Source organism: Tachypleus tridentatus, chromosome 2, assembly GCF_004210375.1.
Source record: "Tachypleus tridentatus isolate NWPU-2018 chromosome 2, ASM421037v1, whole genome shotgun sequence".
Lineage (NCBI taxonomy): Eukaryota > Metazoa > Arthropoda > Merostomata > Xiphosura > Limulidae > Tachypleus > Tachypleus tridentatus.
In genome coordinates, this window is record NC_134826.1 from 34,671,761 (window position 1) to 34,908,415 (window position 236,655).

Below are 236,655 nucleotides of genomic sequence, written 5' to 3' on the forward strand. Positions count from 1 at the left end.
AAGCTACTCGAGAGCTATCTGCATTAGCCGTCCCTAATTTAGCAGTGTAAGATTAAAGGGAAGGCAGCTAGTCATCATCACCCAACACCAACTCTGAGACTACTCTTGTACCAATGAATAGTGGGATTGCCCGTCACATTATAACGCCCTCACGGCTGAGATGATGAGCTTGTGTGATGTAACGGGGATTCGAACCCTAGACCCTCAGATTACGAGTGGAGTGCCTTAACCACCTGGTCGTGCTGGGCCACAAAAATAAGGAAACAAGGCTGTGGATATTGTAGACGTCATTTACTCAAACAAAAATTCGTACTTCGGTTGCATACTGTTACCTATAAGTACATTTGGTGGAGTTAAAATAGGGATTTGTGGTTTTAGTAAATAATGTCTGAAGAACATCTTGCCTTGTTTCTTATTTCTTTATGAATTCTAATCGTTGGTTCTTTAAATCTCCAATTTGTTAATTGTATCTTGTCTTCATAGTTTTCCAAGTTCAACGTGTTTATGTCAAATAAATGAAATTAAAACAATAATAAAATTAATTACATTTATTACCATGAAATCTGCGAAACAAATACCACTGAAATATTTTATGTGCAAATTCAATTTGACAAAGTAGTATCATTTATAGTGCCTGACTTGTATGGGTAACTTAGTTCTAAAGCAGTTTGTTTTGGACATAAATCATAAACATATGTGACAGTATGCCAAAAAGCCTAATGATGCCGCATGGGGTACGTATCAGAAAATTTAAGAATCGAAACTGCGATGTCTTAGTTTTAACTAGAAGCATTATGAAAGTAAGAGTTATTCCTCATGTTAAGTTAAGGGACGATTGCTGCTGATCAGTTGTTTTCTTAACAAATATGTAAACTTACCACCTACTTACAGAAGGCTGGGGAGAGGTTAAAGTGAAAAGCAACTAACAAAGTCAAAGTTAGCATACTCTTAATTTTCAAGTCCAAACTTTCAGAATTTTTTGTACTAACGGTGAGAAACTGTATTTATTATACATAAATTTCTCATCACAAATCATTTTATCGTGTTTTTCACGATAAAGTTTCTTTTGTAGTTGTAATTTTGTACCACAGTGTTGTACTTATGTACATTGTTAGATAGCAGCCAAACATTTCTTTTGAAAGCAGCCCATCGGTGGCACATCTACGGAGTTGTACTGCTAGAAACCGGATTTCGAAACACGTGGTTGGCAGACCCATATGACTCTTTGTATAGCTTTGTACTTAATAATAAAAACAACATAATCTTCTGAACATGTAATATTCCTCTATACTTATAGCTTTACTTACCTTTTAAAATGCATTTTATTTATGTTAAGTGCAAATCTACACAACGGATTATTTGTATTCTACCCACAGCGAGTATTGAAACTCTATTTTAGTGTTATGAACCCTCAGACTTACCTCTGAGCCGTCGGGAGAATTCATCTATGTTAATGATTGTTAAGTATAGAGAATTGAAAAAAACTTCCAAAATTATTTTTCAGAACACAATTATTTAAATAATGTTTTTACCTTTATTCTTCATACAGTTGAAACACTCTGAATATCCAAAGTTTAATTTTAGTATTTTAAATTTACGTAATTACGAAAGACACCAATGAAGCTTTTCGGCTAAGTTTGTTGACGTTAGCACACAATTCACTCAGCTATTTATCCCAAATTACCTATTTGCACCATAAACAAATATATGTCAACAATACACCTTAAGTGATATTAAAGATAAGTTTCGGTTTCCTGGTTATTTATTTTTCTTTTCTACAAGTCTTGGTATGTAGGACAAAATGGGTAAAATTCATCAAACTCTACAGAGTAAAAACTAGTTGTCTACACATGTAAAACCATGTTTGAAGTGGTATTAAAACTCGTTTATTGCATAATCAGTTGATTCATTGCAAAAGCAAACTTGTTTATCTTCTGTTTTCTTACTATATTTGTGAGAAATTTAAAAAACAAAAAACGTTCGAATGGGGCGATTGAAATTAAAATACATAGAAAATCAAATCACTACAAAAAGGCTACTCATCAAAACTTCCAATTTCAATAAGCAATCAAACTTTTTTATTTATTTATTTTGATCAATATTTCAGCTCGAATATATTATGGCGTGTGTGTGTTTTCTTGTAGCAAAGCCACATCGGGCTATCTGCTGAGCCCACCGAGGGGAATCGAACGCCCGATTCTAGCGTTGTAAATCCGTAGACCTACCGCTGTAACAGGGGGTGGGGCTGGCTATATTTGAGTGCCACAAGACATGAACAAATATTACACACACGTTTTTATTGTTACATGTACGTTTTTTTTTACACAAATTTTATATAAATATTAAAAAATACATGTACACAAGAATAGTTATTCGTGTATGTAGATTATAAACTATTAATTTGTATTACTTTAAATAATGACAAAGTATATATATATATACATATCAAATGTTTTCAAAATTCTGGCTGATTATATTTTCCACTATATTAAGCGTATTTAATACGGTAATGAACTACAAAAACATCTTAGAATAATATGCAAATTTGCATTTCATTAACATTACATGATACTGCCAAAAATAAAAGGGTTAAAAACAGATATTTTTAATGATATTTATTTGTCTTAGTGAATATCTGATCAAAACATGGAGGGAAATATGTAAAATTTTTGTTTTCATCCTCATACTTTAGGTTCTTACAATTTGATGACGCTATCTTCCTTCACAAAATTTTCACAGACACTCCTAAAAATTAAAGTGAAAAGAAACAATAAGCCCCAACACGTACAACGCAACCAAACTCTACAGCGCCCAGTATCACACTAACACTCTGCTAATTTCACTGCCTGCAACACAGCCACACACGCCACAATCACTCGATCACAAAGCCACGTCCACAAAAACTAACATTGTCAGCACCTGCTTGTATGACCACTGATTCTCCAGCACAATTCCTCTGTAATTCTTGCTGAACCGAAATTTATTTAATCCGTGACTCAACTCTAGCATTAAAATTAGGATTTAATTTCTTCAGTATATTTACTTAATATGAACATTTAATTTACGTTTTAATCCAGTGGACTCTTAGTTTATACCCGGTAAATAATTATAAAGCTTGAAATTTTTTTATTTACCTTTTATATTAATTGTGATGCAAAAAGGAGCTTAGCCAACATATTTCCGTGTGCCACACATTGTATGTCAAAGAGCCGTGGTTTGGCCACACCTGTATTATGGTCGGCTGTTGGGGTCAAGACGCGTTCATCAAACCCATAGTTTAAGTTTTGAATTCGTATTGAAACAATGGGTTATAGAATTGTGATCAGTAGCCAACAGGATCACAACGTATTGATTTACTATGTTGAGAGGTTTTAATACGTGTTGGATCAATGCGTCATGGCTCTTTATATACCTAACCAGCGAAAAGCCGCACAACGTATTTACTCAATACAATGCTTAGTCGAATTTCCACAAAACAAGTAGTCAAAACGTTATGTCCTTGTTTGCTACCGACCATAACACATCAATTCAATGCATAGTCGAAATTTTAACTTGCATCTTGTGAATAAAACCACTGTGATTGTTTTATTTGGCTACGGGCTGGAATAACACGTTATGACCCTACAGATAATGCTAAAGATAGGGTTTCAGTACTCGTGGTGAGCACAGCACAGATAACCCATTATATAACTTTCTGTTTAACACCAAACAAACCTGTTTTATGAGTGTTGGTGTGGCAGTCATAGGTTAATAGTTAAATGTATTATACATTTCAGCTCATCTAATCTTATCTAAACATACGATGTAGTGTTTCAAAAGCAATGTAAGACTGTTTATTGGCCATGATAATATAAACTTTTGGTGTTGCTACCACAAATACTAATTAAGTATTCTATTATCTGTTATGAATCGAAATCATACGTCTGACATCAATTTCACCATCCAGTAGTTTAATTAATAATAGGTTTAGAATGTAGAACAGTTAACACATCCACTTTGCAAAAGGGTTTTCCTACCTTTAAAAGTTTTGAGTGAGCTAAAGCCTATAATCTATTGATTAAAGTTATGAATGCAAGGAGCCAGCTCTCATAGTATCATAAGTGCCAGCGCCTCTGTTGAACAAGAAACTACCGAGGGAAGTGCTGGCTAGTATTTTTTGAGAACCTTTACTCCATACAACACATATGAGTCCAATATGATAAAGTTTTCACATCTCTTTCGTGCACTAGATACACAATATCAGCTGAAAAACACAACAAAAACTTTTGTAATGTAGTGAAGACATGTGGATTTTAATTCTCCCTACAGATTTTAATACAGCATGATGTGATATTGCGTAGTTATAATGGGTGCTCTGAACAGACTTATTTGCCAGTAAGGTGAGCACAATAATTTTGATGACACTATTTTTATATCCGCGAGTTTTCGGTATTGCTTTAGTATTCTAAAACTGAGAAATATGGCATATTATAGAACAACTGTGGAATATTTCCTTATATTCTTATATCACTTTAAAGAAGACAGTAAGTTTCATTTTCCTTAATTGTTTGCAATAAATAATATAGCCACTTGTGAAACGTATGCTGATAGCATGATCGTCAGTTAACTTTGGTCAGCTTATACATCTCTCTCTATATTTTCTGCATGTCCAATTACTGAATATATTTAACATTTTTTCATACCACAGTTTTCATTGATATGAAAATTTGAATTATTCCAAAATAATGAAATTATTTTTGAATTTGCACCTCTCCTACGAACCAATTTATATATGCATTTATCCAACTTACTACTTGGCGTTGGCTCTCATTGGCTACTAGGATATAGAAGGATATTTTGTAAAATATCACTAGATGGGAAAAAGAAAGTTCTGATTAAGGTGAAATGTTAAAATCACTATATTATAGAATCAAATGGTATCACAAATTATTCTAAGTAACATTTGTGGGGAAGAAAACCACTAACTCGTACCAGTTTGTACTATTTTCTATACCACTCCTTGAGATAGCCTTGATCTTTCCTAACAAGGTCAGAGACAGAGTCAAATTGTTATTCGTTTCTAGACGTAGACCAGAGGTTTAGTTGGGTGGGAATGTGTGGGCGGGGCTAAAACTCCATGCCGTCACTATTTGAAACGAACCAGATCTTAAACGTTGATGCAGTAAATTTTTTTGTTCATTATGTAAAAATCGCAAGACACCTCGAATGTTTAGTGAAAATTTATAGAACAAAAACAGTTACGTCATGACATTGACGGAAGGCGGCATACATTTTAATAGGCATAAATAATTTGTCGCACCCCAGTGTCACAGTTGTATGTCTGTGGACTTACATGTCTAAAAACCAGGTTTCGATACGCATTGTGTAGCTTTGTGCTTAATTCCCAACAAACAAGTAATTTGTAAAATCCTATCGTGAACTTAATAATTTCCCCTTAAAAAAATATATAATAATAATATTCAAGCTTCTCAACTTAAAATTCAGTGATTGGCCAACAGAGATAAATACAGGATTTGGAAAAAAAGAAATCCAGTTCATTCGTAAAAGTTTCATATTGCCGTTTTCAAAATCAAACACAACTTACGAAGATTTTCTGAGCAATTCTAGGCGACATATTCTGCCAGATTTGAATCCTTTAATTAATTGTTTGTTTGTTTTTTAATTTCGCGCGAAGCTACTCGAGGACTATCTGCGCTAGCCGTCCCTAATTTAGCAGTGTAAGACTATAGGCTTTTCTTCCGCAATGCGAACGAGGCTTTAGCATAGTTTACTTTATCATTACGGAAACGAGACCTAGGCTGTCATTGTCAATGAACCATAAGCCAAATCTCATGTCCATTAAACTTCGCAGCCTTCCAATTCAAAACTTTAAACCAGAGAACTATTTATATAAATGGCTTAGGTGTCATCATTCAAAGTAAAAACAAAACAAAAAAAAATTTTTTTGTTTGTTTGTTTTGAATTTGACGCAAACTACTCGAGGGCTATCTGCACTAGCCGTCCTTCATTTAGCAGTTTTAGACTAGGGGGAAGGAAGCTAATCATTACTACCCACCGCCTACTCTTGGGCTACTCGTTTACGAACGAAAGGCGAAAGTCTTGACTGTTTCAGTCATTTCACATTTACATAGTATCATAGGGTCTGAAAACGCTCTTATGTGAAATGATATTAAGATTCTGATTTTTAAATGCCAATTTTTGTTTGCTTGTTTTGATTACTAGAGTTTGTTTGTTTATTCTGAATTTGGCGTAAAGCTAAAGGAGGGCTATCTGCGCTAACCATCTCTAATTTCTCAGTGAAAGACTAGGGGGAAGGCAACTAGTCATTACCAGCCACCGACAACTATTGGACTACTCTTTTACCAACGAATTGGGGGTTTGACTATAACTTTTTTAACACCTCCACGGCTGAAAGGGCAAGCATGTTTGGTGGGACAGGGATTTGAGCCTGCGACCCTAAGATTGCGAGTCTAATCAATTGGCCATGTTGGGCTACTAGTAGAGCTTTCCAGTAACTCAGCGATAGATCTTACGATACAGTTCGAGTTTCGTTATCAGTGATTGACAGATCACAGATAATTAGTTCATCGCGTAGCTTTACACTAAGCAACAAACTACTTTTAAAATTTTTATGCAAAACAGAACTTTAACCTTTTGTATAAATTAAACCCAGTTATTTTATTTTGTAATTGTATGATGAAATTTTAATTTTTATTTAACAAATTAACGCATTACTTTATACTTTTTACGCCTAATACACAGATTACAAAGCGTTGACCTTTACCAACCCTTGTTTTCGCTCTTTTCGGTACAATGATACTGACAATATGTCTCATATCACTGATATAAAAATATTCAAATCTCATTAATTTGAACTATTGGGCATTTGTGATCAAAGTTTGAAGCGCATATTTTATTTAAATACATTTTTCTCTGACACTTAAGTAGTCCAATTTAGTGTCAAAAACTGAACCACTGAAAATAACCTCAACAAAAAACAAACTTTTATACATATATTACATCGGAAATCAGTTTTATATATATATATATACACATATATATATGTTTTGTTGTTTTTTACTACAACATAAACGAATTTACTGTCATCTATCAGATGTTTTGAACATTTTCGGCGCGATTTTAACGTTAGAATCCGAGCATAAGTTTAAATTTTGGTCTTGTTTGAGTTGGTTGAATTAACTTTCAATTTCGGTTTGAGTTATACTAATAATGAAACTTCCAGCATATTGAATTACTAACTTGATTTTTTTTGTACTGTATGTCTAATTTTAAATTATTGGTTATATGTATATTTCTTTAATTCTTCTCTGTTTTGTTTGTTATTAGTATTATTATAAATATCTGATTAATTTAGTATTTAGCGATCTACACTTCGTCCATATTATTGTATTCTTTATTTTAAAATGTAATTTACAGCATTGAAATTGTAACCATTAAGTAATTTGAAACATCTATAAAGTACAATAGTGATGTAACAATAACGTAGAATTTTAACAGTATTAATCATTAATAACATCAATAAGGGAAACAGAACAATAACGTGGTATCATCAATAGAGTTAATTATTAATAATACAAGTTATGAGATAATTATTTATATTGTAAGTTGTACTAATGAAGTAAAACTAACAGTAATAGAATAGTACTAATAGTAATAAGTAGAACTACAAACTAGGAATAGGATTAAAAACTTAGTATGTGCAAACATTTGTTATAATATTAAATTTAAAGTATTGTTAATATTAGTAGAAATATTAGGCTTAAGGTAGAGTAAAGCTGGAATATTTTGATTTTTAACCAATGTTAAAATATAATGCCGAAATAGTAACTTAGGTTTGCTTAAAAGTTATGCTGCAGTTATATTTGAAAGTAACAATTTATAGACATCAAGAAACTTCTGTTTATCAAGGGCTTATCTGGGGTAGGTATAATGTAAAAATGTAAATCTCTTCTAATTTCTCAAGAAATCTTTTGCTGTGTTGAATGAGATATTTTTATAGTTAAAAACTGTGCAGGTGATACATTGATAGAAACCCTTAAGGGTGGTTTTCTTCATCACTTTGTTAGGAACTTAATGTTAGTGATACAGTGAGTAAATGCTGTTGTTTTTGTTTTTTAAGATTTAATTTTAATGAAAATGATTGAGAAAGAGAGGTTTGAGAACATTTGGGTGTAGGTGATTATTGTTCAATTAGGTTTGATGTCTTACAGGATGTGATTATTGTAAAAAAAATTACAAAAATATTTGAAAAAATGTGACAAGTATTATGATTTAAAGTATTGGGGTACTGGATTAAATAGTGCTGCTAATTTAATGTGGAAAATGTGTAAAACAAATGTTTAACTATTGAAGACATGATTCTTGTAGAAGAAAAAGTATGTTTGTAGATAAAATGTTAAGGAATAAAAATAAATGGTTAGAAAGTTAAGTATAAATTGAAAGCTATGATGGGAGACTGAGGATTGCAGATGAACAAGAGTTGGTCAAACAGGACATTAGGTTGTCGAAAAAGGAAAATGAAAAAGGTTTGCTGAAATTGTTAAAATATAACAGTATGGAATTAAGTACTTAACTGAAAACAAAATGTTGTGATTGGAGTAGAGCATTTTAGAAATAAGAATGGAAATTTTATTTCTGATGAGTAAGAGATTGGTGTCTTACTAAATTATACTTTGTTTTTCTTCAGTTTTTACTATTGAAGGTGTAAGATGTGGCACATCCTCAATAGTTGCATGAGGAAGATATAATTTATGAACAAACATGATTACCTTAATTTATTACTATTTTTTTAATTTTTTGAAATACTTGAATGATGGGCTTGTACTAGTCGATTGGAAATTGTCTAATGTAGCTTGTCTTTCTAAGGAAGGTGACAAAAATTTAACCAGTAAGGATAAGTCTTAAATCAGTTGTGGGAAAATATTTTGAAATTGATAAATAATGATTTGTAAAGTCATTTAATGAAGTTTAAACTTTTGTAGGATGGCCAACAGGGTTTTCAGTAGAGGAAATCTTGCTTTAATAATCTTCTAACATTCTTTTAAGAGGTTACTGCTAAATGTTGGTGACTGTAAAAATGTGGATTTAGTTTATCTGTATTTTCAAAAAGAATTTGACAAAGTTTCACATTTAAAGGCTTGTTAAAAAATTTGTATATCTTAGTATTGAGAATAAATTAAATAAAAAAACTTTTCTAACAGGGTGGTTGGTCTTTGGAATAGATGTTAGAGGTAGTAAATTTAAGGAAAATGTTGATGAACATTTAAATGGTTAAGGCTGGCTTTTGATGCTTTGTATTTATTTTGAAGTTTAGTTTGTTAGATGGGGTGCATCAGGTGGACTAACAGGTTTTATTGCTGTTTGAAAGTTTTGTGTTTTAAAAATTAGAGTAGCCAAAAAATTTCAAGATAATTCAACCTATCCCAATTGTTAACTCTTTCAAACCTGAACACAATTTCAAAGTCACTGATTAAAGGCTAAGACAATACTACAGGTATTTTAATCAGTTTGTTTTCATAAGTATGTGTATATTATTATTATTATTATAATAAATATTATTAATGATTTTTGTTTTGTATTTATCAGTCCAAAGGTGATAATTTTTATTTTATTTTCAAGTTTAAGTTCAACTGCAGTGTGTATATCTTATGGAAGTAAAGACAGGAAATGTTGATTGGTCAAGGTCTCGCAACTGAAAGTAATCAAAGTGAAGTTGAAAAATTATTTTCCAAAGTCTTGACAGTTACTATTAAGGAAGGAGGAGCCACACAAGGAAGGCAAGCTGAGAAACTTCATTTATTGATTTGTTTTCAGTATTGTGACAAAAAATGTGTATTTTAAATTATAGACCATCAGTTGGTCTTATGGCTGATTAAGGATATCTTGGTTCCCAGCTTCCTTTAAAATATAGATAACTAATCACTGTATCCTGCCTTAGTGAGTTAATCACCCAGATTTTTGTCAAAACTTTTTATAAATTTCTGTGTGGTTGCAAGGTGTACTCCAGATGATGATTTGTTTCTCAATTATGTCATCCTTTTGGAGAAATCAAACAGCTTCAACAGGAAATAACAGACATTTCCTAACCCTACTGCCCTTATAATTCAGCATGAAAAATTCTTATGCTTCACTTCAGGAAATTCTTTTAATAAAATTTTGAATACATCAGTAACATCATTCTTGACATCCTTTATATATATGTTATTAAAGAAAGCACAAGTTAAGTGATGCTAGCCAATTCTTATGTGGTAAGCCATTCATATATGGGCATTTGCAGAAATATTTCTTCAAAGTTTTTCCATTACAGTCGAGAGAGTAGGCAAGCTTGCAGTGATGTTTGATAAGTTTAATATTTGTAATATTAGTTTAAGTGACACTGCAGACTTGTTGATGTATACATTTCTAAGTTAGTAAATTTATGTTTTTAACCCTAGGTTGTAATTTTATGTTACATAAAACAACCACTAAGAAGAATAGAGTAATTTGTGGTTACATAAAGCACAATATTTTAATAGAATTTGATCTTTTTGGTAGAAAGATAAAATAGTTATGCTCTTCATCACACAAGGAATTTAACCTTGACTACTAATTACTTATAAAACAAAACAACAAAGTTTGTAAACTCTGGCAATGATTGACCAGCTTTTCAGTCCACTGGCAAAGTATTTCATAATTTGAAGGTTATTATCTCTGCACGTCTGTGTGATGTCATAGATTCCCTTGTACTATTACTGTATAAATATATTCTTTCTAAACTTTAGATTTCATCAGAAACTTTTTTTATCTAACATTTTGTAGTGAAAATGTACACTTAGAGTTTATTTTAGTTTTATGAAATTTGAAATAATTCCCAAGCATCTATAATTAATTAAGAATTTTGATATTACTGTGTTTCTAATATTTATTATAAAACTCAGTTTATTTTATGGTTGTATTAATGCAGAAATTTTCATGATGGACACTTAAATAAACCATTTTATTGGGAAAAACTTAGTTCATGATGGACACTAAATAAATCATTTTAAAATGTTTTAAAAAATCATTAATGATTTTATTCTGGTGTTTCCACATCTGTAAAATTTTACAATTAATTTTGTAATGAGTGGTAAATATAGTGTACTGAACAGCTTTTTGTCATACTGTTTCCTGAGTTCTATGTAACATTTTTTTGAATAATGTTACTTTTGTAAATAAACATGATTATTTTACTCTATTTCAGAAAGTCTAGGCTGCTCATTTCTGTTGAAAGGTGTATTATTAGTAGTCCTCTTTCAAGAAAGGTTTGTGAAATGAAACTGGTTATTCATCTTTAACTAATTTTTTTCAGATATTTTTATAATACTTAGATATCAAGACATAATTTCTCAGTTATAAAGTTATAATGAATTTAATATTTAGGTGTTTTGCAAAATGTCTGAAAAAACAGAAATATATTATGAAAACTTTATTTTATGAACATCTAAAATATTGTATCTTTTTACTTCTGTACTTGTATCTATATTTTGTGTGTGTGTGTGTGTGTGTATGGCAACAAGAAAGTTCTTATCAAATGTGTAACTGTTTATGATAATTGTTCATTTTTCAAACATTTTATTAAAAACACCTATGTTTATATATATATTAAATCATTAGTTATTACAAAATGGAGATACACAAGTGGTATTTTGGATTAAATTTTTTAAACCCATAATTTTGTGCTATTCTGCTGAAATTATTTTCATTATTTTCTAGTAATTATCACCATACATTAAAAAAAAATTGAGTTTGTTTTCTTGAATATCCATATGAAGCATTGTTGTGTAAATAGTCTCAAATCTCTTCATGTGGAACATTTGGCATTATTATCCAAAAGGTAAATCAGGAGTTTTGGCTGGGCACTGGCAGCACCTGCTTGAGTTTTTAAGAAGTTAAGGAAGTTGTGAAGTACAGCATTGTATAGTTAATTCAAAGAGAAACAAAAATCTGAATATTAAAAGGAATAACAAATAAATGAAACAAAAAAAATATCTTTACAAATAAAACTATACTTTATTAATAAGTGGTCAAAATCAAATAAGATGTTGAATCTCATTAAGTTGGATGTGTGGAAGTTACTTTTACCATCCACATTTTCTTATGTTGATCCATGTTTTGCATTTCTAGTGATTTTGAATCTAAGAGTTCTCACCCAGTGAATGAGGGCTCTAGAAACTAAGCTGAAAGGTTAAATCTCTTATTATTTTCAGTGAGACACTTCGTTACAATACAAACTACCATAGATAAATAAAGTACACTTGGCCAATGCTATTATTAAAGGCATATTTTGTAGATGTGATGAGATTTGGCATAAAAATGTAGCTAATGCTATATATGTTGTATGTTCTTAATATAATAGAGCAGTATTAATCCTTTCACTATGAGCTCAGTGTAATATATATGAGTTCGTTTGCACATTTGCACGTTTAGTATTTGTACTATTACTTATATCTTTACAGTTTTGTAGACTTTCAGTAAAGATTACAAGTGTTTTGTGTACAAAAAATCAGTGTTTTTAATTAAATATTGTTACTAAAGATTTGTTTGTGAAAATAGTCTGTTTCGTTACTCATCTATGTGCAAAGTAATTTCATTTTATTATTTAAAAAACTTCTTCATCCCAAAAATCTCATATTTGCATAATCACTATGCTATTTTCTATATTTTAACTATGTGGAATCTGTCACTTGCACAACCTCATAACCATTATTAAAAAAAAGATTCAGGAAATAAATTATGCTTTTTTTGTGCTCGAATGATTACAAGTTATAACATAAAATTACACATGTTTAGCATAAGTATGTTAAGTCTCATAATGTTATATATTTATTGTCTTTTATTATACTAACCTTCCAGTCATGCCTTGCTAACGTTACATAATTTGCATTGATGCAGTGCACTCGTGTTATCTTAAGCCTAGTGACAAAGATGTATTTAGATTTTAAAGCATATGAAACTTTGAGAAGACTAAAGACACTATAGTCATATTGATTATCCTTGTATAGAGTTAGGGTAGAGAAAGTAACAAATAAAATATAAAAGTTTTACCAGGAAGAAAAAATATTTAAAATTTATTTAGGAAGTTTAATATTTTTTTTAGATGAAAAAAAAAAATCTTGAAATGAGAATTATTTTTCTCATGGAGAAGTCAACACTTTGATTTCATAAATTAATCTTTAGTAAAAGTAATTTACAAAATATTCTTAGTGATTACTGAATGCTTGTAAAATTTTGTTAAGATATTCAAAATTACAGTAAGGAAACTATAAAGGTTAATTTAGTGTAATAAACTTGGTCAGTTTGATCAAGTTTTTAGACAGGAGAGGTAATAACTGTAAATTAAAGTGAATTATAATAACAGTTGTCTGAAAATAGATTTCACATAACTGAAACTTGAGCTGAAACCTTAGGTTCAAATTGCAACTAAGAATGTTATTAGAGTGGGTTGTTCAACATCAAAATGAAGATCATTTGAAAACAAACTTAACATCTCAAACTTCTGAAAATAATCTCCTTAAGAAAGTCTAAGCTGATTTTACAAAAAAAACATAACCTTACATTAATAAATAGTAGCCATCATTACATAGTTATCCTATGTGATGATCAAGTAACTTTGATTGGCATCTGTCAGAGAAGTTATACTTCTAAGTAAAAGTTTAGCATGTCATCACAAAGTCTTTGACTCAACTAGAATAGAAATATTGAAAATTTTGTTTCTCTTAAGTAAAATATATCAAGGTGTTTCTGATATTTACATAGCACACACTTTTGTTTCCCTGTAGTACAGAATATATTCAGTTTTTATTTGTTTGCAATAATTTTTATTACAAAGCACTTTTTTCTCTTTCATATGCTGGGTCACAGACGTGACTGGCTTGTATTTAGTTGATAATATTACAGAAATTGATCTTGTGAACATGTGTTTATATTATTAGTGGTACAACACAAATATGATACATATAAAGTTGTTATTGATAGATCTCTATAGTGTTATTTCTTATTGCTATTCGATTATACTTCAGCTTTGATGGTGTTCTAAGTGCTGTTTTGTTTAGTATGCAATAGCATATTTGTAGACACTGAAATTATTTTTCTTCCTAATTTGTGTTGTATGACATTGATTTTGATGTTATGGTTACATACAAAATGGTACAACTATATGACCTGCTATAATTGACTTGCAAATCTTCATTCTGATGTTTTAATGTTATCAGTATTTTTCCATTACCCACAGTGGCAAACAGATCAAAACGTTTATAGCAAATAGTTAATGGTGAGTTTAGTTAGAACCATGCTAAACATAATGTAATAAAATAACATTGTTTCATAAGAAGCAATAAATAGTTGAAAATTCAAAAATAGTATCTCAAATTATGTGATACTTGAAAAGAAGTCAATTTACAATGTATTTCTGACATTGTTATATTCTTGTAGTTAAATAATCTTTTGGTTTTATATTTATGGTCAGTAAGATGATTAACATAATAAACATAATTTTACTGTTCTGTAATTTATAATATGCTTTTGGGTCTTATTCATAACACCTTAGTTTTTTTTTTTATGGATATTTCACTGCCATTGTTGTGCTGTAAAGTGTGATATTTATCAAAATTTGCTTGGTCAGCACATAGATTTTGGTATTCTGTATCAGGAGGTATGTTACTATTAAATCATAGTTAAAAAATTATAGGATGAACAAAGTGTGTAGTGATATTTATACTCATTAGAGTTGACATTACTGTAACTTTTTTTAATTGCCCGTCATCAATCTCTGTTTAACCCTTAAATGAGGGAGATGAGTTAACTTGGCTTCTACATGTTGTTTTTCTCCTGGGGAAGATAAGTTAAATTATACTGATATCATTTGTTTCTGAAACAGGCAGGCTGTTTTATCTCGTCTGAGCAATTATTTCTTCTTTTATAGTTATTCTATGTTGTTTGCTGGATGTTTTGGTTATATGGCTATGTACTGGTTGTGTAATTTAGGTTTTTTTTTACTGTTGAAATAATGGCATCATAAGTACACAGCTGCCTAAATTTTGACTGAAATTTTAGTTAGTGAAGGTTCATTGTTATCATCAGATTCTTAAATTAATGTCGAGTGTGAGTTTGATGTTGATAGTTTAGAAGGTGAAAATAGCTAATTGGTTTTTTATGTACTAGATGGGGTACCCATACCTTGGATGGGAGTTATGTAAATTCTTAATTAATGAAAGGCTATTGTAGAACATGAAAAGTTGATTCCTTATGTTTAATTTGAAACAAAAATACAAAATGCCTATTAAAACAGCAAAACAAAAAATGTGAAACTGTAAATTTGCATGTACCTCTTCATGGACCCAACAAACCTTCATGCCAAATTTGGTGAAGATCCACCAAAAGGATTAAAGTAGTGGTGAAAAAAACTTGTAAAAACCACAAAATGCAAAATTGAAAATTACTGTTTATATAGATTGCGCCAGTGCATTAAATCTGTGTGTGATATATTTGTGACATCATATCTGAACACTAAGAATAAAGAAAAATAAAGTTCTTACAGATGAGAAATGAAGGCAAATTTGGAAAAAATGTAACCCCTATTGCAAATCTACATCCACCCATGATAAAATATTTTGCAAAGTTGGGGTTGAATATTGCATGATAAAGAAGTTTTTCTAGTATCATATAAGCAGAGTTCCATTATAGTATGATGCATTTAATGCTTTATATATAGCATTAAATATTTTGGTGCTTTAGGGATATTTTTCATAAAATGGTAGTATACCTCAATTCAGTATATTAATCTTTGTTTTCTTACTTTGCCTGTTTTTGTATGTCAATAAGTGCATGAATAACTTATTTTTAACTAGCTAGAGTACCTGTACCCTATATGGAAGCTATGTAAATTTGTGATTAATGAAAGGTTATCTTAGGACATTAAAAGTTGCTTCTTATTAATAATTTCAAAAGAAGTGCAAAATTGCTCATAAAAACTGCAAAACAAAATGTGAAACTGCAAATTGGCTCATATCTCCATATGCTCATATCTTCATGCTAAATTTAGTGAAGGTCCATCTTCAGGGGACAAAGTAGCAGTAAAAAATGCAAAAACACCCATAAGAAACACAAAATGCAAAACTGAAAATTAGTATGCATCTCCTCATTGATCCAGTGAACCTCCACACTAAATTTGGTGTAGATCCATTCACAGAAGGTGAGGTAGACTACTGTTGTATTTATATAGATTATACATCTGTTTATTCATTGTACTTGTGATTTTTTTTTAATGTGTGTTCTTCTAGATGCATGGAAAGATAATCATTAATTTTTTTTCACTTTATGTAGGAACTAACCATTCGTCTTATTGACGACATTGATCCTTTTTTCTTATACGTGCTCACTTTAACTGAAGAAGATTTTCATAGGTAAATTTTCTCTGATTACCTATGTTGCTTTCATAAATGTGGAAAATAATAGGAAGAAATGAAATTCTTTATCATGTTTGTTTTTAAGAAATACTCTAAGCTCTCTTTCAGTAAATAAATGTTTAAATGTAATGTATAATTCTGATATGGTACTTCTCTCTCTTCTCGCAAGATTATTGTTGTTATTCATTGCTAACTTCTACGTGCAAACTTTTCCTTTATACATGCCACAAGCCTTCTGCTCCCCCTGTTGTAATAAAGTGATTCCAATATCTCTCATGTAAACCACCATACTTCCTTTCTCCATCAATAGGAGCTTAATATACTCATGTGAAACATGTGACTCCCTCATTGCAACTCTACCAAACTATCACAATAGGAGCTTAATATACTCACATGAAACATGTGACTCCCTCACTGCAACTTAAATATATACACTGCAACTCAAACTATCACAATGTGAAACATGTGACTCCCTCATTGCAACTCTACCAAACTATCACAATAGCAACTCTACCAAACTATCACAATAGAGCTTAATATACTCATGTGAAACATGTGACTCCCTCACTGCAACTCTACCTGACTATCACTTCTTGTTTACCAGCACTTGAGCTCAGATGTGTTTAATTTTTTATCTGATTTCAGTTTGAGATGCAAGTTTGGTGCATGCTCTTTATTGCTCTATTGCTCTCACAGATTCCTTTTGCAGTTTCTATTTCTGACTCTTTATCCAGTAGCAGTCTTCTTCCTCTAGAGATCTATCACCTTATACCCTCACCAGTTGGTTCAGAATTTGATCCAGTTGGCTTATTCATCATTTTCCATTTCCCATAGAAATTACTTTAGAGTAACTTCCCCTCAAATACAACACCTCACCTTTTCCCTTGCTTCTTGTCTTTATCAGTCATTGGAGGAAATAATACAAATGGACTTGTGTACCACACCTATCACATTCATATCTCAGTATTTACATTATATTGAGGTTTTGGCTTCCTTGAGCTTTCACCTTCCACCTGTGACTGTCCTTCAAGCTTCAGTGTAAGACTGGGTAAGTCTATATTACTGTTTTCTTTTGTTTCAGGAGCCTGTCTTTCATACCTTTATTTCTTGAATTTTGCTATGTGGTGAGTGGTGCCCAGTCAGGTATTCTACAATTAAATATCACTGTACAGCCATGTTGGCTCTCACTTCCTATTCCATGCCTTTGTAATGCTCACCATTGAGGTGGGATGTTTCACAAGATCATTTGAAGGTAAGTAACCTTGCAATGTTGCTTCAAAAACATGCCCATTATGGACAGTACCACCCACAAACTTCCTGAGTAAAGCAGAAGGAGATAGCCTACTTTTCAAAATAGGGTTTCGAGATCACCCTTTGCAGTGTTTCAGGTGATGACATTCCTTCTGACTGTCCTACACACCTTTCATCAAGTTGGGTATGAGAGTCCTTTCCACTTACAAGCCTCAAGCCATTGTGTGGTCAACCATGGGGGCAACTTGCAGAATGTGTTACACACACAAAAAAAAAGACAATACCATTGAGTGCAGAGTAGGGTGGTGTTCTGCTGGTGTGGATGACATGCTGTCTCCCATTATGCATTATAGAATTACTATGGAATGAGATACCAAATTGCAGTTCACCCCTTCAGTTGGAAGCCCTTGTGCTACCTATGCATGGATGTCAGTACCCCACAGGTTGGTTTTGGATTTGAAGTGAACCAATAAACTAAATCTTCTCATATATTCAAGGTTGTCTATCTTCATCCCTCGACTGGGAGAAAGGAAAATTATTTGAGTTCTGTCCTTTTGCTATTTGTTGTGTATTTTTGTCCAAGGATGTTATTGCTTATTGGATGATAAAGGTTGGTTTCTCTGTTGAGGGAGTAGGTTTTGTTTATGTAGACATTCTTTTGATACCAGATGCTGTGTTCTCAGATTGAAATATTTCTCAAATAACAAATGTAATACCCTGGGGTTGGATTGATGTTAGATACCCTCTGGTCTCTGTGGCTTGATATGAAGACATTATGATCCATATCCTACTCGCATATGGATGTTGGTTCCCAGCATCATAGGTTTTTGGATGTAGTCGACTTGTTGAGAAAAATTAGTCACTATACCATGTGGCTTATCATTTGTTTACCCACTTTTCTGCTTCATGGGATTGACTTGCATATATTTATTTGAGGGTTCAGATCCTTATCCTTTCTCAATTCTCTCCTACTTGGATATTTTTCTATCCTTTTTTTTTTCTTCACTCTTTATCAATGGGTGAAGAGTATCTGATCAGAAGTGGTGCAGTTTCTTCTTCAGATCTGGTTTGTTGAGTTGAGTCCGATGGAGGTGTCCTTTTGAAATGTTATGGGAATATGTCTGTTTTTCCCTCATTCTGGTGCCTCCTCCTAATCAATATAGGATTCTAGCTAATCTTCTGAGTAGAATGAAGTACTGTATTGTAAGTTATAATACTGAAAATGTATTTCTGATAGGTACTTCTCTCACACTTCCCACCCTTCCTCCCCACACTCTTCTAATGCTTCTTTCTTCTACCAGACTTCAAAATTATAGTCCAGTAGAGGTGCACAGGAGGAGTCATATTTATTATGTGAGTATACTATGCTCCTGTTGGTGGAAAAGTGATGCATGATGGTTTACATAATAGACACATTGCAGTCACTCTATTCCAATAGTTGGAGCAGAGGGCTTGGAATATGTGAGTAGAAGAAAAAAAAAGTCCTTGTATAGGGGACAGCAATGAATAAAAATAACAGTTTTGCAAGAGAAGGAAAGTCCAAATCAAATACATTTTCAGTCTTAAAAAACTATAACTTTTCTTATTTATGAATGCAATAAAGACTATCATTTTAGTGAAATCCAGTTTTTGTAGTTTTTCAGAACAAGTATCTTGTTTCTTTTAGGGGTACAAATACTCAAATAATATTTGAGCTTTTAATTCTTGTAAAAAAAAGCAAAAACATTATGATAAAAGTTAATGGAAAATTGTATCAGAGTTAGTTTTAAAAAAATATTTGGACAATTTGTTAGCTAAATTTTTGTTTTAGACTAAATTAACTCAGTGTTCAATACTCCCACTTATATTATAAGAAGTTCAAATTTTGGTTGTTGAATACTTCATACTTTTGACAGATATATGGTATAAACTTTAATTATAATAGATTTATATTACTTTATAAAGTGGTTAACATTAAGATTATGTGCTGGAACTAAAAATAGTTTTGAATACCCAAACATTGTTCTATAAACTGCCAATAACACAATTTCTTCCAAAATGAATATTGATGCAGTTAACTTAATGAAAATGTTCTGCTGAAGTACAAATGATACAACTTGCACATGAAGTCAAGTTAACACAAAAAAATAATTGAAGTGTTCTGTGAATTATCAATGACAGTTTGCACACATTGTTCCAGTGCCTTGTAGAAGTATTCACCATCTGCACATAATGTCACATTTTGGTGAAATGGAAATAATGTAAACAATTTTTTTTAAAGAACTTGTTTTTATATAAAACTCATAATCAAACTTATGTTTGAAGGAGGTTGAATGTCATTAAAACCTGTCAATAAAATATATATGTATTGAAATTTGTTGATTGCATAAGTATTCAACTCTCTTAAGTAATTACTTGGTGGAAGCACCTATGATAGCAATTACTGCTGTGAGCCCATTTGGTTAGATCTGTTCCAGCTTTTCAGAATGGGATAGTGTAATTTTTCCTGTTTCTCATGGCAAAATTGCACCAATATTGACAAGTTTGTGGGATCATTGATTAATTACAATCTTTAGATCTTGCAAAAATTTTTATTGGATTCAAATTGGAATCTTGACTGGGCCACACCAGGACTTGACTTTCTTTCTTTTTTGAAACATACTTAGCTTTGGCCTTGTGCTTTGGATCATTGTCCTGCTGAAATTTGAATTTTGCAGTTTTGGATTTTTGGTTGATTCAAGCAGGTTTTCCTCTGGGATTCATCTGTGCTTTTCACCATTCATTTTCTTCTAATTCTGATTAATAATTCTGATAAGCTTCCCAGTCCCTGCTGATGAGAAGCATCCCATTATATGATACTGTCACCACCATCTTTGACAGTTGGGATGGTGCTAAGTGGATCATGTGCTGTATTGGGCTTGTACCACATCTGATACTTTGAATTTAGGTTGGAAAGTTCAATTTTTTGTCTTTTCTGACCACAGAGTCTTTTACCACATATCTGCAGTGGCATTTACATGCTTTGTCACAGCTCCCTATGAGATTTAAGATGATTCTTTTGCTGTAATGGCTTCTATATTTTCTCTTGCCCATTCAGGCTAGCTTTTTTTGTATGGACCTAGTTATAGTTGATGAATAAATGCTGACTTCCACCCCAGATATTGAACTTTGCAAATCTTTCAAAAGTCACTGGTTACTTCACAGTGGCATCCCGAACCAGTTTCCTGATTTCCCAGCTTCCTAGTTTAGAAGGGCATCCTGATTTAGTAGTGATTGAGCAGTATGAAGCACCTTCTGGTTTTTAATGATGGACTTCACTATACTCAAATAGATAATCAATGACTTTGAAATTTTCTTGTAACTTTCTTCTGAGCTGTGCTTTTCTACTATTTTATCCCTGACTTGTTTGGATAGCTCCTTGATCTTCATGGTGGTTTATTGTAACACTATGTTAGTTATGGCTTGAACAGATACATTTACTCTGAAGTCAAGTTAAACCACATTGATTACACACAGACAGAAGCCATTACACTAATTTTGTGACCTTTCAAACTAATCATTTGCACCTGAACTGGTATTGGGTTGCTTTAGCAAAGAGGCCAAACACTTGTGTAACTGAGAATATTCTAATTTTCTTTGTAAATATAACTTATATAATATCAATGTTTTTTTAGGTTTCTTAATTTTGGAGTAGATTGTGTAGATTCTGAATATAATTTACGTTTCATGATTGAAAGCTCTGATGGCAATAAAATTGGGAAACTTTGCAGGGAGTAAATACTTTTACAAGGCACTGTATTTTCATACAAGTTAAAAATAATGAAAATGTATTCTTAAAACTATCAACAACACAATTATACATGTAGTTATGTTAATACAAATTAAAAAAATAAATATATAAGTTATGTGTATCTTATTTTACAAAATTAGGATTATACATAATTAAAATACATGTTCTTGTTTTGTTTTTCCTTAATGTTGAAAGTGGATTTCTTATATATGCTAATATGGATAGATTAATTTGAATTATTTCTCTGAATAAACTGTTCTTTACAAAGTAAGATTGATATGCTCATTTATATAACAGAAAATTTATGGTAACTTTCAAATTAAAAGAAATATAGAACTGAAGAAAAATTTAAAGTAGTAACAGTATATTAAAGTTTCTAGATATTAATTAAACATAATATAAAGAGAGTTAATCTTTAATAACATTTTCAACCATTAGCCTGAAGTCCCAGCAAGGCCTGCTAGTTGATTTTGCAGCATTTCCTCAGAAACTTATTGATCTTTTGGAACTATGTGAACAAGAAGAGGATAAAGACCTTCCAAAGTTAGTACCATATATCTTTTAATTGTCTTCCATATCCTACAGACCTTAAAATTGCAAAGGAAATTTGTTACAGTTCATCAGACAAATTTTAGTAATGAGTGGTTGAGAATAAATTAACGAGATTGATCTTGGGGTTTGTTTAGTTTGCTATTGTCAGCCTTTGCTGAACATAAATAAAATTTTTTAGCAGTGTCCATATAAATTTTGTAAGATTTGTTTGATGTTTATTTCTTATTTTTTGAAAGATATTCATGCTCCAAATGTAGTAAACCATTATTTGTATAAATTTATATAAATCTAGATTTGTAAAATCCTTAGGTACTATCATGTAGACCATACTGTATTTAAAAGTAGTCTCTTATTTTTAGTTTTCTAATGTAGTAGTTATCAGGTTTCTGTTGAAGAAGGAATTTGTGTCATTTGTGTAATTACCTGTGTTTCTGTGATATTTGACCTCAAACAGTTGAATGTTGATTGTGAAACATCTTGAATTTTTGCTGAATTTGGTTTTAACAAAGACTTGGGTTTGATTTAACCCTTTCACATTGATCTACTTACATTGTAAAAGTTTATGTGACTAACTTAAATTTCATTTCAGAAGTAAAACTATTGGATAAAATTGTTTGAAATATGAAATGAACTTTTCTAAAGGGATGTAGTTAAAAAAATAATTTTTTTTTTACTATTTCTATTTATTTATGTATTATACTTGGATTCTGAGTTGTTTTAAGTGCAAGGTGAATTTCATGTACAGTATAAAAATAGTTTTTTTATTTCATAGTTTTCAAATTTTGTTTGCATAAATTTAAAAACTTCCTAAGTGAGTATCAAAAGATTTTTTAGAGTAAATGTTTATATTTTCGTTCTTGTTATTATCAGTAACTTTAAGTATTGTCATCATTGTATAATGCAATGAAATGTTTAAAATTAAGAGACAGAAATATGTACATCTTTTTAACTTTTCCTTCACTAATCTTCAAATATCTTTTTTTTTTTATGTTTACCTTTTCACTTATAGTTTATTTATATTGCTTTATTTTCTTCCTTTATGGTTCATTACTTTTTTGTCAAAACATGCCAACAGGTGCCTTTAAGACATATTACTGTATCTTTGGCAAAGTTGTGAAACCCTTTTGCACTTATTCAACTTATTGACCCTATTTAAATGGGGTGAAGTTTGGATTATATTAAAAAGTGATTAAACCATTCAGATATTAATGTTAAAACATAAATAACTAATTTTTAATATCTAAATACAATTTAATGTATCATACTAATATGTATCCAGGTGAAAAACAACAAAACACTAAGTGTTAGTGAGGATGAAATCAGCATACAGTGCTTCAGCTGTTGTATGTCTGCTTTAAAATAATAATTGGAACACTGTGGTTTAAAATTATGTCCTTCTATTAGTTATAACATTTTAATCAAATAAGTACATGGTGCTTGAAATATGATATCTAAATAAAAAGTTGGGTATGGTTACTGTCAACCAGTGAACAAATTTATTCTTTTTTGTTGAGCTGATAAAGTTTTGATTAAGAATGTGTAAACAGCACTGTACTAGTACATTTGATCCAGAGATACATGTGTAGTACATGTGATATGTCATTCAAGTAATAGAGACAAAATGTTAAGATCTGTGGTCAGTTGTGCATCATGTCACAATAAAACTGAAATTTAAGTATTTGTGTATAAAGATTTGTTTTCAAATAAAAAAAAAAAAAAACTTGTATAGAATTTTGAATTATAATATAGGTGATAATTTCAAATTAATGAGAACACATCAATGGTAAAATTGTTTAATTAAATTTTAAATGTAACATAGTAAAACCTAATGACTTCTGAAGAAAGATGGTTAAAGTTAAGTGAGGTCAAAGTAAAATTGTTAATTGTAATATAATGCAAGGGAAAGCTGAGATTAATTTTATTTAAGAAAATTAAGTTTAGTGACTTAAACGTGATAATTTGTAGATTTTTCATGAATTCTAAATTTCAGAAATTTGTTGCTTTCTAAATGTTCTTGCAATATTTGATTCAAAGTGCTTATCTCCCAACCTTTTTAGAGTTAAATTTAAAGCTTAAACTACTTTTTCATAATTATAAATGAATATACATAGCTAATAAACTTAACTACTAAAGTAAATTTTTGATACATATAAATTTTTTTAATTTTGTAAGGATTTTCAAATATATCCTCAGTCTCCCTTTGTATGAGAATTGACATTTGTTCACCACATTTTGCCCATCCTCTTATTTCATTGGCCTGGCATGGCCAGGTGGGTTAAGGTGTTCAACTTGTAATGTGAGGGTCACAGGTTCAAATCCCCATTGCACAAAACATGCTCACCTTTTTAACCATGGGGGGGGGGGGGCATAAAAATGTGTTGGTCAATCCCACTATTCATTAATAAAAAAGAGTAGCTCAAGAGTTGGTGGTGGGTGGTGATGACTAGCTGCCCTCCGTCTAGTCTTACACTGCTAAATTAGGGACGGCTAGTGCAGATAGCCCTTGAGTACCTTTGCACAAAATTCTAAAACAAAAACAAACTTATTTTATTTGAACATCCCTCTCTGATCTACTGAGATCAAAATTTCTTTGTTCATTGGACATAAATTAGAAAGACCCATTTGCAGTGCCAACTTGTCACATCCTCTTAACAAGTTGCTAATAATTCCTGATGACATTTTCTATTACATCACTTATAACCAATAGAAAGACAGAGTTTTAATTTACTTATTATGTATAATTATATGTTATTCACATTATATGGTTTTAGCTATTTTATCTTCTAATTGAAAACTTTCTCACTAAATTCAGACTGAGTATGAGTAGTACTTAAAGGAAATAAGTTGGTGGACTTGTACTTAAACTGAAAAGCCAAATAATAATAAAAATAGTAATAGGAACTATTTGTTTTGTGAATGTTGTTATTCCATGTCCTTATGTGCATTCTTTAAAAAAATTTAAAATATACCAGTACAGTAACTTCAAGAAAGTAGACTTAAATTTCTTTAGCAACTGACAGCAAAAAACTGTAAAATTTAAGTAATACAGTTGTTTTTTGAGAATATTTTTAACCAGTGGTTATAAATGTAACTAAGATGTGTGAGTGGCATTATGTCCTTCAGTAGAGTAACTTTAGCACTTGTAATGGGTTCAAACAGCAATACAACAATAAAATTAAATACAAACAAATGCTGACTGTTACAAGTCTTAGTCTATTTAGAATAAACAACTGTAAATTTCTCTTAACAATCTGTTCACTAGAACATTAACTTGTTGGCTAGAACCATCATTTAGGAATTAACTTTTTCCATCATTTATTTTTTATCACAAATTTAGCAATCAGCAACTGAACTGCCTCACGTCATTGCTAATGTCATGTGTTTTACCACTACCATAGACTCTGCCCATTTTGTAACATCTGGCTTAGATGTTTGTTATTGTGTGTTGTTTTGCATGCATTTGCAAACATTTTTATTGTGCAACTTTCAAGTGCTTAAATATATTTTGTTTTTAATCCCATAATATGGATAAGTGGATAATTCAAAAACGAAAGAATCCAGGTGATGGTGAACACTCAGAAAATACGTGTAATTTAATTGATTCTGGAATTACTGCTGAAAAGAGAATGACACATGATTGGAAAAATGTGAAACGAGAATTTAACAAAAGTTGGGAGTTGAAATTTGTAGTGATTGAAGCAAATAATAAGCCAGTGTGTCTTTTGTGTAACAAAATTTTTAGGAATAATAAAGTATACAACCTTAAGCAACACTTTAATAATTTTCACAATGAATTTGATGTAAAATTTCCAGTTGATAGCAAAAATCATATGAATGAAATTAGCTGTCCAAAAGCACAACTTCATGAGCAAAAAGGAGGCCTAAAAAGATTTTTATGATTGACAGAAATAGTTACGTTAGTTAGCTATAAAGTAGCTAATTTTAGCTCAGAAAAATAAATCGCTTTCTGATGCTGATTTAGTAAAAGAAATATTGACTGTGGTCATTGAAATTATGTTAGAGAATTATGGTTCAAAAGTAAAAGATTCTTCAAAAGCTAAATAATTTGCAATTAAGTCTAAAAACAATTGTCTGCAGAATGATAGTTAGTGAAAGACATAGAAAATCAGTTGCTTGAACAACTAAAAGACTGTTTGTATTTTTCTTTAGCACTAGATGAGTCAATAGATGTTAGTGACACTGCACAGTTGATATTTTGCGTTCGATATGTAACTACAGATCTTCAACTGAGGGAAGAAATGCTTGGCCTTTCTGGATTATGAGATGAAACATTTGGAAAAAAATTTCAATCTGGATTTTGAAAAACTGGTCTCTGTGACAACAGATGGTGCTCCCGATATAACTGGGGCAAAATTAAGATTTGTTTCTCTTTTGAAGAAGCATTTAATTGAAAATAATGTAAAGTCCATGCTGCCACATTTCCATTACATTTTGCATCAGGAAAATGTTTTTGTGCTCAGATGTTTAAAAGTGATAAATTGAAAAATTTGATGGACACTGTTGTAAAAATTGTGAATTACATTAAAAGTGGAAGCTCTCTCATCTATCGACAGTTTGTTGAGTCTGAACAAAAACAGTGACTGTACTTTTGATGATCTTACTGATTTTGCAAATGTAAGATGGTTAAATAGAGGAAAAGTCTTGGTATTATTTACTTTCTAGTTTTCTCAAATGAAAGAGTATCTTCTTGAAAAATGTAAGATTCAAAATTTCCCTGAAATTGAAATTTTGTCGTGGCAGTGTGATTTGCACTTTTTGTGCGACATGGTGGCTTACTTGAATAATTTGAATACGAATCTTCAGGGAAGAGGTAAAATAATAAGCAAGCGATCACAATCTATTCATGAATTTTAATTAAAGCTAAACCTTGCAGAACAATTACAAAAGAATGATTTGAGACATTTTGTAAAGTTGGATAGTTTTCTAAAATATAATAATGACTGTGATTTCTCTGATGATAAAGATGATCTCTATGCAAACTGGATCAAAAATGTATCTCAAAAGTTTGAATCACGTTTTTCTGAATTTAAAAATTTGGAATTTATACTTGAATTTTTGCATGATCACATTCAACTTGACTTATGAAATTTCAGTAAGGAAATTATATCTTTTTTTTTGTCTATAGATAAGTGTGGATTTGAAGATGAAATGCTAACCCTGAAAAGTTCTATCAGAGAGATGTGGCTCACTATTCTCATAAATGAGAAAATTTCCAAATCTAAAGATAGCAATTTTAAAATTATTTTCCTTGTTTGGATCCACATGGGTGTGTGAGTGAACATTTTCTGTGATAGGTTTTCTCGAGTGTAGATACAAATCTCAGCTTACTGACATAAATTTAGAGGCAGAGCTAAGATGCTCATTGAGCATAGATATTAAGCCAAATTTCATGAAACTTGTAGATGAAAATCCCCATCAATTTTCACATTGAAGGTAAGTTGAAATGCAATTATTTTGATGAAATTGAATTTTTTTTTTATTTTGAATAGTGAGGCCAACATTTTCATTAGCCACAGTTGTGGTCATTATGAAAAATAAGTTGCCCATCCCTGGTCTAGAATATAAAAAAGAGTAATTTAGAGTTATTTCTTTGTGTTTTTTTTGTGGTTAAAATGTTGACCAAATCCATAGAATCCATGTAGAGTTAGGGTAAAGAAAACAGCATAGAACTTGAAGTTTCACTTTAAGAAAACATTTGATGTTGATATTTAGGAAGTTTTAGAGTTTATAAAAATGAAATTTGAAAATTTTAATATCAGTAAAATTAATTATAATTTTAACATGAAAAACCACCTTGCACTTGAAATAATCAACACTGACTCCATATATTGATTAATGGACAAATATTTAGAAAAAATACATAATTAAAAATTGATTTTATACACACTAAAGATTTTTAATGTGTACTTAAAATTTGCCAAATGTTTTAAAGATACACATGATATTAAAAGTTATAATATGTATACTCATGATTAATTGGTTATTACAAGTTCAGTTAAAATGACCAAGTCTGTATGGATTGAGTTAAGCATAGTATATTTACAAATGTTTAAGTCTTAAATTTTAAGTGTCTTTCATATTGGCTTTAAAAACAGATAGATATTTAAATTTGTAAATGGAAATGTTTTGTAAAATAAATATAATTTCTGCAAGAGCTCATATTGAATTGAATTAAACTGTTTTATGTTGCAGATTACTATTGAATTATCTTTGTGGAATTATTGTTAATCTAAATTACCTTTGTGGAATTATTGTTAATTTGAGTATGATGGATGGCCCGGCATAGCCAAGTGTGTAAGGCGTTCGACTTGTAATCCAAGGGTATGAATTTGAATCCAGTTCGCACCAAACATGCTTGCCCTTTCAGCTGTGAGGGTGTTATAATGTGATGGTCAATCCCACTATTCGTTGGTAAAAAAGTAGCCCAAGAGTTGGCAGTGGGTGGTGATGACTAACTGCCTTCCCTCTAGTCTTACACAGCTAAATTACGGACGGCTAGTGCAGATAGCCCTCGAGTAGCTTTGCGCGAAATTAAAAAAAAACAAACAAACTGAGTGTGATGGATGTTTTTCAGTTTCATTTATCTCCAAAAAAGAAATGAAGTTTGATAGAAATGCTGTGGACTGTCAGGTTTATTTTTTAAAATGCATTTGTGTTAATTTAATTATAATGAGTTTTGTTGAAATATAATTTAGGTTTCTGTTAAATCTGTCTGCAGAAAATAAGGCAATGTGGAGTTTAAACATAAATTAGTGGGTTTTGGGGGTGTGTTTTTCATTCTCAATCTTCAGGATGAAACTCCTGTTGTATTGTTAAATTTCTCTTTAATTTGATTTCAAGGAAGAAATATTGTTCTACAGTGATTAATTGGATAATTTTCTATATTGAATTTTTGGAAAAGCAGATTCGTGTTCATTCCAATATGATACATGTACATATTAGGCTTAAAAGGTACAATAGTGTACTGGTCATTATTTATTGCATATGTCTATTTAATCAGTACTAATTCCTTGAGAACAAACTCAAAATAGATCAAATGTAATCAACATTAGTTTTTCTCTGAAGAATTATTCCACATCAATGGTTAATATGTTTGTTATCATCAGAACTCTTCTTTCAAGACTAGAAGTTGGCAATGAATATAATACTTAAAAATCAGGATTATATTTTCACTTATGACCTACATTCATCTGGGATTTTGTTTTAGAGTTAATTATAGGGTTTCATTTGTATCTCAAATCTTATAAAGAATTGGTGTTTATATTTATGCAACAGGTTTCTGTTAAGTCTTAACCTTCAAGGAAGGACCAGCATTGACCATGCTAATCTGGATATAATTGAAACTAATCCTTTCAAACACCTGACCCACCTGAACTTAAAACTTGCTCCAGCATCAGATGTGTTTGTTAAAAAGCACATGGTCAGCTGCCTTAAGAAGCTAAAGGTGAGTTAGAGAGTTCTACATTAGTCTTCTCTATGACAACCTGTATATTATCAAACATTTTGTTGTTATTTAAAAAATAATTTAATTTTAACAATTTGAAACCCAAATGCATATAAAAAATACCAAATTAAAATTAATATTATTCATAGTATATGAGGAGCTGAAATATCAATATTCAACCCTACCCTATACTGATGTTGTCTGTGAAAATATTGCACTTTAACTACTGTCTGCTGTGCTCTCATGACCTAACACTTAAATAAGTAGTGCTTTGTAAAATTTCTTCTTATTGCCTCAGCCCAAATTTTGTAAAGGTTTACAAGAAATGCATTACTTTTTGAGTCTTTCTGGATGACTTCAGACCTTTTAAATTTAACTTTTCTCATTGAAATTACTATAGTTTAATTTCCTAAGCTTAGAGCCATAGTGTCACTAAATAAATTACTACAGTGCCACAAATTCTTGAGCTTTGGAGAAGACCACCTACCTCATCAGCACATTCTGCATCTTGAGGTTACAGCATTGGATCTTTCGGGCTTGAGAAAACATATTCTCATCTTTTTGTTATCTTTAGTAAGACCAGGGACTGATGTCTCATCACAAACCTTTCCTCCCAGCCACAGTTATGGAAGGTTTTCTTCCCCACTATTGGTTAGGTTCCCCTGGACTATGGATGACCAAGATGGATATTTTGGACATCTTTCTACTTATTTCTATTACCCCATCTTCCTGTCATTTCTTTAGTTTTGTTCACTAGGATCAAATGTACTAATTTCAAGCTCTCCTCTTTGGTATTGTTTTGGATTCTTATGATTTTGACAGAATCATGAAAGCATTTGTTTGCCATGTTCATAGTCTTTAACTTCATTTTCATTATTAAATGTACAACTGACTTCTCTTTGCCTCTGTTTTGGAGGCTTCCTTCTTGTCCATGGCACTTTGTCTCTAAGAAGTGGCATACCTGAGTTGACTGGTTATGATTGCCAAGTTGTTTCTGACTCCACCTCAATTACCTGATCTGCCTTGTAGTCATTTTTAATCCAATAGTTTCCAACTCTATCTTTAAATTCCCTTCTTACTGTGTATTGCATAACATTCAAAATGTAATTAAACCACTTTATTATCAATATATTTCAGTGAAATTTACTTTATAGGGTATGTAATAGTTTTAATTCTTATGTTATCTAAGTTTTAAATATTTTGTTTCAAAAAGCTTTCCAAAAAGTACTTTGCAGTTTTTGTGTAGCATGATCCACGTGCAATAAAAAATTATAATGTTAGCAGTGGTTTGCTCTTAGTCATCATGCAGCTGGCAATTAAGATGAGTGTCTAGATGACAGTGTTGGTCTACATGGCCTTTTGCACAGAAAATACAAAGTCTAACAGCTGTATTCACTGGAAGAAAGAAATTTTTCAATCCTTGATGGGTGCCATGCCCATTTATAATACTTTGCCTTTAGGTCTATAATGTACATATAGTTAGATGATCAATGTATGTATAATTGTTGGAAAGAGTTCAGTGTATATTATAATGTACCAGTGATTAATTTGAAATTGGTGTGCAGTTTCTGGATTGAAGTATATGTAATTGCCATTAGTGTGTGTTTTTCTTATAGCAAAGCCACATTGGGGTATCTGCTGAACCCACCGAGGGGAATCGAACCCCTGATTTTAGCGTTGCACATCAGTAGACTTACTGCTGTACTAGTGGGGGGCTAATTGCCATTAGTATTGTTGTCTGCTTGATTGACTATAACACATAGGTTTAGACTCATGATGGAATTTTGTACTACATGGGTAAAACTTGTATTGAATAAATTGGTATGGTCTGCTTTTAAAAATAGGGTTTGGTGGTCACTTGTTGCACTGTTATGCTTTTTCACCCTTTTCTTATAGTAGAGTTTGATTGTTCTTACCACTTTTTATTTCCAAGCTGCTGAGGTGGTGGACCAGGAAGGTATTCTCCTGGATGGTTTAATGAAATACTAAATAAAAGAAACAAACGAAAAACTATAGAAATGATTATAAAACAAATTCAGTTGACAGTATGGCAGTGGTATTCTGGTGGTATAGGTGATATGATATCTTCAATTCTGATACAAATATAAACAGAATTGAACTGTCAGACTTGCAGTTCACCTCTTTATTTGGGATTTCTCATCTTACCTCCCATGTAGATGTCAGTTTCCAGTGGCTGGGTTTTGAATTCAGAGTTGAACCAGTCAACACAAGTCCTCACACGTGTATTACAGATGTTTATATTCCTCCCTCATTTATACTTTTATTACTTTATCCATGTTGTGGGTTACAGTGGAGGTACTTGCAGATTATTATAGTTTTTCCCATTCTGCTATCCCTCAATGATCATTATTCTGAGGATGTTACTGTGCTTGGGGCAGTTCTATTGAATTTCACTTTTGTGGAAGATAATTTACATTATACAGACATCTTTTTAATACCCAGATGTTGGGTTCCTGGATTAATTTCTCACTTTCTCATGTTAACATGTACCATGTTCATGAGTTTGGGGATTCCTGATTCCCTTCAGCTTCATGATATTGAGGTGAAGACAGTATGATCCTCTTTTCTATCCCCATTAGATGGCTGAATTTTAGTTTGTAGATGGTTTACCACTAGTATAATTTTCTTTCCTACTTTCCCATGAATGTCAGTTCCTAGTGTTATGGGTTTTGGATTGTAGTTCACTTTCCAGTGATTTGATCCTCTTTCCTATCTTAACATGGATTCTGGTTCCCACCAGGTTTTGGATTATAGTTGACTTGCCATGTACAATCTGTAGTTCCCTAGCTATTCTGCACCTAGGATACATTCTTTTAATTTTTACTCACTTTTATATTTTCTGGGATAGAGTTACATAGAGTTAGTTTGGATCACTATCCAACCTTAGCATAAAGGATACTTTCATTTCCTCCCACTGGTCTTTCCAGCTATTCAGTGTGAGATTCTAGTTATTTATGTGAGAGGAAGGTAATGTACCATGTTAGAATTTATAATTTTCTATTATCAAAAATGTATTTCTTTTAGGTGCTAAACTCCTCTCACACTTACCCCCCCTTCCTACCCACTGTGCTTCTGTCTTCTGCCAAAACTTGTGATAGTTTGGCAGATTTGAATAGATGGAGTCATAGGCATCAAGAGAAATGTTACACTCTTATTGTTAGAGAGTTGACAAATGATTTGTGTGAAGGTTGTATTGGAATCAGTCAGTTCCAATGGAGAGGAGATACAAGGCTTGTGGGATGTATAAAAATGTTTTTCAGCATAATAGAAGGCAGTAATGAATGAGAATAGCTATTTATGTAGGAGAAGGTATGTATCTATCAGAAATACATTTTCTGCGTAGGAAAATTATAACTTTAGTAAATACGTGTAATACATAGAAATGTATAACAAGCAAAAAAAATTAGGAAATTACTATTCCTTGTTGTGGGAGAGCTAAATATTTTGAAAGAAGAACCTGAAGGTTGCAGAAAAACAAAGCAATCATTGATACTATTTAGGTTGATTATTCAGAGAATAAAAATTATGTTAAATCATACCAAAACATTTTTAAATATGGGTGACCATTAAGCATGGTTTAAAGCTTTAAACTAATATATTTTTTAATTGGAGGCCAAAAATAGTTGGCAGTAACAAGTAAGTAAGGACAAAAGGATGTTGACTAGTGTTCTGAGTATCTGTATAATAATGAGGTTAGATGATTTATGGTAGAAGTTAAATCCTTCATATTTAAAAAATGTATGAGGGCTGAAAACAGCTCTCACCAAACAGTCCATGGGGCTGGTGGGATATTTTTTTTTACAGAATTGGATGATAAAAGTTAATTTCTATTGACTGAATTTTACTTGTTTTTTATTTTTAATCAACATAACATAGTTTTGTTAGATCAACTGACAAGTTCACAGTGTGCTACTAAACTATGACCACTTCAGTCAATATGGCAGCATTTGCAACCTTGTGTTATGCAGAATGTAACTTATCAAATGCTGTTTATATTTAACTTTTCTCATTGAAATTAATGATTGCTGATATCTTGCAAAGTAGTTAAAGGTTACTCTAATTACTGGCTTTAGGAGACACCAGAAATTTGTCACAATGTCTAAAAATTAATTCAGCTGTAAAAATTCACAAGCATTAGATGTGGAGCTAGTGTTGAGCTGTGAAGTGGTCCCATGTGTCTTTTTAAAGCTTGAAATTTTTAAAATCAATTTAAAGGCTGGGAAAAATCCTGAAAAATTGTCACTTTATGAAATGCATTACCTGATTTTGTAACAGTTAATCCTTTCATTCAACAACTAGCATAATTAAAATGTGGTTAGTTAAATTAGAGTATTAAAAAAAAGAGTGAAGATGGGGTAGATATGAGGAATGATGCAAGGTTATAAATGGTTAAAAAAGATGGCTGAAACATCCTGGAAAATTGTCTTCAACCAAGAGAAAAACCTGCTGTAACATAATTGTATATTAACTTATTCAATAAACAAAACTGTTTGTAAAATTCAACAAAATTTATTATCAAAATAATGAATTGTGATACAAGTAGATATCTGGATAATTGGCATAGTGAAATGTTCTAGAGTAATTGGGTGCTATTGTTTTTTGGAAAATGTACAATCAGCCACTTTTCATGAATATTAGAATTTTTTAAGTTTAAGCTGCTTTGTTTTTTCTTCTTCTTCCAGAAATTAATAAACTTATTGTTCATTAGATGTATGCACAATCTCAGGATTTCTATATTCTAAGTATTTTATCTGTTAGTGTTAAAATTCATTTATGAAAGGTTTTATCACCCATCTTAAAGTACTTTGTTTTACAAATGCTTATGTCTCCATTAAAAATGTGTTCAACACCAGTTCAGTTTAGAGTATGAAACTCTGTTCATGATAATGTCTTTAGTAAATGTTGCTTTGTTATTATAATTAATAATAGAATATTTGAAATGTTTTAGGATGAAAAGGAACAGCTTGAAACTCGTCTGTTTAATACGGAGACGGAGTACCGGGAAAGGTTACAACAATGTCAGCATTCTCTCTCAGTTCGTACCAAAGAACTAGAGCTGCTTAAAGAACAAACAAAGGCAGAAATTACTGAGCTGAAGCTCAAACATCAGGAAGAACTTAGTGATCATCAGGAAAAGAATCGAAAGGTTTGTTTTGATCATTTCTGAAATCAGCATGATTACATGGAAGTGTTCTATCATATAGAAGAAAAAGATAATTTCTTTGAAGTTTAACTCTTACATTTGCTTCTTGTTTGGCTTAATGTGGTTTACAAGCTCACTTTTTACTGAGGAAGATACCTAATTTCCTTGTATAAATACTAATGTCTGAAGTTGAATGGTTTGTGATGTTCAAAATCTATAAACTCTCCTGGTCAAATATCTGTAGCTTTCCAATTAATAAGCATTAATCACAATTATAGCTTCCAATTAATGCTTATAGTATACTGACTGTAGTGACAAAAACATATTGTGTTCTGTTTTTCAGTTCATTGGTTAATATATTTTAAGACAAGATTTTCAAACATTCAACAGTGTTCAAAGACATGCTAGCGTTTTTGTAAAATGAATATTCTTGATTCTTAATATCAAGAATATTCTGCAAAGTTAGAGAACAGGTGAGACTTTGCTGTGCTATACACATCCAACAATGTATGTCACATGCATCAAACATTAAACAAACTTAGGTATTAAAATAAACATATAATAGTAAATTTGTCACACTAACGTTTGCCATAATTGTTTTCTCCATTCACTTTCTTTCAGTGTTAGTACATCATTCCTCTGCAGTAGCATGCTTATCTTCCTTGACCTTATCACTTTATGTTTGGTTGATCTCTTCCCAGATTTTTTGAGAGTTTGATGCCCTTTTTACTTGAGCACTTACCTCCTGTCTCTCTCATATGTATCTGTCAGGCTCTTTTCATTTGCCTGTGATACTTATTTCTCTGTAGGCATATATTGAGGCTGAATGCCAGTGTTATTCCTAATCCTCATGGGTTTACCATTTCTTCTGTATTCCTTCTCTGCCTTTCTCTGTCTCATGTCCTCTTGTTCTTTCATCTCTTATTGTTATCAATTCTCATTCCACTGTTTCCATCCATCTTCCCACCTGTTATAGGTTTCAGTACTCTGTCTTGGTTTTGACTGTCCTGTAGACTAAAGGTCAGTTGAGCCTGTTTATTTCAATTTAGAGAGTTTAGCTCTCTGCTTTTGGTTGAATGTTTGGTACTGGGAAGTTCTGCTCTAGAGCCTTATTCTTTAGTTTTTTTCCTCTCCTTCTCACTTTTATCCTGTTCCCAGTATTTTCCCTTATCTGCAAGGGATCTTGTTTCTTGCCAGTATTAGACCTTATGGGTACAGTCAATATTCATTTGAGTATTTTGCCCTTTTGCAGGATTTTATTTCCATCTATTTGTGATTCCCAAGGAATCTATAGATAGATGTTCAGTTGTAGATACTTCTTATCTTAGTCAGTTTCTCGACCTCTCTTGATTTACCATAGGGATTTTTCTCACCTTACAGTGATCTTTTGTTCTAGTTTTTAGGATGATGGAGGAGGACATCTTAGATACTTATTTTCTGATTTAGCTCCATCCCAAAAAGCCTTCTAGCTGTCCTCTTCTCTTTTTTATTTAGTTATGATTAATTTAGGTGTTCTTCAGTTTAGATCTCCACTTTCTTCTGTTTATTTTGAGGGACAGGGAATGATTAGTTTCCATGCCCTATTTTCTCCTCCTCTCAATTTGTAGTAGATTCTCTCTTTTTTGAGGCCTTGGGCTTCAATAGATTCCTGTATCCTTTTAGGTTATGCTCATTTGCATTGTCTATAATAAATTCTACTTAATAACTGGAACTGTGCTTGGACTCTCTTGTTCTCCATTATTAACTTTCCTCCTTCCTTACCCAAAGACTTCACCTGGTGACATGACAGAGCCAATACTGTAGAAGGTGTATCTCTTCCTTCCACTCATTTGAGTTTCCATCTTTTTCCAGATGCCTTGATGAAAAGCATGTCTTGATTCTCATGTGAATTTGTATCTGTGGTCCTGTAACAATTATCATGTCATATACATCTCATTATCTTTTGTATCATTTTCTTATGACAGTTTATGGATGTCTAGTGATAATACACTATACTCTGCAGTTGTCTCCTCCATCAGTCACCAGAAGGACACTAAGCTTTGCTCTCTCTGTTACCATATTCTTGATCTCCATTTCTCGGCTCTTGTTTTGCTCAAGTACATCTAATATCTTGTTATATTTCAGGTGCACTGAATGCAGTCATGGATTGTCTCTCGAGACCTGCCAAGCTGCCAATTTTTGAGTGAACCCTCATTTCTCCAGTGTTAAAGCAGTTGTGCTGACATTTGAGAACTCCTATTTTAGATGCTTTGCCATTTATCCAACACCATCCTTCCCTTTTTATCTTCCTTATTTCCTCTTCTCTTAGTTTGATCTGTGGGTGCATTCAGTCAGGACTCTACCAACTATTTTCTCTGTGCCAAGCTCCCTATTTGTTTTTTCCCTCATTTTCTTTCTCTCATTCAGGACACTTTGTGTTGAGTTCTAATGATAGCTCTCAAGGGACTGGATGCGGTTTCCTCTGTTTAACCTTCACAGGTCCACTTCTCCTCTTCCTTTAAATATTTCTTGTTCCCCGAGTCTTCAACCTCACTACTCTCTCTTCCATCTGATAGTGTTATCGAAAACCTCTTGTGTTTTTTTCCAGTCCCTTTTTAAGATGTTTCAGGTTTTTTTCCACATGTAGCCTTCCTTCTTGTTTACCCATAAAAAATGACACACGTTCTGTAGTTGAACTCTGTATCCTGATTTTTGCCATTCCCATTTTTCTGAATGTTTTATATAACTGTTTCACCAAGGATTACCACTTTCAAACACTGCTGGTTACAGAGCAACTTTACCTAATACTTTTGGGTTTTCCCATTATCATCATGCATATTTCTCTCCTGTCCTTTCTGTACTCTTTCATTTTTTTTTGCCATTTTCTTTCTCCTTGTGTTGCAGCCCTTCCTGACTGGACCTGAATGCTGTTCTCTATCTTACCCTTCTTCTCCTAGTACCTTAAGTCTCTTGTTTTTTGTACAATGTTTCACATAAGTCCTGTTTCTTCCTTGCTCCCTTAAATGTCTGTGGCTCATGAAGATGACTACATGTTCACTTCTGTTTTACTTTTTATATATTTCCCATTTTTATTCTCATTCTTATGCCTATTGTTTTCTTTATTCCACCTATGTGGTTCTTTGTCATTTGCCCACACTTCTTCATTTCATGGTTTATGCTTCCATGTAATTAGTATTTGGAATTCCTCATTTCCTCAAGATATTTTTCCCATTACCTTCATGGGAATACTTTGACAGTTTATTCATCTGGCCTATGCTTTATTGGATATAGATTCAGCTTGACTCTTTTAGGTCTCCTCTCACAACATTCAACACTTTACTCTCTCTCTCTGGCTGTGTACTTCTGTCATATGTTGAAAGAGATTATGCGAGCAGGCATGCATGTGGACTGCCCTGCATACTTTTGTTACTCATTCTCTTCTTTGTTTGACTTTCTCTTCTTTGGGATATCAACTTCCTCCTGTTATCATTCTACATACACCTTGCCAGTTCTGATTGGTTAAGGTTCTTTTCTGTTTATCTTGATTTTACAGAAACCTATTTCTATGTTTCAAAACCCCACTAAGTGGTATATAGAGTATACTTAGCTTTAAATATGCACCATTCAGCCATTTTGGTGTGAAATGCTCATTGATTAGATAAAGGTGATCCACAAAACCACTAGAGGTTTTCTTGCAGTGTATTCCTTTCTAAACAAGTCCATGAATTATCATGAGTGGAGCAGTGTCATTATTGTTACCTATCTCTCTTGTTCTGTTTCAATATATCTGGAGTGACCTGCTTTCAAAATAGAATTCTGTGGTCACTCTTGCACAGACTTTAAGGTGTTCCATTCCTTTGGGCTTCCCAACATTTTCTTCTAGTTAGGTACAGGAGTGTTACCAGTTCTAATTAAGAGAGTATTGCAATAGCATTCTGTTGGTATAGTTTTGTAAATCCTCCTCTTCCTGCAGAATGGACAAAAAATTCTAGAAGTTACCTTGTTTTTGACTTGAGATGATCCATCACAATTCTCATCTTCTACTGCTGCCTGGACATCTGCTTGTAGGAGGTCTGGTGTTGGATAAGCATATGATTGGTTAGAACCCTCCTCTTACTGCATGCTGGATGAAAAATTTCAATTGCTGACAGGTTTTGGACTGGGGTTGAACCATCACATTTTGTTTCCTCTTTCTACTATATGCCTAGTGTTTGATGTGTACAAGGTTTGCACACATGGGCACTGCCTGAGATTCATCCAATGCATCTTGTCATGCCTAATATCAGAGTAATAATTGAACAGTCAGTATGGAGGGATTCAGCTGCACTCGGAGGGGGTGTGTCACACTTCTATTGCTGGAGGGTTGCCATGTGTTTGAATGTTACAGCACAGTAATATCATTTGGAAACAGTTTAGTATTGGAAAATGTTAACTTTATTGGCTTTTTATGTTTGTTTTTCTATTGCATAAATGTCATGACTCTTTTTTTAAAAATTGTGTGATCCAGTTGTAAATGAATTAACCACTGGTGTTTTATTACAAAAGTCCCAAAACACAGTTTTGACTTTGCTATTAATTCTCAGCCATGGATGCTCAAATTTCCAACTAAGAATTTAAAGGAACTTTGCATCTATGATGCATCATATATTGTACTAAACTGTTGATAACTGACAAAGTTTTGACGAAGGTTTAAAATGTCGGAAACAGTTTCACTGACTAAGCTGTTTACAGCAGCTGAGTGAAAAACTGAAGACATACAGTTTAGAAATATTTGACTGTACTGGAAAAATAAATAAATTCATGCTTTTTCATGATCACATGGGCATATGGGATTTAAGCAAAAAAAGACTAACTGGACTGAATAAAGGGTTTGTTTTTTTTATATTATATGCAGCTGTTGTTTTTGACAAAAAAATTACACAACTTGACTTTGTATATATAAAATATACAGTAAAGGTAACTTCAAAGTTTTCTCTTGCTGTAGCTTTATGTTCATCTTTTTTAACATCATTACTTCTTACTTTATTTATTCAGGCAATTTTCCACCATTTGTTACTAAATTGAATCAAATAGTTGTAACTGTAGAACCAGTACCAGTATCAATCAACATACTGCAAGGTTTTTATCAGTAAAACAATTGACTTGCTTATTTCATTTGGGATGTACAAAAGCTGAACTTTGTCCCATAAATTCATGGCCTGGCATGGTCAGGTGGTTAAAGTGCTCGACTTGTAATCTGAGGGTCACAGGTTTGAATTTTTATCAGACCAAACATGCTCTTCCTTTCAGCTGTGGGAACATTATAATGTGATGGTCAGTCTCATTATTCATTGATTAAAGAGTAGCCCAAGAGTTAGAGTGGGTGGTGATGACTAGCTGTCTTCCTTCTAACCTTACACTACTAAATTAGGAATGGCTTCAAAAGCTCTTTTGTAGTTTCATGTGAAATTCAAAAACAAATAAACCCATAAATCCAGCTAATTCCAGCTTTCTTGATGTCTGGTTAGCTCTTTATTCCTTTAAGCTAATCGAGTTCTGTTCTATTGGTTTAATAATAGCTGTTAATGTCTTAGTCTTGACTGTAATAACCATGTCTCCTACATGTATAACAATACTTTTGGGGAGGTTTCTCTGAGGCTTTTGTCTGCATTTCCTCTGATTTATATCCCATTTCAGACACTAGTAATGCTTTTGTTAGCAGAATTCTGTTATTGTTAATTTAGTAAAAGTAATGCAAGATCCAGGCCACGTAACAATAAAAGATTATTATATTTGTTTCTTCAACATTTGCTATAAACACTTACCTGTAGGTGTTATGTAACTTCAAATAACAAATTTTCGACAACTTACAAAACTACAGTTTGTGACAGTGTTAGGTAGCTTTAACAGTATAAACATCATATAACTTTTTTTTTTTTATAAAACTGTGTAACTTCAAATTCATCTGGTTCTTAGATTCAACGAGAGGCAGATCACCAGTTGGAACAAGAGAAAATACGTTTAGAAGAAACATATAAGAAACAGAAACAGCAACTGGAAACAAGAATATCTCTGCTAGATTCCTTAAACAAGGTTTTTTGTTATTTGCATCTATTTCACAGTGTAAATTCCTGAAATCTAAAGAACTACTAGAAATTGTTTATCCATCAAAATTGTAATTTTTTTTTCACATCAGAATTACTTTGTTTATTATTTTTGTTAGATTTAGTTTAATGCCTTACATATATTTAACACTTATCAATCAATATTGTTTAATTTTCCATTACCTTTTACAGTTAAATACTTAAAAGTCTCACTAAAATAAAGGACAGACAAATTGTATTGTATGAAAGGTCACCAAGTTGATGTGAGGAAAAATACATGTGTATTTTTTTTTATTAATTATAAAGGGTCCAGGTGTGGCCTACATGATTAATGTGTGGATTGTAAGTCTATAGTATGGAATTTGCCATTCTGTTGCTACAACCCCTTGGTGTGGATTCCTGTACGTGGTGAGGGGACCTCCCAGGGAAGGTTCTGTTCTTTCAGTTTACCTTTTCTGGGATCTAAAACATCCACGCACTGCAAACACGTGAAGGGGAGGAGAGGATCCTGGTGGTTGAGGGGTCCAACCCTAACACACCACTTTGGCCTTGAATTCCTGTAGACAGGCAGCCTTTGGGTGGTCCCCCTTGGGTCAATTGGCTGGTCAACCAAGTACCAGTGTTGGAAGTTCTCAACGGGCATTGTGGACATTGTGTCTGATGCTGGTGTTTGGGTATAGTGCTCACGAAACCCTGGCATTGCTGCAATGTCCTTGCATGGCATTGTTGTGCGTCCCCTCGTAGGGCTCCATGGTGGATGTGGTCAGTGGATACTGAAATTTTCCTTTTTCCTATGGATCCTCCTTCAAAAAGATTAAATAAAATAGTGAAAAAACAGTCAATAGGTAAACGACCATGTCTTGAAGACTCTGAGCAGCAATCTTCAACATCTGTAACACACGTATGTCATTTTCTTATATTACATTCTCTTTCAGAAAAACCTTCAGGGCATATGTTCCCCTTTTTTATTCAGAAGCGACTAGAGGGTCTTGCTGGCTCTCCAAAGTCCATAAAGAAGCTTTGATCTGGAGACATATTGGTTGAAAAATCCACAACCAAACACAGTGAACTCCTCTTGAATTCAAAGGCAATTGGGGATATACTTATTGAGGTAACCCCTCATGCTACCTTGAATTCATCACGAGGAGTTATTGTTGAGAGGGATTTGAAGAACGTCCCAGAGTCAGAGGTTCTCGCTGGTCTCTCCACTCCAGGAGTTTTTGCAGTGAGACACATCTCCACTTGCAAAGATAGAGTTACACTACCAACAAATAACCTCGTTTTGACATTTACATCACCATGTGCACCTGCCACCATCAAGGCAGGTTATCTAATTTGCAGGGTACAGCCGTACGTTTCAAACCCTTTCCGATGTTTCCAATGTCAGAGGTTCAGCCACTCTAAGACGTCATGTCGTGGTTCCCTGACATGTGCTTGTTGTGCTGGCAAGGACCACGATGCCTATGAGAATGACACGGACCCACATTGTGTCAACTGCAATGGTTCTCGCCCTTCATACTTTTGTTCTTGCCCAAAATGGTTGGAGCAAAAAGAGGTGCAGCGCTTGAAAACGACTCATAACATTAGTTATCCTGAGGCTCGGAAATTGCTGTCAGCCACTCCATCTTGGACATATGCTGCTGCACTTCGTTTCACAACCACAGTGGGAGTGCAGACAGATTTTTGTGCCTCCAAGAGAATCGTTTTCAAAACAAATGAAGAGCCTTTTGACCTCCATGGTTAAAAAGGTTGATGGATCTACTTTCACACCCATCTCTGTTCCTCTCATACATTCCAACAAACCTAAAGATCCACATCCTTTAGTTTCAAATACAGGTATTTCTTCATATACATCTTTTTCTCCCACCCCAAGATGCAAAACAATCATTCGTTCACATCCTCAGTCACTGGAATCCCCTTCCAAGAACAAAGACCTGCCCAATTGACCCAGGGCAGGATCCATGGAGGTCGATAGACCTCCTCCAACAAAGGACAGCAAGGAAAAAAAACGTGGTTGTAAACAGAAAGGTTCTCCAGCCAATTTGCCAACCCATCGTTAAAAATGGTCACCTTGATACAATGGAACTGTTGAGGTTTTACTTTCTAATCTGGATGATATTAAAACACTGATTGCTTCCTACCATTCTGTATGTCTTTCCTTACAAGAAACATTTCTAAAGCCTGCTGATACAGTCACCATTTGGCAGTTTTCTCTGTACAGAAATGACAGGCTGTGTGATGGACGAGTACATGGAGGGGTGGCACTATTGGTTGATCAGCATGTGCCCACCCTGTCTTTGTCACTCAACACACCCTTGGAGGCTGTAGCCATCTGTGTTTCCTTAGGTCATACCATCACTGTTTGTTCTCTCTATCTGTCCCCTGGAGAGACACATGATCAATCAGACCTTGATGCTCTCGTTGAAAAGTTGCCGTCTCCGTTTCTAATCCTGGGGGACTTTAATGGACATCATCCCTTCTGGGGAAGTGCTGTTATTGATAAGAGGGGTCGCTGTGTAGAGCGTATGCTCTCTGACCACAATCTTTCTCTTTTCAATACTGGTTCTTCCATTTATTTTCATGCACCTAGTCAGTTCTTTACCACTATTGATCTCTTGGTTTGCTCCCCTTCATTATTCTCTGATTTTTCATGGAGGGTTGCCAATAATCAACTAAGCAGTGATCATTTTCCTATACTTTTGAGAGAGACTCGCTGTGGTTGATGCTACCCTACCTGCGTGCCCCTGTGGAAGCTGGATCAGGCAGACTGGTCCACTTTCACTGCTCTCGCAGAACTTGATCCTGCTGTTGTGAATGAGCCATTAATAGATGATTGTGTAGCAGCGGTAACTGACTGTATTCTACAAACAGCTGCTCAGTGTATTCCTAAAACCTCGACACGTTTTCCACGAGATTCTCGTCCGTGGTGGAATCCTGCTTGCCACATAGCATGGAAGGCTCAAAAACGGGCTGGGATACTTTCGGTAGATATCCCACATATGGAGGACAAAAACCCCTTAATTTCAACTCTACACAGTGAAACTTCTACTATCTGGTTGGGGCTTACCTGTAGGATCATGATCACTCGTGTAGAATTCCATCCCTGATACAAGACTTAAGAACAGTGGAAGAGCATATCTATTCTGAATTTGGTACACCCATGACCTGTGCAAATTCTTTGTATGGATAATGCCTTCATGAATCCATCCACCTTCTCAGTGTGGGATTCTAGTTATTAGTATCACTGGAAGTATGTATATTTCGGAAGTTACATTTTCCTAAATTGAAAATATATTTCCAATAATACTTACCTCTGCTGACACTCTCCATGTTAGACATTGGGATGGTGGAGGTCTCGAAAACATGATAAAATTATTTGAATGAGGTTCTTAAATATGCAGTGCACAAAAAAAAAAAAATCAAACCCAAGATCTCTCATGATGAGCCATTATCCCCCATATTTTATACCTTTGTACTTAATAATGAACATAATGTCAATATTTCAATTACTTAGATAGTAGGAATAATAAAAAAGTATTATATAATCAGAAATCTCAATTTTGATTAGGTGGTTGTTTTCATGATGGTAATCAATTAATCATAATTTCAGTTAATTGAGTATTTTACAAACATTTATTGATGTTCTTGTCACTTATATTTTGTTGTCTGATCAATTGAATTACTCAGCATGTGTAGTCACATGCTTCCAAATAATCCATTTATATAGTTTTAGTTTATTGTATGTTTTATGAAGGAAGTACATAAAGTGTATTCTCCAGCCTTGATTTTCCTTTGTTGGGGTAATTACTGTTTACTTTCATTTTACAAAAGTAAAGGTTGGTAATTTGAAAGAAATTGAGTTGCATAGTGTACATTGTCCCAACATGCAGAGTTCTTTTTGAAACATATATGCGTAATTTTTGAAAGGAGTAAATAACTTTTATAAATAAGACTTGATAATGTAAGTATTATTTATATTAGTTTCAGTGAGATATATATGCTATTTCATTGCAAAATTACTTTCAAGAATTACAATTTGAATGTTATTTTACACTGAAATAGTGTGAATAGTGATTATCATATCAAAAATTAAAGAACTTTAAGTTTTTATTTTTCTCTTGGAAGTGGTTATTTTCTTATGGAGGAATTTTTCTTAATTTTTTCAGATAATTAAGAGCTTTTACATTGACTAAGTTGAACTAACAATTTCCCTTATTTTAATATTCACGTGATTTTGAATAGTTGAATGAAAGAAACAACAAGTTATGATAGAAGCTATAACAAACCTCTTATTTTTATTGCATAAGTATTGTGCAATAATTATAAATAAAAATCTTGACACAATAAATCAATTTGCCCTGATGTCATTGATTCAATTTTCTTAAATAATAGTTTATAGTAACAGGCTTCTTTGACATTTATTTCTGAGTTTAAAACTTGATTAATGTTGCCATTATGGAATAAATTTGACCTAGTAAATGAAAAAAATACAGAAAATCGTGCTGTTAAAAATACATAAATGGCACTTAAAGTTTGTATAGGTATAGGTCTGGAGTAGTAAAAAACAAATTAAACAGTTTTGTGAAACCATATACTGCTGCATACCATGTATTCCCAACATCAGCAGAAAAATAACCAACATTTGGCAAGAACTAGCAACAAAATATGACATTCCAGTTAATACAAAACTTATTCAAAAACCAAGCACAAAACTGAGATCTATTCTGTGTAAAAACCACCAACAAACACCACACCAACATTATTTATAAAATACAATGTGATAACTGCCACGACTTCTATTTTGTAGAAACAAGTAGAAAAATGGAAACCAGATTCAAAGAACATAAAAAGTCACCTTCACATGTTTTTGAACACTGCAAATCAAATAAACACAAGATAACCATAGAAAACACCCAAATACTAAATAAAGAAACAAACATAAACAAACACAAAATTAAAGAAGCCTTACTTATACAACAACTCAAGCCTAAAGTAAACCAGTGCAAAGGAACATCTTTATACCTATATTAATAAAGATAATCCAACATTGCACACCCTCTACATTCCCACACTTGGTTGCACAATCCCCTTCAAACATGTGGTCAGCTATCGGTCAGTTACGTCTTTCTTTGTGAACCTGACGATTACCAAAGAAGATCAAAACATTGTTTGCTCTTCTGCATAAAAAAATTTTCTCAACCCAAACCAGCCGTTTTTACATATATAAATTAAACAATATCTTTGAAGTAAGATGGCTTTTACTTCGGCATAATTTCATGCCTCACCATCAGTTTGTGTTAACCTATTTCAAGCTTTTCTTTTTTCTAGAAGCTCTAAAAGAGGGTAACTTTTTCTTTTTTGATTGTTGCTGAGTTATTCTCAATACTTCTACAATATATCACCAATTACAAGCTGCAACAAAAACAGTCTAATTGAAACATTTCTGAAAAACTTCTATTATAAAGTAAATTTCATTTAGTTTTTAAAGTAATAGGTGTATTACTATAGCAAACTCTTCCATTCCCCTAAAAAAAAAATCATTTGAATGATTTGTCATTACTACAAAAGCCAACAGTAATTAGTGGATAGAATAAAATCTGGAAATTTATAATACCACAATATACTTTTTTTTTTATAGGATTTGTAACTGTTACTTTTTTATTTGAAAATTTTCTTTAAAGATTAAACATTTATTAAATAATTGGTCAAATTCTAAATGAGATTGAAGCTTGTAGTATGTATTAAAAAAGAAACTTTAGAGCAGGTTCATAATGAAGGTAACTATTATTTGTGTATAAATGTTTTGTGAGGTGCAGCTGAAAACTTAGTTTGTGTGAAGATTTGTGATTTTACTCTTCAAATATTTTGCTAATGTATTGAAAATTGAGCATCATTAAAACCTCCAATATTATCATTTTCGTTACCAGCTTCTTATATTGTAAGATGGTAACATTTCTTTCCCAAAATAAAAACAGTGGGTGAATTTGTTTGAAATTTAATGAGAGCCTTCCCAAAGGTATGCAGTTTCATAAAATTAAAATATTTAGTTTTGACTTTTCACATTATTTAATGTAGTTATTTGCACTTGAACTCTGAATAGTTCACCTTCAAGGTGTTTCTGTTTTGAGTATGAAATGTACTATTTTTTATTTTACACTTTGCACATTTCACTTGCACAATCTCTAAAACCTTTTAAATTGATGTCAAAAGTTTTTTAAGGTAAATGTTTTTATTTTATGTTTCAGTTTATCTATCACTAGCTAGCTTTTATCTTCAATGCATATTATTATGAAATGTTTAAAATTAAGAAGTGGAAATGTGTATTTACCATCATAGAATAGTCTTAAAATATCTTTTTTGGGCTGTATGCATAATTTTATGTCTTTACTTTTTCACTAATAGGTTAATTTTAATATTTTATTTTCCTTTTGTGTTTTCTTATTGTTAATTATTCATGCCAATGAATACCCACAGACATTAGAATAGTATGAACAGTAGAGAAACTTTAGCCTCTGACAAAAGTTATTTGTACAGACCTAGTAATCTAAACCTTGTAGAGCAAGATAGTGCTTTGTATATCTTATATAAATTATTAAACCTTTCTAATATGAATTTGACAACATAAAGGAAACATAGTTAACTAAAATATATTTGTTATAAACCTGTATGCAGTTTAATTGTCTATCAAGGTAATATGCATAAGACAAGAAAAAGTTGTCAAACACTAGTGGAAAATGGGCATGGTGTCTACCATAAAAAAGCAAGTAATAAGCTAATTGTTAGAATGACTTAGTTTGTGTGAAATGAAATTAATGTTAAGAGTTTGATCTCGTACTTGTTGGGGTTTACATTGGACTGTCATAGAGATACTGAGACAATTCTAAGTCGATGCATAAGCAACCAGATCTAAGATATTTCAACTGCATGTATGTCATATGACAACAAACTGAACTTTTAACTGTTTTTTTCTAAGTAAAGGAATAATAACTTTAATATAAAATATTGAATTATGACATTTGTTAATTCTATCTATGTATCGAAGTTAGAGTCATCCCTTGTTGGATGTAGCTCTCCATCAGACCACTCCTGTATTTCCTATTCTTAGCATACTGTATTCATCTGATTCCTGCTTCCATCACTATATTGTCCCTCCATCTTCTCTTTTGCCTTTCTTTATATCGTTCCATACCCAAGGTTGCCATTCCGTTGTTCTTAATGTCCACCTATTATCAGAATACTTTGCTGCATGCCAGCCCATTTCTATTTAGTTCTTAAAATGAAACTTACTGCATCTATTATATTTGCTGTTTTTCTTTTTCTAGCATTTCTCCATCTGTCTTTTAGTATTTTATGAAGTATTTTTCTTTCCATACCTCTTTGTGTGATTTATTTTTCCTTATCTCTTTAGATAGTGTCTATGTTTGGCTGCCAAATGGTAGCCAAATGGTTGGTAGTACACACTGATCCATGATCTTTTTCTTGAAGGTAATGGGGATATCTTGGCCCTCTAGAATTTCTTTATACATTCCAAAACATTACAATGTTGCCTTTATTCTAACTATAATTTCTTACCTTGTGTTTCCATTTTGAGAGTTTGTCCTAAGTATTTGTACTCTTGACACTTTCTCTGTTTTTTCATTCTCAATTTTAATGGTATCTGTCTCATGATAGTTGGTCATGTATTTAGATTTTTCTCCTCTGATGTATCTTCAATTTTGCCTTTTTGCTGCTGACATTCAAATTGTTTAATAAGACCTCCATTTTTTTGTTGAATTTCTAAAAAGGGTTGCATCATCTGCAAACCTTAGATCTGTTCATGTCTCACTATCTATAGTTATACCTTCATTCTGTAACTTAGTTTGTTTGAATACTTGAAGTATGAAGTCAGTTTGTTGTTTTTTTTGTGTGTTTCTGTTTGGACTTTCCTGTATCCAATATCTTTTTTTTTTTCATACAGTGCATTTTCTATTACTGTGTTCTTTTTCTGCAAACTTAATAATTCTTTCTTCTCTGTTGTTTTGTTGATTCATGCCATATTTTACTACACTTTGAAACTGTATGTGCAAAAAGGTATATAAAAAAAATGTACCAATTGTTAAAGGGTTATAATAGCCAATATAAAGAAAAACTGTATGTGTGTGCTTATAAGATAAAGCTTAAAAACTGTTTTTATTAAAGTCTGAATCTGAGCCTGTTCAGAATGTTGCCTCAAGGTGGATTTCTGCATATGGTGAGGGAACCTCTCAGAGAAGATTTTGTACTTTCAGTTTATCTCCTCTGAGATCTAAACATCCATCCATGTATCTGCTGTGTGTGGTGACCTGTGAAGAGAAGGAGAGTATCCTAGTAGTTGAGGGGTCCAACCATAACACACCACTTTGGTCTTGAATTCCTGTGGAGAGGTGCCCTTGGGGTGAGTCCCCCAGGGTCAATCAGCTGATCCATTTAAACTAGAGTCAACTGAGTACTAGTATTGGACGTTCTCAATGAATTTGTGAACATTGTGTCTGATCCTGGTGTTGCTGCAATGCCCTTGTTTAGAATTGTAGTGTGTCCCCTCGTTGGACTCCATTGTGGGTGGGGTCAGTGAGCACTGAAATGTATTGCTTTTATTATGAATACTTCCATTCAAAACAAAATAAATAAAAATGAAAAAAAAGAGTATTGGAAAACGACCATGCATGGATGCCTGTTTTACAGTCACTATCACAGTCAGATTTTGTACCTCAATGTCTAATTATGCACTTTCATAAAAAAAAAAAAAAAAAACCCTTAGGGAGATGCCTCCCTTTTTTATTCAGAAGGGATTAGAGGGGCTTGATGGCTCATCCAAGTCAGTAAAGAGGTTATGCTCTGGAGACATTTTGGTGGAAACATCTTTACCACAATGTACCATATTCCTGTTGAAATTGAAGGCCATTAGGAATATACCAATCAATGTTACTCCCCATGCAACTTTGAATTCTTCCAGAGGAGTTATGGTTGAGAGGTATTTAAAGGAACATTCCTGAGTTGGAGATCCTCACTGATTTCTCCACCCAAGGAGTTTCTGAGATGAGTAGAATCTCCACTTGCAAAGGTGGAATTTTGATAACTACTATTGTTCTGATATTGACATTTACATCAACATGTCCTCTTGCCACAGTCAGAGTAGGTTATCTGAACTGTAAAGTACGACCATACGTTCCCAACCTTCTCAGATATTTCCAGTGTCAGCGGTTCTGAGTGGAGACTTCCACTGTACGAGTTGCACGGCCATTTGCCCATTTTTTTAATGGACCAGCAATTCTAATTCCAAGTAGGTTCAGCACTTTCCCAGTATTTCCCACAGGAATTTGGAGTCCCTGAAGGCTGTGTCTTGTGTTTCACACTTTTCATTGTAAAGGTTATTCCCATCAGTGGACAACTTCCCTCTGCAGTTGCAAACAGTCTCTATATAAACAACTTTCACATCTTGGGTCACTCTTCCCACATAAGTTTTACTGAACAGCAGCTACAGACTGCCCTCAGTCATTTACTGAAGTGAACCACAGCAAACAGTTTTACTTTTTTTTGCTCTAAAACTATTTGTATGCATTTCTGCTGCCAATGGGGTATTCACCCCGATCCTGAGCTTCATCTAAGAGAAGTTATGCTTCCCATGGTCCCTGAGGCAAAGTTTGTAGGGCTTTTGTTTTTACTGTAAGCTGATCTTTACTTCATACATTAAGCAGCTATGTGTCAGGTACAATACAAGGACACTGAACATCCTCCATATCCTCTCTTCCACATCTTGGAGAGGGGATTGATGTTCTATGCTAAAATGTATTGTGCCCTCATTCAATCTAAACTAGACTATGGGTCTCTGGTCCATGGCTCTGTCGGGACTTCAGCCTTGATGTTGAATCCTGTTCATCATCTGGGGGTTTGGGTCTGCACAGAGGCCTTCTGCACTTCTTCAGTCCAGAGTTTGTACACTGAGTCTTATGAACCTCCTCTACGCTTCTGCTATTTGCAACTATCTTTACTGTATGCTTCAAATCGTGGATCCTTACCACAAAATCCCACCTGGGATTGTGTTTTCCTTCCTCAGTAAGCTATACTTTTTTAGAATAAATGGTCTGGCATTGTTCCTTTTGGCTTTCGTATCTAGACTCAGTTGGATGAATTGGATCTGTTCTTGGATAACATTGCTGCATCCAATGGTCAGCTCATCCCACCATGGCTTATTACCATCCTCAAATGTGACCTTTCTTTGATTTATATGAAGAAGGTGGATACTCCCAGTTGAAAGTACCACTTTTTAGTTGCCAAACACCTATCAAACCATCCTTCCATTCCCATTTGTTCAGATAGTTCAAAATCAGGTGACTCTGTGGGCTCTGCCATGGTTTGTTGTGGTTTGGTGGTTGCACACAGAGTCCCCCATCTACAGTTTGTGTCCACTGCTAAATTGTTTGCCAGTTCTCTTGCCCTGAATCACATAGAAGCTGTGCAGTACACAAACTGTACTATTTATGTTGACTCGTTTAGCTTTCTTTCAGCCTTGAAATTGCTTCTTGTTTGTTTTCATCAATATTTAAAAATGATTGGCCTATTTCTCTTTAATAATCTACTTCTATCCAGTTTTTCTAGATACCAGACCACATTAGTTTTTGCAGGAACAAGCTCTCTGACATTGCAGCTAAGTCTGTCTGCTCTGGGTCTATTGTGGCTGTATCTCTCCCATACATGGACTATGGTCCTGTATTCAAGGCTCAGCTCCTTGCCATTTGTTCATCAGTTTGGAGTGAGAAACATGATAACAAGCCTTTACAGATCAAACCTTCTATTGCTCTATGGTCATCTTGCTTCCATAAGGATCAGATGGAGAAAGTTGTCTTGGCTAGGCTATGCATTGATCCACAGTTTTGTAACTCATCATTTTCTTTTATCTGGGACTGATGCACCAATGTGTGGTTTGTGTGACACTCAAGTTGCAATATCCCACATTTTACTGTTGTGCCATTGTTACAACCATGAGCGACAGCACCATTTTAAACATATTTTTGGTATGAGTTCACCCTTGACATCAGGCTGTGCCATTGGCATTGGTGACATTATCTGCATCAGTTGTTTTTAAATTTTTAAGGGCCATTGTCCTTTTTTTACTCTATTTAAGTTTTTAATTCAAAAATTGGACTTTGTTTTGTTTTAACATGACTCCTTTTTACATATTTTAATACTTTTATGTTTTTACTGGTTGTTTGGGGCAGATAGCCTAGTTACTTTGCACAAATAAATGTCAACCAACCAACCAAAATGATGCCGTATTTTTTGCCTGAATATTGTAGAACTTTTAAAAGCATAGTGTTATGGTATAAACCAAAAGTCTCCATAAAATAGAAATGTAAAATAACTCAATTTTCAAATTTTAAATGACACTGTTTGGCATCTTAGGATCTTCAAGAAAAATTACATAAATCTGACTCTACCATTCGAGAGTTAAGAAGTCGTATTTCTACTCTTGAAGAAGAACTTCAGCACTTTAGACACAAGTCTCAGATGCTTACAAAAGAGAATAACAAGATAAGTACTGATAACCAAGATCTGGAGAAAACAGTTGGGCAGTTGAAGACACAATTGTCTAGTCTGGAACAAGATGGCAGAGAGAAAGAACAGCTTCTGAGCTATTCTCAAGAACAGTTACGTATTGTTCAAGAAGAAAGGGTAAGTGAAAGAGTTCAGTTGTATTGAATGTCATGTTTGTACCTGATCACAGCTTACATTATCAAGCTTATGTGAATTTAGTATCAGAACTAATGACTGAAGAAAACCTTTAATTCCTTGTTAGTGGTGAATCAAATAGTTCTTTTTTTTAACCAGTGGAGGAGAGTTAGTATTAACAAAAGAAAACAAAACTATGCATTTTTGTTTCTTTCACACATTGAATTTTGATGCACATTGGACTTTTCCCTGTTCAGTTTTTCTGATTTAATACTGCAGATCTCACTGATATGTTATCATTTACATTGTTATGTTTTCAATAGGAAATAAAGAAAGTGTAAAACTTCCAAATGATATATGGTGGCTAATACTTAATAAAACGTGCTGTGATTGAATACTAAGTAAGGGTTAAAATTTCAACTTAAATATGTATTTAGCATCAGTGGAGTAGAAAGGTGTTTAATGTTTTGATTTTAATACGAAGTCGTTTCATCTTATGTATATATGTTATTGTAGAAGAAAATTGAGGAAACAGCAGAACAAAGGAGAATCACATTAAACAAACGAGAATCTTCATTAAAAACTTTGTCTGATGAAGTAATGAAAGGAAATGAAATAATCACAAAACTTCAGTCAGAAATACGTAACTACCATGCGAAGGTAAGTATAACCAAATTGTGTTTTGTACCATCCTAATTTCAACCTTTTTATATCTCAGTGAATCTTAAATTTTTTCACAAAATATGATATTTACCTGTTCACACTTGGATATTCCAAGAATTTCCATTATCATTGAAATAATTACAGATTTGAGGACCTGAGATGTGGAAGGATAAGTGTAACGATATGGTGTGAAAATAGAAAACTGCCCTTTATTCACTAAGGAACAAGAAAATAAATAGTTCAGTCTGTGAGGCTTGATATTCTGGTTAGTGTGCTCAACTTGTAATCTGCAGGTTACAGATTTGAATCCTTGTTGCCAAACATGCTGCCCTTTTCAGCCAGATGGTTAATCCAAGAATTGGCAGTGAGTGGTGTTGACTGGCTGCTTTCCCTTCTATTCTATGACTGCTAAATTATGGATGGTTAGCACAGCTTTGTGCAAAACACAAAACAAGCCTAAAGATGTGATGTGAAACTGCAAAATTTAAACTGTTGATTAAAGAAACAGAAGAATGGATATGTGCCTTGCAGTGTGTTAAAATTACAGCCCAAAATAAATGAAAGAAGTTACAATTAGAATATTAAAAACCACAGTAAGTTTTATTTAAATGTAAAATAAAAATTAATGTGGAAATAAATTATTTAATGACAGACTCAGAATAATAATGTACAATCAGCAGTTATTAACATGAACACTTAAATGAAGATAAGACTTAAACAGTGACTTTCAAAACCTTTGAAAGAAAAATGAATGTCATTGAAAAATGTAAAAATTGTTCCCATTTACCTGTCAGGAAATTTGATCCCATATCCACACATATTTCTTCTCTGTATGACTGCCACATGTATAAGTTAAAGTAGGACAAAAACAACTGTCACATGAAACAGTTTAAGGTTTTTATAACTCAACCCTGCTGCAGAAAATAACACTTATGTCCAAATTTAGTACATGCCTTGAAAAGGATTTGATTCTCTGGATAAAAACCAGAAAAATTTTTAAAACTCAGTGGAGTATATGTTACAGTGTAGTGGATTATGGTGTTTATATATCTACGTGTATATCATTAAAGCTAGCACATAATCAAAGCTGAAAACTTGAGAAATTTAGGGTAAGTCTTTTAGAATACAAAACAGAGTAGCAAGGAAGAAAATATAGAAACTGGATTTGACAACAAGAGACAAGTTAATGTTAGTTAACAGTAGAATGACTTGTTTCTCAATACTTTCTCTTAGCTGGTCACATGAATTTAAAAAAATGGAATGAGCTTGGTATCAAAGGACAAGGTAAAGAAAGATGACTAGAAATTAAAATTTTCAAGTTTCTTCTGAGGCATATAAACACAAAATATATCAGTTGGCTTAAAATTATGTGATGTATAATAAAAGATAAGAATAAAGTTGTATGTTCTCAAGATTATTTGTAAAATAAGAAACTGAGACATTAAGCCTTAGTATGCTATCATAATACTAGTATAGTTTCATTTTGAAATTTTATGTTATTCTTAGGTTTGTCTGTCTTTTATGTGAGCCAAGACCTTTTTTTTGATGTGAATATTTTCTTCAGTCTGCCCCATCAAACATGTATGTCCTTTTAGCCATGAGGGCATTATACATGATGGTCAATCCCATTATTAGTTGGTAAAAGAGTAGTCTAAGAGTTGGCAATGTGTAGTGATGACCAGCTGCCTTCCTTCTAGGCTTACACTGCTAAATTAGGAACAGTTAGTGCAGATAGCCCTCATGTAGCTTTACACAATATTCAGAACAAATCAAACCATTGTTTTCTTGAGTAAACTATTTTGTCTTTGGAAATTAGTTTTGATAAACCTGTATCTTATAAGTATTAATAATGAAGTGAAAAGACTTAATTTCATATTCTTTCTGAATATGCATTGGAACAAATTTTTGTTCATGGAGTTAAAGACCTTCTGCATGCAGATATATTTTTTAACAGATATGTTGTTTTTTTCATACACTTTGTATTGATACACAAAAGGTTAACAAAAGAATATATATTGTTGTAATCATTGTAGGAGGCTCGAATAAGCTATCATAATTGATTTATTAAAAGAGACTTGAAATTGATATGTGAATTCTTGACAGTTTTAGGAAGATAGATCAGATACCAATCATTTCCATGGTTAATGCTGTTTAGGATCACCTTACTCTGTTATAAAACTAGTTAGTAATTAGTATCTAGTTGCTGGAATAGACTTAGGTGATCATATAGAATACTAACCATGACAGTGAGTTCTGAGAAGTGTTAATAATGTCATTATTTAAGAGAAAGGAGAATATTCTCACAGCTTAAGTGTTGATGGGAAGGGATGTTAGATTTTCATATTAGAAAAAGAAACATGCTTTTCTGTAAACCTCATTCCAAATAACTTAAAGAATACTATTGAGATGTGACTTGTAAAGAAAAGTTTTGTGCATGGCAATGCCGAATGTCTAATTGTATTGCATAAAACAGTATAATTATATATGTGTAATGATGCATTTACTTTCTTAACATTTAATTTTAACTTTAGCTGCAAGAACTAAAGGAAGTTAAATATGATTTTGTTATTGCAAAATGCTTTAATAAAGGACCTGCAGGTTTTTTCCAAGTAAAAATATTTATGAAAGGTTTGTTGTATTAAGTAAACAGAAATTGATACTAAGTAAATCATTTTACACATTGTTTACTATTGTTTTATTGGAAAAATTGAAACATTATATTGTAACTTTATTTTAAGAAGTAAAAGAATGACTAAACTTTTGCCAGATGAGTATCAAATAGGGATGCATGATGTAAAGGTTTAGTAAATAATAATTTCTTTATAAAATTATTTGAAGTATACATCAATAAGTTAATAATTGTATAAAAACATAATTTTAAGCCCCAGAAAAGGATGTAGAAGAAACAGTTTATTTGGTATGTGGATGATAAATTAAGTCAAACCAAACATGTTTCTTATTTTATCAAGATCTACAGTTTGTAAATAAGTGCATAAAATTGGTATGTACAGTTTTACCTGATAAAACAAAAGTTAATTTGATCTTGTAATTAACTAAAGAACTTTTTCACATTAATGCCAAAAATTGACAAGTTTCTGTTGAAGGATAGTGATGGGATTAGTTTTACATATATTACAAGTTAAATATAAATATTTAAAACTTGTCCACTAATTGAACATAACTGACTATTTATATTTTATGCATACAGCTAAAGCTAAGAAACAAGATAACTGCTAAGCAAGAGGAGATTCTTGGAGACAGAGAGAAAAAGCTTGAAACACTGCAAGAAGAGATCTCAGTTTTGAAATCTGCAGGAAAGGACAAGGATGAGGAGGTATTGAGGTCATGTTTTAAATTTTCTTTAGTAATTGAGTTTTTATATAAACACCTAATTCTTAGAAGGTAATACTTGTAAATTTATGTGGAGTTTTCTGTCATGGAAATAAACTTTTTTATAAAGTACTTGCTGTTATAAAGTATAAAAGTAAAATATTATATTGTGTATCTGTTCTTTAACCTTATGTACTAGACTAAGTTCACTATTTCAGCAGTATCTTATTATCAGAGTCCATGCTGTGGTGCATATATATCACTTGCAAAATTCTGTAACAATTTTCAAGCTTATCAGGAGGTCACTTGTGTGTTTTATGAATTGTATGTTTTTATCCGTGTTTGTGTTGTTAGCATAAGACCCTCAATGGAAAATAATTTGGCTAATTATGGCTTTAGACAAGCAGTGTACTGAATGGTTTATTCTAAAGTTAACTATCTTTCTTCTGTGTAAACAGACAAACTTGTACAGTGGTGAGTCTATGGATTTACAATGCTAAAATCAGGAGTTCAATTCTCCTCAGTGGGCTCAGCAGATAGCTCGATGTGGCTTTGCTACAAGAAACCACACACACACACACACTTTGGGGATACATCCTGAGTATTTGATAGGTTATTCACATGTCATATATAGAAGTAAGTGTATATATAAGGACCCTTTTCCAAAAATGGAAAGAGATGTTATGGGTTACTGTATTTGATTCAGTACATGAATGATATCTCAGTGAATATCAGTAATCTGAGTTTCTAATTCATACAAAACAAGGATTATAATAACTTCAATCAAAATAACACAAATGTACTGAATAAGTTCTGAGTAAATTTTGTTTTCACATTTTAATGTACGTTATGATCAAAGCTCTTTTTCCTTTGTTTTTTCTGTAATTAATTTTACAGATGAAACTAAAAGAAAATTGTGGGGAGGATAAGTCATGTTGTTTGGAAAAAAATCACTTATTTTTAATTTCTGAAATATTGTAAAAATATTGTCACTTGATTGTGTGTGTTTCATCAGCTATGTCAGTTTCATATTGCATGTGTCTGTGACAGGTTCTTGTATTTAAATGTGAAAGTAAGTTGTGTTTGGACTGACATCTGTTAACGTTTTGACAAAGTGAGAACAAATCGAAGCAAGTTTTAAATCTTTGACCTTGCTTGCTGAGCAAATGTTCAAACTAAATGTGTTCTTGAATAAAATGAAAACTGGATTTATGGAATATGAAGTCAATATTTGGTTGTCCAGAGACCTTTCTTTCAAGTGAGGGTTCAGGTTCAAATCCTTCTCTTTCCCAATTTGCTCTTCTTTGTCAATTATATATGAATTATTGTTGTTTTCTTGGTTGATTTTACTTGATTTTGAATTTGCAAGTTTGATAAGTTGTTTTAGGATTGTTTGAATAATGATAAGTTTATTGTAATTGAATCAACTAAGCATCTTACTGATGCAATCAGTTAATCATTGGTAATTTATACAGTGAGATTCATTGCAGTACTGTGTAATAAATAAGCTTTTTATACAAGTATTTTGCATATGCTAGTCCCTGAATGAAGTTTTTGTAAGTCCATTGAAAACTTTTATTGTAAAACATTTCTTAATTGGCTAATAGAAACTCTAATTAAATGTCATTTGTCTATACCATATTTTGTGATGAAATGTGTTGGTAATATTGGATGCATCTGTTTTTGCAAGGTTAAGATATGGAGAAGTATTCAGGTCATTTGATGCAATTGTTGTTATTCCATATATTTAAATGAAGTGAAAGCTATTATAATATTAATTGTACTATGACGTTTCCCCCAGAACAACCGGTTACAGCAGGAGCTAGATAATGTTAAACAAAAACTAGAAGACTGTCAGAAACAAATCAGAACAAATGAAAATGGTAAGTACCAACAACAGATTTGAAAAATTGTTTTTCTGCACATTTCTATCTGGAAATTACAAACTAGAATTTAACAGTTCTCTACCACACACACACACACACACCATTTCACTCAAATTAGTTTCTTTGATTTAACTTGTAAACATACAACAAATATTTCACTAATAATTTCTGTAATCCTAAATAAAAATAACTGTAAGAACTAATAATTCCAGGAAATTTCTGTATTTGTTTTGTTAAGGATTTTGTCACATCCACAATATGTATGGATAGAATGAAAGAAAGTTTAACCAGAGGATGTAATTCATAGGATGAAAAAAGAATTTACCGTAAACATCGTGGCAAATTATCAACAAGTGCAAAACTTAATGACAAAAGTGAAAAACTAATCAAGTAATTAAATAACTGTTTTTCATAAGTATTAGAAAAGTCTGTCATCCACCCATGTTTTGTTTATTTCTCGTAAACACCCCAGCTTTTTGTTTTAATTTTCTTATACCATCCACTGACTTTTTTTTTTTAGTGATTGAATTTAAGAATCTTGCAGCTTAGCTAGGTTATAAGATTGACATAATATGCTTGTGTAAACTTTAAACATAAAATAACAGTCTGTATGTTTCAGTTTCACTGGGAGGTAAGATGAATATTTGTTGGCTCTTTCTCCAGGGTGCCTGAAAAGTCTATAACCATAGGTACTTTAATGAATTTTACAAAATATGTTCTATATACTGTCCTTATAACTTGAAACAAATTTATGGACAGCATTTTCATTCTTTCTGAACACTGAAAAACATATTCTTGTCAGTGTTAAGTCCAACACTCATCTCAAATTTGTTGTTTTTGATGTTTAGTGTCCCTGGTCTTTTCTTTTCACACATATGCACTCCACAGAGAAGCAAACCCATGGGACCCAATTCTGGAGATACTGAGGCCCATATTTGCCAATATCATGTTCTGGGAAGGTATCATTCAACCAAGTTTGGACTTTGTTGCATAATGTGGTGCAGTGCCATCCTGCATGAACTAGTCACACAGACTGATTCCACTGTGACATTATCTGCTTTTGCAACGTGTGCAAGTAATGTGCACCTTTGACAGTTGTATCGAAGAAATATAGCCCAACCTCTCAACAGTCCCATAACTTTGAATGCACCTTGTTCTTTTGTTTCAGTAAACCAGTTGGAGTTGTATGATGACTACCAGCATGGTCTTGTCATTGAAAAGAACAGTTTGGGGGCAGTTCTAATTTGTCATGTAATTTAAATTATGAATAGCTGCAAATCACCTATGGTTCCAGACGTTTTTGGACACCCTGTACTAGAAGAAGAGAAAAAAATCTTTCCCTTAATGTAACTCATAGATCTTTGGTAATATTTTCTGATACTTTTGTATTTTAGGGTTATATTATGGATAACAAAATGATTAGAAATACAAACAACTTAAGGTTAAGTACAGACCAATAATATCACTAACCACTCACTTTTATTCCACACATATAAATAAATAATAAAGAAACCATTATGACAATTCTCAAGATAGAATATACTTTTGACTGATTGCTTGTATTTCATTCTTATTTTTTAGGATTTGTTTTTGTACTTTGATATTTTAATAAATGTAGTGATATTGTCATGGTTGTTTATTCAGGGTGCCTACACAAAGTTGAAAACATGAAAGTGTTTAGGAGATTAAAAAAAATAAAAACAAGATTGAAAATTCATCTGAACACTTAAAAAAAAAACACTTTCAAGAACCTTCGTATAAACACAAACTGCTGCTTAGCAATTCTTATTATTGATGTATCTTATCTTGGTCAGTTGTTCTGTGTTATTTCATCTGATGATAAATATATTTAAATCAGTATATTGGAGATGGGTTAAATAGAAATGCAATGTTTTATTTATTCTTACTTTGCATTGTCCTTGATTGAGGCTGTTTTGTATTGTCATAGTATGAAGTAAGTATATTCTAAAATCCTTATCTTTTTGAGTTTACAAGGTGGAGTGATGTTAAGTGGGTGTAATTGTAAGGAAAAACTTAAATATCAGCATATCATGCAGGTCTGCAAAATTTGGAATTTTGCCTAGAACATCAGAGAACATGGGAAATATGTTATTATCATACATTTTTGTATTTTATTTAAAATTTATTTGAAAAATTTTCTACACAATTTTTCTATAAAATTAATTCCTTTGAAATAAAAACTTTTGAAATAAAATAAGTTCTTGTAACTTATCAGGTGAAAGTGGATATTGGAATTAAAGAGATTTGAACATTTTGTATTTATTTTTTATAGTTATCAGCTGGTTAAACAAACAATTAAATGAGTCCCATATTAATACCCAGAGAACACAAACAGCACCAGCTGTGCCTTTCCAGCAGGTATGTCCAGCTCTGTTGTTATATATAGGATTATATAACTGAATATTATTATTGATGGCAAAATGAAAACAAAATGTCTATTTTATATATAATTTGTCGAAATGTTTACAGTAATGCTATCATTTGTTAGTCTTCAATGATATTTCTTTAACTGGATTTACAACAAGAAAGTAACTAATAGCAGGCTTATTGTTACTGCCAACATGAGTGTATTTTACAAGTGCTGACAAAACTTTGTAAGCATACAATTAAAGTACACTTGAAAAAGATCAGTGAAATACTTTAAAGGAATTTAAAGTAATCCGTGATTTGTGTATTGTTTAATGTTGAAAAAGGGAACCATGATAAATTTTAAACCTCCTTTATTTCCTGACTTTTAGAAACATGCATGTACATTTATGTATGATACCTTCCTATGTTTACAACAGTAATATGCACACACTAGTTTGTTTCACTCAGTTTTCCAAACTGGCAAGTATTAGTATTTTTTGTTATTCTATATAGTTTTTTAGTGGTTGGGTAAGTGAAAATCCCAGAATGGAAAACATTGTTTTTTTTTAATCTACATAACATTTTCTATACTAAAGCTAAAAAAAATCTATGTTAGAATTAACAAAGAAAATTATTATGTTGTTAAGTAATGTAAACTAATAGAGGTTAAGTAGTTAGTTAACTTTAACATTCACACATTATTTAATATTTGTTGCATGTGGAAAATTTATTAGCCAGACTCGTGTCTTTACTTGTACAGAAAACTTTTACCCTAAAAATAACCATGCTTAAAAATTATGACCCACTTTGTGAATGTAAAAAGTTCTACAAGATTTATATTTTTAGATTAACTGGAAAATGTCTTTGGAAGCTTGTAATTTTGGTAAGCAGGAATTATCTATTTCTAGGCATACGAGTAAAACAAAAATTCCAGTAATGACCAGTAAAACTGACCAGTTTGGTATTTGCTAATTGATTAATTGATGCTTTCAATAATCAATTAGTCTGGTATGCACAAACAAAACAAAAATTGTTTTCTCCTTAGTCATCAGTTCAAAACGAAAACCAAACAAACGTTAAAAAAAGTTAGCAGTGGGTGCTACCAGATTGCTTTTCCCCTAGTTTGAGAGAGAGTTAGCAGAAGACAGTGTGAATTGCAACTACACCCCCACGGAAAAGTCAAGTTCAACAAACTTGAAGTTAAGAAAAAAAATTAAGAAGTTGTCTTTCTGTCAGTCAGAAGATTCCCCATGGTTCAGGAAATCCTTGAAAAGTTTTAAATTTTTGTAACATATTTTCCAGATTTGAAAATACAAAAAGTTCTGAAAGTTTTTGGAAAAAATGTTGAAATTTGGGCAGTGTGCTGAACCAAAAATGTTAATGAAGTTTAAAGATAAATAAACAGTTTGAAAATTTCAATTATTAATTGAATGGGTGTTTTTTCCATGTGCACATTATTGTATTGTCTGATATGCTGGGCTGATCTGAGAACCAGATCACAATATTTAAATGGTCTGTTAATATCATGGTTTGAATGGGTGAGTGGCTATTGTTTATTTTCAAACACATTGATAAACATTGCATATTTGACTAACTGAAAGATAAAAATACTAATATGTGTAATTAAAGGTTAGAAGTTTGTGTAATATACTCCACTGGATTTCTAGGCTTGTATGTGAAGGCCAAATCTTGAATTATTTTTACAAATCAGACACTAACACAGCTAATATTAGAACCTAATAAGTTAATGTTAGTATCTATGTCTAATGTGTTAACTAGATCTAAATTTAATCTTTAGATCTAGATATACATTATAACCTAGTAAAACTGTTAAATTAATACAACTATATGCATTTAAGTCCACACAGATGCATACAGGCCTAACAATAGTCCAAAACCTAATTGTGTGTATGTGGTATAGGAAGCAGATAAATTTATAAATGTAATAGTTAAATATTATAGATCTAAGTACAGATCTAATATTGAATTTAGTTTTCCAAAGACTGAACAGAAAATGTATCTAAGATTTAGAAGTATTAATTCCACTCATTTTCAATGAAACTAGCCAGTTTTCTTGTAGGCTATCTCGAAAAAAACTGTTACTTGGGCTCAAAGTCTTTATTGAGTTTATTTGCAGGACTCAGATATAGATCTAATAATAAATTGTAACTTTATATTAAAAATTACGATTCATTATAAATAAATAACAGTTCTTATTAAAATAGATCTCCATAGAAATTTTATGATAAATATATAATGCAGTTTCCAAAATGTAAAAATAATCAGAATTGCACAGTAATTTAATGTACTTAAGTATTAAATATAATGTTGAAAAACAAATTATACTTAGCCATATATTGATTAGCTCTATATTTTGTATCCATACCGAAGCATAAATCTGTCAGGTATATTAGTTTGTTTGATGAGCTTGAACAAGTCCCTCAAAGTGAAACACTTGTTTGCTTGCTTGCTTTCGAGATGAGAAAAAGGTTACACAAAATACATCAAATCACAGTTCTTTGGACGTGCTACTAGCACTAATTTAGTTGGCAACCTATACCATGTATTCATAGATCTCAGTTCTAAGAACTTGTTACAGTTTTCCACAGACAGTCCCAATATTAATTTGAAGTCACATGAAATGTTATTAACTGAAGCTAATAAAAAATTGGTTCAAAAATACTTGATGAAAGTTAGGTCTTGTGGCTTACACACAATTGAGAGTATTTTTAGAGGTAGTTGCAGAACAGCTCACTGGAAATTTGAAGACATTGTACCATATTGCTGTTTTTTTTCAAAGATTTTCTAGTGCATAGAAACTCCCACTCCCACCTGAAAACAATTAAAGTTATCTGACAATATTTGTAAACCTGTTAATTCTCATCACTTAAACCTGAAAGCACAGTTTTCCTCTAAGTTGCTAGAGAAACTTAACTTTTTGAAGAATTCTGGTTGATAAAACAATATTACCTTTTATGGCTACTAGATCACAACATGTGCAAGCCTGAAGCTTACAAACAAAAAGATTGATACAAAGAAAGTTTTTAATGATTAAAAAAAAAAGGGTATCAAAAGTAATTGATAAAGATTTAAGCTGTTGGTTTGAATATAAGCAGTTCCTCAATACTGTTGTGAAAATTCTTCAGAAGTGTCCGTTAACTTATAGCTTTGAAACGAACCTGAGTTGCTTGAACCTGGGAGTGATGTTGTTAAATGTGTCATCCATTGCTGTAATGTTTTGATCTAGAAAGTGAGGTAAATGCAGACAGAGAGGTAGAAAGGTACTGTGACATTGAACTCGGGCAGTGTGGAGAGTTTCATGACTACCATACAGTTGCCTGATTCAAAGGTTTGTGTTTTTCAGAGAGAAGAGAACAAATTGGATACTGTTTATTTTGATCTCATGTCAGACAAAAACAATTCCAGGTGCTTTGGAGAGTTTACAAACTTTGTCAAATTGGACAGGCCAGTGTCAAAAGGAAATCTTCTGTAAATAAAAAAGTTATTACAGAATATCAAAAAAGCATGGTTCTTAATGTTAAAGCCATACTTGACCACATTAGACATATTGCAGGTTTCATGAATGTAAAGATGACTATGGAAATTCAAGACAGTTTGGGAAGTGAAAATCTCAAACATAAGATTTGAATCTAACATTAAATGGCTCCTTTCAATAGACAATGGAAACTTTGAGAAAATTGACAATGTAAGAAATTTCAATGTTATTTACAATACCCTGAGGGAATCTGTAAGAAAGAAGGAAAAGTCCTTGAAGCTTCTCATAGTGAAAATTGGACAGAAACTGTCAAACAAGAAATGTTGAAACATTAACTTTGTGTCTTTTTCAGATAATTTAAATGCTTTTGAATGCTGCTGGATTATTACTGAAAATATTACTGCCTTATTACCATGTAAAACATTATTTACCAATATTTACATTTGCAAATGTACATCCAGGTACAGTTTCTCATGTAACCCACAGAAATAGTCTTTCGGTTCTTTAACTGATCATTGAAAATTCATGAAATTTAATTTATTTATAGGTGCTATTACCTGTAAAGTGAAAACACACAATCTGTTTTTTGTGTGAGTGTTACTCACAGAGATATTGTTTAACAATCATTAGGTAAATTTTTCTATCCTGTGATGAACACTTTATCTTATGGTTATAATTTATGGAAAAGTGAAGAAAGTAAGATGTCAGATAGTAACAAAATACAAAACGATGATCTATTCACATATTTTCTTGTTACGTTAATTTTGCTTGTAATTGTCAGTCGACTAGTCGTCTATGCAACATGAAAACTTATAAGTAGAGCAGAGTCTTTGGGATTTTAAATGAATGCTATCTTACAGTAACTTCTATTACTCTTGTAGCAGCAGTATTTAGCGTCTACACCAATGATACGTCCACCTGGTATCCACACCACTGGTGTTCCAGCCACTGGCAGGACTACAAGTGTTGGAAAAGCATCAGTATTGCAGGTAATATGAGGTATCTTATTTAAAATGCTGGATGTTCCATAATAACATTTGGATATGTGTTTGGATAACAGCTAAATGTTTATTTGTTAATATACTTTTTAGCAAAAGAACCTATGACTTAAAGTTAACATAAAACAATGAAAATGTTTTTAAAATAATAAGGTTGTGTGTGTAGAACTTATATTTTTTCATAAATAGGCTTTTTAAATAATTGGATTGTTTTATAACATTATTTTTACTGTATGATTGAGCAACAAATGAATTTTAACATTTCAAGCCCAAGTTGTTGATACAACAGATTTGTGATTGTTAGTCAAGTTTAGTTTCATATAGATCAGATAGAGTTTTAAAAGGTTTTGTTGATGTTTATTTGACCTGACAGTGTTCTCTACATCTATAAATCATTCTCAATAAAAACAGCACAAAGTCCTGATAGAACTTGACTTGGTCTTTTCTACTTTTCCTTGTTATGAAGACTTTTTCATGGACAAAACATAATGAACTGTTAATTTATTAATCATAATTAAAGATGCTTAATTGATAATAATCATACAGCTTCACTTTATCAGTTGTTGAGTGAAGTTATAATTTGTGTTTTCCATCACAACCTTGTAGAAAACAATTACTTGTCAGTGTGGGTGGAATCTATAAAAGTCTACCTTCATTGCAAATTTCTTTTAAGCTATGTAGTTTCTAGTGCAACCTCTAGAAGTTATTTTTTTTGTTTTTTACATGTTGATTCATATGTACTTGTATAACTGTGTAGAATTTTCAACTCTTTCTTCATATATATAATCAGTTTTTGTTATGGTGACATTTATTTGAGGTATTTGTGGTTAATAAGTACTTTTGTTTCATTGTCTTTAAGGATGTATCTTAATCCTCACACAACTTCCTGATATTATTAGTAGCAAATGTTCTTAATCAACCAATCATTTTGATTCATTGTTTGTTGGGTATTTAAATTGTGAAATACTGTAATTGTAGGTAGATTTCTCTAAACCAACAACCATAGCTCAAAAGACTTTTTTTATATGAAGGACATTGTAAGACAGGTGTAGTAAAATGAAGGTTTTTTTTTGGAAATGTTCAAATTTGCCATAATTCCAGATTCTGAAAAAATATGTTTATATAATTTATGTGTAATAGTAGCATCAGCATGAAATCTGTACATGTTAAACAATTTTGAGGTATGTCTGTAGGTCATTAATAGTAAAATGATGAGGTACAATTTGTGTACAAATTAGTTCAAAACTGAAGGATCAAACAATAAATTAGGCTGTTGTTTCTAATTGTGTATAACTGATTAATCACTAAATTATTACTAGCATTGCAAATAACACTTAGTTTAATAAGGAACATAAAACTGTATATTTTGGCATAGTAGCTGGGAAATATAACTTAAAATTTGTCATGTGTTTTAACAAGGTGGAGAGGACCAGTATTTAAAATTTTTAATTTAATATTTAATTTTCACATTTTGAAATGTAGATGGTTGATAAGTTTTGTAAAAAATTACTCTTAAAAATACTAAAAGGTTATAGTTATGACTTAATAGTTGGTCAACTTTTGTGATGTTCAGTTGATTAGTTTGATCTGCTTACTTTTGTTAGCATTTACAGTATAATCTTGTTGGTTTGAGTGGACTGGGACATGATAAGACCAGTGTAACTTCTTCACAGAGTGCACCTACCTTCAATTCTGGGTAAGAAGCCTTTTATATTATTGATGCATATCGTTTAAAGTACTTTTTTTTCCATTCTTTGATCAAATACTGACAGTCATACATAAATACATTTTCTGATATTTTTACTGATCATTTGCAAAATAAAAAAAAAAACATTGAATGTTTCTAATTTAATTAAGCCATTTGGTTTAAAACATATTTTGTTTGCACATTAAGGTTGCTAACAGTTGTTATGTGATACATAAGAATGTTTTACAACAATGTACTTAAAGTTAAGATAACAATGGTGTGATTTAATAGGGCTGTGGTTTATTCTGGTAATGATAATTTATGTTTTATTTTGAAAAGAAATGGTCTGATTGACCCACGATACTTCCAGAAGCAGAGTGACCCTGCCCTAGCAAGAACGTCAGTGTCCACCACTGCATCAAGTTCTTTAACCAGATGTGCTCCTAACCATGGTTTAGGATTTCAGTTTAAATCAACTGGAAGGGATCAGCCAGTTCACAATAAAATAGGAACTCTTCAACCTAACCTAAATCAAAATCCTTCCCATCCAACTACAACCAGTGCCAGCAGTACCCAATCACCCAAATCAGGAGTATTCCAGTCTAATCAAAATCAAGTTACTTTATGTTCTGACATACCAAAGTCTACAAGGATCCAACCAACCTTAATGTCAGCCTACTTCACTGAAATGCCTACTCCTAATTGATAAAATATTTTTTTTTTTACTTTAAAACTGTGTTCCAATAGTTTAAATGGTTTTACATGTACAGAAATACAGAATGGATAAAGTACTTGTGATCAAAATAGTCATAAATCATTGATAGTATGAATAGCTTATTTTTATACACAATAAAGCCAAATATAGCTAAATTTTACTGTATTTTATAATATGCAAATAAATGTTTTGTATATAAATATGTTGTAATGTTTGTTTATTTTTTTTGTTGAGAGGTCTCTGAACAAGCTTAAATAACTGTAATGAATGAGATCCTAGGAAGTGAACCATAAAAGTCAATTGTCAAACATTTACAAACTTGGAAGTTTTAAAGTTATTGTAAACTGATATCAGTATGGCAGTTTTAGGTATGTATATTTATTGTACAGGCACAATTTCAAAATTGCATTATGGTGTGTAAGCATTTTACAAGCCAGCATAGAGTGATAACATAAGGCATTAGTATTTTGTCTATTACATTTTTAAACACTTATGTTCTTGATCTAGGCCCTTAGAGATTTTCAAGAATTGAAAGAGAATATAATAATAGTATGCTAACTTATTCTTTGATAAATTGTTTAGGCAGAGTATTCACGACAAAACTTTGTAGAATGGATGACAACTGCCTGTGTAGAGGACAATATTCCAAAATCTTCTGCCTTTTCGAAACGTCATCCACTACACTTGTCTCCACAATCAGCAGTTGCTGTCCATTTTACAAAGTTTCGTAAGTATGCTAACTGTTGTTGTAACACATGATCTGTATGAACAGTTTTGTGACTACTGCTATATTTGTTGTATCCCAGCTGTCCTGATGAGCTCTGTATTGAATGAAATGCATTGTTGATAATGCAAATAAAATGTGGTGAGAATGCTGTTATTATACACACTTCTAATTTTGAATATTCTTAAGGGACTAAATTCAAAATGTAGTGGCCTGACATTAATGTCTTATAACAAGTATAATTGTAGTCATTTTTTGTCGGCTTTTAAAATGTCATAAATGATATGATTTACTTGAATGAACCAGTGTGATATTGTGAAGTTTTTAGTAGAAAATAGAGCAGAACCGTTAGAGTTCATTCTAAAAGTTTTGTAATAAAGAACTGAGACAATGGGAACTTCATTATTGTTAACTTCTGTATAAGGTACTTCTTGAGTTGCATTACTGGTGCGACAATGGGAACCTCGTTATTGTTAACTTCTGTATAAGGTACTTCTTGAGTTGCATTACTGGTGCATGAAAATAAGATATATTGTTATTTAACTTGTTATCCGTTTTTCATACTTGAAAGCATACTGACAATACTTTTCGTATTTCCCTGTTTGGTTTGTCATGTACTTGTAAGTCAAATTATTATCCGGAACGGAAATTTTCTTTGTGAGTCTTGAACTTTTATTATTGCTTCTGTGGGAAGAGCAAATTGGGTGAGTATGTGTGTAAGAGAAACATGGGCTATTTGGAAATGTCCTCCACAAACTTTTTTTTTTTTTACCTGAACAATAGTATTTTAGATTATTCTGTAAGTTAAAGTTGTTGTTTTTTTGAATTTTTTATCAATGGCAAATGTAAAGAAATTTTGCTATCTCCACCTGCTGTTCACCCACATAAATTTTTTGCTGCGTTTTACGTAAATGGGCGCAGACAGTTTCACAAGACACAATAGGATAATTGGTACAAATTTTCTCCGCCTCAACACGAATCTTGGATGGAATTTGGAAGAAGAAAAAAAATACAGACCAAAATTATCACGCAATAAGAATGTTGTTTTCAGGATCTTCATTAAAAAAATCTCAGGATTTTAAAAGAAAAAAAATTTTTTTCTTAAGATGAGACAACTGGGACATTTTTATCAGTTTTGGGCACACGTTTTAAAAGTTTAAATTTGTCTAATTAATCCCATAGCTACACAATGGACTATCTGTGCTATGCTCATCACGAGTGTGGAAACTCGGATTCTAGCATTGTAAGTCCGTAGACGTACCGTTGTGCCAGTAGGGAGCCAAAGGTTTAAACAAAAGCGTGTGTGTGTGTGCTTTTCTTATAGCAAAGCCACATTGGGCTATGTGCTGAGCTCACCGAAGGGAATCGAACGCCTGATTTTAGCGTTGTAAATCAGTAGACATACCACTATACTAGCGGAGAGCTTAAAAGCAAACGAAAACGGTCTGAAAAGGGTAGTCTTACCAACTGAATTATAAGAATATTCACTCATCAGAATTTTCTGTCAGAACCTCGGTTATAGTTATCAGCTTGTTGTGAATTCTGTTTTTATTTTATTTTTTGCGAGAAACGATATTAGGTAAACTGGAAGAAATGCAGCGCTAAATTGCATTGTAGTATAACACGTGTATCCGGATGTTTTGGGCCCTGTGGTTAGAGCGCTCGACTCTCCATCTCTTGTGTCGCGAGATCGAAGCTCGACGCCGAATAAGTTCCATCTTTCAGCCGTAAAGATGTCACAATTCAACAGTTAATCTCACTGTTTAACTGCGAGTTTGTTTTGTTTTCTTTCCTCCTTACTTGTCCATTATCGTTTTAAATTAGATATGTGTAAAAGATAGCACTTAAAAATAATTGCCTATTCGTTCTTAAGTATTTTGCCGTCTTTCGGTGTTTAAAATGTAATTCCAACATTCATTGGTAAAGAGTGGATGTTGATTAACTGCCTACACTTCAAAAGTAAGAGCAAGTAACCCTCGATTAGCGTTATGCGAAATTCAACAAACAAATCGGATGTTTTGTTGCTTTTTGAAAATGATGATCTGTTTTAGAAATTTATTGCCCTAAAGTAGAGTATTCCTAACAGAAGCTAAAATCATTAAATTAATTCAAATTTCTCGAACACTATACTGCAACCAGAATTTTTAACTTGTAAAAATGAAAATATAACCCTTCAACAATTCTGCCTACATTTCCAATAATATAAATAGGTCTTCTTATTTCGTTACTTAAAATAACTTTGTAATAAGGAGTAAGAAATGGCAGAAGATAGTAGTCATCCTGTATAACGAAAAAAAAGAGAGAAAGTCATTACATCCGTTTCGACTTAGAGGTGTGGTACTATTATAATACATGTGAAAGTATGCATATGCTTGTTGACTATGCATGTGAAGTGAGCCGTCATATTTCAGCAGACAAACGTACTGCCTACTGTTTCTTCTTCTCCGAACTTTTCAATCGACCACTATTTTTTCATTTAAATTTAGAAGTCATGGGTGATCAGTTTTATGTGATTTATCTGTTTTCTTATTTTTGTTGTGCCAAAAAATGTTTGACGTAATGCTCGTCAATTACATTTTAAAACAACAATTTCTAATTAAGTGGACGTTTTGTTGAATTTTTTTCCGCTAGGTACCTTTCAACTATTTTATACACTCAAAATGTATATTTTTGTGCAGTCATATGCGAAGTAATCAGGATGAAAATTAGCGTAAATATAAATTGTTGTGAGCACAACACATTGATAAAAAATGGATTTTCCCATTTTGAGTCTTTTTTAAGAGTGGTCAGAGGTCGCAAAGAGTATAATTTTGGGGTCTTTGTTTAAGTACTCAGTCACAGTTTGACCAGTTTACATGGAAATTTGTACAAAGGTACTTTTTTATAGGTCCTATACATAAAAGAAATGGATATACACATTTTTGTTCATTATGGAGGAGTTGATCAAATAATTAAATCTTAATTTTACAAGTTTTAATTAATAACTTAGCGTTATTTCGTTCCCATGGGATTTGTTACAAAAATACCTTCTTGCAGGTCCCAAGCAGTGATGTAGACAATTTTCGGTTTTTTAGTATCAAAGTTGGCCATGTCAGAATTGCGTGATAGAGACATATTGGTTCCTTTAATTTTATATTGTACTTCACGTTCATTATTTATTGGTGCCAGTAGATAAAGATGCGAGTTTGATTCTGATGCAAAGATTGTAAGCGATTTTTACGTGTAACAAGAAACAACTACAAAGTTATCTACACCCAAGTTGAAACACATTTTACAGTTGAAGACAGGAGTTTGTAATAGTGGGAAATGATAGTTATTATTATAAAATATTTACAGAGAAGTGAACGTTTATTCTGTATGTTTCTTTCTCTTTTCTCTGGAGTTACAAAATAGGATTTATCTTTTTTTTTTATCACGAGTTCCAAGTCGTTATAGAGAAATCTTAATTAAAATCTATGGCCAGTTTCATTTTAACCCATGTTATAAGTTTCGTATAACGGAAGTGGTTTATATGAGCATGCGTAGGCAGAAACCGTGTTAAACGTGACTTATAACATTGCGATTGTAATGATTAAATTATACATTAACACCTAAGAAGGTAGCGCCACCTTAGGGAATGGTTCTGACTATTTGCTTCATGTGTGTCCGACTATGAATAGGCTAGAATACAAAATACCCACTATGTTAAATGCAGCCTCGTCTTTCGAAGTAGTTGAAGAGCCACATATCACTTGCTCTTTTGATTAAGACATTATAAAACTATGTAATTGAATGACTAAATCATTAGCTGCTGGAGTGTTACTTCCTCACGAATGAAGGTATGGTGACTCCTAGAGGGGTTAGCAGACAGATTGGATACGGAGAAGGGTGAATACTTTTTTAAAGGATAAGTGATAGAAAACCCATGGAGGGTGGACTAAGGGGCTGTAACGAATTGTGCCTATTTTTCCTGGAGAATGATTTAATTAATCTTTGCTTTTACTAAACTCCATTTACATCCTACTCCAAACACTTTTTATCAGCGTTTTATCAGCACTCTCCTCGTTCCTAAATTTGTTAATGTTAATACACACACTGTATACAACAGAGGAGATTTTTACACCACGCCTGTCTGTGGTTCGGTGCACTGAGTCTACAAATTAATTAACTACTTCTTAAGATGAAATTCATAAACTCTGTGAAGATGTTAAAATTGAATATCTTATACAAGCTCATAACATAAATTAGGAAATACATTAATAAGTTATAAAACAGTTTTGTTTAATATTATAGGAATTTTCTTTAGTGGTTATCACGCTTTGACTTAAATAAGTAGTTTCGAAATTGTACTTACAGTGACTAGCTGCCAATACAACAGGAGTAAACAGAGATTCTGAGTGTAGATACTAAATGGTAAGATACTACTTACTGGCTGCCTGCTCTCAAGTGTCACAGTGGTAAGTCTTATAAAGCTAGAATCCGAATTACAATACCAGTGATTGGCACAGTACGGATAGTCTAGTGTGTACCTTAAAGCGTAACTTCAAACGAGATAGGCTGCCATCATTTTATTCAGTAGTTCAAAATTATGGACAGCCACATATAATATTAGTAGCTTTGACATAAATACAAAATGTAAAATAAAGTGTCACTATGTTTTTTGAAAGTAATTTGAAGGCCTAGAGTGTTAGAAACATGGTTTCAATACCCGTGGTGGAAACGGCACGTATAACCTAATTTGTAGCTTTCCGCTTAACAAAAAAAAAAAAACAAAACGGACGTAATGTCCGATAGGCGAAAGTGACTTGAAATGTATACGTTGTATAGCAATAACATATTGGAGGTCACAACTTTATTTTTAAAACTATTAAACAGAAACAAAACGAAGAAATACTGAAGATAGAACTTATGAAAGTAACAAATCGGTCTTCTTAATGAAACGTTATCTTCTGTTTTACGTACTTATTGGATGCATGGTTAGAAAATGAGCTATACAATTGCAGTTACTGAAACATTTACCATGGATCCCTACACCTACACAGCGTATCTCCTTCCTGAAACAAAACAACAAAAACGTAATATTTTAGATTATTTTCTTTTAAACCCTCCCGACATGGAGAAATATAAAAGCGGGTTGAAGGAGTAAAAACTTTGAATACTAAACTTTAAAACGAAACTTACTATGTTAGATTAAACAATTCAAGCTCAAATATTTCATTTTGTTTTTTACACGGTTTCTCTGTATATGGTTTGAATGAGTAATAGATGTGTTAAAATAAAAAATATCTTACTGCTTCTGACATCTTCTGCTTATTCAGTGGTTTCCAAATTTTTTTCATTGGAGACTTCAAGACCTCCGCCACCTGGGCTGAGGCTCCTCTCTTAATACTTTGATCGAAATTTTAAATAGTAGCCATTTTGGCGTACAATACTTTTATTATAATTTGTTCTTTGAACAACGCCCAGCATGGCGAGGTAGTAAAGGCGCTCGACCAGTAATCTGAGGGTCGCGGGTTCGAAACCCTGTTACACCAAACATGTTCGCCCTTTCTACCGTAGAGGCGTTATAAATTACGGTTAATCCCACTATTCGTTGGTTATAGAGTAACCCAAGAGTTGGTGGTGGGTACTGATGACTATCTTCCTTCCCTCTACTCTTACACTACTTAATTAGAGACAGCTAGCGCAGATAGCCCTCGTGTAGCTTCGCGCGAAATTGAAAAACAAACAAATCGTTGAAATAAATTCTCAAATATGAACAACACGTTGTGTATTTATACTTCCTGTAATGAATTAACTTCTCATTGAAATATCACTATATCCATTGTTAGGAAAATTTTAAATATAATACATTTACAAGTGTACTAATGATGACCTATAATCGTATGGGTCATCGATAATTGGAGTGTTTTCGGAGGTTGCAACCCTTATTTTTTCCTGGATGATCAATTTTTTATTTTGTGATTTATCTATTGTTTGATTTATTTGTTTCGCGAAAACACGTTTGACGTGATACGCGAATCAGATTAAAAGACAACGACTTCAAAGTGGGACGTTTCTTCCATTGAATAAACCTTGAAGATCAGTAAGATAAGATGTAGTGTTATATGCAATAAAAAAATACACTTTCCTTGGAAAAATAAACAATTAATTCACAAAATGTCTCTCAATACAGCTGGTATGGGCATTAAAACCTTTATTAAAATAAAGTAGAGAACAACGTTTGAACCTTCTTAGGTCATTTTCAGGTTAACAAAAAGAGTTTGCAACTCACTGTTGCTGAGTACGTGTCTTAGGAATGATCGAAAGTGTAAACGGATACGGGAGTGTAGAGGTCGCTGCAGTATATACTGGGTTATTAATTAGTAATTAATTAGTGGAGCTTATTATTATTTATTATTAATTAGTAGGGCTTCTTTGATTTTATGTTTGTTTCCCTATTTAGTATCTGGGCGTTTTCTATGGCTATATTGTGTTTATTTGATTTTCAGTGTTCAAAGCAGAAACCCACATTTCCTGGGACATAAAACAAAACAAAAACTTGACATATTAAAAAACTAAATAAACACAGCCACAAAACTATGTTCACCGAATAAAATTAATGATGAAATTAACAAAATAAAACAACACTACACCAACATCAACAAATTTCCTCAAAAAACCGTTGAAAAAAAATCATACATACACTTACACAACCTATAAAACCTTACACTGCTGCATACTACACATTTCCAATATCAGCGAAAAATTAACCAACATTTGGAAAAAAAACTTATAACAAAACACGACATTCCAGTAAACACAAAATTTATTCAAAAAGCAGGTAAAAAACTAAAGTTCATACAATGTAAACACTACACTGACAAACACAACACAAACATTGTTTATAAAATACAATGCAACAACTGCTGCGACTTCCATATTGGAAAAACAAGCAGAAAAATGGAAGCTAGATTCAAACAACGCACAAAAACGACCTTCACACGTTTTTGAACACTGCAAATCAAATAAACACAACATGACCATAGAAAACTCTTAGATACTAGGTAGGGGTTTCTTAGTATATAATATAAACAAACGCAAAATCAAAGAAGCCCTACTTATAAAACAACTAAAGCCAAAATTAAACCAATATGAAGGAACACCTTTATATCTATACTAATTAATAACCTAGCATCCAACTGTGACGCACCCTACAATCCCGTACTCGTTTATACTCTCGTCCGTAAGACGAGTGTCCGGCAACGGTCAGTTGCAAACTCTCTTTGTTAACCTGATGGTCGAAACGTTGTTCTGGACTTTATTTTAATTAAAGTTTTAATACCCATACCATCTGTCTTGAGATACATTTTAACTTCAAGTGAATTTCTCTTCATCACGAATTAATTCACAACATGTTTACAGATTTTTCGTACATATACAAATTTGGTGCCATTATTGTATTTGATGCAGAGTTAAATCTATAATATGTCTGACTTTATTTTCGCGCTGGTCACAGAATGTTTGATATTATTGGTTTTTGATGCTATTGAATCTTCTTGTGAAAGGTATTTCTGGAGAATCCTATAGTATTGCACTAAAGTTTTTGCCAGTATAACCAGCTATGCGGTTGCTCATTAATAACCGCCTTTCTATTTTTGCTTATAGATTGACAAGTGTGCTCTAAGAAGATTGGCTTTTCTCGAAAGAGGCATAGTATAGTGGTCAGATCTCTTAATCTGGATCAGAAGGATATTTAGAGATTGGTGCTGTATTTGAATTGTGTTATGTGCTAATAAGGACTGGTGCTCATTTTGCTTTTTTAACATTGTGTCAAGTCTCTTTTGCAAGAAACCCGCTTTTAACTGTGCATAATATTTTTTGCCTTTTCTATAATTTTTTTGTTTTATTATTGTGTACTTATGAGCAAGGATCAAATACTGGCATCAGGAGTAGGCCAAGATTAAATAGAGAGTATCGAAATTTAAGACAAATCCTCTCTTGAATTTCATCCTTTCACTGGTTCTGTGAAGGGCTATGTATACAGTTCCAATCTAGTCACGAAATCGGGATGGGGAAGTACTGCTTAGAATATCCCAAAACGTGCACTAGTGATTCTGTGGTGTACAACAGGCTCAGTCTAATGCATTATAAATTTCTTCTAAGGTGATGGACCAACACAGAGAATACACTGTTCATACCTAGAAAATAAGCTGCCCTCGCTCAAATAGTTATTCACGATTTCTTACGGATGGTTATAATTAAGTTGAGTGAAGTGTAAATGTGTGAAATGAGGCTTATAGCTAGGATTGAGGACAAACTTATGATTACCGGGACATCTAAGATCATTATTCAATAACTGTTCAAGCATTGTGGATTTGAAACAGTGACACATTTGCAAATGTGGTTTGCATCTAGTTGGTTAGCTTTCCTTGTCAACTAGATCGAGAAAGGAGTAAATTTGAGCTAATCCTCTAGGTTAGATAAATGTTATACATCAAACAAATGTTCCCTAAGCTAGAAACCGGGTTTCGATACCCGTGGTGGGCAGAGCACTTGTAGCCCATTATGTAACTTTGTGATCGATTACAAACAAACAAAGAATTTACCCTGAATATATAATAGGAAAATTGGTTGACGTAAGTAATCTAGGATTGTGGAATGTTACAATAGCAACTTTCGTTCTGATTTAAAAATGAGATCCCGCTTATTTTAGAGCTGGGTAGTTACGGAAAATATTCGTTATTGTGAATATAGATTTTTCTCTTTGTTGTGTTTATTTTGTTTTTTGCTTAACGTTCCTGTATCCGATGTGTATTGCAGACACTTGACACTTGTTAGAAATTTCTGTACCTGCACACCAGAGATCACGTTAATAAGTTACATTCTTCACGTGGGAAAACAGAACTCGTGTGTTCGGATACCAGCTGAAAGAAGTTACGACGTTCTAGTCTTTATTACAAAAGACAAACCTCTTAAAGGAGTTGATGGAACAGTGGAACATTCTGAAGCAAAAACAAGGTGTTTCATGTTTGTATCTAGTCTTATGTTGTGGCACTATTTGCTTGAAGTTAACCTTACAAGCAAGCAGTTGCCAGATGGAGATCTTGACGTGTTTTAAACTATTCCATAATTGTTAAATATTTCATTCATTAGTTCTGGTCAGGTGGAAGTTTTACACAGGTGTAGGTAGACACAAAGAAGTTTGAAGAAGAAATGGAAATTACTAAAGGATTTCCACAAAAACTCCAGTTTCGTTAATGAAAGAAAACTTTTTTTTTTACAAAAAAATTATGGCAAGCTGATCTGCGATGAATCTTCGAGGTCGACTTTAACATAATTGTCGACATATTCATTGAATCCATAAACTTTAGAAACACTGTTTGTTGCTCAGCTTCATGTACTACGTTGCTGACATATCGAAGCTGAGTTACGAGGCTTACTGAAATATCTCCAAATTGACTCGTTAGATGTTAAGCCAACTTGGGTTAGCGTAGCAAAACCGTGTGTTGAATAACAGAAGGCGAAAAAAAAAAAGACTTCGATAAATAAATAGATTTAATTTTAAGTTCTATGGTTTTAAGCTTGTTTTCCTCACTGTGACCACATATGTGTCCAACGTGCGGAATCTAACGCCGTATTCTGTCGTCCATAGTCCGTAAATTTACCCGTGTTCTTCGGTGGAATTTTACAGCTTTATAGAACGACTAAAAGCTGAATTATATGAAGAAGGGCAAACTAAAAAACCTGGCTACGTAGGCTAATTAGTTTATTTCGGAAACCTTTGTAGATTAGAGAGAACATAGTTAGTCAACAACACACACCGCCGATTCTTGAAGTACTCTAATCGAATAGTGGAATTTGACCATCGCTTTTTTAATGCACCCATGACTATAAATTGTGGAGCAGGTTTCTGGGGCAATAGGACGCTAATTCGGAATCTTAAGATTTAGAGTGAACACACTAAACACCAGATCGCTGTTGGGCTGTCTATAAAATAAGGGTTATCTTCGCTAACTGTCCCTAATTTAGCCATGCAAGAGTAGAGAAAAGGCAACAAGTCATCACCACTTACCGTCAACTCTTAGACTAGTCTTTAACCAACGAATAGTGAAATTGACCGTAACAGAATAACGCCATCATAGCTGAACGGACAAGCTTGTTTGGTGTGAGGGGGATTCAAATCCACGACCCTCAGATACTAAACTTTATTACGGGTTATATTGTCGCCACAAATTGAGTTTACAGAAATAATGAGCTCAGAGGGTAGATGTGATATTTATTATCTAATGTTGTGTAAAAATGACGTAATACATGGTTTAAAAAGGCTAAACTATTGCAAGTAAAGCTGTTCATTGTATTAGCTTATGCTAGGCTTGGTATAGGTCAGCACAGTTTGATTATGACATTCTTTATCATAGTTTAGAAGGACTATTTTTAAAATGTTTTTCATCACCAGGTATAAAACTGGAATCTACGTATTAACACTGGAGCATACATAAGGTCTATCACAGGTTATTGAGCCAATTCTATCAAATTTTGTATTAGCTAAATAAGAAACATTTTGTGTGATCCAATTAAAGCCGTTGACTATATACTTTGCAGGATTTCTGATTATTACAAATATGGTTTCAACCAGCGTTATTTTGTTAATGACTTATGAAGTTTTAAAAAATCTTTGAGCTGAATATTTCGTAATTATTGACATTGTGTATCAATACAACGGCACAAATCTGCAGTGTAATACCGGACTTTCTTGTAAGCTAACAGATATTGTTTACAGTGGCTGTTAGATGAATCTGAAAATGAACTTTGATTCTGAAAGATTAATTTTGCGTCTATCTGGTAAAGTTCGAAAATAGAAGCCACGAGTGCACGATGCTATTGTAATCTTTAATTTTCGGTAGAAACCATGAGGGCACGGTGCTATTGCGATACTCAACTTCATGTAGAAACTTTGAAGGCATGGTAATATTCTAATGTTAAAATTTCTGTAGAAACTACGAGTGCATGGTACTAGTATTATCTTTAACTTTCTGGGTCATTTCATAACTTTATCTTTTTTCAAGATTTATTAGAATTTGTATAAAGAAACAGCCTTATTACGTCCTAAAAAATGCGTGATGAACAATCAAACACCGGAACTACGGACATTAAATACACGTGCTAACCACAGGTCTCTCTTCTTTGTAATAAATCTTTTGTCAAGTGTTAGTGAACCCCAAAACGTTTGGAGAATAAAGTGAGACACTCTAATTTCATATATTGAAGAAGTAGTGAATTACAAACACAAACGACGTTTTTCTCTAATCAAGAAAATGTGTTCAAACAGTGTTGATTAGAAAAAAAAAAAATCTTGGAAAACAAGTACGAACTTGGTAATCTGTATCGGCTTCTCACACTCAAGTGTACATATTATAAATTTCACTCACACTAGGGATAAAAGGAGAGTAAAAGATATCCCAGTGCCATAAATTAATAACTGTAAACATGTGATTAACATAAACAATAACAAAATTTTTAGCTTACACATGCTGATGGAGATCTACCATTGTAAGCTCCAGGTATAACTCGTTTGATAGCGTTATATTATATGACAAACAAGGCTTATTTTAGTACAAAGTTACATGTTGAATTTTTAGTACTAGAAGCCTGAAGCTTACCGCTGAGCCACTGGGAGAGGGTAGGTACAAATAGCATAATTAGCAGAGAAAATGATAAAATCTAGAAAGGAAAGGCAAATAAAAATACAAGCTTTTTGGGCTTGAGACTTTCACACTACAACTGATACAGCCAACGCATTAACAACACAAATGTGTAAATTACTTCAATCTATGTTGACTGGTAGTAAAATTAACGCGTTAGAAAAAAAAATAACGTTGACTATCACGGAAGAGGATGGCATCACAGCAATGTTACTTGGTATATATTACTTATGGAAATTCTGTTCTTTAGAGTTGTGCATAAACTTCAAATATAAAGTCTCTACAAATGGTTACTATAATTCTTCACCGTCTTTGGACACGTAAGGGTTAGCTTCTACAACGTTATAGTTGATCTTGTTTTCCATCGACATCACTTAAAGCATGACAAGGGGCAGGATGTGCCTTTATCATATCCTCTTTCTTTTGAATACTATGAAAAAGTTTTATATTTCCTTGTAAACTTAACATTCACCATAAGTCAACAAACTTCACAGATGGAGAGGATGTAAAGCGTACTGAAGAACACTGTTGTTCCTTTCCTGTACGCCAGTGTCTCACTGAATAATCAGAACATAAGAATCACTGACGGATGTTAAACACAGTTCTTTAGTCTTAGTTTTTACAAGTTGCATATTTATGCAACATTCAAGAGCAACTGAACAATAATATTTGTTAACACAGATCCAGGTGTTTTACCTCCAGTTATCGTACAATTACAAATCCATGTTCATTGTTAGTCTTGTACGAATTATATCTTCTACATTGAAAGAAGTACAAAACATCCACAGCAAAAGTCCATTGCACAAACAAATCAACTCGTGTAGGAAGACTTAACATGGGACACATTATAGCAAGTCCTTATTACCGCACGTGTGTATTGTTTGTTTGGGAATTTCGCACAAAGCTACTCGAGGGCTATCTGTGCTAGCTGTCCCTAATTTAGCAATGTAAGACTAGAGGGAAGGCAGCTAGGCATCACCACCCACCGCCAACTCTTGGGCTACTCTTTTACCAACGAATAGTGGGATTGACCGTCACATTATACACCCCCACGGCTGGGAGGGCGAGCATGTTTAGCGCGACGCGGGCGCGAACCCGCGACCCTCGGATTAAGAGTCGCACGCCTTACGCGCTTGACCATGCCAGGCCCCCGCGCGTGTGTAAAACTAGAAGATACACATTGTAATCAAAAGTTTAATTTAAACCGTAATTGGCGATGTAGAATTATATTTGAATAACACGATATGTGGGTGATATAACAAATTAAAAGTAAATATACTTACTATTTCAGTAATGTATTATGCCTTTGTTTTTAAACTTTCAAATCTCGTGGGACAGCTTTTATCATTTTCTTCAGTTGGTTATAATCCATCGAAATAAAAAATAACAAAACTGAAGAAATTTCCTTTTCTGAATTACATAAAAATTAGTATTGGAGAAATATTTAATATTTAATGCTGTATATTTAATATAATGCTAATAGTGCTAGCTGGTGAAAAACGCTTATAATGAATTATATTTGTTACATACATTAATGTTACGCTTACTATGTTTTTGTTTTTAATTATATAATAGACCTAACATTAATGCCTCTGACAATTATAATTAATGTTAGCTTTATACTAAGCCAGTACAAATACACTTATCTTCATAAATAATGTGGTTGTTTGAAATTTCTGATAAAAAAGATACGACATTAGATAAGCTAGGCTTATAGTATACCAACAACGTCATTGCACTATCTTTATTTCTTGCACATAAAAGGCTCAAATCCTATGTGATAATTAACATCAAATGACTAACCATCTCACCGCTAACATTCGTTAATAAAAATCTAAATACTGTAGTTTATTTGTATTTTAATTTCGCGCAAAGCTACACGAGGGCTATCTGTGCTAGCCGTCCCTAATTTAGCAGTGTAAGACTAGAAGGAAGGCAGCTAGTAGTCACCACCCACCGCCAACTCCTAGGGTACTCTTTTACCAACGAATAGTGGGATCGACAGTCACATTATAACACCCTCACAGCTGAAAGGGCAAGCATGTTTGGTGCTGCGGGGATTCGAACCCGCGACCCTCGGATTAAGAGTTGAGTGCCTTAACACACCTGGCCATGTCGGACCTAAATACTGTAGTAGCTAGTGAGCTCACTCTCAGGAAAACACTTTCCTACGGCAAAGAAAAGTGTACCAAGTTAATTCTTATCTTGATTAATTCAGAATAGTTCTTCACGTGCAAAAACAGCTCTTGGAATGTTCAATAATACCTTGAGATTTTCCATGGTACAGTGGCTTTTTGACAGGCTGTAAACAAGGCCTGGGTAGTTTGTTTTGTACAAGAAAGGCACATTTTTTAAGTTATAAAAATAAGTAAGGGAATGGTTTTATTGATATAGCAAAATGATATATTTCACGACTAAAACAATTCCCATAATTCTGGAAATACATATTAATACTTTGTTCACTGAATGAATAACTTTTCCGATACACTAAGATGTATTAGGTGAAGCTCATCGATATCTTATCATCAGTGCTTTGGCATCTTAATTTTAGTGGGATGCATCTTAGTCAAGTTCACTTATGTTAGGAAAGCAGATGATAAAACCTTTTATCAAAACGGTTTGGTTATTTGAAATTTTTACGCAAACCTACATAAGGACAATTTGCGCATACCCATCCGTAAATATGAACTGATTGCTGATGGAAGGAGGCTGAACATCACTAACATAGGTCACCAGTAGCTCCTAAGTGCAACATGCTCGCCCTTTCAGCCGTGGGGGCGTTATAAGTGACGGTCAATCCCACTATTCGTTGGTAAAAGAGTAGTCCAAGAGTCGGCATGGGTGGTGATGACTAGCTGCCTTCCCTCTAGTCTTACACTGCTAAATTAGGAACGGCTAGCACAGATAGCCCTCGAATAGCTTTGTGCGAAATTAAAACAAACAAGTGCAACGGGATGTAAACCGTTTTTTTCATCATTCCTTGGTCAATAGAACTCAAAATATGTTAGGTTTAAATATAAACTATCGATACAATTTTTCAGTCAGACAACTAATTCTTTAACACGTCATCAATTCCCAGGTACGTTAACTGTTGGGCCACTAACAAATTAGAAAGAAAACAACATCAAAAGTAATTATATAGCATGAAAATAACGATTTTTATTTTTAAATTGTTCAAAAGAAAAAAATACATTTTTTCAGTGCCCCATTTTTTTGTAATAAAATAAGTCTATCTTATAGAAGAAAGTCAACTTTGAAGGAAGGTTAGTCGCCTAGAAAGAAATTCAAGCGTAAAACAACATAACCACGAAAATTACTCTTTCGGTACGCTATAACCAAAAGAGAAGTTGTGTGTATTTATTATAAAGTTACAAAGCTACCTGCTACCGTTCCAGATTTTGAATTACGGACAAAATAAAGTCAGCCAGTTAGCAGAATCTTCTCAGTTATCACTGGCTTAAAGTAAGGGAATATTTTGTTGTATCACACGGATTCGAACCCAGCTTGTCAATTCTGAAATCTAGAGATTCACCACAAAGGTAACTCGCGCAAGTAATTAAAAAGAGATGCAAATTTAAAAGACGTAAACATACATGTTAGGGGAAGGAAGATATACTCATGAAATATCCACAGACCATACGTCTGACAAATAATCATATTTGTCTTCAAGTTCTGCAACTTTTTAAAATCTATTACTCAAAACATCCTACAAAAAATATTTTTGTACGTTCACCATACACAATTTAATTTATTCAAAGTTTTGTTACAATCATCAAGGTTTGAAATTTTAAATTTTCACTTCACGAATATTTTTTGACAGAAAACAATGAGGTATAGTCTGATTAGAAAAAGAAAAATTAAGTTTCATGAGGTCAAATTTTATAAACAATAAACATTAAGACTTCAATATTTACATTTTATTTGAAATGGGATCTTTTTTGTGTCACCATATCAAACCTGTTAAAATGAAGAAAAATAAACGAATTTAAAGATTTTAGAGTAAAAATATCATTACGGACTTTCACTTACTTTAGGGAAAGATATATTTTTTTTCAATTGTCTGAGTAAGGCCAGTCTCAGAAAAAGAACAGATAAATTTAAAATGGTTAACTCTTTAGAAAAGGCAATTATAAACAAGAATACCCTAATGAAGTTAGTCTATGTATTAGGTAAATTGAACATCACACGAAATGTTACTAGAAATTGATTTATAAAGAGGTTTAATAAAAAAATCAAATTGTCTGGAACAGAAAAACAAATGTGAATATAATCAGAATTTTACAGAAAATATCAAGGCTCAGCCTTTTAAATTGGGAATGAAAGGATAACCTTTCTTACAAAAGAAAAATAAATTAACGTTCAATGATCTATGAAAATCAGATTTGAAAATTATAAAAAGTATAAAATAATGTATTATTATTTATTATGTCTGAGAAAATGGCATTTATCTTTACATGCGTGAAATGGAAACAAATAACGATAATGATAAAATATTACACTGTAAATAAAATGTTTACTTTTTATTGTTTCTGAGCAGAAAGTGTTATTTCCCAATTGTTTATGCCTAAAGTAAATGGAAAAGACCTGTGTTTCTCTTCAAACTTTGCTTTTGTGACCTGGCAGCGCATAACGAAAACAATATGGGAGACTATATTTGGGGGCTGATACGTGAAAGTTATTTACATTACAGTCTCAAATCTTGAAAAACTACTCACTTCTAAACATTTGTGTATAACTTTAGTGTAAATACATGTAAATCTTGATTCATATGTTGTTTTATTCAGACCTTATGTAAATGAAAATGTGCAAATTTGCCCATTTTTACATAGAAAATAGGTTAATTTTTAAATTTCATTATCCAGGTCACAAAAGCAAAGTTTGAAAGTAATAATGGCCATTTTCTGTACTTTTACAACATAAGCAATTAAGAAATAACACATACTATCCAGGAGCAAAATTTGTGTTACATAGTATAATTAACATTGTAGAAATTCAATGACAGAGAAGAAATTTCACTAACCATGTGTTATGCAGATATCATAACTTAACACACTGTATTATACAGCGTATAAAGATATCTTTATTCGTGTAATTTTCCAAAGTATTATACATATTTATGAATGTAATTGAAGTTTTAGGTGAAGAAAATGTGTTCAGCCTTAAACTTCACTTATCCTGATTTTCTTATTAATTCATTAAGTCATTTTGTTTCTGGCTTGTTGGTTACTGTGCATGTAGTTAAATGAAACTTGCCTGATGCAGTAGGGTATACGACATTGTGAGAATCCTAGTGAAACTTAGGATTGAATATAATTCAAAGTGAAATTATACCTTTCTTTGATTTTTAATTGTGAGTTTATAATGAATATCTGCCATACATGTTCCTTTCTGCTTTTGCACTGAAGACTTCTGGTAGCACAACAAATAAAGCTTCTTAAGAAAGTACTGCTATACTTTTCGTTTACAAAAATAATCTATTGGAAACTTAGACGATTACAAGCGTTTTTTTCTCTTTGTTAAATAAAGTGTTATTTATTTTAAAACGACTGTTTAATTTTATTTCATTTATGGTCAAGTTGAACTTATTTATACTTTGCATTACAATTTTTGTGAACCTGTATTTGATGTGTTTTACTAACTTCCTGTTATTTTTAGTACACCTTAGAATATAACAGGCTAATATATCGAAAACAGTTTTTGGTGAACGTTACGTTTGATGTGCAATTTTCGTTTTTAATTTTCACTTTTATTAATTTTTAGTTTTGAATTTGGTAGACTCTAGCTGTCTTTTGTAGGATGAAGGACTTAAGAGGAATAGATGGTTATTGGAGTGAAGCAAGCATCTAAAGACTTGAGGGAAATTAAAATAAATACTTTGCTGTATAAGGGCGTTTTTTGCACATCGATGGAACTTCCAAAAAAATCACAACCCAACCATCTAGTAAGGTAGTTGAGAACTGCAATAAGAGAGGCAGTGTAGATGAATTCCATTGCTAGTTGAAGTCATCATTGGTTAGAAGATGATAGAAAATCCTGCTGAAGAATAGTGTTTGCTAGCCAGAGCCATCTGATCTCAGGGTAGGGCAGCGAGAATTTCGGGAAGAGCCCCAAGGCCATTCACATAGCATTCAATCCTTGGAAAAGGAGAAATGGGCTACTGAAACCAGGGATCAACTGAAGATTTGAAACGAAGTAAAGCAATCTAAAGTAACATATTAGTCTACATATGTGGAATATGTATTCATATCAATGTACCTGATAGTACCAAAAGTAGCTAATGTCTTTGTTGATACTGGTGACTTAGTCACTGGCTGACCGAAAAACTGACTGTGGGCCTTTGTATTCCCTCCCACAATTCAGAGTAAAGCTGATTGACTCACCAGCCTTCCAGGAGATCATTTAGTGAAGCATACCAGTGTGTTTCATGTACTACAGACAGTATGGGGCACTGAGGGCTGTGTAGAAAAGTATGGCAATTTTTTATCATTTCGATTAAATAAAATTGTTTGAAGCTTAATTTTCTCTGGTGTGTCAGTAAAATGGTTTTGTTAATGTAATCGCATATATTGTTTTGTAATGTGAACAACATTTAATCATTTTGTAAATGTGTTTCACATGTTTGACCAATTGGCGCACTTTCTGATTGATTTAACTGGCTGTGCTGGTTTTTAGACTTTGTCACTGTGTAAGCTTTGTTTTTCTTTTTATGCCGACATTTCACTTCTGATGTCCTTGATCTTAGGCCTCCTATTTCCTGTTTTCTGCAGTTCGTAGGCGTCTTTTATTATAATTTATTTTACTACAAAATTTCATCTAGTGACAGAAAGTAGATGATTAGCCCTTGTGGACCTTATTTATTATAAAGTTTTGTGTTTAATTTTAATTTTATAATATTTTCTAGATATGTACTTGCTCTATCCTGATATTAAAGTGGGTAACACCAAACCTAAATTAAACCTGTGAAAATACCTTGCTGTTTTACAATCATCGAGTTTTGCTAATTTTCGCATGCCCTTTTATTTGGAATAAGAATGATTTTTTTTTAAAGCATGAAACACCAGGAATGTTTTAACTATGAAGTATGAACAGCTAAATTAACTTGAGAGGTTAATTATGGCAATTTAATTGAAATATCACAACAAAAAATATTTTATATAAGAATAAGAAAACTCGGTGGGTTTCATTACAAGTTAAAGTTGTCTTAATTAAACTATCTTAGGAACACTTGAAGCGACCTGATTATGTTAAAGAACTATGTTCCGGTAATTTTGAGCATGCATTTACTGTTACAAAGAATGATAGCTCACACAACAATATTAACAGTGTGATATTTGCAATTTGTAAAAGCATCGTCGTCATTAGTTTTGGTTCAAGGTTGCATTGTGTAGTAACTTTCTGAATACTTTGTAAATGCCAAGATGTTCTGTTACGAACAAAGAATTATTTATTGTGTTATGCACTCTATGGAATATTAAGTTCATTTCTCGGGGGCAGAATTTACAACAACCACACATCTTCCTATTGCCAGTCTTTGACATTCAATTATGCTGCACTTAGCACTTTTCTGTTATTTTGTTGAACTGGTTATTTTACTAGAATCTTCATTCTTCATTCCAGTTGGGATCAAGATCAATCCACTAAAAAACAGCATTCATAAAACGGGTTTTACAAAGCAGCAACTGGCCACATGTTTGCCTATTCCTCTTAGGATTAGGTAAATATATCCACTTCACTTCCGCTGCTGAAGCACAATCGATGATTAACAGTGACTTCTTGATCACTATATTGTTGTTAATTTCTGAAACAAAACATTTAGAGGGACAACGATTTTCCCTTCTTCGGACAACAGGAAGTTAAAGCAATAGATCCACAATGAGAAAATAACCCTTTCATTAATCGAAGACCATTTCATGCGGTAGTTCAGTTTATTGTTAGTTACAGATAAAAAAATTACTGAACGACTTGAAAATAATAGAAAAAGGATCACATGTAATGCTGTGACCACTGTTTTGGGTCCTCATTTCCTCCCTCTAGGCCCGGCATGGTCAAGCGTGTTAAGGCGTGCGACTCGTAATCTGAGGGTCGCGGGTTCGCATCCCTGTCGCTCCAAACATGCTCGCCCCTTTTAGCCGTGGGGCGTTGTAATGTGACGGTCAATCCCACTATTCGTTGGTAAAAGAGTAGCCCAAGAGTTGGCGGTGGGTGGTGATGACTAGGTGCCTTCCCTCTAGTCTTACACTGCTAAATTAGGGACGGCTAGCACAGATAGTCCTCGAGTAGCTTTGTGCGAAATTCAAAAAACAAACAAACAAACACTTGTACTCTCTTTATCAATAAGCTATGGTTTAATCAACCATAAATAAAAAACGTGTTTCAATTTTAATGGTTCCTGATTCTTATTATTGTAAAACAAATAACATATATACACTGTAAGAGTTTTTCGTACTAATTGGTAGAGATTTTTATATCCCCAGGTGGGACAGCTGTAAGTCTACGAAGTTCCAACACTAAAATCCAGGGTTTGATTTCCCCGCTGGCTTTGCTTTCAACTAAACACATATAACTTTCTTTTTTTTTTTTACGTTCTGCCTTCGTAAAACGTAGACCACAGTTTTGCTTAAGTTTTGAACCTTACAAGGCATGGATAAGAGATGAAAACACGTTTAGACGCCTTTGATCACGCCTTTTCTCAACACGTTTCGGCACAAGCAAATGTGGAACGACCAATAAGACATACGAATATATGGATAAACAATTAGCAATAGGCCAGCAAATCTCGATATATTTGTAATTAATTTCTACTCACACTCATTACCCAGTTATCTGTTTTCAATTAACATTCTAAAGCTGTGATTTAGTTAATTGTTGTTGTTTTTTAAGTTGTCTTGCATTCTGTTTTTGAGGGCGGAAGAAAAATACGATAATATGACTGACTCATCAAGGAATGACTTCCGGTGACCGAAACGATATTGTGACTCTAATATTGTCACGCCTGTAGCAACATGGCGGGTGTTACATTATTCACATTATCAGTTGTTTCAGTAAAATAAAAAATAAATTTCTTAAAGCTTTTTAGATAAATAAGGTATGAACAAGAGATTCAAAATATTTCAAAATTTCACTCTCTAGCAATCATCAGAAAATATCCGACATAAAGTACTATTCGATTAGTAAAACAAAATAAAATATTGCGAAAATAAACAAACAAACTGATTACAAAAAAGAGAACACTGATTGTTAATTCATCAAAATAATTATAACATTAACATAAGAAAGTTATATTTAACATGGGTACGAGGGTATAAAATATTACAAATAAGGCAAGTTAACTTGGTTTTGATATCAAAAATCGATATTAGTTTAACAAGAAAGGATAGGCAAGAATATCAAAACAAAATATTAGTTTGAATTATGGTATAAAAGAATGTCTACGTCATTAATAACAAGCATGGTTAAAAATGTGGAAAGAAAAATATACTAGTAACAAATATCGTAGCTCATAATGTGGATTACAAAATGGCGAGAATATTAAAGATAAATATATACAGAAGACGACAAACGAACAAAGTATTAACAGCTAATATGATAGGTAGTATTGTGGTTATTAATAAGAAGTGTATTTAAAAGTAACCAACATAGTTTGAAGTCAGGAACAAAAGACTGACTGGAATAGTGATGTCCAACATGTCTAGAATTGTGTAAAAGAAACAATCTGTTTTAAAATATAAAAAAAAAGACTGTTAGAAACACGTGAAGAACAAACTATTTGAAATCATATCAAATAATGTTTGAAAAGAAAGAAGCTGTGAATGCTGACAAACAGTTTGGTTTGTAGTACACTATGAAAGAATGAGCAAAATATTAATTAAATAACTGGGTTAAACTTTTGGCAAGAACCATGGTTATATTATTTATAAATATTTAAAACTGAAGTTCGACAAGCCAAAATAAATTTGACACAAAGCTGATAAACAATGAGACAAACATGATATAAATATACATCAGAAGAAGATTTATACTGATAGATTGTACAATTGTACATACAAGTTAAGAAATGTTAAAACACAAAATAATTGGACAATTTAGGGTCTCGAAAGAAAAACCTCTTTTGTGTGCTCTGGATAACAAAGTTTCCATCCAACTAGACAAAAACTGTTGGACGTTAGCTACCAGACCGCACATAGGCACCTCTTTCTTCATTCTGAGCAGAAAGGAGAGTTCCATATAATAACTGTTACTTTTCTGAGATGTCGCGACACCTGCGCGTATTGATAATCTGAGAGCGGAATAGATAAATAATCCTGCCTTTCTCGAATATGCTACAGCCCAGGAAGTACAGGAAACCAGATTCATCAGTCTGATTACAGCAACAGTGATGACCAGAATGTAGTGTGGACTTTACATGTGTGCATCAGTGGCAAAGACAGCAATAATCAAGTAACAGAAAGCACAGAACGTGGTCATAAGATAACAACAGAAGAAGCCTAATCAATGTGATATCCTGCACTTTGGGCTTGAGTAAAGCAGCGATACTATCAGATCAACCACAGCCATATCTCATTCACTATATCAACACTTGTCAACCACAGCCATATCTCATCCACTATATCAACACTTGTCAACCACAGCCATATCTCATCCACTATATCAATATTTGTCAACCACAGCCATATCTCATTCACTATATCAACACTTGTCAACCACAGCCATATCTCATTCACTATATCAACACTTGTCAACCACAGCCATATATCATTCACTATATCAACACTTGTCAAGCACAGCCATATCTCATTCGCTATATCAACACTTGTCAAGCACAGCAATATCTCATCCACTATATCAACACTTGTCAACCACAGCCATATCTCATCCACTATATCAACACTTGTCAACCATAACCATATCTCATCCACTATATCAACACTGGTCAACCACAACCATATCTCATCCACTATATCAACACTTGTCAACCACAACCATATCTCATCCACTATATCAACACTTGAGAAGACAGACGGGGAAGTAACACAGTGATGGATCAGTGAGGCCATGAAAAAATGTGAAAAAGATATATTCACTGGAAAACATCGAGAGTATTGAGTCGGTCCAGGCAGATAGCATTGAGGTAAACACAATTATGATGACTGGAAGTAGGATGTGGAGGTGAAAGGCGAATTGGTCAACGTAACCAAGGGCGTGGAATGGACATACAAGCAGAAACCGATACTAATCATAGAAACATGTGACTCAGTAAAAAAATAAATGACTGCATGAATAGGAGTCTCGCTGAGAGATGGAGCTTTAATGTTTGAATGGTCAAGCTAAAGCTGAACAATATAATTCACTCACCTGGTCGACCAGTAACAGTGAAGTTTTTGACAGGACAACTTCGTGGTCTTTATCGCAAGACTGAAGATATATTTCGTCCAAGGAGCAATGATCAAATCTTTGAAATAATTGAAAACGCTGCTGATAAGGATTTATATTCTAGGTAACAGCGATATACTCTTCAATGAGAAAGTGGACCACTTAGTGGGTAAGATTCAACCTTTGAGGTACCTGGTGAGATCTTCAAATGAATGATGTCTCAGTGAAGTAGCAGATAGACTGGGAAACGAAAAAAGAAAGAAACACAGTCAGATCACACTGGTCATCTAGAAGACTGAAGAAAAAAGGTGGAAGTATAGAAGAGGAGTGAGGAAAGTATATGGAAAGAACAGAAACTACTCAAATCTAATTAAATTGGACATTGCTACCAGAAAAACCTTTAGTAGGTTATTGGAACGAGGAGAAACTGTGTCAAGATCAGTGTCAAAGTTCTCAAGCCAGTAGAAGTAATGCACTATAATCGTCTTTTATCTGGTATCCAGTGCTAGAAATATGTACATGTATATTAAAAGTATAAATAAAAATTATACACAATAATTAATAATAACGAAGTAATAAGTACAAGTGATTACTACTGGTTAGTTGCTACCTTGTGGTACATGGTTCGATAGTGAGGATGGCGCCACGTTATCTGGTTCAGCAGTACCAAACGTACTACGACGGGACTCCACAATAAAAGGGAGGCAAGCCCGTGCTTTAGTATCATGTAAATATGATGAAATAAAAATAGAATGGACAACTTAAATGAAACTAGTTAAAAATAAACTATTGAAAGACGTTTATTTTATCGTAAGTTGATCTTATTTGTTAAAATTTCTAAATATAATGTATTTATTGATAGAGGAACAGATTATATAATATTTTATGGCTAATTTACATACAAGTAACAGGAAACACTAATTTTTACGCTTATATGCTATACACACAAGCCCATGTCTATTTTGTTTGATATTTGTTCCAAACTCTCATAGTTCAGTAGCTCTGTTACAGAACGATTGAGTAAGCTGAAATTCTGGTGTGCTTTGCTAATCCTTAACTGCAATGCTTTCGTATGAGTCACATACTTATTATAGTTTATAATTAGTGTCATCACCCCAAGAAATATCGGGATATTTTGTTAGCTTATGTTCTTGCTTTTGCTTATCAAAGCCCTAGTTATAAAGTCATGAGTAATTCAGTTTATCTTTTCGAAAGACATTCCAAGAAAGTGCGCGCGCGCACATACACACAAAAAGATATTTTTTTCTTGAAAGTTTCTATTCATGTTTCAGACAATGACCAATGAAAATAAAACAGTTTTGCTGTTAAACAAAAAGGTGAAGATAGAGCCCCAAGTGTTAACGTTTTAAGACTGAAGACATGCTCACGAGCCACCATGCATTTAAACTGTCTCTTTCTTTATTGTTAATCGAGCGTATGTAAAAATATTCTGAGGTTTCGTATTATGTTTAACGGATAATGACAGTTTGCGAGACATTGAGTTTCTTTACCTTTCGCAACGTTTGTGCGGGAAAAGAAAAGACAAAACACACAGTGATTTATGAAATGAATCATTATTTATTTTCTAACGTTTAGATAATTTTTATTCTCAATTTTGGAATATTCTATTATATTAGAGAACAAAAACAACCAAGCAAATGTTTTAAAGATTTAAATGCCAATTGATGAGCGACAAAAAAATTTAAAACTGGCTGATGGACAAAATAAACCTAAGACTGTCTATATCAGCAGTATCTGTAATCAAAATGGTTGGCAAATAGCACTTGCTTTGTATATTATTATTTTCATTCATAAGTTCTTATAATTGTGGTTCTCTGACACTGAGTAATAATGTGGTGCAAAAGAGAACAGAAACATTTCCCGTCAACAAAAGCCATGTGGGCTGCTCTTGACGATGACCCATAACCACAGTAAACACACTGGGACATATCCTCAAATGTTCATATTCTACAATTTCATTTGACCTTCGACGGTTATGTTCTCTAACAGTTCCTAGTTTTCAAGTGATAAACTAGAGGGAAGGCAGGTAGTCAATACCACCCACCGCCAACTTTATCAGCAAATTATAATAACCCCACGCTGAAAGGGCGAATGTGTTTGGGGAAAGGGATACGAGCCCGTGACTCTCAGACTGCGAGTGCCATGACAGGGCTACAATATCATGATAGCGTTTAACAATTTATGAGAAGATGTAAAATGTTTTTTTCTTAAAAATAGAGTCATATTTATAGTTGTTTTAGTCTTTCACAGTAACTTGTGAAACTTAAGAGCAATATTATAAGATTTGTTTTAATTTTTCACACTTTGAATGATGGAAAACTTAAGTTTTCTTACATAATATATTTGGTATTTACAGATTATCCGGCAAAAAAGTTAGTGAATGAAGCAATTTAATGATACTGTATTACGATGTTATGATACTGTGTGACGATGTTATATGTATATGTGCACGTATTTAATGTTTCATAATTTGGTCGGATATTTCAAGTTGTTTACAGTTTTCTAATCTAGTGTTTTATGATACCGGAGATTAGTAAGACGTCGCATTCGGTAACTATTCCTTGTAGAGAAGAAGAATGATGAGATATAGAGAAAAGTCTGTGGGTGTTCCATGCGGCACCCTTTTAAACCTTACGTCACCTGAACGAGTTTCTAATATCCGTATTTGAGTTGACTTGTTAAGGCTGCAACCTACACTTTCAAACAGATGAAATTATACAGTGATTTTCTTTCTCTTTTATTCAGCCTGCTATCTCTCAGTCATGTTTAATGTTTCCTTATGCGTGCCTCTCATTCCAATGCTCTATTTTAGCTCCATTAATTCGACATTTTATTTTACAATTCTATCCGTTCCTCGGTGGGACGACAATGAGTATTCGGGTTTACAACGCTAAAATCAGGAGATTAATTCTCCTCGGTAAACACTGCAGGTGTGTCTTTGCTATTTGAGAACACGCACATATACATTTTGTCCACCTAACAAGCAGTAAAGTTATTACTGTAATTGTCGAAAAGCGTTCTTTAAGATATTTCGTAATTCTGTATGTCCTTCAATTCCTATAATTCTGGAAATATTAATGCTGTTTCCAGAATTTAATAGATTTAACTTAATGTTAATGTCACAGTTGGAATGTCTTAGCGGTTACATACATATCAGCTTTTGAGAGACGTACTACTCTACACGACCTGCTACACTCCATCTTACATCAGTCTCTATAAAGAGAAGACATCACGATACATCATTCCTTTTTTAAAGTTATTTTCACAAATAGCACTTGTTATTTTGTTTAACATACGCATATATATACATTTATTCATTTGTATTTTTAATACTTTATTATTATATTTACGCTTATGAAGGTTATTTCACATTGTAAGCCGAGTATACGAGCGTAAGACTAACCTAAATATCCTGAGATGACTTAACATTTTGAAACATTACTAGGATTACGCCCGAATTTATCACTAAAAGGAAGGTTCCTAACTGATTAATTAATACGTTCTAATACATATAAGTTTTTGTCAATACATAATCATAGTTAGATTAAAATGAGTTGCATTATTCAGCAAATTATTTTTTTGTTCCGATCTATTTAGTTAGCTTGTTTTGACCAGAAGTTATATCATATAATGATTTCCCTTCTAATGGACCCACCCGTACGCAACGGTTGAACGACAAGAGCAGGCGGTACTGGTTCAAGAAAAGCTCTTCACGGAGCAGAAATATGCGGGCGGGAAGGCGCGGTAATATCGTTCCAAGGAACCAGGTGAACTCACTCAGTATCATTGGGAGCGCGTAAACGTGCACTCCTCTACATCTGTTCGCTTCTTGGCCAGTGCACGTTGTGGTATTCCGCTATGCAAAAACCGCCTTGTGGCAGCATTCTGTATGACTTGCCTGGTAGAATATGCAGAATATTTTCAGATTTCCATCCACAGTAGACAATAACTTCCTCTCACTGATAGTTTGTAAATATAAATATATACAGTTTATATGTGCATGTAGGGTTCTTTTCCTGGAAAAGAAAATCTAACACTGCCCTGTACCGTTTCTTGGACTTTCTTCGTGAGATGACCAGAGAAACCACGTGGTGGTCCCAGTCAATAAATCCAGCAAGTATGCACAGATTGTATTTTAGTGTTATCTACTGCATAATCAGCACGGCCGTGCTAGTGGAAAGGGGTGAGTGTTTATTTTCAGACGTTATTTTAAAACTCGCATACGTCATCAGCATTGAATAATACTCGTGACATACTTTTAAAGGAATGAAATAGACATGTAAATTTTTAACTCAACAGAACGATTACTTGCACCAAGGTTCATGCTGAGATAAACTATTAATGATTGGTAAATATTATGTTTGTAACTAAAAATGATATTAAGCACCATAGAAAACATGGTGAAATTATTGCACGTGGTGTTTTAGTTCACATACATATGTGATAATCATTTCGTTTTTAAGAGCCACAGAGCTTGATAAATCTCAGTTCAGGGCTTCTTGTTCTCTAAAGCATATGCATGCATTTACCCGGTGATTTAAAAGGTATCACAAGGTACGATTTATTTGAAAGTGTGATATTACATGTTCTTCAGTAAATACAAAATAGTGTACTTTCTATAATAATAATAATAATATGACTTTTAGACCTGAATAATTAAATTAGAACGTTATGACATCAACTTGTATAATTGCTGTTGTATAACTTCTGAGTATGTAAGTAATTATGCTAAAGTTATTGTTACTAAAATATATACTTCATTTTTAAATTGTTGCTACATGTGTGAAGCATGTGTGTTAAAAGCTAACTTAAATTCTGATACTGTCACAAAGATTAAGTTAATTTACATTCTGAAACTGTTACACAGATTTAGTTAATTTACATTCTGAAACCGTTACACAGATCTAGTTAATTTACATTCTGAAACTGTTACACAGATCTAGTTAATTAACATTCTGTAATTGTTACACAGATATAGTTGATTTTCATTCTGTAATTGTTACACAAATCTAGTTGATTTACATTCTGTAGTTGTTACACAGATATAGTTGATTTACATTTTGTAATTGTTATACAAATCTAGTTCATTTACATCCTACAATTCTTACACAAATCTAGTTGATTTACATTCTGTAATTGTTACACAGATATAGTTGATTTTCATTCTGAAACCGTTACACAGATCTAGTTAATTAACATTCTGTAATTGTTACACAGATATAGTTGATTTTCATTCTGAAACCGTTACACAGATCTAGTTAATTTACATTCTGAAGCTGTTACACAGATCTAGTTAATTAACATTCTGTAATTGTTACACAGATATAGTTGATTTTCATTCTGTAATTGTTACACAAATCTAGTTGATTTACATTCTGTAGTTGTTACACAGATATAGTTGATTTACATTCTGTAATTGTTATACAAATCTAGTTCATTTACATCCTACAATTCTTACACAAATCTAGTTGATTTACACTCTGTAACTGTTACACGGATCTAGTTAACTTACATCCCACAATTTTTACACAAATCTAGTTGATTTACATTCTGTAACTGTTACACGGATCTAGTGAATTTACATCCCACAATTCTTACACGGATCTAGTTAATTTACATTCTGTAACTGTTACACGGATCTAGTTAATTTACATTCCGTAACTGTTACACGGATCTAGTTAACTTACATTCTGTAACTATTACACAAATCTAGTTAATTTACATTCCGTAACTGTTACACGGATCTAGTTAACTTACATTCTGTAACTATTACACAAATCTAGTTAATTTACATCCCACAATTCTTACACGGATCTAGTTAATTTACATTCTGTAACTGTTACACAAATCTAGTTAACTTACATTCTGTAACTGTTACACGGATCTAGTTAACTTACATTCTGTAACTATTACACAAATCTAGTTAACGTACATTCTGTAACTGTTACATAGATCTAGTTAACTTACATTCTGTAATTGTTACACAGATCTAGTTAATTTACATTCTACGATTCTTACACAAATCTAGTTGATTTACATTCTGTAACTGTTACACGGATCTAGTTAACTTACATTCTGAAACTGTTACACAGATCCAGCTAATTTACATTCTGTACTTGTTACACAAATCTAGTTAATTTACATTCTGTAATTGTTACACAAATCTAGTTAATTTACATTCTGTAATTGTTACACAAATCTAGTTAATTTACATTCTGTAATTGTTACACAAATCTAGTTGATTTATATTATGTAATTGTTACATAGATCTAGTTGATTTAGATTCTGTAATTGTTACACAGATCTAGTTAATTAACATTCTGTAATTGTTACACAGATATAGTTGATTTACATTCTGAAACTGTTACACAGATTTATTTAATTTACATTCTGTTTTTGTTACATAGATCTAGTTGATTTACATCCTGCAATTCTTACATAGATCTAGTTGATTTACATTCTGTAGTTGTTACACAGATCTAGTTAATTAACATTCTGTAATTGTTACACAAATCTAGTTGATTTACATTCTGTAATTGTTACACAGATATAGTTGATTTTCATTCTGAAACCGTTACACAGATCTAGTTAATTAACATTCTGTAATTGTTACACAGATATAGTTGATTTTCATTCTGAAACCGTTACACAGATCTAGTTAATTTACATTCTGAAGCTGTTACACAGATCTAGTTAATTAACATTCTGTAATTGTTACACAGATATAGTTGATTTTCATTCTGTAATTGTTACACAAATCTAGTTGATTTACATTCTGTAACTGTTACACATATCTAGTTAATTAATATTCTGTAATTGTTACACAGATATAGTTAATTTACATTCTGAAACTGTTACACAGATTTATTTAATTTACATTCTGTAATCGTTACATAGATCTAGTTGATTTACATTCTGTAGTTGTTACACAGATATAGTTGATTTACATTCTGTAGTTGTTACACAGATATAGTTGATTTACATTCTGTAATTGTTACACAGATATAGTTGATTTACATTCTGTAGTTGTTACACAGATATAGTTGATTTACATTCTGTAATTGTTACACAGATATAGTTGATTTACATTCTGTAATTGTTACACAAATCTAGTTGACTTACATTCTGTAACTGTTACACGGATCTAGTTAATTAATATTCTGTAATTGTTACACAGATATAGTTAATTTACATTCTGAAACTGTTACACAGATTTATTTAATTTACATTCTGTAATCGTTACATAGATCTAGTTGATTTACATTCTGTAGTTGTTACACAGATATAGTTGATTTACATTCTGTAGTTGTTACACAGATATAGTTGATTTACATTCTGTAATTGTTACACAAATCTAGTTGACTTACATTCTGTAACTGTTACACGGATCTAGTTAATTTACATCCCACAATTCTTACACAGATATAGTTGATTTACATTCTGTAGTTGTTACACAGATATAGTTGATTTACATCCTACAATTCTTACACAAATCTAGTTGATTTGCATTCTGTAACTGTTACACGGATCTAGTTGATTTGCATTCTGTAACTGTTACACGGATCTAGTTAATTTACATTCTGTAACTGTTACACAAATCTAGTTAATTAACATTCTCTACTTGTTACACAGATCTAGTTAATTGACATTCCGTAACTGTTACACAGATCTAGTTAATTTACATTCTGTACTTGTTACACAGATCTGGTTAATGTGTTTTATAAATAATACTGAAATTTTGTGAAGAGCTAAATCTTGTGTATATGCAAGTAGCAAATCTGATGGCACCACCCTGTGCAATGACAGTACATCTTGTAAAAATACCACACATTCCTATTGTTAACTGAATAACGGTGTTTACAGCGTAAACCATAGGGTTCTTAGTGGATGTTTAACGTTGTAAACTCGTATGTAAAATTAAGACTTAACAGTTGAGTATTCGACTATTCTGAAATAAATGACAAATACAAAAATATAAATACGTTTGAAACGTATTAATATCACGAATTGCGATTATGATACTTCTTGGATATTCGTTACTAATTTATGACAAATGTACCACGAGTGGCGTGCAAACGTTTTGAAAATTTTGAATTGTAGTTTTGGTAAGTAAACTGTGTCAAGGATAATATGTTTCTGATTTGGCGCCATAAATCAATGACATTTATTTTATACTGAAAACACTACATGAAACACTCTCTCCCTGCTTGTACCAGAATATGTCCAAATGAAAATACCATTTGTTACCTCGAATTCCTTGAATGAAATCTTTCCTCTGTTGTTCAAGGAGATGAGGGTGGTTTGTGTTTCTAATTGTTAATTTGGTGATGGGAGCGACTTCCGTTTCTAATTTCCATCGTAGGGCTGTGGGAAAGTGGTGTCACTTCCAAATGAAATTCACACTCCTATTGGGGCGAAATAATTTTACTTGTTGTTTATGAGATATAAAAGCGTAGATATAAAGTTTAAACAGCAGTTAAAGGAGTTACCCCTTGTTGCTCGTATGTATCACGTTTGAGTATTGAATTACCCACCTCGGGTATTGAATCCATGTTGTTAGTGCTATGAAACTTCAGACTTACCTGTAAACCACTGGTGGGCGAGTTTATGTTTATGGTCCGTTATCTCATAATTTTAATATAATTCCATGCTTATCGTATGGTCTTATCTGTTATGAGAGGCTAATGTAGAAAGAACATTATTACAAGATCTTCTGTGTATGTTATTTACCAACTGCGTTCCTTCTAGTCTGTCACTTCAAAATTAGGGTTAGAGATAACTCTTGAGCAGCTTTGTGCGAAATTAAAAACAAACAAATGAAATGGTGAACTGGTTGGTTTTCGCTGTCTGAACGATATTTTGTATTTCATTGGTCCGATATAAAATACGCTTTTAGACTTAATGTTTAATAACGATATGCTCACGCAGCTGATATTCTATTATACATTAACTTATTCTGTTCCACTAGGTGGATTCAGCAGATAGACTGATGTGGCATTGCTATAAGAGAAACACACGCTTATTTTGTTTTCTATATTATAACGGGATTAACAACAACGAAACAGCTTTCGATGCTTAAATAAAAACGAAAGGAATATTTTAGTAACCATTTTTTGTTTCAACTCTGTTGTTTAAAAAAAACAAAATCTAAAAAAATGGATTGTTTTAGACCCTAGTCGACTTAAACGAGTGTATAAGATTAGCGTTATATGAAACACGGATATCAAATTTCAATGTTGCTTTTATGACATGAGTTACATGATATGTATTTGTGTTTGTACTATAATTCAACGTGGTTCCATTCCAAGATAAATATGTCTTAAAAACTCCTGTCGCTTCTTTCTTATACAACTGATGTTTATTACCAAACAGAAGAGACTGAACCTGTGTGTATTTGTGTATGTTCTTATAGCAAAGCCACGTCGGGCTATCTGCTGAATCCACCGAGTGGAATCAAACCCCTGATTTTAGTGTTGTAAATCCGTAGACTTATCGCTCCATCAGCGGAGGACCTGTATAAACCCCCTTAAAAACAGTATTACGTATCTTGGTTTTATCCAGGACGAACCTCCAATTTATTATGTTACTTATTATAATTTCAAATAGTCTAAAACTATATTAAATTTTAATTTAGAAATCAATTAAATATACAGATGTATTAAATTTATGGGTTTGCCAACAAAACTGATAAACAGTTTTCTTTCTTAACACAAATATATTTTAATATACAAACAATAATACAATTTATAATAAGGGTTTTTTTATTACAAACAGTTATTCCAAATAATGATTTCTATACAAAAGTTTTACAAACTTACAAACAATATTCAGTCTGATCCGCAACTTCGTTTATATCCTATCGAGGGTTCACGATATATTCTACGAAGACATTATAAAATACTAAAGCCTGATGTTAATCTACGGAAATTAAATTATTTGTAGTTTTCGAAATTTATAAATGTTCCTGATCAAATATCTGAAGTTCGCGATTAATAAGCACACCACACTTATAGCTTCCAAACAGCATACCAACTGCAGCAAACTTACAATATTAACTTTCCACTCCACGTGAACAGACGGTAATTTAGCAGTACTGATTGAACAATGTAAGTTACATGCATTTCTAACTATATATTTAAAATAAATATATAATAAAAAATCCGTCACAGAAGTGATACATATTTATTACTGATATAAATTTAACGAATACGACCTTCTTTTTATCAACGACTATTATATGAAAATAACTTGTAATGTATCGCAACTTACTTTTTACTAAGCATCTGTAACTTTACAACTTAAATATATTCTAGAGGAAAGCTGAAATACCCGATATAAAACTTTACAACTTAAATATATTCTAGAGGAAAGTTGAAATACACGATATGAAACTTTACAACTTAAATATATTCTAGAGGAAAGTTGAAATACACGATATGAAACTTTACAACTTAAATATATTTTAGAGGAAAACTGAAATACCCGATATGAAACTTTACAACTTAAATATATTTTAGAGGAAAGCTGAAATACCCGATATGAAACTTTACAACTTAAATGTATTCAAACTAACAGTTTGGCTTCAACTATCGTTTCCTGCTTAAATAATAGTACACTTGTTATTTTCATGTTTAGAATTTATTCCTTTTTAATATGACAAACTCAGAAAAACAAACTGCAAATATTCACTATCTTTAATCTTAATAAGCTACTTTTTATGTTTCCACTTTGGCTTAATTATATTTTCTGTTACATAATATTTTGTGATAGTTTAAAATGGTGATGGTGAAACTATGAGGTCTTAGTACACTTCATTTCTTTGAACATCTTGTAACGAATTCTATGATGTTTTATCTGTTATCAAAGCTTTGATTCTGAAACTGCACATTTCGTCTTGCACACATTATGATATATGCAGCAATATTTATAAATAAAACAATTTTGAAGTAACAACCGCATGTTATTTGCATTCTTATAAAACACACAAAACTTGTGTATTTATATCTCTATAATCAACCATCAGGTTGTAGTTCACACATACCTGATCTGTGTTTAATAATATAATCTGTGTTGTTATGTATTAACACAAGTAATATTAACTTCTGATCAAAGCAAGTTAATAATAAACCCGGAAATGAATATAGCTAATTTTTATTTTCTAACATGAAATTATTCATTCGGTGTCTCAGAATTTCTTGCCTCCCAGCAACACAGCGGTAAGTTTGAAAACTTTATAACGCTAAAAACCGGGGTTTCTATATCCTTTGGTTTAGATTTGTACTTTAATAACAAACAAACTTGGTTTTTACGGGAAGAGTTTGTTACAGTATTTCACCCGTATCCGCTATACACATGGCCGACGACTTTGTTTTGCTCAACACCAGAGCTCAGTAAGGTTAAGGAAAAAACAGTAAAGGACTGAATAGAGAAAGTGTTTTAAAATATAAACACAATTTAACACACTATCATAAAAATAATTTATTGGAATTCGTCAGCTTAAAGACATTCACACTATAACAATATAGTTAATTCAATACATTGTTCTTACTCATAATGATTAAAATGCATTGTTTCGTCAGTTGCATTCCTCGTTGTTAGTTATATTTTAAGCGGTATTTCTAATAATATCTCATGACGTTAAACCAACTAAGGATATTTAGGTTAGTCCTAAGTCCATACTCCAAGTAAGAATGCTCACGTATAATTATGTACAGACTATTCCTCACATTAATATACTTTTTTGTTTTTCGAACTTTCAGCCTTCTTACCCTAACCTTCATCGGCAACAATGCGTGTGTGTGGATTGATTATTCTTCGTCATTGTTGCCGGATAAAGGCCCAGGTAAGAGGGCCGAAAATCTGCAAATAAAAGAAAAGTATTTCAACATAAAGAATAGTTTATGCATAATTCTATATATTTATTTAGCTATGTTATGAGTTTTAAAAACGAAACAACAGTTAACAATGTTAACAGTAATTTACAACACAACCAGCGGTTTTGTTTAATGCGTACAAATGTGTGACAATTCTCGTCCGGTTATAATGTTGCTTGTACTGACATGTGTGAAGAAATAAGTTTCATATTGCAGTTTATTTCATCATAGAATAAGGAAAACCTGAATGCTGTTCTGGCTGTTAAACTACTTGTGTTCAAACATCTTTCAGAAAGACATGTATACTTGTTAAATTTAAACCAATTGTTTGCCTGATTTTTGTGTAGTTCATCCACGTATTTTGTTATTTTTGGCTAATTAATTTCTCCTATTTCGTTTTTTATTCTGTAAAGTGTTTGCTTGTTTGAAGTTAAGTACAGAAAATAAACTATTTGTGCTCTGCCCTCCACGAGTATCGAAACCCGGATTCTATCATTGCAAGTCCGCAGACATTCCTCTGTGCCACTTGGGGGAAAGTTTCTAAAGAGAGAATGTTTTTGTTCGACAAAGTTTGAAATTAGGGAGAAAATTTTCTATTTTCACATATATTTTGAAGTCATTATTGTCACACAAACCCTAAACCTTTATTAAAGTAAAAACGGATTTCTACCCAATCAATTTGTTGTAAATTGATAAGTCCCGCCTGTTCTTTAAATTTATAGAAGAATCTCGAGCGTAAGAATAGGCAATGTATATATTTGCGCAAATACCAGTATTGTTGGGGCAACTTAACTTTGGAGACTCTTGCCTAATGAGTATAAAACATAGCCATCACAACACACGAGGAGACAATTTAACAATATTGTTGGTTCGCTGCAGTTAGTATATTATAAACCTCGGAAGGCATAACTGTGATAAACGCTTATTAATTGTTTACCTACGACCGTGGTTAGATTTGACCATGAACGTTTATAAATTTTGAACATTATAAACAGTTTAACTTTGGATGCTAGTATTTCTACAAGGGTATTAATTTTTTCGTCGGTAAAAAGTCAGCTTATAAGCGGCGTGAAGCCAGCTAAGAATCGACAGCTGGCTAACTTAAGTGATGTGTAAGAATATTAACTCTGAATCAGTTAGCTCGTCGTGGACCTGGATCGTCGATAAAACATTCAGTTTCAGACAGAATTGAAGACTGAATATTCTCTTTCGGTTTGTAAACGTTTGTTTATAAATCATTATTTGTAATAACCATTATTATAAATTGTATTGTTGTTTGTATATTAAAGTATATTTGCGTTAAGAGAGAAAATTGTTTGTATGAATCTTGTTGGCAAATATCATAAATTTGATACATATCAGCATTCATTTAACTTCTGAATTCAAATTAAAAGTTCCGGCAATTTGAAATCGTAATATCAAACGTACGTAACGTACAGTTACGACAGAAAGTGTTCGTACCCTGCGTCCCGAGTGGTTTTTTTGCTCATAACTTAAAAAGTAAAGTATACGACAAATAAACTGTTTATAAACAAATACCCAAAAATAGGAGGAGCAGAAAGTGTTCGTACAGTTCAGAAAGTGTGAAAAAACTGATATTCCCGTAAAAATTTTGTTTAGTTTGGCGAATCGCCCTTTCAGCCGTGGGGGCGTTATAATGTGACGGTCAATCCCACTATTCGTTGGTAAAAGAGTAGCCCAAGAGTTGGCGGTGGGTGGTGATGACTAGCTGCCTTCCCTCTAGTCTTACACTGCTAAATTAAGGACGGCTAGCACAGATAGCCCTCGAGTAGCTTTGTGCGAAATTCAAAAACAACAAAACAAACAAACAAGTTTGGCGAATAAACTACATTATACCATTCCAGAACAAGACACTGAGTTCATAATTATTGGAATTTAGCCAGCAAAAAATTTACTTCCGGCAATTTAGCGCCGTCTTCGTCATTATCTGCTTGGTCATCATGGCGAACAGGAAACAACTGTCCAGTGATTTAAATAACCGAATTATTATAAAATGCAAGTCTCGTGTTCTCTTTCCGGTATTGCTATACAACTTAATGTGCCGAAATCTACTGTTCAAAGCATAATTGCCAAGTTTAAGCTTACAGGATCAACTGCTAACCTCCCTCGTTCTGGACGCCCCACCAAAATTGCAGAGAGAACCAAGAGGAAGGTTCTCAGAGAAGTTAGTAGAACCCTTGTTTAACACGTAATGACATACAGAAACTGGTAAGGTAAGCTGGAGTTGAAGTAAGCACCTCTACAGTTACGAACATGTTACGCTCTTCTGGGTTCAAACCATGTCGTTCTCGTAGAACTCCATATTTGAAGCCTGTTCATTTAGAAGCACGATTGAGGTATCCAAGAAAGCATGTAGATAAACCCTTTACCTATTGGAAGAATATTCTTTGGTCAGACGAGATTAAAATCGAGCTTTTCGGCCACAATGATGTTCGTTTTTTTTTCCGTAAGAAGGGGGAACGAAATCTTCCAGAGAACACCATCCCCACAGTTAAACACGGAGGTGGCTCGATCATGCTATGGGGTTCCTTCAGCTCTTCTGGTGTAGGCAGCCTACACCGTGTCAACGGAATCATGAAAAAAGAAGAGTAAGTTGATATATCAGGCACTTATATCAAGAATGATGCTCGGAACGTGCGGCTCGGGCGTCGTTGGATCTTCCAGCACGACAATGACCCTAAGCACACATCGAAATATGTGCCTGGTTGCAGAGGAACCATATAAGCGTCCTGGAGTGGCCATCGCAATCACCCGATCTCAACCCAATTGAAAACGTTTTGCATGAGTTGAAGACCAGGGTTCATCAGCGTCATCCGAAAAACTTGCAAGAGATGGAGGCCTTCTGTGAAGAAGAATGGAAGAAAATACCAGTCGAGTACTATCAAACCATCATGGAGGGCTATGAGGAGAGATTCACCTGAAAGGCTACACAACTGACCATTAAAGTAGACGCACAAACACTTTCTGCCCCTCCTATGTTTGGTTATTTGTTTATAAACAGTTTATTTGTCGTTTAATTTACATAAAAATTTATGTATATATATGTGTGTATAATATTTATAATATACTCTACTTTCATTATCCTAATCGTGATACTTTTTAACTTATGAGGAAAAAACTACTCATGACGCAAAGGTACGAACACTTTCTGTCGTAACTGTGATAAGTTGGAGACTTGTCCGAGATGAATTATAATACGCAATACTTATTATTCTCTCGTAATTTTAATCCTACAATACTAAACAAAGAGGTCTCTCACCACCCATCGCCGAACATGTTTGCCCTTTCAGGCATAATATAATGAAGGTTAATTCCACTATTAGATTAGAATAGCCCCATAGTTGGCGGTCGGTGGTGTTGAATAGTTGCCTTCCTTCTAGTCTATCACTTTCTAATTGGGAACAGCTAGCTAGTCCTCCAGCAGTTTTACGTGAAATTTAATACAACGAAATAAAATGCTCTAAATAGTAATAACAACTGCATTATGTTTCTTATTAAAGTTCAGTAATTATATTGATAATATACTCTATTAATACATCGTTCTACTATTTTTATATGACGTACTAACACATGAATTTATAACACTGTTTACAGTATCAAACCGCTTGATAATTAAAAATCTATGTTATTTGACACACCTTTATTTATATTCAAAGACAAACGTATCTGTTAAAGAAATAATTTTATTACAATTAGTGGATTTCTGGTGACTTGCATTTTGTCGAACAGTTTAATCTGCTATTATATTTCACGTCATCTGGTGATTCATGACAACGACAAACCCGTTTTAAGTAAAAATGTATTGCAGAGACGGTTACTATGGGAATTAACAACTTTAAATAAAATAGTAACAATCAGTTTCAAACTATTTAGACCCGGCATGGCCGGGTGTGTTAAGGCGTTCGACTCGTAATCTGAGGGTCGCGGGTTCGAATCCCGGTCGCACCAAACATGCTCGCCCTTTCAGCCGTGGGGGCGTTGTAATGTCATGGTAAATCCCACTATTCGTTGGTAAAAGAGCAGGCAAAGAGTTGACGGTGGGTGGTGACGACTAGCTGCCTTCCCTCTAGTCTTACACTACTAAATTAGGAACGGCTAGCGCAGATAGCCCTCGTGTAGCTTTGCGCGAAATTCAAAAAAACAAACAACCTATTTTTGTTAACCTGAAGATGACCTAAGAAGGTCGAAACGTTGTTTTTATACTTTATTTTAATTTAAGTTTTGAATACCCATACCAGCCGTCTTTGTAATACTCTGATGGTTTGTGTTACGTCTGATTGCGAGTCGAATGCTCCAACAAGCAGGTCATGCCAGATCTTATATCATTGAATGTAAATGTATATTTTACTTTAGCCATTGTCTTAAAACTTGGCAAAACAAGGCACAGAAAATGTATTTCCTCATTCAATTCTGACCAGAAGTTCCACGTGCTTTGTTTTACCATTTTAAAATTAAAAAAAAATAAAATCCAGAATGTTTTATTTTACTAATTCATACACACAACATTAAAAAAAATCGTCAACATTTTCTGCATGACACTGTTGCTCCCGCAGTATCTTATCGGCACTAAACCTCATGGTAGTGAAATATTCGATAAAACATGGCTCAAAATTCCTCGCAATTCCGATAGCCATCCATAATTTTAAACTAATAAAGTAGAGCGAAGGCAGCTAGTAAACAACACCCGCTACCAGTTATTAAACTACTTTTATTTGATCGAATCATTGGATTTGACTTTTACTCTTATTGCACACTCACAGTTCCCAAAATACGAAACATGTATTGCGAAAATGGATCAAAATATGGGCACGCTAACCATTAGGCAACCCCCGGTCCATAAGAGGTGGATTCAACTAATTCAAACTGTAATCTACTCACAACTGACTAGGCTGTAATGTAACTGGAATGTGCTATAATCTCCAGAACATCTTTCTGGGAAAGGTCTCTAAAGCAGAGACTTTGCATAAAATTCTGTTTTAAAACATACAGTTCTGGACAGTATTAATATTGCATTTCATTTGAGTATTGTTTTTGCAACATTATGATATAAAATACAGAATATTACTATTATATTTATATTTCTTTTGTTTCGCTTTTCTTGTTTCTTTTTTTCACCATCAAAGCCAAGCATCTGTAAGACACTGTCCAACCCCTGTGCAGAAGCTTACTTTGCGTAATGAGAAATACAATAATAATATTATTCGGCTTTTATCCGCGATTTCGCTTGTAAACAAAAACAACATGGAAGAATAAATAGTTTCGAAAGCACCAAAACATAATTTTGTTGGCTTTAGTGACTGATCCTGGTTTTACTGGTTTGTTCTATCTGTATGTTACTTGTATACATAAATTAAAAATGAAATGGCATTCAGAAAGTCAATATTCCGTAAATTTTAAAGTGAGGAAGATAGATTTAATCGCTGCTTCACAGTCTTCTAAATTTTATGTAGAAATTAGTGCATGTAAATAGTAAGATGTTCGTCGACCACAGGGCATTGCTCTCTTAAATTAGTACTAGTTCACGTGCCATACAATATTAGACTGAGAAGATTTGTACATTGTCACGAGCTAGAACAGAGGTAAGACACGTGACACTTAAGGCTCTAGTGATGACAATAGCCAAACAAAACATATTCACGTGTTTTTTTCTTGTTCAGCCACTGTGTCTTGGGGCGCCGCCTTCAACAGTCAGAGCATCATACTGCATAACACTCCATGATACCTAAGAGTGGCACATATTCCGGCGGTAAAAGTATGAAAAGCACAGGGCGTAACCGAAATGAAACTGCTTTCGCCTACAAAGTTTATGGAGATCGTTGTTTCACATAGTAGGGCTATTTTAGCGCAACTTATGGGTAGAGATAAAAACAAAGTTAGGGTGGTTCTAAAAAAAACGTGAAATTCTCATATCTGTAGATCATCTGTAGTGGTTACCTTAACAGACATGCGTAAACTTAAAAAGACAACAAAAATCCCAAAGTTCATTCGTGTTTAGTTGTTCACTGGTTTAGTATTTATTTGTATTAACGAAACCCTCTGACTAGGCCTAGCATGGCCAAATGGTTAGGGCGTCTGACTCGTAATCTCAGGGTCGCGGGTTTGAAATCCCTTCACACCAAACATGCTCGCCATTTCAGCCGTTGGGGCGTTGTAATGTTACAGTCAATCCCACTATTCGTTGGTAAAAGAGTAGCCCAAGGGTTGGCGGTGATGACTAGCTGCCTTCTCTCTAGTTTTACGTTGCTAAATTAGGGACGGCTAGCGCAGATAGCCCTCGTGTAGTTTTGCGCAAAATTCAAACCAAACCCTCTGATTAGCATGATTGCTCTTATTTATATCAAATGCAAATAAAAAAAAAACGTTTACATCTCCCCCTATAAAAGAATGAAGTTTGAAGTATATTTAGAAAGATATAGCCTAATGCTGAATTATTCACATATATCAACATTTTTCATACTTAACAGTGAGAATTATAGAACTTGAGAACACCAGTATAGGTTTAGGCAAAGTAGAACCAATTTTCAGCTAAGACAGTTTTATTTTTTAAAGAGGGTGGCTGGCCTATGGAATGGGTTGCATTCGGATGTTGTGGAGACAGTAAATTTCAGTAAGGTTAAACGAAAGCTTATATATAACTTATATATATATAAAGATATATAACTGATAAGGGCTGGCTTTAATTTTTAAAATTGATTTCTTTATTTAATAGTTTTAATTTGGACTAGAGGGTGGGACAGCCGAGATGTACCAAAAGGTCCCTCGTTGTCCCTAAACGTTATGTTATGTTAAATTAGGGGAGGCTAGTGTACATAGATCTCGTGTATGTTTACAGGAATTTCAAAACAAACCAAACTCTTGTCCTCAGGTTATTTCTGCGTGTTTTTTTTTTCTCTTCAGGTTGTGGGTGGTGTTTCTAGTGTGGCGTTCTTGGATGAGCAATATTCTCTTTATTAACAAAAGTCAAACATTATTAAATGAAGCTGAACTAAAATAGGTTTTTCGAATATTCTATTAAAGCTACATAAGTGCTATATGCACTAGTCTTCCCTACTTTTAAACTGATAAATCAAAGGGAGTAAATCTAGTCAACAGCACTCATGACTAACTCATAAACAGTGAGATTTGACAGTCACTCTTATAACGCATCCATGTCTCCAAAGTGGGAAGGGCAATTTTGCAACAATGGGATAAGAACCGTGGACCTCTGTATCTATAGTCCAGCATGGTAATAATTGAGCCATGCTTACCTAGGACTAAATGAATTATTAATGAATATAAATGAACAAAATATTACAGAATGAATTTAAAATTATGCTGTTCATAAATAGAAGTTACTATAAATACACATAAAAATCAAACCTGAACTTACGCTGTAGATAAAAATCGAAATAAAGGCTGTCCTTCCAGAAGGTGAAGACAAAATGGAGGACCACTTGTTGGTTAGAGCCAGTTTGAGATTTGCTAAGCCCAATTTACAAGTCAGTCCTAACAGCTTAACCAATCACACACAATAAGCTTAACTCTCCTACTCCATCTGGTAGCCTAAATGGTCAGGTATGGGCTACGAATGTCCAAACAGTTAAGGAAACAACAGAGACTGTCTAGAATGTGCAAACAATTTAGAGGATAATCACCGAAGTATAATGAAAAAATGAGGTTCTTTAATAGGTAGATCTAAGTCAATAAACTATGATGCTTTGCATTCAGTTGACATTTAATGTTTTTATTATAATGTATTCCTGTTGCTTAAATAGAAGTAATTGTTTAGACGGTATTTCATTTATTGTAGAGTTTTAGCTAAAATATGGTTGGGTAACGTTTGGAATTCTCATGACGCTATAAAACAGAAACAGATATTTCATAATAACATAATTTTCCACATTTATTTTCTTCAAGAAGGTAAACTCGCTGAGTCAGCTTTCCTGTAATTAAGTTTTGTTATTTATGTCTCAAGTCCATACTTATAGAGGACAGCTACGTTGTTAGAGACTCATACCAAGTACCAGGCTGCACTAGCTTTTGTATCGATAATAACTTGCACTGATCTGATAGCTTGTAGCTCCTTTTCCAAGTAGTAGTTTTTGTAATTTCGCCAAACTACGTCAGCGAATATGACGTTTAAGTTTTCACCAGAAATGCTTAATCAGATTTACGCCTGCTAGTTATCTGGCTAATGTAAATGACTGAAGTTACTATCGTGTTTTGCAAATAAAAAAGAAAGAAAAAAATCAAACAACACGAGCGCGGTGGGCTGTTACTAATCGTCATTGTGAAATGGGCTACAATTTTCAAGTACATTCACCTTCTTAAAAGTTGTAACTCCCGTCATAGAACACTCCTCACATTACAAGTAATAATAAAATAACAAAAAATTACGTATGATGTAGAAATGTCAATACCAAGAAGTACAGAAAGTAAGGTAGAGATGAATTATATACACAATTCACTACATAAAGTAGACAAATCATTCCAGGCCTAGCATGGCCAGGTGGTTAGGACGCTCGACTTGCAACCTGCGGGTTTCACTCTTCGTTCCACTAAACATGCTCTTCCTTTCAGCTGTGAAGGGCGTTATAATGTGACTGTGAGTTCGTTGTTAAGTAGTTAGTAGGCTGACCTGTGTCCAAAGGATGCTGCTTCAGTAGGGGTCATAAAGCAATAGGGAGGGGTAGAGATGATGAAGTTACTCGAAACAATGACATAATAGTTCCACGAAGTGTCACTACAGGGCGCTGGTATTGTGATAGGCGGACATGACAACGAAACTTATTCAGAGAACATATTATTAAGTGGCTATTATAGGCGGGAGAACTCGATGGTTAGGGAGTTCGACTCGCAGTCAGAGGGGGTATAGCGGGTTTAAAACCCAGTCATATCAAATATGCTTCATAAATAAATAATTAAATATAACTTACAAAAGCTGATAACCTTCTAGGGCTACATACAAATCTCAACATATGGTTTTGTTTTAATTGATAAATATATTGTATCACAAGTGTGAAATATTACAAGGGATTGTTTATAGTTTTCGAGTTACGTTTAGTTGCACACGTTTTACTAAGATATTTCTATAGTTCCAAAGAACAGTATGCAGGTTTCCACACATCTCATTTTTTATTTAATTGGACAATAATGTTACTAACGTTTTTAATGTATGCCTGAAATTATTTTATTAATCTTATTTTTTTTCTAAATATTGAACAAGACTTTCGATTACTTTTGTATGATTTAGTACACATTTAACATACTGATTTTAATTTTAGTTTCTATATTTAAACATACATTTTACAATTAATATCCTGAAAAGGAAACTTATTTAAATAACATGCAAAAACTTAACATAAATACTTGCACTTTCACTTCTTTGACTTTATGCTATTCATATTACTATGTTCTTGATAAAATATTTCAATTTGTTGTTTCTTAAAATAATGGACAAGAAAATACACAAACGATTTTGATTTAATATACTGATTATAGTTCAGTTTTTATATTTTAGCATACTTTTACAATTATTGTCCCGAAAAGGACGTTTACTAAATATCATGCCATTTCACTAGTTTGTGTTTCTTTATGTATGTTCTTGACAAAATATGTCATTTCATCTATGTACCTTTTACAGAGTTTCTATTGGCTAAAGATGTTATTATTAAGGTTAAAGCTACTTTAGGCAGACAATATTCTATTGTTCACCTAATATTTCACAAGTCAATGAGACAACTATTATGACACACATTATCCGTTATTTGATGATGCACTCATTATAACTAATAATCTACTTTACTTACTTTTATCACCTGAAAAGGACGCTTATTTTACAACAACTGAATATATTAAATAAAGGACTTATTGTTTATTCATACATTTTTTATGGAACATTCCCTTAAAGATTAAAATTTCTTTTTCAATAGACCTTAAGAATGTTTGATGTCAAGGCCACTGTTTGTTAGAAAATTGTCATGTGGTCACACATACAAAGGTGGGGACAGCGACATTAAGACCATTGACTGGCTCAATAAACTATTACTGATAGGAAATATGAAGGTCGTCACCTGGTCACACATATATGAATGATGTTACTTAGAGAAGTGTTTCCATAAATAGAAAATGATAAGTTCACTGTTTCAGCAATGTAAAACTATTATTGATTTAACATAATAAAAATGTTTGGATATAGTATTTTTAACACTTTATTAACTCTCTCACAATGAAGATTTTGAAATCTGATCTACGTAAAAGATACGTCTATTATAAGAACATATTTGCATGAAAACGTTTTACAACAAATTCATGAATAAGCATACTATTATTATATTTGTGTGATCAAATGAACATAAATACTTGATGTACTAGATATATTGAATATGAATTTACTTTATTATTTATCTAGTTTCCTTTTTTTACTGAAGTTATTTTGGGAGATATGCTTGTGCAATGAAAAATAACAAACGGTCGTTGTATCAGAACAATTTGTGCTGCAATCTGATAATCAGAAACGAAACTTTTATTTATGAAACATTTATAAACTGAAGTCACTCTTTAGTAGTTTCTCGTTTAACTTTTTTTCCACAGAAACACGAGTAATAGAAGACCAGAATAATATTACTATTATATAGGTTATGATAATGGCGATTAGATGTTCAAATAAGACTGTTACTTTAACAGTTATCTGTAGGGATCACAGAGTAATAGCTTATATGTAACGGCTTTTTTTTTTTCCCAGCCCATCCCTACAAACTCAGCACTACTGTATTTAGTGATTATCACTTCCAATATTTTACACTATTCGAAATAACACAGAAAATGAAATCCACAAAGTAAGTTTCTGAGTTTTAAACTTATTGTCAGCACAGAAAAAAAGTGAAACGCAACTTAGAAACATACCGTTTCTATTCGCTTATTTTATGTATTTTAACCAATACTGAGATCCTGGTTTTCTGTTTCCATTAAAGAAAAAAGCGGTTTAAGGGTACGGCACCCTGTTGCCATATGATATAACAGTTTTTGTGATTTCTTACACATGCCAAGGTTGAAGACATTCAAATATTGATAGTCCTGATAAACTGTGACACAGAAAAAAAAAATCTATATATTTCATAGCAACGTTTCTGTTAGGCCTAAACACAGATTCTCGCTCCTTTGAAAGTCGTCTCTAATTCGTTGTTTAACAGAGTAATGACAGTTGCACTTCTACAGGGTGTTCGGAAAGTCACTATGCACTTATATATTTATTAACAGACATGTTTCAATATAGAATACAGGAGGTAAATATGAAATGACAATTATAAACAATGTTGAAAGTGACCCCCGTTGACATCAGTACAGGCCTGGATCCTTCTTATTTTGTTTCTAAACACCGCTATCAGTTGCTGGCTTGAAATAGACTGAATAAAATATGATTACAAAACTGCACAGTGACTTTCCGAATACCCTGTAGGACACAACTGATACATCATATTAATTTTATAGATGAAAATAAGTGGAGTATATTGTAATTACATGCACTTGTATGTGGTGGTAATAAAGTGATCAGCCGATGAAAATGGTTATATTATTTCACCGTATCTGTATCGACAAGTTTCGTATAAGCTCTGAATCTATTTAAATAAAAGTTACTATCTCGCACATTTTAAGCCTACTATCTTTGCCACTTTAGTGCAAATAATTTTTTTCTAATATTAGTAATTCAACTTATTTATTTTTAATTTTTCATTTATGTGTACGAATTTCATTTATTTGTTTCGTTTAGCGCAGAGCTACATGAGAGCTAAGTATGAAGTGGTAGGCTAGAGGAAGATAGGCAGTCAATACCACCCACCGCCAACTCTAGTGCTACTCTTCTCAGGTCTGTGAAAGAAGTCCCCAGGTGGGACAGCGGTAGGTCTTTGGATTTACAACGCTAAAATAAGAGGTTCAACTTCCCTCAGTGGATACAGCAGATAACCCAATGTGACTTTGCTATAAGAAAAAAAATGCACTATGAAAGAAAGTTTATCACATTACACTTTGCCTATAAGGGAAGATTCTATGATGCCATCTTTCTTTATGTGCTCAGTATCTCCCAAAACAAACTATCAGTAGTATGAAAATAATTTTATTGACTTTAATGAGATACGATTTGCATGAGTTGTCATTCCAAAGTAGGCTATAAATTCCCTGTTCAATAAATTTAAGTGAAAATAATATTTATAAAAACAAAAAGCTTTTTAGCAGCTAAATTCATCAATCATAAATATTTAACGTAATATCTTTTGATTTAAACTCAATTAATGATTACTTTATATAATGAATAAAACATTTTTGCATGCAAATATATTACGTCTCTGGGAAGTTTCATAAATTAACTGTAATAATAGCGAATGTGTAATTACTAAAATATATATATATATTGAAAAACGGTAATGTTAATGGTAATAACGTGAAGATATATAAAGCATTTCTTCCTTTCGAGGTCTCTTATCAGCCTTCAGTGGCACAGCAGTATTTCTTTGATAGGTAGAAATCGGGTTTCGATACCATTAGTGGACAGAACACAGAGAGCCCATTGTGTAGTTTTGTGACTTAACTTCAAATTTTAAACCATCAAACAAAGTTATTGCAATACATGGTAAAGGTAAAATTTCCTTTTTTTCATGCTAAGAGACAAATCTCACAATACAGAGTAAGTATTTTTTCCACAAAGACAGGTGAGCTAACTCATTCATTACAGCGTTTACTCTGTACAGGTCATGCAAGTATTTCCACAAACAGCAGGAGTAAAATACCATAATTGTTTATTAATATATATTGATTACAAACATGGAAAAAACGATACAAGACAAAATCTGCTTGTTTGATATCCATGCCTTTATGAATAGGACGGATGTTTCCGGTGCCTTTAGAGCGGAAAATCATTCTAAACGAGATCCTTTCACAGTAACTAGTAAAGAAAAGAACATCTTCAGTTTGGTAGACTAAAAATAACAGTTTAGCTACTCCTGTCTTCGTTACGTAAGAGTAAACATGTGAATACTAGTAAACAAATGAAAGAAAAGACGAATTTGGAAATGAGATAGAGTTTTCTTGTCTCAAACTACTGTACGTTTTTATCACATTGTTTAAAAAAAAATAAATCAAGTGGCTTCCGCTAAGTTAAACATTAACACAACATGGCTACCTGTAATGGAAAAAGTGAAAAAGATCCAGTATCGATTTATCATCCTTTGTTTATTTATTTACCATAAATTGTATACCTGTGCTTATATTATAATTTTGTGCATTGTAGTTGTCTATGTACTCTAGTAACCAAACATTCTGGCGGTAACAACATGTATACGTACAATTCAATGTTGGTTGTCACTCGATAAGCAGGATAGCAGATAGAGGTTACTATTTTCCATTTAGCAATTGGGTTTTTTGAAATTAGTGTATGATTTGAGTCAAATGAATCAAGCTATTATGATGCATGTACAAAATGAGAATTACTTTAGTGATTAAATTGTTTATTTGTTTTTAAATACTCTGTAAATTTACTGCGTTTGGAGTCAAATATTCAAAAGCTACAATCAGTGAAAGTGAGACAAGAGTCGGTTTCTTTATGAAGTACCATTCAGTTAGTAGTGATTTGTAATTGAATTATTTTCGGAAATAAAGCTCAACTAAAACAAATGCATCATATATTAAGTTATTTAATGTATAATTATATTAATAACCAATTAGAATGTAATAAAAGTTTGTAATATTGCAACTGTAACGAAGCAAAATTTAGTCACGCTCTCTCAGTTCAGTGTTATGAAATCATGTATCTGATAAGCAGTCATGGAACATGAAATACAAACAAATTGTCTATTGGTTTTATGGAATAGAGAGTAAGTACGTTATATTAAAACAATCTTTTAGCCTCATCACGACGTTATAATCCATGTCGCTACGCTCGATCGTACTATATTTGACCGTCGTGCATCTTGAAAATAAGAAAAACTTCGTTGGAAGGCTATCATGATGAAAGAACATCACTGTTTTTTATGCTTTCCAAAAATGTAACTAGTGTACGAGGTCGACGGTTTCCGAACGCCAGTTTAAATTGTCCGGTTGCACGAAAATACAGAGCTGCATCTGGTGACTTGAATGGAATGTCTACGAATAGAATAGAATGAATAGCTGTTTCGTTTTCCAGTTGCCTGAAGTATGTGACGTTTAAGCTGATATGCGGAAAGATAGTTTGTATACACGTGACTTATGTCGCTTTTGTAGACTGTTGCATAAGGTATGTGGGCAGCTTTTGACATTGATTTTTGTGTTTGTGGATTCTTATCTGTTACAAAACGCTGCTCTTTAGTTAAAATGTTTAGGGTACGACTTTTTATAAGTTTCTGTCCAGATGGTGCTGGGTTCCTAAGCTAATTCATATAACTTTGGTTTCTAATGCCATTAATTACAAATAATATCCAATATCCTTCCCAAATATTATAAATCTTCAGTGACATCACACTACCAATTCGACAACGCCAAACAATTTAAATTTAGTTCTAATGCATGCTGTTCTATTGTGACTTTATATAGACTGTGGCTGTCACACAAACTGTTGATTAGCATATTCGAAATTTCTTTAACAAATGATACTCAACACACTTTATCTGTTTATACGCCCCCCGCTAGTACAGCGGTATGTCTCCGAATTTACAGTGTTAAAATCAGAGGTTCGAATCCCCTCGGTTGGCTTAGCAGATAGCCCGCTGTAGCTTTGCTATAAGAAAACACTTATCTGTTTATACAAAGAGGTTACGTACATCTTACCTTATTTATCAACGAAGAAGGACTCAAAATTCAACAAACTTCATCGACTTCTTTGGAGCTTGTTTCGAGATAACTTTCTTGTCTGAAATGAATGTTCTGACGAAGAAACGTTGTTTTTAATAAGCTCAAAACATGTCTGGTCTGTTATACCTTCCTTATACATAGATAAAACATACTGCTTACGAGAGGCGAGCATTCAGGTTTTGTAGCTTTCCCACCTGGCGTAAGTGCTCTTGATATATTCACCTCCTGCAGAAATCAGTACATAGTTTGTAATAAGTAAAAGCGATTTCTGATGTTTTGAGAGAAAATCATTACACAGTAATCCATTGAAAACGAACAAAAAATATCTTAAGTGCCAAGTAATAAAAAGCACATAGGTTTCAACGGTAACATCGTCAAAATTTACATTTTTTTGGCTAAGATCAGTAACATTTTCTTATTTCCGTTTTCAAGTCAGATGACAACATATATGTGTATATAATATACATATGTGTGTATCATATATATATATATATATATATGGTTTCAGCTTTGTTCATTCAGGCCGAAACTGTTATGCACTGAAATATATAAATTCGTATTTTTAATTTGTAATACTTACTGAAAGTGCTTCTCGTTTTAAAAGGTTTGTTCAAAGATATAAAGTGTTTAGCATTTCGATACATCAAAACGTAAATAAATAAGAATTAATTTGTTAAGTATATGCGTTTAATACTTTTTCAATTAATCAGATAAATTGTTTCACTTCATGATTTCTCACTCGTTGAACATACTGTGTTTTAATGTATCATGAACCACGACAGTTGCTCATAATAGGGATCGCGAGGTACCGCAAAAGAAAAACCCTAATAGAACGTTCGCAAAAAACAAAAATGATTCAGTTGAAACCACACTTTAAAAACTTCACTATTGACTGCTAAAGCTGTACACATATAAGAAAGCACAGAAAAACAAGCATCTTATAAGGAAAAGAAACTCTGTTAAAACAGTTCGTTTGTGATTCTTCTTTTATCCTACAGTAAAAATGGTTTCGTATATTTTACTCAAACCGTTAGTAGAATACTAAATAACTGAAAAATTGATTTGATTCTTCTATATGTTACATAAGCTACAAACGTCATGATTCTTATGTAAATGATGTTATCATTACACAGTGGTGGACTCAGCAAATAAACCGATGTGGCTTTAGTATAGGAAATCACACACACTCACATTACCCAATGAAGTCAGCTTTCTTACAAACATTTGGTGTTCGTTTATAAGCTTTAGTACAAAGTGAAAGAAGAATTACCAGCCAATAATAGATGAACATTAGACGACTGTAATGTGTAGGTTCTCAATGCTTTGTACACTGTAAAATAGGTGTCTTTAGGGAGACAACCATTATATTATGTAAGAAATGAATAAGTAAAAAAAAAAAAGAGTACACATAACATTATTTTCTGTGATATACATTCAAAGAATAATTGATGTAAATGGCACGAAGGTATGTTTGAAGCGATGTTTTAGGCGGATGTTTTATTTAAAAAGGTTACTTTTTTCTGGTATGCACGCTTACTGGGGGTGTGTCTTTATCTAGGCATATATTTACCTATTGCTCTTCATATTATATATGCATATAACTTAGCTACAGAGAAACCATAAATGCTCACTATATTCTTAAACAAATTTCCAGCTTAACATTTGACATCTCGAACTAATGTGATAAGATAGTTGATAATTATAGTAAATCATCATGAACCGTATCAGCTAGCTACTAGTTGCGTTTATTATCATTTCAAAGTAGAAAGTTGGCTATCATATCAAGTAATTATTTTACCATAGTTGAGCATATAAAGCCAGAAAAAAGATAAATAAAAAAATGAGAATTTTAAAAACCTCCAAATATGGATCTTAAATATGTAAGGAAACAAGACTCTAGATACTGTAGACATTACTTACTCAAACTAGAAATCCCTATTTGGATTCCACCAAATGTAATTCTAGGTAATAGCATGGAACTAAAATAGGAATTTGTAGTTTGGATAAATAATGTCTCCAGATTTATTTCCTTCCTTTTTAAGATCTCTATTTGGAGATTTTTAAATTCCCAATTTTTTTCATTTAACTTGTATTTAACTAAATAAACTGGTTTGATAGAACAGTAAACAGGATTGGATATGCTATACGCATGTGCACCATGACACTCGATTATATTTTTAATCCTGAACCCTAAGTGTTGTATTCCAGGTCTCTCTGAGAGTCAGCTGTATGATAACGAACTTAAGATGCTAAAATCCGAGATTCGATTCGTCGTAGTAAACATAGTGTAAATAGCCTATTATATAGCATTACGCAAATAAAGTAACTGAATACGTTATACAGCCTCGAAAACCAGTTAAACCCAAATGAAAATAACATATTATAAAGAATTACTTCTAGCCTATCAGAATGAATAGAGAGAAACATATAAAACAGTTGTAGGTAACAAATAACCGAATTTTGCTACTTGAGTTCTTCTCGTCAGCCATCATCAAGTTAATCATATTTCCTTCTCCACCTGTCATTTTCTTGAGAGTTTGAAATAAGATTAAAAAGAACGAGACCACCTAATGTGTTGTGGTGATATCCTTGAACTGGCTTCGAATCCGAGCATACAATGAATGTTCTACCAACTGTCATTAATTCAATAACACTCCCAGTAAACACTTCTCCACAATTTAGAGCGTGTCTAATGAAGACTTGTTATTTTAATATATTTAACATTTTCATAATGTAATCATTGTTTTACGTCAAATCGAAGAGGGCGGCCGAACACTGTTCTGATTAAATTTTAATGTACATTATGTTTAACTGGCACCGTTTTTAATTCTTTATTCGTTTTTAGAGCAAAACTACATTGGGCTACATGTTGTGTTCACCGCGAGGAACTGAACCCCGAATTTTAGCGTTGTAATTCTGTAAACTTTCCGCTTTATACCGCTTTAAATTGTTAAGACAATTATGCTTATAAAAATAATAGGTATCCAGTCAATCTTAATGTAATTAGTATTTTCGTAGAGTCACATTAGGTGCGGACAACGATTTTAGATATTTTCTATTTTCAATGAGACTTACGGGTTAAATATCTTATGAAAGTTGTGCTATTTAAGGCATCTTCGACGTCAACTGAGGAGAACGCACCCTAGAAAAACAAACAAAAGAGTAACTACCGAAAATGATTTTCGTGTTGAAACTACAGCTTCGATTCCCTAGACAAGCGCCTGTTTCCCGTATATCAAGCCACTGATAAAACGAACTCAAGTGAATCTAGCGGGTAAAAGGATGTTTAAATAAACGTGTGTTTATATAATTACGTCCAAAGTGGTTTTTAATGTAGTGCAGTGATTTTTAATTATTATCCGCTACTCATTTAATTTTCCTTCAGTATACAACAATGTTTTTATTTATTATAATGTTTCTTTTAAGCTTTTATGACAAACAGGGGTGACACTTAAAGTGTATGGCAGTTTTATTTATAGTACAAGGAGCTTTTCATTATTCCTCTTTGATTGTTTAGCCTTAAATGGTCTTGTATTCTCAAATACATTCTAATATTGTGTACTTCTTATCCACTTTTATAATATATCTGACTGAGTGAAACTACTCATGATTATGTTTATACGTCAGTAAAATTTGGCTGAGGTCAAATATAAAGATTGCAGCACTATCCTGCGAAGTAGTAAAGATTTACCTGAGTTCTGTATTTAATGTTACACCAAGCGTAACATGTATGCTAATATAGAAATTCAGATTTAACGGTCGCTGTTATGAGGGTGCTGCTGATCTTCGGTGAACCATGTTAAGAGCTGCATATTTTCACACAACATTAAACATCCAAATACGTCAAATTCAAGGACGACGTAATCAGTACCACTCAAGATAACATGGATAATAAGCTTTCCTGAAGCTTAGGAATGATTTGACACTTACTATTCTACGGTACGTTGATCTGAAACCAATCGTTAGGAGGAGTAATTTGAGGACCACGAATCTTGTGGATGATTTAAACTTGTCAACCTCCTGCAGAGTAGACGGTTAAGCAATCAACCCACGGAATATATTTAGAACATTCTGTAATTAAAAACAAACCCCTTAAAATTGATGTAAACTGAACCTCTTGACGCTAAATGAGTGTTGTTGTTTTTGATAACTTGCCTGTAGATGTAAACAAACATATTACACACGTAGTAAAGCAGAATTTAAAATTAAATTACAGTGAATATCTCGGAGTTAGGTGGAAGTTGTTTTTTTTTTCTATACATTATGTAGGTAAGAACAATCAATGTGAAACCCAAGCTACCATTTAATTGTCTCTCGGTGGGTCAAAAGTCTGCGGACTTAGAAAGCTGAAATCAGGAGTTCGAATACCCTTGATGGACACAGTAGATAACTTGATGTGGCTATAGAAACACACACACTGTTATTTAATTCACCACTTGTCACTATTTATACCTGTTTCAAGAGATTCTTCCCCTCATCAGTTCATCAAATCATTTATAAATATAGGATCAATGCTTTTGAAAAAATTACATCTCGAAATATCATACGTCTGTGAGTAAGTTTCCTAACACGTAAACAGTTTGTGCTTTATTTATATAATATTAAAATTTGAGTTTGCGTAACATATTAGATGAAGGTACTTCTAAGCGGCTTAAACCATGTTTTATAAAAAAAAAAAAGGCTTTCTGCGCAAAACGTTGAAAATAATAATAAAGGCTTTGTTGTAGATGTGAGCAATTTTGAACAATTTTTTTACATTATTTTCTACGTCTTGAGGTCTTTCTACTGCGTGTTTTTGCCAAGCATTTTGTGTTGTCTGTGTACATTAAAGCCAAACTTCATGCTTCCATATCCTGAACATGCTATTAGTTATACATTTTTGTTAAATAATTTTAGGATGCAGTAACCTGTAAACAATTTGTAAGTTCAAGATGTGGACAAGATAACCACAAAAATTATAATTGGTGTGAATTAAAAATACAGGTTCTATAACAAGGTAAAATTTAAAACAAATATAATGTTCTAGAAGAAAACAAAATAGGTTTTTATGGGCGTATTTTATAGAGAGCATTGTGTGAATTTCGGTGAGAGCAGAACTTTATAATTTTATGTTGTTGTTGTGACATTAATTTGAGCTGTTTGTAAACAGTTTTTGATTTCAAGCTCATTATAACTAAAATAAAGTAAATTTTATGATCACCTTGTTGGAAATAAAATCCAGTTACCTTTCTGTATATGTTCACATAAAAATATCTTATTATTGGCTCTAGAATAAAATCCATGTGGGAAGAATATAAATTTAGTTTCTTTCACTTGTAACATACAAGCATAAAAACTGAATGTTGATAATAAAAAAAATACCAATAGCTGTATTAATATTTTAAAAGTACAAGTCTCATAATTTCTCTGTCATGACAATGAAATCGAACAGTGTTTCAAGGGTCTCATCCTAGAATACAAATCTGTATTTTTTATTTACTAAAGTAGAATGACTTTATAGTAGGAAGTAATTATTAAGCATTGCTATCAACTGCAACTGCGAACAAACCTTGTCACTCATTATTAAACTACAGCTGGCCAAATGGATCGTAGTTGAAGCATTACTTTTAAAAGTAGATCGGGTTTTAACGACAAGGTCTATCAGTTAATACGAGAGCTTGTCTTGTTAACTGAATCATACCTGAAACATTACAAAGCGTTTCGTTAGTTAGGCGATCATTATTGTATCGTTTTAGACACGTGTTCGTTGAGTAATGCGTGAATGGAACTTGTAACGTGAGTCCGGTATTATTCAATAGCTGTATATACACGTATAATATTGTATAATATGATATGGGTAGTAACTCTTTTATTGATAAGCAGAGAACAACGTTTTCGACCTTTCTAGGTCATCTTTAGGTTACCAAAGAGAGTTTGCAAGTGACCATTGTCGGACACACGTCTTAGGGACGAGAGTATAAATGGATACGGGATTGTAGGGAGCATCACAGTTGGATGTTAGGTTACTAGTTAGTATAGGTATAAAGGTGTTCCTTTATATTGGTTTAATTTTGGTTTTAGTTGCTGTATAAGTAGGGCTTGTTTGATTTTACCTTTGTTTATATTTGTTTCCCTACTTAGTACCTAGATGTTTTCTATGGTTATGTTGTCTTTATATGATTTGCAGTGTTCAAAAACATGCGAAGGTGTTTTTTTTGTTTGTTTTTTTAATCTATTTTCCATTTTTTCCTTTTTGCTTCTCAAATATAGACGTCGTGGCAGTTGTTGCATTGTATTTAATAAATTACGTTGGTGTTATGTTCCTCAGTGTAGTTTTTATATAATATAGACTTTAGTTTTGTACCTGGTTTTTGAATACATTTTGTGTTTACTGGAATGTTCTTTTGCTATACGTTTTTTCCGAAGGTATAATCCAATATGCGTAATTTTTCTGTGGATTTCTGTTTTGAGTTGTGTGTCAGTTCTGGTGATCTTGAGGTTACGAAATGCTATTTGGTTAGTTTTTCCTGTTCACAGGTGAACTTAATGTTGGGGTGTATTGAGTTAATGTGACTAAAAAAAACTAAGTGTGTGTTCTGTAGATGTGAATCCAGCGATTGTATCATCAGCATACCTGTACCAGTTTAGTGGTGGATGTGAGGCTGAACTGATCGCTTGCGATTCAATGTGTTCATAAAAATGTTGGTTAAAACTGGTGACACGGGATTCCTCATACTTCATCCAATTATTTGCAGGTAGTTTTGGTGGTAGTAAATTCTATAAGGGTAGCTGATTGGTTGCTGGGGATGTGTATCAGTGGATTGGGCTCTTGCAGGCTTCAGTTATTGGGGCTTTGTGAAAAGGGTAATTACAACTGCTTCTTATCACAATACAGTGTTTTATTGTATTTGTGTTCTTAGAAAGACTGCTTTTGCTCTAACGTTTTATGTGTGTTTTTCTTCGATACTATTTTTATATTGGTATGAATGTCGAAAAAATTACACGTATAATTTTACATTATTTTCTCATAACATGTAGAAATACAAGACGTGTTTTCATTGAAGTAGACATTTTAGATTTTTGAAAGTGTTTATACGTCTCGACGCATCAGATCAATTTTATTAAATCACTTTTCATAAAAAATTTACAGACTTTTATTCATCGCGATGTTTCTGTGATAATACGTGGGTACTATTGATATCAGTTTTTGGTTAAACAACAAGTGGCCCGGAATGGCCAGGTGAGTTAAGGCGTTCGACTCGTAATCTGAGGGTCGCGGGTGCGAATCCCCGTCGCTCCAAACATGCTCGCCCTTTCAGCCGTGGGGGCGTTATAATGTTACAGTCATTCCCACTATTCGTCGGTAAAAGAGTAGCCCAAGAGTTGGCGGTGAGTGGTGATGACTAGCTGCCTTCCCTCTAGTCTTACACTGCTAAATTAGGGACGGCTAGCACAGATAGCTCTCGAGTAGCTTTGTGCGAAATTAAAAACAAACAAACAATAAACAAAAAGTACCCGCACACACTTGAACCAGCAGCTTTTAAGGAATGAATCACGTGGGTTATCCCATACACCAATCACACAAAAAAGGTGGTAGCAGTTTATGCGTGCTTTGTTTTTTTTTCAAATTTTAAAGGTTATGACCTTGACAGTTGTAGGCTTACATGCTAACATTTCTTTTATAAAAAAGCAACAACACCTTAAAGCATCAGTTTATTCCACCAAATGTTTATAAATACAGATATAGTTTTTATTCGTTTTTTGTTAAAGCATATAAGTGTGTGCGTGTTTTTTATAGCAAAGCCACACAGGGCTATCTTCTGAGTCCAAAAAATATAAATTGTTACAAATATTTTATAAAACATTCCGTTTGATGGTTTTTACCATTAAATAAGTCAAATTTAAAATGTGTGGTATCCATATATCCAGAAATTGACACATTTTCACCAGTAGACAAGAACAACAATTCACCAAAATATGAAGATTTTAAATGCTGATGTAATCATTAAATGTACAAAATTTTGTGACTTTAAAATTTATCATATAATTTCTTTCTTTCAAAATTTTAGTAATGAGTTCTAACGATATTTTGCTATAATAACTAATAGCATATTATTTGATATTATATTCAGTTATTAATTATGTTTGTCGTCTTCTTTAAACGTTTAGATCATTTATTTATGATCATAGTAAATGCACAAACATTTTTTTTTGAAACCCGAAGAATTGATTTCGTGTTCAATATATCTTAGGCCCGCCATGGCCAGGCAGTTAAGACACTCGACTCGTAATCTGAGGGTCGTGGGTTCGAACCCCCGTCACATCAAACATGCTCACCCATTCAGCCGTGGAGGCGTTATAATGTTACGGTCAATCCCACTATTCGTTGGTATCCCAAGAGTTGACGGTGGATGGTGATGACTAGCTGCCTTCCTCTAGTCTTACACTGCTAAATTAGTGACGGCCAGCACAGATAGCCTTGTGTAGCTTTGCACGAAATTCAAAACAAAACAAACCAAACCAATATATCTTTGGAGCCTTAAACGTGCTTTGAAGCTACTGGCAAATTCATTGAACTTTCTAGTGAGTTTCTGCAGAATTCCTATGACATGGACATTTAACAGGTTAAAATATTAACTGGAAGTATACAAAATGAATAAGGAAATTTGTTTATTTCTCTTACTTAAGCGCAAGGATGCCCATTGGTCTGTCTGCGTTGTGCAGGATCGAATCACGAATCTTAGTCATATAAAATAAAGAGAGAGAAGATTTCTCAACGTAAAAAGAAGTAAAAGGTTTGAGGTCTTGCAAAGCTTACAGCCACAACAGTAGATTATTATGTTAATTTTAAAACATGATGAAAGATACGTTAGCTTACAATAACAACCGAATTTTACAGTAGAATGGCAATAGTTTTTACTGTTTTGTTATTTCTATGCTCAAAGCAACCTGTTGTTTCCAAATCGACTATTAATTTTTATATTTGTGTGGTTTCGTTATATTAAAATTTTAGTATACGTTAAGTTTACAAATACCCTCATAATTTAGTTAAATATCATTCGTGAATAAATATGTAGATTGTGGTGGTAGCAGTTAGTGTTTCCTAGCCTTTTCAGTTATTTCTTGCTCAGCTTCTTTGGCAACAGCAATTTTCTATCATTAGAGGTTGACCTTTAGGATCTACCTTTTTAAAAGATTCTAAGCTCGAGTGAACATTCAGCACAATCTAAGCTTGTGCTACATATATATAAACTCTGGTTTTAAAAACCTTAAGTTCAAAGATGTTCCAGCTTATGTGTATTTCTGTTGTTGTTTTTTACATTATGTGTTGCATCAAAAGCGATGACGTAATACTCTTTTCATTCACTTGATTGCGAAAAAAAAGTATTTTATAAAATCACGTACAAACTTGTTTTTATGTAAAATAATAAATACATTTAGTCTTTCTGCTGCCAGATAATCAGTTTTACTTGTATGGCATTGGATAGTCCATTGAATATGTGTAAGATATAAAAACATAAGCATTTCTTATCATAATTTTGCTTCTGTGTCATCTTATGAATTCGAAAATGTTTTTGTTATTTGTGTAAAGTATTAAGAGCTGTGTGTTTAAGATAATTTGTTGCAATATGAAAAAAACATGTTAATATTTAAATGTCGTTTATAATGAATATTTTAGTATGGAAGTAGTGATAAATATTCAGATGCTTGACAGTAAAATGTTTATTTGAAAGATAATTAAAGAGTTGTTAGTATAAAAGATATGGAAATTGCTTTGAACGTTGATTGTCAGATATATGTTAAAGATATATAAAGATGCATATCCGAGAAAGCTACGAAACGCAGATGAATACCTCAATAGTTAAAGACATGGTGGATGAGTTCTAAAAGCTAGTACATAGATATTGAATGTTAACCAGGAAAGTGATCCGAAATAAAGAGTTCAGAATTTTGCGCCCAAATTCAATAAGATATTCAATATGGTAGTTTTAACAGTTCTAGAAAGTTAGTCAATATCGAGTATAGACACAGAAAATAGTCAGATGAAAGATACAGGATATAACGTATTATTTTGGTCTCCAGTATCATTAAGATATGTGTGTGTATGTGTTTTTTTATAGCAAAGCCACATGTGGCTATCTGATGAGCCCACCAAGGGAAATCGAACCCCTAATTTTAGCGTTGTAAATCCGTAAACCTATCGCTGTACTAACGGGTGTCATTAAGATATGACATTTAAAAAGCATCAAATAAAGTATTCAAATGATATTACGTGTACAGATGATAGCCATCAAGGAGATCTAAAATAAATCTCAAGATTTTGGCCAGTGTAGAAGTACTGAGAAGAATTTCCCATGAAAGAACATTAACCTGAATAAACCTTTATCAGAGAAAGGTCATGAAAATCAGGATTTAAAAGTTACTAAGAAAATTCATTTTGACCGTCATTCTTGAGTTTTAGGATAAATTTATTGTCGAATAAAAATAGATACATTCAATCAAGTGATAGATACTGAAATAATCCACTCATTTGAAAGAGGTAGTTCCAAATATAATTAAATATTTTTGTTTTTGTTTTTTTATCAGGCAATATGTTCTGTATGAAGATTTGTTCCACACCAGTTTGTTCATTGTTTTTCGAAGCCCATAATCACACAAGAGGCATCTCCTTTGCGCCCACCAGATTTTAGTTGGTTTTCACTCTAAGTTTATTTTTAAAATCTTGGATACTCTGATCTTCCAACTAGAAAAGACTTTTCCCGCATCAAAATTAACTCTTTATTGAAAGTCCACAGAGAACTGAATGTCAAGATATTAATAGCCCAAATAGAGTGTAGTTTTACTTACTTCTAGTCCTTTTCAGTCAACCAGTTAAGTTTTTCAAGATCAAAACGATATCTTTAGAGCATGTTTTCTAAAACAAAATAACCTTTGACTATGACAATCAGTTTAAAGTTAACCCTATTTCGTCATGTAGTTGTTTTTTCCAGCAGCAGAGCTCAAAATGCTCTTGATGATACAAGAGATATGTTATTTTGAACGTAACACGAAAAAATACCTAAAATGGAATATCATAGTACAATATACAATACGTTATAGAATATATTACCTATTGCTTTGTTTATGTTGTTTGATGATCCATTTCTCCCAAGTTATTTATTGTCACATTTATACTAGTAGCGCTTGACTCGCAATCTGTGGATTCGGATTCTTCTCATTGAACGTGCTCGCCCTTTCAGCTGTGGAGATATTATAATAATACGTAAAATCCCACTACTAGTGGATAAAAGAATAACCCAAGAGTTGGCGGTAGATGGTGTTTGCTAGCTACCTTTCATTTAGTCTATCACTACTAAATTGGAGGCTGTCAGAGTAGATATAACCCTGGAATAGCTTTTTGCGAAACTTAAAACAAACTAAACCACACGTTTATACAATTTATATCAAATTTTGGCATGGAATGGAAAAGAAACCTGAGAGACACTATGATAGTTGCATCTTTGGTAACGTCTGCATAATCCTTTCGAATTAAGGCACAAGGGAATATACATTCACTTGGAGACTTTAAGTTGTTGCTCAAGTTAAAGTGGTTCTGTTCACCTATTGTAGTCTTGTAAATTTTGTTTGTGACATTTTGTTGTTTTAGTTAGTGATCCTGTTTATTAATATTTGTTTCAAAATATCCTTTAAAATCTAAAATAATTCTAGATTTTCTATAGCCTTACATAATTATTTTATTCTCGTAGAACAAAAAAAAAACAACTGCTATAGTTGGCTAAATAGTTAGGATGCTTGACTCAAATCCCCGCCACACCAAACATGTTTGCCATAGGGGTGCTATTATGTGACAGTTATTTTCATAATTCGTTGATAAAAAGTAGCCTAAAAGTTGTCGGTATGTGGTGCTGACTAGCCGCCTTCCCTCTAAATTAGGGACGGCGAAAGCAGATAACCCTCGTGTAGCTTTAAGTTAAATTAAAAAACAAGCACTTTTTTAATCTGGTGAACTATAATAATAATTTACTATACCTATCATAGGATATTATTATTAGACGTACTATATCTTTCAACAATATTTATTTAGTCCTTTTATTTGAACATTTCAGGAATAATATGAGTATACGATTTTATTTCTATCACACTATACCGTTGTGCAATATCCATGGTCAACGACGTTTTACAAAGTTTATCAGGTTGGCTGATACACAGCAAACACAATAGTGTGGTTGTAATATTATTATATACTCATCTTCTTGAAATGTCTTAAAGGACTTGATTAAAAATTGCAGTTTAAAAAAAATATAGTAGACCTAATATTAATGTCTTATGAGAAGTGTAATTAATAAAAATCACTACATTTTAACTCCTTCATATAATTATTGCTATGGATAATTACCGTTGTATGAAGATTTATATATCCTTCAATACGTTATCTTTATTATATATGATTTGAGTGTATTGTCAGTAAAAAGTTGTCTATTTGTAACCGTATATTAATAACAGTTATATAAAATGGTGTAGGTTTCTGTCTGATTGGGGCCCGGCATGGCCAAGTGTGTTAAGGCGTTCGACTCGTAATCCGAGGGTCGCGGGTTCGAATCCTGGTCGCACCAAACATGCTCGCCCTCCCAGCCGTGGGGGCGTTATAATGTGATGGTCAATCACACTATTCGTTAGTAAAAGAGTAGCCCAAGAGTTGGCGGTGGGTGGTGATGACTAGCTGCTTTCCCTGTAGTCTTACATTACTAAATTAGGACGGCTAGCACAGATAGCCCTCGATTAGCTTTGTGCGAAATTCAAAACAAACAAACAATTCTGTCTGATTAGGAAAATTTACTGGGAATATCAGATTTTAGTGTTGTAGTGTTGTCTGTACGTAGTTAGGTCTAACTGTACGTTACTAATTGTTTATATGTGTTCCTTTGTGCGACAGCGGTAAATCTTTGGGTTTACAGTGCTATAATTACGTGTTCGTTTCCTCTCGGTGGACATAGTCGATAATCGGATTTGACGTTGCTGTAACAACACACTCACACATATAATATGATGTTTAATTTTTCTAACTGCTGTACTATTGCTGGGGCTTATCAGGTTTTAGTACCAATGCTGATTAGTAGGTGGGTCTAGTTTTGTAGGTGTGCTTTATTAATGATTTTTGTAATATGAGTTGGTTTGAATGTACTTATTTTTTTGTAAGTGCCTAGAATACAAGGAACTGTGTAACATTTTGGTACATTGTTTATACTTCTCCTGTCTGGTTTATTTTCTCAAATTGGTGGCATGCTTCTGCATATTTTGTCTCGCATTAGTATATTAACTGTAGAGTTATTATTTTTTATATTTCTTATTAAGAATCCAGGTTAGGACTCCAATCAACGTACATGCTTTTAAACTGTTTTTTGTTTTTATAATCTGACAATAATGAAGACCCTGCTTGTCTCAAAAGCATATTAGATTTAGGTAGTTGGGTAAATATTTGAAGTAAGATAGACATACATCAACCATGTTAGTGTGTAAAGCTGAATAAATTAACTGAAGTAAAATAACTTTGAGGCATAGAAGTAAACTGATTATTTATTGTGTAAGTAGAGAATCGTGTGTAAAATAAGTTAACGTACTTTATCTGTTTTATTCTTTGCCTACGAAGCCTTTCACCAACAGCAGGATTAGCATACGACAAGTGTACGGCTTGAACTGGATTAAGTTTATTTGTTTTTTTGTTTAGAATTAAGCACAAAGCTAAACAATGGGCTATCTGCGTTCTGCCCACAACGGGTATCGAAACCCGGTTTTTAGTGTGTAAGTCCGCAGACATACCACTGTGCCACTGGGGGGCGATTAAGTTTGTAAAATGTAATATTTTATAAATATATTTACGTCATAAAACTTCAGAAATAGGGTAAAGATTTTCAACGTTATATTATTTATTTATTTTAACGATTTTTCATAGATATTACTTTTCTGGAATTAACCTCATTATCCACAACTGCATTACTAATTATAATTATTAACAATAACTTCTGAGTGAAATTCAAGAAGAATTAACGGGTGATGCTGAAATGACTGAAGTAAAATAAGCCATTCCTCGTGAACTTTAATGTTTACAGATGTAGAATTTGGTTAACAAGTTATTTATCTGTTCTTTAAGTTATCACATTTTAGTAGTATGGAAGCCATTCCTCGTGAACTTTAATGTTTACAGATGTAGAATTTGGTTAACAAGTTATTTATCTGTTCTTTAAGTTATCACATTTTAGTAGTATGGAAGCCATTCCTCGTGAACTTTAATGTTTACAGATGTAGAATTTGGTTAACAAGTTATTTATTTGTTCTTTAAGTTATCACATTTTAGTAGTATGGAAGCCATTTCTCGTGAACTTTAATGTTTACAGATGTAGAATTTGGTTAACAAGTTATTTATTTGTTCTTTAAGTTATCACATTTTAGTAGTATGGAAGCCATTCCTCGTGAACTTTAATGTTTACAGATGTAGAATTTGGTTAACAAATTATTTATTTGTTCTTTAAGTTATCACATTTTAGTAGTATGGAAGCCATTCCTCGTGAACTTTAATGTTTACAGATGTAGAATTTGGTTAACAAGTTATTTATCTGTTCTTTAAGTTATCACATTTTAGTAGTATGGAAGCCATTCCTCGTGAACTTTAATGTTTACAGATGTAGAATTTGGTTAACAAGTTATTTATCTGTTCTTTAAGTTATCACATTTTAGTAGTATGGAAGCCATTCCTCGTGAACTTTAATGTTTACAGATGTAGAATTTGGTTAACAAGTTATTTATTTGTTCTTTAAGTTATCACATTTTAGTAGTATGGAAGCCATTCCTCGTGAACTTTAATGTTTACAGATGTAGAATTTGGTTAACAAGTTATTTGTTTGTTCTTTAAGTTATCACATTTTAGTAGTATGGAAGCCATTCCTCGTGAACTTTAATGTTTACAGATGTAGAATTTGGTTAACAAGTTATTTATCTGTTCTTTAAGTTATCACATTTTAGTAGTATGGAAGCCATTCCTCGTGAACTTTAATGTTTACAGATGTAGAATTTGGTTAACAAGTTATTTATTTGTTCTTTAAGTTATCACATTTTAGTAGTATGGAAGCCATTCCTCGTGAACTTTAATGTTTACAGATGTAGAATTTGGTTAACAAGTTATTTATTTGTTCTTTAAGTTATCACATTTTAGTAGTATGGAAGCCATTCCTCGTGAACTTTAATGTTTACAGATGTAGAATTTGGTTAACAAGTTATTTATCTGTTCTTTAAGTTATCACATTTTAGTAGTATGGAAGCCATTCACATTTCTGTTGGTGTTTAATATTCGTCTTTTTGAGTAAAGCATAATTCTTGAAAATGATGATATAATAAAATTTAAATGAAACAAACGATAACAAGCTTACAGTCAATTTTAATATTATTTACATATTTTTATGTGCAACTAAACAATTCATATGTGTATTATGTGTCATTTTTAATAGTATATTAGGGGTTCGTATTTCATCGTACTAGTCGATATAATAGGTATCTAGATACAAAAGGTTTACAAACGGTTTGTTACAAAGTTTGCCTGTCTATTTACTGTCTATATTACTAACATTGCCTTATTTAGGTACTTTACTTAACTTTTATCAAAATGTCGGTTTCATCAACTAAATGGCAGCTATAAAAAAAAAGGTTAATATCTGTCTATCTATATCATTATTATTAATTCGTTGTTACATTCCGTGTTACATTTTTGTTAAAAGAAATACAGCCAACATGTAGCACTCAATACTCAGACAACATGTAGTAATCAATACTCAGACAACATGTAGTACTCAATACTAAGACAACATGTAGCACTCAATACTCAGACAACATGTGGCACTCAATACTCAGACAACATGTGGCACTCAATACTCAGACAACAAAAATACTTCATTGGAAAATTTGATTTTTTTCTGTACAAAAGACTTCTAATGCTTACTGAAAGCTTGCCAGATTTCGTGAACATACATTTATCGTATCGATACGATAGTATCGCCACACTTTTAGTATATATGATACAATCAGGAATATTTTAAGAACGTGCAGCTTACTCATAACTGTTTTCTTGTTACACTTATTACGTAAAATAAATCCAATCAATCAACATATATATGTTTATCGCAGAAGAACGACTAGCACTTGACCTTTTTAAGTGATTGTTTCCAAACCAACAAGCATGGCCAAGTGTGTTAAGGCGTTCGACTCGTAAACCGAGGGTTGCGGGTTCGAATCCCGGTCGCACCAAACATGTTCGCCCTTTAAGCCGTGGGGGCGTTATAATGTGACGGTCAAACCCACTGTTCGTTGGTAAAAGAGTAGCCCAAGAGTTGACGGTGGGTGGTGATGACTAGCTGCCTTCTCTCTAGTCTTACACTGTTAAATTAGGGACGGCTAGCGCAGATAACCCTGGAGTAGCTTTGCGCGAAATTCAAAGACAAACAAACCAAACCAACAAAGATGCACCTTTCACCACACACACACACACACACACAAAGTGCCAATAAACCGATATTTTATGAATGATTCAAGTGTCATGTTCTCACATTAGTGAAGAGAATATTTTTTCTTAGGACTGTCAGTCTTTATTATCTTTTTCACGATGACTGATTTAATCGTCGTGGTTTTTAGTTTTCTCTGGGCTCGATAAATACGAGATATAAACTTAATAACATTTACTACATTTAATAAAATTAAAGTTTAAAATGATGTGTAACTGAACAAACATATGCTTTACACTTAGAAGTGAATAGTTTTTTTATTATTAAAATTATTCTATTCAAAGACTGCACCTTAGGCGCAAAATGCTTTCGTGAATAAAATTCTACAAAGTGTTTTAATGAAACATGTATTAATAACATTATGTTGTTGTCATCGTCTATGTAAAGTTGTCCCACGGTGGCAAAGCGGTATGTCTGCGAACTGGGAAGAACACAGATATCCAATTGTGTTAGCTTCGTGCTTAACTACAGAAACAAGAAACAAAGAAATATATACAGAGTTTAGAAACTACACAATTATTGTTAAACTTCTGTAACATGTTTAAGGTATGAAAACAGTGCGTCGAAACAGAAGATAAGTTAGATGAGTTGCTGGCCTTTGAATGGGAGTGTTGTTGGCTTTTACTTCTATGAACAGTGTAACTGTATTATTCCGTCAGCCTTACCCAGCAAGTTTACGTTGAGATGCTTGCAAACATTTGATCTGAGTGGAAGGAATTGCATTCTTTACCGGCGCTAAGTATAGCTTTGGCTAGAATGCTGTTCGCTATGGTGGGTTTCGAGAAAGTATTCGAAGTAAATGAATTTTCGGAGGCAAAACTGGTACTATTACTATTACTTATTTCTGCATCATGTTAGTTTTAATGTGTTTTTTTCCTTTTTGATTTCTCAAATTGGAACAATTATGATAACGCAAATCCTTTAACGGGAGGAAAATCCCATGAATTTGTTTCTTTTAATATTTTAGGAAAGGTGAATATTCTGCCACACTTTGCTGGTATATTTTTTCCAATGTGCTTGTCAAGTCCTCAGCTTTGTTATTTGTTGCTAAATCTCTAATAACTTATCATAATAAAGGGATTGTTACTAGCTTTAATGTTCAACTTATTCAGATTTCTAAATTATGAAACTCTGAATCTGTGATTATTGATAGATTCATGAGCATATTGATCGTTAAAATGTGTAAGAAATACAACATATAAGTCCCTACCCATCTTTCTCTACATTTGCCAGTTGTTGTATCCAGGGTGTCACCGGTATTCTTGCGCTCATGTACCCACGTGCTTGTCACAATACGCGTTTCAAGTGTAAATGGGCTTACATCGGCCATATTTCTCTGAAAAAAAAAGAAACAAATTTATAATACATGCGTAATTGAATATAACATAATAACATATGGATGGGTAGGGACTTAAGGGCCACCCTGTAATTGAGTTAACGATGTTAGATTGTTTGTTTTGAATTTCACACAAAGCTACTCGAGGGCTATCTGTGCGAGCCGTCCCTACTTTAGCAGTGTAAGACTAGAGGGAAGGCAGCTAGTCATCACCACTCACCGCCGACTCTTGGGCTACTCTTTTACCAACGAATAGTGGGATTGACCGTCACATTATAACGCCCCCACGGCTGAAAGAGCGAGCATGTTTGTTGCGACCGGGATTCGAACCCGCGATTCTCGGATTACGAGTCGAACGCCTTAACACGCTTGGCCATGCCGAGCCCAACGATGTTAGATGACGTTAAGCATAATTTAGTATCTTTATTATATGTTATCGAATTCTTGGTGTTACACTGACTACTTTGTACAGCTGATTGACAGTATGCCACTATTAGCTTTTGGACTCTCGTAAGACATTTTTCAAAAATTATTGTAAACTTAACCAACATCAGATACTTCACACATGCTACTGTACTACATCATTATTTTTGGGGTTGGGAGTGAGCAGGAAGTAGAAATACTTCTTTGACGTTTTTTAACGTTAGAATACTAAAAATTAAGACTACTATTGTAAAAATTAAGACAATACTATTGTAAAACGGTTAATTCTGTTACTAAAGAAGCATTAAATGAATTACGATTTTAACCACTTTTATATTTTGTTTATATTCGTACTTTCTAGATATGTTCATTTTGTGAGTGTATTGTAGAGTTATAAAAAGACATCCATTCTATTCTCACTATTAAATAATCGCTTATTTTTAGTAACCCTGAATTACTTAGTTTGCAAGTTTTTAATTAATTATTTTTGCATTATATTTTTGATATGCTTTATTAAGAATTGTTGATAGATTTAAGAAACGTTAACTTATTGAAAAGTATGTTACCATTTACAGAAGTATATAGTATAGACTATAGAGCGTTTGTTATGTTTTTGTACGAGAGAGCAAGATCTGCGGGTTGAAAATTTGTATATCTGTAATAGGAAATTATTTGGTTGCGAATGGTTCTTGTACTATATCAGCGTGATTCCCATAAGAAATATCTTATAAATGGGTAAAGATTCTAGTTTAAATCTTTGTTGCCCATTTAATAGAAACATTTTTAAGATAGATAATTCTGTGTCTTTCTTTTAAAAGATATTCTGAACCATAGTTGATTGATTTGTTCGTCAAGTTTGGCCGTTTGACATAAAGTAGGCCCGGCATGGCCAAGTGTGTTAAGGCGTGCGAATCGTAATCTGAGGGTCGCAGGTTCGAATCCCGGTCGCAACAAACATGCTCGCCCTTTCAGCCGTGGGGACGTTATAATGTGACGATCAATCCCACTATTCGTTGGTAAAAAGAGTAGCCCAAGAGTTGGCGGTGGGTGGTGATGACTAGCTGCCTTCCCTCTGGTCTTACACTGCTAAATTAGGGACGGCTAGCACAGATAGCCCTCGAGTAGCTTTGTGCAAAATTCAAAACAAATAAACAAACAAACAATTGACATAAAGTATTTTCCCGATTCACAGTTTACATCAATTTGGGCGCAAACATAAGTGTTTACGACTAACAACCGTTTACTTAACGCATTATACATTATAGTTTCTATCCAAGTTTTGTCTGCCTTTTATGTGCAACACTGATTAGCTGTTTGGCCTAGTTTGATAAACATTTAGTCGTCAAAGAGATATATATTACTTTCTTTCTGTTAGTCGTTTAATTAAATTCAACACTCTTAACTTTAAATACTCACAGACAAACACATAGCCACACACACACAAACACATGTATGTTGCACGCACACAGACATTTATATAGCCACACGCACATATGTTAGATCACTGGTGAATATCAAAACTGTTACGACTTAAATAACAAAGTTCTCTAAACCATCCTATCATTCGTTAAAACCCTGTGACACAGTAACCACTACTTCGTGGAAAATATTGCGTTTCACGTGATAACTGAGCTCCCATTGTACCTTTCTGTAAGCCTCTGAATAACTCGGGAGACATCTCTCATATACGTGTATTAGTGTAAACTTGTATATTTATATATATAAACTTACAATCGTTTTGTCTCTACAACTACTTTTGTTCTTCATTATGTTTAAAAACTGTGCAACGTTTTTCAGCGTTTCAGTCGGTATTAAACACATCTTTTTTTTTTTATAGTTTCATAAGTTACGCCTTGTGTTACTGGGACAACACAAGTTGCTTCACTACCATCCAAATAGTGCACCTCCAGAGGTATTACTTCTTTTTAAAGCCCATCCTGATTGCTTACACCCCTCATATTTAACAATGCGTGCATATTCTCAATCTGTGTCTATTCGTTAAGTATAATTATACGTCGCACATGCTTCATCATTTTGAGTACACGGGTAATTAAACGTAGTTCAGGATTTTAATCATGTTTCTTTCCTGAACTTGATTTGAGAACTTTAAAAGCGAGATAAAACATCAGACATTGCTAACCATTCTGATATTGCCATTAGGCACGATTTTTAAAATATGGTAATATGCAAGTTAATTCCTTAATAATTTATTTTATAGTAAACAGTGTAACAGTTCTGTGGTTTTTATCTCAGCCCTAACTAGCTTTTAGAGTATGATTTGTTAAGGATATAACATTTAATAGTACGTAGGTATTTTATAGTGTTAATCGTATCAGCGTTATAACCTCCATATTAACTTTGGTTACCTTAGTTACAGAAAACAAAGGAACAATTAATACAAACTGTAGTTAAATACTTGCTTATAAAAGGTCGAACTCCCATATCAGTTTGCCCTTGTATAGGATTATTAGTAAACCATAGTAGGGGATGTAATAGATTGGACTTCGTGTTTTGTTTTCGCCAAAATGTAGTTTTAAGGAAAAATCACAATTCTGACCAGGTTTATTCATGTACAAGTTGTATTCAACACGTATTAGTTTTGGCAAGTTTGTGATACTCTTAACTAAATGGAAAAATTTGAAGTATACAGTGTGACAGCAATGTCAAATAACAGAAACAAGAGTATTGTGCAAACAACATATAACAGAATTCAGGTAACAATTAAAAACTTGAAACAAAAACAACTCAAAGAAAAATTCAATTAATATGATAAAGGATGTAAAAAAAGGAAGTGCTCTGATATTTTATTAAGGTGGTCAATAATACTAAATTATTAAAGAATAAATATATATGGTATTGATGTCCAGTTTTTGCCTTGAAAGTGCGTTTTCCCGATCAGTTATAGTCTATTACATTTTCCTTATCAGATTCTTTATCGTTTCATCATACACAAGTGAATTGAATAATTGTAGTTATAGTTATAGTCTATTACATTTTCCTTATCAGATTCTTTATCGTTTCATCATACACAAGTGAATTGAATAATTGTAGTTATAGTTATAGTCTATTACATTTTCCTTATCAGATTCTTTATCGTTTCATCATACACAAGTGAATTGAATAATTGTTTCTTTCCTTATCAAATTCTTTATCATTTCATCATACACAAGTGAATTGAATAATTGTTTCTTTCCTTATCAGATTCTTTATCGTTTCATCATACACAAGTGAATTGAATAATTGTATTACTCTTCTTTCCTTATCAGATTCTTTATTGTTTCACATCATACACAAGTGAACTGAATAATTGTATTGCTCTTCTTTCCTTATCAGATTATTTATTGTTTCACATTATACACAAGTGAATTAAATAATTGTATTGCTCTTCTTTCCTTATCAGATTCTTTATCGTTTCATCATACACAAGTGAATTGAATAATTGTATTGCTCTTCTTTCCTTATCAGATTATTTATTGTTTCACATCACACACAAGTGAATTGAATAATTGTATTGCTCTTCTTTCCTAATCAGATTATTTATTGTTTCACATCATACACAAGTGAATTGAATAATGTATTGCTCTTCTTTCCTAATCAGATTATTTATTGTTTCACATCATACACAAGTGAATTGAATAATTGTATTGCTCTTCTTTCCTTATCAGATTATTTATTGATTCACATCATACACAAGTGAATTGAATAATGTATTGCTCTTCTTTCCTAATCAGATTATTTATTGTTTCACATCATACACAAGTGAATTGAATAATTGTATTGCTCTTCTTTCCTTATCAGATTATTTATTGTTTCACATCATACACAAGTGAATTGAATAATGTATTGCTCTTCTTTCCTAATCAGATTATTTATTGTTTCACATCATACACAAGTGAATTGAATAATGTATTGCTCTTCTTTCCTAATCAGATTATTTATTGTTTCACATCATACACAAGTGAATTGAATAATTGTATTGCTCTTCTTTCCGTCACACAAAATATTATTTTTGTTTTCTGAGGTATTACTTTCATATCTGTTGATAATGTTGCATTTTGCACATATCACAAGTTTATAATATTTTCCATTGTATTGTAGCTATTTGTTGGTAACTTTAATTTATACTGGTGTTCTAATGAATGCTAAAATTTATGAGCTTCCACAGGGCCAGGTGGTTAGAGAGCTGTATTCGCAATATGAAGGTCAGGGGTTCGAATCCCTGTTTCACTAAACATGCTTGCCCTTTCAGCCGTAAGGACGTTATAATGTGGGTGACGCTCAATTTTACTGTTCGTTGGTAAAAGAGTAAATTAGGAATGGCTAAATATCCCTAGCGTGGAAATATTTGATAAGTTTCTTCGTTGAATTAAAAAAAGAAAAAAATTGAGTTTCCTTTACTATCCACATTCTATAATTTAATGATAATCAAACATCATAATAAATAACAAACACGATTAAACCACACATTGATAAGAATTAAATTTTGTAGATACAATAAGTTGCACTTGTTTATTAAAACAACTATAATCCTTTTCAGTAGTATTCTGCAAGATTTTGATATTCTGATCATTAGAGGAGGTCCCAGCATGGCCAAGCGTGTTAAGGCGTTCGACTCGTAATCCGAGGGCCGCGGGTTCGAATCCCAGTTGCACCAAACATGTTCGCCCTCCCAGCCGTGGGGGCGTTATAATGTTACGGTCAATCTCACTATTCGTTCGTAAAAGCGTAGCTCAAGAGTTGGCGGTGGGTGGTGATGACTATCTGCCTTTCCTCTAGTCTTACACTGCTAAATTAGGGACGGTTATCGCAGATATCCCTCGTGTAGCTTTGCGCGAACTTTAAAACAAAAAGAGCAACCATTAGAGGAAAATTAAGAGAAATAAAAGATGCAGTTGGAAGTTTTTTAAAAAAAAAAGTCGAAGTTTGGCATTTTTACTATTAAAATAGTTATTTAGAATCAAGATACACCATGCTCAAACTTTTAAAATATGAATGTCCTTAAGTTGGGGTTTTATTATATTACACTATGTAACACAAATTTAGTTCCTGGATAGTATATGTTATTTCTTAATTGCTTGTGTTGTAAAAGTACAGAAAATGGCCATTATTCCCTTCAACTTTTGCTTTTGTGACCTGGATAATGAAATTTAGAAATTAACTTATTTTCTTCTGTATAAAAACGGCCAAATTTGCACATTTTCATTCACATAAGGTCTGAATAAAACAACACATGAATCAATATTTGCATGTATTTATACTAAAGTTATACATAAATGTTTAGAAGTGAGTAATTTTTCGAGATTTGCGACTGTAATGTAAATAACTTTCACGTATCAGCCCCAAATATAGTCTCACATCATGTTTTCTTTATACGCTCCTTGGTAGCGGCGTTCAAAGCCCAGTATATTTTGGAGGAAGCGATCGCTTTGCTCCTCTGAGTATGGTCCCATGTTCTCCTTGAATTTATCAAGATGAGCGTCAAGGATATGGAATTTTAGGGACATCCTGCAACCCGTTTAGCCATAGTTCTTCACCAGAGCCTCAACCAGTTCTACATAATTTTCGACTTTGTGATTGCCCAAGAAGCCCCGAACGACTGTAACAAAGCTGCCCCGAGCTTTTTCTTCCTTCCTACTGAGCTTCTTGGGGAATTCTGTGCACTTCAGGATCTTCTTTATATGTGGTCCAACGAAGACACCAGCTTTGATCTTTGCCTCAGACAGCTTATGGAAGAAGTCTCGAAGGTACTTGAAGGCTGCACACTCCTTATCAAGAGGTCCGGATCATGATAGCAAATACATTCTTGCCAACCCCACGTTTGAAAGGGTCCACCATGCAGAAGTAGCAATTTCTTGAGTGGTCAGTGGGTTCACGCCAGATTCTTGGAATAGTGAATTTCATGGCCCCCCCATACCATCCTGCAAAAGAGCAAAATAAAATTGTTATTATGAAAAATAAATTTATTTCATACACAACTAATGTGTAAGAGGTTCATACAAAATATTTTATAAGTGATATTTTTTCTATACTATTAGAAATTTAAAAGTAAAAGATATTCAAATTTTAAAAAGTTTAAAATTTGTATAACATAAAATCTACTATTCAAGCAAGCAAAAATTGTCCGTCTTACCTTCTTGAGTTTTTTTGCAGTGCTTGCAGATAAAATGAGGTTCCCAGGGTTTGTCTTGATCCCGACAGGCATACCGAAATATGCCTTGTAGGCTTCACACATTTTAGTAGATGCTGTCACAGAGTACTTTTTTGCTCTTGTCTTGATAAATTGGCCACACATAGCAGAATGCGTCTGGAGAATGCTTGCAACTTCTTGATGCCATCTCTGATAAAATCAGATAGGTCTACGTGTTCACTTAGGCAGCTAGAACTAAACTGAAGTGGTGAGTGGTGAGCCCCTGTATATATATATTACTATGGAAAGTTCTAGAAAATTCTAAAAGGCTCTTGAAAATTTTCGTAAGTTCTACAACATTCTAGAAAGTTCTTGAAAATTCTCTATCAGCTGTTCAGTACTGAATCTACCTGGAATGTTCTGAAAAATAGGTAAATTTGAAAATTTCATTAACTAGGTCACAAAAGCAAAGTTTGAAGAGAAAAATAGGTCTTTTTCATTTAATTTAGGCATAATCAATTGGGAAATAACACTTTCTGCTCAGGAACAAGAAAAAGTAAAAATTTTGTTACATAGTGTTATTTATTTTTCATTTTGATTTATGCTTGTTTGCAGTTAAGCACACCACGGGTATTAAAACCTGGTTTTTGGTGCTAACAAGCCTTCGGTTTTACCACTGTGCCAATATATAATACCGCCACGAGATACCTGGTTGCAACGTTAGTTACCACAGTTGCGTTCAGAACTTTAAATAATTGTCTCCCTTTGATCAAAGTCCATAGATACGAGTTCGATTACTTTAGAAAAGAAAAATTGTTCTCCTTATCTCTGTTAAATTATGGAACTCACTTTAAAACATCTCTTATTACGGCTATACTAACAATCATGCATTCTAACTTCACTAAACGTTTTTGTGGGTTACCATAGTTGTATCCAGAGCTTCAAATAACTCTCTTTTTTTTATCATCAAAAGTTCACACAAGCTGGTTCAGTTACTTTATAACCTAATTAACACGACAAATTATTTTTCCTATCTTTGTTGCTGTGAAACACACTGTAGAAATCACCCATTAAGGCTTAACCACTCACACCCCGACTAAGTTTACACTTTTTTCACTACGTTTTTTTTTCTGTTTTAACTTTTCTTAACTTCTATTGACCTACCTAACAGGTCTCACACTTTCTACAAACCAAGAAACAATACATACATTTTTAAAAAACATCGAGATTTTGAGAAAGAGAACGTGCTTTCTTCAATCTGTTTCTTCTGGCAGTAGCATCTAAGATGACAGTCACTCCTTTCTTTTTTCTTACCAGCACTGTCTTTGTGGGTAGCTACAGCTGCTCTATGTTGAGATTTCTGCTGTTGCTTTTTGGTAATGACCTTGCACTCCTTCAGTGCGCTCTATTTTACAACAAATATAGCACAAATTCTCCCATTTGTTTGTTAACCTCCTGTCACCTTTGATAGGCTTCTGCTCCTGATCAGCCATCAGTGGTTTTGAATTTAACTGGTTATTCTTGGACTTGCCAGTTATACTTCCTACATGGACTTCCATATACTGTTCTGCCAGCTTGATAATCTTGTTGATGTCTTTGGTGCTCTCTCCTTTAGGAACAGTGACATGTGTTCATGAAATGTTCTTGTTTTAGTAGGTCTGCCAGTTTTGAAAATAGTTTTGTTTTTTTTTCAGTCCACCTTGTGAAGTATCGCCGTAGACGTGCTACAAACTAAAATACAATTTCTCCAGTGTCAGGTTTGATTTCTCTGAACTTCCAATGAAAATCTTCTTCCATAAGTTCAGGAAGGCCAATGTTAATTTGTCATAGACCAGGGCATCGTTTTATGTCATGTTTGCATATACTTGTAGGCATTTTTTGTGTGAAGTGAGCCGACACAGATTGCCCACTCATCCTTTTCCCAGTCCATGTCTCCAGACAAGCAGCCATTAACAAGTGTTAACAAATTTTGTGTAGCAGTGTTTAAATTTCTAAGTCTAACATCTAGTGTTCACAAACCTGGCTTATTTTTTAAATTTGTTTGTTACTGTGTTTTTATTATGGTTTATAAAACCATAATATTTATGTATTTTCACGCAGTATCCGCTGGGTGTTATTTTCCCGTTGAAGTTCAAGGGACTTACCTCATCCAAACCCAAGCTTCTGCTGCCTATGGTGGAAGTACTGTTACGTATTCCGAGATAACAATCGAATTTGACGCTATTCCTCCTTGGGGTCGCTGCCATCGAAAGAGAGGAAACAAAATCATTGTAAAAGACAGGTGGCACAATTTTATTTATTTTCGTACAATTATAACAAATGAAACAACGCGCGTAGGGTTCCAACTTGCATTGTGATACGTAATATTTTTCGTTTAAGAGAATTGACAAAATTGCATAACTATAATTATGCGAGTATCTCATTTTCAATGAAATTTCATTAAATTACGATATACTACTATACTTTGGAATCTTCACTTCATACAAAAAAACTGATCAAAATAGTTTTAAACACTGTTTAAGAATAGCAATTGTATGTTCTAGATTGCTTGTTATTAATCTATTGTCTCAGTTGAGTAGTTTCAAAACATAATAACTTATGTTTCCATAGCACTGGGGCCGAAGACTGCCTGAGGTGCTTTCGTCTTATGCAGAAGACACTGAATGTGATCCAGATTCACACAGAAGGTCAGTATATTTCAAAGAAGGTAAGCCACAGCCTTCGTCCGTTTCACATTCATGTTTTTATCTTCTTAATGGCATCAAGTCACGCACAACTCCATTGCAATGGATTTTTTGTCAAAAGCTTCTTTTTAATGGCCCGGCATGGCCAAGTGTGTTAAGGCGTGCGACTCGTAATCTGAGGGTCGCGGGTTCGCATCCCCGTCGCGCCAAACATGCTCGCCCTTTCAGCCGTGGGGGCGTTATAATGTGACGATCAATCCCACTATTCGTTGGTAAAAAGAGTAGCCCAAGAGTTGGCGGTGGGTGGTGATGACTAGCTGCCTTCCCTCTAGTCTTACACTGCTAAATTAGGGACGGCTAGCACAGATAGCCCTCGAGTAGCTTTGTGCAAAATTCAAAAACAAACAAACAAACAAACAAACAATTCTTTTTAATAGCCACATACTTTGCACTATCTGGACTGAAATATGGTTTCGAAACCTGCTGTTGTGAGCATATGTTTTTACTTTCATAGAAATTTCTTTTCTTCGAAATATTGCCTTTTATTTAACAATGTGGATGTACAGAAATTTTCGAGTGGATTTACAAATCCTTTCTTATGCATGTGAATATTCGAAGATGGAAGTTCATAAAGCAGATCTACACACATATAAAACAGGATTCTATGGATCTATCCATATTAGACAACATTCTATCGATCCACAAGTACTGGACAGTATTATGTAGGTTCAAACGTATGAGACAGAATTATGCAGGTTTACATATATATAAGACAGAATCATGTAGATCCACCTGTATGAGATAGAAATATGTAGATACACACGTTTAACGATATACATCAACCTTGTTACATGTAAATTACACACCTATTCACGCTATATTACAAGTGAACTTTCTTGGTCTTGCTTTTTTGAAACGAAATGTGAAACAATTACCTAACGGCCGCAAAACCTGAATATGACAAGTACAGATAATTTACAAATAATTAGGTACCGTCGAAAACTAGGACAAACAACTTTTGAACAAATGTGAATTTCTCGCTTCATGTGTGTGTGTGTTTTTCTTATAGCAAAGCCACATCGGGCTATCTGCTCAGCTCACCGAGGGGAATCGATCCCCTGATTTTAGCGTTGTAAATCCGGAGACATACCGCTGTACTAGCGGGCGGCTTCTCGCTTCATTAAATAACAAATAGAAAAACACCTCTCTTAGCAGTGGCCATTCTTATATTTAGTTGTTAATATAATGTTTAGTTTCCAATTTCCTTAGAGTATTTGGAGATGACAGAGCAAAGAGACAAATAGATATACTTACCCTAACAACGACATTGGCATTAGAATGGTTTAGATTTTGTTTTAAAATGTGTTATAATGAAGTGATTAAAATTAATTATGGTCATTATTAACTTATGATGTATTATTTATATTCAATATCATGTTTTGTAAGTGCGAAAGCGTTACGTTTTTTAAACAGGTCTTGGGCGATGCTACACCAATGAAGAGGCAGCTCGTGCCACGTGCCCAGATGACAAAGCAGTATTTGAACGGAAATTCAAAGAGATAATTTTGTACAGTAAGTATATTTAAATATTCAAGAACTGTCTTGACAAGTCTTACGTAAAATCCACTTTGCCAGTGGAATTCCAAGTTCGCACGAAATATCTTCCTTTTCTTGTAAATGCCGGTATACGAGTATTTGTCAGTATAGTTCAAAAGTATGGTATATCAATGAATAGCGCTTGTACCTAAGGGAACATTATACAGTTTTACTAAGCTATAGTGACGTAATAAAGGAATATTTAAATGCTTCTGTAGTGAAAAATGTGAAGCCATTAGTAAAGTATTAATTGTGGTGGAATTTTGAGACAAGAAGTACGGGGTTATGATGAATGACAAACAACAGAAATGAGAAGTTTTCTAGAAGTCCATATCTACAAGAAGTACAGGGTTATGATGAATAACAAACAACAGAAATGAGAAGTTCTCTAGAAGTCCATTTCTACAAGAAGTACGGGGTTATGATGAATGACAAACAAGAGAAATGAGAAGTTCTCTAGAAGTCCATTTCTACAAGAAGTACGGGGTTATGATGAATGACAAACAAGAGAAATGAGAAGTTATCTAGATGTCCATTTCTACAAGAAGTACGGGGTTATGATGAATGACAAACAACAGAAATGAGAAGTTCTCTAGAAGTCCATATCTACAAGAAGTACGGGGTTATGATGAATGACAAACAACAGAAATGAGAAGTTATTTAGATGTCCATTTCTACAAGAAGTACGGGGTTATGATGAATGACAAACAACAGAAATGAGAAGTTTTCTAGAAGTCCATTTCTACAAGAAGTACGGGGTTATGATGAATGACAAACAACAGAAATGAGAAGTTCTCTAGAAGTCCATATCTACAAGAAGTACGGGGTTATGATGAATGACAAACAACAGAAATGAGAAGTTTTCTAGATGCCCATTTCTACAAGAAGTACGGGGTTATGATGAATGACAAACAACAGAAATGAGAAGTTATCTAGATGTCCATTTCTACAAGAAGTACGGGGTTATGATGAATGACAAACAACAGAAATGAGAAGTTCTCTAGAAGTCCATATCTACAAGAAGTACGGGGTTATGATGAATGACAAACAACAGAAATGAGAAGTTATTTAGATGTCCATTTCTACAAGAAGTACGGGGTTATGATGAATGACAAACAACAGAAATGAGAAGTTTTCTAGAAGTCCATTTCTACAAGAAGTACGGGGTTATGATGAATGACAAACAACAGAAATGAGAAGTTATTTAGATGTCCATTTCTACAAGAAGTACGGGGTTATGATGAATGACAAACAACAGAAATGAGAAGTTTTCTAGAAGTCCATTTCTACAAGAAGTACGGGGTTATGATGAATGACAAACAACAGAAATGAGAAGTTCTCTAGAAGTCCATTTCTACAAGAAGTACGGGGTTATGATGAATGACAAACAACAGAAATGAGAAGTTTTCTAGAAGTCCATTTCTACAAGAAGTACGGGGTTATAATAAATAACAAGCAACACAAACCTCTAAAAGTCGATTTTTACGAGAAACACGGACTGCTAATAACAAACAGATTCTGAGGGCTGTTTTTCATCATTCTTTCCATATAATACAGAATGCAAAGTTAAACCCAAGTCTGCATTACAGAAACTGGAATATAACACAACAGATTTGTCCTGACTACCAAAGATGTGTTTGCATTGTTGCTGAATCGGTCCACCATTACAAATTGTGATTGTTTCCAGCATCGTTATCAATGTATACGTGATATCATTCATAATGTAAAAGTTAAACTCTCATGTGATGCGTATAGTAAACAAGAAAATGCAAACTCAAAATAAAATGTAAACCTAACATTCAGAGTTTGCATTGATTGTAACTTAACATTGTTTAAAATGTCATGTTAGTGTTTATGTATAAACTGCGTCAGTTAGTGTTTTTTTTTATTTCAACATATTCTGTTTAAAGACGTAGTTCAGATATTTCATTGTTGTGATGAACAATAACTTGCGAATGGGGGGGACGTGACGTTATCACCTCGTATTGGCTTTTCACACCTCTAAGGGTGTAAATTAACATTGTAAATATACGCAAGAAATACACAGAAGGAGTATGAAGTTTCACCTTTATTACTGTATATTCTGTATTAGTACTTTACACATTTAGAGGCACAAAATTCATATTTCTTTCTTTCTCTTTTTTTTTTGGGGGATTAACAAAAGTGTGGACACACACAAAATAAAGAACATTCAGTTGATAGAACACTTATTATCCAGTTACACTTGTAGTAATTTCTTTATTTCTTTCTTATAGCAATTTCAATGAAATGTTCCCCATTTCTCGGGATGCTAATTACGCTTGGCCCACGTAACGACAGATAAAAGTGACGTATTAATATGCACACTCGTATTACACCTTTTCAGTGATTGTAGAATCCAGTAAGAATTTTACTTGTACTCTGTGAATCTCTCTCTTATACATGTCTTACATTTACAAACTTCGCATTTCACGCATCTCTTAAGATAAAATACTTTTCACCTGGTTAACTGTCTACCACCCCTATGAAACGTCGAGCTGAATGAACCAATTGAAGAACTTCCCACAGTGTTTGGATTGCGATAAAGGTCTCCTATCTTGTTGCTTATTTATGACTCAGCGTCACCATTAGGCACGTGCTTAGCTTATTTGTTTTCTCATGTGCACGTGGTCTTTGTTCGCAACCAAAAAGTAACGCACAGTGTAAAATTCTTCATGAAAAAACTAATACTTTTATCGTGTTGTTAATCAAAAAACGTGCAAAAAGTGGGAGAGAGAAAATTTTATTAAATATTTGTATGAATAGTTAGATTTTTATAATTAAAAACGCGCAATAACGCTAACATGCACATAATTAGCTGGTTTGATACCTATTAAGGTAGTAATTTTGTTTCTTAGTTTGAAACTTTCGCACAGATTCCCCCCACCATTGAGTTGATAGGCTAAAGAGAATATAATGAACACCGCCTTCTGCTTTCCCTTGAGCTAGTCTTGTCAGGTCGAATTGCGGAATTTCGTCATGTTTCTAATAACACACAAACGACCTCAAAGCCCGAAGTGAGTTTTTATGGCATCGAGTCGTGACCCATGAATCCTCGGAATCACAATCACTGTATACTGATCACGCCTAACACAAGTGTAATAATAATACAGAATTTAATCCTTCACTGTTAGGTTAATATTAAATAAGACATTAGTGACATGTTTTATATTTCGTTTTTGTCTTAAACTAATCGAACTTTTAAGAATAGTTCAAAGTTAGATGCAATTTTCCGATAAGCTCTTCAGACAGTGTAATTCTACAATGATGTCGGAGAAAATTATGAAAATATTTAAGATGTAAATAAGGAAAAAAATTAGAATTTTGACAAAAGTCGTCCCAATTTTCGAGGATAGAGTGAGGATTGATACAGATATATAATTATAGCAACTGTTTCCTTATTAACTCTGAAAATATTCTGAAAACTTGTCCCAGGTATAAGTTTTACGTTCTTCAATACATTGCCCATAATTTGTTAAATATAACATATTTCAGTAAATTACCTGAATAAGTACATCCAAGCTTATCAAAAATGGAAAGTTTTGAAAGGAATGATCAGTCCTGCTGGTAATAAAAGAAATAAAGTAATTCATCTTACACTGGAAAACAAGGGTTCATCTCATGCTTGATTCAGTTGCATAATAAGCTGTGTGCTCTAAAACCAACGTAGGGATCGAACTGAGCCACTGGGTTACGATGCAAACTTGTCCGGGGAAAATAAATGTTCGTGGAGATAATTACACGAGACCCGAAATTATAAGAAATATACGTAATATTGTTTTCGGTGCATCTCAGTGTTAAGTTTCCTATAAACTAAGTTTATACTTTTTTTATGCTGTTATTGCAAAGATGCATACAAAATTTCTGTGGTCTCAAAGGTGTTACGGGTGGTTGTTACGGGATTATAAGTGGTACAACTTATGGACCAATTTACAATATTATTTAGACTCAATCGATTAAACAAGAATAGCGTTTGCGTTTGATTGAAATTTTCAAGGGTACTTTGGTTTGTGTAATATTGTGTTTGGAAACGTTCCATCAAAAGTAAAATATAAATCCCCTTAATCTCTAATATAAAATGATGGTAAGCTGGAGCGTTATTGTTACTGTTCAAAGAGAGGGCGTTTGACGTCAGAAATATTTCATTGCTCCGTATGATTAGTATAAAAATATCCTACGCGTACGACGGCCTTTTTAAATGACTTGCTGCATCAGAACGTGAGTTTCTTTTTCTTGGTATCTCCAGTTGCGTGCTGAAGGTACTTCCATCAGGTGAAGATGTCGCTCTATTCTGTAAGGCTCTCAGCAATTTTCACAAATTTTATCCTGAATTCCTCCAGGGCGTATGCTAATTTAAGACATCGTGAGTAAACCAAAGCAAGAGAACAAAGCGTCAGACGTTACTGACGTGTAAATAAAAATAGAAAGTGGGAGTCACAAAATATTTTATGTCGCGTATTTGTTTGTAGAATGAAGAACATCCTTCCGAAAAGAAAGTCCACACTTATGGCTGCCACTTCATCATTGTGTCATTATTCTAAGAGTAATTATCACCAAAAATAACAGAACTACGTGGGTTATGTGGATCACTGACAATTTAATAGTCTTTTCTTTATGTGTAATAAATGGAATGAACTTTATTATCTATTTATTTTTATATATTTTTTAAAAATCATTTTTGTTTCACATGTTAATATTGAGCATATTGTCACTTTCAATGAACAAAAACAGTCTTGTTTCTTGAAGTGAATGTATAATGTGTCAGATTTTGGTTCATTTTGGTTTGAATTTCGCGCAAAGCTGTTTGTTTGTTTTGAATTAAGCACAAAGCTACACAAGGGCTATCTGTGCTCTGCCCACCACGGGTATCGAAACCCGGTTTTTAGTGTGTATGTCCGCAGACATACCACTGTGTCACTGGGGGGCTCGCGCAAAGCTACATGAGGGCTATCTGCGCTAACCATCCCTAATTTAGCAGTGTAAGACTAGAGGGAAAGCGGCTAGTCATCACCACCCACCGCCAACTCTTGGGCTACTCTTTTACCAACGATGACTGGGATTGACCGAACATTATAACGTCCCCACGGCTGAATGGGCGAGCATGTTTGATCTAACGAGGATTCGAACCCACGATCCTTGAATTACGAGCCGAATGCCTTAACCACCTGGCCATGCCGGGCCTACACCCTTGTGCAAATTTATTGAAACAAGACGAAAATTTACGATTTTTTCAATTTTTTGCGTTTTATTCCTGAGAACCCAAAAATTAATACATGATATGACCGCCTTTATTTTTCAGAAGATCATTAATCCGCTTTGGCATCGAGTCCACGAGTTCACTGCAATCTTTACTAATTTTTGGATCGCGGTACCACACCTCAATTATGGCCTCAATTGGCTTATCTTTTGTTGGACAGTCTTTTCTCCGAAGTCTTTCTTTACAAATCGCCCAAAGATTTTCTATACGATTTAAGTCCGGAGAATTTCCAGGCCAGTCCAGCACCTTTATTCGCGTTGTTGTTATAAAATTCTTCACAAGTTTCGATGTGTGGCACGGAACCAGATGTTGCTGAAAAATGCCAGATCCATCTGGAAATCTTTTTTTCAATTCTAGAATGACTCTTCTCTGCAAAACTTCGATGTACTGTGGCCCTCACATCATACCTTCTACGATATGTAAGCCTCCGATGCCATAGTAACTGAAAAAGCCCCAAACATCTTCTTCAAGGGATGTTTTACGAACTGATTGATGTGAGATTCTCGAAGTTTCTCACCTGGAGATCTGCGAACATGCCGACTTATTTGACCCTATACGTTGAAATGAGTCTCGTCATTGAATAACACCTTCCTCCTTTGTTCTTGCGTCCAGTTCTCGTATTTAAGACTCCATTGATACATTTTTTTTTCATTGAGTTGGTAAGAAGTTATTTTTGACTGGTCTCCTTGCCCTTTGACCGACATCAAGAAGTTTACGACGAACTGTTGAAGAGCTGACTTTTATTCCTTTGACCTCCAAATCTCTTTTTATGGCGTCACTTCTTTTCCGTGGATCTTTCACACTCTCTCTAACCACGTACGCGTCGTCTCTTGGCGTTGTTTTCCTTTTTCGGCCACATCTTCCTTTACGTTTCCGACTGATAGATCGGTACTCATCTTGGCCTTGATCACACGGCTGACGGTCGATTAGCTAACATCAACAATGTGCAGTATCACAATCTTTCTACGCTTTCTAGGAATCATGTCCTTTGTGTATGACGGCTGAAAGACGACTGATTAGCAGTAAAACAAATAGTTTCATTTTTGAGAAAAGTCTAACGCAATTTCGAATGACGTAATATTTCTCAAAATTTCCTCATATAACCCAAAATTAGATCGACCGTACTGCTAAACACAGCTAATGACGCCATCTGTGTGACAAAATGACTATTAAAGGAAATCAGCGGGTCCAGCGAGCCTACACCGGCCGCCATGCTGAAAATATTGTAAAATGACCATTTGTTTCAATTAATTTGCACAAGGGTGTATATATAAGATAATATTTTCTGATGTTTTTGCACATCATTTCTTGTTGTAATGATTAATTTATCCACCCATTCCATATATACGGAAATAGTGTACGAAATTATTTTTACTTTTATTCTATAGCTAATGTCCTTCAGTAGCAAAGAGTTATGTCCGCAGACTTAAAACACTAGAAACCGGGTTTCGATACCCCTGGTGTCTAGACCACAGATAGCTCATTGTGTAGCTTTGTGCTTAATTTCGTACAAACAAACAAACAAAGAAACCAAATCTATAGCGGATGCTCTGCCATCTATTATTCGCTGTTTATTTTGTATATGATTTGTCGGTTTTAATAATTAGAATAAATGCCAGTCTGTGGTGTAGCGGTTAGGTTGAAAGGAAGCTGTGAACCACAAGGTGAAAAATTTTGAAGTTCTTTTCTCGTACATACGAGATAATAATTATGCCCTAAGAGTACGTAAATCATGACGTAATTATTCATATTCTTCATACTATTTTAATCAGCCGTTTGTTAGTAATGACTGGCCTGGCATGGCCAAGCGCGTAAGGCGTGCGACTCCTAATCCGCGGGTTTCGCGCCCGCGTCGCGCTAAACATGCTCGCCCTCCCAGCCGTGGGGGCGTAAAATGTTTCGATCAATCCCACTATTCGTTGGTAAAAGAGTAGCCCAAGAGTTGGCGGTGGGTGGTGATGACTAGCTGCCTTCCCTCTAGTCTTACAGTGCTAAATTAGGGACGGCTAGCACAGATAGCCCTCGAGTAGCTTTGTGCGAAATTCCAAAACAAAACAAATTAGTAATGAAAGAACATTGATTACTAATAATGTAACTTAAATTGGCTATATGAAATTACAAAAATGACAGTTAAATTAGAGAGATTAGCGTTTTTGTACTTCCACTACAGAACACTCTGAGAAAATAAAAGTTGTATTATTGGAAACACTTATCACACATGCGATTGGTAGGTAACACAGACTGTCTAGTGATGACGCCAAAATATGAAACATAATTGTTTTATTATCTCCTAAGTACGAGATGACACTTTTGATATGTTTTTTCTCCTTGCGGTTCTGCACTTCCTTAAGATTGAGGGGCTTATAACATTAAAAATCCGGTTTCGCCACCCTCGGCTGGCAGAGCATAGATAGCCTATTGTGTAGCTTTGTACTTAACAACAAAAGAAACAAACATTGCCGAATAAAATATGTCAATTTATAAAATATAGGTATGTTAAAATTATTTTCGATTTGTCCTTTGCTGTGCATACTTATTTGTATTATTTTATCAGGAAATACTAACGAAAATATTGAACGTATTTAATATTCTGCTTTATAAGGCGGACAGACTGTGAATCCAAGAGTCCACGGTTCTTAACCCCTGTCACAATGCGCTGTAAGAGTTACAATAAAATTTATTAGAGTTTAGAGCAGCCAAACAATAGCCGATAGGTGCTGTTAATTATTTGTCTTCCATACCTATCAGTTCAAAATTAAACAGTTAATATAGATAGCCATCTATAGTATATCTTTGCATAAATACCATAAATAGACAAACAATCAAACCTTTTTTTACAAAAAACAAATCGCATGCTTAGTTGTGATAGTCTAGTGAAAAAATCAAATTGTTAATAAACCAAACTCATTGTTATTTATTACACTATTTTATACACTTGTTTACATCTTAAAACAATGTTTTTTTATACTTTTAGAAAAACAAGATCCCGATATGATATCGACTATAGACAACATTTTCTGCCCTATCAATGGAAGATATCGTTTCACTTACACGGCTAACAACAACGAATTCCAGTGTAAGCAATCTTTTTCGGAACTTAGCAACTGTCCCCGTGGTAACAGTTTAGACGTTCGTTTTCGACAGTGCAACTTTCCAGACCTTGGTGAGTATAAAACAACAGAACACATTTAGCTCTATTAACCCATTAAATAAATGTTTTAACTTTGTAAGTGTCATGAAGTTGCTGTTTACAAATGGTAAGAATTCTAAGTATGTATTTTCTCGACTAGGACGGTTTTTCGTTAATACCATTGGTTGATATTCAAGTCTTGATTTGTTGAAAGCCTATATTTACAGCTGTTTATCTCGAACACAGAGGTTATTCTAGGTTTGTTGAAGACTCATGTCCACAGCTGTTTAGTTCAATACCAGAGGTCGATATCCTAGCCTTGGTCTGTTGAAGGCTTATATCAACAACTCTTTAGTTCAACGCCCGAGGTTGATATCCCAATCATGATTTGTTGAAAGCTGTTTAGTTCAATAATCTGTTCAGCTCATTTGCCAAATTGGGCTAATTTACCTGACAGAAGTATTTTAATATAGTTTATACCAACTTGTGTTAGATTGCTTAATACGGGAACCTATAATGTGTCTGAAAAAATTTAAGTAAAGATGTGGGCCTGATATTTTGTGGTATAATGTGTTTGTAAATCTTAACAACTTAGACCATGGTAAATGTCACAGTTGCTCGTACACGTTAAGCAAAAAAAAAAATCAGTCGTTGTTATGGTTAACATCTTTTACGATCATCTATATTTTTAAGTTATTGATTAATTTTTATCACTAAATGCTAATTAGTAATTGGTTTATATTTTGCATTTCGGTTGCTACACTGCTGCCATTCGCAGGGAGGCCTGTTTGTGGTGGTAGAGTGAAAGATTCGATACTGGCTTTTCTTGTTGGAAAGTTTAGTATGCTGTTCTCTCGATTTGGGGGCACATGCTTTATGAAATGAATGAAAATGAGTATCTAGTATCAAAAAAAGTATTTTTAAATAATAGATCGGACTTACATAATCGTATATATTATTAACTATGCCAACGATTGAAATTCGATCACCTCAACATTACAGTAAGCACTTTTGGTAGCTTTTGTTGTGACTTACAATTTGTGCTTTCATGCAATTTCCAAATTTTAATTGCTATAACTAATATAAGGAAAAACATTAACAGTTCTTATAAACGCTTCTAACTTTAAATTATACTGGGTTTTTCAGTATAAAGTATGATTTGTATTATCCCCACAAAAACTTTCACTCTAGCATCAGTAAGTATAAATTAATAATAAGAGCCACCCTGTAAGTTATACAACAACTATGAATTTAAATTGATAAGCGCCATCCTGTGGCTTATCTGTAACTAATACATATATACAAGCGACTAGAAAGTTTCTGTAAATTGTTATTCCGATTGTTGTATTCAGTAGTATTTGAACTAAGACATTCGTCATGGCTAAATTTTTAACTTAATTTATTTTTGTTTTCTTTCGTAAATATGATGTTTTAATTAGCATTTTCTTTTCTTCGTTTCAGATGTACAATTTTTGTGTTTAGGAGACTGGGATGGACCAAATGAGGATCGTTATATTGCTCTGATGGACCTTCGAGCACAGCCGGAGGCTAGACCAAAATATCGTTGTGGGGTAAAACATACCTTGGAGACGTTCTATCAGCTTTGGAATGTTAACTCTATTTTTGGCGCAATTTTCAAAAGTTTTCTTAGTTGATTCTTGTATGCACGAAACATTCATGCAATGTGTAAAACGTTATTAACAGGGCATGCCTGCAGAAACATAAAAAAAACGAGAGCTACTTTTAGGTACAGTAGAAGATTGACAGAAACATTCACTATCTGTATAAAAAAACACAAAAAACGTTTTGTTTTTTTTCACGTAAGTAATGAGCTGATGAAACTGTAGCGAAATATTAATAAGAAATTCATCGATTCAAACAGTGAGGATAGAATATACAACACTATGTGTCGTTTTAAACATTTTCCCATTCTAAATAAAACTATTACTTTATGTCGTCATTAAATGTTTTAATAAAAATAATTGGTCCAAATATGAACTAGGGTATCTTGTGTTACATGGCCGATAAAATTTGTTATTGAGATTGGCCCAAACTCCAATTAAGGTGTCTTGCTTTGTAGTTGCCTATTATTTGTTATGTTAAAATGTTACACAAGCAACATAATAAGTGAATCTATCTTTTCTATTCCGAGTTGAACTAACTATATAAAATACTATCTTGCTAATTGTGACTCCGATCTAAGAAAGTATTTTATTTATGTAAAGTATAATGTTAGCTTCTAAGAGTTAATACTCTTACTTATTTTCATAAACATACCTGTACTGATTTTAATCTCTGAAACATGCTGGTGAGTTTGAAAATACAAAGCTAGTAAAGCTGTTACTTTCATACATGGGCGAGTTTACAACTATATATTGTCTGGGTTTTTAGTGTAAAAATATTTGTTGACAAATACACACTCCCCATATTTATCCTACTCTCTGTACTGGAACTCTTAGTTTCCCACGGCTTTTCCCAGCAATTAAGTAATTAACATCCATATTGAATAAAGACAATGACTTGTTAACATTCAAATTATGAGTCGCAGACATATAAATTACTATAAAATAGACGAACGTGTAATTCAGTATACAAAACTAACCATCTAGGAAAGAAGACAGTAATTATTTCATACTTTAGCTGTCCTTCCGGTTATATGTTACTAAACAGTACCCTCATCAGCACATGATGGATGACCTTTGACGGTCTAATATATATGGGCTAAACAACAGTAGCGTTAGGTTACTGAATGGCTCATATGGCATGAAAAAACAACAACTATTAATGCAGAGAGAGTATTATTTTTTATTACTATTGGCATGAAAATAAAAAGATAAGATTTCCTGCCGCTAACTATCATACGCTTTTTCATCAACAATTTGATCAAACTCGTAACATCTTGTGTCATATTAATGGATTTTGGAAGGAACGTTGCTGAGTGTAAACTTAATTATCTTTCAACTACCAGAGTGTTTTCAACGTTTTTTATTCACAGTTATACAGTCAAGATTCCAAGACAGGCCAAATTTTTGTATCCCTGTCGGCAGATTCAGCTTGTATTACACAGCTAAATAGTTCAGCAGAAGGATACGAGTCTCTCACTCTCTCCCCCGGTAAGCTCAATGTTCGAAAAATCATTCACAATTTCGAAGAAAACTTTTTGTCAGTTCCAAAAATTCTTGAGAAATAAAACTTAATAATTATCACGTTTAGCAATGAATTTACCTAAAGTTTAAAGACACTATTGCAGTTATTTTACTTACACTTATTGATAATTTGGAAGATTAAATCAAGTGTATTTTTTATAACAAATGTAAAAAGTTATAACTTGTTGGATCATTATTTTTCTTTCAAATACTAAAGTTTTGGTTAATCATTTATCTTTTTGTTTACATATCTATTTTGTATGCCCATATTTGAAATATCATAAGGTTTATTAAAGTAATACCCGTTTGTACTTTTCTGTTATTTGGCAACATGTAACCGATCGCATGAAAACTTTAAGACATTTCAATTAAAAAAGATAAAAGCTTTAGTATACAGAAACTACATATCTTAGAAACCTTTAAGTTTTCGTAAGGTTGTACTTCAGAACATGTTAAATCTGGTTGAGGTTGTGCGTTACTTTCATGTGGCAGAATTTGGTCAAAAATATTATCTACTGTTTCATAAGATAGTTGTTTTCGACATCACTCGTGTATATGGGACTAGTTAATGGCTACCACATGAAGCAGATATGCCTCTAGATACTTGAAGTCCAATTTTACAATTGCTCAGTTAAATAATGTAAGTGTAAGAACTGTCTAACATTTTTTATCAGATTTGATTTTATCTTAGAAGGGTCAAGACTGCATTAGACTTTGTCTTTGTTTACTATATCTTCCTTTACTTTCAAATTCAATTCAATTCAATTTTTAAAGGAAAAATTAATTTTAATATATTTTTACATTAATTTTAGATTATCATTCCTTTTGACCTTGGTCAGTTCGTTTTGCCCTCAATCGAACAACGCAAATTTCAAATATTGCTTTCACCCTTTATAATTGCAGACAAAGTGATCGTTTTTGTTTTTCTACACAGTGAGTCTTGCAATGTATTTAACCTGTAACAAATCACTACATCTATCCTTCCTAATACAAGATTCGCAAGGCTTTCATTGTTTCAGAGATCAGGTAATAATAATGTACTTGGTTCATCCTGAATCTTGAACTGGCACATACAGTAAAGAGGGAATGTTCTAGACTTTCTGACTTACAACGTTTTCCACTAAAAGCGATTGTTCAACTGTTTTGTCTTATTTGCTTTTTTGATACTTCATTTTTACAGTCATGAACAGTCGAGAACTGCATACAATTGCATACTTTATCTGAATCATCTTAACCTAACAACTTATGTCACGTCATTTGCAGTTCGTGAACAGAACTTGCCAGCAATTGTTGAACAAGCAAAGTGTAAATTTCCTGAATGGAGCCAGGAAAAATGGGAACATCTTGACGTGAAGGATAAAACATTTGTCTTCAGAGATGGAGTTAATTTTCGTACGATCACCACAAGTTGCGTTCAAACAATAAATAACACGTCTTACGACCGGTTCCTTGTATACACAGTCACACAGTGGTAAGTTACTATAGCATTATTGTCTGTGCCTATAAAATACTTATTAGATGAGAAATTCATTATTGAATCTAGTGTTCTTAAAAATATGTGTCTATACTTAGTTGGTCAGTGAGCTTTATCATTCTCTGCTCTTTGTTAAACATTTTAGTGCTCTATGTTTTATTAGTGGAGAATCTTCCTACAATTGTGTCTGGCTGCAGAAGCGTAGCCAAAACATCTTAGAAATGCAATATGGAACTTCATCTAGTGACCGTGCTTTAGATGATCTCTGTAAAGAGCAACAATTTCAGAAGAAACAATGGACCACCCGAGGAAGTAAGGATTTTTGTTTCTTAACACTTTATGAGAGGAAGAATGAATTGAGCTATGAAAACTTAAGTGTACCTTTCACTGTTAATTCTTTTTTCCTAAAACAAAATATTACATCATCTTTGATGTTTACTTTTGTTGAATTTTGCATAAAGTTACTCGAGGGCTATAAGCACTCGTTGTCTCTAATTTAGAAGGGATATACTAGTAGGAAGAGAGCTAGTCAACACCACCAACCACCAACTCTCGGGCTACTCTTTAGCAAATAAAAGTGAGTTCGACTGTCACAATACAAGGGCTCCACTGCTGAAAGGGTGGGTGAGCATGCTTGGTGAAGAGATTCAAACCTACGACCGGCAGAATGCGCTTCGAGTGCCCAAGCCATTAGGTCATGCCAAGCCCCGAATTTCAAAGTAATAGACAAGATTTGTTGTTTGATGAATTTTGCGCAAAGCAACTCGGATGATATGCACATTAGTCGACCATAATTTTCTAGTGAAAGACTAGAGGGAAAGAAAGGCAGTCAACACTACCCCCATCCCTATCTATTAGGTTACTCTTTACGAACAAAAAACTGGATTTACCGTCATATTATATATAACGATTTCACGGCTTAGGCATCGAGTATAGTTGGCGAAGGGGGTTCAATCCTACGAATCGCAAATTGCGAGTCGAGCCCCAAATCAGCAAGTCATGCCAGACCCTATATTGTTGACTCTGAAGTATAACTTTCTGAATTGTCTTATTACTGCTGTATTTTGTTTTGATCATTGTTTTAAAACAGAGTTCAAGTGAGGCAAAGAAAATATTTTTACTTTCGAAGCTACACATGCATTTTCTTACAATATTTTAAAATCGAAAACAGACGAAGAAAATCTAGAATTTTTGTTTTACTTTACCAACATATATATATATATATATATAAACATAATATATATATATTATGCAGTGGTTGGCTGCATAAGTGTCCATATTTTTTTTTCCGTGGAAGTAGGGGGGGGGCAAAGTATAAATCAACATAATGCATATATATATATATATACTGAAAGAATAAAGAAAGAAATATGGTTTTTTTCATTTTCCCGGGTGCTCCTTGCCTCTTTTGCGGACGCCATTTGTAGGCAAATCACAGATATCCTATTGTGTAGCACGCTGCTCAACAGTCAACTAACAAAAGATGCCGTTGTATAACATATCATGGTCCACACGAGGGAACATAAAGAAACGAAAACGTTCACTAAGTGCTTGCATATGACATACACCATTATTATGAGCTTTAATAACGTTTTGTTATTCAGGTATTAACCATATATATCTGTCTCCGCCAGAGATTGACGTGAAGGAAGTAACGTCTTGTCCAATCACCGGTGACTATACAGGTGTGGTTCCTGGCACCACAGGATTGTGTGCTAAGGTTGCCTCTGACTGTAATAATCCAGATATCATGTTCTACACCGTTAGCAGCTGCACAAACAGATCTCACATTTATGAAGGTAATAACTTCAATAACGATCAGTATGTGTTGATAAACGAATGAAGAGACAGTTTATCTTTGGTTTCACAAACGTTGTAACAATTTTATTAATAACCAATACGTATAATGATAAACAGTGACATGGCCACGTTTTTCACTTAGAGGGGGGTCGAATAAATAAAAACTGAAATTGATCTAAATTTTTAAGAAAGTGGTCATTAAGTCAAATCAAATGTAATAATGTTTATAAAAAAATAATTGTTTTATTAAATGATACATAACGAGTTTATTATAAACATAAAAGTTGAAAAATAATACGTGAGCAATATGACTAGATTTTCAGGAGGCTGGACTTCTCTTGACTACTCCTTTGATGATAAACAAACGGAAGATTCAACATTCGCGTTCTTTAAAAAAGGCCATACTTTAATGTTAAGGTTAAAAGGCCATACTTGAATGTTACTCAGTTTCACTTCATGGAAACGCTAAACTTTCTCTGTCATTCTACAGCAGTTTTAATAACATCTAAAACTTAGTGGTTATCTATGAGTTTTAACCCTGACAGGGTAACTGGGTTTTCAAAGTTTTCTAAAAAGAGAAAATATAATATAAAGAGGTTGTGTGCCAATAAACATAAACCTGTGTCGTTTGTTTGTTTTGAATTTCGCACAAAGCTACTCGAGGGCTATCTGTGCTAGCCGTCCCTAATTTAGCAGTGTAAGACTAGAGGGAAGGCAGCTAGTCATCACCACCCACCGCCAACTCTTGGGCTACTCTTTTACCAAGGAATAGTGGGATCGACCGCCACATTATAACGCCCCCATCAGATTATTACGAGTTGAGTACCTTAACCACCTGGCCATGCCCGGCTCGCGTGGAGGGGAATAACACAGATAGCTTATTGTGATAACAAAAAACACGTGATTATTACTGAATTGAGGAAAACTTGAACTAGTACTGAAGATTCATATAGGTTAATGAGTATCACGTGATAAATAAAATAGTAATTGAGTACAAAGTTTGTTTTACTGAATGATTTCGTATTCGGTGAAACCAAACAAACTGCGTACTGCAGGTAAACGTTTAAGTTTGCTTTTCTATTCCAGTTGGATTTTCTAAACCTTCAGTTACAAATAAAGAAAGGAATCTTTCACAAAATCTGAGCTGCGGTTTAAGTTATGAACAATGCAATGATAAATTACAATTCGGTGCTACGTTTGTTCTTGCTGAATGGTTTGGTATTTGCTGAAGAAATGTTGCACTTTTTGATATAGTTTTATAGTTTGATACTAGGGTAAATAATGTCAAATTTTTTGTTACTGAAAATAAATTTGTATTAAGTAAATCATTTTAGTTAACTGCACCATTCAGTAGAAGTTTAAATCTTATGTATATATACTCTAATTGTTTGTTTACTTAGTTGTCAAAAATCTATTTCCGACAACCAAATTTTACTCAATATTCGATTTCATGGTAGAGGGGTTGTAGTTAACAAGTCATACATGTCAATTTTTATTAATTAAGGCGGTAAAATGTGTCAAGTTTTTAAACTAGATGATAATTTTAGTCAGTATGTTAAGCGATTTATAATTCAGTGTGTTAGCCTGTTGTACATTTAGAATTTCTTGTTATTTCTTTAAAAGAAGAAAAACCTCTAAATCATGAAGCAAGAGTAATTGGAAATGAAAGGAAATTTAATATCTTAACACTCCTACGAAAAGACGTTTCTTGTCCTGATTTCTCCAAGCCCGTTCCCCTGGCTGTGGTTTCGCTAGATAGTAGATAGGGACAGTGGGAATCTCGTTAATCCATTCATTAATGGATTTAAATGGCAATTTCATTTAAATAAAAAATTGTTAGCCTAATATTAATAACCTTTCAAGTTGCTCTGGGGCCTATTAGGCCCCACATTTTCGTAGGAGTGTTAAACTGTGATCACAGTTATAGCTCTTTAATGGATAAATACAGACTTTTAAACAATGACGTATCAAAAATAAAAGCGGTTATTATTCTGTTGTATTTCTAGCACAACATCAAGCCGCAGTGACACAACTACTAAGTACCTTTTCATAACATAGATCTACTGCCTTCTCTACCAGTGTCCCCACAGTAGATATGATATAATAAAATACACATACATTTTACCAATACCATTCTTCTTACAGTCACTCAGGCTTGACATCCCTCAGTAACGATTTCACTTAATATTTTCCATAATTTCTGTGTCTCATATCAGTTAGATAAACTCGTCGCATGGATATAAACTTATCAAACTTCCTATAGAATTGTTGTTTATAGCTCTTACTGGGCAAGCACACCCCAAATATGAATTTGTATAAAACTTCACGGAGAACTATTGCCTATGACTCATAATAGATAAGCACAACACACGTATATAAATTGGTATCATTTTCTTATCCACTTATTGCTCATGATTCACATCAGATAACACACCAAACTTAAATAAACTTACTTTAAAACTACATATAGGACTGTTGCCCATTAATCATACTAAATAAACAAACTACGACTACACAAATTTCTATGAAACTTCATGAAGGACTATTGCCCATGACTAGATAAGCACAGCACATGTATATAAACTGGTATCAAAATTCATACATGGCAGTCGCCCATGATTCATACTACATAAGCACACTTTTCAGGTTTTATAGAGGCCATGGATTTTTTTACACTAGATGACTGTGACTTGTTAGTGATACATTTCAACAATTAACAGTCAGAACATAATCCACTTGTTTTAAAATAATATATCCAAAACAAGTCAAACGTATGCACAAAATATTCGTTACATTATTATTTACCAAAGTTGAAGCTAGAGCTTTAAATAACTTTTTTTTTCAAAAGTCTACACAGTTTGGTTCAGTCACTATAGAACCTAGTTAACAAGACAAATGATTTCTTCTCTCCTCTGTTATCGCAATACAACCAGTGATAAATTCGCTTAAGTTACCTCACGGGTTACCACAATTGTATCTAGAGCTTTAAATAATTCTTTTTTCTTTTGTCAAAACTCCACACAAGCAGGTTTAATTACCTCAGAACACCCTTTGAAAAAACAAATTATTATCCTTATCTTTGATGTTACAATACAAATTGTTAAATCTGTGTATATTGCCCATGATTCATATTTAATAAACACCACGCACGTAATAAATTGGTATCAAACTTCATATATAACTTGCCCGTGATTCATATCAAATAAACACACCGCATGCCTCGTATCAAACTTTATATACGACTCTTGTCGTCAATCATTAGGTAAACATACCTCACATATATAAAATTAGTATCAAACCTCACAAACGACTGTTGCATATGATTAGTATTGAATAAATACACCGCACGTGCATAAACTAATATCAAACTTCATGGCTAATGCTCGGGTATCGAGAATGAAAATCTAACCACTTTCTTTGTAAATAGAAAAATAAAAAACAATGACACGTTTCCTTAACGTTTAAGTAGCATAGGGATAAATAATTACAATAATGAGACTACCTTTAAGAATTTTAAGAATAACGGGGTAAAATAACGGAATACTTTTGAAGAATAGTTACTTTAAATGTAAAAATAACAAGTTATTTACGTTTATATATTAAACCGTAATGCCATTTATAACTACCAAACTTGCAATTATATTGTAATCTTATAATTAAAAAAATAGGTTTTGATATCTGCGGCAGGCAAAACACAGATAACCCATTTGTAGTTTTATGTTGATAACAAAGAATTATAATATCCTTTAATGTAACCTGACACGTTTAGCGAATTGCTACATAACGCAAATAGAACATTTCGTGTTTGTTGTTTAATGTTTCGATTTATCGCTTTGAATGTGGTTGAAAAATGAACAGAAAAAGAAAATTTTCATATCAAGCTTTAAAATATTGGAATTATTTTGAGAGTTTAGAAAATGATGCAGAAATATAAAGTTGTGCCCTAGAAACAAAGTGCACTTCGATAGTGTGGTATGTGATTAAATTCATGTTACGTATTTGTTTAATGTGTTTGTGTCACAGAGTTTAACTGACTGACTGACTCAATTTCTGAGTGTCAAGCAAAATATATTTTGTTTGTGAACATGATTAACATTCACATATCTGTTGTTGTAATAGAATGTTAAATAACTTGAAACAGCTTGCAACCAAAATTAATTACATAAATATTATAAGTAATAATTCTTCCAACTAATATTATTCCCTAGTGGGACAGCTGTAATTGAACAGATAACGTTTAAATAAGGGTTTAGATTCCCTACACTGGACTTATCAAATAGCTTTGATCTAAAACAAACAAATAAGAAATTAACAAGCAATAGCACTTTTGTTGTCTTGATTATAATCCAAGTTATGTGTTGGCCTACAGGATCTCATCCCATCGCTTCGTTCAGTTACAAATGCTTCCTGGAATATGACGTATCACATTAATCGTTTTATATTTTATTTCATTTTGTTTATACACTGTAGTTAGTTTTGTGTTCATGGGCAGTAGTGTAATAACAGATACACATAAACCATTGGTAAGGCATTATTACTTAAACAAACGCTTTTTTCATTTCCTACAGAACGTGTTTACCGTTGCATTGGAAACTGGGAAGAAGATGGCGTCCTATTCACTTACACAATTCGCCAGGACATTAAAAGCTACCAGTGTTTCGTGAGTATGACACAAAAAACTAACTAGATGAGACACACTGTATTTGCCGTTGTGTCGCAGTGCCGTTTACAAGATTTACAAGGTATAAAAACTTTTAGTTTCAAAACAATACCATACAAATGAATCAAAAATTCCTTTTTATACCATTTTACAACATAAATAATTGGAGTTGTTGTTTTGTTTCTGTGGTTGCGAATACTTCACACTATAATAGAAACCCAGATATACTCTATTCATAATAACTATTAGTAAAGTAAGTAGTAAAAAATAGATTCGACTATTTTCAGAAGCTAAAGTGAGACACACATAGGTTACGGTTATGGGAGTGAAGAAAGCCCACTAGGAGGTCATTTCAGGAAAGGCCACTTTTTACATTGAGTAATGATTTCGTTGTACACTGGTAATTACAGAACACATCCAGGTTCCCTGTAATTAACGTGAAAGCTGACTCGTGAAAAGAAAATTTCTAAATTAATTAATTAACATATTTTATCTATAGAAAGTTATCGTTTATTTTATATCGTATTATAATAAAACAACATAATGGGCAAGTTAAAGACAGCTAGGTTGATTTTACTTTTATACATATTTGAAATAGTAACAACCATTGAACTTGAAAAATTATTTTCCAAAGGAAAAGCTTTCTATGAGAATCTAAGAAATATAATGTCATTTACAAACAAACACACAACATTTAAAAAGATGATGCATGATCTATCGTGGTTTTAGTATCATACTCTGTGGCAGTGGTTTCCAAAGTTTTGTCACTCGAGACACTTACCTTGATTTGCGTGTTACCTCTGCTACCATATTCAATATTTACTCAATTTTTTTCATGTTTTTAATCATTATTGGTTTGGTGAAGCTCTGGCAACACCCCTAATAACACGTTGCAATACACAGTTTGGAAACCACAACTCTGTACCAATCATTTGCATTTTGAATGAATCCGGTATTATTAGTTCTTCAGGGTCAGCCATTTAATTTACACAGGGCATGCTCACAGTTTGTCAAAATGGCACTACCACACATTTAAAGAAAAAAAAACCCTTCTTACACCCTTGTGCAAATTAATTGAAACAAGACGGAAAATTACATTTTTTCAATTGTTTGCGTTTTATTTCTGAGAATCCAAAAATTACTCACAAATTAATACATGATATGACCGCCTTTATTTTTCAGAAGATCATTAATCCGCTTTGGCATCGAGTTCACGAGTTCACTACAATATTTACTAATTTTTGGATCGCGGTACCACACCTCAATTAGCTTATCTTTCGTAGTACAGTCTTTTCCCTGAAGTATTTCTTTACAAATTGTCCAAAGATTTTTAATTGGATTTAAGTCCGAAGAGTTTCCAGGGCAGTCCAGCACCTTCATTCGCGTTGTAGTCATACAATTCTTCACAAGTTTCGATGTGTGGCACGGAGCCAGATCTTGCTGAAAAATGCCAGATCCATGTGGAAATCTGTTTTTCAATTCTGGAAAGACTCTTCTCTGCAAAACTTCGATGTGATGTGGTCCTCGCATCATACATTCTACGATATGTAAGCCTTCGATGCCATAGTAACTGAAAAAGCCCCAAACATCTTCTTCAAGGGATGTTTTACGAACTGATTGATGTGAGTTTCTCGAAGTTTCTCACCTGGAGATCTGCGAACATGCCGACTTATTTGACCCTATACGTTGAAATGAGTCTCGTCACTGAATAACACCTTCCTCCTTTGTTCTTACGTCCAGTTCTCGTATTTAAGACCCCACTGATGCCGTTTTTTCGTCATTGAGTTGGTAAGAAGTTGTTTTTTTGACTGGTCTCCTTGCCCTTCTAACGTAATTTCGAATGACGTAATATTTCTCAAAATATCGTCATATATCCCAAAAATAGTTCGACCGTACTGCAAAACACAGCTAATGACGCCATCTGTGTGACAAAATGACTATTAAAGGAAATCAGCGGGTCCAGCGAGCCTACACCGGCCGTCATGCTGAAAATATTGTAAAATGACCATTTGTTTCAATTAATTTGCACAAGGGTGTATGATGGCATGGGAAGAACTGATTTGCCTATTCAGTAGTAAAAACACAGTAAGTTTAAAATTCTATCGTTATCCACTCTTTATTATAAATACATAAAAAACTATTTAAGAGGAATATGAAAAAAAGCGTGATTTCATAAAAAGCACCTGCGGTTAAACCTTTTCTTAATAATACACATTGCTTGGTTGCTCATTCAGAAAAATTGTTCACATTTCACATTACTTACTTGGGAAACCCAAACATTCCTTTTTCGTACAATATTAAGAGAAAAAAACATTTTCAATCTGCATGCTTCAATAATATGTTTTTCTCATTCATAACATAAAAATAATTTTATCATTTACTGAGAGGAATCTACAAATTATCTTTTCATGACAATGAGAAAATTGAGCACATTTTTTCCATCTCAAATTACACTTTAAAAGTGTATGTTTCAGTCCACAAATTCTATCTGCAAAAGTCACTTTATGTAATTGTATTTCCAAAGCATTTTGATGAAATGAGAGTTTATCTTAATTTGATTCTACCAAATTAATTCATTCCTTCGCCATTTTTTGTCATCAGGATATTAGAACAGGCTGAAGACAAAGAAATTTCTCTTCATTAAAGAAGTGTGCTAGCATACATCCACTTTTAACTCCGTCACCAGTACCTCCTGGCTTTTCCTATAGAATACTAGCCCAGGCATTTCTGATGATAGGAGACTGCAAAGAATAAGATAGTTTTATAGGATAAACAGGTCCTTTAATACCATCTGTGCTTAAACAAAATCTTACATTGGTTTCTGTTTCTTATTCTCTTCTTTGTTGACTTCTTGGTCAATATAGTTATGTTGGGCTTAAGTCATAAGAGGCTCAGATAAGCAATCCTTGCTTTTTCACAGTATGCAAAATGATAAAGTGATTGTATATGGAATGTTACTGCTAGATTTATAGCGTATATAGCTAAATACCTGTTTCATCCACTAGTATGTGCTATGAACAAAACATCCAGTTATTTGATACTGAGGGAGACGACCTTTTATTAATCATAAGTTTATCAACTTTTCCTCTTTTGGCTACACAAACAGATGCTAATGAGATTGCTGTATCCAGATTCACTGCTAATGATAGCTTTTCTTTATTGTTGGCCTTTGCAATTGTTTTCTCCACCACAACTGTAAAAACCATTCAGCAACTCACCATAGTGATATTTGTAGTTTTATCATGCTGACCTGCTGCAATATAAAAAAAACTATACAACAGGAAATTAAAAATGATAAATAGCTTATCTGACTTTTTCTTTCTCCTGTTCTTCTTTTGTTCACAAATACTACTTAAAACAATTCCTTCCTGAAGCAGAACGTGACAGTGATAACCTTTTACATGTTATTATGCTTTAAAAGCTTACTAATAGCCTTAAATTTGAACTGTTGTCTTTGTTTAGTTATATAAACCTCAGCCATTTTACTCAATATATAGAGATTACACAGTTGTTTCTTTGTTAACTTCCTTTGCCTGACCAGACCTTTCCAGTTGTTCACTGCTTTCAAATGTAATATTGATTATAATAATTAATTTAATGAACTCATTGTCCTGGTACCAAACCATTTATTCCTGGTCTCTACCTACTGTTTCTTCATTTTCATTGTTAGTCTCCCTAAGGTCACTATTTTTTTTTATTATAGAATGTTGATAGGTATTCATTTGATGTGATCAATTACCCTTGGAGACAGAATCAACTTCCCCTTTAATAGGCCACTGCATATATCACATCTTCTGCTCATACTATTAAAATGGGAAGTCAACTCTTCTCTCAGAAAAATTAACATTATTCACCTCAAAGGATAAAAATTGTTTATTTCTTTCAACTCTTCATCATAGTTACTAAAAGCATTCTCTTCTCTCATTTCTTCTGCAGGATAATGATCCAGGCAGTTTTTCAATAATTCATCCATTAGATAAAAAACTTTAATTTGTTCACATGCTTTAAATAAGAGGGCAGAATTTAATAATTTATAGAATCAAGTTGTGTCAACACTGGGTAAGGGCAAGTTCAACCCAAATGGTGTGTCTCTTTATCACTTATACTATGCAACTTTTGTACTCTGTATCAATGATAAATATGTCTTTCAGGACATCAAGGTAACTGAACACTTGATAATGACTAACTCAGCTCAATCAAGTGACTGTCTTGTGCAATACTACAAGAGCCAGATATAGTCTTCATAAGCAAACAGTTCTTGCTCATACTATCTTTTTTTATAGAGGTGATGCAGCATTCAAAAAATGCACTTAAGTAGTGCTACAGTTCTTTGTTATTATTTAATGATAGCACACTACTCACACACTAAGTCCAGTGTGCCCTTTCCTTTCTCAAATAATCTACACTGTACATTTAGTGCACTAAGCAACCTATCAGCATACTGAGGTTTTACTGCTGTAATATTTAAACATCTGTCCATCATTGAATGGTTTTAAATTCATTTTGTTGAAACAATATTTTTCTTTAAATATTCAGAACAAGCAAAAATTAAAGTTCTAACTTTTAAACATCCCTATGAATCAAGAGCTCATTTGGACCCTAAGCAAGTACTTAGTCTGCTTATGTCTAGTATCACAACTGTCCTATTTAACTGTTCATTATTGGTCATCTTTTTATGTTATGCTCATAACTGCATAAACAGTTTTTCACCCAGCTCAAGTAACAGAACTATAACAGATTCTAATTTTCACTACTCACAGTAATCTGTACATCTCCATAACAAAACTTTCAGAGGCATTGCTAGGCACAAGGAGCCTGTGCTCTGAATCCCCAGATGTCATCTTGAAATCCCAGAAGAGAAAGCTGTGATCAATATCATACTTAAACACTGAAAATTTCTGTACTTATGAGCCCAAGCCACAACTCATTTAATTACCTAGTGATGCCTCTCTAAACTTCCACTGAAACTTTTATCTAATCCACTGATTTCTCAGCTAGTGGAGTAAAAGTTGTAATGAAACTCTTACAAATGGCATCAGCTACCATCTTAGGAATTATGTCTAGTGGTGCATATACTGAAGTTCGTTGGATGATATGATCATTCATGTATGCTATTTCAGCCTTAAATCTCAGAAAATACTTAGCCAAATTGAAGACTTGTGCAAAGATGAAATCATAACTAATTTATTTGAGTTATGTTTTCACATCAACTACACAGGATTTAGAAAGTTTAGGAACTACTGCATCATAAATGAAATTTTCTTTTCACAACTGACTCTTTCAAATCATTTTCTGTGACTGCTAGAACAATCCCTATGCTGATGTTACATATATTACTGTTTCATATGAACCCCTAACTTCCATGAGATGTGCCAAAATAGATAACTTAATCAGAGATTACTTAAAGTCTGATTACTCATAGTCTGCATGCTGAAAAAGTTCTGATGCTTTCTGTTGGTCAAGACAGTGGTTCTGTCACTTTTGAGCAGTTGGATGCATAATATAAATGATGCTATTCAAAACTTTACGTGTTGCTGTGTGAATTCTAAGCTAATAGTAACACTAGTTTGCCCCATGCAGAGTAAGTAATTTATTATTTGTTTTCTTGCATTAAAAAACTTCACACCATCTGTTGGTAGTTTTCCTAAGGTCAGTCTTCAGTACAGATTCACACTAAAAACCTATACATGTAATAATAACTTTCCTGGTCATGTATTGCATACTTTCCTTCTACTTTTACAAAAAAAATCACAGCCAAAAACACCACCAGGAAATACTAGTTGGCTATGATGATTCTAGAAATACCACCTCCTTTCATCGACACTTATCACAGTATGTCAAAAATACTCAACCATTATAACTGGTCATACAGACCTTCTATGGCACTTTTTAAATCTTACAGAATGTACCACCTTAGTATATTAAACAACTTTTTAATTGTAATTTATTCAGGAACTTAAAAATATATGAAGCATTGTAATTCAGTTGAAGTTTATTTTCATATTTCAAAGAATCTCTTCACATTCTTTATTTTTTGTGGAACAACTTTAAGAGATGATTTACAATAAAAACCAAACTTAAAGTTTATCATTCATTTCTTAAGACTCTAATGTAACATTACAATGTTTGAAGTGTTCACCTTGAACTCATTTGAGTCAATGATAGCAGTTAAAGTAGCCATTACTTAAATGATGTTATTCACTGTTATCTGCTAATAACCTGCTGAACATGCAAAGATGTCCACAGCATTTGACTGTCCCTTGAAGGGAAAAACGACTATCAAAGTTACTAAGTTAAACTTTCTAACTTCAAGCAATAGATAGGTTCTTCATTCTTTTCCCCCTCTTTATGCCTATAAAAATCACCCATAAACTTCAAGAGAGATGATGGTTATTTTTTGAGTGTTAAGTTTATTTTGTCTCTTATTTAATACCTGTTGGCCCAAAGTAGCCTTAAAGGTCTCTTTATATGCATGTTTTGTCAACTGAAGATTACCATTTGATTCTTCACACATATTAACATATATAGAGAATCCACTACTTGCATTACACATATTTTGACTTTAGAGCCTTTTGTAAACAGTTAGAGATGAACAAAAACCCTTTCAGTCATTGTTTTCATCTTGTTTTAGTCACTGGGCTGCTTAAAGAGTCCATACTTTTCAGATAAAATTTTCTTACTCTTATCACTTTATGAGCTTACACCTACTGCATTGTCAGACCAGATTTGTTTACAAGAATATAGTCACGCTTCATTGCTGATCACTTATTTATACAAACTGAGAAATCAACTATATAGTTTGATTTTCTGTTGACTTTCTTCCAGTTCAATTGTTTTCAGGCTTTTTAGTCATGGATACTGCATAATTCACAATGAATATCATAGCCAACTGGTATTTCCTGGTGGTGTTCGTGGCTGGGATGTTTTGCAAAAGCAGAAAGCAAGTATGTGATACACGACCAGGAAAGTTGTTATTACAAGTAAAGATTCACACTAAAAATCTACACATGTAATAATAACTTTCCTAGAAATACCACTTTCTTTCATTGACACTTATCACAGTATGTCAAAAATACTCGACCATTATAACTGGTCATACAGACCTCCACCATGATGTTCTTTCCAGAAACCACTCCTGATTTCAAAATTTACTTGACTTTATCCAGAACAACTTTCTGTCAGATGACCCCTGTTGCCTTGGGGGCAATTCTAAGCCAAATATTGTGAAAATCATTAGTTTAGCTTTCAGCAACACTAAATATGTTGACTTTGTTTATCCATGTGCTGATTTGACGTATCTTCAAGCCAATCCTCCCACTTAGGTTAATTCAGCATCTCAGAGACATAATCAAATCACCAACTTTCAGACTATTCCATTTCACAATCATAATTCAGTCTTCAATTTATCATTCACTACATTTAAGATAAAAGTTAAGATGCACATGACATAGTTCAGGATTATCTGGACTCTAGACTTAGAATCTACACATTCTAAGGTCTTTGTATCACTATCTTATACATGATAACCTGTGACAAAACCATGGCCATAATTTAACACTAAATTGTTGATGCATCTCATTGTCACTGTTGTTTGTCTATCAGATGACCAACTGTACTCATCATCAGTCTATCTTTACTTAAAAGGAGGCATTGTGTTATATTTTTTTTATCCTGGCATTATAAACCTTAACCATCTCAAGCACTGACTAAAGTCTCATAAAATATTTTTTTATTGAAATGTTTGGTTGTAGAAGGGTCAATAAGCTTCAAGAAGCAAATAGTCTCTTCTAACGTGGTCAAATAATTGCTAACCTTGCCCAGCATAGCACCAAATACATGACAAGTTACTCTGTTTGTCTATTTTCCATTGACAGGATCTATTTTTATGTAGTATTCTCAGGTGCACCACTTTAGTACTTTATAGATTAGAATATTGCAAATAACAAAAGCAATGGAAGAAAATGCTTCACTACATTTCTGGTTCTGACTGGGATGAAAAAAGAAAAAGAAAAAAAGAAACCAAACATAGTGTAAAAATAAGTTTAAAGTTATCTTTATTTACTTAAAACCAGAAGTCAAGGATGAGTGCACAAAGACAATAAACAAGCATTTTCCCTTACTGTCAAGATATCTTTACAGGAAAAAATCTGAATCAAAGCTGGTTGAATTCTCTTAAGACTGAGAAAGCTGACTGTGACATACAAAACGCAATAGCATAATTTTCCTAGAGTGCATGTGGCACCTAGTACTGTACCTAAGGGCCCACCAAACACCAAATTTAAAAAAAAACAACATGGTTTTATTAGACCAGCAAAATAGAGGGAAGTGTAAGTTTTTTTGTTTTTTTTTATCCAAAATACTGCGTGGAGCTAGGACCCAACTAAACTTTAATACAGCCCTAGTATGCTACATTATGGTTATTTAATTCACAAGTAAAAATAAAGTCATAACAACTATGCAGAGATTTGGCAGAACTTGGATGATCTTACTATAGTAAAATGTAACATTAAATTGTATAGCCTATCACTCAAACCTGCATTACAGAGAGTTCTATGTCTAACAGAATTAACGTATGATAATTAGCAATTAGAGCATCAACAATTCAGATGCATACTGTAACCAGTTCTTTTATCATAAAACCTGTTTTCTGTAACAATATGGTCCACATTTAATTGCAACTATAACCCACTCAACTTTTAATAGAAACCAAGAGAAGAACTAGAACCTACCAAAAAGTTAAGTAGAAAGTTTTCTGTGGAGTTAATTCCTCCTTTTGGCAACTCTTTCCAGTAACATTTGAATAAATGAAAAACCTGCAAAAGTCAATTCCTCATCTGTGTTTTCACCAATTTCAGGTTCGACATATTGAAAAGAATAAATAATAATTTGAAAACTATATGATATTTTGTGAGCAACTACATTTACCAACATAGAACAAAGAATGGGTAATAGAAACAACTCAAATTGTTTATTTACAACAATTTAATTGATTTATTTTACTTCAATACCTATAAAAAAAAATCTACAGTTCAGAAAGAACAACTGTATTGGTTCACTGTTTAAACTGTTTATGCTATCAACAATGTTGTCTACTGAGAATAGAACTTTAATAATGATATCTTTATGTGAAAGCTGTTATATTTCCCTGATTTTATTTTAAATCTAGGGAAATATAACATAAAATACATAAGTGTGAAATGGGGATAAACTAATACACAATTAAATATGAAAAATATGATAAGCTAGATCTTCCAATTGAAGTTTGTACAAATATATCCTAAGTCTGCATCAATAATACAACCATTATATTGTATGCAATATTCATGTCTCTTATTTATACAAGACAAAGTTATAAATTTATTACAGGCTTTGAACTTTCTAAATTACTTATACTTACAACAACTTCTATTATAATAAACTTAAAGTTAAAAAATGACCATTTTAATCTATTTATTTATGTTTTATTCTTTATAGTATTATTTCCCCAACCCCCAGTGACTCAGTGGTAAGTCTAAGGCTTATAATGCTAAACATTGCAGAGGACAAAGAACAGGTAGTGTGGTATGTAGCTTTGTGCTTAAAAACAAGCAATTAAAGAAAATGATTAGTACTAATTAAAACCATCTCTTATTATCACATTTCCCAGGTAGGGAAAGTTATTACAAATGGGGATGAGGCTTACATCAAAGAAGCAGGAAAGAGCTGCTCCCGTGAAGTAGATCCATTTACTATGGGGATGAAGATTACTAAACAAGGTTGGTATAATTATCATGCATTGTTTTTTATTATTATCTCTAATTTATGTCCCATTTAATTCCAAATTATGATATCTTTAATTGAAATATATAATGTACATGTACTTAATAACTTGTTAATAAAACACAAATAGAAAATCTAAAATTTGTATTAAAGTATTTTAAGGGTTCCTTGTAGAATTTAATCATTTTCATAACTTAGAATCTTTTTTCTTCATTTTATCATATCAGTACCAGTTCGTATAAAATCTACTGTAAAGAAATGAATAATGGCATACTAACATTGATAATTTCTAGCCTTCTGCCCTCAAATCCCTCCGACCTTTGTCCCAGTCACACCATACTGGAAACCAGTGCTTACACCACCTTCACAGGATATAGCACCCTCAGGTGACGAATCTTACTGGTACCAACGTGATACTGATCAATCCACTACTCCACCCACTAATTTGGAAACAGGTAAAACATTTAAGTGTGATTTTAGACTGTTTGTGATTTTATCTTTCCTTATGATCAAATATTTGATGGTTGATTGTTTGTTATACATAATTGCAAGAGATGATCTATATGTATATATATATATACATATATACACACACACACACGAGAGGTGGACCAAAATATGGAAGTAACATCCTAGTTTAAATAGGAACCTGAACTTCTTATTCTAAGTCTGAACTCTGAACATACAAATCACATGTAGTTTCATTCCCAGATGTCTCAAGCAGCTTAAAGTCTAATCATCCCAGCTATATATACATCAGTTATCAACATTATGACTTTCAAGAAGAACTAATATATACTTCACCACAGAAATGTGTCTTGGGTTCTTATGGATCCCAACTCTTATTGAAACACATTTTTCTAAACTATTTTGCTTGTAGAATCACGAGTATGTTGGTTACAGACTCCCTTATAGCATATGAGTCACATAAAAAAAAAAAACAAAAATACCATCATAATTGCATTTAATGTCACTAATTACTGCTATGGTTGTGAATAGAATGACAAACAATTATTGTGTAATGTGATTCAGTCTTTGGTTTGGTTTAAACAATGCAAGAGTGCAGGAAGTTCCATTTACTGTTATGGACTGCATCCAGTCATTTCACTGAGATAAAACAGCAGCATTTCACTAAAGATTAGGTTCATCCTATGATAGAATAGTTTCACCAAGACATATCAATGTATCCATACTGCTGAAATTGTTGGAAACTAGTTTGCAAAAAATAAGGAAAATCCCAGTTTTCATATGTATAGAAACCAAGGAGGTATTAGCCCTTGAAATTTATAACTGGTTGGGATAGGCTAAGACTTATTTAAAATTTTAAGACTGTCATAAACTACATGTGTACTTAAGGAATTACTCCATTTCAAGACTATATGTGCTGCATTTTGTGGTTTGTCACACCACCTTGGTTCTATTGGATTACCATGTTTGGGCCTTGCATACACTTTACTTCCCTCCCTCCTGAGGTAATTTTTGCTTCCCTTGTTTGTGTGTGTTTATAAAATTCTTCTCATGTTTCTCTCAACAATCACATACAGATTCTTCTCTCACTACAACACTAATACTCTTTTCATGCAACAAATAGATCTTGTATAAATTGGGGGCTACTTAAATATTGAAGCACAATTTCTACGTTATTGGTTTTATCACTGTTATTCACTATACCATGACAGAAGTCTCCAAAATTAGAATGTTAGGCAGATGATTAAACCACCCTTGAATCTTCTGTTAACAAGACAGAAGGCAAAAAAATAATACTGATAATTATATACATGAGACTTGTAGAGCAGAAAAACTATATTATTAGTTAAAACCATTTCACTTCTCAAAGAGAACCAAGGCTTATTACACAAAGTTACCAGGACTCAAGTTTACAAACTGATATCTTGAAAAATGACTTACTTCAATATGATTTTAATTACTTTCAAGGTACCCTGTCTCCTTCCAGAAACACTATACCTAAAACGAAATAAGTTGTTTTATGTTTAAGAAAAGGTAGATGTAACAGTGCAAAATGTGCTAAAATTAAATTTAAAAAAATCCATAACATAGAAACTGCAAGATAATAAAACAAACTGTGTGTGTATTGATCAGGAATGAGTTTGTAAATTCTCAGCATGAGTGACTCAAATGTTTGAATTTATCGTATTCATGGGTCTTGTATACTTTATACAATACAAAAAATACGTCAGATTTTTGATAACCTCTGATTACTGGAGACAGCATGAGCAACTGTGATGCTCAGTTTCTCTTTTCCCTTGTAATAAAATTCACATTAAAAGTGTTAATGGGTTAAACTTTTCTACTGGTGAAAGACAAGAACAATGTGTTAAAAGTAGTTTCTAATTTTGGTGCAAACTGAATCCCAACTTTTAGGTGCACTCTTAACAAGTAAATAATTATTATGACATTAACTGTGGATCCAAATCTGGTGAGCATAAGGGACAATTCTCTCTTTCAAGAAGCTTAGAAATGATTGACAATACAATACCAGTTTTATGCTATTACCATGTGTGCTGTAAAACTATAGCATGTTTCAATTACAAACTACATATCATTTCACCTAAACTCCATAAAAATCCAAGAACTTTTACGGACAGCTAGATCTTTAAACGTCCATAACAATTTACCTCCCACAAAATTAAGTCTTGAATGAGATTGCTAAATATTACATGATTTCAAAGAAAGAAAAGAGTTATCATAACAGGACCAAAATGTTGTAGTACTTGTAGCATTTAAGTATTTAATTAGGTATTAATTACAAGATGTTTTAATAATTAAAATTACATGATTTTTGTTACTTTCTTTCAGTTTTAGTGATATATTATTTCTTTTAGTATTTCCAATTCAGCCATCTTATATCTTTTTTGACAGGAACTCAAAACAAAGACCAATCAGATAATGCTGGTATAAGAGCTGATTCTAATCTGTTTCATCTGATATACTTTTTTCTTTTGGTGAAATTTGTCAAAAACGTGTGAATATATATAGAACTGTCAAGATATACACCTATTCTTCCAGAATCCTTCACTTCGGAATTTTTCAAGATACAATAACATAAATTTGTCTTGAATTTTTAATAATAGAACGTATGGGTTTTCTCGAGTGATTATCCATGATTTTTACTCTTCACAAAACCTTGAGAAACATTTACTCAAAAGGCAGCTATTTAAGATATGTTTGCAGAATATGAGAAATGATAAACATGTCTGTGTGAAAATAAGGTATGTTGTCTTCAAAACACTGAAGGGTTACTTTACCAAATTAAATAGTAAAACAAGAAACATGTTTTAACATACTATTATATATTTAAATTATGTTATTTGGTAATTATTTTACAGTGATCTAACAAGATCTGTTTAAACAACAGACTGAGTTTGAAATTATTTAATGTGAGCCAAATATAATTAGGTTTACAATATTGTTGTAGTGGTCTTTATTATATTGGTGATTGAAAGTTGAAATATTTTGAAGTTATAGACTTTTGTGTTAAAAATAAAGGATGTAATAAAGTCAAGAGAAAAATAAGAAACAGAATTTTTGTGAATCTTCTATGCTTCAGAACTGCTTTTCCTACCCAAAGAAAAAATTCTTATTTGAAACAGAACACTTAAAATGTTAAATTGATTATTGTTAGAGCTGTTTGTTCATCTTAAGTATCAAAATAAGAAACTTATTAAAACTTGATCTGAACGGGCTGATTATTGTCATTAATTATGTATAGTTTTTAATAGTAAAAGGTTTTATGAGCATAAAACACCAAATTATCAAATGTAATGTAGCCCCAACCAACTCAGCTTCCTATACCCAATAATTAAAACAAATAAAAACATTTTCTCAATAATAATATTTTTAAAATATTCATAGATTAAAAAAAAAGACTTAAAATCTATTTTTAATTTACCATTAAAATTTTAGTTATGAAAATGCACATTATGTTTTGATGAATAAATATTTCATTTTATGTTAATGATCAAGATTAATTTTATTACTTCTACAATAGTAACATGTGGCTCATTTTTTTGTAAAGAAGTAAACCTTGATTTTTCAGCATGTTGTAGTAAAAGAAGTACTTTACGAAGTTACTATTAGGTTTTGAACAGTACTGAGGAAGAACAATTCTGTTGCATGCAGATATAGACTTTTTGTTAACAATGGAGTGACTGCACATTCAGATCATTTATATGAACCATGATTTAGTTTGATCTGTCCTTAAAAAGAAAAATATGTTAACAGAACAATTATTGAGAATTAGAATAAATCAGTAAATCTGAATGGATCAGTTTTGTTATAATAAAATAAAACTCAATATCCAAGGTAATAGAATGAAGGTCCTATACACCATGTAAGCTAATAAAAATACAATGACATCTGTACAGTTTATTTGTGAAACGTGTTAACACGTGTTTTTTTAAATTAGCTGTAATATAACATTATTCTACTACAAAGCAATTGTAATAAAAATATTTTGATATAGTGTAATTTTCTTTTTTTAGTATTTGTTATGAAACAAATAAAAGCCTTCACAACTAAAATGGACATTGCATGTAGAAAGAGAATGTACATAAAATTGAACTTCATGTTTTCACTAAAATAATTTTTAGCCATTTTGCAGAAATTTAAAGGTTAATAAATCACAATACTTGGAAAAAATAAAAAAATAAATCTAGTTTAGTTGTCTGTTTCCACAATATTTTGCTGCTCTTGAAAAAGAAAGATAAAAATGAATAGTTATGTTGACCTACAGACAAGAAAATCAACAATTTCACTGGTGAAAGACTCAATGACTGAAATTGTCAAAGCAATAAAAAGAAGGTGAGAATGGCAAGTCAAAATAAAAAATGCCCACTTTTTTATTAGTGGTCAAATAAAATAAAACAAAAATGAAAGGAAAGTTAAATAGAAAAAGTGAAATAACTGAATTAAAGTAATATTATTTAAGAGACTGGAGCTTAAGATATAGAGAAATATGTAAAATGTGGATTTTAAATTTACAATGAATATTAAAAATCTCAAAATATAGGTCATGAATTGTTTTGCAAACACTGACAAAGTAAAAAAACAAAGTCAATTATAAGTCAGTCTTATGTCTTCTAAGTTTAATCTCTTGAACAGCTCAAACCAACTTGTATACATGACATTACCTCTGAAAGTTTGACTGATCATACCTGGTTCAAAGATCGTCCACTATAGATGGTTGCTGGGAAGGTGCTACTAGTGTCCAAATAACAAATAAGATGGCAGAAACTTTTCTGGACTGGCAGCCACTATAAACACAATACACTGAAGAAAAGCGTGATCTCTAACAAACATTCTGGTTTGTAAGTAAAACTTTTTCAACTTAAAACTGACATCCATAAATGGGCATGGTTTGTAATATTTACATGCCAAACCTCTTTCCTTCTCCTTAGCTTATATCATCCTTAAACTGATATTAATTTATACCTTACTAATAAATCTACTGAGCCATATATCTATCTAAATCTCATAAACATACTGCTAACTAGGCTAAACAGAACAAGGATGGAACTCAAATATCAGAATTCCCAACATGATGTCCAGCAGAGTGACATGACAGCTCATACCTAATGAAAGATACTCTTAAATGCAATACATAAACATATAAGCACTAATAAGTATAGAGAGTACATAATAGATTATATATTTATTTTTTAAAAACAACTTTCAACAAATAATTGAGCAAAATATTCTTTATATATACACAATAAATAATCAAGACATATATCTGAAGTAACTTAACATCAAAAAGTAATGTGAAACAAATAATCCAAAGTAAAAAGTAAACTCATGGCAGACCCATATGAATACAATACTTAAACTTGACGAAAATGCACCATAATAAAACTAAACAGAAAATCAAAATGGCAAACCAAAGGTAAGAGAAGTGTTATTGAAAAATGCATAAAATCAGATTTTGTGAACAAAATAAAACTAAATTCCACTACTATGTACTATTTACAGGTTATGATATATTAAGATAAGGTCTGAGGATAAATCTGGTTTCTGAAAGGGAAAGTGTGTGATGGATGAGTTTTTAAAACATGCCTTACTAACAAGAGGTAAGGAAATAACCTGTTAGTTCAATTGTTAGAGTACTTTCCTGAAGTACAAAAAGTCTTGGGTTGAAACCTGAACAAAGGAATTAATACAATTGTTTTTTGAATTACCAGATTTACATATGCACACTTGAGCTTCTGATATATATTTTCATTTGCTGATTTACAGGAGACTCTGTAAGGAAACAGAAATTTATCATGCTTTCAGTGATGTTTGCTAAGTGATATTTTAGGCCTTTAGATGCTTTTAAAGATACTTGTTTCAGAGATGCCAACTATTTCGAATGACTGAGCGTAATGATTGTTGACAGAGCCCTTTATCATTTGCAGCTACTAGGCCTGACCAATGTCTCTAAGCTGTTTATTATGATACAGGGTGTTCAGAAAGTCACTGTACAGTTTTGCCTGTTAATAAATATATATGTGCACAGTGACTTTCCGAACACCCTGCATTATTATTATTATAACTATTATTATTTATTACTGCTATAGATTGCTCATTTATGACTGTGTTTCGTGTATTTAATAAATAAATTAAAATAAAGTTTTTTGAAATTATGTCTTTTATTTAGTTCAGAGTAACAAACATACTGGTAAAACTTTGAACATGCACAAACAGTAAGCAGAAAAAGCCTTTGTGTAAGGACTAGTTTATATCATGTTTATGACACTTATTGTGATAGTTTTGCAGTTGTTGCAACCTTTGTTTTCATGAAAATGTCTCTGGATGGTTGGGAGTTATAACAACATTGTCCATTTGAATGCATACACATCTTGTGTGTTATAATACTGCTCAAAACTGAGGTGCTCAAGTTTGATCTGAACTTGCTTTTGTTTTTAGTCACTAAACTAAATATCCTTTCACTGTCAGCATAAGAATGGAAGATTGTAAGAATTCCAAGCATAACCCTACACAGAATGTCATACTTCTGGTTGCCATTTCCATCCTTAACTGTAGACAGTGAACCCAAAACTTGTCAACATTCAACTGAAGGACAGTTTCTGAGTAAGTATCAATTTGATAGTTCAACTATTGCCCTTCCAACTCATCAATAGTGTCATGCTCATGTGTATTGACAAGGACAGGATACCTGTCTCTGAAGAAGCGTAGAGAAAAGAAATCTTTGCTGACTTTTAGTTTTGAATCAGCAACCTCTGCATGAATCAGAAGTTCATTGTTTAAAGGGAAATGTTTCATCATGAAATTTGTAGCTGTAATATAGTATTTCTTAACACTGGTGTAGAAGCTGATTAGGTCCAGGTCCTTTTCATATTTAACAATGTATTCCTTGGCAGCATTTCCAATAGAAACTTCCTCATCAGATTTGTGTAAGGATTCATTGTTGTAGTCAACTTCAGTGATGTTGCCTTCAAGATATTCTGGCTTGATGTATCTGACAAGTATATTTTTAACTTGTGTAATCAAAGTTCTATGCATAATGTGTATGCAATGTTCTTCTCTTTGCAATATCAAATTGGCTTGCTCAAATAGAGGAATTGCAGACTGAAGAAAAAGACAAAATAATAAGTTAATTTTATTGTCCAAGAAAACTGTTAACTTATCTTACTTTCTCTGCACATAACTTTTATTGGTTACTTCCTTGCTAGCTTTTGTTTTCTTCTTTTTTTCGTTGATTGTCTCTTCTTTATTTCAAGGTCAGACTGCCTAAACATATATCCTTTGCTATTATAGGTATTACCTTTCCAATCCATCCAGGAGATAAGGAGCAAAGCATTAGCCACGAACACACAATGTACATTTAAAATTCCTATAGAATAAGAAGCAACAATTCTTAATTAATTTAGGTTTTAAAAATGTTTCTTAATTAAACTGTACACAAAATTTCATAACCTGCAAAATATAATACACAAATTCACTCTCTTAAGTCATGTAAAGTCTGTAGAAACTCCTTTCAACAAGCACCACCTCATTCTACTCATAAAATCATATTCACTGTATGTAAAATAGCCTAGTACTTCAAGCGCAGCCGATTACAAAGTAGTTTTAATATAATTCAAAATACTTGAAACACAGACACTTTAAATAACACAATAGCATTTATTATATCTGTATTAAAAATATATAACTACTGTAATATTTTACTAATTATAGCTTTATTTCTGTAAAATTATGTAATGCAACGAATTCACTTGGACAGTTTCACGAACCCTTCCTATACAGTAGATCTACATCAACCACTGTCTTATCATCTGTTGCCAGCAACTTCCTGAAGTTAGGCCTAGTAGCAGTTTATTTCTATCATTGGTTGACACAAAGAAACTCGTCAACTTCTCATAATCAGCTTATCATACATCCTGGTTTGAGAAGTCTGTTCCAGTATCCCATCCGGTTTACTGAATTGTCTCGGAATGCTCCAGTTTTTGATGAAAAGACATAAATTTCAAGAAAAGGATAAACTAAAAATGTTAAAATCTGCATAGAGTACTGACTTGATGTTGACAACAACAAAAATTGTTAAGTTTTTATTTTATCAGTTAATGGGGAGAGGGAGCCATAGTGCTGTAACGTGCAAATTTTCAAAGGTATTGCATCAGACGAAATTCACAAACAGTTGATACGGTACCAGTACAAGCATAATAATTAATCAGTGGGCTGCTATTGGGGAACGCGCATAACGGCAGCTGCACATGTGGCGAGCGGCAGCACATGCAAAGCTTTCTTTGAGCAAGTGTTTGTGCTTTATTTATAACAGTATTTATTATATTAGTCATACGGTACATGCTGAATTATTTTCGTTCTTTTATTTTAGAAATTAATTCGAGTCATTATGTCCAAAGCCTGTAAAAGAAAGTGCACATTCAACAGTGAATTGCAAAAAGAATATCCATTCTTGAAAAAAACTGTATGGCAAGGAGGACAGAGTTAAATGTTTGCAATGTTCATCTGAGTTCTCTGTTTCACATGGTGGCCACTTAGACTTAAAAGACCATTTAAAAAAATGTTAAACATGCAGCTAGTCTTTCAGTAGCTGCTCAAAGTTCAAGAATTGATCTGTTCTTAAAAAAACTCTACCTGAAGTGAGTCACTTGTTAATAGCTGCCAAAGAAGTAACATTTGTTTATCACAGTGCTGTCCATAACATAAGCTTTAAAACAGCTGATTGCTCTTCCAAACTGATAGCAAAGTTATTTGAACTAAAGTTCAGTTCTGCCAGAACGAAGAATGAGACTATTATTTTGAATGCAATTGTTCCTTTAGTAGCAGAGAAATTGAAGAGAGACTTAATGGAGGTATATTTTGTTTCACTTACAGCAGATGCTTCAAACCGAAAAGATGCCAAAATTATTCCTGTCATGGTGCAATACTTTTGCCAGAGGAAGGAGTGAAAGTAAAATTTATGGACTTTCAGTTGGTTCCTGGAGTTACATCAGAAATTTTGACGAATTGGTTGATGTCCACTTTAAAAAAAAACATGATTTATCAAAACAATTGTTGCTTATTGTGGTGAAAACTGCAATACAAATTTTGGAGGTGAAAAGAGAAAGGGGAAAACAATGTATATAGCTGATTGAAGAAGGAACTTGGCAAAAATATTGTGGGTGTTGGTTGTGGTGCTCATATTGTACATAACTGTCTCCAAACTGCAATTGATGTCCTTCCTATTGAAGTGGAAAGCTTGATGGTCAAAATATTTAAGTATTTCTATATTTACACTGTGCATGATACACACTTAAAACACTTCTGTTATTTTATATAAATTGAGTACAAGAAGGTTCTCCAATATGGAAATACGTGAGTTTTGTCTTTGTTACCAGCTGTTGATAGAATTATCCAGATTTATGAAAGACTGAAGTCATATTTTTGTTCACAAGAACAGTGCCCGTTATCGGTAAAAAGATTTTTTGAGAGAAACTGTGGAGAAATGTATCTATGGTTTGTTCATGGACAACTAGATTTGTTCAACAAAGTGATTTTAGCCATGGAGAAATCAAAAGCAACTGCAAGTGATAAGAACTTAATTAGTTGAAAACCAACCTGAAAAAAGATGAGATAATAACTTTATTTTCCTTAGTGCGGAAAAAATTCAGTGCTAGAGGAAGAGAGATGATGCCAGGTAGACTTGATAAGGAAGGAATTTACCAATTTTTATGATTGCTGCCTCTCTTATATTGAGCTGTGGGAAAACAATTTTTGTGTTGAAGAATACTTTGTTTTGATAAAAACAGTGTTTTCGTGTGGCTTGACATAGAACCAGCTGCTAAAAAAATTAATGAAACGCTTGGAAATGCTGCATTCAATGTTGATTATCTCTTTAATGAAGTTGTTCTTCCTAAATCCTTCTGCTCATCAAAATGTGACGAGTGGAAAGCAAAAGAAATGGGTTGTGAAGAAAAATGGGTAGAACTTTTCAGCCGCTTCAAAGATCAAAGTATTTCTGTGCCAAATCTCAGGGAAGTTATGGAGTAAACTTTTTGTTTGCCAGGCACTTCTGCCTCTGTTGAAAGAGTGTTTTTGATGGTGAATAGCACTTGGTCTCAAGCAAGAGATCTAATGAATTACTCAACAGTAAAAGGACTGTTACATTGTAAACTCAGTATTGACTTGAGTTGCAGTGAGTTCTTTGAAAAAATGAAAACTAATAAAGATTTTGTGAAGAACGTTCATTCAAGTGAAAAATATGAATTGTCACAAGAAAAGAGTGTTCAGTGAAAAATTAATGAAATTTTGATATTCCTTGCCTTACTGAATTGAAATAAATGTTAGAGATATAAACTACCAGTATTCCTTTTTTTTTTTTTGTGGCAGCATTATAGCTTAAGGGGAGTTAGGTTATGAAAGCACTTATTTATTATACCAGTGTGGGTACCTATAATAAAAATCGAAAACTATCGCGGTTTGAGGCTTAGAAATTATAATAAGCCTATCTCATATTCAACTTGTATATTTAGACCTAAAATTCCAAGATGTCAGCACAGAGTTAAACTTATGACTACCATGAAAATAATAATATTTGTGTAGTTAAGAAAGAGAAAGATACGAAGTTTGCTTGGTGTTGCAGTTGGATATTACCAGATGAGACGTTATCCATCCTACCATAATACCATTTATGATTAAACAAATTTAATTATATTAGCTTCGAATAAAAATAAACAACCTATAGCACTAAAAGTTTTAAAACTTTTGTTGTTTTGCTGTTGTTTTGAATTAAGCACAAAGCTACACAATGGGGTATCTGTGCTCTGCCCACCACGGGTATCGAAACCCGAATTTTAGCGTGTAAGTCCGCAGACATAAATCATCATCGATTAATATTTTCATAATGTGCTTTTTATTTGATATTTGTTCATTAATTTCTTAACCTCCAGCTCTAAACCATTGGCAATTCTGGGAAATTCACTTTTGTTATATATTTCTAGTTGTTAGAAAGACATTGATGTGTGTGCGTATTTTTTTATAGCAAAGCCACATCGGGCTATCTGCTGAGTCTACCGAGGGAAATCAAATCCCTGATTTTAATGTTGCAAATTTGTAGACATATTGTTGTACTAGTAGGGGATGGATGATGATTCAAGAAATTATTGAAAATAATACATGATCAAATCTATTGGCAGTGATGATTATAAACTGAATTATAATTTGAATTTAGATCGAATTTTGTTTCTGATTCAGCTCTCCGACACGAGACCCCAATTTATCATGTTACGTATTACAATTTCAAACAGCCTTGAACTGGGTTAGATTGTAATTTAAGTTTAGATAAATGTCGATATGTATTCAATTTATGATATTTACCAACAAGATTGATACATACAAGTTTTCTTTCTCAACACAAATATATTTTAATGCACAAACAACAATACAATTCATAATGAAGGTTATTACGAATAATGATTTATATAAAAAAGTTTTACAAACTTAGAAACAATGCTGAGTTTTCTGTCTGATCTGGAACTGGATACATTATCGAGGGTTCACGATGGGCGAATTAACTGCGAGTTGATATAGGTACAATTCACTTAATAGGAAGCTAAGTAGCTCTTTACTAATCCCACGTCAAGCTCTTCACTGCTGGGGTTTTATAATGTCTTTGTAAAAATACTAATTTTCAATGTGAATCTTCTGAAGTTAAATGACTTGTAATGTCCGAAATCTATAAATATTCCTGGTCAGTATATCTGAAGTTCCCGATTAATACAGTATTCACAGTTATAGCTTTTACAGTCTTTCAAATAAACCCCATTTCATGCATATTGCCTTAAAACTATTATATTTGATTTATCACAAAGAAGTGATTTTTAAATATATTTGTGTTTTTTATAGCAAAACCACATCGGGCCGATCTGCTGAATCCACTGAGGAGAAGATTTTTAAATGTGTAAATAAGATATATTTATTCACCCAACCTGAGTTGTATCAATTATTTTTATCTTTGTTTAGTACAGGAAAGTAACGTATGACAAAACTTACTCTGTTAACTGGTTCTCTGAGTATGTATGTGTGTTTTCTTATAGCAAAGCTACATCGAGCTATCTGCTGAGTCCACCGAAAGGAATCGAATCCCTTATTTTAGCGTTGTAAATCCATAGACTTACCGCTATACCAGCGGGAGACGGGTCTTTGAGGCTAGAATACCTATTTAATTAAAAACAAAATGAAAGAAGATATGCCTCCCCAGTAAATTACACACGTGCTTTCACGTGGTAAAGAGCTATTATAATATTTCAAATAAACCTCATTTCATATATATAGCCTTGAAACTATTGTATTTGATTTACCACAAAGAAATGATTTTTAAATGTGTTTGTGTTTTTTATAGCAAAGCCACATCGGGTTATCTGCTGTGTCCACCGAGGGTAATCGAACCCTCGATCTTAGCGTTGTAAATCCGTAGATTTACCTTTGTACTTAGAGACTTGAATGAGTAGCAGAGTATCGAGAAATATTTTACCACTAACTTTCGTGTTATTTCATATACACGTATATTTCGAAAATGAAATTTGGCAATCCATATATCGTGAAAGAATTAAATATTACACAGAAAATATGTTTAAAGATAATTTGTTACTTTCGGGAAAAATTATCAAAATAAATTATGGATATGTATATTGCTGTAAGTTTCAATTTAGTTGTTCGATAGAGCACAGATAGCTCTTTGTGTAGCTTTTTGCTTAATAACAAACAACATCGATAAAGGATGCGCGACACTAAAGTAGGCCCAGAATACCCAGAAAGCTCTAAATTTGACCTCACGAGTCTAGAAAATTTGGAGAGCATCGAGCGTATATTGTAAATACTATAAGCACTGGTTCAGTGTTTGCTTTCAGTTGGTACGGTATTAGTCATTCAGTGAAATATTTAGTTTCAGTGGATAATTTGGATCAGTGTTAGTTACCATGTATATTCAATTATTTTACTGATTAACTGTGAAATTATACAAATAAATTTACTTGTAAAGTAGTGTTTTACTATTAGTAGTTTTTGCCTTTGAACTAACATTTCAAAACTTGGACCTACAAGTTATGACAGTGTACAAATTTGTTTAATTTAAACTAGTTGCTGAAACTGCGTAGAAGCAGTGGCTGATTTAAGGTTGTATGGGTCCAGGGACTAATAATTTTTGTGGACCCTACATCCCATGTAATTTTACACAGAATAAAATTATCAATAGCTCCGCATTAAGACCATGGGCCCTGGGGCTGAGCCCCCTCTAACCCCTATATAAATACGCTCCTGTATAGAAGATTTCTAATAAAGTGCACAGACAATAAAATTAGGATAAAAACTAATAAATGTCTGAGGGTCAGGGACTAAAGAAGGAATAACCCAATACAAGCTTATTTCTATGCATTTGAGTATAAGGTCTTCAAAGTAAAGCTTTCACCTATCTTTAATAAAATAATTCAAATAATAAAATACATTAAACTTTGGTCTCTGCAGTATAGATTTTCTGCATATTCAGACGGTCTTGGACTTTATATTAAACTCTTCAGGAATTTTTAATTGAATTAAATGTCCAGTTACTCCTACTACCTACATGGCCTTCACATAAGTTTTTTCTCTTCCACGTACTCATTATAACTTATATAGTTAAAAAATAGTTGCTTATCTTATTTAATGTTTTTTACATAGGCTGCATTCTTCTGAAGAAGCATTTGCATTTTGTAGCTTCAAATGGTAACATGTCCCCATATCCCCATAATATTAACATGGGAACTTTTATAGTTTGGTTGGATGATAAGTATTACACTGTCCCGTCTCCCTGTCCCATGTTGGACAGAAAGAAGTCTATGAATTTACACTGCCAAAGTTACTGGTTCATTTCCTATCTGTGTACACAGCAGATAGCCCAATGTTGCTTTGCTATAAGAAAACACATACATCCTTCCACCCAAATATGTTTCATTCTAAAGCATCGTTCTTTATTGCTTATCTTGAAAAAACACTTTTTCTTACCTACTTGCATATCTTTATTTTTGAATTAACAGTTTCTGAGCATGCGTAGTGGCTCAGAAAATTTGTCCTCTGTGAAACTCGATAGTGGATGTAATTAATCCACTATTTTGGAAAAAAAACAACATTTTTTTTATTTTCCTATCCGCCTTATTATTTACCTTAAATTGTAGTTTTTAAAAGTTTGTATTTTATTTTTATGTTGAGCAAACTTAAACAGTCCACTCATTATCTTCTGTAGTAATCTAACCGTAGAAAAAGAGATATAGTTCGAAAGTAATTTTAGCGATATAATTTCTGAACTGTTCATCATCGTCTTGTAAAAGGATGAAATAAGTTTGTGGGATAGCGAATTTCACTTTTATTTCGTTATTTTCTTTACCGTTCATTTATTATTTAGTTCAACTATGAATTTTTAGTTATTTTATAACGCTAATTCACCTTCTAGCTAGAAAACGTTAAATCTAAGTGTTTGTCTTATGGAACTGACACAAACTTCCGTAGCGGTGGTGTAAATATATCATTGTTGTGAAATATTTTGTAAATTAGCCAGTCACAAAATAAATACCTAGCTTTTTTTCTTGTTTGTAAATTAAAAGTGAGTTCACTAGTTACAGTTGGAACAAAATTGTTATTGTTGCTCGGTGTTGAGAAGTGATTTGATCTTAGAATATTGCGTTTTTCGAAATTAGAGTTGATTTTATATTTCTGGTTTGTTTTCTAGATTTCTATATTAAAATTAACAACATTCATATTTCTGCTTTATTGTGTATCAGCATCTGTATCATGTCCTACTCAGGCACAGAAACACTATATTTTGTTGATTATTTAAGTGATAAAACTTGTATTCTAGTTGTTCGAAATATTTGTTTTGAATTTTTGTTGTTACGGTTTAATAAAGTGTGTTTTGTTCTACCTTGATTGTTGTGGCGTTATGTTGTAGTCCGTTACAAGTTTTCGTTTAAGTTACTGTTTTAACAAAAAACAAGTGTATGTTTAGGTTCTTTATTTATACTTAATTATAAGAAAATTTATAATAGAGGTTATCAGACTGCGAGTTACACTTACAGGAAAATAGAGGCGTTGTTAAGTTACATACGACTGTTAATACTTCGTTAATGTTTACTTTGCTTATAACTTGCATGAGATAATTGTTAAGCATAGTAACGAATCTATATATTTTTAGAAATTAAAATAAATACAACAAAAAAGATACCTAACATATATTGCTCCAATTTCAATACTACAGTGTGTCCATAAATCACAGTGGACTCTCGTACCTAAACAGCGAGTTCACGTACCTTACAATCAATGTTAAATCGGATCAACTGTTACAGTAGAGTAGAATGATTTGCATATTAATTCAGGGATGGAAAGGTTAGGAGGTTTGTATCTTATATTTTCTTGAGAAAAGGGGTGTATACAAGATTATCCAAGCCATTAATGAGATAAAGGTTTTGATTTTTTTGTACTATATTTGAAGGCAAAGGAAAAGAGAACACGAGTTTATATAATATTTGGAAAAGACTAGCATTGCTTTAACTAAGACACTTGTTCTTTTCACTGTAACAGGTTCATTGGCACACGGTGTCAATAGGGGAAAGTGACATTGTACAAGAGTTCAAAAATAGTTAATTTCCTGTACGTAAATGGCTCAACTTTTAAGTTTCAAAAGTACGTACGTGTAAGGATGACCTTGAATTGAAGGACAGAATGGTTACTCGTCCGTATGTTTAGGTACATTACTTATTGTACAAGCAAGGTGGTTTGTTCACTTTCTGAAGGATGAAGTATCTATGAAATATTTTTATGTACATATATTTACAGAATGAAGGTTTTATTGAAAGTTATGTTGTAAACACTATTAAGATTTCTTACAAGAAAAATATGAGATTCTGTATCCTTATTTCATGATAATGGAATTTTTGTTTACAAAGTTTTGTTATATTTAGTGGAGATAATTGACGCAATAAAAGTTGTTGAGAAAGAAAATGCCTAAGTGAATTTTGTGAAAATATAGAAATTTAAGGGTATATATATGTAATTCATGTTTCATTTATTTAACAGGTTGTATGATATGGCAGTGGCTAGTAAAATTATATAATTTTGTAGCCATTTTGTATATCAATAATTGGAGATTGGTGTAACAGTACTATCTCATAATTGGAGATAATTGTTTCCTGTGTACTTAATTCTCCTGATTGATGGAAAACCAGACCTTAAGAGAGGTAGCTGTTATAGGATCTGGTAGTTGGTAAGTTTATTAATTTAAAAACAATTGGAGCATACAGTTAATTTCTCTATTTTTTTCCCACTGGTATCACAAAAGTTTCTATAATCCCTCTGTTTGTCTAGAAGTACTAATGTAATTCAGATTTTCACAATCTCTAAGGATAATTCTGTAGTATAGAGTATATATAAATGAAACGGATACTTTGGAAACATCCAGATTTTATATATTTTTTTTTATAAGTAGTGAGCCTGTTTTTTTTTTTTAAATCATGTATAAACTAAGAAAAAGTGTTATTAGTGTTTGTATAAAAATCATATAATATAGTTTATGTGAAATACTTATTTGCAATATTTTTTAAACATACAAAACTGGATATTTTGCTTTAAAAAATATATTTTCAACATTACTTTCATATTAGGGCAACCACAATAGCACGCTTGGTAGCCAAAAACATCATTCATATTCCATATTACAACTCTACAGTCAAAATTTATGTCAGAGAAGAAGAAGTAGGTAACAAAAGTTTGGTAGAAATATTACGTACACAGCATGAAAATGTGAAATATCTACCAGGATTTACCATTCCCTCAAATGTGGTGAGTATGCTAATAGGCTTGTATTTTATTTTCAAATGTGAATATAGCAGTGGTATACTATTCCACTTTGTTCATTTCTGGTGGCCTAGTTGGCATGTAAGTGAACATCCCAAGTGTAAATTGATCAATTGCACTAATGCACATGCCTGTGAATGTTGAGTGTAAAAACTAACCATTGCTGTATTGGATTTTGATAATATATTTTGTATGTGCAAATTGATTTCTAAGATATTTCATTTGGAGTATAACTTCCATAAGCTCAACCATTTCTTAGTTTATAGTAATATAAAGCAGACTATAGACTTTGACACATTTCAGGCACGGGCGTAGATCCTGGGGGAATGGGTGAGATACATAGGTGGGGGGTATGGTGCATACAATCATCCCCCCTACAGTTTGGTCTGTTGAATTGTTTTATTGCATCACAGGTTTACACATTGTATGTTTGTTCTTGTGATTCTTACCAATCGAATTACATAAATAGGCCTAGATGTAGGCTTTTTCAATAGTCAAAATGTACATCTTTAATATAGGCATGCTTCTAAGCTTTTTGATCTAAGCGATAGTTTGTAAGTATCAGTCAGTAGGCCTAGTATATTCTCAAAACTCACTTTCAGTTGTCAAAGATTATTTGTAGAAAAAATGCAGGATTTTTCAGTAACCTGTTCTTTTGTTGATTGTTTAGTGATGATAAAAACTAGATATTTCAATAGCATATTGGAAATTTAGTGAACACTTACACAAAAAGCATATTCAAATAGATAAGTAAATGATTGGTTTTTAGAAGTACAGCTATTAAAACATTAAGTTAGTTACACTCACATTGTTACATCTAAACATTTTAAATTAATAATGTTTCTCTTTACAAGAATCAATAAATTCTTTCTTCTGCTTCTTCTCATGCTTCTTTCTCTCAGCATTTTCTAAAGTATGTTCATATTCTAAATTACCCAATTCAGTCTTTTTTGAAGTATTTAAGCAGTGATTTCTTGGAGTTGTTTGATTAGGCTAGGCCACCATTTTGTGAACATGTTAAGAAGGTTATGAAGAATTCAAATACTGATTGGTTAAAAATGTGATGTGTAGTATGCCCTAAATGGATGAAAATGCATATGCTAATTTTGTTTTTCCATTCTATTAATTATCTTTTAATAATTTCCATCTATACTTTTGATATTATGTAACAGTATAGTAGTAGTAATAACTTTTTGTCATTTTGATATAATACAAAAAAACATTTAAAGTCTGGTTAAATTTTTGTTTTTTTTGTGAAAATTGTTTATATTTCTTTCACAGTTAATAGTCTTAATAAAAGTTTTAACACAAAAAAATTAAATAAAATGTTTTTATTCATGGTTTGCACAGGTCCTTGAAATAAAAAAATAATAATGAAATATGGATTCCAAAGTTGTCATTTTGTTTTAATTCTTATCACACTTGGATGGGTGCATCCTACCTTAAGAGAAAAATTGCACCATTTGAATCAAAATAATTACTGAAAATGAAATTGTATTTATTCTTCCACATTAAAAAAAGTTCAGAGTTGGGAATTATTCTATATAAAAAATTATTTTATTTTATATATAAAAAAAATCTAAAAATCCTAAATTTTTATTTTAGGTTTATTTAAGTGCACATATGGTGAAATCATTAATGTTTGTGAATTTTTGATTTTTTTAGCATAATATTGCACTTAACTGTATATAAGAAAAGTCATACTACTTTTAAACAAAATATCTGTTGATTTAAACTTGTAACTTGAATACAGGTGTGGTTTTAATTATTTTTAGCCAGTTAGTTTTTCTCAACCACACTTGTCATAGTGTGATGTAATTGCCAATATTTCAGCTTCAGTAAGCCATTAATTAGCAATCTCAGTATCCAGTGAAAACTATTTTTCTGATGATTTCAAGTACACAAGTTAAATAGCTTCTAGTACATAGATACTGGTATAAAGTGATACAAGCATAGCTTGTTAATATGTTTATTTCTTGAAGGAAAGATGTTTCTGAACAACTTTTGCTACAACTACAGACCTGATTTTATTTTATAGAGCTTGTAAAAACTATCATTAGATGCTCCATTTTAATTTAATGTTGCAGTGTGATAGAATTTTTTTTTTTTTCTCAAAATAAGAGAGTTAGGTTTAGTTAAGTTAGTTTGCGCTTGATAATATGTTGTATTTCATGGACAAGAGTAATTTGTTATGCTTTGTTTGCGATAGGCCTTCTTATCAGCTTGAGTAACTACTTGGATGGGAAAAGAAAATGGCCACAAATAAACAGATAATAAGTTTTTGTTCTTTTTTCATGTTGACCTTCAGAATATTGTGCTTTATCAGACCTAAGATTAGTTTGGCATCGGTAGAATTTGCTTCACAATTTTATAAACTACTGCATTAATTTTCCCAATCACACTGTGTCATCTATGCTAGCATAGCTAGCTCCTCTACTATTCTAGAATAATCCTTTCTTTCTCAATTGGAATAGGATGAGAAATTTTAATTGTGCTTGATCACAAAGTTACATTGGTTTCAACTTTAAGTGGTTGGATTTTTTGTGTTTGACTTCCATTGTTTCTACTCATTTATTTGCTGAATTCTAATATGTTCATGTGAATAGGAGATTTAATGTGGCAGATGGGATACTTCCTGTGATGGTAGATAATGGTTTGCTGAGATTTGGGATGACCAAATTATTGTGACAGATGTTTATCTTCAAATATCAACTGCTTCAGTAGCATTTAAATTTATTTGGTTTGTTTATATGGGTTGCATTTTTCAGTTCTGGGCACTGCCATTTATTCCTTCCTTGGCATCATATGTTGTATTGAGTAGTATGCTCTTTTGTTAATCACTTTCATTCGTTAGGTCTTCAGACTTTGTATGGATGACTGGCTTCTACTTGCCTCTTCTCATGCCTTGTCAGTCAAACATGTTATGTTCCTGCCATCATGAACCTGGTGGCCTGTCACTGATTTTGAGTCAGTTAATTTCCTCTCAAGGAGTAATCCATTTTTCACAGGTATTTTGGTGGGTATGTTCTCAACTGGGAACACTGTATATAATGCATCTGCTGTTCTATGAAATGCCAAAATTTCTTTTGTTTTATTGTTAAACACACTTCAGCTCTAGGAGTAGATGCATTTAGTTAGGTTTTGAAGTATATTCACTTAAATCTTACCCTATGATCAGACTCCTCTCCACCATCTTTCCTATCTTCAGACCATTCCTTGTTGTATCTTGCTCATTTGTCTGTGTTAGCTTGCTCAGATATAGTTTCTTCTGCACTGGCTCTTGCTGGAACAACACCCCTGCCCTTACCTCTGTTGTAGTCTCCTCTCCATCCACTGCAATCTATGTTTCATTCTGATGTCATCAAACTTAATCTACACGTATGGCTTTTGCCCAGTCTGTTACCTCAGCTTGAAGATTTACCTCTAGCATAGCATCTTTCTTTCCATGTACATTTCAACTTTCTTCCTTGTCTGTGTGTCAGTAGCATTGGTCTTCCTTCAGACTTTAGTCTGTTTACCATGGATTTCACCCATTACATCCTTCTGTTCCTTATCTGTTCCAGCTCTTCAACTGGTTGTTTGATCAGGGTTTGTCCATGTCAGCTATTGCTAATTATAAGGCTGCTGTGTCAAATACTTTCTGTTCTTCTACATCTGTAATGCTTTCTCCTCTCTGGTTGTTTCCTTCCTTTCACCTGGTCTGCCCACAATGTTCCCTTGTTTTGCCAGTGTGAGATCCAAGTATTGTCCTCCATTCCCTGTCCTTTGAACCCATTGCATCATATTCATTGTACCATCTTTCCCTTCAGTTGTATTTCCTCATCTTATTGCCATGAGGTTGATGTTGTTGTGATGTTTATGCTATTAAGGTTTCCCACATACTTTAGTATTCCTCATGTGTTATTCTCTATTTGGATGGGCTTTCCCCTTACATTAGCTGTCTAGGAAGGTTGTTGAGTATTTTCTCCCATTTCCCACATGTATTCCTGTTCAAATCCAGGTTGACAATTTTGTCCCATTTTTTCTATGCTATGCTATGTGGTTTGTACTGCCTCATTTTATGGTTCTTGCTCTCATCTATTTGTTCCACAGAATTTATCTGTTTCTAGTGGTTTATTGCCTATTGCACTGACAGGCTGGGCTCTTAGACTCATGGGACTGGCATGTTCTGACTTGTCCATATAAGGTTGCCATTTACATAATGTTTGTTCACACCATATTTGTCATCTAATTATATCTTTCTGTTTGAATCTGTCATCCTTTGGAGGAGATCATTCAGGCTGGTTTATGGACAACTCCTACTTCATTTGTTGCACATTGAGAACTTTTAAGTATTTCACATCATCAGTACTTGGCCTTTGGTAAGTGAGATATTTGAGTCCTTTGCCAACTATGTTAGTTTGAACTAATTATAAGTAACATATTCTTTATTGTTTTGTTTTACTAGGTAATTTAAGGCATTTTACACGTTCATTAATATTACACATCTTGTAGACTCGTGAAATTTGTAGTTTGTCAGTTCAAAATTAATAAGTACTTTAATAACTAGGTATGCTTAGATAGTTTGTGTGATTAGTATCATTTCTACTAGTCACAAATAATTTAGTGTTCTATATGACTAATTTTTTCTCTTACCATTCTTAGATATGTGCCTTTATACTAGTTATTGTCAGTGTTGGTCTTACTAACATACCCTTTGTAGTTTGTGGAATAGGTAAATTTAGGTTGGCCTGAAATTCACAAATACTTTGTTAAACTAGATTTGTTTAGATAATTTGTACATTACCTCTACTCATTACTTCTAGTAACATCTAATTCATGGTCTTGTTCAAATAAATTTTTTTCATCATTGATAACTATGTACCTTATAATGAAAGTTTTTGTCAGTCTAGAACATAATTTTTTTTTTTTTGCTTTACTACATCACTGATGTTTGTTCCTTTCCTGTTCATAGGGTTGAGCTTTGCTTTGGCTTCTTTCCCTACATTCTTAATACTAGAAACCAAATTTTCTCCTTGTAATTTATATTTTGAAAATCATTCCCACAATGTTTACATCGATGGTATTTTTGTATTGTTCAAAGCTGAGTATTCCAGTTAAGGATTCTAACATTTGGATTAAATGTTTTGTTGGGCGATATGGGCTCTTGCCCAACATTTTCACTCATTGGACCTTCACACTCATCTTTAAAAGTATGATTATTTCTTCCCCATCATAGTCCAGAGACCATACTGTTATGCTTCTACAAGAGTAGCACAGGTGGGATTCCTGATGAAATGGGGATCCAATCTTACCCCCACTCAATTCTCAATTCATTTAGGGGTTTTTTCATTCTTACTCCAGTTGGGTCCAGCCCTCTCCTTTTTGTCTTTGGAATATGGAGCAAGCAATTCACAAAGCTCTTATCTCCATTCTCTTGTGTTTTGAGAGGTTCTGTCCCTGTTGGGGATGTGGGCTTCCTTGGAAGGTCTCACTCTCATGGGTCAGATTCTTATGTATTCTCTTCAATGGATACTCCTAGATCAGTGGAACTTCTACTTGAATCAATTGTACCACCCTCTCACCCTTCATTCCTGGATCAGAGCCAATGTGATTTGATGGTAAAACAGAGACCAAATCATGGTGGGATACTGCTTCCTCTTCCTTGTTTGGACTTACATTTGTTCTTGGACACATCTTTAGAGGGTTGGGGTGCTATTTTTGATTCCTGCGAAATTTCAAGTTTCTGGTTGAGCCAGGAGTATTCTCTCCATTTTGCCATTCTCGAGCTTATGATAATTCATCAAGCTTTGTCCTATTATCTTTCTTTCCAGCAGGGAAAGGTGGTTATGGTACACTCTTACAACGTGTGGCTCCATATTTGCCAGCCCAACCAGGATTCCCAGTGATCCAACCTTTATTTGTACTTACTTCTCTACCCTTATCTTTGTCTCAGTCTCTGTTCTGTTGAACTTGGTTGGATGTTTCTCATCCATGTATCACCACACTCCATGCATGGCTTTTGTCAGTCCATTGTTTTAACCCAGGGACTGGCTCCACATATTGTATCTTTACTTTTCTGTTTTATTAAACTTTCATCCATGTCCATTTACCAAAGACAGTGATCTACCTTCTACCTATGGTCTCTTTTTGATGTGGTTTCCATCCTTCCCACCTTTCTTTTCCTCATCTTTCCCAATTCTTCACTAGGTATTTCACAAAGGCTTCTCTGCTTCTGTTGTATCTAACTATCTGGTGGTCTTGATAAACACCTTCCATTTCTCCCTAGTTTCATAAGGTTTGACTTCTGTCATTTCCCTCTTTTTCCACTCCTTTTAAGTCATGTGCTTTCCATGTTCCTTTGATCTACCTAATTGGAATCTCATTGTGGTCCTTTATGCTCATTCCTGTGTGTCCCATATACCATATCTCTCTCAAGATCTAATTCCTTCTTCTCTTTGCTTACAAACATTATCAAACAGATATTTATGTCACTAATGTTACCTGTAAAAATGTATCTCAAGATGGCTGATATGAGTATTAAAACTTTAATTAAAATGAAGTAGAAAACAATGTTTCAACCTGAAAGATTCCTAACACCACAACACTTCTTCTCATTAAATTTGTCATTTCATCATACCTTTGGCTGCTTGCCCTTGTCATTTTTTTGAGGTTGTTCAGGCCAGAATGTGGACTACTCCCAATATCTTAGTCACTCATTATCTCTGCCATGTAGCTGCATCTTTCTCAAGTACATATTGACTCTGTTTATTTTTTTTATGGTGATTCTACACACATCCATTTATCTTTGACTTTGGTATATGCTATCACTTTCAGTCATTTGTTTCTTTTCAGAGACCCTTTTCTTTTTTTACCAATGGTAATGGGATTCCACTCTGGTGGGTGTTGCCTGGTAAGGTATGCTTTGCCTTAAACCTGCACTCTTTACTGATTGCATTGTAATTCTCACTGTAGAGATAGGGTGTTCCACAAGACTGCTGGTGGTATACTCAGTGGTATGTACATGTGTTTCTAGATATCAGTAAGCTTCACTCAGTGGTGGATTTTCACTCATGGACTTCTTGAGAAAAGCAGAGGGGAATTTTTGCCTATAAAGGTTGCTAAGGATATAAGGATGTGTATCAGTGGGTTGAGGTCTTGGAGTCATAGATACACATCCCTAGCAACCAATTAGCAACCCTTATAGAATTCACTACCACCAAAACTACCTACGAATAAATGGCTTACGTATGGGGAATCCAGTGTCACCAGTTCCAGCCACCATTTTTGTGACACAGATTGAATCTCAAGCGATCAATTCAGCCTTACATCCATCACTATACTGGTACAGGTATGTTGATGATAAAACTGCTGGATTCACATCTACAGAACACACACTTAGTTTTTTCAATCATGTTAACTTGATACACCCCAACATTAAGTTAATCTGTGAACAAGGTAAAACTAACCAAATAGCATTTCTTAACCTCAAAATCACTAGACCTTATACACAATTCAAAATAGAAATCCACAGAAAAATCACACATAACGGATTATACAATTCCCGAGACTCGGCACATGAAACAAAACAAAAACTCAACACAGCCACAAAACTATGCTCATCAGATAAAATTAACAATGAAATCAACAAAATAAAACAACACTCCATCAACATCAACAAATTTTCTCAAAAAAACATGGAAAACATTATACACACACACCTAGACTAATAATAAATAAACAACAATAAATCCCAAGATACAACACTACAAAACCCGATACTGCTGCATATCATATGTTCTCGACGTCAGCAAAAAAATAACCAACATTTGGACAAAAACTTATAACAAAACGCAACATTTCAGTAAACACCAAATTTATTCAAAAACCAGGTGCAAAAACTAAACTCCATACTATGTAAAAACTACACTGAGAAACCCAACACCAACATTATTTATAAAATACAATGCAACAACTGCCATGACTTCTATATTGGAGAAACAAACAGAAATATGGTAAATAGATCTAAAGAACAGAAAAGAAGACCTTCACACGTTTTTGAACACTGCAAGTCAAATAAAGACAACTTAACTATAGAAAACTTCCAGATTCTAAGTAGGGAAACAAATGTGAAAAAATGCAAAATTAAAGAAACTCTACTTATACAGCAACTAAAACCAAAATTAAACCAATATAAAAGAACACCTATGTACCTATACTAATTAATAACCTAACATCCCTACAGTCCTGTACTTGTTTATATTCTTGTCTTTAACATGTGTCTGGCAATGGCCTCTTGCAAATTCTGTTTACCTGAAGATGACCTAGGAATGTCAAAATATTGTTCTTTGCTTATCAATAAAAGTGTTAACACCCATGCCAGTTATTTTGAGATTCATTTTTATTTCAAGTGGGTTTCTCTTAATCAAGCATTATACTATTTCATGTGACTTCCTACATGCTCCCTGTTACATTTTATTCCCCCCTCAAATTTGGTAGTCCTTACTACTTCCCAGTTGCTGAGATAGTGGACCATAGAGGCCTCCTGAACAGTTGTTGAATTTAAATTTACCATACATACCCATTATTTTCCTCTTGTTGAGAAGGGGGGGAAGCTGGTTTCCTTCCTTCCATTTCCCAAAGATGCTTTTTACTCAGTTGGACCACTGTCATTTGGAGAAGGACTAGCCTACAAGAGATCATCTTAATGATAGTGGGTTCAACATGACACAGCCATGCTCCTACAGTTGTGTGCATTAGAGACCCCTCTTTTCATTGATTCTGGTTTCAGGAGGTTCTTTTCCTGCTCCTACAATTGAGTTTGGAAGGCTTCATCTGCTTTGTAATACCAGCAATGTGATATTTAGACATTGTTTTTTTGGTGGAGGGGATGTTTCATGTACTCTTCATAATTCTGGATGCAGGATATCTCTTCTCTGCATTTATGGTTGGATGAATTATTATATCTTCTCATAATACCAGTTACAGATATTGCTCTGTTTTTAGGGTTGAGGTAACTCCATGACCCTGTACTGGCAGGTTCAGTTTGTTGTGCTTCTTGTTACTATGGTAGTTTTGGGAGTTTGTCCAGTTTTTGCCAACTAAAAACTTCATAATTCCAGTTGCTTGACTTAGAACACTGTGGTTAATGAGTATATGAAAACAGTTCTCATGTCATAGCCACTATGCTACACTATCACCAAGGATGAGTTATGGAACCTCATTTGTCTGGTTGAGGTTGGATATCTACATTACTTGTTCAGTCTATATTTTGCTATGAATTGCACCTCTTAGATCAAGTTGCATTTATACACTTTGGGCACTTTTTTTTTCTGCCTGTATCAGATTCATATCCTTTTTCAAGGATAAAGAGCATACTTGTTGTAGTGTGGTACCCCCATTTGTTCTTCAGTTTAAGCTTGAAGCACACAAGTTCCTTCTGGTTGGTCACATTTGTGGTTTGATTTCAGTGTTGAGCATCTGTGCTGGCTGCTCCACTACCATAATGTGGGATTCCAGTTTTGTATCAGAGGAGGTAAGACTGTGTCAGAAGTAAACATTTTCTTACATTGACAAAGTTTTTCCAATAAGTTATTTATTTCTTGTCTTCTGCATCAATGTAGGTGGTGCAGTGATTGTTGTGGTAAGTAGTTGCATGCTATGTACATGCTCAATAGTGGCCTGAAATTAGTGGGGGTATATTGACAGGTGTGCTGAGTTTGAAACATTTTCATCAATTCTTAGAGGACAGAAAGAAGATAAGAGATAGCTCTGCATGAGTATCTATTATAAATACATTTCAGTGTAAAAAATATTAACTTTTAGATCAATCAGCATTAACCACATAGTGCTAAGGTAGCCTAAATAAGTTGAAATAACATAAATAACTTTTGTAAATGATTAAATTGGGTTATAATCTAGTAATTTCAAAGCATATATCTTTATTTCTAGTAATGTGATTGATTTGAAAAGAAAAATAGAAACAAACAGTTCAAATTTTTATATTTAAAGTATATTAGTAATTAAAATTATTCATAATCATATTACTGAATATAATTATAGCCTTTGTTAGTAAAGAGGATGCCTATTTAAAAACAAACATTTTTAATTTGTTCCTTAGGCAGTCATACAACTTTCATTCTCTAATTTTAGATAACAGAGTTACAAGAAACATCTTTCTCATGAGAATTCAAACTTCTATAAAAGTCTACAAGATTCTTTATCAGTACTTATTTTAATGAAAACAAACCTCTTAAGTATAGATTACTTAAGGCTTCAGGTATGTTGATTTCAGGAAACCTCAAATAAGTTATGGTCCAATCAAATAAAAGCACTACCAATTAATATTTTTTTAATAAAAAAAAAAAAGGAGGAGTCTGGACACCCCAACCATCTCCTAGATCCATGCTGCTTTATACAACTTTAAAGTTATGTAATTATATTGGTGGTGAATACTACTAACCAATTTTTTTTGTTTTTTTTATAATCAGTATTTCAATGTTTGTGACAATGGCAGAGAACAGTACTGTCTTTGACATGACAAAGATAGGTCAAGCAATATTAGTAGTAATAGACTCTTGAATTACAAGGCACGCTACCCATCCAATACCACCACCTTGAATAACCATGCCATGCATGTTCAAACCTGAACAAACTTGATATTTAAAAAGTACTTTAATGCTGAAATTGGTGCTCAATTCTTTCTGTGGGTGGAACACTGATAACCCATTATGCAACTTTGTGTTTATGAACAAACATAGTGGCAATACTTTGGTTACTTGGATTTTTAGTATAATCTAAAGAACTAATTTCTATTAGTTGGTTATTTTTGTGACAGTCCATTTAGTTATAATTTGGGTTAATTAATTATTGTATGAACTGAAAACAGTAATAATCGGAGATGCTAATATTAATTAATAGTTTATTTTTGTGAAAATTCATTTAATTGTAATTTTGACTTCATAGTTTTTAGAATAATCAGATATAGTAATATTGATTACTTGATTATTTTCATGACATTTATTTATTTATTTAATTATTAATTGTATAGTTTACATGATATAAATTGATGAAATTGGCACTTGGGGGTAATTGATTAAGTCTTCCAGCTCCATCTGATGGGCATGCTTAATGTAAGAAACTTTCATGGAAATATAAATTCATTCATGTGTGACAAAACTTTAGAGCACTGGAAATTTTTGGAAAATCGATATGAACCTTTGTAGAAAGCATGTGATATTTTGTGTGAATGGCTATGAAATAAAATTTGGTCTTAAATTATTATTTTCTATGTACAGAAATTATATTTTTTTCCTCAACTTTTGATTTAGGATACTATTAAGTCTCTAAAGGATACATTGTTTTAATATATATTGTTCTGTACTTCTGAGTGTCTTCAGAAATGTTGTTTGTGATAAGTCTTGCATTTCCATTTAATTTGGTTTCATTTATTGATGAACTTGTTTTTTAGACAAATTACTTGGTTATCTTGAATTATGAAATGAAAAACATTATGCACCAAATCTAGTTGATTTGTTTGTTCAATAATCTCAGTTAGTGGAGACAGACATCATCCAGGCAACTGAAAATGCTGATATCATAATATTTGCTGTGCCTCATAGTTTTCTAGAAGATGCATGCAAGTGTATAGCTGGCAGAATAAAACCATCAGTAATGGGATTATCTTTGATAAAGGTAATGTTTAAAAAAATATAATTTTTGTTTACAGAACTTGTATTAAAAAGGGCTTGTTTCTTGCTATGTAATAAATGTTAAACAAAATTATTATGGTGTTTAACAGATGACTCTCATTCTTCCTGATAATTTAAGCTTAATGACAAAACGGTACTCCACAGTACTGTTTATCTTACATAATATGAATATATGTTGAATTTTCAGTTTTTCTTGTTTTCCAAAATGGGTATAACTACAATTATGGTCTAAATATAAGTTACATCAACATAACATATGATAGAAACACTGTTGCTCGTAAGATTAAGTGTGTTTGCCAATTCTAACTTACTATAGAGTTACAGATACTTAACTCTCATGATGAAGTTTCAACTGTCATTTGTTAAAATCGGTCATTAATGTAGAAATAACTAGGACTACTAACTTATTAATCGGAAGAAAAACAGAATAGATCAGAGTAACCTTAAAACAAAGCCAGACATGGTTTAAGTATTAATCTACCAGGCTTTAACTCAGAATGTTCCAGGTTCAAACTGACATAATTTTGAGCATTTTCAGCTATGAAGAGATTAAAAACATGATAATCAATTCTGATATTCAGTTAAGAATAGCTGCATAGGCAACACGTTTGATTGGTTGCCATCTCTCAAATTAGAAGTTTCTTGGAATTTAGTTTGTGTTATGTGAAATAATATTCATTTGAAAAATACCTGATACTGACTTTAAGGACAAAAAGCCTTTTAAGTACTGTTTCAGGATCTTAGCCATGATGCATAATTGTGGGGTTGGCTGATATTTATTTATTTACCTGGCACTTTTCTCCTGTTTAGAGGGCCAGACTTGACACAAGCTAAGTCTGTAATATTATAGGAAATAATCATTGAATTCATAGCTATACAGTAAAAGCCAATTGATAGATTCTGCTAAACTGTTATCACTTCTAATGCAAATATGCTTACATTTAATTTTATAGTTTTATGTTACAAAAAGTCTAAACAATAACTATTATGTAGTTTCATTTTTTTTCTGATGACAGAAGGGCTGTGTTTAAAAATGTAGCAATCTCTTCAGTAGTTGTTTTCAGTCACTTATCCATCACCATTAGACATTACAGTTACACATATCTACCAAGGTCTGGAACTAACTATTGTAATTATGGTTATAAAAACATTATTTGTTTTCTCAATGATTTCAAATGATTTGCAGGCCTTATTTTTAATTGTATCAAGATCTGTTAGGTTAGCCTACTTCACTTGCATAATCAAGTAAGCCTTAACTGTTGAGAAAGAGAAGATACATTAGAAAATCTCAAAAATTTTGGTTATCTAATCCTGAAGCAAATTGAACATAAGCCATTGCAGATCTATCTGACTTTTTTTTTTTACTGCTGATAGTGACTTGGAAAAATCAATATAGAAATGATAGAAAATACTCAAGCATGTGATCTTAATCAACTTAAACACTCTAGTACTAACATGTAATGTTAATTTTTATATTAGAAGATCAAGTTTGTCAGTTTAAACATGATGATTTGAGTACTTGTTTCAGTTTTCTTGTGCATCAACTTTAGTGGTAGCAGTACCAAACTGAAACCAAACTTATGATCTGTACATAATGTTCTGGTCCAAAAAGAAACAATACAAGGACAAAAGGATGCAAGAATTATTGGACTGCAACAATGAAGCAACACCAACAGTCTATTAATCACATGCAATATGTTTGGGATTCAACTTAGCATAATAACTATGCACCAGTTGCATGTTATGCTAGTATACAAATGTATGAAACAATTGTTTGAGTCAGAGCATAATGCAAAATGGTGGGGCCTCCTCATGAAAATTGTGTTGGTCCCTTATCTCATCTGGAAAAACTAAACTTAGGGCTGACCTGCCAGTCTAGAGTTCTATCTGGAGATATTAACTACCATTTTAAAATAAACTCATCTGCTTGCCCACTGCCTTAACAAAGGCTCTGTGCAAGGGATTTGTTTTGTCTTTTCTGCACCAAAAGTGGCAACACGTCCTGTTAAAACTCGGAAGTCACTACAGGCTCCAGGTAGGGCCTTCTAACAAATTTAATGCAGATTGTATGAGCTTCATTGTGCAAATTATGAAGTATCCCTGGCTTTGCTAACATCCTTAAGTTTTCATATTTTTGCAGGCCTCTGACATGTGCCAGTTGTACCTGGATAAGTTAAAAGAACTTGGGGGCTTCCTGAGTTTGGGAGCCCATTGTGCAGTGGGGTCTGTGAGGGCATTTGTTATGCCACAAGTTAGAGTAATGAAATATGAGTATTGACAAGTACAAGAGAGTATTGTCACAGCTAACTATCAATCGCTAGTCACTTTCTGTCACTTTGAGATGTGAGTCTTTAAAGAACTTAAGTTGTGGAAAGGATGCTGGCTATCTTTCATGACAAGCTGCCATAGGAATATAAGAAAAAGTTGCTGGTATGATTTAACAACAACCATAATTTTTGAACTGCAGAAATGTAAACAGTTGCCTTTAGTGATTGATGAAAGTACAGATAAAAATATGTCAAGAAATTGGGAAATGTAAACATGTAGCCTTCTCTTTGTCTTATATTGTGAACTGTTGGATCACTTTCATATAAACCCAAAAGAAAAATAAGTGTTTTCTTGTTCCTTTTTCATTTTGTTCCAGTTTTTGCAGTAATATCAAGTTAAGAAATCTTTAAAGGAGTGAAAGTAGGATTAAAAAATGCAGTGCTAATTAGTTTTAAGTTACTGTTGTCAGTTTTGTTGAGCATGAAACATTTATAGTACACATGCCAATTATGGTGATCCTTTGGTGACTATTGTTTAAACTCAAACTTGAACATTTTTTCCACATACATCATTCTATTAATGTCACAAATTTTTAGTGAGTTACATTCAAAATTTAATTAAACTACTGCTTTTTCATTGTATACTAATAAATATTGCACACAATATTGTATAGCTAATAATCCAAATTTTAAGAGTATATAAGTGTTAAGTTCTTAATTTTTAAGGTATTATCAAAAATTAAATATAGAATTTCCCATAGTGTGACAATTTTGATATTTGCCCTCTAGACAATCCTTTCTCTTTTATTTAAATACCACCCCTCTAATAAGTGCAAAATTAAACTAGTTATAATATCATTATTGCTTAGGTAAAGCATAACTTTTATAGCTGTTAATCTTATTTGGTTATAAATCCGTGAAATAGACAATCAAGCCCTTCGAACCACGTTCACCTGTCAAATTCTCATTTCTGACAGTTCCATCTGATATTTAATACTATATTATTTACAACCATTCTATCAAATTATGTATTGCATTACTTTATTTTCTGTAAATAGAATCTTCAATTTCTCTAAGTTCAAGCTTGATTCCTATGGGAAGCACATCTACAAGCTCAGATTAAGTTTTAACAGCTCTTGTCATGTAGTTAGAGAACTAAAACAATTGTGATAGTTATGAGAAATTGTCTACGTTTTGTACATTAGTATTCTGTGTTTTCTGGGGAAATAGTTAATTAAATAAAAATTACTTAGTGCAGTACTACCATTAGTATAAAGAAGTAGGGTTAAATTTTATTGACAGTCAACAGTAAAAAAGAAGAAAAGAATTTACAGATAATTACTTTTTACTTATTTTTCATGAGTATTCTCTATTTATTGTAATAAAAGTAACTAAAATGTAAAATAAAAACTTTTTATGTAAGTTAAGGTTAGGTTAAGAGAATTAAATAAATAATAATAATAATAAATGTTTTTCAAGAGGTGTGCTCGCATCTCATGTAATATAATTTGATAGCATAACATGAGCTTCACATTTGCCAAGTAATTTGCAATCTATGATGGTGTAAGTAGTAATTTAGACAGGGTTCAAAGGGCAATAAAACAAAATTTAAGTATAAACAGACTGTTATGAGTTTATTAGTGTAAACAAGTAAGTCATTCTGGAAAAAGAAAGGGTAATTTAGATTTTTTTTATGGGTATTAGGTCAGGTCAGTCAAACTGAACAATCTTGTATAAATTTAGAGTAGAGAAAATAACATTAAATATAAGGTTTTATCAAACAAAATGTGTGGAATTTATTTAGATTTTACAGATTGTGTAAATAAAATTTAAGATTTTTGAGACAAAGAAAAGTATTTTGAATCTTAACATGAGAATGACTTTGCACTTGTACTAGTATATAGAAGGATATTATATGTATATTCTCAAACAAGTTTTTGGTAAAAATAATTCATTAAAAATATGATTTTTTGTGCACAAAACACTTGTAATGTTTAATGAAAGTCTGCGAAATTCTGTGAAGGTACAGAAAGTATATTAAAAGTTATGGTATTGAAAATATAATAAGTACAAAATGGTAGTATAAATATTAATAGACCAGTTTATGCATGCAAATACCATTGTTTTTAGAGGTCTGAGTTAATCTAATTACTTTTGGATTACATCTTTTTAAACTTGTATTGAACAACAAAATGGAATATGCAAAGGATCTTTTTCTCAAGCTGTAGGGCTTTATAAAGAAGTGTAGATATACGTTAGTTAATTGTGGTGTTTTTCTGCAAACAAATTCAGTGTCTTTCAAAGTACTAGGAAAAGTATGAAATGTGTAAATCATTTTTTATACATTGGTGCAGATCTTAAAATAAGCATCAGATGCTATCACTGTGTAATGAAAATAAAAAAAGATGTTTTAAGATATTTGTCAGGCAAGAAAAAACACATTTAAAGGAATTTAAAAGTGAAAAGTGGTTTCTTTTTATCTCTTCCCTTCACATTTGCTAAGCAAATTTATTATTTTAAGAAACTTTAGTCAGTGTTTTATTGTCAGTTGCTTCACTGTTTTGTAAATTCAATATTCATTTGCTTCCAGTTCATCTTTCATTGTATTAAAAAGTGCATAAGTTTCCTATTGTTAACCTGTACATGCACTTTATTTTAAAGGTGAGGTATTTCCTTCCAAAAGGTTGCACCAGCATAATAAATAATGATTAAGACAAATTCATACAATATTTATTTGAGGTGAGCAAGTAATTTGAAGTGGTATGAATTCAACTTGTAAATTTGTTTAAACACTGATGTAAAAGTTAAGTCTTTATAGACATTTAATATTAATTTTCCTAGAAGACTTTGTTTAAATTATAATTTGCACATGCTGTTGTGTGTTACAAGGCCATAATTTATACTTTTATTTTTGTTTATAACATATGCAATAGATGTACCAGTTATTTATGTTAATAATCTGTTAATTTTTATCTTTTATGCTAACTTAAAATCATGATTAAATTACAATTCATCTGTTTAATAAAATAAACTTCATCACAACCAGTCAGAGTATCAGGTGTATTAAAAAAATTGTGCACTAACATTTTTCTCGTACCACTATTTCATCATTTTATCTATGTTACTTCCAATACATCATATAACCTTATCTCATATACAACTTACTTGAGTTAGTACTGCCGTCTAAATGCAAAAATGTACTTTGAAACTCCCACTAAAGATCCTATGTTTGATGTGATATTGCTGTACTGTTACACATAAATGAACATGCAACACCCACTATCAATGGTAGTGTGACACATTCCTAGTGCATTGGCTTTCTCTGTACTGATTGTTCAGTCAGCACTTCTCGATTTGGCTCTCACTTATAAATATGTCTTTTCACTTGTGAACTCTTGAGATTAGGGCATTTTTTTGTGTGGAAGTATCTACAGAAACACTAACTGCTGTGGAACTATTAAGTTTGGATTTTTTGTTTTTTAACATTTATGTATCTACAGATTTGTAGTAATTTATTTAAACATTGTAAATTTCATTTCGTCAGGTTTGTCTTCGTCTGATCAGGAACTGATGGCTATTGTGTGATGAGAAATGGAGCCTTTCATGTGGCCTGGATCTTCTTCTGATCCTGATGTACTTTATCCAATGTATTCTATTTGTGTCAAAGGGGATTTTGACAATTTTAAGGACAACTGGCCCATTTTAGCTCCACCTCAACTGGACTCCTATAGCTCTCCTCTTTCTGTAGGTGGCTCACCTAGTTTGGTTACTTAAGCTAAAGAAGTCTTATCTCAAACACATGTAAGATATGGTTCATGTTGGTGTTTTCTGCAATTATCATCTTGACGGGGCTTATCTTTCTCTCTCTGCATGGAAACTTCTCTTCCTTTGAGAACTTGGGCTTTTATGGAATCCCTTAGCCCCTTGAGTTGTGCTCACATGTGTTTTTTGCAATGGACTCTGCATGTTCAGTGGTATCTCCTCTGGGATCTCTTGCCCTCTCTCATTTATTTTCCATCTGTATGCTGATTTCATTTGTGGGCTTGACAGAACCAATACAACAGAAGGTGTTTCTCTTCCTCCCTCTCATCTAGATCTTCATCCTTTTACAGTATGTGTTTGCCATAATTTTGGAGATATTGAGTCAATGGTTCTCATAAGATTCAACCTTTCATATCAGTAAATTGGAACTCTTTGCTGTTTGTCATACTTTGAATCATTTTCATACAGATTCATGTGGCCATCTGGTTGTAATCCATATGGATAACTCAACTGTAGTTTCCTATATCAATTGCCATGGGTGGGGCCCTGTTCCCATATCCTCGATTTTCTCTTCTGGGCCCATTCCAAACACATATTCAACTGATGGTTTGTTATGCTCTGTGTGTCCTGACTCTTGTTGCAAATCGGCTCTTGAGGTGCAATGACAGTGGTCCTTCACTCCAGGGTTTTAATGGCTTTGTTCTCATCTAGGCACCCCTTTGCCACTATCACAACATCAAGCTTTCCCTTTGGTCCAGTCTTTTTCTCTATGCTGACTCCCTATTTGTCTGTTTCCTCCTTATTTGGTCCTTCTTGTTGGCCAGCTCAGACGTGGTTTCCCCTTTTGTTAATCTGAAGATGACCTTAGAATGTTGAAACGTTTTCTCTGCTTATTAGTAAGTGTTAATACCAATACTAGCCGTTCTGAAATACATTTTTTATTTCAAGTGAGTTTCTCATCATCAAGAATCAAGAATAGTTTCCCCTGTTGAACCTTTTCTAGTGCTCACATCCTGTTCTCTTCATCTTCAACCTTATTCCTCCATCCTTCACCCAACTGTATCATCACTCTAACTTTAAGCATGGGATTTGTTTGGTCTTGTGCAAGAAAGTGTGGATTATATTCACATGTAGCCTTCCTTCTTTCTCATTCTATCTGTTACCATTCCTCCTTGTGTATCAACAGAGGTGATGTATCTTTTGCAGTTATTCACTGTCACTTTTTCTTCCCTTCTTTGTCCTCTGTTCCCCATTTTTCTGAATTCTTCACATGGCTCTTTGACTGACAGTGGTTTATCAGTATCAACTATAGCTGGTTCCTGTGTGGCTTTGTTATATTTTCTAGTTTTTTGCAACTTCTTAACCAGGTAGAAAATTGTGTAATTACTCTAGTAAACTTAGTTTTACTAAATAAATTGTAACAACTAGCCTAAATATTAATGTTGATTACTGTTATGAGTGTATAAAACAATACAGGACTTTGAAGGAAGGGAGAACTGTAGTTAAACAAATTTCATATTTGTCTTGGTATGTTGCACTAGTCCACTAATTGTCATCATAACTGATTCTTCAAATTGGACAAGATGAGCTGGTTATATTATAAAATATTTTTGTTATATTACAGATAATTAATTTGAAGTTTTAATTTTCAAATAATATTGTAATGCTTGATATTATTCAGAAAAAGTAAATAAATCAAGGTTGAACCTTTTTTACATGTACAAGTTTCTTATCACACAATGTTTGTTGTAATTTTTTGTCATAATTAACATTCTCAGTGTCAACAATCAGATTGATGCAGATTGAAAAAGAAAATTTCATTGAAGTTTGAGATTATATTCATTAGATATTTCCATGGCTTATTGACATGATTGTGAAAAGCATTTTATAATAATTGTTTTGTTGCTGATTATGTTCTATTGTAAAATGTTTACAAGAAGTGCTCAAAGAACATTTCATGAAAATATTCTAGCTTTGGCAAGGAATTTGATTTTTTGGAAAATTTACTAACAAAATCAAGATTAGTTACTAAAACAAATAACAAGGACAATAACAAGCCAAAGAAAAATTGATGTCTGATGAAACTTTAGTATTGCCAGTCATTTTGTTAAATAAGATGTGTGTTATTTTAACTGTGCTAGCAATTGTTGTGGTGAAGTTTGTTCATAAAACTGTGTTTAAAAATGGATGCAGTAAAGACATGCTTCTAAAGTTTCAGTTCTAGATAAATATATACGGTAAAATATGTACTTGGGGCTAGTCAAATAGTATAGTTTTTTGTGTGTATGTGTCTAACTAGATTTTTGTTCTACATTGTAATGCAGTTCATTTATGTTTCCTGATCAACTGTTATAAAAAATACTAGGAAAATACATGAAATCAGAAAATGTAATTAAGAAATTCCAAAAGTCAACAAGCTTCTGGGTAGTGGATCTCCTGATATTAAGAGCATTAGATTCTTTCTAATTATGATAAACATCCTATTTAGTATTTTAAAACACATTTAATTCTTCTTTACTGTTTTTGTCTTAAAAGTACAAATTCTTAAAGAAAAATGAAATAATTTTGTAGGTTTCCATATCTGTCACTCTCTTTGAGATGATTAGTGTGCAGTTATTAATGATTGCACATATGTCTTTTTATAGAAATCTAAGTTCTAAGTTTAAGTCAATAAATCTATAAGGATATTGTTTTTCCTTTGACCCTTTATGTCTTTTATTCAAAGACATGCTTCATATAAAGTCAATGAAGGTTAAAGTGTCAGTTTGAAAATTACAATGTTACAATGAATAAAGTTTATTATATGAAAACTAAATGTAAAGTTTACCTTTAGTCTGGAGAACTGCTTCAGTTTGAGTTTTTCAAAGTAAGATGAACTAATGAATAAGATTTCATGAACTGCTAATTTAGTAATAATCAATGAAAAAATATGGATTCAGCTGTTGAAACATAATAGAAAAAATATGATTGTGACAAAAAGTAACTGTATATGGTAGTTGTTTACCAATTTACATGGAGGTGTCTAGACAAACTATTGAATCTTTTTCTGTCATTAGGGTTTGATTGAAAAAGATGGAAAATTGGAATTAGGTTCTGATGTTATCAGACGTATTCTAGGAATTGAAGTAAGTGTACTGATGGGAGCGACTTTTGCCTTTGAAGTTGCAGCAGAAGAATTGGCTGAAACAACATTAGGTATACACAGAAAATATTTTGAGAAATGTTTAATATATAAAAAAAATAACAAGATGCAAAATGTGATGATACATACACTTTTATAGCTAGTAGCATTGACTTTTTAAAAAACATGACTGACTGAGAAATAATATGTTACATTTAACACTGTGGTAAGCATGCACATTTCAATTTATTCAATATGTTATGAATCAGTGAGTGGTATTGAGATGAGAAAGTTGAGTTTTTTGGGTTTTTCAAGCTATATTTCTTATTCTTTTGAGATAACACCTGGTCTGCTGTGGGGTAGTATCACTGTAAAGCTACACCATTTGTATGCAAGTGGACAAATATGTTCTAATATGATAATGCAGGTGGTATTTCAAAGTTACATCCTCCCTTATTTTCACTTGAGTATTGCCAGCCACTTCAGATAAGTCTGATATTAATGTTTTAAATAAGTAGCTTGCAATCAATTTGGAACAACATTTGTAGTGAGTTGATCATCCAGGAATAAATCTTGAGGAAATAATACCAGTCAGATCAATCCACCTCTAGTAAAGGTGACTGTTCATTGTCCACTTGAAACAAACACAGTCATCCAAAGTTGTGTTATAATAAAGACTAGGGAGGAACTTCGTGCTCTGTGTATGAAACATTTTTTCAGTTGTGTTATTTCATATATGAATGCAAAATAAATGATAAAATATAAAGGTAGTGCTGTGTATTTAAAATAGTTAAAATGGAATTCTGAACAAACCTGATGGCTGTGCAGAGCATCTCTAACTGCAAGGTTAAACCTATTCTACAACATATTATACCCACCAATGTTTCTAGCACAGAAAACAATTTGAGCTCAAGAGTCTGGTCAAAATTGACATACTGATTGATTTATCTTGTAAGAGACATCAGATCTAGTAGCACTTTTAAAGCTGATTTTTGGAGGCAAGTATTAGAAATTACATGATAAAGATACCTGTACAAAAATGTTTGAAATGAAAATGAAGAAATTTGAACACAGAACTTTTCCACATAAACACTGCTGGTAGAAATAAGGCTAATAAGGATGACAGATTCATTCCATACTTCTAATTCCATTTTTGCATAGTTTAATGAAGTTTAAAAACCTGTCATATACATTCAAGCATTACTCTTTAATCATGCAGAATGTTTCATTTTGTCTCGTACACTTGCATCCAGTCTGTATATTTTTAGCATAGACTTTAATGAGTTTCTTATAATTCTACAGATATCTTTATACTATACTATTATTGCACTGTCTACATTTCATTGTCACAATAAAATATGGCTTACAGTTGTATAGACCTCTTGCATACATTTCTGAGCTGAAACTTTACTAGTAATTGTCAGAGCTCTATCCTTTAGGGTTTTAGTGAGACCTAAACAGCAGGTATTTCTCAAAGTATTATTTTTTGATTATTTATTTTATGGTATAGAAAATCTTGCTAAGTATTACAAGTTTTCAAAAAATTAAAAACAATGAACTAAAATAATTTGCAAAGTACATATTATAAAGATAATGCTTTAGTCATGTTAATTTTTAGCATCTGAAGGAAAGCAAGTGTAAAATAACTGCATTCTCTTCTTTAAATGATATTAAAATAAAATTTAGACAGCCACTCCAAATTCAAAAGGCATTACTCATAAGGGGTTAAAAATTAAATGGATATAAGGTACAACTTTGGAAAATCAAATTATATTGTAATAAGTATTTGTGAAAGACAGAGAAGAACTCAAACAAATTTAAAGGTGTATTGTCTTATTGTTTGAACTCAACCCCTATATTGGAGCTTCACATACAAGTGTAAATAAACATTAGCAGAAGATATGAGCATTAAAGTTCAGAAAGACCTTCAGCTTAATCACCATTCAGCATCTTGGTGTAATACATAAGACCCATATATTGAAGTTTGCATTCCAAAATTCATATTAGTTGTGCACCTGTAGGAACAGCATAATGAAACTTATAGATTAATGCTCTATACACAGGTAGTGGTCAAAGTGCATGTATCATTCAATATGGTATTATGTATTTGATATCAGAGTTTCAACTATTCATTTTACCCTACCTTGCTGATTTAGTGACAGTTCATGGTAGGGGAGTAAATACCAAATAAAATACACAGGGATATTGAAATGAACAGTGTTTAACATGTCAGAAGTTCTAGAGGTTGTGCAAGTGTGATATGCAAACTGTGGTATGGACAAAATACTTTTATTTATGTAAACATCACCTTGTACTTCAAATTCTAAAAGTCTGAGTCAGGCTGATATTATCAATTCACACACATATCTTGACAACAAGTACTTTTGTAATGCATTTGATCTTTGTGTCTAACAGACTTGTACTTATTACTAATAGCATACACTTAGTACATTTGGAATTGTAAAAATTTCCTATCCAATATGGAGTTCATCAGATGGATTGACCTCATGCACATTGAGTTAATAATTATTGCTCTTAAAATAATAAAGGAAATGTAATTTATCATATAAGTAATAAAAACAAATCTTAGTATTTATAGACTTTTATTCTCTCATGTTCATTATGCTGTTAAAGTGGGTTCTCATTTCAGTTGTGTGAATGATTTTGGATGACCATAAAACTATTTAATGCTGTAGGAAGTACTAAAAGTAACTGTAACACACAATAACACATTTTTTTATTTTTCTGTAAAGCTTCTTCATTGGGATTTTTCTTAATTGGAATAATATTTTGTATTTACTATTAAGTATGAAAATAATTGCAACATTGTTATTAAAAAATCATTGTGTAAAAAGTCATAAGTAAAAGGTGTATAACAGGATGAAAATATTTTAGTTTATTACAAACTTTGAAATATTTCAAGTGCTATAATTCATCATATATAGTTTTTTTCTCCTCATTCTAGGCTGTTCCAGCCCAGAAGCAGCTTATTTGTTCAGTTCTTTACTGAAAAACAACTATTTATGTTTAACCTGTATTAATGATGTAACAACTGTTGAACTGTGTGGTGCTTTAAAGGTAAAAATTGGGAAATACTTATTGTTCAAATATATTTTTGCTGTACAGGAAGTTTATGAGATAGTAACTTTTGTCAAGATTTCAATTAATGTCCATACCTATACCCATCATCAAATTAAGTAAATGTATTGGTTCTCTTCAAGTTATAAAGATACTGCCTAGGTTTAAGTTTTGTGGTATTAAAGCTGTTAATCATACTGATACCAAACGGTTTAATGTTGTATCTCCAAAAAGTGCTGAAATTGTCACAAATTGGTATATAGGAGGACTTTATGTTGTGTGTTTTTAAATGAATATCCAAAAATTAACCGACTTAAAAGAATTATGGGAAATATTTATTATTAAAAATGAAATCTGAGGTTGGACCAAAAGATCAAAATTTTATTTGTATAGAATTCATAAGCTAGAACATCATATATGAAAACACAATTTTACATGTGATTGGTATGTAGCATAACTGTATTTTATATCACAATAATGTATGTAAATATTTTGCTTAAAGTTGAACTTTCTTTTTTATTATTTTGTTACTTTATGCATTTGTATAAAACAAATAGGGATAAAGTTCTGTGAGCAATAACGTTTCATTGAAAGTATAAATTATTTTCCAAGTTACTACAACAAAGTGGGTGACATGGCACAAATTATCTGAATGAAGTTCATCACCTTGCCATGATTAAATATGTTATACACAAACTTTTTTTGTTATTGTTGTCATAACTTGCACACATTTCTCTCTTTATGTAATGTAAATTTTGCATTTAAAATATATTGGACTTTGATAAATTCTTTTACACTGCTGTTCATCATAAAAAATTATGCAAGTAAGGGTATGGAAAAATTATTATTAAACCCTTTCATCAACAACATTAGACCTTCTTTTTAAAATGACAAACAAACTAATGATGATGTTTTGGGTGAAACATATTGACTGTGTAGGATTAAAATCTCATTTCCTGTGTTACTAGAACAAATTATTGTGAATATTTTTTATTTTTTAATTAATTTGTTCTTTGTCAGTCCAACTGTTGTAGTTTTCTTAATGAGTGCTAAGTAAAGTTTTGAATATTCTGGAGATATTACACTCTCAATGAATGAGGCATATCATTATTCCTCAAAGTATGACAACAGTAAAATATTTGTATGTATATTTATACAAATTAAACATTTATTGTACAAGCATAATAGTTATGATGCACTTTGACATAATTTATACATTGTTAGAAATAACTATAATATGCTTGAAACAAGTTGGACTGAGATGTATCCTGTTTGTTACCATGCCATACTGTAGTCTCAAAGGTCCATGGCTCATGCCTTTTTGGCAAAAATAAATAAATTGTGCTCTGTACTCTAGTTTGTGGGTGCATTGTAAATGTGGCAGTTGAATCAAACTGCTCAATTATAGTTGCCAAGAGTTGGAGATAGATATTGGTAATGAGCTGCCTTTCCTCAAATCTGTCAGCTCAAAAATTAGGGACAACTGGTGCAGGTATCTCTTTTATACCATTGTCCAAGAATCTCAAATAAACAGGAAACAAACAATTATAGATAAATGTTTGATAATTGAAAGTTGTTCAAACAGAATATAAACAGCTAAAACTTTCTTGCACAAAGGAACAAAATAATGTTAAAAACTAATTCCAATGATGAGAAGCAAGTGAAGCTGGATAAAATTAATTTATAATATTTGAAAAGTTTAATTTAAATGTTTTTTCAACCAAGGTTCCACATAAACAGCTAAAATTGTAAAATACTTGAGACCCAGTTACTTATAAAATAATATTTAAGAAAGATGTAGACATTGTTACAAGGTTGACAGTGAGTAAAAAATCAAACTTCCAGTAGGAAGTAAAGAATGTAATTTTATAGTTAAATGGTAAAAGCACAGATACCTTTAAACATTTTAATTTTATGTGCTTTCATGGCTTTGTGATTGGTATTTAAACATTACACTATAAAATGAAACTATGTTTTTTCAATGTTTATAGAGTATTGTGGCTTGTGCTGCTGGATTTATTGATGGACTAGGTTATGGAGAAAATGTTAAAGCAGCTGTGGTTCGTTTAGGTTTAGTAGAAATGATTTGGTTCACTAGAATGTGTTATCCTGGTGCAAAGTTGAGGACATTTTTGGAAAATTGTGGAGTTGGTGATTTGATAGCATCTTGTTATGGACACAGAGACTGGTTAGCAGCTAAATATTTCATTACAGGAAAGGTGAGTCCATTATGAAGAAGCAACTTAGTATTAAGAAATATTTAATATTTGTGTTTTGTCACATGCACATTATAATTGCAAAGCTGAAATGTTTTTCACTTTGTTACCCCATATACGACATTTATCAACAGAGAAAATTTTAAAAATTATTAATGTCAGGTTTGTATACTTCTGTGCCAAAATATAAATTTTCCAAAATGGTTCAACCAATATATATACTTTGTACTTATGGCTTTATTTATAACATACGCTGCCTACAAGTCTTATTGTTTTGTAGGTTTTTAATAAGCTTGAAGAAAATGTACTCAAAGGTCAAGTGATCCATGGTCCAGAAACAGCAGCTTTGGTTGGCGGGTTTCTACAGGGAAAAGAACTAGAATACAAGTGAGTGTTACTTTACATTATTATATGCAGTGTTGGGTACATTATATTAAAATGATTTTGGAACCTCACCACAGCAGTAACACTCATATTGCCATATCCAGTCATTCTTTATTTCATGACTATAACTCTAGACAGTACTTATGCAGCACAGTTTCAGTTACAAAAGATGTTATATCCAAAGCACACCATTCTTCTCTGAGGTCCTTCCATAATCCATCTTGTGTGCAGTGACAGTTTCTCAGTGCACATTTCAATAGTGTGATTACATAAAAGTACATAGGATCTGCATTAGCAACTTGATCAGTATTTCTTCCTATGAAATAGCATAAATACACATTTCATTCTCTAGTTACTTGATGTATGCCTGAGTTAAATAGAAGGTATGGCTGGAAACATATTTCAGTGAACCAGTTGCTCTATTTGTCTCACATCTGTGCAAAGCTGGAATTTCTGTATAATACAAAATGTCAAATCTTGACTTTTATCTTGACTTTTATGTTCACTTTTCTGATCCCTAACTTTCTCCTAGGACATTAAACAACAGTGATCATGAATCCTTTCAGAAAGGGTTTGAAATGTAGTGTACCATCTTTAAGAAACTTGTTTCCCCAGTTAGGCCATTGGAAATATGCATAAGTTTTATTACAGTTGAGTTATGCTTTGTTGAGTGTTACCACGTACTGTCATTTTGCCCTACCTAAATATCATTCACAGAGTTCCATTATTCCTCTCTTTCTAAATTTGTTGTAGGAGCAACATGCATACACATGATATATGTTATTTTAGAGAAATGCTGCACTTTGCTTACCATGGCTGGGTATGACTTGTTGTGCACATTTTTTTGTGAATAGTCCTGATGCCCAAAGTTCATCTGTATTTCTGTGTTTACAGGAGATTTTGGACTAAATGCATTTTGTATAATATAAATGTATTAATATTTTGTGCCAGAAAGAACTGTTGATAAATACTCTTTCTGCAAGCAGTTTTAGGTGGCATTACACCATATACGTATTGTCAAGCAATCTCAAAATATAGTTCTGATATGTGCCATTCCACTGTGGCTTTATATAACAACTGTAATTGTCAAGTTACTTGCAGATTTGCACGTCCTTATTAATTTGAATATACAGTGACTGACTGTATTGTCCAGGCAGCTGCTTAGTGTATTCCTAAAATCTTGACACGTTTTTCATGGTATTCTTGTCTGTGGTGTAGTACTGCCTGCGAAATGGCATGGAATGCTCAAAAACAGGCCTGGGATACCTTTGATAGCTATCCCACACTTTCAAACTACATTGCTTTTTAACAGGCCAGTGTCCATGTTCAGGAGGTAAGATGTCAAAGCCAGAAGGAATCTTGAATTAAATTCACAATTAGCATCTCTTTTACCACCTGTTCTAAATTCATATGAGACAAGATTCAAAAGGCCATTGGGCAGTATACTTCCATCCACCTTTTAATCTTGCTCCATGATGGCCAGAAAGCTGCTGGTGCCTAGAGCATTGCCAGTACTCTTGTCAAATGCTTTTCTCATTTATCTAACAGTTCTGTTTCATCCCTGACCTTCTTGGCCATAAAGTCTCGGGCAGAGTGATCACTCTTTTTTTTTTTTTTTTTTTCAGACAGATCATCTCTGTGACTATAATTACCCCCCTATCCTGGTAGAACTCAAGCCTGCTCTTCATCAGTGTGGCAGTACATCAGTTGGGCCTGATGATATTCATTACAAGATGCTGTGTCATATCTCTCCTGCCTCTTGTTGTTTTTAACTGGATCTGACAGGATAATGTTTTTTCTGGTGATTGGCATTGGGCTATTGTCCTCCCTTTATTTAAGCTTAGGAAGGATCCCAAGATTTTTTTCAAACTATTATCCAACTGCTTTAACGAGTTGTCTCTGTAAGGTCTTGGAGAGAATTGTTAATGCTTGTCTAGCCCACTCAGTGTGGGTTCTGATGACAGTGCTCCACTGAAGACTACCTGATTTGACCTGAAACATCAATCAGAGAAACCTTTCTCAAGCAACATCTTTTTTCCATATTCTTTGACCTTGAGAAGACTTATGATACTATGTGGAGGTACAGTATTTTGTGAGACCTCCACTTATGTGGGTTGTGTGATCTTTCACACACATTTATCCGAAACTTTTTAATGGGCTGGCAATTTCAAGTCCGTGTGGGCTTGATGCTTTTCTGTTATTTCCCACATGAACTTGGAGTTCCTCAGGGCTGCATATTGTGTGTCACATTTTCAGTGTGAAGATTAAGTTTATCACTGCACAATTTCTTCCTACCATTGCAAATGGAATCAATGACAACAACTTCCACATTTTGTGTCAGTTGTCAAGCATGAGATATATTGAGCGGAAGTTTCAGACTGCCCTCAGCTGTTTGTTGAAGTGGACCACAGCAAATGGTTTACTTTTTTTTTTTCTCTAAAACTATTTGCATGCACTTTTGTCACCAACATGGTGTTCACCCTGATTCTGAGCTACTTCTCGGTGATGTTGTTCTTCCTGTGGTCCCTGAGGCAAAGTTCTTGGAGCTTAGCTTTGACCATAAGCTGACCTTCATTTTGCAGATCAAACAGCTATACAACAAGTGTGAAAAGGCACTGAATATTATTTGTATCCTCTCTTCCACCTCTTGGGGAGTGGGTTGATGTTCTGTGCTAAAGATCTATTGTGTCCTCATTTGATCCAAACTAAACTATGGGTCTCTGGTCTGTGGTTCTGCCAGGACCTCAGCCTTAAAGATGCTGGACCCTGTTCACCATCTGGAGCTTCAGCTCTGCACAGGGGCTTCCTGCACTTCTCCAGTCCAGAGTTTGTACACCTAGTCTCACAAACCTCTTCCTCACCTCCATTGCTTGCAACCTTCTTTACTTTATACTTCAGAACTTCAATCCTTGCCACAGAATCCCGTCTAGGGTTGTGTCTTCCTTCCACAGTGGGTTATGCTTTTTCAGAATAGATAGATGGTGTACCATTCTTGGTTTTGGTTTTCGTGTCCAGGTGCAGCTAGTTGAATTAGGTCTGTCCTTGGATGACGTTGTTGTCTTCACTGGTCAGCACCTCCTACCATGGCCTATTACCATTCCCATCTGTGGCCTTATTTTGAGTCATCTGAGGAAGCTGGATACTCCTGATTGGAATTGCCATCTTGTATTTGTCAATCATCTTCCAAATTATCCTTCCATTCCCATTTTTTCAAATTGTTCAAAATCAGGTGACTGTGGTCTCTGTCATGGTTTGTTGTGTGTCAGTGGATGCACACATGATAATCTCTAGAGTTTCTGTGTTCACTGTTGAGTTGTATGCTGTTTCTCTTGTCCTGGATCGTGTAGAATCTATGCAGTACACCAGTTGTACTATTTATACTGACTCGTTTAACTTTCTACTGGCCCTGGAATCATTTGATGTTCTTTCTCACCCTGTTCTGGTCAATATTCAAAACTGACTGGCCAATTTTTCTTTATCTTTTGTTTATATCCAGTATTTGCAGAAACGAGCTAGCTGATGATGCAGCTAAGTCTGCCTGCTCTGGTGCTGTCCCTGCTGTGTCTGTCCTATATATGGTCTATGGTCCTGTATTCAAGGCTTGGCACTGTGCCAATTGGGATTAGATTTGGAGCAAACAACATGACAACCAGCTTTTCTAGAATAAACCTTCTGTTGTTTCCAGAATGATCAGAAGGAGGAAGTTGGTCACAGTTTTTTAACTCGTTTAACTTGGACGTATCCATCAATGTGTAGCCTTTGTGACACTTAAGTCACAATAACCCACATTTCACTGTTGTGCCGTCATTACTATTCTGAACAACGGCACCATGTTTTTTCTATGGCTTTAAGCCTGATACTGGACTGTGTTATTTGTGATGGTGACACTCGCCATCTTACTCGTGTTTTTAACTTTTTAAGGGCCATTGGCCTGTTTATTTCTGTTTAAGTTTTTACATGCTTTTGAGGTTTCTTCAGTTTTATCTTGATTAATTTTTACAATTTACAATGATTTTGCTTTTACCTTGTTTTTACTGGTTGTTTGGCACAGATAACCCAATTGCTTTGCACCAATCAGCCAACCAGTGGGTTAAAGCAAGGCATTGTGAATGAGTTTAAAATACAATATACAACAAAATGTTGGATAATTACAAACTATTTGACACCTTAGCCTTTACAAGTCAATAGTGTGGGAAACTTTTCATTTAAATTATTAAGTTAACAAACTCCTTTTCTTGTTTGGTTGCTGCTATTAAAAATACGTTTACACTTAAACATATATATATCAGCATTGTTTTGGGATTGGATAAACTTCTACCTTGTATTGTATGATGGAAAAGTTTTCTCTTTTTAGTATATTTTAAATCATAATACATTTTGTCCATATGTTTCTACTTCAGGTAAATTTGATAAAAAATGTTGCTATTATAGTTTCTACAGTGACAAAATTACCAGAGAAAGTTTTTGAATTAGAAAATGTCAATTCACTTGTTGAGTTCAGAATGCTAGAAACAAATAAATTTGATTTAGTTTATTGAGGGTTTAGTTCAGATGATTAAGATATTTTTATACAGACAGCTTAAAATGACTAACAGCTCTCTTGTTTAATAAGGAATAGCAGGTGATTTTTAGCATTTGCTGTGAATATTTTAGCATGTGTGAAATTCTTTTTAAAAACTTTAAGACATTTGCTGTGCAAAAACTTAAGCTTGTGAATGACTTGAAGTTTTTACTAAACAGTGTCAAGGTATTTGGAGGATTAAAATTAACATTTATAAACTGGATTATCCAATTAATAGTTCTGTAGTGTTGGGTGACTTTTATATTTTTATAGTCTTTTTTTTTTTAATTATAAAAATACAGTCTTTTTAACTGTCAATGAAGTGTCATTCATTGTCTTATTAAATACTAACTTTGTAATTTTAAATCATGGTTTATAGATTTCCTTTGTTTGTGGCTGTTCACAAAATATGGACAAATGAGGTAAATCCTACTGATCTGATAGATCTGGTACGTAACCATCCAGCATATGAAAATGCCGAACTTCAGTGATGTGAATCCAAAACATCCTGTGCTTATCAGGTTTTAAGTCTTCCATTTTTAATCAGAGTTAAATAGCTATCATAGATGTGACATGTTTAGTTAACGTTTTAAGAAGAAAAAACTGTTATTAATTACTACATTTGAATAATTTTTGCCTTATAACTTTTATGGCAAAAGTTTAAGACATTAGGGAAGTTTATATTTTATTATTATTGTTATACTGCATGAAAGTATTTTACTTTATTGACACTGAATGATGTACATAAATCATAGTTAATATTACAGTTTGTATATCTTAAATTTAATAAATGTAGATTATATCTTCTACCAGTAAATATAAAAGACTGAGTTGACTCCATAGTTATTAAAGCACATTGAAGTAGATTACAGCCAATATAAAAAAATTAAGTTTGTTAGCCAGTATGTATATATTCTTTACAGTTTATTATTTAAACAGTAGTGATAATTGTTGAAAAGATTGTAATTTTTTCTTGCAACTGCTATGTCAAAGCAAACTCCAGTTGAGAGGTAAGAGCAAAGCATACATTAACATCTATGAAGTTGTTATGTTAATGGCATAAAATAGTGATCAATGTTAGAGAATCTCAGGTTTAAAAAAAATTTCAAGTTTAGTTGTTACTGATAGGACAAGCTTGGAAAATGGTGCTTAGTTATTTTATTCACTAATACATTTTGTGAGCCTGTATCAACATTTCTTAAAATTAAATGTACCTTAAACATAAAATAAGGTAGGATTTTGGAATTATAGTAACTAGTAAAAATGCCATCCTAATAGTGGCTGTTTGTGCTTGTAATTACTACTGTAGTATTCATACCTCAATGGGAAAAAAAAAATTAGAAAAAATGAACACTTTTTAAAATAGGATTTTCTTTTCTTTCTGGGAACACTATATAGGAAAAGTATTTGGATGGCACTCTTTAGTCATACATAACTTGTTGCATTTAAATGACTCAATGTTCAGAGCTCAAGATTTTCATACATTTTACTGATATAAACTGTAATGTTTTTTATGTATTAAAAGTACCATTTGTTGAAAAACTAATAGTCTTCTTAAGAAATCTTGTACTACATTTAAAAATTGCATCAATAAAGATATAAACAAGCCCACATGTACAGTTCTAGTGAATGTCATGTTCTTGTTGTGAGGAGAGTACTTTTATATAAATTGTGTTATGTTATAAAAAAAATTGTTGTTGCTTATACAATAATTATTTTTCTAATTGTCTGAATCTTGAATATCTAAAGTATGAAAGGCTTTGTGGATTTTTGTTTATGGAGACATTCAATAAATAGTGCAGGGGATTGTGGCTACACATATAGATAGTGACGTACATGCTACATCCATTATAGTAAGTTGATTCATTGTGATAAAATCATCGGACATTTTCGAATATTGTAATAAGAAGTGAATAATACTTTAGAACTTTTGTAATTATTATCTAATAACAAACTGTGGTGTTTGTAAAGACAATGTAAGTAATATTTTAAAAGGTACTTTGAATCAGTGCATGAATTTCATCAACTGTAGGAACAATGTTTTTGATAATATTTTTTTAGTCCATGAATTCTTACTTATGCATCTTACAACTACTTTAGAAATGTATGTGCATCTATTAACATGTATATATACATATCAGGTCATTCCTTAAATAATCCTCGATTTTAGGTTCAGAAAAAGAGAAAGGATTTCAAATGCTTTTAATGTTATTTAATCAATTATGTGTGGTTCATTATTATTAATTACTTCCTGCCAATGATTCACAAGCTTCTGAATGCCACTTCTATAAAGCTCTTGGGGTTTTGACAAGAAGAATGTAGAGAGGGTAGTTTTGACATCTTCATGTGTTCCAACCTCTTTTCCATCAAGATAGTTCTGCAAACTTCAGAATAGGTGATAATCAGATGGGGCAAGGTCTGGAGAATAAGGAGGACATGGAAGATTTTCCCAGTCTAACTCTTCAATCTTTGCAGATGTGATCTTACTGCATGGAGCCATGCATTATCCTGGTGTAACACAACATCTTTACAATTGATCAAAGCAGGCCTCTTTTCTTTCAGTGCAACATTCAAGTGCTCTAACTGTTGACCATAGAAGTCTGATGTAATCATTACATTGAATGGCAGCAACTTCGAAGTGGATTACAACAACAATATCCCACCAAACATTTAACAAGACTTTCCTAAGGTGGAGGTCCATTATGGGCTGTGCTTTAGCCAGTTTACCTGCACTGAGCCATTGTATGCACCACTTAACATTTTTATAAGATATCCATTTTTCATCCCCAGTCACCGTCTAAAAAAAGGTGAGTTACATTCATGAGAGTGCAGAGTGGTGCAAATGTCCACTTTTGCTCTAAGGTTGGCTTCTGTCAAATCATGGGTGCTTCATTTTCCAAGTTTGACACCTTTCCAAGCTGTTGCAGATGACGGTGAACTGTTGAATGGGTTGAATTAAGCTTCTGTGGTAGTTCTTCAACTGTTTCAGCACAATCTGCATCAGGTGGAGCCAGCAGCAAGTCATCATTAAACTCAACAGGACAACCTGAATGTGGTGCATAACTTAAGCTGTACTCACTTGATCTGAACATCTGAAATCACCTTCGACATTTTCTTTTGTTGAGAGACTCCACACCCTAAACACCTTGAATGTTTCATGTGGTTTCTGCTGCACTGTTGCCTTTTTTAAACTCATAAAGCACTATATGCCTACTGTGCTCTTCAGACACATCCATTTTCATAATGATTTATTTTATTAATAATCTGAAAAAGTGGAGCTAGTTTAGTTTCTTTTGTCTGAACATTTTGGTGCATGACCTGCTACATATTTTAGCCATTATAGCTTTAAGAAATGATGATGCACTTTCTGTATTAAATTTTCAGACATTACTTTATGGGATGACCTGATATATATTCGTACCTCAATTAAAGTGAAACCTGTCTAAGCTAGAAACTGCACAGGGTGGAAACCTGTACAAGCCAGAAATATCAAAATTTTGCAGCATTATCTTAAGATTTCTCTTATAAAAGGCCCTCTATATGGCAGAACCTGCATAACATGGACAGTAAACTATCTTTCACCTACCTCATCTATTAACAAGTAGGATTCGAACCTCAGAAAGGCAGAAAAATGTTTTTGATTAAATATTAATTTCTTATTTACTTAATAATTTCTTTAATTATTAATAAATTCTCAGACATTTTGTTACAGTAAGTATTGGTTAAATATATTCTGTTCTTTTTTTTACTGTCATTATTCCAGAGGTTGCTATTCAAAAAAACGATTGACTGTACTTTTGTTCACATTTGCTGATGGAAAACTGGAGAAACCATGAGTAATAGGTAAAAGTGAAAATCCATGCTGTTTCAAAAAACTAAGGAAGAATCAACTTCCTGTGGAATGGAAAGTGAATAATAAAATGTGGATAACAAGTGCTATATTCAAGAAATTTTTGAACAAGTTAAACAAAAGAATGGAAAAAGAAAATAGGAATATTCTACTTTTCCTAGATAATGCAACTTGTCACCCAAAAGTTCATCTTTCAAATGTTCATTTAGTCTTTCTTCCTCCATGTACAACATCAGTTCTACTAGATAATGGAATTATACAGTGTATAAAATTGAAATGCAGAAAATTGATGCTTCAGCATATTATTGTAAACATGGATGACTGTAAGAGAACATTTCAAATGACCATGAAAATTGACATGTTAGATGCAATTGCATTTTTAAATCATTCAGTCAAATGCATAAAAGAAGAATGCATAATAAAGTGCTTTTGAAACTGTGGATTTATTCTTGATAATGGTGGAGAAGTTGTTTGTTTTGACAATTCTAGTGAAATCCAAACTCTGATTGAGAAGGTTGATGCAGATGATTCTGTGAATGTGGAAAGTTTTGTGAACATTAACAAGAATATTTTAACAGAAACAGATGTTACTGATTTAAAATATATATTAGAATCTCAAGATGGTAACAGTGTGAAAGATTCAGAAGATGAACAAAATGGAAAAGATAGTGAGGAAATAGAAATTCCTACTTTATCGTATGTGTTAAGTTATATTAAGGCTATCAAATTTTATGCAAAAATGAAGGAGGAAAATGAACCTCATGAAAGGGCTGTAGAATTGACGTTCTCCTTTAACCTCATGAGAAAGTCCATTAAAAAAAATGAAACAGTTGAATTGGACTCTTTCTTCAAATAAATTTGATGAAGATATTGTGTACTTATGTGCATCTTGAATGTCTATTTTTGTTCTTATTCTAATAAATATAGCATAAACAGTATAATAACTTTATTCACAAATGTCTTACTTCTCTTGAGTCAAGCCAGTATAATGTTACGCTGAAAAATTATATATAATTAAAGAAATGCATGTTCATTGTCTAAGCCGGAAATTTTACTCAGTCCCGTGAGATTCTACCTTAAACAGGTTTTATTTTATGTATATACATATATGTCTATATAATGCAGTATTTTGTAAATCAACTTCCAAATGTTTTCAAAATAAGTTTTTAAACTAAAATTATTCAAGCACAAGTTTGTTCTTGTAATTCCAAAATTTGAAATATGTGCTTCATTATCAAAATTATGGGTTTACACTGCTAGGTACCTGTATTTTAAAAACTTAATTTGAAACTTCCATACAAGTGATAGAGTCCCCATGTTTTATTAAATTTCTTGCTTTATTACCTTTGCTCTGTATCCTGTTCTACATAACAGTTCAAGTATTATCATGATATGTTATTCTGTATGTTATTAGTATTTTACTAAAATACCTTAACAAAAGTTTCATAGATAGTGTAATTCATTAATAATATCATTTTCACGTTCTTTATTGTTAATGTCACACCAACAATCAAATTTATTTATTCATTTGTTGTAGTCCAAAAATTGAGTTTGCAATTAATTCTGTTGATAGCTGTCTTTCCTCTAGCCCATCAAGTCAATTTTGGTTTCACAAGAACAAATATATCCAGCAATGAATCTTCTAGGAGTCACAAGTGAACTAAACATGATAAGTTGTGAATTAAAAAAAAATAAAACTATGTATATTAATTGTACATTATTTATACATTTATTTAATCGGTAGGATGTCTATTAATCGCATTCACTGTATCTTATAGAAAATTCATCTGTTAACCCATTTACATCAATGTCTACATTGTAGTGGTCACCCCAGAGGACTAGACCACTGATCCTATCTTGAATTATGGATATTTTTAAATATGTTTTCAGAGCATTGATGCTCATTCATTCTTACTACTAGTGTTTTGTATGGTACAAAACAGTTTGCAAAGGACAAACAAGTTAGGAAAAGAGGCTGTTGATTTCTTTCTGTTATAAACTGCAGTTTAATAATGAATAACAGAATGATGGCATTAACAATGAGCATTTGATATGTGTATGTACAGCAACAAGCATTTAATTTTTAAATGTTTTGAAATATACATATTCCATTTTCAGCAAGTGATGTTGAACAGGGTAAATTATGAGGTTGAAAAATTTATAAATTCATACATTTGATAAAAAGTAATTAATTTTTGCACTTAAAAAATTAGATTTTTAATGAAATATTTTCCTAAAGATTTGTTTTTGAAAATATTGAGTCTATTTCGTTACTAGCGGAGTGAAAGTGATTTCATGTTATGATTAAAAAAATTCTCCTTTGTCCTAAAAATCTCAGATATTATTTGTGTAATCTCTAAAACATTCTAAATATATTTTAAATGTTTGTTTTTAGTAAGACTTTATATTTTATATTATTTTCTATACCCTAACTATGTGGAGTCTGTAAATTGACCAACCTCATAACCATCTTAAAAACATTAGGAAAAAAAAAATATAAGTTATGCTTTTTCTGGTGCTAGAATGACTACACATTATAATATGAAAACACAAATATTTAGTACAAGTAGCTTGAGTCTCATAATATTATATATTTATTATTTTTGATCATATTGACCTTCTAATTGTGTATAACTAACATTACATAACTTGTATTGATGCAATGGATATGCACTCATGTTACTGTATCCTAAAGTATTAAACTGACCTTTAGTCTTCAGATGAAAATGGCTGAGGAAACCACTAGGGGGATATTCTAGCTGTTGATTGGTTATTCACATGTCATATATCGAAGTAAATGTATATAAGGGACTACTTCCACAAATAGAAAGAGGTGAATGGAGCCACTGTGTTTGATTCAGTAAATAAGCCATATCTCAGAAAAATAAAAAGATATGAGGTTCTTATTTTATATTCTAGCTTGTGAATATTGGTAATTTGAGTTACTTATTTGTATGAAACTATAGACTGAGTATTTTGGAGTCACAAACATCTAATTTTAAACAGTGCTGCATTCAACACACCATGTGACTCACTAAAATATTTAGGTGTATATGTAAAAACAGCTTGTTTGGGTTGAGCCTTTATACCTATATCAAAATAAAAAAAAAAAAAACAACAACATATATATATATTCAAACATCTAAGCATGCCCTCTACATTCCTACACTTAGTTACACAACCCCTTCAAACATGTGGTCAGCTATCGGTCAGTTACCTCTTTCTTTCTTTGTGAACCAGACGATGACAGGAGAAGGTTGAAACGTTGTTTGCCCCTCCACATAAAAAATTTTCTCAACCCAAACAAGCCGTTTTTACATATATATTTTTCTCTACAAGTGGGTTTTCTCGTCATCACTGATTATATTTAGGTGTTCTCTATTGGACGATGTAGATGACTTTGAAATTTGTATTCTACATGGGGTCAATAGTGCTTTTGCTACATGTCTAGTGGATTTGATATTTTTATACCAGTTGTGCTTGATACTCCTATATGTTTGCAGATTTGTAGGTGTAATTTGCACATAGTTTTGCCAATATAAGTGTCATTACAGCCACCACATATGTATTGATATATGATTCTGGAATGCATAGGGGTAGGTAATAGGTCTTTAGGCTGGAATAGATTTTGTATTTTAAAGGTGATTTAAGTATCATTTCTAGTTGGACATTTTATTGTTCTTAATATTTGTGCTCTTGGTAGGAACCTTTGCTTACCTAAGAAAGGAACAATCAGTCTTAATGGGTATTTCTCAACAGTGTGTAGTTTCTTTGGGGGCTTAAATTTGTGAGAAAGGAACTGCATAGTAGGGCTTGAATAAAATACAATGGATAGATGGTAATTTTGATATGAAGAAAGATGTAGTTTGAACAGATGTTATGTGCTGTATTGAGAAGACTGAGTATGAAGTTACATTTAAAGGAATTTGAAATAAAACTGTTGAATCAAAAATTTAGGCCTGTATATGTATATATTTTTTATGATACATGAATTTTGTGAAATGTTTATCTAATCTGCTGATTTTGGATATCAAGAAAAGGCAATTTTACCTTTTTTCCCATTTTGCATGAGTGTTAGGGTGTTTCAAATTTTAATCAGTGATGTCAAGAAAACCCAGTTGTATAGAAAAATATATATGTAAAATGGCTTGTTTGGGTTGAGAAAATTTTTTACATATAGGAGCGAACAACGTAAAAAATTTTCTCAACTCAAACGAGCCATACATATGATTCAAATTTTAATAATTTAAACAATGTGAGTAGAGTTTCGAAAAAGTAAAACTTATCATCAACATCTATGTAGAGCCAGTTTGTATTCAGCAAGACAGGTACCTAGCCAAGAATTCTTATATAGTGACAAAGAAATATGTTAGCAAGGGTCAGCCATAAAGGTGGCCCAGTTGTCATGCCCTCTATTGGATCATGTAGCTGACTGTTGAAGACAAAAAGGTTATCCTTGAGGGAAAGAGATGATTAACCTCTTAATTTAGGATATACCTAGTGGTTAAAATCTCTCTCAATTTGGAATTATTTTAACTGAATACTGTCAAATTTAGTATTTAAGTATTTAAGATTCTTCAAATAATATTTATTGGTTTGTGTTGTTTAAATGAAAGTTTGCCTTTCCAGAGCATGATGCTTTCATCAATAGTAATGTCTCTCTCAGGTATGTACAGTTTTTTTGCATTTCTTGCAAAATATGTCCATGACTAGTTTCAATTTGAAAAGTTTTGCCAGTGTCCCACTTCCTCCAATATAAGACTTCTTGTTTGCAAAATGCAAAGATTTTTGTAGCAGCATGAATCTTGTTTCAGTCATACTTTTGTAAATGGTGTTTGAAGCAGTGGCTGGCAACTAAAATACTGTGCAGTTTCAGGCTTGCGAATAATGCCTTGAAATTAAAAGAGGACGAGAAATAAATGTATCTCACCATTTGTAGGCTCTGAACCTCAGCTTTATCATGTGTTTGGTTTTATATTGTTCTGCGTACCAATTTGTTTCTTATATAATGATTTCAACCAATTCATCAGTAATATACAGCTTCAAATAGTCCATCTATTCTGCATCATCATCTAATTGAAATGCTATACCAGGTGTACCAGTAAATGGAAATGGTTTCCTGATGCAGTGAGATGTCCATGCAGATGGATCAATGATGTCAGTTTCAGTTTCCATGTCCAAGCTAGTAGTGCTTGTATTTTTACATTTTAAACTATCAATGTCAAACTGGGACTCATCATCAATTTCAGAATCTGATGATAACAATGAGTCGTCACAAGCTAAAATTTCAGTCAAAGGTGATGCAGCTGTTCACTATGACATCTGTTTGATGCTATTATGAAATAATGGCTGAAAGTTGTAAAAAACTGCTAAATTACATCACCAGTACATAGCGGTATAACCAAAACATTCAGTAAACAAAATAGAATAGCTACAAAAGAAGAAATAATTGCTCAGACAAGATAAAATAGCCTTCCCATTTCAGAAACAGTCAATTGACATAAGGATGAGTTAACTCATCTTCCCTAGGAGAAATGCAATATGTGGAAGCCGAGCTAATTCATCTCTACCAGTTAAGGGGTTAATTTATTAGGGTGTCTGTATGCCATAGGTAGTTTTTTACTAAGGTACTGTAACTGATTTTTCCCATTCCAACCTGTATGCTAAAAACTGAAAATCTGTAGTGAATTTAAAGTTTGTCATATGATTTAATATATTGCTTTGCTTTTCTGACTGTTTTAGTATGAGAATATATACTTTTTGTGCATATGATCCAACCTCATATCCTAGTTGCTTCATTAATTGTGTCAATAAAATGTTCAATATCTTCATCAATTTTAACAAGAAGTACCATTTTCAATTAATATTTGAACATTTACGTGTAACAGATTGTCTAGACTGCAGCAGAGGTACTGAGAGTAAGCTGTAAAGAAACATAAGCACCCAAACCTAAGATATTTCAACTGCAAGCTGTCATGAGACAAGAAAACTAAAAGTTTGTTTGTTTCAAAGGTTTCTTTTGCAATGAAAAAATTGTTTGTTTTTTAATTTTGCACAAAGCTACATGAGAGCTTTCTGCAATGTGCTTCAATTAAAATTTGGTGTGACTCATTAACATATGCAGAAAATAATTTAAAAATGTTACCATGTCTTACAGGGTTTTATGTGCAATGTGAGTAGACACATATGAAAGGGTTGACCCCGAAATTCTCTTGACTGTACCAGTTTGTAACAGGTGCCATTAGTTATGGGTTTGACTTTTACAAATAAATTTATTTAAGTCTAAGATATTAACATGGTTCTGAATTAGGCTCACCATCCTTCAACTAAAGGAAGTTTATATTGAGAACAAAAAAATTATTTGAAGATTGGCAAACAGAAATTCCTTTTATTATTCAACTATATAAGTAGAAATGACACATTTTATTACTCGGTAATCTTCATGTAAGTGATTATTTTTCAATTAATATTACAAATTCAGTCAAAACAGCTATTAAACAATCAGTCATTTTGACCAGATTATCCTGTTTTCTGGACATGATTGCTAGATAAAAGTGAGATTTTCTAATATATTTACATAGAGGCTGGTTAGTGACAATTTATGTATATGGTATTTCTGGCCTTCTAACTTTTACTACTGGCTCGGAAGAATGATTACTGCAAACATTTGAAGAGAACTGAAAGGACTGCTGAGAACATTCTTACATTAACTTAATAAACTCAGATAATATCATCTACATACATAAATCACAGAAATTTGTGTATCTGTTTGTCCTTTATCTAACTACTCCTAAGTCCCTGAGCCAATCTTAACCAAACTTTGTTGGATGGTTGTTTAAAAAAATGGACATGTTAATGGAAGGTTCACAATCCCCATTCCCTTTTTTGTTATTGAGCATTTATTATCTTTGATTTAAGTTAACATTAATTACATTCACAGATGGCACTACATATTTTAACATGTACAAAAAAAACTTTATTCAGTTTTCCATTATGCAACATAGACACAAAAGTCTTGTATATCTCAGAGTGTGTGCTAGCGCTTTCTATAAAGAATGCAATAAAAAAAAATGGCTACCACTGTTCCAATAATACATAAACACAACTGAAGTTTCTACTCCAACAGCCATAGATGCTTCATATGGCTCAGTATTTGTGGATTTCTACAGTTGTGAAATAATTTTTCAAAGGGGTGGCTCTTCAGGAATGAAATGTCATCTACAGGCAACTCAATTAATTTCTTGTAACTGACATCTTTAGCTCTTGTTAATTTGAGCATGCCCTTATAGCTGTGGGGACGTTATAATGTGATGGTCAATCCCACTATTCGTTGGTAAAAGAGTAACCCAAGAGTTGGTGGTGGGTGGTGATGACTAGCTGCTTTCCCTCTAGTCTTACACTGCTAAATTAGGGATGGCTAGCACAGATAACTTTGCGAGAAATTCAAAACAAACAAATTTGAGCATTCACTTCTTTTTTTGCATCTTCTGAAACTTTATGTTGTTCACTGCCAGTCTGTAAACATTTAAACATTCATGCACATCAAGTATTTTGATACCATTCTTCCAGTCTGAAAAATTTCTAGAAATAAGTTTCTTCTGCATATTTAGTTTGGTTAGTTTCCCATGTTTTGTACTTGCATGCATGTGATGCAGAACTTCACCAACATTTGAATCATAGTGTAACCGAGGGTATCTTAAGAATAATTTTTATTGAAATATGAGTTGTCAGATAAGTAATCTCTGTACTGGGATACAGCTGATTTCATCCAGTTGATATGTTTCATCTGGAATAAGTGGGGGTTTATATATACAGTTTTCTTTAGCTGAAACAGCACCCATAACATCATGAATACCAGGCATTTAAATGTTTTGTTATTTTTCCTGATAAACTTCGTTAGAGCAACCACCACTAGTGCTTGCAGCTGCAGTGGAAAATTACTGTCATATATATCCATATTATTGAAATGTTAGTATATACAGAAATTAGTTTTGTTTTTTTTCACTATCACCAAGAAATTCACAGCTTAACTATCAGTAATAGCAGTGTCCATGGCACTGTAAAACACATTTTGTCAATGTGTGTAGTGTGAACCACTTTTTAAAAACAACTAGTCATATCCAGGCAACAACATTTGCTGATGCTGCTGGCTGTCATGTACTAAAATCACTAACCAGACTGTTTCTTGGGGTTGATATACTTTTGTATATTAGGATGACAATAAGGGATGTGGGATCACATGATAATATGTAACATTTAATTAATGTATTACAGATGGTGGAGAGGGATTACACCAAAATAAGTGAATTTAGATAATGAGAGAGTATCTGAAGTAAGAAATCTACCTATGGACATCTGGTTTTAAAATAGTTGATGAATTTTGGATATTGTAATGCCAGTTGATATTTCAAAATATGGACATACAGACATTTTCTGCAAAAAGA

At 32.8% G+C, this 236,655-nt stretch overlaps 3 protein-coding genes and 1 long non-coding RNA gene across 21 annotated transcripts; 3 read left to right on the forward strand and 1 right to left on the reverse strand.

The window, feature by feature from the left end:
- Window positions 1-7,115: 7,115 nt before the first annotated feature.
- On the forward strand, window positions 7,116-67,735 carry LOC143240752 (spindle assembly abnormal protein 6 homolog). Of its 7 annotated transcripts, none has more exons than XM_076483713.1 (16): window positions 7,116-7,941; window positions 9,640-9,797; window positions 11,240-11,300; window positions 16,360-16,439; window positions 21,901-22,005; window positions 29,311-29,479; window positions 34,449-34,646; window positions 40,578-40,694; window positions 52,124-52,393; window positions 52,907-53,050; window positions 56,262-56,387; window positions 58,185-58,266; window positions 60,563-60,648; window positions 65,017-65,124; window positions 66,738-66,829; window positions 67,160-67,735. In XM_076483713.1, exons 2-16 carry the CDS (start codon window positions 9,688-9,690, stop codon window positions 67,524-67,526), a joined length of 2,115 nt encoding a protein of 704 aa, XP_076339828.1. In that variant the 5' UTR covers window positions 7,116-7,941; window positions 9,640-9,687; the 3' UTR covers window positions 67,527-67,735. The 7 variants fall into 7 exon arrangements, with proteins under 7 accessions (XP_076339828.1, XP_076339858.1, XP_076339870.1 ...); XM_076483743.1 differs by having other exon boundaries at window positions 66,747-66,829; XM_076483755.1 differs by having other exon boundaries at window positions 67,191-67,356.
- A 27,293-nt stretch (window positions 67,736-95,028) lies between these two features.
- On the forward strand, window positions 95,029-180,430 carry LOC143240770 (uncharacterized). 8 transcript variants are annotated; one of them, XM_076483782.1, is made up of 15 exons: window positions 95,030-95,496; window positions 114,957-115,347; window positions 144,519-144,699; window positions 145,029-145,105; window positions 146,576-146,674; window positions 154,948-155,136; window positions 156,565-156,674; window positions 158,099-158,216; window positions 159,513-159,720; window positions 159,887-160,035; window positions 161,358-161,522; window positions 166,092-166,183; window positions 175,830-175,938; window positions 176,236-176,397; window positions 178,823-180,430. In XM_076483782.1, the coding sequence occupies exons 2-15, from the start codon at window positions 115,290-115,292 to the stop codon at window positions 178,927-178,929; spliced, it is 1,824 nt and encodes a 607-aa protein (XP_076339897.1). In that variant the 5' UTR covers window positions 95,030-95,496; window positions 114,957-115,289; the 3' UTR covers window positions 178,930-180,430. The 8 variants fall into 8 exon arrangements, with proteins under 8 accessions (XP_076339916.1, XP_076339897.1, XP_076339908.1 ...); XM_076483793.1 differs by having other exon boundaries at window positions 114,962-115,347; XM_076483778.1 differs by lacking the exon at window positions 114,957-115,347.
- Window positions 176,395-184,845, reverse strand: LOC143240788 (uncharacterized). Its single transcript, XR_013021964.1, has 3 exons — window positions 184,195-184,845; window positions 181,117-181,215; window positions 176,395-177,907 (listed from the first exon to the last, which is right to left on the reverse strand). It is a non-coding gene; the product is annotated as an uncharacterized LOC143240788 (long non-coding RNA).
- A 6,837-nt stretch (window positions 184,846-191,682) lies between these two features.
- On the forward strand, window positions 191,683-225,978 carry LOC143240793 (glycerol-3-phosphate dehydrogenase [NAD(+)], cytoplasmic-like). 5 transcript variants are annotated; one of them, XM_076483885.1, is made up of 9 exons: window positions 191,683-191,815; window positions 192,506-192,692; window positions 193,090-193,267; window positions 204,815-204,955; window positions 214,058-214,196; window positions 217,088-217,200; window positions 219,192-219,419; window positions 219,697-219,803; window positions 224,741-225,978. In XM_076483885.1, the coding sequence occupies exons 2-9, from the start codon at window positions 192,643-192,645 to the stop codon at window positions 224,850-224,852; spliced, it is 1,068 nt and encodes a 355-aa protein (XP_076340000.1). In that variant the 5' UTR covers window positions 191,683-191,815; window positions 192,506-192,642; the 3' UTR covers window positions 224,853-225,978. The 5 variants fall into 5 exon arrangements, with proteins under 5 accessions (XP_076340000.1, XP_076339981.1, XP_076339971.1 ...); XM_076483866.1 differs by having other exon boundaries at window positions 191,693-191,823; XM_076483856.1 differs by lacking the exon at window positions 191,683-191,815 and adding an exon at window positions 191,914-192,175.
- Window positions 225,979-236,655: the final 10,677 nt, after the last annotated feature.

Bases quoted from the DNA above. Each gene is read 5' to 3' on its own strand.
- LOC143240770 (XM_076483778.1), top strand. From the start codon at position 95,385: ATGACCAGAGAAACCACGTGGTGGTCCCAGTCAATAAATCCAGCAAGT. The intron at 161,523-166,091 runs GTAATAACTTCA...CATTTCCTACAG, and splicing joins CAGATCTCACATTTATGAAG to AACGTGTTTACCGTTGCATT. The intron at 176,398-178,822 runs GTAAAACATTTA...CTTTTTTGACAG, and splicing joins ACCCACTAATTTGGAAACAG to GAACTCAAAACAAAGACCAA.
- LOC143240793 (XM_076483885.1), top strand. From the start codon at position 192,643: ATGGAAAACCAGACCTTAAGAGAGGTAGCTGTTATAGGATCTGGTAGT. The intron at 193,268-204,814 runs GTGAGTATGCTA...CAATAATCTCAG, and splicing joins TTACCATTCCCTCAAATGTG to TTAGTGGAGACAGACATCAT. The intron at 217,201-219,191 runs GTAAAAATTGGG...CAATGTTTATAG, and splicing joins AACTGTGTGGTGCTTTAAAG to AGTATTGTGGCTTGTGCTGC.
- LOC143240752 (XM_076483713.1), top strand. From the start codon at position 9,688: ATGTTGATTGGTCAAGGTCTCGCAACTGAAAGTAATCAAAGTGAAGTT. The intron at 53,051-56,261 runs GTAAGTATAACC...TTATGCATACAG, and splicing joins TACGTAACTACCATGCGAAG to CTAAAGCTAAGAAACAAGAT. The intron at 65,125-66,737 runs GTAATATGAGGT...TACTTTTGTTAG, and splicing joins GAAAAGCATCAGTATTGCAG to CATTTACAGTATAATCTTGT.